General features: G+C 40.4%; 1 protein-coding gene, 2 non-coding genes and 2 pseudogenes across 4 annotated transcripts; 4 read left to right on the top strand and 1 right to left on the bottom strand.

Annotated features, from left to right (window-relative positions):
- Nucleotides 1-55,195: 55,195 nt before the first annotated feature.
- Nucleotides 55,196-55,302, top strand: LOC114100878 (U6 spliceosomal RNA). Its single transcript, XR_003584163.1, has one exon. It is a non-coding gene; the product is annotated as a U6 spliceosomal RNA (small nuclear RNA).
- Nucleotides 55,303-55,316: 14 nt separating this feature from the next.
- LOC114100764 (T-complex protein 1 subunit alpha pseudogene) lies at nucleotides 55,317-56,167 on the top strand (annotated as a pseudogene).
- Nucleotides 56,168-126,142: 69,975 nt separating this feature from the next.
- Nr5a2 (nuclear receptor subfamily 5 group A member 2) lies at nucleotides 126,143-247,051 on the top strand. 2 transcript variants are annotated; one of them, XM_071619742.1, is made up of 8 exons: nucleotides 126,143-126,192; nucleotides 126,944-127,081; nucleotides 131,030-131,148; nucleotides 132,664-132,805; nucleotides 135,666-136,312; nucleotides 191,479-191,598; nucleotides 201,317-201,464; nucleotides 245,371-247,051. In XM_071619742.1, the coding sequence occupies exons 2-8, from the start codon at nucleotides 127,000-127,002 to the stop codon at nucleotides 245,616-245,618; spliced, it is 1,506 nt and encodes a 501-aa protein (XP_071475843.1). In that variant the 5' UTR covers nucleotides 126,143-126,192; nucleotides 126,944-126,999; the 3' UTR covers nucleotides 245,619-247,051. The 2 variants fall into 2 exon arrangements, with proteins under 2 accessions (XP_071475843.1, XP_071475844.1); XM_071619743.1 differs by lacking the exons at nucleotides 126,143-126,192; nucleotides 126,944-127,081 and adding an exon at nucleotides 128,113-128,165.
- On the top strand, nucleotides 139,351-139,544 carry LOC114100871 (small nucleolar RNA U3; annotated as a pseudogene).
- Nucleotides 165,586-165,693, bottom strand: LOC114100877 (U6 spliceosomal RNA). The gene has a single exon (XR_003584162.2). It is a non-coding gene; the product is annotated as a U6 spliceosomal RNA (small nuclear RNA).
- Nucleotides 247,052-288,358: the final 41,307 nt, after the last annotated feature.

The following is a 288,358-nucleotide window of genomic DNA, read 5'->3' as shown; positions in this document are numbered from 1 at the left end:
TAATTCACAATAAGGGGGGAGTGCTATGATAAAATAGTTACTTTGGATTAGGTAGAAGGGAGTGAAAGGAGGGGAAGGATAATAGAATGTATCTGACATTCTTATCCTATGTACATATGTGACTACATGACCAGTGTAATTCTACATCATGTACAACCAGAAGAATGAGAAATTCTACTCCATTTATGTATAATGAATGTGTCAAAGTACATTCTACTGTTTTGTACAACTAATTAGAAAATTTTTAAAAAACTGAATGAAAGCAAACAATCATCAGATATCAATATCAAGAAAACAAAAGTGTTAGAATTTTCTAGCACATTTGAAACAAATGAAGAAATTGAAAGTTTAACCAAATAAATAGAGAATATATGAAAGAACAAAATATAAATTTTAGCATTGAGAAATATAATAACCAAAATCTAAAAACTAAAGATAATTTTTTTTATAAACAGGGAGGGTAAAGGAACAAAGGGAGTAGCTTTCTATACTTCCCTTGAACAGATAAGTGACACTAATATACCGTGATAACTTTAACATATACATAAATATTATAATGATATAATACCTAGAACAGCAAACTAAAAAGCTATAGAATGGGTTACACACAAAAATGCCATAGATAATACGATGGAGGTCTATAAATGCTTAAATAATCCCCCAAAAGGCAGGCAAAAGAAAACAAAAATAAGAAACAGGACAAACAGAAAACAAAAATGCAATAACAGACTTAAGCTCTAACATAACAATTACATTAAACATAAATGGTCTAGAAACAGGCTGGAGCTAATGGTCAGTGGAGCAAGTATGAGACCCTAGGTTCCACAAGAAAAATCCAAATAGTCTAAGTACATCAATTAAAAGACAGACAACGGCAATATGAATTTTAAAAAGTGGCCCCAATAGGGGGATAGTAGAGGATAGGAAAGGTAGCAGAATACAACAGTTACTAATATGGCATTATGTAAAAATGTGGATGTGTAACCAATGTGATTCTGCAATCTGTATTTGGGGTAAAAATGGGAGTTCATAACCCACTTGAATCTAATGTATAAAATATGATATGTCAAGAGCTTTGTAATGTTTTGAACAACCAATAAAAAAAAAAGAAAAAGAAATAAAAAGTGACCCCAATATATACAGTGTGTAAGAAATCCACTTCAACTTAGCAATAGAATCAAAATGAAAGTGAAAGAATGGGGAAAGATATCATGTGAACATTACTAAAAGAAGGTGGAACAGCTATGTTAATGTCAGACAGCATGGGCTTCAGAGAAAAGAAAATATCCTGAAACAAAGGTCCGTCCACAAAGAAGACAGCAATCCTAAATGCACATACGCCAAACAACAGAGCTGCTGTTTCATGTGAAACAAAAATTGAGAGAACTGAAAAGATAAATAGATAGCCCAAAGATTACAGCTAGAGATTTCAATACCCTTTTCTCAAGGATGGATAGAGAACAATTACACAGAAAATCGGCAAGGATACAGAAGAACTCAAGAACACCATCAACCAACAGGATTTACCAACGTTTACAGAACTGTCCACCCAATAACAGAATGCAATTCTTCTCAGGTGTCTTTAGCACATGTGCTAAGATGGACGATGCTCTGAGCCATATAACAAGCCTCACCAAATTTTAAAACATTTAAACCATATAGCAGTATCCTCCAAGCACAATGGAATCGGAGCAGAAAGTAACAGGAAAAAAAATCACATTTCAAAACTGAACAACCTACTTCTAAATAATCTGCAAATAAAAGAAAGAAGTCTAATGGAAATTTTTAATGAGGAAATGAAAGAAAATGAAAATGCATTCATACCAAAGTGTGCGATATACATCTTAAGCAGTTCTATGAAGAAAATTCACAGAGCTAAAGCAGAACATTGGAAAACAGAGATACAGGGGTGGAGCTCAGATAGGATTTGCCTATTACATATGAGGCCCTGGGTTTGACCCCAGGTCTGCCCCACACACCCAAAAAAAGTTTTTTTTTAAGATTAATAAAATTGCAAAACTCTGGCAAGATTGACAAATACAAAAAAAAAAATAGAATAATATCAGGAATGGAATAGGAAAAAATCAAAAGGATAATAAGAGCATACTCCAAACACATACATAAAGTTAATGATTAGATAAAATAGAAAAAAATTCTCAAAAAGTACAAACTACAATAACTCATCCAACAGCAAATAGATCATCTGAATGGTTCTACAGCTGTTTTCTCCTTCCCTCCCTCTCTTCCTTCCTCCCTTCCTTCCTTCTTTCCCTCCTTCCTCTAAATACTCTATAAAAAGAGCAGCTACTCTTAATTTTGATGAAGGCAAGTTCACAGTGACAATTTTAAATTGAGAAAGATAATATCATAAAAGAATCACAAAGACTTACAACTAGGGAAGAATGAAAAGGAGAAAATTAATCAGTGGAGAGAGAAGAAAGGAAAAATGTTTTTATTTGGGGCTGCTTGGTACCAAGCTCTGCCAGTTACCACATTCTGTGCTCATAATGTCCCTGCAAGGGAGATAATATGCTATCTGTCCTATAGATTACCAAATTGATGCCCACAGAGAATGAGTCAACTGTCTCTAAGAAGAAACTCAAGATAGCAAATGTGAAATAAAAGTAAAGTGCAAAAATCTCCACTGTACTGATAGTGAAGGATATACTCTGTCAATATTTCAGATATTTTAAACATTTAAAAACAGCCATTTGAACAAAAGAGAGGAAAGAATAAGTCAAGAAATATGTTATTTCTTAAGATCTTTAAGATGTACACCCAGGATTGGGGATATGGCACAATAGTAGAACTCTTGCCTTCTACTCCTGGGTTAGCAAGGCTCTGGGTTCAATTCCGAGCACCATAAAGAATTTTTTAAAATAACATGTACATCAGGGGAGCTGGGGTATGTCACTGAGTGGTAGGGCATTTGCCAAGCATGCCCAAGGCCCTGAGTTCAATCTATAGCACCACAAAAAAAAAAAAAAACTAAAATGTATTCCAAGGAATAAAATGAGCAAGCGTTCCTGTTATAGGTAACCAGCTTCGTTGATGTTCTGTCTTTGCATTCTTGTCCTCATTAGCATCATTATTAGTAGTTATCATTACTGATTGCAAATTTTGTTCTTAAACACTTCTTTCTCAGACATTTTTGACTTCACACTTTCTTGAGCTCTGTTTGAGATAAAAAGAACTTTCCAAGAATAATTTCCCCTTACTCCTACACAATCAAATCAATACAAGAAAAATTGTCAGGAAGTATACAGGGGAAATAAATCTTAATCCTCTCCTAACCTGCTGTGCCGCCTGGTTGCAAATATCATATCAGCAAACATAGATTCTGTTCTTTTATTCTATGTACTAACAAACACCAGAAGTGCATGTCAGTCAACAAAGCATTGGAAGTGAGAAGAAAGTACATCTCAAATCTTTTTATCCATGTGGAAATTGTAAAATCATCTGCTAATCATTTGCTGCACTCCAAATGAAGTATATGTCCAAAGAGACCATTTAAAGCATTTACTGTCATTGAACATATGGCTTGTTTTCAATATCTCCCTGATTATTTTCAATGCAAACAAAAACATGAGGGTAAGGGAAGTTTATCCTACCAGATTCTAAAACAGATGTCAATTATATTGAAGTGTTCCATAAGGGGCACTAACTTTGTTATTGACATAGTAATGGAAAGAGCCAACTACTGTAATTAGCCATTGATCTTAGTGGTATGTAGATTTGCAGTCAAATGGAAAGACTTGGATTCCATTCATAAGGTACATAACATCAGAGGCTGTTCAAGGTGCCACATGCTATAAAAGTTTTAAATGAAATAACAATCATAAAAATAATCCTAGTGACAAATTACTAACACTATCATCTTAAAGTGGCAGAGAGCTCAATTGGGTGGTCCAGGTAAAGAGTAAAACAATATATGTTGCTATCATTCTAGTATCTTAGATGATATTTTTTTTTAAAAAAAGTCATTTTTCAAGAGACACACCATTACTTCTTTATTGTCTTTAAAAATAAGTAAATGAATTAAGATTTTTAGGGAAGAACACAAATTCTTAAAAAAAATGGCCATAGAGAAAAGTCAATTCCCAATAAGAGGATGAGACTCTTTGTGGGAATAAACTCATAACCTTCACCTCATTAACTCCATGTATTAATCAGCCAAGCCAATTAAGAGAACCTATTTCTATTCTCGTCTTTTTTTTTTTTTAATGGTACTGAGGACTGAATCCACAGGTGCTCTACCACTGAGCTACACCCCCAGACTTTTTTATTTTTATTTTGAGATAGTATTTCTCTAAGTTTCCCAGACTGACCTCAAACTTGCTGTCCTCCTGCCTCACCTCCCAAGCCTCTGGGATTACATGGTGTATCACCATGCCCAGGTAGGAGAGCCTATTTCTTTAGCTTAAGAATATCAGCTTCTAGTTGCATTTCAAATCTTCCTATCTCATGACTTCACAAAACTGTTGGCTCCACTTATGTGTGCATGTCCATTGCAACTTTCTCCTCCCCCCCCCTCCTTCTTTTTTACTAAGGTTGAAGCACAAGGCCTTGCACATGCTAGGCAAGCATTCTACCACTGACCTACACCCCAACCCTTGAGGCAGGGTTTCACTAAGTTGCCAAGGCTGACCTTGAACTTGCCATCCTGCCTCAGCCTCCTGAGTAGCTGCCATAACAGACTTGTGCCAACACACATGCCCAGTTCCACTTTCCTTTCTTTGATGTTAGTAATTCATTCACTGCACAGGCTACTGAGTATCACAGGAAAGCCAGCAATGACCCAACTTCTTGAATTCCTAGGTTCTGAAATGTAACAAGAAAGAAATTTTCCTTAACAACGAGTTCCACTATTGTGCATTATTATAATGTACCAATAAAAATATTTTTTAAAAAAGAATTTTTCTTAAAAAAAAAATAATAATAATGTCCTGGGCTGCGGATGTGGCTCAAGCGGTAGTGCGCTCGCCTGGCATGCATGCAGCCCAGATTCGATCCTCAGCACCACATACAAAGATCTTGTGTTCGCCAAAAACTAAAATAAAAATATTAATAATAATAATAATAATAATAATAATAATAATGTCCTGCTTTGTCCCAATTTGTTTTCTTTGGTTGGTCCTGTTGATGGAACTTTCAAATCAAGTTGTTCCCTGCCACTGATAACTATTTCTAATAAGCCTGAACTCTGTGCACACCTGCTATTTCCTGCTGTGACTCTTCTTATTCACCTAAGACAAAATCCTGTATCTTTTGGTGTAATACTGTAGCATTATAAATTTTCCCCAAGTGTGTCATGAGTGCCCTTCAGGGCATTTTGTACAGACTTTTTTTTAAATGATCCTCTCAAAACAAAGTCCTGTATATATGAGGATTAAAAATCCCCCAGGGAACTTCCTTCCTTTAAAAGAGTTTCCAGAAGGAATGTGCTGCAGGCCCTTGATTTGATTTCCTGCTCCAATTAAAAGCATCATGGTGAAGAACAGGTTTCATCCCCATCTTTCACTGTATAAGTGATGTTAACCTCAGGTGAATGAATGCCTGTACCGGCTCAAAAGCAAACTAAGTGATGATATTGGCTAGATCCGTCCCAACCACACACATGTCCATGAAGGAAGAGAGTCTCCTTTGGTTCCATTTAAATTGCTGAATTTGAATCACAGAAGTGCTGAGGGTTCTGACAGTTACCCTCAAGCTGTGTGAATTGGGTAAAAGGTATTGTAGCAGAGATAACTGGAAGGAATCCTAACAATATAGATGCTTTCCTTCCTTTCTAAGGGTGGAATGTCTACTGTTATTTTTTCTTGCTATTTCCCAAAACCAGTAAGTAACCACCAGTACTTTTCACACGGACAGAACTGCATATTTTGATAGATAAGAACTGGCCACAGCAAATAGATTCTTATTGCTTCAAGGTTGGTAAAAGATTATGACCTTAATTGTTTTCCTAAAGAAAACAATGACAATTGTGGGTAGAATTTGAGAGGGAGGGTGATATATATATATATATATATATATATATATATATATATATATATATCCATCTAGTACCTCTGAGATTGCAGATATAACCAAGTAAAAATGAGGTCATATTCCATTGGAGTGAGCCCTAATCCGAGGACTGGTATTTTCTCCAGAGAGATAAACACCAAGGATTATGAGCAAGCTCCAGAATTTAAAGTAGACAGGTCCAGTTTCTCCCTCTGAGCCTTTGAAGGATCATGGCCCTGCTCACTCCTCAATTTCAAACTTCTAGTCTCCAGGTGTGGGGATGAATTTCTGTTATTTTAAGCCACCCAGTTTGTGGTAATTTCTTGTAGCAGAGTCAGGAAATTAATGCAACAGTGATTAGGCACTGTTCTCTTTTGTATATAGACAAGGGCTGCTTTGCAAAGACGTCCCATATCTTTCTATAACACCTTAAAAAACTAAGTAAGAAACAAATTCCTCTATCATCAACCCACATCTCTACATTAGAAATAATGCTCTTTGACATTTTTACGTTCCCCTTCTCATATGGATGAGATTATTTGATCTACGATTCTATTGAAGACCAAATATCCACCTGTTTGTGGAAAGGGGTTGGTGTCTGTTATTTGAATATCCACCACTTGAAGGACTTAACTCATGTCATGGGAAACAAAATGTCTAATAGATAACCCTTCAAATAAAGCCAAGTGAAAACCATTACTACAGTATGTTTTTAATTTATGCATGTATTTCAGGTAATTTCTATAATATATCAATGGGTCAGATCTTTAGAATTCAAATTCTTGGCAGATTACAGAAAACTTGGGATACAAGGGGAATCCTGTTGTTAGGATTTCATTCTGAAGCATTATCTGATAAATGAATTACACACTTCTTTTATATGGTACCCAGTGCATACCAGAAACACAATCAGACAAAGGGCAAATATTGCATTTACATAAGATACCTAGAGTTGTCAAATTCATGGAGACAGAAAGAATGGGGATTCTCAGGGCCTGGGGGAGAGAGAATGGAGTTGCTAATATTTAAAGGGTATAGGGCTTCATTTGGGGTAAATGAAAAAAATGTACTTAATACCGCTGAGTTTTCAAATGATTTAAGTGGTAAATATTTTGTTATGTATGTTTTACCACAATAAAACAGAGCAACACAGAATTTAGTAAATACAATTTAAGCAGAAATTCTGTATAAACTCTACAGTGTTTTAAGCTATTATAATCATCTATGTCTTTTTCTGAATAGGTTTTTTTTATAGAAACATGCCTTTATTTTATTTATTTATTTTTATGTTGTGCTGAGGATCAAACCCATGATCCTCAGCACAATATAAAAGCATGCATGAGGCAAGCACTCTGCCACTGAGCCACAATCCCAGTCTCTGAGTAGATATTTTCACAGAACTAAAAAGTAATATAATTTTTAAAAGCACCAAGAAGACCCACCCCACCTATTTTCTCTATAACCCTCAAACTTCACTGGATAACCACTTTTGCTGGTTTCCTGTGAAGCCATCCAATCCAGGGTGAAAATCACATAAGTTGGTGACTCACATGACACAGACACTGACTCTCCAAAATGTCAGTGCTCAGATATTTTTTGTGTGTGCTATTAAAACCAAATGTAAGTACATTTTCTGACCCTGAAGTTGGCATGCTCTGTACACAGATCTCAAATAGGCTACTCTCTTTAAAAAAAAATTATTTGTTCTACTTAGTTGTGCATGACAGCAGAATGCATTTCAATTCATAGTACACAAATAGAGTGCAACATTTTAATTCTCTGGTTGTACATAGTGTAGAGATGCACCATTCATGCAATCATACATGTACCTAGTGTAATGATGTCCATCTCATTCCACCATTTTTTCTATCCTCATAACCCCTCCTCACCCTCCCCTTTGCCCAATCCAAAGTTCCTCCATTCTTCCCATGCCCGCCCCCCATCATAGATCAGCATCCAATAATCAGAGAAAACATTCAGCCTTTAGTTTTTTGGAATTGGCTTACTTTGCTTAGCATAATATTTTCCAACTCCAACGATTTATCTGCAAATGCCACAATTTTATTCTCTTTTAATGCTGAGTAATATTCCATTGTGTGTGTGTGTGTGTGTGTGTACATATCACAGTTTCTTTATCCATTCAGCCATTGCTGGGCATCTAGGTTGGTTTCACAACCAATTTGAGTAGCTTCAAATAGACTACTCTCTTAAACAATCATTTTTTTCCCTTGTTTGAGTCAACTCTGAGCATTAAGAAAGTACCACCCACAAGAAATAAAGTCTCAAATTTCACTGTCAACAACTTTACAAGGCAGGCATCATCATCCCCATAGTAGAAGCAAGTGAGATGATTCCAAGACCACAGCACAGTCAGAGGGGACTGAGACTAGTACTCCAGTTGGATACACTTGTGGACTTGCCTCTTCTCAACCAAGTGCCTGCAGATATAAAAACACTTAGATTGGGTTAAAGATCACTTCACATCTAGATCCAAGACAATTTATGAGTATAGAAAATGGGTTATGCATGAATAAGAGGGGTGTTTAAAAACTTACTTTGAAATAACTTCAGAGTCACAGGAAGGTGCAAAAAAAAAAATGTACCAGGAGGTCCCAAGTACCCTTTAGCCAGGTTCTATCAATGGTAATATCTTGTAGACTGAAATACAAAACAAAACCAGGAAACTGACATTGGCACAATCCACAGAGTTGATTCATGGGTGGACAATTTTTCATGCCTTCATTTATGTGTGTCTGTGTGTATGTAGCTACATGCAATATTATCCTATGCAGAAATTTGTGCAACCACTACCATAATCAAGATGCAAAACTGTCTTGCCGGGTCCGGAGGCACACACCTATAATCCTAGCAGCTCGGGAAGCTGAGGCAGGAGGATCGTGAGTTCAAAGCCAACCTCAGCAACTTAGTGAGGGCCTAAGCAACTCAGTGAGATCCTGTCTCTAAATAAAATACAAAAAGGGCTGGGGATGTGGCTTAGTGGTCAAGTGCCCCCAAGTTCAATCTCTCGTACCAAAAAAAAAAAAGATGCAAAATTGTCTTGTCAACATATCCCTTTATAGCCACAGCAGCCCCTTCCCCCATCTTAACATCTTGCGGCAGCCATGTATCTCTCTTCCCTCTCTATCATTTCATTCCAAAACTATTAAATAAAAATGGAATTAAAGCATACAATCTTTTTTTTCCTGAAAATTCCCTGTGACTCCTGTATATTACTGCTGGGCATCTAGGTATGTTACTGCAAGTAGCAATAATTTATTCCTTCTCGTTGCTGAGTAAACCAGGGCCTTATGGATGTCATCTGCTGAGGCTAAATACCTTCAGTTGTTTGTGTCTTTTGATCAAGATACCAAAGAGAGACTGCAGAATAAAGCCCCCCACCAGTACCTGATCTCATCAGCATCTCAGGAACACATTGTATGACTTGTGAAACACTAAGGGTCCCCTTGATAAAATTTGTTGTGTACCTATGGTGAACAATGGACTATGATACTGTGGAGAATGTGGGGCAAAATATAATATGATTCCTGTTCAGTAGTTGACAGATCAGTGGGAGCTCGGGGACATTCAAGGACAGTGGTCATTAAATACTTGTGAATATGGAGTAAGAATGCTGTGAAAGCACCACCGAAGGGCTGACTGAGGCTAGAGGCAAGTGTCGGAAACAACTTTTGGGTGGAGGATGAAGATGATAAGCGTGTGTTAGAAGAAGGGAGACAAGAATGTTCTAGAGAAGAACCCAAAGGCATGTAGCCCGGGGGGCTCGGTCCTATCTCCATTGCTTAAAAGGGAGTATTATTCATCATGCATGCACGGAGATGTTGTTCTGATGACCAGGATTTGCTGGACATGGTTCAACAGCCAAGAATGCATGATGACTAGAAATTCTAACCACATGATCATGCAGAGGTGCATTATCTCAGAATTTACTCAATGCTCTCAAAATGTTCTAACCTAGACATGAGCCTGACCATTCTGCTTCTGTTCACTCAACCTCTCGTTCTTCAGCCAATTGACTCATGCTGTCCTCTCTGTAACTTCTGTCCTGAGAGTAGTGTCGCAAGACATGCCCCTTTATCGCTGAGACTAACCACATTTTGTGATCTCAGATTTGAGGAAGCTAAACAACCACTGATATTAAATAAACTGCTTTCTAAATTACTGCTCCTTGTAATATGCCAAGAACTATGCTAATCTTCAAACAGAAACAAGAAAAGTTTTCCTCCCTTGAAAGAAACTGAAAACATGAACTGGAGAGAAAGGCCTCAAAATTATGAAATCACTGGGAAACCGTTATGTGGCTCTGGCCACAAACCTTGGCAGAGCGGAACATCACCTCCAGTGAACGCCACACGTGTGCTGAGGCCACACTGATTAAAATTGTTTGAGATTCACCTCACACGTCAGTATCCCCCATGAAGCCCAAATACCCAGGGAAAATTATACTTTGTGAACCAAGACCTGAAATAAAAGACTCCCTGAATTCAGGAGAAAAAGTTAATTTCCAAGTTTCAGATTGTTCTGGAAGAGGTGAGTTCAAAGAGTCCACTCATGGGAGGAGCATGTGTTATACACCAAGATAAGCCAAGGCATCAGGAAGAAGTGCATACTGATATAAAATACACCCCATTCACAATTTTGCATTATTTCACCATAAAATGCACCACTATTTTTAACAAATAAGCCACATCCCCAGCCCTTTTTATTTTGAGACACGGTCTGCTGAGTTGCTTAGGACCTCACTAAGTTGCCTAGGGCCTCACTAAGTTGCTGAGGCTAGTCTCTAACTTGGGATCCTCCTGCCTCAGCCTCCAAAATTTCTGGGATTACAGGTGTGTGCCTCCACATCTGGCACATGCAATTATTTTTAAAGGGTAAAAGAATCTACTCTTTGGACAAATAACCAAAGCTACTTGTATAAGGGATATATATGCAGTCTTTATCAATCAGAATTTCAACTATTTAATGACATAGAAAACCATTCATGGTGAATAGGGGAGAGAACAGCTAGAAAAACTAGATGCACAACAATGATGATTTATATATGCATATATTAATATATTAATAATATAATTAAATTAGCATATTACATAAAAAATTTATATATGTATGTATGTGTATATATATACACACACATATAAATAATAACAGTGGACTGAAGCAATAAAGGATTCTCTGTGACAGTAATCCTTCTGCCACCTCCCATGGATTTTAGAGCTGAATACCTAGGTACCACTTCTTTGTTGAAAGACCAATACAATCTAGGTTCCTTTTCCCTAAATCACTGTGTTCCTGCTCCTGGCTGTGACTTTGGGGAGACACATGACTTGCATTCTGTGGCCTCACTATCTACCCTAGAACTCACACTATGTTCAAGATCTAAAGGAATTGTCAAGGCTCATAGTTGAAAGTCATATGACGAAATATTCCAAAGGAAATGAGAAAGAGCATATGGAAAGTTTCTGAGCCCCCAAAACAGAATGAAGATTCAAAAATGTTTTTTTTTTCTTTTTTCTATAGTTTGTGTGTCCTAGGTATGATAAAAATCAAAGGACAAGAGACTCTTTCAAACACACAATGAAAAAAAAAATCTGGAGAGCTAATGAAGTTTACAACATTAGAACCCCTTAAAAATATTTTTTAAATATTTTAAATATCTAATTTCTATATAACCATATGTCAAATAAAGATGGCAGGTAAGGTAGTATTTAATATACCTGTTGAAGGAATGAGCTAAAATTGTTTTGAGTGGTTTTGTAGTTCTAACATCTACTTCTCCATATTTATGTATGCATACACATGTACACACACGCACATATATACATACACACACACATATGTAGTAGGACCCTCTTAGCCATGGGGGATATTTTCCAAGACCCCCAAAGGATGCCTGAATTGCAGGTTGTACCACAGCCCATACACACTTTGGTACTTCCTGAATGCCCTGCAGCACTGCACATAATGCCAGGGTTAGTCTGTCCTCCCAGTTCTGTGCTCTGAGCCCACTTCTTGTCACTTTTGTGGGGCCTTGATGAGTTATAAGGGTTACTTAACACTATCTTGTAAAATCAGGACAGTTGATCTGATCGCCCTCAATGGCTACTAAGGGACTTGTACACAGGTAGCACTGGCAGCCTGACAAAGGCATGGGTCACGTAAGGGGCTGGATGGAGCAGTTCAGTGACTGCACCTGCCACCGCCAAGACACAGGGTTCCACAACTCCACAGGCAACACTTGATTGAAAGACCAAACTGTCCCAGGAGACATCGACAGGCCCACCTCAAAAAGGAACATTTCACACAATTCACCTGGATTTCAGGGGACTGGGATGGCTTTTGAATTTACAGAAACTGTACAGCATCGTCACTCCGTCGAGTGGTTTATATTTTGTTTCAATTCACAGACGGTTGCAGCACCTTTATTTTCAAAACCAGGGAAAATCCTGTTCCTGTGAATCATGTGTTCTCTCAGTTTTCAATACGTGCCTGCTTTTCCAGTGGAGATCATAGTTTTCTTCAGAAATTGGAGTTTGAAATCCCTGAAGAGCAAGGAGGAGTGAACACATCTTCCCCAACCTCCATTCCACATACCCGATCACTTAGTTGGGTCGACTATAGTCTCATTATTTGAGATTTGTGACTTCTAGGGATAAGAAAAATGACACGGATTAAAGAGGCATGAAATGAGTTTTGGAAGAATCTATAAATGAATCTAATGGTTAAACAAGAAATTGAGGGAGAGGCCCAACATGACCTACAGTCTTTAAAAAAAAAGAGACAGACAGACAGACAAGACTTGTTTCATTATCTGAGCGATTTTTTTTCTCTTTAAATTCTGAACTTCCTACCTTCAAAATGCAGGATGCTTTTATGTCCTCTGCTTACTTCTTAGTAAGAATCAGCGAATTTATTATCCTCATTTTCAGCCAAGAAATGAGAAAAGAGCTGCTTTTATGTTTGTTATTATTTTTTTTTTCTTTTTGCCTTCTACTATCTGTTGGGAAACAGAGGCATGATTAAAAGGAAAAACAGGAACCTCACACCTGACAACAACAACAACAAAAAAAGAATCCTGGTTTGGAACATCACACAATTGCCTGACACTTCTTTTTCCCCTGCCGGCCAACAGCTGCGCGGCTCACTGATGTCTGTTTTGCCGCCTTAGCACCAAGTGGGCTGATGTAAATAGGAAGTGATGAGGAAAATCAATTGGGGCAAACACATTTTTTTTCAAGGCTGTAACAGGAAGAGATAGGAAGCCCCGGCAGATACTTGATAGATATTCAACTCTGCAGAAAGGAGGAAGTAGCAGTTGAAGCACTCGGCTAGTTATTTTGAGTTGTTGAACGGAAACGGGATACAACAGAGAGAGGACGCAGAGAGGACGCATTTTGTCGCATAGCAACACCAGGATAGAAGCTACTGTAAATGCCTGAAACCATCTGTCTGTTTGAAAGGAAGAGAAACCGTGGAAAGCAAAGAAAAAGAGTGAGATTAATAAAATGCTCGTGAAGAATGGGTGAGGTTCCATTTGCCTTTAAAAAGCACATTTTGGGGTAATTTTGAAAATACTTTATGAATATTTAAATGTTATTTCCAAAAGAGCTGATTTTAATACATAAACATCCACCTTGCCTTTGGGTTACACTCCTTGCCTTGGAACCTTCCAGAAGGGTTTGCAGATGGTTGGGGCAGTGTCTAAGAACTTTGGAAGACTTTGTTCAAGCCTGAAAGTTGGTGTTCAATCAAAATTAGGGGTCAACTAACTAAAGGGGAGAGGAGTGAGAAATTCAGCCCCACCAGGACCACCCACCTGCTCCTGCCCTGTGGGTTTCCTCAGAGGATTTCCTGGGGAGTTTAGTTCTATCACACCCTGACCCAGGAGAGAGACAAGAGCCATACCGAGCACATCTCTTGCTTAGGAAGCCCAGACACAGAGTCCAAGCGGAGAAACGTGCTATGTGGATAAGTTCATCCTTGTGGGACAGGAAGTTCTCTCCAGAAATAATGGCCCATTTCCTGCTGCCCAAGACTGCCAGCCCAACAGCCGATTCTCCTTCAATAGCAATATAAGGGCCTCTTCCTTCCCTTTCCCTTGCCTTCCCTCTTCTGCACACCACAGAACTACCAAGTAACCCATTTCCAGAGCTGGGCCTCTGTTCCTGTGCATCCTCATCCCTTCCCAGAGAAGCAAGCTGTGGGGTCAAAGGATCCGTGTGTCCACCTGCCAATGACACTACTAGGCATTATTTCAGGGGAAATCATGATCCCTTCTAAAGAGAAGAGAGGATCTGTTCATAGAAATCTTCTTTGGAAGCCTGGTGTGGTGGTGCATGCCTATAATCCTAGTGGCTCTGGAGGTAGAGGCAGGAGGATCACAAGTTCAAACCCAGCCTCAGCAATTTAGCAAGGCTTTAAGCAACTCAGCAAAACCCTCTCTAATAAAATACAAAAAGGGGCTGCAGAGGTGGCTCAGTGGTTAAAGTGCCCCTGTGTTCAATCCCTGGTATCAAAAAAAAAAATCTTCATTGGAAGAGGTCTCCCTATGATATTGGGGAGCCAGAGGGTAGACAACCTGCAGAATGCCAAACACTTAAGAGGAACAAAAGCTGATACTGTTCTAGGAAAGGATGAGAAGTATCCTAGTTATTTTAGTCTTTGGTAATTTGTTTCCCTTTTGGTTGTTTTTATTTTTGTTTTGTTTTGTTGCTGGGGATAAAATCTAGGGCCTTCTGTATGCTAAGCTCTACCACTGAGCTACACCCCAAGTCCTGGATGGGTTTTGTTGCAAAATATTTTTTAACATTTTTTTTTCAGTTGTAGGTGGAGACATATCTTTATTTTTTATTTGGTGGTGCTGAGGATCAAACCCAGTGCCTTAAGCGTGCTAGGTGAGTGCTCTTCCTCTGAGCCACAACCTATCGCATAATAGCCAGCCCTATTGCATAATATTTTTTTGAGCACTAACTTCTTGCCCAGTGATGTTATAGATACCCCGTACAGTTAAGAGCATGAATTCTGGTGTCAGACATTGGGTTACATTCCAGTCTCATCTCTGCCAGTCTGATGGCCTCTTGGTTTTCCCGTTAGTAAAATGGGAATAATTACACCAGGCCTACCATGGGATGGAGAGGATTCCAAAAGACCAGGCAAAGTGTGTACATAGTAAGCACTCACTCAGGATTAGTGATGAGAATTCTGGGAGACCAACTGTGACTGATAAAATTAAGAACCTCAAGCCAAGTAACTAAGTCTAAGGTGAGAGATAATTACATAATAGAGATCTCTGGGTGAAAAAAGTGGAGGTTTTCCCTCACCAAAATATCAGGAAATCGAGACTAGATGATGTGCTATTTTTAAAAGTGTATATATTGGTGGGGGGGAGCATGGGAGGAATGGGGGAACTTTAGATAGGGCAAAGGGGAGGGAGAGGAAAGGAGGGGGTAAGAGGGTAGGAATGATGGTGGAATGAGTTAGACATCATTACCCTAAGTACATGAATGAGGACACGAATAGTGTGAAAATACTTTGTGTACAATAAGTGACTTGAAAAATTGTGCTCTATATGTGTAATATGAAATGAATTGCATTCTGCCATCAGGTATAACAAATTAAAATAAATAAATAATTTAATTTTAAAAAATGGACTATATATTTTATATTTTATATAAAATGTTTGTAGAATCATAACTGTGGTTTAATCCTAAATTCAGTTCTGACTTTTCTCCTATAAAAAGTTCTGTGCTCACCTATAATAGGTTTATTTTTATTAAATTATTTAGTTATTCTAATTTGTTATACATGATGACAGAATGCAATTCATTTCATATTACACATATAGAGCACTATAATAGGTATATAAAAAGATTACATTTTTTAAAAATGTATATATTTTTTAATTTTTTATTTGTTTTAATTAGTTACACATGACAGTACAATGTCCTTGACGTATCATACATTTGAATCAGATGGGATATAATTTCTCATTTTTCTGAGTGTACAGGTTGCAGAATCACATTGGTCACGTATGTACACACAGTAATATATTTCTATTGACTAGTAACTGTGTACATGTTGAAAATTGAGCCTCACCAGGCCCCATCGCACATACCTGTGATCTCAGCAACTCAGGAGGCTGGAGCAGAAGGATTGCAAGTTTGAGGCCAGCCTCAGCAACTTAGAGAAACCCTGTCTCAAAATTTAATAAAAATAAAAAGGGCTTGGGGTGTGGCTCAGTGGTAAAGTGCCTTTAAGCTCAATCCCCAATACCAAAAAGAAAAGAAAAAAAGAAAGAAAAGAAAATGAGCCTCAATTTTTGCTCTATTTTTTTCTTAACCAAAAACTGATTTATTATAACATAGGCATTTCTTTTGATGTGGATGCTTACCCAGAAGAATTAAGATCAAGATTTCTTATAGTAAATTAAAATTTTAAGCAACAGAATGATTTTGAGTTTGGTTCCTAAGTTTCATGTTATTTACATTTGCTTATTATAAAGCTCTCACAAAGTCAGACAGCAACCAACATCCACATACCCCAGGAGAGGCTCCAGGTCCCAATACTCACACTGTGCTAGAAAGCAGGGTGTGATGTGGTTCAAGATGATAAGCACTCCATCTCTGCAGGGTGTGACAATGTGAACAGCTGGGTACCAGAAGTCAGGGACCAAGTTTAAACACCAGCTCCACCACCTTTACAGAGAAACCCTTAGTCTCAGCTCAAGTTCTCAGAGCCTCAGTTTTCTGATTTTTAAAATGGAGTAAGAATTCAACTTTGTCATTTAGAATTTTTTTGTACTAAAAATTAAATGATTTTATATATGAGAGAACCTGGTACAAAGGAGATATTCAACCAACGATCATCTCCTTCCATCCTCCAGTTAATGACAAGAATTCCCTCCATCTGCCTGACTTCATCAGATCCTTCAACGTTAGGTGCTATAACTTCAGTCCTCAAATGACATAAATGAAACAAGGATGAATCAGGAGGTTGTGTTGATGACCATCTCTCCCCTGCACCGAGCAGGAGAATTAGCCTTAGTAAAACTCACACAACTCTTCATAACATGTTGGGAACAGGCCCTACAGACCATGCCATGTACTGAAGTCCCCAGGACACGTTGGATAGAAGCACCAAGTACTGAATAGCCTCATGGATGGGTCACAGCAGCTGACAAGCCTCTGAGAGTCACCCCTCCCTCAGAGCTCAACCCACCTAGTAATCACCCTCTCCTTGGCCCTCATGGGGAAAACCCTGGCTAAAGTTGGAGGAGTTCTGTCCAAGTGTGTGTCCCTCGGGTGGAAAAATGAGGTGGATATTAGGATGATTTGACTCAGGATGATTTGACTCCTTTTCAACACATATTTGAAATTGGCCCATGACAAGCTATCCACCACCCATGTGATATTGCTAGCTACACAATTTACTGAACAATTTATGTCAACATAAATGTGTCCCCTTTAGGGAAGTTTAAAAGATACATAATTTTGGCATTTCCTAAAAATTCTCACCTTTACCAGATCCTTTTTTTCCTACCCCACATTATAAAGTAACCCAGCAAAGCTTCAGCCATTACACATATTGGCCAAGTATTTTAAAAAATGATTGAATTTACTAACTGATAGAGGATACATTAAAACATGCTTGTCATGCCCGATTAAAAGAAATTATGCCAAATAACAAGAAGAAAAGAAAAAGAAAACTATCCCCTTTGCTCTAACACCCTCAGCAAGGATTATATCATACTTAACTAACATAACATGAAGAAGTTTCAGTTACAATGGAAAAGGTGTTGTTCTCCTAGGACAGGGTTTTCTGTCTATCTGTCTGTTTTTGTGGTGCTGAGGATGGAACTCAGGGCTTCCCTCAAATGAGGCAAGTGCTCTAACACTGAGCTGCATCCCCAGCCCCTTCTAACAGGATTTTTATTATATGAATAACCTAATATTTCAGAGATTTAGTATAACCTGGAAAGAAATAGGCTTACTCCACTCAGCCATATTTTTAAAGTATAGATTTCATATCAGATCTAACAACATGTGCTCTAAAATGTTTTAATAGAATGTTTATAATCTATGTCACCCTCTATAGCTCAACTTTAAAATACGATTCCTATAAATAGCAGGAAAACCCCAATTCCAGTTGATTAATAATGATGACATTTGTGCTTAATTATAAATATGGGCTAGGCATGTCTGCAAGAGCACGTGGGGGTTGCAGGTGGAGAGCACAAGGAGCAGTATAGTAGAGAGAAGGGAAGGGAATAGGCAAGAGGGTAAGAGAAACAGGAAGAGTAAAATGTTCTGGATTATTTTAGTCCATTTTCTGTTGCTATAACTAAATACCACATACTGGGTAATTCAGAAAGACTAAAGGTTTATTCAGCTCATGTTCTGAAGGCCAGGGATTTCAAGATCAGGTGACTTCATCTGGTGAAATCCTTCTTATTGGTAGGGGACTCTGCAGGGTCTCAAGTCAGTACAAGGTATCACAGGGTGAGTCAGAGCATCATGGCTCAGGCCTCTCTTCCCTTTTTCTAAAGCCACTTATGAAGTCAAGGTGACTCCAACCTCATGATGTCATCTATTTCTAATTACCTTCCCCAGGCACCACTTTCAAACACCAGTAACAGATGACTTTGGGGACTGTTTCTAACACATGAATCTTGGGGCACACACCCAAAGCAATGCATAGATTAGAGCCTGGGCTTCAGAACCAGTCAGGTGAACATGAGTTCCAGTTCTGACATCTACAATTTGCATGATCTGGTGCAAGTTCTTATAAACTGTACGGGCCTGAGGTGTCTCTTTTCTAATGGGAACAGTTATCTACTTGTTAAACTGTCATGAGGATCCTTTGTCTTAGTATCTGGCACAAAGAAGGTGCTCGATCAACACAGGGTAGCTACTTGTGATAGTTTTCTGTGTGTGTGTGTGTGTGTGTGTGTGCGTGTGTGTGTGAAAGAGAGAGAGAGAGAGAGAGATATCCTGGGAATTAAACCCAGAGGTACTCCATCATTGAGCTACATCCCCAGCGCCTTCTATTTCTTATTTTGAAACAGCATATCCCTAAACTGCGCACACTGGTCTTAAACTTGCAATCCTCCTGCCTCAACCTCCCAAATAGCTGGAATTAGAGTCATGTGCCACCCCACTTGGTTTTAGGTTGTGTTTACATGTGTATTTGCATATATTTAACTCACTTATCCATATTCACCCCTAGACCCACAATCTTCAGACCCCATTTTTCTTCAGCAAAGAGCCTGAGACCGTCTTCTAGGCACAGTCAACGATTGCAAAATTATTTCATGCCTCATCCACAAATATTTTTCAAATTTTCTATAATAAAATTTGCCTAAAATAATTCTGATTATTCTATGAGCCCCTTCTCTGTGGGACCGAGTTCCCAAACCCCTGCTAGGAAGAAGGCAGAGCAAAGATTACTCTGCCCATTTTATACCTAGAAAACCACAGTCCCCAGAGCCCAGGGTTTCCCCCAAGCCCTTGCAGCCAGCAAGTGTCTGTCCTCTGCCCCTGAATTCTTGCTCCTCCTAGCACAACCTGAGCTTTTCCTGGGAATGTGAGTTCTAGAGAAGCTAATGCTGCCAAACTCCCAATTTAATCTCCTTCATGTCCATGGGCGGTGTGCATGCGAGTGCCCATTATTACCATGTAAAGTGTAATGAAGCATTTAAAAAAAGAAGATACCATCTTCCTCTAATGATCACCTTCCTGCCTGTGGTCAGATTAAAATCCTCAGGAAAAACACAAGTATTTCAGAAGATGAAGCACAAATAGCCGCCCTTCTGCTCAGCATTTGATTCCATCCTATTTTCTTTCCCCAATACTGTTTGAAATGAGCATACAGGCAAGCAGTCATTTTCTGAGGTACCAGTATGTAATTGTTGAGGAAATAACTGTGTTGACTCTATCTTAGCTAATTTATTGTCATCTACTGTGTTGGGCTGAATTGTCATAAATAGGGACATTGTCAGGCTTCTATACAGCTCTGGACTCCCATCCCCCACTGTACCAGGGGACTTCACTCCAGGGACACATATATTGGGTTCTTAATAGAAGTTTATTTAAATAAATATATATATATTGTTGTTAAAAATGCCATGATTGTTCTAAATGATTACAGGTGTAACAAAAAGAGAAACTTGAAATAGAAGTTAGATAACCTATGAATAAACAAGAATGGGCCAAATATGGTAGCACACACCTGTAATCCCAGCAACTTGGGAGGCTGAGGCAGGAGGATCACAAGCTCAAGGCCTCAGAAAGGCCGTGTCTCAAAATAAAAAATAAAAAGGGCTGGGGATGTGGCTCAGTGGTAAAGCATTCTCGGGTTCAATCTCCAGTACGAAAAAAAAAAAAAAAAAAAAGAATGGGACACTGGATGATGCAATAATAAAATTTTGAATTTCTAAGTTCCTTGCTTCCTAGAGTAGCTCGTTCAGCCCTGCAGATTCTCACAGTTTCTTCCAGGAAACACCCAAGTTTCATTTCTACAGTAGGCTTGTGGAAACCGAGGGACGGGGAGTTTCAGTAGCTGACTGCAGGAATGTGATGGAGAGGCTGCCTGATTCCCACCCTGCAGGAGGCAGCCCCTCAGGAAGCCACGAGGAAAGGCAGAGGACATCTGGATCTCACAGGAGGCAAATCCATGAGGCAGTCCATGCCCTAGTCAGAGGTTTAAGAAGTGAGCTCAGTGAGAAGTGTCACAGACAGACCCACCACTCCTGGTGAGCTTCTCCTGGGGACGGGAAGAGCAGGGAAGGCCGGGAGGTCACCTCTCCGGGCCCCTTCCTAAGTCTGCGGTCTCCACCTCCATTTCCTCATGTGCTGAGGAACGACACCCTCCCTGCCTTTTCCCCTTCGTGTCAATTATTTGGCATTCTTATTTTTAATATTGTGTCAAAGAAAAAATAGTAAAATATAAATTATATAGAAAGTTCACTCATTTGCTCACCTGTCTCAAAAAATAAAATTAAATTAAAAGGCTGGTTTCAAGTTGGGTAGGTTGTATGTCTCTAGGAATTTATAGAGGTCTTCAAGATTTTCTGGCTTATTGAAGTGTAGGTTTTCAAAATAGCTTCTGATTATCCTCTGTATTTCAGTAGTGTCTGTGGTGACATTTCCATGTCATCACGGATTTTAGTAATTTGCATTTTTCCCTCTTTCTCTTGGTTAGCTGGGCTAAGGGTTTATCAATTTTGTTTTTGTTTTCAAAGAACTAACTTTTTGATTCAGTGATTTAAAAGAAATTTTTTTTTTAATCTCAATTTCATTGATTCTGGCTCTGGTTTTAATTATTTCTCATCTTCTGCCGATTTTGTTGTTATTTGTTCTTCTTTTTCTAGGGCCTTGAGATGTAACGTTAGATTACTTGGTAACTCTCTATCCTTTTAATGTAAGAGCTCAATTCTGTGAACTTTCTTTTTAGAGCCGCCATCATAGTGTCCCAGAGATTTTGATATGTTGTATCATTATTCTCATTTACCGAAGTATTTATTTCATCCTTGATTTCTTCTGCTAAGTTTTTACTTCATCTCTGATTTCTTCTGCTATCCATTCATCATTCAGTAGTGAATTATTTAGTCACAGGGTGTTAGAATAGTTTTTTTTATCTCATTGTTGATTTCTAATATTGTTCCATTATGATCTGATAAAATGCAGGATGTTATTTATAGTTTTTTGTACTTGCTAAGAGTTGCTTTGTATCCTAAGATACAATCTATGTTAGAAAATGTTCCATATGAGGTAGAGAAAAAAGTGTATTTAGTCACTCATGGATGAAATATTCTATATATGTCCGTTAAATCTGCATTATTAATTATATTTTTTAGATCTGTAGCTTCTTTATTTAGTTTTCATTTGGATGATCTGTCTAGTGATGCAATGGTCCCATCTAATATCTTGATCTCCTAATTTCCTAAATACCTGAGATGACTGGCTTCCTAACCCTGAAAACCAAGCTCCAGGGTTAGGAAGCTTGACTGTCCAATTTTAGGCTGACTCCCACCTGCTCATCCAGCCTCACGTCCCAGCCAATTCCCTCACATGCTCCCAGCACAATGACCACTATTTCCCCAAAGACCCCAAGCTCACCCTGCCCTCCTGGCACTTACACCCCACATCTGCCTGGACCACCTCCCCACCCCTGGCCTGGCTCACTCCTTCACATCATTCAGATCTCTCTCTTCAGATGTCACCTCCTGTCCAGACTATTCCATATCCCTGCCTTCAGTTCAGCCAGTCTCTGTACCCTTTCCCTGAATAATTTTTCCCCAAGGCATTTATTTGAAATTATAATATTGTTTATTTTTAACTGTTTTATTATCTGCCTCTCAAACCCTAGTGTATGTTCTTTAGTAAAGAGTCCTGTACTCACCTTTATATCTACAATGCCCAGAACAGCATTTGGCACAGAGAAGGTACTCCAAAAGTATTTTTAAATGAGCAAATTAATATACAGTTTTTCATTATAACATTTAAGAAAAAAATTACAAGGGGCTGGGGATATAGCGTAGTTGGTGGAGTGCTTGCCTTGCATGCACAAGGCCCTGGGTTCAATCCCCAGCACCACGAAAAAAAAATAATAATAATAAACAAAATTACAAAAGGGCTTTAAGCAAAAGAAGCCAAGATACATTATCTACACTATTTAAAATAGACTTCTTAAAGATAAATTGGAAGTCTGGAAATTATGTACACTGAGAAAAAATGAAGGCAAATTCTGTTCTATTAGTAATTATTCAAGGATGTGTTTCAAGCTCCATTGTTCCAACTTCCTAGATTTAAAATCTCTTTTCTAGTTATTCATTGCATAATCACTGATAATTTACTATGTATTAGACACCAGCATAAACACTGTTGATACAAAGGTTAGTCAACAAGTAAATCTCCGGCCACCAAAGATCTTATAGTGTAGTACAATATACAGATAATAAGCAAGTTCACAACATAGTGAACAAATAAATAATATAACTTCAGATAATATACCTTCAGCACTATGGGGGGAAATGGCAAATGGCAAAATGAATGGATGATGAATGTACATCGACGGTCTTTGAAAACACTAGGAAATTACCACCATGGGGAAAGAATCACCTTCAAGTTCTTGTCCAGCATGTCAGTGTTATTGTCTGTCCATGACAGTTCCAGGAGGTATGCTCTTCCCATTCTCTCTCTTTGGTTCTGTCAACATAGAGAAAAGGGGGACAATAAAACACCATGTTCCTGAATTCCCACTTTCTGTTCCCAAAAAACCTAGCCACGTTGAGGGAACAAAAAGAAACACCTGGGTCAAAAAAGTCCAGATACATATTATGTTGAAGGACATTGACTTTCTCTTATGCCCACTGGGAACTAAGTGTCATTCTTAAAAAGCCACTTTCTTGCCCATTATGGTGGCACATGCCTGTGATCCTAGCATCTCAGAAGGCTGAGGCAGGAGGATCACAAGTTCAAAGCCAGCTTCAGCCCTGTTTCCATACAAAAAAAATTAAAAGGGCTGGGGATGTGGATTAGTGGTAAAGCACCCCTGGGTTCAATCCTCAATACGACCCTCCCCCACCCCACCCTCAAAAAAAAAAAGCTACTTTCTTGCAGATACACCAGGTCGGTTGCTACTTGGGATGATGGTGGTCTTATAAGCAAGCTAATGCTGAGGACGTCACACTTCTGCAGCCTAACTTACAAAACTCCTCTCTGAATGGATGGGTGGAACAGAAGGCACCATGGAAAGGATACATGACACTTGTCCAGCCATCTGTCGCTGGACAAAACACTTGGAGAGAGAGGAGAAACTGTTTGGCAAAACACCAAGCACTGTGACACAGGTGCTGTCAGCCTGTCACCACTGAGCTCTTGGAGCAGCCACTAATCCCTTGTAAGCTTTCCCCTATACACCATGTCTCTCCTCCTGTCTCTGGGCACTTTCTTTGCCCTGTCCGCAACCTACCCCACTGTCCTGACACAACTGGGTTGTGGCAGAGACGGTTTCTCTCCTCTCCAACCCTAGTGGAGCCAGAAGCAGCCCACAAAGTAGAGAATGAGGAGCTGTGAGAAGAGAAGAAGCCAACAACCCTTTCCTCCCTGCACGTGGCAAGCCTAATCTGTGCCCAGGATCAAGAAAGGAATTTTAAAATCTCAATAAAGTTGAGTGGTTTTAATTTTTACAATCGATTCATGCACTCTGAAGGTAGCTCATTTTAGAGAATTCCTTAGCCCTGCGTGAGGCCCTGGGTTCCATGTCCAGTACCACAAAATAAATAGATTAATTAAAAAAGAACAGATCCGGCTGGGTATAATGGTGCCCATCTGTAATCCCAGTGACTCGGGAGTTCAAGGCAGGAAAATTGCAAAATTGAGACCAGACTGGGCAATTTAGTGACCCTGTTCTTACTAAGGACAAAAGCACTGGGTATGTAACTCAGGGGTAGAGTGCCCCTGGGTTTCATTCCTAGTAATGAAGAAAAATTAAAAAGCTAGAAAACAATAGTTAAACATCCAAGTTTCTGAGATTCTATACAATTTACTTATTTATTCCATTTTTTATTGCCTATCTTAATCTACCATAGTAGGGTCTGTCTGAGGGCAGGTAATGAGCTTATTTTGTTCATTCATTTATCACTAAAGCTAGAAATTTCTGTTCCATCTTAGGTGCTCAATACATATTTGTTTAAATGAAAAAAATGATCTGTATACCAATCAAATGCAACAAATAAATTTAAAATGAAAGCCACAAATAGGAAAATATATTTTTAACACATATAAAGAAGGATTAACATGTAGAAAATATATTTTTAAAAAACTCTTATAGATAAGTGAGACAAAGTCAACAAATCCATTTTAAAAGGTAGCACACATGCTTAAATGGGTACTTGACAAAAAGAACTATGCAAACATATTAAAGCATGGCTATTCTCTTTAGAAAAGAAGGAAATGTAAAATAAATCATAATGCTGTTCTATAACACATCCAAGAAGATGGCCATACATTTAAACTCCTAACAACACCAAGCATGAGCCCACCCATGAGGCACCAACTCCCAGAGGCTGCTGGAGGGGAGCGACTTGGCCCAGCCCCTTGGACTGCCCCATAGCATTGCAAATGGGTTTGCTCCTTGCCTTTGAAATTGTGATCCCAGAGAGTCACCTAGAGAAACTCCGACACCACGCTCTGTACTGTACACATAAGAAGGCTACGTTGTTAGTAATAGTCCAAAAATGAAAAGACCCCAATATTCACAATTGACAGATTAAATGAATGATAACTTATTTATACAATGAAATATAGCAATAAAAATCAAGGAAGTTCAGCTGCAGATGTCAACATAGATGAATCTCTGAAACATAACATTAAAGGTCTAAATATAAAGGAGTATTTATTCAAATTACAAAAAGGTAAAATAAAATTTACTGAATATTGCTTATAGATATTTAGGAACTATTTAGGGATCACTGTAAGAGGTTGGGGTTGGGGAGCAGCATGAAGACACTTTGAAGAAAATGGGCATTGTTCTTTTACTTCATCTGGGCAGAGATTCCAAAGGAGTTTATTAATACTTTTTAAATTGTACACATGTCTTACACATGTTTCGGCCAGTTATTGCTGCACTAACTCTATTACAAACCACAAATCTCAGTGGCATGTAAGAACAAACATTTGCTTTACTTGTTCAAGGGTGTGGGGGTCAGTGGTTGTGGCTGCAGACTGTGGGTTGGATCCAGCTCATCTCCTCATTCTCCCTGGACCAGCAGCTACCTGGGGTGTGTGCTCAGGGGAGTTGGTAGAAGCACAGGAAGCCAATCAAATCACACTGGGAGATTAAAAAGCTGTGTTCAACTCACAGGCATTAAGACTCCACAGGCAAGCACATGAAAGATGGGTGACGCAGTGACACATGCCCATAATCCCAGCCACTTGAGAGGCTGAAGCAAGAGGATCATAAGTCAAAACTAGCCTGAGAACATAGCAAGGCCCTAAGCAACTTAGAGAGTCCCTGTCTCAAAATGAAAAATAAAAAGAGATGTGGCTCAGGGGGTTAAGCACCCCTGAGTTAATCCTCAATACCAAAAAAAAGATTCTCAATATTATTAGCCATTGGGAAAATGAAAATTACAACAATGAAAGATACAACTTCACACCCACTAGGATAGCTAAAACCAAAATGACAGCTGACAAGTGTCAGCAAGAATGTGGGAAATATAGGTTCATATAAAACTTGTATACAAATATTCAGGACAGCTTTATTTGTAATAGCCAAGTAGTGGAAACACCCCAGATCTCCACTGACTGATGAATGAATAAACAAAATGTGGAATCTACTTATATTTGTCTATAAAAAAGAAATGCAGTACTGGTTTAACACAATGGCAAACACCTGTAATCCTAGTAACTCAGGAGGTTAAAGCAGGAGGATTGGGCTGGGGATGTGGCTCAAGCTGTAGCACACTCGCCTGGCATGCGTGCGGCCAGGGTTCGATCCTCAGCACCACATACAAACAAAAATGTTGTGTCCGCCGAAAACTAAAAAATAAATATTAGAAAAAAAAAGCAGGAGGATTGTAAATTTAAGGCCAGCCTCCAGACCCTGTCTCAAAATAGAAAAATAAAAAAGGACTGGGGTTTGGAGCTCAGTGGTAGAGTGCCCTGGATTAAATACCCAGTACTAAGAGGGAAAAAAAAGGAGGGGGGGTTGAGGGGGAGGAGAACTGATACATGATGTATAACATGAACCAACCTTAAAAATATTGTACTGAGTGAAAACAGGCCAAATACAAAAAAAAAAAAAAAAAAAATACATCGTATGAGTCCAGTTACATCAAATGTCCAGAACAGGCCAAAATCCATAAGGACAAAAAATACTGGAGTAGGTGGAAGAGGAATGGGAGCCCCGATAGCAGGTGTGTGGTTCATTTTTGGGAGATCGGGAATGATCTGGAATTAGATAGTAACGATGGTTGCCACCATTAATGTGCTAAAATCCACTGAACTGTTCACAAGTTACCCTTCTAAGCTGCGATTGCACCCCTTCACATTTGCTGCTCCAAATTCAGTTCCTGAGTTTAGCACTTTCCTAGCATGTGTAAAATCCTGGGTTCAAGTCCCAGCACCAAAGAAATAAAAAATTAAGTAAGATCGGTTAACAGAGTTATGTGTTATTATCAGAATATTTATTTTGTTTTTGCTTTTTTGGTACTAGGGATTGAACCCAGGAGTGCTCTACCTCTGAGCTATATCCCCAACCCTTTTCATTTTATTTTGGGACAGGGTTTAGCCAAATTGCCCAGGCTGGCCTTGAACTAGTGATCATCCTGCTTCAGCCTCCCAAGTAGCTGGGATTGCAGGTGTACACCACTGTGCCCAGCACAGAGTATTTATTTTTAAAAACTTGGAATCCCAGCAACTTGGGAGACTGAGACAGGAAGATTACAAGTTCAAGGCCACAGCCATAAGCAACTTAGTGAGACCCTGACTCAAAATATAAAAATTTTAAAAAGGGCTGCAGATGTGACTCAGTGGTTAAGTGCCTCTAGACTCAATCCCTAATACCAAAAAAATGAAAAATAAAAAACGGGAATTTTGCCTGACTTGAAGAGAAAAATGAAGCATCCTAACATATTTTACAAGCAATTTTTATACAATGACAATGACAAATAAGATAACTCCTTGTAGTGTAGAATCTAAGAAGCTAGAATTTTAAACAATAAGTTCTTTGAAGTGTATGCCATTGAAAAATGATGGATTTTTGACATATGCCCAGGATAGAAACTCTAAAAATCATGATACTGAAAAAAAATTTATCTGGCTGGGAATGGTACACGCCTGTAATCCCAGCAGCTCAGAAAGCTGAGGCAGGAGGGTTGCAAGTTCAAGGCCAGCCTCAGCAATTTAGCAAATCCCTAAGCAATATAGCAAGACCCTGTGTCAGAATTTTAATCAACTAAATGCAGAGGCTGAGGACTTCGCTCAGTGGTAAAGCATACCTGGGTTGAATCCTTAGTACCAAAAAATATTTGTCTGAATTATATTTCACTTTGCATCAAAAGGTTAAAAATATTATTAAGTATATTCAATGTTTTATAAACTATGTAAATATTTAGAATGAGCTAGAAATTTCTAGTCTACATGCCAACACCATACAGTAATGACAAAATTAACTGTGTTTGGTTTTACTTTTGTGGCTGAAAATTTTTATCTTGAACAAGGCATGGTGGTGCATGCCTATAATCCCAGCTTCTCTGGAGGCTGAGATAGGAGGATGGCAAGTTCAATGCCAGCCTCAGCAATTAAGCAAGACCCTGTGTCAAAATAAAAAATAAAAAGGGTTGGAAATGTGGTTCAGTGATTAAGACCCTTGGGTTCAATTCCCAGTACCAATAAATAACATCATATGCACACAAAATTTATTGAAATTTTTAAAAATTCAGTACTTTTTCTCCAATCAAGCGAGAAGCTTAAAATTTTTGGAATTGTCACAATAAAATTTCAGGATCACTGATGAACCAAACTTCAAATACAGAGCATGAAAATTAGGTAAGTCTTCACTTCAGTTGTTTACAATTTTTCAAAGGGAAGAATGTCTAATCACTGGATGGTATTGTGGCAACAAACATTATGTCCCCCACTGGCCTAAGCTGAAAAAGAGCATCTCATCAATGGAAAGATGCAGTCTCAGGACCATGACCAGCTAGAATGTCCCAGTACAAGGCACTGCTCCCGACCATAATCTCAAACTCTCAAGTTGATACTGTGAAAACATTAATATGAAATTGCAAAGATAATTAAATTTATTGATCTCATTTTGGATTTAATTTGGTGTACCTAAAATTAGTTCTTTAATGGTTACATTCGCCTTTGAGCTCAGTTCCACTAAAGACTGATCTTAATAGTGAACCTCTCCACATTTGCCCAAAATGTACGCAGCACGAGAAAAAAATAAATAAATGGGTCCAAATGTTGGTAGTGGCTTTCTATAGGTGCCAGCAAATTCTTTTCTTCTTTGCCTATGTTTTTGTTTTCCAATTTCTTCAAATAGATAATGTATACACACATACGTAAATGCATACATACATACTATGGGGAAAAACAAAGACTCGAGTACTCTTTTTGCAAAAATAGCAGTTATATATCAAATACCTTTAAAATGCAGACCTTGACAAATTCTGCTTTTTCTTTTACTGCAACTCTATCTGTTGAATTTTTTAACATTAGGATTGAGCTGCAGAAATCCTAGCACTTGGAGTTCACTGTGGGATCTGACAATGATTTTAAACAACCCTAAATTTGCTTGTGCATTCATGTTTGCAGTGGGGTCTGTGAGCTGAGATTGAGATTGAGTATTTGGATAATTAACAACCTAACTACTGCAAACAGGGGAGATGGAAATGTACATCCATCTTATTCCAAAGACAGACTAGGGACATTTGGCAATTGTAGCCTGAGACAAAAGAATGAGAACCGAAATGCCGAGTGTGAAATTGAGGTCAATTAGAACATCCCTCAACCTAAATTTCCCCAAGTAACTGATTCCAACCATAAAATTTACTGTGAAAAATTGGTTTTCTTTTCAAAATAACAATATTTTCAAAATATCTGGAAAATAGTAATTCTACCAAAATTGCTGAATATGTAAACACTGATAACTAAATTAACTAAACATTTAAAGTGTAAAAGAGAGAAGGAACACAACTTTTTGTATTTTGGAGTAAAAAAAAGCAATCCTCTCCTCCCCACCTTCTTCTTTTTTTTTTTTTTTTTTTTTTTGGACAGGTTCTTACTAAATTGCTAAGGCTGGCTTCAAACTTGTGATCTTTCTGCCTTATCCTCCCAAGTGGCTAAGTTTACAGGTATATATCAACCTGGCCACCTAAAAATAATCTTTTTAAGCAAGACAAAAACAATCACCAAGATTCTAAGAGAAAAATAGAAAGCATAATTTTTTTCTGGAACCCTGTATAAGGGTATTTATTACAAAAATATTCATAGTAGTAAGAACCAGGATACATACCAGGCTGGGTGGTGCATGCCTGTAATCCCAGGAACTCAGGAGGCTGAGGCAGGAGGATCCTAAGTTTGAGACCAACCTCAGCAATTTAGTGAGGCCCTAAGTAACTTAGCAAGACCCTAAAATAAAAAGGGCTAGGAATGTGGCTCTGTGGTTAAGTGCCTCTGGATTCAACCCCTGATATTAAAAAAAATAAATAAATTAAATTTAAAAAAAAACAGAGAGAACCAGGATCAAACTAAATGACGACAAATTGTGATACAGTCATAGAATGGAATGGTACGTACCCTTTAATAAGAATGAGGTCTAGCTGAATGTCATGACCTGGAGAGTGATCCAAAATATATTTTTTGGCTAAAAAAAAAAAAAGGTCTAGAAAAATAATTACAATGTGATTTTGTTTAAATAAAAAATATAAAGAAGTATCCATGTATGAATAAATACAGATTTATGCAGTGAGAATACTATTTTGAAAATAGCAAACATAGAGTCTCTATTTCCTCTATAAATCATCTTCCCCTCCACTCTTACCATCTGATGGCCCCAGGGGAAGCAGGTCAATTGCTCTCTCTGTGTGGAGGAAGACGTGGGCTACTCCTGCAGAAAGAGGAAATAAAGAGAAAACGCTTCATTTTCCAGAGGTGGAGCAAAGAGGTCAGAATTCAAAGGATGAGGCCTAGAAAATCCAGACAGATGCAACTGGAGCTGAGATACTGAGGTCAACAGTAGAGGGACAGAAATGACAGTGGCAGAAGGAGGAGTCCAGTGAGGCAGACTGTCAACAGTACGTACAATTGTGCAGAAGATCCACAAGTCCCCAGCTGCCCATGGAGGCAGAGGCTTGCCAAAAGGACCTATGGACTAGCAGGGCCCCGGGCCAGAGTGCAGAAGCCACCGCAGGGCTTTCAGGACCGGGGACTCTGGTGGGGCCCAAGGGCAGGAACGTGGATATTAAATCTGAACCACATACCGAGTGGAACTAGTTACAACACTGATCATTAGGGGAGGACGTGGGTTGATGCCTAGGGAAAAGCAACCCAGGGACAAGCAAAAAATCAGTGTGTGGATCTTGCCCTCCACACCTCCTGTCCGTTTCCCAGTACCTGAGGCAAGTCAGCTTTCCTCTACTTCAGACACCCTCTTGGGCAGAAGTGAGGAGAGGAGAGACTAGGTTAACCTAAAATAGGCTTAACTAGAAAAAACTGAGCCAACAGACATTGTTAAACACCTCTACCCATTGCTCTCCAAGTTCAGAAGCCATACAGTTTGGGCATGTCAACTGTCAAATACTGCACTTTCACCCAACTACAAAAGAAATTGGAAAATCATTTTGAAGGTTAATGAACATGACTTAAACAGGTTGACTATTAAGATGTGAAGGACAAGAAGAAGTCATCTATGGCTTCCAGATATCCGGCTTGCTCGCTGGGTGGGACATCATACAATTAACCCAGATCTAACGATGAGAGAACACCTGGATAAGGCTGATGGGGGAGGTGTCTTATTTTTAATTCGTGAATTTGAGGGGGCACTTGGAAGCACTAGTAAAGATGTCCAGGAGGCAGGTGGAAAATCTGATTCAGGGAAAAGTTTTGAAGGTCAGGTAAAGGAAGAACTCCTGCATCCTCGCGGTCCACGCTCTGGAATTTCGCTCTGGCTGCAATGTAGACTCATCCCAAATGGAAACTCCAGGACAGTCAAGATCAGGTCTCACAGCTTGTTCTGAGCACAGGGGAAACCTCAGGACATGCCCGAGATTGGGCTAGTGAGTACATTTTTTTTTCTCTGTGAGTGGTAAACAACTATATTCAGGACAAAAAGGTCGTCAGGTAGGCAGACACAGTCGCTTTCTTTATGTGCCTTTCCTTAAGATATTGAGGGGACCCAGGCACTGCGGGGAAAGTGTCTGTAGGACTTAGGAGGGGTGCAGGCATGACCCAGGTCTCCCTTAAGCCAGAAGTCTCAAAAGAGTCCTTCACTACTTTTATGATTTGCTCCCCTCTCTCCCTGATCAGTAAGCAGAGGAAAAATGCGCCCAACTTGTTTTAGCAGATCTACTGAGAATGCTTTAAAGGCACCCTCCATAAATATCCAAGAGATTTGTCTCCATCTACCCCACAAGGAAGTGGAAACCTACTAGGTACACTAGGTACAGGATCTACCTAGGATCACTGTTTATTTAACACTTAGAAACCACGGTGGATGCTTGGAAATAAAAATACAGTTGGTCATAGTGATACACTCCTGTAATTCCAGGAAAGGCAGGAGGATTGCAAGTTCCAGGCCAGCCTGGGCAACGTAGCATGACCATGTCTCAAAATAAAAAATAAAAAGGACTGGGGATGTGGCTCAGTGGTAAAGCACCACTGGGTTAAAAAAAAAAAAAAAGAAAAGAAAGAAAAGAAAATATAAACTAAGCTCAAGCCAGTACAGTCACACTTTCCTTTTAATTTACTTGCACAGAAATCTCTGCATTTCTCCTCCTTTTACTCCCAAATGTTTGCTGTTCCTTAAGGTTGAAAGATCCTTAGGCTTCTCTTCTTTTGGTAAACTACAGCTCACTCCTCAAGGGCCAGCTCCAGGGTCCTCCCTTCTGGAACAGGTTCCCCAAGCAGAGTGGGTGACGGCAACACAGAGCTTCAGTTATAGGAATATTATTTTTTTAACTTTTTATTATCACCTGTTTGTTTGTTTCCCTGACCTAGAGTTTGAACTCTTCAAGACTGGAACCACATTACTCATTTTCTTAAACCCAGTAGCTAAGTATAAAATAATTAATACACAATGGTCACAGAAGATGCTCAACCCCTTTCATTCCACCTCTACTCCTTCAAACCTGGTCTGTAAGAGGATACCTCAGAATTAACTCACAGAAGAAAGAAAGGACAAACTCAGGCACAAACTACACAACACATTAATTGGAACCTATAGCCGAAAATAATATAGGACACTATGCTGTAAACACTAGAATGAAAATTTGGGGTCCAATCATTATGCTGAAGTTTCCAGGGAAGCATCTTAATGTTCATGTTAAACCTTTTTTTAAAAAATGTTTATTCTAATCTATTCCATATGACAGCAGAATGCATTACAATTCATATTACACATATAGAGCACAATTTTTCATATGTCTGCTTGTATACAAAGTATATTCACACCATCCGGGTCTTCTTCATACATGTACTTAGGGTAGTGATGTCCATCTCATTCCACCATCTTTCTTTTACCCCCTTGCTCACTCCCTCCCTCCCCTCTGCCCTGTCTAGAATTTGTCTAATCCTCCCATGCTCCCACTCCCCACCACAATATGAATCAACCTCCTTATTTTAGAGAAAACATTTGGCATTTGGTTTGGGGGGATTGGCTAACTTCACTTAGCATTATATTCTCTAACTCCATCCATTTACCTGCAAATGCCATGATTTTATTCTCTTTTATTGCTGAATAATATTCCATTGTGTATATATACCACATTTTCTTTATCCATTTATCTACTCATGTTAAACCTTCTATTCCAAGACAACAGAATATGGAGGACATCTCTAGCTCTATCTGATAAAGTTGTCAGAATGCATTTGGACATTTTTTAAGTGTATCCAAAATTGATGAAATGGAGATTTTAGATGTTGGCTTTGGAGAAAAGCCTCAAATTTTAGCCAATGGATTCTCAAGAGAATTAAAAGTGGTTTATATCTTAAACTAGGTGAGAAAATGTATTGGACAATCCAGAACCATTCCAAGGACCATAGTCATTGACTTCACTCTCTGAGAGTTGAAGCATCTTTATGGCAACTGCAGACTAGAGTTCATTTCTGTGTCAGGTGAGAGCTGCTTTTCTCAACCAGGGTGTCAAGAACAACTGCATTGGAACCAGGTGAAAGGTGAATGGCAAGTAAACATCACAAATAAAGTGCCAACATTTGTGAGTGATGTTTAATATATAAATTAAGGTAATTTAACAAATTATAAAATAATTAGTACACTATCATTATTACTCCCTGGCTTTTTTGTTGTTAATGTTTTTGTTAGAGATGAAAAGTTACAGTGATGGTTAATCACATAGGAAGTAAACTGCCACCCACCCAGCCTACACTGTGGTCCATAGCTAGTAAATATTTCTAGATTTGATGGGAAATATGAATTATTTCAATGTTGTACTGCTCCACCAACTGGGGATGAGGAGATTTTCAAAATTTAAGTATATTTATGAGGATGTAATAAACCTATGCATGTTAATTGTGTGTTAAAAAGGAAAAAAAGTAAGCACATCTAAGTTCTAGAATGCTCTATGGTTTGGATGTAAGGTGTTCCCTAAAGCTCATAAGACTGCAGAAATGTTCAGAAGTAGAATGACTAGATTATGAGAGCTATATTCTAATCAGTGGATTAATCCATTTGTTGGATTAATCCATTTGTTGGATTAATAATTTGAAAGGACTATTGTACTAGGTGGTAGCTGTAGGCAGGTGGGACATGACTAGACGATACGGATCACTGGGGGTGTGCCTTTAGAGAGTATATCTGTCCCCTGACTCCTGCTCTATCTCTCCTTCCCTGTCACCATGAGCTGAGCAGCTTTCCTCCACCACACCCTTCCTCCATTGTTAGGGTCTGTAAACAAGTCAAGATGGCGCCTGGCATTTTGCCAGAGGGAGTGGTTTGTGAAATAATGCCAGGGAGCCATTAAGTGTGGAGATTCCTTATTGGTTGACTAATGTATCTAGTTTATGTTAATTAAGATAAGCTGTGTGGAATGTATATATACCCCTCCTTTCCTACAATAAACGGCTCCCACTCCTGCTGTATCAATGTACACAAGTTGCTTGTCACCTCCCAGTTATTTGGCCCAGCCAGCCGGACTGCAGCACTCCATGATGTTCTGCCTCATCTCAGGCCTACAGCAACGGAATCAGCTGACCATAGACTAAGACTTCTGAAATCACGAGCCCAAAATAAACTTTTCCTCCTCCCAGTTGTTTCTGATGGGTCTTTGGGTCACAGCAATGAGAAACTGACCAACATAAATGCTATCAATTTAATGAAAATAATGGCATGACTAAAATCCTTTGGCCAATAGTCTTAACCTGATTGCAGGTTCCTAGAGTTTTAAAATTGGGAGAATTATCTTGAGGAGGGATGTCTAAACTCAGTAAAGTGAACATAGGAGCTATCAACATTTTCTATTTCTTTCTCAAGGGGAGGAGGTTTTGTGGCCATGTTTGCAGAATTATAAATAAGTTTTAGGATAAATAGTTATCCTCACAGTTATGGATAAACAAGCTTGATATGTTTGGGTGGCTCTAAATATTCCCATATGCCTAAAAATAATAAGAAAGGCTAAAAGATTTGGTTTGCTGGGAAGATAGAATTGGAGAGAAATTGTATTCTTTTATTTTTAATTACTGATGTTTTGAACTTGTTCCATTTTAAAATGTGAAAGATCACAGTGTCACTGTAGAATTCTCCTCTCCTCACCATGGTGGGTCTCAGTCTCTGACATCTTCAATCTTCCCCATCTTGACTTCACGTTGTTCCTACTATCATCACTCCCCCCTTTCCTTCGCATCCATCCACCAAATTCTCTCCTGTTCTTCTGAACTTGACATCATCAAACATGAATTAGACATCTCTGCTCTTCAAAATTTCATTCCTTTGGGCTTCCTGTGCTTCTCTTTGCCCTCTAAATCCTGTGCCTTTTACAACATCCTTGAGGTCAACCCTGAGACTCAAGTGGCAAGGAATAATGAGTTTTAAATGTCAAATGTTCTGAGAAAAGCAGAACTTTTAGAGATGTATTTTGACCCAAACTCTGTTTTCCTTGATGTATTTCTACTGTCATAAGAAATTACAATTTCAAAGAGTTAGAAATCTATTTCCATCCATGGAAGACATCTAATCCTATGCAAAGGTCACCAAGCTTTAGGAAATATTAGGAGATGAAAACATGCTTTTAAGATATATACACATGTGTGTGTATAATAGAAAACACATTTTCCTATACTTTTCTGTGATTTTTAATTTCTTATGATCACTACTTAATACTTATTGATGTTTTAACTGAAATTGTACCATGGGTCAGCCAGTCTCCTTTAAAGATGAAGAAGCAAGCATTTACTAACCACTTACCATATATTTGTCATTGTTCAAAGCACTGGGAGATACAAAACAAATAATATACTTGTTATTTGTTTACATATAATCCCAGAGATCTAAGTCTAATAAGAAAAATAGAATTTAAAACTATAAGCAGCACAATGTGATATATACATAATTCAATATCTGCCAAACTAGTGATGGAAACATGACAGGTACTAAGGAGCTGCAGAGATGAGTTAGACCTTAACTGGGCCTGCTCTTATCAAATTTAAAGTCTAGCAAAAAAAAAAAAAAAAAAAAAAAAGATAGGTACATGACAAATAAAATAGAAAATAAAAACAATGTTAAAATTTTGAAAAAAGGGGGGTGGCTATGAAATTTTGGAATGGAAAACTTTAAGTTACAACCCAGGAAGAGTTACATACATCACAGAAAATTTCATAAAAATATGGGAAATGGACCTTGAAAATAACAGAGGAATACCAGGTGTGGTGACACACCTGTATAATCTCAGGAACTCAGGAGGCTCAGGCAGGAGGATTGCCAGCCTCAGACTCTTAGTAAGACTATTAAAATTCTTACCACAAAATATTGAAGAGACTATTATTAAAAGATCTTAATCAAAAATCACATTTAGGACTGGGGCTGTGGCTCAGTGGTAAAGCACTTGCCTAGCACCTGTGAGGTATCGCATAAATAAGTGAAATAAAGGTATTGTGTCCATCTCCAACTAAAACAATATATTTTTTTAAAAAATCGCATGTAGCCATCCAACTATAATACCTGATTTTATAATAATATACCTGATGGTAAGACTTAATCATGAAAGAGTTTAAGGTTCTCATTAAACATTATGAAAACATTTTATTTGTTGGTTGTATATTTAATATCTCCCCAATGCTTTGTAATTCCTTTTTTTCTCTTAATCATTTAATATAAAAAATAAACATTCCTCCAGGCTTAATATAGAATCCCCTTCAGTGCATCCCAGTGTGTGGTACAAATGTCATTTCCCTATGTGCACCAACATGTGGAAAAGGTGAGAAGGTACTGATTTACCCTGATACAACTGAACATAAGATTTGCAGAAAATAAGCCAGACACAGTGGTGCACCCCTGTAATCCCAGTGACTCAGGAGGCTGAAACAGGAGGATCTTACATTGAGGCAAGCCTCAGCAATATAATGAGGTCCTCAGCAACTTAGCAAGGCCCTGTTTCAAAATAGAAAATAAAAAGGGCTGGGGATGTAGCTCTTTAGTAGAGTGCCTCTGGGTTCAATCCCCAGTACAGAAAAAAAAAAAAAAAAATCTGCAGAAAATACACAGAAGAAGAGCATTCAGTAGAATGTGGCTGTCTTTATCAAAGCATTCCAAGGAAAGGCATAGCCTTGTGTTACAGCTATTTGGAAATGAAAGAGAATTCCTGAGGTTTGTAGAGTAACCTTGACTCTTCAGTTCTTCCTCCCTAACCTTGAATAATACATTCTTACCCAATTTTTTTTTTTTTATCTTTTAGGTATTAGCAGAAGTCTACATTAGTGTCTTATCTGCTTATTTAATATGTAGTATTTAACTCTGTATCCCAGGAAGGAAAAAGGAATGGTGCTACAGAGAGGTGTACATTGAACCAAGCACGGGGGTTAAGAAATGGGTGTCCCAGAGGGATTAAAAAATGGTCTCTGGACAAGGAGACACCAGAGGAGATATGTTGGAAACAGCTTTACTGAAGGATGAGGCGACACCAGCCACTGTAAACTGGGTGCACTCTAGGGTAACAGGGGTCCACTTGATGCTTTGACTATGTCCCTTGTCACTTTAAAACTTACATGTTTAAAAAAAAAAAAAAAATCTTATTTTTTTCTTTTATTTTCCCAACCTTCTCCTCCCTGATCTTCTTTTCCCTGATCATTTCCTTCCTGATCTCTCCTCCCTAATCTCATTTCTCTGAAACACCTCTTTTAAAAACCCCTGTTTCCCATAGTGGGCAGAATCACAGGCTCTGGGACAGGAGTCCTCTGTGTTTTTTTCTGTGTTTTTGTGGGGGGTTTTTTGTTTTTTTTTTTTTTTTGTTTTTTTTTGTTTTTTTTTCCTTTGCTAGCAAAGCAATAAAACTTTTTCCTTTTTCTCCAAACCTAGCCTTTGTTTTGGATTGGCGAGGAGGAGGACGGAGCTTTGGTTTCCACTAGGAGAGCACCTTAAGATGCAGCTCACAGCAAGGAACTGCCTCCAGCTAAACCCAGAGGAGGAGAGCCCAGGCCAAAACAAAGAGAGAAACCTCAGATCTCGCCTCAACTAATTTTTTGTGACTCCAAGATCAAGTAAATAAATAATGGGCAATAACTGACTTCGTTTGGAGCCATTTAAGATGACCGCCTCCTTCAGCAGTCCTGCGGAACAGCCCACGCGCAGATAGGAGCTGACAAGCCGGCAGTTAGGGATGCTCAGAACGCCCCGCGGTGGGTAGGAGGGGATTTGGGAAAGAGAAAGGCAAATGAAAGGAAGCACTTGCCTGAAATCCCCAAAGCCTTCTCCATTAATGCCGGTTTCAAAATGCCCAGAGCATTTCTGTGAACTATTAAGGGTAGGCAGAGTTACCTAATGAGGCTGTTAAATTCATTAGTTGTGTGCTTGATCCATCTCAGTTTCAAACGGTGCATCCCGAACAAGGGACCCGATGGTAAGTCTGTCGGAGGTCACAATCGATAGCCGTGTGGTCACTCTGTCCTGAGCCATCGTGAAAGGTCGAAGGCTCCGCCTAAACCCTTTCTTTAAAAATACCAATAGATTAATGACCGTCATTTGCATCTGCACTATGCAAGCTATGGTAATGATGTGCTGTAATGAAATCTATGCCTGGGGCTAGAAGCTGATGACCTGAGGGGCTGAGGGAAGAGTCTCTCTACCTGTGTACAGGGATTGCACAGTTTCTAAAGGATGTCAGAAAATTTCTGGAATCGTTCATAACTTGGAAAGTAAGTTTCTAACTGTAGAAAAGTGGTACTACATTTTATATTAATATTTTCCAGGAACATGTTCATGCCACCATTTAATCTACGTGGTGCCCAACACAGCATTTATTTGGGTCGAATACTATCTAATCACAACTGGATCCTAATTTATAAGTATCAAAATTTGTGCAAGAAGAATACCTTGTTTCTAATCTATTTTTTTTTTCTATTTAAAAGAGTGTACAGTCTTCATAAACACAATGATAATCTTGTTTGTTTTTGTGTTTTGTTTTGTGTGCCAATGATAATCTTAGTGCTCTTTAAGCAGTGTTATGATTTTTCACATCTTGGGAAATTAAGTTGTATATTTATTAATACTCACTAGGAAGGAAGCTTTCTTTGTGTTCATGCTTTCTTTAATATCAATTGTGTGTTGTACAAAATAAGAAGCTTCGTAAGAGCCTTAAAAGACCATAGACTGAAGCTGGACGTTGGGGGTGCACCCTTGTAATCTCAGCAACTCAGGAAGCTGAGGCAAGAGGATCACAAGTTCAAGGACAGCCTGGGTAATTTGTGGAGACCCTGCCTCAAAATATAAACCGCTGGGGATGTAGCTCCGGGGTAGTTCCCCTGGATTCAATCCCCAGTACCACAAAAATGTTATTTATCTTGATATTTCAACATATTAAGTTTTCATTTCTCATCCAAAAATGTTATAGTTGGATAGCCTTCTGTTAGGTGTCATAACTACACACTTCACTAGGCAAATTCTAATAATTATTTAATCAGTTTCAACTTTGTTTATTGCATTAGTCACAGTAAGATGGGACAAATTTGAAGGTGAAACAACACACTGGGATTTTTTTTCTTCTTTTCTTTTTCGTGGTACTGGGGATTGAACCCAGGGGAACTACCACTGAGCTACATCCCCAGCCCTTTATATTTTGAGAGAGGGTCTCACTATATTGCTCAGGCTGGCCTCAAATTTGTCATTCTCCTGCCTCAGCCTCACAAGTCTCAGGGATTACAGACGTGTGGTATACTATTGTCAAAAGCTTGGTCCTTGTCCCCGATGCCAATCCAATAACAAGGACGCAATTTTCAGAAAAAGGAAAAAGAGTCATTGCTTTGCTAGCAAAGGAAAAACACAGGGGACTCCTGACCCAGAGGCTTTGATCTGCCCACCAGCAGGAACAGGGGGCTTTTATAGAGGTGATTCAAAGGCTACATTCCACGTGTTCTCTGTTGGAGTTGTAACTCACTTGTTAATTTAGGAGATACTCAAGATCTTTCTGGTGCCATTCTCAAAGTCTGGATTACTTCATTCCTGTGGTGGGTGTGTATTCAAGGATGGATAAATCTGACTAAAATGGAAAAGAAAGGTAACCCTTCTTCCCCTGAGATTAGGGAGAGGGAGAGATTAAAGAGGAGCAGGGAGAGAGAAAGAGAAAGAAACATGTCCATTTTAAGAATAAAATGCAGTGGCAGAGCAGCAAGGGCTATATTTAAAGCATAAAGTAGACCACTGTTATAGTACCAGACCTGACCACGAAGAACTTTTGCATATCATCTAACACAAATCACTCAGCTGATATAAAAAAAGAAAAATTTTACCCAGAACCCTGTTTGTTGGCCAATTGAAACTTTATGATAAAATGTTTAATAAATATTTCAAGATTTTCTTTTACCCTAGAAGGGTTGCCACTTAGTTACATTTTAACTTCACACAAATAATCTGTTTAGTATTAATATGTCCATGCAATATTTGAGATGTTATTGAAAAACTATTTGTTTTATATCTGAAGTACAAATTTAATCTGGTGTTCTGTATTTTACCTAGCAATCCTAATAATAAAGAGCAACCTTAAATTTCTCTTCTATCCAGACTATCCAGTAATTGTTTCAGTAGAGAACACTAGAACATGCCCTCTTTAGAGACAGTCTGGCTAAGTAATTTAGTAATGCAAAGATTCCTTTTATGAAACAGTCATGCCCAAAGGTATCATTTTTTTAATATTTGTATTTTTGTGTAATATGTTTCTCAAAGTATGTCATGCCATTAAAAGCATAATTTTGAAGTAGAAAAAATCATTCCTGTATGAGTCCTGTTTCAGACTCAGATGACAAAGGAACTCAGTCATTTAAAAAATAACAATTCAGCAGCAAAAAAAAGTGATGAACTTAAGTTATCGTAAAGACAAAGAAATTAAAGCAAATGAGGAAGAAAAAGTGCCTTTTCCAGACATCATTTTAATCAGCCAGAATATGATTGACTCCACTTTATTTTGGTCTGTAAATATAATACATAGAGGCCTTGTCTTGTTCCTGACAGAAGGTGCAATGTTTACATGGGGCATGTGGAAGTTGCAATTTTTCCCATCAGGAAGATGAGTAGAAAGTCTGGGTCTTAAGAAGAAATCCAAGCCAGGCAAAATGGCATATGCCTGTCATCCCAGTGACTTGGTAGGCTGAGGCAGGAGGATCTCCAGTTCAAAGCCAGTCTCAGCAACTCAGTGAGGCCCCAAGCAACTCAGCAAAACCTTTTCTCTAAATAAAAAGATAAAAAGGGCTGGGGATGTAGTTCAGTGGTTAAACACTCCTAAGTTCAATACCCAGTACCAATGAAAAAGAAAGAAAGGGAGGGAGGGGAGGGGAGGGGAGGGTAAAGGAAAAGGAAAGAAACAGAGCTCCAGATATGTCTGTGCAGAGCTTGGAATACACTACTCAACACAGACTTGGGGGACCATCAGCCGGGGCCCTCTACTCACTCTTCCATGTCCCTCTGAGTCTCCATCAATTCCCTCGGGTTGCTATTATGAGGAAAACAACTTTCCATGTGACGTAATGCCAAGCAAGCCCAATTTGAAGCATCCGTATTTTTCAGGGTCTTATGTTCAGATTAAAAGCTGCTTTCACTGAACCTATCCTGGCATAATCCTATGCCATAAGGCAAGGAACCAGCTTGGAGAAGGAAAACTGAGGTCACATTCACCTCAGACCTACACAGTGTTTAGAAAAAGATATGAGCGATGATGCTGTCCCGGCCCATCCTTGGGAAAGTTCAACTGCCCCAGTGTTTCAACAGGGGCCCCTCCTCCCCGGTGACTTATAGCATGAATGTTCTCATAAATAATACATGCGGGAGGCTGCAATTGTATTGTTTTGAAGCTGAAGGCCATCAGTATTCTTTCCAAATTATCACAGTGGTGATTTTATTTTCCCAGAACTTGCTTGTTCAGAAGGGTTATTCTATAATTGTTTGCATCTGTTTAGGACACAAGGCTCATGACTGACCAACACAAACAACCAAAGGGCAGGTCATTTATTAAAGATAAAATCCGACGGGGGATAAAACCCACAATATTTAGAATTAGATATCTTCTCCATAGAATCATACGAAACACAAGAGGCTCCTCCTGTCACATCAGGGCTCCTGGGAATCTAAAATCTGTCACTCTTTCTGATTGATTCAATTATTTTAATAAGTAAAAAAATAAATTTTCATCTTTTTTCTTCATCAATCAGCTATCTTTCTTTGATTTTCTGAAGTTGCACGATGCCTGTTTATGTCTCATTAGGAATAAATAATGATCATCGGCTGAGGGCAGTGGCCCACGCCTCTAATCCCAGCAACTGGGGAGGCTGAGGAAGGAGGAGCACAAGTTCAAGACCAGCTCAGGAAACTTAGCAGGACCCTGTCTTGAAATAAAAAGTAAATAAGGGCCAGGGATGTAGCTCAGTGGCTGATTGTCCCTGGGTTCTATCCCCAGTACAGGGGGGAAAAGAGAGAGAGAGAGAAAGAGCAAGAATAAATTGTAAAAAAATAAATAAATAAATAGGCAGCTCACCCACTGGGGTGGGCTTCTGGATCATTTTGTTGTTTTGTTTGTTTGTTTTTGCTTGTTGAGCATCTGCTCCAGTGTCCATTTTCTGAGTTCAGGCAACAGCACCCGATTTTTCCTTTAGGGAACCTGATCTCCTGAACAATCAGTCATGTTCCAGAAGGGCCAAGAGAGTGCAGGGTAGGAAGAAAAGGGTCCAAGGGATAATTTATTCTCCAGAGTTAATTTAAACTCCAGAATTTATTAACTGCTTGGTAAGACCTCAGAGGAGATGGGGAAGGGGTGGCAAAAGAGGAGGAAGCAAGATCTAGAAGATCCGCATCCTGGAAGCCAAAGCTAGCCATGTTTCTGAAGGAGAGCAGGCCAACAGTGCCACCGCTGCTAAGAGGCCAATACACTGGACACTGGAAAATATCCCCTGGATTTACTGACAGGAAGATAACCTCAGAGAGAGAGAGAGAGAGAGAGAGAGAGAGAGAGAGAGAGAGAGAGAGAGAGAGATGTCACTAGAACAGAGGATTGTTTTGACCCTTTAAAGCATTTTACTGTGCAAGAAATATGACAGTAAGGCAGGGACCCACGGGGAATGAAGGACCCAATGAGGATTGGCTCATTATTTAACTGGATACACTTAAACCTGTTGTAAAGGCCCTGGGAAGACCCTGGGAGGCACCGTGGTCCAGAGCACAGCTGGCAAGTCCTTCATGGAGATGGGAGATGAGAAGCAGGGGCAGAGGAGAGGGTGTTTGGTGTCAAGAAGGAATTCTCAGACCATGGCTTCTACTTGCTGTGTACAGTGGGAGGTATGAGTGGTGTGGGGTTAGACACCAGGATGGACCAGAGGTAAAAGGGGGAAATAAAATTGAAATAGGGGGATAATCTGCCACAAATAACTCCACACGTTAATTTTTTAAAAAATACAGTATTTATTTGTACATTGGCTTAGTGTGCCCATCCAGGCAGCTATAATGGGGAAAAAAAAAGTTAAGGATACTTAAAACTATTCTTCTCATTCTTAAAAGTAGGCTCAGTAAATTGCAAGTAAAATAACACTCTTAACCCTCCAGCCTCAGCTTTCAGCAGTCTGGGTAAATACAAGTGTCTCTCTCTCTCTCTCTCTCTCTCTCTCTCTCTCTCTCTCTCTCTCTCCCTCTCTCTCTCTCTCCAGTTTTGGGGATCAAACTCAGGGCTTGCACATGCTAGGCAAGTGCTCTGTCATACCCATAACCCTAAATGCAAGTTTTAAATGGTAAAATTGAAAGGTTTTTTGTTGTTGTTGTTGTTTGGGGGTTTGGGGTTTTTTGTTGTTGTTGTTTTGTTTTGGTTTTTTTTTTGTTGTTGTTGTTGTTGTTTTTTTGTTTTGTTTTGTTTTTTGGTACTGGGGATTGAACCCAGGGGTACTTAACCTCTGAGCCACATCCCCAGCCCTTTCTTAAACTTTATCTCACTGAGCTGCTTAAGGCCTTGCTGAGTTGCTGAGACTGGCTTTGAACTCACAATCCTCCTGCCTCAGTCTCCCAAGTTGCTGAGATTACAGGTGTGCACTACCATACCAGGCTGAAAGTAGGTTTTGAAACCAATCAAAATTCAGATTGCCCGTTGGTTAATATTCTCATCACTTGAGAAGTGTTCATTTTTGTAAATTATATAGACTGCAACTACTGGCAACTACTTCATTCACATTTAGTCAGTATAAGAATAAATGACTGGATGGATAGGTAGGTAGGTAGATAGATAGATAAAATAATGGTTTTGTCTTTGAGGCTTGGCTCTAAAAGCCTTATTCCATCACAAATATTTTCAAGGTATCATAGTCAACAGTCATCTAACATAAATCAGAGTATATACCTTGCAAAGCACTATCTCTGATGTCTATTATCTAGCTCTGATTGATTATCTGCTTACCCCAAACTCATCTTCATGTCAATCCAGAGTGTATACTGAAAGCCAGTTTGGTTCTAAAAATAGCAAGAAAAATTTTAAAAGCCAGTGCATTAGTAGTTTAGAATTTTTAATTACACATCTTAAAGAGACTCAAAATCTGTGATAAAAATAATTGTTAGGTGGTAGCACAGTAGCCAAAGGAACATGAGAGATGAGCAAGATCTTGGCATGATCCTTGGAAATGGAGTTTTGTTGTACAACTTTAAAGACAGCTCTGTTTAAATAACACTCAGGAAAGGCCAAAGAAATACCTTATTGAGAATTCCAATCTCATAGCTTTCTTATTGCATAACAACTTTTCAAAAAAAAAAAATCTTCCTCTTGTCACTATTTTCAAAAAGCTGTCAATGATTATGTATTATTTTAAAATATTCGGACTTTAACCATTTCGGCTTACTTAGTGTAACCCAGCTCCTTACACCTCATGTCCTTTAATGTGCAATTACCTCTGACACACACCTCACCTGCCAAAATCTATTTTTAAATGCCACCTCCTCTCTGAAGCCTTCCCCAATCCAGTTAGTAAATTAAACCCACCCTTCTCCTTATAGGCCAATACGTGTAGTTAATCACCGTCTCCACTTCCACACCTCTCTGTGCACTTTGCACGGAGCACAACTCCTGAAGTTATTTTAAGACTCACTAGAAGTTAGGTAGGCCCTAAAACAGCTGTAGCATGACATCTCAGTGCTCCTTTCTTCATCCACGTTACCCATCCATCTCCTCAGACAATAGGCAAAATATAAGGCCTTTCAGGCACTCATCCTGAACTCGACTCATTCCATGTTTAGGACCTAATACTCTCATATTCCCACCCTCACCAACATTCCAATCCCAATCTCTCCTCCGACTCTCACTTATAATTTTGCATCACCTGCTAATTGCTGCTCTCATACTATTCCTCCTGCACCTTGATCCACCAAACCACCCCACCTGAAATCCATGCTACTTTCTCCTACCAGCTTCTCCCTTTCCCTGCCAATTCCAATTACCTGTTTTAGGATCATTACCCAAAAGCCACTGGTGACAAGCGACACCTAGTTCACATCTCTCCTCTCATTTCCTACCTCATTGCAGGCAACTTCAATCATTATGTGGAAGCATTAAAAATCACTAGCTGGTATTTACTGAGCACTTTCTGTGTGTCAATCACCGTTTCCATGAATTATCTCATTTAATCTCCCCCCCCAACCTTTTGAGGCATGGGGCACGATGAACTGCATTTTACAGATGAAAATATAAAGCTTAGAGGTTCTTATTGACCCTGGACAAGGATACAAGTTGAGAGTGAAACTTCGGCCACCTGACCACTCAGGCACCGACAGCACCCCACTGTAGTGTCTCTAGATTGACCCCACAGCCCTGGCCCCTTCCTCCAAACCCAAGAGTCTGGGGCCACCAGGAACCGCTCACATATGAAATCTGAGTCTTCCTAATCCCATGACACCACACATACCCTTGTACCTCACCTGATGGCCTACCCTCCCTCCACCTGTTCCCCTGTCCATGGCGACCTCCAGTCCATTCATTCCTCTAACCTCCTTGGTTTATCCTTCCTAGACCATCAGTCACCAGGCAGCCAGACCCTGCAACAAGAAACCCTTGTTCCATGCTCCAGCCTCACCTACTCCCCAAGATTCCCAATCACATGCTGTTTGGGTTGGAGGTGAGGTGTCCCTAAAAGCTCACGTGTGAGACAACTGCAAGAAGGTTTGGAAGAGAAATGATCAGATGGTAGCTTTCACTTAATCACTGAATTAATTCCTAATGGAATTGACTGGGTGGGTGGTAACTGGAGGCAGGTGGGGTATGGCTGGGGGAAGTGGTTCTTGGGGTGGGGCTATGGACTCTATATTTTGTATCTAGAGAGTGGAGACTCTCTCTGCTTCCTGGTCACCATGATGTGAGACTCTTCCCTCTGCCACACACTTCCATCAATGATGTTCAGCCTCAACTTGAATCCTTGAGGAATGGAGCTGGCCTTCTATGGACTAAGACCTCTGAAACCGTGAGCCCTCAAATAAACTTTTCCTCTTCTAAAATTGTTCTGGTCAGATCCTTTTAGTCACAGCAGTGAAAAAGCTGACTCAAACACAAGCCATTTTAGTCATTGGCCTTTCCCCTCCTATAGCTAGTCTTCTAATTATCTCACCACAAAGCAGCATCTGATTGAGGTGCTGTCCCATCCGTTTGTAATGCTTAGGATTAAACTCTCTGTCCTAATTTGTTCTCTTGGCTTTTCTACTGTTTCCTGACCTCGCTTTCCAAAAACCCTTATTTGACTTTTCTGCCCCACCATTCAAGGCTAGCTCCCTAGGGTTCCCTCGATGGCTCTTTTATAAGTTTTAAATCAATTCTATTATAATCTATTTTAAGAGCACGAAAAAGTACAAAGTGAAATAGGAAAGACACCAAAAAAGCATGATAGATTTGTCATGTTTTTAAAGAAGTATATTATAAATATAATAGAATTCCCCTGAGTGTCCCTCAGCAATACCGTTCTCATGCCTCCTGCTCAAAGATAACACAATCTTTATTTGGGGGTTCATCGTTCTCATGCATATTTTTGCAATGCACGTGCAAGTCTTAAAAACTATTTATATGCACGCAATAATTTTTCAGAATTTAAACCTTTGTTATGTAAGCTGTACATAACTTTCTACAACTGTTCTTTTGGGGTCAAATTTTCAACATAATTTTTTAAGAGACTGAAAATCATTTCTTTATCTTTTCTTCTATTGAAGGACATTTTTAAGCAATTCCCAGTTTCTCACAAATATGATGCAGTAAGTATTCTTCTACATTCCTCTTTGCGGACATTTATGAGAATTTCTCTTGAAACTCTTGGGACTCAAGATACCTTTAAGCTTTTAAAAATTAGGACCAGGGGGCTGGGGAATGTGGCTCAAGCGGTAGCGCGCTTGCCTGGCATGCATGCAGCCCGGGTTTGATCCTCAGCACCACATACAAACAAAGATGTCGTGTCCGCCGATAACTAAAAAATAAATATTAAAAAATTCTCTCTCTCTCTCTCTCTCTCTCTCTCTCTCTCTCTCTCTCTCTCCCCCCCCCCCACCTCCCTCTCTCTTTAAAAAAAAAAAAAAATTAGGACCAGGCTGGGAATGTGGCTTAGCGGTAGAGCACTTGCCTAACACAGGAGGCCCTAGGTTCAATCCCCAGCATAGCAAACAAACAAATAAAAATTACCAAGGATCCCCAAAGAATTTGTGCTCATGTGGAGTATACCTACCAATATTTGCCATATTAGAAATTAAAACACAGATGTTGACAGTGCAGGAGCTCCCAGCATGCAACACATTGATGATGACCACGATGGTGCCATTCTTCATCCTCAGTCTCTGGAAAAGTCCATCATAGCTGGAGTGTGAAAATCAAATAACTTCTCAGCATTATGATGGAAAGTTGTGACCTTACAGAAGCGTCTCCGGGGCCATCTACAGCTCCAGATCACATTTGGAGAACCACTGCTCTCAGGTGTGTGATAGGTTGCAGATCTCTGTGCTAATAGGACATGGTCAGACTGCTCCTCAAAGTGGCTGTACAGATACATCCCTAGCCTCTGACAGTTCTGCTTTTTATTTTTGCCCAACTAATGGGGATGAATGACATCTCTTTTTTTTTTTTTTTTTTTAACTTTCTATTTCTCTGATTCTGAAGGTGGTTGGGTATGTGTGTGTGAACTCAGGGAGCTGCCACCACCACAACCACCCTTTTTTTTTTTTTTGCTACAAGGTCTTGCTGAATTGCCCAGGCTGACCTTGAACTTGCAATCCTCCTGCCTTAGCCTGGAGTTGCAGTGGTATTACAGGCATGCACCACCGCACCCCGCTGAGTCAGGTCTCTCTGATGTCCTGGGCAAGCTTTTTCCTCCAAGAGAATCTGCTCCAAACACAAGCAGAAATCAGATGTTTAATACTCCCATTACTATTTAATATTCATATGTGACTCGACATCTTAATAAATAGTTCTATTCTCCTGACCAATGCAAACACCTGAGCCAGGGATGTAGCTCAATGATAAAGCATTTGCCTAGGAGGAGTGAGGCCTCTGGCTTGGGTTCAGTCCCAGCACTGCCAAAAAAAAAAAAAAAAAAAAAAACAGTGCAAAGACCTAGAAATACTTCAACTTTTATACTCTTCTTTCTCAGTCCATCTGTTCTTTTCTCAGACTAATTTCCAGCTTTGTAAGACTTCTTACTTCCCTAAATGCACTGTGCATTTAGGACATTAGGACACCAACCCCTTCAAGATGAGGGCCCTTCTGTTAAATTGCCCCCACCACACACCCCACTGGCCTAGAAATATCCTGGCATCCCTTAAGTGTCAGTGCAAGATTCATTTTGCTCTCGGACACCTTCCCTAACTTTCTAGAAAACTGCTTCGGGCAACATGAACATCCCTTTGAATTCCCACGGGACCCACACCAACTACCATTTATCATACTGTTTGGAAAAACCATTTCACTTCTGTCTCCTCCATTAGACTGTGAACTCCTTGAGGGGAGGGACTGCTCTCTATTATTTATCTTTTTACTCTGGGTGCCTTGCAAAGTCCCTGACCCATAGTAAATATTATCCTGACTCCTCAATAAAAACTGTCATTTCTGCAATTTAAGAAGACCTCTATGATCTCTTGGGTCCCTTCCAGATCTAAGACCTGCGACCTTGTATCTTCAGCCAAGAGTCAAAGTAATTTCACCTAGAAGGGTACAGGCAAAATATGCTTATTCTTTTCCTATTTGTAAGCCCTGTGTTGAAGGCTCTCTGTAACGTCAATGTCACTGTACGCTGCCCCCTGCCTGTGCCACCTCCAGCTTCAGTCTGTTTTTTAGAAAGCATAGGGATGAGTGTACATTATCCTCTCTTAGAGCAAATGGCACTTCAGCTTGACCAAGTTTAATGTCCATATAAAAATCAGAAATGCCACAAATTGAGGCATATAGAAACATCTCTCATCTCTCCTTCAGGCTCTGTCTGCCATCTGCATCCTACATCCCCCCTGCCAAGCAGCCTCTGACCACTTTTAATCTAGAAACCTCATTCTCTGCAGAATACTCGAATCAGAACTAATTACAGCAATAACTAAAATGGTCCTATGAATGCATGCGCTACACAACAAGAATACTTTGACCGGATTACTTAGCCGTGGCATGCTAGGTCTGTTAATGTGCTCTGCCTGACTTCACCTGCAGACATGCTTCAGAAAATATAAGCCTGCAGTTAAAGTAATAGAGGGCCAAAGAAACCTGGAGGAAGAAAGAAACAAATTCATCTCCTTGAGAATATGTTTTAAAACAATCCACTAATGGGAATAAGGGATTTAAGAGGTTCATTTCGGAGCAGATGGCAAAGCTGAGGACAGTTCAGTCTTGGAGTTTTTATTCACTGGTTGCATCCATTTGACTTCAGTGTTTTTTGTTTTGTTTTGTGGTGCTGGGCATTGAACCCAGGGCCTTGTGCATGTGAGGCAAGCACTCCACCAATTGAGCTATATGCCCAGCCCCTTGACTTTAGTTTATTTTTTCAGTACTGGAGAATGAATCCTGGAGACTTCTACCTCTGAGCTACAACCCCAGGCCTTTTTATGTTATTATGAGAAAGAGTTTCACTAAGTTTCCCAGGCTATAATCCTCCTACCTTAGCCTCCCAAGTCCCTGGGATAATAGGTATGGGCACTGCATAAAACGTTGCACCCGGTTATGAAGTTTAATCTCCCTCAACATGCAGTCACCCACTGAGAAGGAGGAATGAACAAGGCCACTCCTTGGCCTCCTCTCATGCAGTTATAACCTCACAGTTTTTACTCTCTGAAGATATGATGAAAGTGGAGAATAAAACAATTTCAGTAAGGCTTGCCAAAGCATAAAAGTAATCAGCTGCGTCTTTAGCTAATTCCTGCGAGACAGAAGGAGGCAGGTGCAGTGGCACATGCCTGGAATCCCAGCTACTTGAGAGGCTGAGGCAGGAAGATCTGGAGTTAGAAGCCAGCCTCAGCAATTCAGCAAGGCGCTAATCAACTTAGTGAGACTCTGTCTCAAAATAAAAATTTAAAAGGGCTGGGGATGTGGCTCAGTAGTTAAGCACTCCTGAGTTCAATCCCCAGTACCAAGAAAAAAGAAAGAAATAAAATAAATAAAACGAAATATGGGAATAAACAGACAACAGGACAGGCATACAGCATGGCAGTCAGTACTTTGGATGATGAATCAAAACAGAGATAGATTTAAGCCTTATTTCTTCTAGTACTGGGGGTGTAATTCAGCAGTAAAGAGCTTACCCAGCATGCATAATCCTCAATATTGAAAAAATAAAAACCACCACAACAAAACACTTAAATTTTCTATTTAGAGTTGTGTGAATTTACCTCCTTGGAGCTATAGGGTCTCTGCCTGTAAAATAGAACAATCGTACCTATGGTAGTGGTAATCGTTACCTGAGGGTTGGCACAAAAAGTAAGAATTCATTTAAGACATATTTGTTTTAGCCCAGCATGATGGCACACACCTGTAATCCCAGCAGCTGGGGAGGCAGAGGCAGGACAATCACAAATTCCTTGCCAGCCTCAGCAATTTAGCACTATGCAACTTGGCCAGACCCTGTCTCAAAATAAAAATAATAAGAGCTGGGGGTGTTTTAAAACAATCAGTAGCCTCTGGGTTCAATCTCTGGTACTAAAATGTGTATGCATTTTATTAGGTTATGAAATCCAAAATTGAGGGGGGTTTTTGGTTTTTGGTACTAGGGATTGAACTCAGGGCACTGGACTACTTAGCCACATCCTCAGCTCTATTTGTATCTTATTTAGAGACAGGGTCTCACTGAGTTGCTTAGTGCCTCGCTTTTGCTGAGGCTGGCTTTGAACTCACAATCCTCCTATCTCAGCCTCTGAAGCTGCTAGAATTATAGGCATGCACCACCACACCTAGCCAAAATTGAGTTTTAAGTCTGTAAAAAGTACTTTTTTTTCTTTTTTCTTTTTTATTTCTTTTTTTTTTTTTTTTTTTTTTTTTTTTTTTTGGTACTGGGGGATTGAACCTATGTACACTACCACTGAGCTGCTGCATCCCCGCCTTTATTTTTGAGAAAGTGTCTCACTAAGTTGCCCAGGCTGGCCTCAAACTCCTCATCCTCCTGCCGTGGCCTCCTGAGTCCCTGGGATGAGTTTTTTTCACCACATTGGGTGAAAAAGATGATTCTTCAAGTAAAAGGCCAAAATCAATGAAAATTATTCATTTATTTCCCAAGAAATGTTAAGGTCATAGAGATGGATGATTTTGCTATGTGCATGAAAATCAAAACCTATTCTAAATTAGCTATCATTTTCATAAAGAATTATATCTCGACATCTCAAGAGGTGGCATATACAAGGAAACAGAATTGATTCTAATGTTAATGGAAGCCATGGGAAGACGGTGGTTTATCCCAGGAAAAAATTTAAATGCTCTATTATTCAATAAGATAGTATTTCTTCAAACTACACATGCCTGTAACCCCAGCAATTTGGGAGGCTGAGGCAGGAAAATCTCAAGTTCAAGGCCAGCCTTGGCAATTTAGAGAGACCTTGCCTTAAAATAAAAATGAAAAGGGCTGAGGATGTATTTCAGTGGTAGAGCACCCCTGGGTACAATCCCCAGTATGGGGTGGGTTGGGGCAAGATGGGCAGGCACTTCTCCAAAATCCAGATATGGTGTGCAGTTCCAGCACTAAGGATGCCGAGGTGGGAGACTCCCTCGACTCCAGGAGTTCAAGACCCGTCTGGGCAACATTATAAGATACCATCTCAAAAACAAACAAACAGCAACAACAAAAATCCTAGAAAGTTCTTTTCCAATAGGTAATCAATTCCTTACATTCAGATGCTCAAGCATGAACAGGAAACCATTTCTTCATTCAGAAAATAGCTACTAAATACAATAGTCTCCTCTTATCTGTGGCTTCACTTTCCATAGTTTCCATTATCTGTGGTCAACTGCAGTCCAAAAACATTAATTGGGAAATATCAGGGAAAAAAAATCCAGGGCTCGCTCAGGTTGTGGCTCAGTGGTAGAGCACTTGCCTAGCATGTGAAAGGCCCTGGGTTCCATCCTCAGCACCACATAAAAATAAACAAATAATAAAATAAAAGTGTTGTGTCCAACGACAACCAAAAATAATTTAAATCCATAAGCTTTAAATTATGCACCATTCTGAGTAGCATGATGAAATCTCATGCCATAGCATCCCATCCCACCCAGATACAAATATCACTTTGTCCAGCATATCCACATGGTATACTCTACCTGCCTGCTAGTCACTTAATAGAAGTTTTGGGTTTAGCATATCACCTGTCACATTATCACAGTGCTGGTGTTCAAATAGCCCTTATTTTACTTAATTATGGCCCCCAAATTCAAGAATATTGATGCTGCCGATTTTATTACAGTATATTGTTAAAATGGTTCTATTGTATCACTAGTTATTATTGTTTATCTATTACTGTACCTAATTGACAAATTAAACTCTATCATAAGTATGAATGTCCAGAAAAATACATAGCATACATAGAGTTCAATTCTCTCTGAGGTTTCTGACATCCACTGGAGGCCTTTGAACACATCTTCTGTGGATAAGGGAGAGCAGCTGAAGCTGCTAAGGCAGTGTTCTTAATCCTGTGCTAGTCACAAAAGTGGGATTGGTTATAATTATGGGGCTAGGAGAATTTACAGCCCACTTGAGGAACTATAATATAGGGACATAAATGCCATTAGAATTCCATAAATAAATTAATGGAAGAAAACCAACTCATTTGCTCAGCTTGGGGCAATCAATGAGGTTAACAGAGAAGGTTAAATTTGAGCTGAATCAACTGAAAAGTGGAAATAGGCCTGGGCACCTTCAAGAACTTTTGGTTGTAGTAAGGCTCTGTGTATTTGAGGAGGGCTGGGCATGAAACCAGGCATGGTGCTCAATGATGCAAGGAAATCTCATCCCATACCATCCACATGTTGATACCATGTGAGCTATTTTATTTGTTCCATGGGTATCAGAGTCTGCAGGTTATTTTAAATAGAAGGAAGTTACAACTACCACCACTTTGTCCAGGACAAGATGGTCCATCATCATCCAGATCAACAGTTTACTCACCTGGGCAATGAAGATTCTCGCGTCCATTACTGCCTCCCCACTTTCTAAATCGTAGTTGTATTGAAGGTCCTGATTCTCACTTCTGACCTCCAACTTGGTCTTTGGTCTTGATTTCACTGATGTGCCCCTTGGATTTTCTGAGAATTTAGATTTAGACTAATCCTTATGACTTTTCCAAGTTTGGTCCCTCTTCTGCAGGTCTCTGTTCAGTTAGATATCACACATAATGTTAAAAAAAAAAAAAGGAAAAGAAAAATCCAAGCCTGGTGTGGTGGGCAATCACCTGGGTTTAGGAGTTTTAGAACAGCCTGGGTAAGACAGGAAGATCTCATATCAAAACAAAAAGAAGTTTGAAACAGGTGTAACTGATAAAGAATTAATATAAAGAATTCCTATCTAACATCAATAAGAAATATGGGTTCACAGAGAAGAAATCAGAATGTCTGATAAACACAAAGAGACTAGTTACCAGGGAAATGTAAATTGAAATAAAATAACATTTACAACTCATCACATTGATAAAATTTAAATCTCTAGCAATACCAAAGGGTGGAAAATATATGGATCAATATGAAATCTCACATATGACTAATATACTGACTCTCCAGAACAGATTAGCAACATCTTAGAAAGTCAGAAGTTACCCATACTCTACCTATAAAGCCCTAGTGTATGCCCTAGAGAAAGAGTCACAGATTTATGCAGTGGGACATGTATGAGAATGTCTTCACACAGCTTTTAATAATAAACAGTGAAACAAACATCCACATGACTGTGAAAAAGAAAAAACTGATCCATAAAGAGGGATACAGTACAATATTTAAAAGCAAATGACATCATGCTATTGTATCAAAATAGAGTCATCTTAGAAAACATGAAATGCAGCAAAATAATCTGTACAGATCATTCTGCTTACATAAAATAGAGAAATGCAGAAGTAGCTACACATCTGGGAATGTATCTCATATAGGGGTATAAACCACTATATATGGCAGCAGAAAGAAGGAACAGCAGATACTAAGTTTAGCATTCTTATTTCCATTCATAGCACATGACAAACTGAAGAATAAAGACCTGAGAATTTGAACAAAGTTAGGATAAGGGCTGAGGTCTGCCCAAATCTTACCGGGAAGCACGAGGCTAGCTATGGAAGAATAGTCTATTAAAACCAATTTCCAGCTCTCACTTCGGCAGCACATATACTAAAACTGGAATGATGCAAAGAAGATTAGCATGGCCCCTGCTCAAGGATAACATGCAAATTCGTGAAGCGTTCCATATTTTTTGGTGGAATTGATGATGTGTCTGAAGTGCTTTGTGGAGGCTGGCCCCACGGCAGTTAGAAGAGTTTTGAAAAGGGATCTTAAGCGCATTGCTAAAGCGTCAGGAGCAACTATTCTGTCAACCCTGGCCAATTTGGAAGGTGAAGAAACTTTGGAAGCTACCATGTTGGGACCAGCAGAAGAAGTGGTATAGGAGAGAATTTGTGATGATGAGCTGATCTTAATCAAAAATACTAAGGCACATACATCTGCATCAATTATTTTATGTGGGGCAAATGATTTCATGTGTGATGAGACCAAGCGCTCTTTACATGATGCTGTTTGTGTGGTGAAGAGTTTTGGAGTCGAAATCTGTGGTTCCTGGTGGGGGCGCTGTAGAAGCAGCCCTTTCCATATACCTGGAAAACTAAGCCACCAGCATGGGCTCTCCGGAACAGCTTGCTATTGCAGAGTTAGAAAGATCTCTTCTTGTTATTCCTAATACACTGGCAGTTCATGCTGCCCAAGACTCCACAGATCTGGTTGCAAAGTTAAGAGCTTTTCATGATGAGGCTCAAGTTAATCCACAACGTAAAAATCTAAAATGGATTGGTCTTGATTTGATCAATGGTAAATCAAACAAACAACAAACAAGCAGGGGTGTTAGAACCCACCCTAGTTAAAGTAAAGAGCTCGAAATTTGCAACAGAAGCTGTAATTACAATTCTTTGGATTGATGACCTTATTAAATTACCCCCAGAAAGTAAAGATGATAAACATGGAGGTTTTGAAGATGCTGTTCACTCTGGAGCCCTTGAAGACTGATCTGATCTCCCTTTTATTTATAACAATGTTAGTTACAATGTCCTGTACCTTGAGTGTTATGCACTAAAGTACAACATGCTATAGAAAAAAATCCATGCAAAATAAATAGCTCTGATGGATGTCACAAGCACTTTGATCTAAAGATAAGATTATATCTAATCTAAAGATTTCTATTTTCATTCCACCTTAAAAGAAAAATGGGAACATTAAATTTCTTTTTTTTTTTTTTTTTGTACTGGGGATTGAACCCAGGGGTACTTAACCACTAACCCAGTCATATGCCCAGACTCAAGCCCTTTTTTAACTTTTAAAATTTTGAGGTAGGGTCTCACTTTCTTAGGGCCTCACTAAGTTGTTGAGGCTGTCCTCAAACTTCCCATCCTCCTGCCTCAGCCTTTGGAATCTCTGGGATTACAGGTGTGCATGAAACTAAGGTTTTCTCAGACTGGTAAAATAAGAAATATATTTGGTCTTTGTCCCCTCTTCCTGGCATGAACCTCCTAAAACCTTTGAGATTTCCTCAGTGAGAGGAATGTCTTTTTTTTTTTTTTTTTGTATGTCAGTACTAGAACAATTTTTATTATTAGAACATTTTCAATCCTTGGAAATAAAGGACCACAGTGGAATAAAAAGACTTGACTTAACATCAAGTCAGTTGAGTTGGGGATTGCTGTCAAGTTACCAAAAAACAAGAGACACTTGTTTGATTTCTAGCTTTTTGGATTTTGGAATGGGGGACTCAGAATAAAAAGACATTTTCTGACAGCTCTCATGGGCTGGACACTTTTGCCACTTAAACTCGTTTGCCTTCACAGAAGGCCTGCAGGGTAGGTGCCACGGTGCTAAGTCCCACTTCCCAGATGAGGCACACAGAAGCATAGAGAAGTCACTTGCCCAAAGGCACTCATTTTGCAAAGGCCAGTCCATTCCAGTTTAGCACATGAGAGAAGGAGAAGCAGAGAACTTGAGCGGTGCCCAAGTGGCTGGCTGAAGAGTGGATTTAAGACTGCAGCTGGGGTCGTCCTCCCTCTATCTTGGATTCAGGGTCATCTTTGGCAGGTCTCTTGGGTAGATATTAGGTAGATATTAGGAATCACAAGATTCCTCAATCTGATCCTGATGGTGTGCATGGAATGGAGAGGGCCAGGGTCACAACCTCGGGACCCCACCAAGAGCCTCAAAGCTCCGTGCTCCAAGTAGGAGTGGCTTCCTGGCGTGGTGCAGGGCGAGGCAGAAAGCTGACAGGAACCCTGCCCCTTTCCCCCACAACTCGGTTCCCCAATCCCTGCTGCTCCCACTGCCACCCGCACCGCACGCCAGGAATGTCTTTTATTATTCATAATGAGTCCTTTATGATCTTACCAAAGTTTAGGAAGTTATGTAACTTGGGATGGGCCTTCACCAGAAAGCCTAAATGATTAGTGGGTTGGAATCTTCAGCCCTACCCAAAGACCCCGGGGAAGAGGGAGGAGCTTGGGTAGGTGAAAGTATCTATGTGTGTGAGAGTGACACTCACCAACCCTCAGGGACAGAAGCTCCTATGCTCAGGACTCTTCTAAACTCTTTTTGCATTTTGCCCCTGAGCCACATTCCCAGCCCTTTTTACTTTTGTATTGTGAGATCTCACGAAGTTACCTAGGGCCTTCTTAAATTGCTGAGGTTGACCTTGAAATTGCAAGCCTCCTGCCTCAGCCTCCTGAGCTGCTACGATTCCAGGCATCCTCTATATCCTTTATATTAAATTAATACATGTAAGTAAACAGGTTGCCTTGAGTTCTGTAGGTTCTGATGTGCACATAGAGAAACTGTTTACCACTCAAAAAGCTTCATTTGTGTCTTCAATTACCTTACAGATTCTCAAACCTTGAGAGGAGGCACAGTAAAATGAGTTGACTTTGGTTAAATGCAAATATGCGTGAGTTTGAACTATAAGTATCAAGAAAGGATTCTTCTCCATAGTCCAGATTTTGAAGCTATTCCAAACTCTTGATAGTAGAACTGAGAAGGAATTTAGTAGTTTCTAAATCTGATGAACAGACCAAATCAGCTGCAGAACTTAAAAAAAGTAAAAAAAAAAAAAAAAGGAAGAAGAACCATTGAATGAGAATAAAAATCTCCAGCACTAGAACTTGAAATTTAAATTTTAGAAAACTCCTCATGAAATTCTGGTGGTCAGTTGGATTTGCACACCACTGATCTTCTTCCTCTTTTTCCATTCATATGTCAGTCAAAACAAACACAGATAATGCCACTCCAGCATGCCCACCACTGGGGCAATCATAATTAGTGTGTAGACAGTGTCTACTGTGCACCAGATTTTTTTTTTTTCCAGTAACCAAGGCCTCACACATGCTAGGCTAGGACACCACCCCTGAGCTACATCCCCAGCCCTTTCTTTATTTTGTGACAGGGACTGGCTAAATTGCAGAGGCTAGGCTGGAACTTGGAATCTTCCCTCGGCCTCCAGAGTCTCAGGATATAGGCACACACAAGGCACTTTCAATGATTAGTGGGTTGGAATCTTCACAAAATCTATTGCTTACAACTGTGCTTAATTCATGCTGTGAGCAGATAACTTCTGACAGCCTACTTTCTCTCAATGATCAGGACTTTTCTTATGCAGTTCAACCTCTGATATGCTCTTGATGGACACATTAAGTTTGTTTGTGTTACTGCAGAAAATCCTCCCATCTAAGCAAAGAGAATTAAAGTGATTGAGTTGCCTTTTCTGTCAACAGCAGGTTTCCCAGATATAGACCATACCGTTCCCAGGGTTGTAGGTTTGCCTGGCAACTCCCAAGACAATCAAGGTTTGTGATCTGTCAGAGTATAAAATTACAACAATTTAAAGATCTTATTTGGCTTTTTTTTTTTTTTTTTTTTTTTTTTTTTTTTTGGTACTGGGGATTGAACTTGGGGCACTCAATCACTGAGCCACATCCCAGGCCTATTTGTATTTTATTTAGAGACAGGGTCTCACTGAGTTGCTTAGCGCCTCACTTTTGCTGAGGCTGGCTTTGAACACACCATCCTCCTGCCTCAGCCTCCTGAGCCACTGGGATTACAGTGTGTGCCACCATGCCAGGATGGCTTCATTTTTTTTACTCTAGAAAATAGAATAAATCTTCCAACCATCCCCGCTGAAGAGGCTGATTTTTATGGACAGAAAAGGGCTGGAAGAAAACAGACTGATCATTTCAGAATTACTTTCCTTGGGCAGGGACAGGGAAACAGTAGGAAAACAACTGTTTGGTTATCTTCAGGTTATTTCAGGTCACTTTTTTTGTGTAAGGATTAAAGCAGAGGGAACTTCATTATCATGCTAGTTGAACTTGACTGCCCTGAAAATGTGGCTGTTATCTCTCTAATCCCGATTTCTCCAAAGGGCAGGTAAACAGTTTCAACTTGGTGAAATGGAACTTCAGCCTGGGTGACTTCATTTTGATTTTTAATCTTGTCCATCGGATCCCGTGCAAGTGTTCAGTTCGAACCAAGGGCCTCCTGTAATGTTTATTTAACAGAACTTTTGTGAAATGAATGGGTGCATGATTCACCAGCTGGTGTGATTCACCCAATGCAAACCTTTTCCAGGAGCCAGGGCTCCCAGAATTCAATTCCTTTCCCATCTCTACCCATGTCCATGTGGAAGTCAACATACAATTTAAATTGATAGGCCCACCCAAAGCAATAAGACACCTGGCTGTATGTCTAGGCTTTCATGTAGAAAGTGATTTGGCTCTTATTGAAAATAACCACTCCCTTACCCTGGCACAAAAAAAGGAAGGAAGGAAGAAAGGAAGGAATTTCTACAGCAAAATAAATTTAACTTGAAGCAATTTTGTTACTGCTGCTTGCTTCTAAAATTTCTAGCAATGCACACTTTGACTTTTATAAAAAAAAAAAAAACTTCACTTTTTAAATGATTATTTAGCACCCTACAGAGAAAGTTTACCTATTACTGTAATTTGCCAAAAGGATGGAATGAAATAAGATAGCACCCAAAGCTATGCCTGGTACCGCTCCTTCAGTTCCTGCTAGCTTGACTCATCTCCTTAAAGTCATTTTGCTTTATTTTATTGATTTATTTTGGGGAGTGAGGAGTATTAGGGATTTAACCCAGGGACACATTACCCCTGAGAAACACCCCCAGTCCTTTATATTTCTTATTCTGAGACAGGGTCTTGTAACAGTGGTCTACTTTATAGTTAAATATAGCCCTTGCTGCTTGGCCCCTGCAATTTATTTTTTAAATAAATGGAAGTTTCTTTATCTTCCTCTCTCTCTGCTCCTCCCTAATCTCTCCCCCTCCCTAATCTCAGGGAAAACAGGATTACCTTTCTTCCCCATCCTAGACAGAGTCACAGTGTCCCTGAGTCAACACCTACTGAAGGCAGGAAGTAATTCAGAATTGGTGATGGTATCAGAAGATCTCAGAAATGACTATCTCCCAAATTAACAAGTGAATTACTATTCCTGACCCAGAACACGTGCAAAATCACCTTTGAATCATCTCTTTCAAAGCCCCCTGCTCTTGCTGATGGGCAGAATCACAGCCTCTGGGACAGGAGTCCCCTCTGTTTCTCCTTTGCTAGCAAAGCAATAAACCTTCTTTTTTCTTTTTTCTCAAAGCCTTGCCCTTGCTATTGGATTAGCATTGGCGACAAGGACAGAACTTTCAGCAACAGTCTCTCTAAACTCCTGAGGGGTTCACTAATTTGTTGAGGCAGCCTCAAATTTGCAATCCTCCTGTCTTGGCCTCCAGAGTCCCTGGGATAACAGGTGTGTACCATCACACCCAGCAACTTTAAGTTATGTCTGAACCTTAATCCATGTCTCTCAGGGAAACATCTGGCAGCTTGAAGACATAACTAAGCTAATCCCCTTATAAATAGTTGTTCTTCTAAATTGCCAGAAAATTGAATGGATTATAACACAATAGAGCTATAAAAGTTAATGCCTCCACAATAAATGCCAATAACACTGCTTTGTGATAATTTAACCTCCCTCATTCAATCATGTCATTTAAGCTATCCAAACTAAACTATGGATGAAACAGAGAGGATAAGAGATTCTTACAAATTAAAACCCACATGAGCTCTACTTACAGAAACATGGCTATTCCAGGGATTCCAAGATCCCATAGCTTGTGTAGTTTTCCAAGACTGCTTATAGACACTGTGGTACTCGATCCTCACAACAGTCATCAGACCTCACAAGAGTCATCGGAAAAGGCAGTAAACCCTGAAGAACAGTGTCCTGAAGTCTGAACTTGAGTTTGAGTCCGAGTTCTCTGACTTACATGCTATCTAATAAAATGCTCTTTGATCTTTCTGAAGCTCCATTTTCATACCTGCAAAATGTGGATGATGATAACTACTTTCATTTGCTGAAAAGACTAAATGAAATAAAGACATAAAAGCATCTGACTTATTATCTCCCTGTAAATATGGTTTTTTGGGGGGAGGGGGTCGTTTGTTTGTTTTGCATACTGGAGACTGAACCCACTATATCCCTGGCCAGTAAACTGTTTTAAAGAAAAGTAATAGTCCCCAGGAGTGGTGGCATGTTTCTCTAATCCCAGTGGTTCAGGAGGCTGAGGCAGGAGGATTGCAAGTTCAAAGTCAGCCTCAGCAATTTACCAATGCCCTAAGTAACTTAAAGAGAGTCTCTCAAAATTGTTCAAAGGCCTGAGAGATAAGAAAAGCATAAGAAATCTCTTAAAAACATGGCTGCAATAAGTAGGAAAGGGATTACCCAAGGATATGAATAACCTTTCCCTACAGGTCTGACTTCCTTTCTTTCCTTTTGAGTTTATGTTTTATTTGTATTTTAAATTTTTTAAAGGAATTTGGTTATGGTAGCACATGCCTGTAATACCTTTCTTCCCCATCAAGGCAGGAAGTAATTCAGAATTGGTGAAGGCTGAGGCAGAAGGATTCCAAGTGATAACTTGGAAGGCCCTATCTCAAAATAAAAAAAATAAGAAGGGCTGGGGATGTAGCTCAGTGGTAGAGCATCCGTGGGTTTAATCCCCAGTACCGCAAAAGGAAAAAAACTTAAAAGATATTGGATGCATAAGATTAATTAAAAATTCATGAGAGATTGTATAATATATAAAATACAGGCTAGGCCTTATTATTGAGAACTGTAAGATATAAAAACAAAAGTAAATTTAAAAACCAAAATGAAATAATATAGTAAACTTCTTAATTCAGTGACTAAAATATATACCCACTTTCTCCTCTTTTCTCACTTATACAAAATAAACTAAAGTCGGGCTGGGGTTGTGGCTCAGCAGTAGAGCCATGTGAGGCACATGTGAGGCACTGGGTTTGATTCTCAGCACCACATATAAGTAAATAAAATAAAGGTCCATCAACAACTAAAAAAATAAATTTTAAAAATGTTTAAAAAATATTCTAAAGTGTAAGACAACTGAAAAATTACATGCAATTGATGTGGAGTGTTCTGCTTTGTCAATATTGGGGTTTCTTTGGATAAGTCCTTATTTCACTTTCTATTTTTTTTTTTAACTTTTGCTTTGGATCTTTTATTTTATTTATTTATATGTGGTGCTGAGGATCGAACCCAGGGCCTCACACATGCCAGGCGAGCACTCTACCACTGAGCCACAACCCCAGTCCCCCTTATGTCACTTTCTACATGTTCTTTTGGTGCTTATATGCCAGTATTATAATATTAAAATTTATAGACAGGTACAGTGGGACACACCTACGATCCCAGAGACTCAGGAGACTGAGGTAGGAAAATCACAAGTTCAAGACCAGCCTCAGCAATTTAGCAAGGCCCTTAACAACTTAGTGAGAACTTATCTCAAAATGAAAAATAGAAAGGGGCCAGGCCCTGTGTCACAACCTATAATCCCATTGGCTTGGGAGGCTGAAGCAGGAGGATCACGAGTTCAAAGTCAGCCTCACCAACTTAGTGAGACCCTAAACAACTCAGGGAGACCCTGTCTCTAAATAAAATATTAAAAAGGGCTGGGGATGTAGTTCAATGGTTAAGCACCTCTGGGTTCAAATCACAGAATGAATGAATGATTGAATGAATGAATGAAAAATAAATAAATAAAATAAATAAATAAATAAATGAGGATGGGGATGTAGCTCAGTGGTAAAACATCCCTGAGTTCAACCCTGAGTACAAAAAAAAAAAGGAATAAACCCAAACCATTCTGCAACACATTCCTTGACCAAAGGAAAGCTGTATAATCCCACGCAAAATATCCTAAATAAGATAATAAAATAAGTAGAATTAAAGCTGTACTACACAAGGGCACATTTATATTTCTGACAACTATAGATTATTCAGTAATACCTCTCAGTGCACCAGTAAGCAGAGAGCACAGAGAGCTAATAAAAGTAATGAAGTCTTCGAAGTACGTGAACTCACTGCTATTAAATCTCTTCTGAGAAATGGGATGAGCCTGCCAAGTTTGTTGTGCCGACAGCTAAATTTGTAGGCTGGTGGAGTGAAAATAAGTACCGCCATATGGCAGTGGTGGTTGAGCGAGATAATGGGTATTAATGCTCAGAAACCGAATGCTTCATCTAGCCTTCAACTTTATTGGGAAGTGATGGTGACATAGAGCTCGGTTTATCCTATTTGTTCTTGTCAGCAAATCTACCGATCAAATCATAATTTTATAACCATCCAAAGCTTGGGTGGGTCATGTTGCTATCAATACAGAGGAGCTAATAGAAATACAGCCACCAAATGCAAACTCCACATTTTTCATCCAACGACGGATCATCATTTGTCATGACTGTTTCAGGAGAAGGAAGCCTAGGGAAGAGCCTTAGTTATCCAGAATCCCTGAAATGCCGTGAGAAGGTTGAGGTCTATGGAAGGCACTTCTCAAGTGTGTCACTCGAGGACCAAGCAGGACACCACATGCTAGGGCACAACTATGGGGCACATTAACCATCCTGGGTCTAATGGGTCCAGGGAAGGGAGAGGTTACCGGGAACCTGGAGATAGCAAAAGTTATGCAAGAAACTCACCCTGCAGGAGCTTGACCTTCATCAGATGCATGCAGCCGGCCCAAAGCACCCTGCAAGGAGGGAGACTCCTGCCCAGTCTCTCTTCCCCCTACCCTCCATCAGGTGCCACCCATTGACTGAACCCAACCAAAAGCCAGGTGGTGGGAGAATCCCTGGAAGCCACGTCCTGGGACATAAAGTAAGGTGGATGGCATAGGCAGGATAAATAGTAGACCTGAAGGGACACATGGAAGGTATCCAACCTAAATAGGAAGACAGGAGTGCTGTTTGAAGTAACTCACGGGTTTGTCTTTATTTAACCAACAATTCCTTAGAGGAAATAATTTGCTTTTCCCTGAAACATGAAAAGTTCTAACATGGGTAAAGGGCATTGATCTCAGAGTCAATTTCCCTAAGCATTTCTAGGTAACATGATATTTTGCTTCCCTGAAAAAAAAAAACTTCAAGAATTCACACTTAAATCCCTGGGAGATATTTAATTTATTTTCATTTTACAAAGATTGTCTGTTTTTGAGTGGTGATGTTTTTTAAAGAGAATAATTAAACTCTTTTTTATTTTTCCCTTTTTACACATCAGATGAGCAATGCACTTAATCTGAACAATGACCGTTTTTTGGCTGCTTGTGAACCCTGGAAATATTGATCAGTTAAAAATATTCGGACGCTTGCATCTCTTGAATTTGCTTACTGCAGCCCTTCTTCCTGGTTGCCCAGAAGAACACCAGCATTTTTGTTATCATGATAAATTACCCTCCCTGGTAGGTCACTCTTTTTTACCAAAAGTCACAATTTGCTACTTCCTTTAGGTCATAACCTGATTTTTCAGGGTGACAGATTTATTGCTTGCTTTGTGCTCCAAAAAACAAATCGCCACCATTGCTCAAAATACAGCCCTTTCACAATAACTTTGGATATTTCCTCGTGGGAATGAGACCCAGCATTTTTATTTGTGTATGAATATGGTAGAAGGGTCTTTCCATATTCCTCTGGACTGGATCTGGGAGGATGGTATTTGAGCAATTGATAAGCAGGTATTTGTTGGCATGGTCTTGGGGGATTGTTTCTTCTTTTGAGGAAGCTCAAAAAACAGAGCAAAGGCTGGGGATATAGCTCAGTTGGTAGAGTGCTTGCCTTGCATGCACAAGGCCCTGGGTTCAAAGCCCAGCACCACCAAAAAAGAAAGAAAAAAAAAATAGAGTAAATAACTCTTTCTATCCTCCAAAGCAAGATTTCTCACTAATGGCCCAATTTCCTCAGCCATTGATAAAGTGGTGTCCCTCATTGGATGTCCCTAATCCTGAGAAGGAATCTGTAACATTTCCATGTTAGGGAAGGTCAGGTAGGCAGAGCTGTCTTGGTAGAATGTGAACCAAAGTGATAACACGTCTATTCATAGTTCATTAAGTCCCAGGCCCAGCCTGCACCCTTTCTTCACCAACCTCACAGCCAGGCACACCACCAATCTACAGTCCTGCATCTGGTCCAGATCCTTTACCCTTCCCTTCTTTTTCTTCTTCTTTTTTTCATTTTGCAATACTAGGGATGAAACCCAGCATCTTTGCATTCAAGACAGGTGTTACGCCCCTGGGCTACACCCTCAGCCCTGCATGCTTCACTTCTCAGTACCACTCCACACACTGGGCTCTCTAATTTCACCAAGCATTTAACACAGTCCAGTGACCTAGGATCTAACCCATCCATTGACCATTCCTTCTTTACCTAATTTAACCCATTTTTGTCCCATCACTCCAGATATGCAACACTTATAACATTTTTGATTGAACAACAAATATAGCACTCATGGTAACTTTGAAATCATTATTAGGTTTTTAGAGGTCTATTCTTGTGAGAAAAGTAAAAAGCAAATGGTTTAGAGCATTTGAAAATATTTTCAAATTTATTGTGAAAGTAGCATAAACTTTACTGCAAAAATCACTTCTACTGCTGGGTATAGTGGTGCACACCTGTCCCGAGACTGGGGAGGCTGAGGAAAATGGATCACAAGTTCAAGGCTAACCTGGGCAACTGAGTGAGATGCTATCTCCAGATAAAAAATAAAAAGAGATAGGGATGTGACTCAGTGGTAGAGCATCCCTGGGTTCAATCTCCAATACTGGAAAAAAAAGTTATTTATATTAAATGTTTAACTGAACAAAATATTGCATACATAACTGACAATTAATATAAAAAAATGAAAGTATTTTGTAGAATTAGGCTGTCATTTTACTTCAAGGAATGCACTATATTTTAAATTATCAATGGTAGAAAATAGCTGCCCGGTCAGTAGGACACTGGGACAACATATACTGCATAGTAATGTGCAGTGTAGTGACCGAATGTTCCAGGTCCCTGAAATGAGGCCCACCTGCCCTTGTTATTCTCTGTTTGTACATCAATGTTCATATTTGCCCTCTCCACCCTGCCTTGAGTTCCTGGAGCCTGACCTTAAAGGACCAGGATTCCCCTCTAGATCCACGTCTGGACTTGCCTAATGGAAGTTGTTGCCAGAAATTCAATGAGAGGTCAGGGTAATTATTCTCTGTGATCCTATGTCACAGATGGCAACATGACCGAACCTCTATCCAGAGTCACATTTTCAGCACTCACTGGTTTTGTTAGCTGCTGATTAATAATAATAATGTGGGTAATAATTGCCACCTTCTGTTGGTAATCCCTGGGTGTTTCGCCCTATCTGGTAAGGTTCTATAGCCTTGTTTGTTCTTGTATAAATAATTTCTTCTTTGCACTCCCTTCAACTACCCCTTTGGAATGCTATTCTCTTTCTGCTGAGGCAATGGCTAGAGTACTGCCCTTGAGAAATAGTCTCATAGCAAGTCAGATACACAAGTAAACAATATGTTATGCCTAATGCTATAATAAAAATAAACTAAAAGTGTAATAGATACATAGATAGTTCTTTCTAGTCATCTACTCCAAATCTATTTTCCTTTTCTTCCTTGGGAGTAGTAGGATAGTTTTACAAATGCTGGAAGTGGTAGAAAATCCACAGACACACTTTAGTTTCTGTTCTTGTTTTCCAATCATCTAATCATTGCTTATGACTTGTGGTGTACCTTCAAAACATTGGATTTCAAACTACAAGAGGGAAAATAGACAAGTGTCCTCTGAAACCAACCATGTTGATGAAAAAATAATCAAGAGGGTGATATGATTACAGATTCAATGCAAATAATTAAATTCCCATTGCAAAATGGTGAGATGACAAAAATTTCATTGTTGAAATGAAATATGACACAGTGGAACCCTTGGCAAATGTCACTGGTAGAAAAAAGAAAGAGCAGAACCAATAGGCCTCAACCACAGGTAGAGGGACCTAGGATAGTGTCCGTGGTGTGTGGATGAATACAATCTGTTGGTTTCCAAATGTTCCACTTCTATTAGAAGTAAAAAATGATATTGGCCTTTGTTCAATTGAAAAATTGAAATGTGTGTTGTAAATGCATAGATTATTCATTATGAATTTACTATGCATTATTCAATTTGTGAACAAAGACAAGGAACCTCATTAACTTCCTGTATTTATAAAGAGACATCTGACAGGGTGTGGTAGCACACGCCTGTAATCACAGTGACTCTGGTGGCTGAAGTGGGAGGATAGCAAGTTTGAGGCCAGTCTCAGCAACTTGGTGAGATTCGGTTTCAAAATAAATGAGCTAAAAATATAAAAATAAAAAATAAATGGGGGTGAAACTCAGGGTGCCCCTTGGTTCAATCCCCAGTACAAAAGAGAGAGAGACATCTGCTTAGCATGCCTAAAATTATACAATGAGAATCCAGCAGGAGAAAGAAAGTGTAACACTCTCAGACCTTCCACTGTCCAAGATAATGCCAGATTTGATATGAGAAATCATAATTATTCACAAATGATAAGAATGACAATGTCAAAACAAGCCATGTCATGGAAAACCAACACATATGTCAAAAGTGTAATGCAACCCTTTATCTGAGTGATTTACTCCTTTCCAGAAAAAAATAATCATTTACAGATCATGAAAGCCACTTCTTTGTATATTATATAGTACCTCTTACATATAGTACCTCTTACAAGCCATTTTATAATCCTGTTTATAAAATGGCTTGTGTATATGTAAGAGGTACTATATTGTCCCAAGGTTATTAATAGAACTATCTGTATTTTTGTTCGCGCTGATAATGAAGGCTATATAACCTGCAGATGATTATGATTTCCTATTATAACACACCTGTATCATTGAAATATTCACAGAATTGAAAACATAGAACTTCATGGGTTAAGTTCATCCCTTGCCCCAGAGAATTAATTCTTTTTCTATACTCCTGATCTCAGTAACTGGCACCAAGATCACCAGATAAATCCTCTAGACCCATCCTCCTCCTCAACTCATCCATTTGAAAACTTTCACTTTTCCTAAATATGCTCCAGGTCCACAAGGGTGTGGTGTATTTACAGAATGGAACACAATTGAATGGTTTTCAAAATACTTATAAATGAGTACAAAAGAATTCCATGTTTTATTGTGGGTAAACCTCTACAACATAATATTGAAAGGGGAAAAGCCACAAATAAATGCACATTGTTTCTATTTAATGTGAAAACAGAGAAGCTGAAGCATTGTTTGACCCTGTCATGAATGGCTATCTTGGCAAACTGTAGTACAAGGTCAATTACAGATGGCCATGGCCAAAGGACAATTCTAGAACTAGGCAACAGTTTGTTCTACAAAATAGAGTCTTTTTCAATGGTCTGAAGAGAAGGGGTTGGTTTTTATATACAGAAAAGACCTGGGGAAGGGAGAAGCCAAAGAACAAAGAGCAGACTAGTCATTCCAAAGTTAGTTTTATTGTAAAATGAGACATAACAACAGAAAAATAACTGGTTGGCTAACATCAGATTAGTTCATCTGACTTTTCCTGAGGATTAAAGAATGCAAGAACTAAAACAGAGGAAACTACATTATCATGCGGATGAAACTCATCTGTTTGGGAAATTTGGCCATTTTCTCTCCTTTCCTCTGGTTTCTCCAAAGTACAGATAAATAGCTTAGTTTCTTGGTGACATAGAACTTTAGCATAAGTGACTCCATTTTGATTTTGTGTGGTTTGGGGGCCTCGTGTACAGCTACCTAGTGTCTTTCTACTACCACATGAGGGTACAATGAGGAGACAGCTGTCTACAATCTGGAAGGGACCCCTCATCAGAACTCAACCACACTAGCAGCTCAATCTCAGACCTCTGCCCTTGAAACAGAGAAATAAAATCTCTGTTGCTGGTAAGCCACCCAGTGTATGGCACTTTGTGATAGCTATCGGAATTCACTGGGGTAGAGGAATTCTTTTCTTCTTTCTTCTTTTTTTCTCTTTTTTTTGGGGGGGGGTGGGGTGAGGTACTGGGGATTGAAACCACGGGTGCTATTTTACCACTGAGCTCCATACCCAGCCCTTCTTTTTTAATTTTTTATTTTGAATCACAGTCTTCCTCAAATTCCTCAGACTGTTCTTGAATTTGTAATCCTCCTGCCTCAACCTCCCAAATCACTGAAATTACAGGTATGCACCGCCATGCATAGCTGTCATGTTTTAAATATAATTATAGAACATGCCTTATACGATTGATAGCTATACAATATTAGATGATTTTTGAAAAATCAGTCTGGTTATAAAGAAGTAGTATCTCCCTGTGATTTTTCATTTACATTTCCCAAAGTTACTATACCACTGAATTGTTAGTGTCTGTCTCTCTCTCTCCCCCTCCTCATTTTCCCCTCCCCCCCCACCTTTTTTTTCCCCTCTTAGTGCTAGGGATTAAACCTGGGACCCCAAGCATGTCAAGTAGTTGAGCTACATGCCCAGCCCCATTAGTCTTCTTTCTATGAATTCATTAAAACTCTCTATATATTCTGGACTAATCGTGTGTTGTTTACATATGTTGCAAATATCTTTTTTCATCTTGTGTCTTGTCTTATTCACTCACTTTAAGATATATATATAGTATAGATCTTAATCTCAGGGGAAAAAAACTAACTTAAAAAATTTAAATACGGGGTAAAAATGGGAGTTCATAACCCACTTGAATCAAATGTATGAAATATGATATGTCAAGAGCTTTGTAATGTTTTGAACAACCAATAAAAAAAAAGGAGAAAAAAAATTTAAATAATAAGTGAAGTATTTATTCCAAATGAACTGACTGTCGGCATTCATAAGATAACATTATAACATTCATAAACTATATAACTATATATTCATAACCTTATAACATTCATAAACTAACCTTTCCCATAACTGCTTATGAAATCATGCTGGCCCAAATATCACATCAACTTCTTAAATGAGAATAAGTTTATATTTTTTGTAATTGTCAATAAAAACAAATCCAGAGATACATGGGGATATAAACACTGTTCCTGTCTCCATCGATTTTAACATCTAGCTATGATAAAGAAGATTTTTTAAAAAAAGATCTAAAATGACAAGGCAATATAGTTGTCAGGCAGTAAGCCCTGCTGTATACAGTACTACAATTCATTCTATACTCAGGAAATCCATTTCAAAGATCACACTTACAAAGAGAATGAGTTGGGGAAAGCTTATCTCCTACTGTGTTGGTGATTCTTAAAAAGTCACCCCGTGTGGCTGGGGTCATTAGTCCACAGATGGGAAATAGCCACAGCCCCCAAGAGGATGATGGACTGTAGGAAAATCACTGTTCTATTCTCCTGACCAGATGCCATTGATGGTTCCAAACATTTTGTGCAGATTGAGCAACTTGCTTCCTTTTAAAAAGTTGGGCCAGGGACAGTGGCACACACCTGTAATCCCAGCTACTTGTACTTGGGAGGCTAGGGTAGGAGGCTCACAAGTTCAAAGCCAGCCTGAGTTAAAAGAAAAAAAAAAAAACTATCTCAAAAACTTTTTTTGTTGTTTTTTGGTTTGTTTTATTATTATTATTATTATTATTATTATTATTATTATTACTACTACTACTACTAAGGACTGAACCCAAGGTTGTTTTGACACTGAGTTATATCCCCAGCCCTTCTTATTTTTTTGTCTTGAGACAGAGTCTTACTAAATTTCTGACACTGACCTTGAACTTGACATCTTGCTGCCTCAGCCTCCCAAGTAGCTGGGAGTACAGGTATGGGCTACCAAGCCTGGCCAAAATAAAAACTGTTGTTTTAAAAGAAGATTGGGAATGTAGCTCAGAGGTAGAGATATGCCTAGCACATACAAAGCCCTAGGTTCAAGCCTCAGTACTAGGGGGGGAAAATTATCTCATTTCTGTAGGAAAACATGGTTTCTTCCTGAGAGTCATTTGAGTTTTTCAAGGCTCTTTCTATATAAGTCCTTAATAATAACATGCAAGTTGGTTGTAATTATTTTAATTCTTGATTATTTGATGAGCCCTATGGATTCTGAATATTAAAAGTCTAAGCTGTTTGTTTCAAATCAATCCAATTTTGACCTCTAGTTCAATGTCAATTATCAGAAAACAAGAAATATTTTTAAACACAGTTTTCTCTGGACATTAAAAATATATTTTGCTAACCAAAATTTATTCCAAAGTTATTTTAATTGTTCTTAGGAACCAAAGGACCAATTATCATTTACTGTTTCAATTCAACAAATATTAAATAATAATTATAGCTAATATTAAATGAGTGTGTCTGTGCCAGGCCCTGAGCAAGGTGCTTCATGCGATTACTTCATATGATCTCAACGGTGACCTCATGTGCTCAGTATTTTTAGCATCCCTTTTGAGGGAGTGGGTACTAGGAATTGAACCCAGGGCCTCCCATACACTAAGCAAGCGCTCTACCACTGATCTCATTCTCAACCTCTCTTTTTGTTGTTTTTGCTCTAGTTTTTATTATCTTTCAAGACAGGGTCTTGCAAAATTGCTGAGGCTGGCCTAGAACTTGATTGCAATCCTCCTGCCTCAGCCTTCCAAGTAGCTGGGATTACAGGTGTTACTGTACCCAGCAGTGTCCCCATTGTTGAGGGCCAATCTGAATTACGGCTCATCATTCAAGTCAACAAACATTTCTTGTGCACCTGTCATGTGAAAGGTGCTGTCTTAGGAATTTTGAAGACTTTAAGGTTGCAACACCACTGATTAGTCTGCAAGATAGCACAGAGCTATAAAGTCTCCTAGGAGAAAAACAATTGTTCTGGTAACTCACAGACAGGAGTGCCCACATCTCTAAAGGAATCCAGAAAGGCTTCATTGAGCAGTTAGTATATTACAGCTTTAAAATCGAGGAAGTCCCTCCCCTTCCTTCCCACTCCACACCCACCACAGAGGCTCTGCCTTGGGCCTTTAGCAGAATCATCTGTGCTGTAGAACACTGCCACGTGATACCATCTGGATTTGCAACACAGGATTTCTAATCTCCTCTCCCCATCCATATGCTTTTTTGGGTCTGATTTTGTGTCTGAATTTGGTTGTTGATGGTATCATTTGTGCATAAAATTGGCTCCTGCTCATGGATCATGCCAACCTTAGCCCGTCCAATATCCTCCAAAAAGATCAGTTAGGACTTCACAGAGCATGTCCAAAGCTCTTTAAATTCTTCAAAGTGTCATCTTATGTAAAGAAACAGAGATTTAAAAGTATGTATTCAGTCAGGTGCAATGGCACATGCCTGTGATCCTAGTGACTGGGGAGGCTGAGGCAGAAGAATCACAAGTTTGAGGCCAACCTCAGGAACTTAGCAGGAATGTCTTAAAATAAGAAGTAAAAATGGCTGGGGATGTAGTTCACTAGTAAAGCACCCCAGATTCAATACCCAGTCCAAAAAAAAAAAGAAAGAAAGAAAAGAAAATGCATATCATCACTTAAGTATGGTAACATGTGCCTGTGGTCCCAGCTACACAGGTGGCTGAGGCAGGAGACTCACTTAAGCCCAAGAGTTCAACGACAGCTTGAGCAATATAGCAAAACACTTTCTCAAAAACAAAATGAACAAACCCCACAAATGAACAAAAAATTACATCATCACATCACTGAATTATGTTTATAAAAATTAAAGATGGTGCCAGGCATGATGGCATACACCTGTCATTCCAGCAACTAGGGAGGCTGAGGCAGGAAAATCGCAAGTTCAAAGCCAGTCTCAGCAACTTAGTGAGGCCCTTAGCAACTTAGCAAGGCCCTGTCTCAAAATAAAATATAAAAAGGACTGGAGTGACTCAGTGGTTAAGTGCCCCTGGATTCAATTCCCCATATCAAAATAAATAAATAAAAATGGCAAGAGAATATTGGATTGTAATCCTCAATGGTTATAAACATACAAGACATTTGGGGGAACTATCTTGGGCAAATAATAGCATCATGACTCGAACTCCTATTTTCCCAATTTTTATTTTGTAAATGATCTGTAATAGCCTGCCATCAAAAGAGGAATACTTCCCCCAGGGCTCCAGCAGAATTTTCCAAGGCCCTGTTCAAACCACCCTGCACGTATGCACACAAGCTGAGTAAGAGAATCTCTGCTCTCCTGTCAATCTTTTTCTTTTTGTGGCCATCAGAAGCTACCAATGAGATAACCCAGGAAATGTCATACACCAAATACTAATGGGAATGGAATCTGCTACACTTGGTCTCAGGAAGCCCACCTCGGGCAAGACATTCCAGAGGCCCCAGACTGACTCAGCAGGTAATTTGTCAGAATTCCATGTACAACTCCTCCTCCTCTGGGCATAATCACCTCCAGGGGACAGGAAATGAAAGCCAATCCTGTAACAGTGGTCTGTCATAAAAACAGCCTTTCCTCCTCATCCTCATGCAGACTGCAAATAAGAGAAGTCAGTGACCTCAGAGCAGAAAGACAGGAGATCTAGTCTGCCATGAAATAATCCTTAGACTTCATCTAAGTCAGTTCTCCAGTTTCTTTCCCTATCAAATGGGTGGTGCAGGAACTGAGCTCTTGAGATTTCTTCGTGGTTTGACCGTTTTCTTGCTCATTCTGAGTTGCTATGCAACAGACTGGCTTCTCTCTATACAGTGGAAGGAATCCCTCAAAGTGGCAGAGGTTAGATTTCAGGTCAAAATCTCTCTTAAAGATTAGATTTTTTTTTGCCAGGTGCAGTGGTGCACACCTGTAATCCCAGCCACTGCGGAGGCTGAGACAGGAAGATCTCAAGTTTGAGGCCAGCTTCAGCATCTTAGTAAGACCCTGTCTCAAAAAAATAAAATAAAAATATAAAAGGGCTTATGCTTTAGCTCAGTGGTAAAGCACCCCTGGCTTCAGTTCCCAGTACAAAAAAAAAAAAAAAAAGTTTGAACTTTTTCTCTACAATCCAAAACAAATAACATCTCTCAAATTGATTGGCAAAAATTGACTTTCTCCATGCTTTTTCCAAACCAAACTCATAAAAAATTTTTAAATATGTTTAAAAAGTCAGGTGTGGTGGTGCACACTTATAATACCAGCAGTTCTGGAGGCTGAGGCAGGAGGATCATTGGTTTAAAGCCAGCCTCATCTACCTAGCAAGGCCCTAAGCAACTTAGTGAGACCCTGTCTCAAAATAAAGTACAAAAAAGGACCAGGGATATGATTCAGTGGTTAAGCACCCCTGGGTTCAATCCCTGGTACTGCTAATAATCATAATCATAATCATAATCATAATCATAATACATTAAACACTTGTTGGTTAAGTCTGTTATTGCATCATTGAGTTATTCAGATATGAGAATTGAAATTTGTATTCAGCACAGGATGAATATGTCTACTGCAGGACTGCCCACACCTCTCCTCCCCATTTATTCAAAGATGTCTTTCCTAAGGGGGTCCTTCCCTGGCCTCCCTGACAGCCCATTCCAGAGGCCCTGCCCTCACTCCTGCCTTCCCTCTCTCATTAGCACTTGTCATCATCTAACATATCACATATTTTACTTATTTAACTTATTATCTCTCTGCTGTCTATGAAAATAACTAGCACACAGTAGACACTCAAATACTTGTTGAATGGTAAATGAATATTCTTTATTATGAGAATATAATAATTGCCATTTATAAAAGTGTGGCATATGTTAGAATAGATTCAACCCCTTCCCTCAGGATGTTTTCCAGTTCCAGGTTACAAGAAAGGTCACACACACACACACACACCAAAAGATAACCTCGTCAATCAACACTATGCACTGACATGCGCAGTCTGAATGTGCATGACATCAGGGTATACTGCCTCAAACAATGAGAGAATCAGAGAAGCATGGTACTCTACAGAGATTTTCAGTGGGGCGTGGGGGGCAGGGGACCCACAGAGCTAGCACAGGCTTCTTAGAAGCGTTTTCTGCTGCCGTGGCTTCCATCCCAGGGCAGCCACAGCCTTGGCTTCTCAACCCAGTAAGCCCCAAGTTTCCAGTCCTGTGAATACTTCAGTGAAATTGACACAGGTGCATTATAGTAAGTTAGAAATCATACTCTAGACCTTATTACATAATTTATGACCATTAATAATATTAATGACAACATTAATAATATTAATGAATATTATCAATAATCATTCATCACTTTTCTCAAAAGAACTCCAAAAACATAAATATCTATTTCTTTCTTTCTTTCTTTCTTTTTTTGTACCAGTGATTGAACCCAGGGGCACTTAAGCACTGAGCCACATCCTTTTTTATATTTTATTTAGGGAAAGGGTTTTGCTGAGTTGCTTAGGGCCTTGATAAATTGCTGAGGCTGGCTTTGAACTGGCAATGTTCCTGCCTCAGCCTCCCAAGCTGCTGGGATTACAGGCATGCACCACTGAAATATATATTTCAAAGTTATCATAAGTGATGTTTGTGTTTCAATTCACATTTTTTAGGTGTTCCACAAATGTGAGATGGGAGATAATGTGAGATGGGAGATAATTGGTTAAGCACAAATTATAATGAATAGCTCACCAGTAAAATAATATTCTGGTTCTAATTTACATTCTAGAGTAAAAACTTGTTGGTTAAGGAAATCCAGACTCTCTCTCTCAGGGCTTGTAGATTATTCCAACTGCAGCAGTCTAAAGGGCAGCGGGCAGCCAGTGAGATGCCCCCTCTGCAGTGGGAGGGGCCACTGATGCCCCGTGTACCCATCCAGCCTTCTGATCACCCCATCAACCTCATACCCCAGCCTCCAGAGTTCCAGCCAGCAAGAGAGGCACTATGTAAAATTCATTCTGCCGTCCAACCTTCATGGATCAAAATCACTGTCCTATTTTTCCTCCCAAAGATCAGAACTAGCCCCTCAACCATTGATACACAGGGTTTCCTTGTGCAGTTCCTATTGGTAGATCAGGCCTGGGTAGAGCATTTTCATAGCACACGTGAGAGCATGATTTGATTTCCAGCACCAAAAAAATAAATTAATTGATTAATATTGGTAGTTCACTTTCAGGAAGCTCAGAGCTAGAAACACAAGAGACCACTTATCATCCTGCTGCCCAACATAAACAGGAGTGAGTCTCTAAACTTCATTAATATGAATTATTGGAATTGCAAGTGGGTCAATTTTGACCTAATATTTATGCTTAGTAGAAGTGGTCACAGCTAAATTATTGTCACAATATGCTATTATAATCTAACATGAATTCATGCAAACCACACTGTGCAAAATCTCAGTCATTAGTAGTAACAGTTTGATAAAATGAGTAGAATGAACAAATCCCATTAGATGGAGGGGATGCTTGAGGGGCTGAGGAGGTAGTTCAATGGTAGAGCACTTGCCTGGTGTGCCTGGGGTTCTGGGTTCCATCCCCAGCACTGCAAGGAAAAGAAAGAAAAAGACACATTTGGAAACTTAAATCAACAGGGCAAGGGCTGTAGCTCACTGGTACAATGAGTGCTTCCCAGGTGCAAAGACTGGGTTTGATTCCCAGCCTGGGGGTGGAGGGGAAGAGTTAAATGATAAGGAAGCCGGGAAATATGAAGAACTGTAGGGTAAACATGAGACTATGGGAAACAAGAGGAGAGTTTAACTTTAGAAGTGAGTGTTTCTAAATAAATGGCTTTAAATTTCAAAACACAGAAAACAGCTGCCTGTTGGCAATTAGCGAGATCTTGTCCCAAAATACAATAAAAAGGACTAGGGATAGAGCTCAGTGGTAAAGCGCCCCTGGGTTCAATCTCCAGGACAGCAGAGAAAGAAAAAAAGAAAGAAAACAGCTGCCTTTTGTAGGTGTGGTCACCATCTTCATCGTCAAGCAATGATCACTATGTCCCTATCAGTCCCTGATGAGCCCGTGGGAGATTCCCTGAGCAGTTCACACCTTTAGAAATCCCAGAAAGAAAGAAAGAAAAATTCCCCAGCCTCAGAAGTCACATGGCCTCTTCCAGATCACTAACTCTTGTTCTGGATTGACACACCTAAAATAGTTCTTCACATGACCTTAACATCCTCCTAGAGCAGTGCTTTATGTGCCAAGAGATTGTACAATGCCTGGAGTGCCTACTGCCTACCAGTTGTCTGGCTGTCTAGGGAAAAAAAAAATCACATCATTTCTAAAGGAGTTAATCTTTTCTTCCGCAGCACAAAGCCCAGTTTGCAATTAACCATGTTTGTGTGGTGATTATTGATTTGAATTCTGGCTCCTGTATTATACAGTAACTTCCTGAAGCCTAAATAGGACACAGTAATTACCTTACAGGACTCTGAGATCACACTATATGGGTTCCAATCCTGACTCTGCTACTTACTTGCTATGCAACTTAGACAAGTTACTCAGCATTTCTGCACCTCAGTTTCATCATCTAGAAAATACTAATACCTACCTCTTGGGTTTGCCATAAAGATTAATCAAAATACAATCTATAAACCCCATAGTGTAGTGCCTACTATACAGACTTGCCCCAAAAATATTAGACATTTTTAGGGCAGGAGCTCTCATATTTGCTTATAAGTGTATTCCTTGAACCGACAGATGCTAAATGAAATAAATTAGTTCCTTTTGATCATGTAGTAAGATATAGAATAGGCACTGAAAACACAACTGGATTCCTTTTTTTTTTTCTCCCCAGTGCAAGGAATTGAACCCATAGACACTTAACCACTGAGCCCCATCCCTAGCCCTTTTATTTTATTTTTTATTTTTATTTTAAGACAGGATCTCACTAAATTGCTCAGGGCCTAAGTTGCTAAGGCTGGTCTTGAACTTGCAATCTTCCTGCTTCAGCCTCAGAATTTGCTGGGATTATAGGCATGTGCCATCATGCCTGGCTCACAATTCAAATCTTTAATTCATTCAGCAAAACTTTCAGTGCATTGCTGCAGACACTGGACAGCAATTAATTAACCAGTCAAAGATCCCTATTCTTGTGGAGGGTATAATATAATGGAGGAAAGACAGATTGAAAACATAATGTTCTACGCAAGAGGTTGAGGCAGGAGGATGGCAAGTTCCAGGCCACCCTCAGCAACTTAGTGAGACCCTGTCTCAAAATAAAAAGGGCTGGAAGAGTATCAGTAAAGTGTCTCTGGGTTCCATTCCCAGTACTGCTAAAATAAAATAACGTTACTATTATGGTTTGGATATGATGTGTCCCCCAAAAGCTCATGTGTGAGACAATGCAAAAGGTTTGGAGGAGAAATGATTGGATCATATCCTTAACATAATCAATGAATTAATCCCTAATGGGATTAGCTGAGTGGTAACTGGAGGCAGGTGGGGTGTGGGTGGCTGGAAAAAGGGGTTCACTGGGAGCATGGCTATGGGGTATATATTTTGTATCTGGAGAGAAAGAGTCTCTCTCCACTTTCTGATCACCATGTGAACTGCTTCCCTCTGCCACACTCTTCCTCCATGATATTCTCCCTTGCCTTGAGAGCCAAGGAATGCAGCCGGCCTTCTATGGACTGAGACCTCTAAAAACGTGAGCCCTCAAATAAACTTTTCCTCCTCTAAAATTGTGCTGGTCAGGTCTTTTAGTCACAGCAGCGAAAAAACTAAAACAGCTACGGACTGAGATTTCTGATCAAATTAAACTTCTAGAGGACAATCAAATCCACTTCTGATTTGCTGATTCCACTCACAATTTGCATACAAAGAAAAACACTCAGCCCTTTTTATTTTGAGACAGTGTCTCATTGCTGAGGCTGGCCTGGAACTTGCCATCCTCCTGCCTCAGTCTCCCAAATTGCTGGGATTACAGGTGGGAGACACGGCAACTGATCCACAAGCATTCTCTTTACCACTGGGCTCATTTATCCTTTTGAAGTAAAAGTAGAAAGGGGTTTCTCTGTAGCTGTCCTCTTGGTGAGTCTGTCAAATCTCTCAGGATCATCTTTCCCGAAGGGGAAAAATCATATGGAAGCTAGGCGCATGGCGCACACCTGTAATCCCAGTAGCTCGGGAGGCTGAGGCAGGAGGGTCATCAGTTCAAAGCCAGCCTCTGCAACTTAGCGAGGCCCTAAGCAACTCAGTGAGACCCTGTCTCAAAATAAAATACAAAAAAGGGCTCAGTGGTTAAGTGCCCCTGGGTTCAATCCCTAGTACCAAAGTAAATAAATAAATAAAAATCATATGGGTGGGCTGGGGATGTGGCTCAAGCGGTAGCACGCTCGCCTGACATGCGTGCGGCCCGGGTTCGATTCTCAGCACCACATACAAACAAGGATGTTGTGTCCGCTGAAAACTGAAAAATAAATATTAAGAAAATTCTCTCTCACACTCTCTTTTTTTAAAAAAAAATCATATGGGCGAGTTATTTAAAAGATGTCCTTTATATTCTTGTGCCTTTAATTTATTCTGCTGATACTTATTTTATTGAGGGTTTTCCGTGTACTAGGTATTAAAGTTGTTGATACAAATGAGAAGAAAACAAAACCCACCTTCATAAGGCACCTTCGGTATTCTCCAACCATACAATCATGCACAATGTTCCATCTAACAGCAGAGCTGGAAATCTGAGCATTCCTTGGGGTTTAGCCTTGAATTAGAAATAAATAAGCTGGGTACAAAGGGTTTTCTATTTTTGTTTTGCTATTGGTTTGGTCTTTGCTTTTAATTATTCTGTACAGAATGCTAATCAGCTACACTGTAACTGCCTTATTGAGCATCAACATGTGAGAAACCAAGGTAGAAGGTAATTTCCACACAACTTCTGACTCCAGGGAGCTCCCAGGCAGAAATGGCCAGAACCTGAGTTTTCTAGTAGTTAAAAGGAAAAAAAAAATTGCAACTACTAGAATCAATAACTGACTACCTCCATCATCCCTGTGGCCATATGTGTGGAAATATCCTGGCAGCCCAGTCAGTATTTGTGCTAACATTAGCACACTCAAGGAAAATCAAAATTGCTCTTTAAGGCTGTCAGGCCCTCTTAAAAGCTCTCCCCCTCCCACATCTCTTAGATGAGACTGACATAGATGCAGGATAATGGAAGAGAAGGTAAAGCCCATTTCCCTCTGCAAGGACTATGGCTAAAATTACCTAGACAATCTCTTCCCTAGATAATTACATGTCATATCTACCTAGATTAACAAACAGAAGGTTGAGTAAAATAGAGGAAACAGTGGATTACTCAGCTGACCTTTCTGGATCTCAGGATCTTAGTCCTTGGGACTCTCTCTGCCTGGAACCCACTTCCCTTAGAAATTTACTTAGCAGGAGCTTCTCTTGAAAACTCTTCCAGCTCATGCATCACCCCAGATGGGCCATCCCTGACCTTCTAGAGCAGAATTCTCTTACCCCAGCCCCACAGCCTTGTATGATGATGAGAACCTGGAGCTGATGTGACTGCACCTGTCACTCTGAAATGATCTTGCTTACTCTTCCTGGCCCCACCCCATATACTCAGGATTGAACTCAGGTGCACCCTTCCACTGAGTTGTATCCCCTGTCCTTTTTATTTTTTATGTTGCGACAGGATCTTGCTAAATGGTTCATGCTGGATTCAAATGTGCAACCCTCTGCCTCAACCTGGGATTACAGGTGTGCGACACCATGCCCGGCTTGATTACTTGGTTTTGCTTTTTCTCACTTGGCTATAGGCTCCATAAGGGCAAGCACTTAGTCCTTTTGGATCTCTATTGCAGGACCAGGGTAAAGATACTGTTCAGTATTAAAGATACTGTTCAGTATGAGGCAGGTGCCCAATAAATTTTATTATCAAATGAGAAGTTGCAGAAACTACATTACCCAAAACATGGCCTGCAATAAAGTCTGAAAATCATTTCTCAATTGCCCATCCCTCATAAGCTAGTCAAAAGCAAGCATGGAGCTGGGTGTCATGGCACACACCTTTAATCCCAGCTGCTCAGCTGGCTAAGGCAGGAGAATCTCAAGTTCAAAGCCAGCCTCAGCAAAGCAAGGCACTAAGCAATTCAGTGAGACCCTGTCTCCAAATAAAATACAGAATAAGACTGGGGATGTAGCTCAGTGGTCAAGTGCCCCGGAGTTCAATCCCTAGTACTGGTATAGAAAAAAAAGAAAGAAGAAAGAGAGAAAGGAGGAGGGAAGGAGGGAGGGAGGGAGGGAAGGAGGGAGGGAGGGAGGGAAGGAAGGAAGGAAGGGAGGGAGGGAGGGAGGGAGGGGAAGGAAGGAAGGAAGGAAGGAAGGGGAAGGAAGGAAGGAAGGAAGGGGAAGGAAGGAAGGAAGGAAGGGAGGGAGGGAGGGAGGGGAAGGAAGGAAGGAAGGAAGGAAGGGGAAGGAAGGAAGGAAGGAAGGAAGGAAGGAAGGAAGGAAGGAAGGAAGGAAGGAAGGAAGGAGAGTAAGGTGGCAATTATCCAGGTAATTCAGATTTTTTAAAAAATCTATTTTGACTTCAAATATCTGTTTCAAGACAACATTAATCTTTCAAGTTCCTCCAATTCTCAACTTGACTTCTGATGTGGCTATAAACACTTTCTTTTCTACTCTTAAAATAAAATTGGCATAAGACTACTTGAACTATGTTCCTACACTGGGCCTAACATACTAAACCAATATGTAGTCATTTATGCCAAATAAAATTAACTTGGGGGGAAACTTAGCTGAGTGCCACAGTCTGGCTGGGCACAATTCACCAGCCACTTGTCAAGCACAAACGAACTTTTTTTTTAGAACACACGCCACAACACACGAGCTCTTCAGGAATTCCCTCAGAGCCCAACTTCCACCTTCTGTCCAACTGCCACCACCGGCTTCTGATGAGTCTCTGAAGCCCCCACTCCTCCTGCTCTTGAGGCTGATTGGCTGGGTCGTGTGGGCGGAGCCAAAAGAGTCCCCCAATGAGCAGCTCCGAGGTCTGAAAGGGTGGGGGAAACAGCCCAATGAGCATCACAGCAGAGGAGCCAATCAGCTGGCAGCTGGAAGTTTGCTGGGGCCACAGTGAGCCAATCAGCTGGAAGTTTGCTGGGGCCCCTTCGGCTGTGGCTCTCAATAGGTGAGCAAATTCCTAGGTGAGTTTCAGCTATTTACAGTGATTGAGTTTTAGTCAATCCTGGGTGCTAGTTGGTTCAAATAAACTGGAACCAATTAAGGTTTTCTTTTTATCCCACTTCTGTTTTCTATCCATAAATATTGCTGTCCATTTTGCAGCTCTGGAGTTCTTGGAAGGTTTTCTGGTTCTGAGAGCTGCCCGATCACTAATTGTAGCCACCCCCTCCACACACACACATACACTTGGGCCCCCACCAAATCATTATAAATTTAAACTTGCTTACTTGTTTTTTGTTTTGTTTTTTTGGTACCAGGAATTGAACCCAGAGGCACTTAACCACCAAGCCACATCCCCAGTCCTATTTTTTGTATTTTATTTAGAGACAGGGTCTTACTGAGTTGCTTAGGGCCTTGCTGAATTGCTGAGACTGACTTTGAACTCACAATCCTCCTGCCTCAGCCTCCCTAGCTGCTGGGATTATAGGTGTGTACCACGTATTTCCTTATATATATATAAAAGGAAACCCTGCTTTTCCTTTTTAACAATACTGACAGTGGGCAATAGATTCTTCTCTTACTCAACAATTGGGTTTTTTCCCCCCTGTATGGGACTTAAACCCAGAAGCACTCTGCCACTGAGCTGTACTCTGAGTCCTTTTAATATTATTTTTGAGACAGGCTCTCCCTAAATAGACAAGACTGGCTTGGAACTTGACAATCCTCCTGCATCAGTCTCCCCAGTAACTGAGGTCACAGCAGGCAATACTTGTGTTTTACAAACAATAAATCATTGAGGGCTGGGGTTATGGCTCATTGGCAGAGCGCTTGCCTAGCATGCTTGAGGCATTGGGTTCGATTCTCAGAAATGCATATAAATAAATAAAATAAAGGTCCATCAAACAACTAAAAAAAAGAAGATTTTAAATTTAAAAATAAATAAATAATTGAATCCTCACATCAACTCTAAGAAGTAGAAAATAAAGTAATCATTGTTTCACAGTTAAAGAAACTGAGGCACACTCCAGAGATGACAATCTTGCTTCAAGTGGCAGAGCTTCACATTATTGCCAAGTGAGGACTTTAATGGCGTCTTCCATAGTTCCCGAGCTCACATGTTTAATCCCATGCTATGTCCCTGGATACAGTATTGTTCCACACCTGGAATGGAGGAAGATCCATGCCTTTATTGAAAAAAAAAAAAAAAAAAAAAAAAAAAAATATATATATATATATATATATATATATATATATATATATATATATATCAGCTTAATCTTTCTTGGAATTTTTTTTTTTACAAATAAATACCTGGAGCATTAAAATCAATCATAAATGCGGAAACACACTGATGATTTTGAAAATCTTGACAACTGCACTCTCTGGATAACAGGTTATATGAGGGATCATTATTTTCGATTCTACTTATGTATTTGTTTTTATTTTTACATGAAAAATATATTTAAGTATTAAAATATTTTAATTCAAACTTTTTAATTAAAATGTTTGAACTAACATATTTCAATATAAAATGTTTATTTTGTTATTTTTTGGTACTGGGAATTGAATCAGGAATGCTAAACCACTGAGCCATATCCCAGACATTTTAATTTTGAGATAGGGTCTTGCTAAGTTTCTTAGAGCCTTGCTAAATTGCTGAGGCTCGCCTCAAACTTGCAATCCTCCTGCCTCAGCTTTCTGAGTCACTGGGATTACTGGTGTATACCACCATGCCTGGAAGAAAAATTTCAATTTAAAGAATTTCAATTCCTTTTATGCAACAATTTAAAGTTTAATATCACCAGGTATGGTATAATCCCAACTAGTTGGGAGGCCAAAATAGGAGGATCACAAGTCAGAGGACAGGCCGAGCAACTTAGTGGGACCCTGTCTCAAAATAAGAAATAAAAAGGTCTGTGTGTATAGCTCGATGGTAAAGCAACCCTAGGTTCAACTCCCAGAGCTGGGGGAAAAATGTTTAGTACAATAATATTCATGTTAACTTCACTTATAACACAAAAATCATATACACACACACACACAAACAAATAAAATAAAAGCCCTTTTACAATAATCAAAAATTGTTTTAAAAATAGTGCCAGATTGAGGCAGGCTTAATGGCACACTCTTGTAATCCCAGAGACTACAGAGGCTGAATCAGAAGGACAGAAAACTCAAGGTCAGTCTGAGCACTTCAGTAGGGCCCTATGTCAAAATAAATTAAAAAGGGCTGGGGTGGAAGTTCAATGATAAAACACCTCAGTACCAAATAAATAAATAAATAAATAAATAAATACAGTGCCAGATTGATATGATGGAATATTAAATAGCAATTCAAAAATCATATTAATCTAGGGATGTAATTCAGTGAAACAGTGCCTGCATGGTCTCAATTCCCAACACACACACACACAAAAAAAATTCAAGTTTTCACCATCCACTCTTGTAACAGATGTCAGACCCCTTATCTTTTGGCTACATAGAAGGCGTGTCACCTTGAGGTAGTTGAGAGAGAGAGAGAGAGAGAAACAGAGAGAGAGAGCACTCTCTATTTGTAATAAATTACACTGATACTTTGATTATTTATTTTAAAATTCTAAAGATGAGCCTGTGTATAGAAAAATATGTCCATATAAATGATTGTTCGTTTCTAAAACTTTTTGACTTGTAATTGGCTTCGAGAATTTTTCACAATAGAATTTTTGGAAACTATTAAAAAAGAAGAGAAAATGTTCCATGCGATGGAAAGATATTCCTGGGAAAACATCAAGTAGAAGGAAAAGAAAGTTACACCATTTTGTTTTTCAAATACACACACACACATACACTGGGGAAGGATTGAACCCCACTGGGTGGGCGACATCCCCAAATCTCTTATTTAAATTTTGAGGTAGGGTCTTGCTACATTGTCTGGACTGGTCTTGAATTTGTGATCCTCCTGCCTTAACTTCCCCAGTACCTGTGATTACAGGTGTGTATGCGCACACCCAGCTCTCAAAAACATATTTATGCCAATTGGGCTTGGGGGCTAGTGCCTGTGGTCCCATCTCCTCCCAGGGATGCAGTGGGAAGATAATGTAAGCTCAGGAGTTTAAGTTCAGCCTAGGCAACAGAGCAAGCATCATTTCAAAAAGGAAAAGATATCTATATATACCCGTGTGTATATCTTATATAAATATGAATATAAATATAAATAAATACCACCAATAAAAAATGGAAGAAAAAATACCCAAATTAAACATAGGTTTTCTTTGATGGTGGGATAATAATGGCTTTTTGATTTTTTAATACTTTTTTTATTTTTCTACAATATTCATGTAGTAAAGTTGTAAAATTACATTATAAAGGGAAAATTTTAATATAAATATTTGACAGTAGACAGAAAAAAGAGTGTGAAAGATAACCACAAATTTAAAAAATTAATTACACCTGAATTCATTTTGTCATTTCCCTAAAAGTATAAGTATAGTTTTTTGTTTGTTTCACAATGCTGAAGATGGAACCAGGGACCTCTGCATGCTCGGGAGGCCAGCCTCTACACTGAGCTATGCCCCTGGCTTGGCAGCAACCATCCTTAAGAGAAGTGTACAATAAACATGAAAATGTCCCGAGATGTGGCACTCATGGCCGCATCTCCTGAAAGGACTCTTCTCTTTATCAAGACCTAGAATTTTAGGAGTACTGGCATCTATTCAGCTGACATCCGGGCTTCCATTTGAAAACAGTGTGTCAAGCCCTGCTGGAGAGCAGTCACTTGATGCACAGGTGATAGAGTTTGCAGGCATGTGCCACTTTTGCTGTTGTTCTTTCAAGATGGAAAAATCTGCCAGGTGCAGGGGTGCTGACCTATAATCCCAGCATCTCAGGAAACTGAGGCAGGAGGATCTCGAGTTCAAAGCCAGCCTCAGCCACAGTGAAGCACTAAGCCACTCAGTGAGACCCTGTCTCTAAATAAATACAGAATAGAGCTGGAGATGTGGCTCAGGGGCTGAGTGCTCCTGAGTTCAATCGCCAGTACCCCCCAAAATATTAATAATAATTAATTAATTAAAAAATAATAAGTGTTGGTTAAGCACCCCAGGGTTCAATCCCTGGCACCATAAATAAATAAATTGGCAAGATTCCATTGTATCTATAATGATATCTGGCATTCAGATTCAAAGAGCTTTTGAAAGAGATGAATAAGTGAATATATTTAGTTTTCCTTTAGTTCCTCAGGACAAAATGTCTGGCATTCAGCCTGTTCAGACTCAAAGTTCTCCCCTTGAATCTTCTCTACGGCAGCCTGCTTTATCTAATCACTGCTTCTCCAGCACATTCTGTTCCTTCAAGTCCTCTCATTTTCTTTAGGCTCCATCTCACCTGAATGTTCTCCATCCTTTCCTCATCTCCTCCCATCTGTCCTTCAAGACCAGATGCCTCCAACGTCACTGAGGAAGCTGCTGCTCATTCTTCCACCCCACACCAACCTACCCCTGAACTTTCCTTCCGTGACTTTCCTTCGTTGGCTCTGTGTAGATACTGCTTTTTACAGGTGGTTGATAAATTGCCATGTGTGTAAGTCTTTTCTCTCTAACAGGATTGGGAACTTCTAGAATACAAAAAAGCACAGCTCCCTGCACAGAGATGCACTCTCTAAATTCTGTGCACTTTTGACTAAATGGCATCGAACCTAGTCCATGGTGTTTCCCCTGTAAGAAAAGCTCGAAAGGCCATAAAGATCATCTCTCACTGCTGCAGTTGAACTGGAACAGAACCATAAAGGATCATGTCAGCTCACGATGGCTAATCCAGACTTATCTCCCAGCAAAGCTTCTCATTCAAGATCTAAACACACCGGTTCCACCTTCACTGGATGATTAAATGACTCAAAGCTAAGCAGGCCAACCTTCACCCGACTCCACAACCAACTGGCTCAATGGTGGAGGAACAGATTATTGGAATGGTATATAAAGAGACATGTTAGTAGCACTAGGGCCTATTTCCAACGAAGCCAGCTTCTTCTGACATGCTTTAATCGAAGCCAGCTCCTGTTCTTCTGCAAAGGAAACAAACTTTTAGCCCGGCACCATGAATTATGCCTGTGATTCCAGCACTATGGAGGCTGAAGCAGGAGGATCACAAGTTCAAAGCCAGCCTCAGCAACTTAGCAAGACCCCATCTCTATTCAAAAACTTAAAAGGAATGAGGATATAGCTTACTAGTAAAGCACTCTTGAGTTCAATCCCCAGTTTCAAAAAAAAAAGTATTTCAAACTATTTTTGTATAAACAAATATATACGCTTGGTATAATCTCTTATGGAGTTCTACAAAGGTGGAAACATTTGTAACTTAAAAGAACTGAATTGAGAAAGGTATGTTTGTGTAATAAGGATAACCTGACTTGGTTGACAGAAGACCATTTTCTGCTTAAAAGCTGTTTTAGTGCTATTGTAAGAAACCCCTCTTCTTTTTCAAGCCCATCCCTTAGAAGAAAAGAAAATACGGTTGGTGATCATTAGCCAGTTTTATTTTATTTACTAAGATAAGATTTACAGCTTCCAAGTGAGACTAAACTCCGGTGCACTGCCTACAATTGCCTTGTGACATGGAATATGGTTGTCAAGACAGTGAAAATTCCTGAGCACCATTTGCTCCAGTGACCTCAGAGAGACACTCAAAGCACAGCTCACACCGAATGGCACGGTTGCATAATAGAAGGTGACCTGTGGAAAATTAGTTATCACAAAACAATGGAGAAGGGAAGATTATTTTTAAGTGATGTTAGGATAACCAGATAACTGTGCACAAGAGAAAGGAGCCAAGACAATGATTTATCTTAATGCTTAAAACCCAACACCCAAATAGGATCTATGAATTTGCTTTTAAATCCTTAAAAATGAGCAGAAAACCAAATGCATGTTTGGAAGACTGATAATAATTTCCTCGGATTTGATGAAATAAAGAAAGTATGAAAGAAAACTAGATAAAGTGAAGTAAAATCTTTGTAGCTTTATATAACAAAAAATTAAGATTAGCAGAAAATCAGTATAAATATGGTAGAATGGTACCAATATCTCATCTTAAGGATTAAGAAGGACAAAGAGGGGTTGGTCACGGTGGCTCAGTGACAGTACTTGCTGAGCATGTGTAAGACCCTGGGTTCAACCCACAGCATCGGGGGAAAGAGAGTAACACATAAGGCCTCCCAAAACCCCAAAAGATAGGACTAATTCACACGAAAGAAAATGAAAATCATAAAACATTATATGAGATGGGGCATGGTGGGACGTGTCTGTAGTCCCAGTTACCTGGAAAGCGAAAACAGGAGAATGGCAAGTTTGAGGCCATCCAGAGCAACTCTGACCGTGTCTCAAAACAAAAACAAAAAGGACTGCAGAGAAATCCCAATGGTACAGCTCCTGATCAATCCCTAGTATTGGGTAAATCAATTAATTAAATTTAAATTATTTTAAAGTCTAGGGACTTATCTCGGTGGTACAGTGCTTAGCTAGCTTATTTATTTATTTATTGGTACCAGGGATTGAACCCAGAGGCACTTAACCACTGAGCCACATCCCCACTCCTTTTTTTTTTTTTTTTTTCTTTATTTTGATACAGATCTCACTAAGTTGCTGAGGCCGGATTTGAACTTGGGATCCTCCTGCCTCAGTCTTCCAAATTGCTGGGACTCAGCTTGACTAGCATTTTTAAGACCCTGAATTCAATCTTCAGTAACTAAAGAAATAAAAATACAAACACTATGTGAAAAAAGATTCAACCCGTTAGTAGCTTAGAAAATAAGGATAAATCCTAATGGTTATAGTAATAATAATAAACATTGTGTGCTAGGCATTTAATGTTATTTAATTTTTACATTAAACATGTGACTTTATGTTTTTATTCTTGTTTTACAGATGAGGCAACTGAGCTTAGAGATGCACACGTATAATCCCAGCTACTCGGGAGGCTGAGGCAGGAGGATTGCAAATTCAAAACCTGCCTCAGCGATTTAACAGGGTTCCCTGCATCTGTCTCAAAAATAAAAAAATAAAAAGGACTGGGGATGTAGCTAGGTGGTAAAGCACCTCTGGGTTCAATCCCCAGTACCAAAAACAAACAAAAAAAAGATTAAAGAATTAAGAATGGAGCTCTGTGGTAGAACACTTGCCTAGTACATGCACAGCCGTGGGGTCCATCCCCAGTACTATAAACAAACAAACAAAACACTGCTTTAATAAAATTGGAAAGGCTGTTTCTTACTTCTTGTAGTTTCTTTGGAAGGCAGCAGAGTGGAAATGAGGGATGCAATATAAAGCAAAGCAAAGCTGTTTTCAGCTTGACATCACAGCAATTCTCTGGAAATTCAGGGCTGATTAAAAAAAAAAAAAAAAACATTAGCCATCCGCCCTGTGGCCAAGCCCGCGGAGGGGGGAAGCAGGAGACCCAATTGCTGGCCACCTGTCTCTTCCCCTACAAATTCCAATGATCATCACCCCTACATACCCTGGCCCTTCCTTCCTCTCTCCCAAACAGAGGAGGGCAAATGTGTCCCACGCCAACAGGGGTGAATGGGGAGACTGAGCACAACTGGAATTTCTATATGAGTTTGTTTACTGTCTCCTCCCCTAAAATCTAAGTTTCATCAGGGAAAGGACCATCTCTGAAGTCTTGACTAGAATATCTCCACACTGAACAAGTGTGTGCTCATGGTAGGAACTGATAAACACCTTTGGAAATTTTACTCATTTACTTATAAATTTCAACTCATTGATGAAGGCACTGGGACCTCCCCCACCAACACCCAAACCCACAGATGCTCAGGTCCCTTGTATAAAGTAGCCTGGTATTTACATATAACTGATACACGTCTTCCTGGATGCTGCACATCAACTCTAGATTACTTATAATACCTAGTACTGTAAATGCTGTCAGCAGTTGTTACATTGTGTTGTTTAGAGAATAATAGCAAGAAAAAAGTCAGTATATGTGCAGTACAGATGCAATTTTGTTTTCAAATGTTTTTCTCCTAGAGTGAGTCCAATGTTTTCTCTGATATAAGGAGGCTGATTCATAGTGAGATAGGGAGAGGGAGCATGGGAGGAATAGACAAACTCTAGATAGGGCGGAGGGATTGGAGGGGAAGGGAGGGGTCATGGGGTAATTAATGACGGTGGAAAGTGATGATCATTATTATCCAAAGTACAGGTATAAAGACACGAATTGGTATGAATACACTGTGCATACAACCAGAGATATGAAAAACTGTGCTCTATATGTGTAAGAATTGTAATGCATGCTGCTGTCATATATAAAATTTTAAAATTACATTTAAAAAAGAGTGAATGAATCCACAGATACATCATCTGAAGATATGAAGGGATGACACCATTTAAAAAAAAATAAATAAAGGTAGCATTATGAGGGAAAGAGACCTCTTTAATCCTCTAAGCATTTTTTTTTATATTTTTAGTTGTATATGGACATGATACATTTATTTTGTTTATTTAGTTTTTGTTTGTTTGTTTATGTGGTGCTGGGGATCACACCCAGTGTGTCACACGTGCTAGGCAAGAGCTTTACCATTGAGCCCCAACCCCAGCCCTCTAAGGGTCTACTGAGTGACTATTACCTTTTATAGTTGATACTAGGGATTAAACCCAGGGGCACTTTACCACTGAGCTACACCTCCAGCTGTTTTTATTTTTTTATTTGTTCTTTTTCATTATGACAGTAGAGTGTATTTTGATATATTTATACAAACATGGAGTTTATTTTTTATTTCGAGACAGGATCTTGCTAAGTTGTTCAGGGTCTTGCTAAGTTGCTAAGGCTGGCTTTGAACTTGTGATCCTCCTGCTGAGTGGCTGTTACCTACTAGTAACTGAATTGGGTGTCATGGAGAACACATAGATACAGGACAAAAAGTCCTGTAAAAAAAAAAAATAGATATGAACCTACAGAACTTTTTCAGGACAGGTGACAGGTGCTATGAAAGAAAGAGAACCCACTTCTAGCTGGGGACCTCAGTGTCTCTATGGGCACTCACTTCCACTGACCTCTCGTTTCTGATTAACTGTCTGTTAACTTGCCCAAATCTTACACTAAACTGAAAAATTCCTACAGAATCAGGGTTTATGTCTTATCTACCCTAATATCTCTAGCACCTAGTATGATGACTTAGAGTAAGCACTCCATAAATATCGGTTAAATAAATGAGTGAATGAACTGCTGTAACAAAAACCTTTTATCTTCAAATCTACCATCCTCTTTCATGGATGATCTTGGTTAGTCCCCAGAATAAATACCAAATAGGGTTGTTAAAACAGTTTAAATTTGAAAACTCCATCTCGAACACCAACTCCAGTTTGAAAAGAACAAACAAGGCAGCACCTTAAGGAATGTTCATAAAAGGACATTTCAAGGCACTAGACAGTAAGAAAATATCCCACTGAATCATCCTATGGCAGCCAACCCAAGAGTTCTACGAGAAGCTAGTTAGCTCTAGTCTTCTGACATAAATAACCCCAGGCTTTATAGCGCAAATGTAAACACTGCAAGACAGCAAGGTCATGGAAGTTTCCTGCCCTCAGGTACCTCTCTGTGCCCGGATGGAAGAGTTAGCTGACACCACTTGATTTCACCAACATATAATTGTCTGGTAAATTAAGACTAAAGCAGGAAAAAGAAAAAAAAGTGAAAATGGCAACTAAGTTGGTTTGTTTCTATGAACGTCAAAGGAGAAGTTGAGCACCTGGAAGACAGCCATCTTGAGGAACTTAAGGTGTCTATGGTCTTCCACCAACTAAAATGAAATGAGTGAAGTTACAATGTTCATTTTTCACATTGTTTTAGTCTGTTTTCCATGACTGTAACAAAAATACTTGAGGCTGGGTGCTTTATAAGGAAAAGAGGTATAATATCTTACAGTTCTGGAGATTCAAGGATGTGGCACTGGCATTAGCTGTCAGCTCTGGTATGGCGCTGGCTCAGCTCTGGTGTGAGCCTCTTAAAGGATGGTCTCGGTGGTGGGAGCACTTGTTGTGGGGGGGACATTATACAGTGAGGAGCAAGAGACAGGGAGGAGCCAGGCTCACTCTCTTTCAAAAACCCACTCTTTCAGGATGTTCCCCTCCTACCAGAATCAATCTACTCATGAGAGACAACATTAATCCCTCTGGGAGGCTGGAGCCCCGGTGACCTAATTACCTTACCCTAGACCCTGGAGACCAAGTTTAAATGCACGAAGCTCTGGGGGAATGAACCAAATACAAAACATGGGACACAAGTGTTGTATTCTGCACCTACACAACTTGCACATCTTCTCATTCCTTTTCTTAAAAATCACAAGACCAAGGGAGAGGAAGTCACTTAGTGAAGGGTTAGGAGTTGGGATGCCCATGCATGTTCCTGGCTCTTCCCTCAGGGCTCCCTGGGATATAAAAAATACACAAATGAAGCTGGTCACAGTGCACACGCCTGTAATCTCAGCCTCAGGAGGCTCAGGCAGGAGGATCACGAGTTCAAAGCCAGCCTCAGCAAAGGTGAGGCCCTAAGCAATTCAGTGAGACTCTGTCTCTAAGTAAAATGCAAAATAAGGCTGGGGATGTGGCTCAGTGGTCAAGTGCCCCTGAGCTCAATCTTTGGTATGGAAAAAAAAATACAAAAATGAATGTCTTCACAAGAATGATTGCTGGGGGCTTCAATAACTGTTAATGATAACAGAAACAGCTACCACTACCAGTAACTGTGATAAGAATCCCAAAGCTGGGCCTGGGGGTGTGGCTCAGAGGAAGAATGTTCGCCTAGCATGCATGAGGCACTAGGTTCGATCCTCAGTACCACATAAAAATAAAGATATGTGTCCACCTATAACTAAAAAATAAATATTAAAAAAAATCCCAGATCTGACTGCTTTAAATATATCCTCCTTAATTCATCTTCAATCCTGAAAGATGGGTATTATCCTCATTCTACAGATAAGTAAACTGAGGATCCAGCTGGTTAAGAAATCTATCCGACTCGGGTGTGGTGTCACACTCCTATAATCTCACTGACTTGGGAGGCTGAGGCAGGAGGATCAAAAATTCGAGGACAGCCTTAGCAATTTAGCAAGACCCTGTCTCAACATTTTCCAAGGGCTGGTGGTTTAGCTCAGTGGTAGAGAGCTCCTGGGTTCAATCCTTAGGACTGCCCCCCAAAAGAAAAAAAATCTGCCCAAGATCAGACAGCTACTAAGGGAATTTGGACTTCAACATAGGTCATTGTGACTCGGAATCCCATGCCCTTCCCACAACTTGACATTATGAAACCAAAGTTACTCGTGCCACCACACACCTGCTAGGGTAGGTTAGAAAACAAGAGCAAACCTGAGGCCAGATTATCACCACTAGCACCTGCCACGCAGAACTAGCACCTGCCCCACAGTCCTGGGCAGGGAGCACCACAGTCATCCTGCCCTCTGCCTTCTGCTCTCCTCCCTCTCAGATCCTCCCTGTGCTGAGTCCCTTGAGCCTTCCTCCCTTGATCAACTCTCCATCTTCAGTTCAACAGTGATCACACTGCCAGGCAGGGTGGCACATGCCTATAACCCAGCAACTCGGGAGGCTGAGGGAGGAGGATCTCAAGTTCCAGGCCAGTCTGGGCAACTTGGCAAGACCCTCAGCAACTTCACAAGACCCTGTTTCAAAATTAAAAAAAAAAAGACTGGAGATGTAGCTCAGTGGTAAACGGAACTTGGGTAACTGGGTTCCATTCCCGGTACTGGTACTGAAATGATAAATAAATAAGTAGAAGAGTGCTCATGTCTGGCTCTTCTTTGTGCCTATCACTTTGTGACAGAGATCACCTCACCACATTTTATCTTCTTTGTGTCTCAGAGAAAGAATCGGGACACAAATGGAAGCATTTAAGCTTATGGAGACCATCTTCGGTGTTACTTCCCACCACATCTGTCCTGTTGTGTGCAGGGTCCGGAGACAGCCATCAGTCATTGAGCACTAGGGGCTGTCGCTAAGCTCTTCACATTCACTATTCCACATAATTCTCACAAGCAGCCCAGGGCATCAATACTGTTGCTGACCCCATTTCATAGATGAAGGCACAGGGGTGGAGAGAGCTCAAGTGACAGGGTCGCCATCCAACTAGGCAGTCCAGAGTTCACGTGCTCCAGAGCTGGACAAGGCTCTGGACCGCTCATCTCTCTACATGCTCCTCAAACTTCAAGCCTCAATTCCAGCTTTGGGGACTGTTCAATGCCAGATTCACATCTCATGCTGTCCTCTGTGGTTTCGTGGACTCTACTCTCCTCGACTATACTCTGAATTCTTAAGGACAGGGTTTACCTCTCACGGTGCATTACCCATAGTGCTCAGCACGGCGTTCAAAACACATCAGTCACTCCACAGAATGTCCATGTATGTATGTAGGCATGTGTGAATGTACGTTCAGCGTCCGGGGACGTCAACCCAGGAGCACTTTACCACTGAACTCCATCCCCAGTTTTTTTTCTTTCTTACTTTGATTCAGGGTCTCATTAAGTTGTCCAGGCTGGCCTTGAATTTGCGATCCTCCTGTCTCAGCCTCCCAAGTCACTGGGATTACAAACATGTGCCACAGAGACCAGCATCTACAGGTACTTTTAAACCCTCAGAGTATAGTGTAGTGAAAAAAGCAGAAACCTTTGAGCCAGACATGCCCAGGAAGGACTCTGGTTGTACCTAGTTGAGTAAGCTTGGGGAATTTATTCACCTTTTCTGAGACTCCATGCCCCAAATTGCAAAGGGTATAGATATATGCCTCAATCACATTTAATACTTACCGTAATGTCTACCACTTGGCAAGCGCTTACTAATATAGGTAGTGTAGATTCCTAAAGCCCATTTGTAACAATCAGGATGGGCTAGGTATCGTTGCAGTAACAAGCAAGGCCATGACATTGATAAGCTGACACAATGATGGCTTATTTCTCTGTTCACTTAGAGTCTGGGTGATTCTCCAGGGAAAAGTGTCATCGATGTAGGACCTCAGCCATTGATGCTGAGGTGAGTTCTGCCACCTTATACCATCTGGAAAACACAGCCTCTTTGGTTAACATGGAAGGGACAAAGGACTCTGGACAGCCTAGCACTGACAACTAAATGCTCTGTCCCAAAGCAACACAAAAGTGTCCCTTCTACTCACATTTTATTGGCCAAATGTATTTACGTGGCCATGCCCAACTTCAAGGTGGCAGGGAAATTGTGTGTGTGTGTGTGTGTGTGTGTGAATGTTGATAAAGAGCAACCATGCTGTATTTCACAGGAAGTTCATTCATGGTGAAAGAATTAAGATGGAACTTTCTGTCAAAACAGAAATAGAGCAAATGTGCCAAACTTGACCTTTCTGACTGCCTTTTGTTGGAAGAGCGCAGGTGGGAGGTAGGAGATTTGGCCTCAGTCCCCACTCAGGCACCCTCTGGGCGTGTATTTGTTCCAGGTCATTCCATTCTATACTTGTGTTCTCATACACACAGAGGAGTAGGGCAAGCATGACTCCAATGTTTTGTTCAGATCAAATTGGTATGGTTTTAAGTGAAATTTTAGAGCAGACAGATGAATTGTTCAGGATGGATTTTTCATTTGTAGGAATAGAAAGTAAAAATAAAAAGAAGGAAAAATTTTACACATAGCAAGTTTTATATTTTCTCCCCAGTAGGAGAAAAACTCAGGGATCAAACTGAGGGATCAAACTCAGGGCCTCATGCATGCCAGACAAACACTCTTCCCTCTGAGCTCATCCCAACTCTATTTATTTATTTGTTTGCTTATTTACTTATTTTTATTTATATGTGCTGAAAATTGAATCCAGTGCCTCACACATACCAGGCAAGTGCTCTACTGCTTAGACATTAAATTTTATTTTGAGGCAGGGTCTCGCTAAGTTGCCCGGGCTGGCCTCGAACTTGCAACCCTCCTGCTGTAGCCTCCTGAATCACTGGGAATACAGTAGTGAAGGGGTTGCTGCTGCCTTCAACTGTGTCCCAGTTAAGATTCACACATCTGGAACGTCCATGCCCAAATGAAGTGGTTTTATTCTTGCTACTTAAACATTTAGTTCGTTCTGTCTTTTTTATGGAGGGTAAGGGGGTACTGGGGATTGAATTCAGGGCACTTGACCACTGAGCCACATCCCCGGCCCCATTTTGTATTTTATTTAGAGACAGAGTCTCACTAAATTGCTTTGCACCTTGCCATTGTTGAGGCTGGCTTTGAACTCAAGATCCTCCTGCCTCAGCCTCCCAAGCCACTGGGATTATAGATATGCAACACCATGCCTCTTCCTCCTCCAAACTGTTGTTGAATTAAAAATAGAAAAGAGAGACTGGAGATGTAGCTTAGCAGTAGATTGTGTGCTTAGCATGTGCTAAGCCCTGGGTTCAATCCCCAGCACCAAAAATACATAATAAAAATAGAAGGGCTGGGGTTGCAGCTCAGTGTTGGATTGCTTACCTGGCACGTGTGAGGCATGGGTTCAATCCTCAGCACCACATAAAAATTAATTAATTAATTAATTAACTAACTAACTAATTGATTAAAGGCACTGTGTCCGTCTACAACTAAAAAAAAAATGTGTTTTAAAAAACAGAAGAGACAATAATTATAAATCAAAGGGGGGCACGTTTTGGTCCTTTATATCACTTGAGAAAATAATGTATCCATTGTAGCTTGTGATTTTCTCTAGGAAAGGCCCTGAAAATAGACATGTAACATCAAATGATGCCTTAATAGACACTAAGTATTGGGATACATTTGGGGATTTTACTCAATGAATACAAGATATTGCCACAATTTAACTCTGTTCTCAGCCAAACCAACTTCAGACGTATTGGAATGTCAATTAGACATTGTTACCCAATGGAGTCCATTCAAGGCAGATTATCTGCTTGGTCTGGGGTCACGTCACCATCACCTCCCAGTTCCTTAAAAACCCAGTTCAACCTGAATCCTTTTCTTGTTTCCTCTAAGCAACCAGTGGAAGCCTATATAATTCTCATCTTATAAAAGAATTCATTTAAAGGTGGTTTGAGAGTTAATGGTTAAACCCATTGTTTGTGCTTCCATGAATATAGGTCACAATAGTAACAAGCCTTTAGACAGAAGGTACATAAAGAGGTAGTGAACAGTTCAGGACCTTATTACAACATGTCTATCAAACCCAAAGGGACAAACAATGTGTCAGATTGATTAAAAAAAAAAAGGCTTGGAAGACAACACTCATTGTGTCACTAACCGCACCCCCCCTCCCCCCGCAATACCTTGTCCAAAACAAAAACTAGAAGCTGAAGCCAAAGCTTTCCTTACTCGGCTTCTCAGGAACTGCATCCTTCAGGGCAAAATTTTTACAATCTTGGTTCTAATCTTTCCTCCCATAAGCTCAGCTGCTGGTGACCCAAAAATGCCTACGTGTAAACAATGATCCTCAGATGGGCACACTTATGGAGAACAAACCAGACCCACCCACCTGCCCCCAACAGCACACATTAACTCAGACTTTCACTTTTTTCCCCCCAGTACTGGGGATTAAACCCAGGGGCACTTTTACCACTGAGCTCCATCCCCAACCCTTTGCATTTTTTTTTATTTTGAGACAGGGTCTCCCTAAGTTGTTGAGAGCCTCACTCAATTGCTGAAGCTGGCCTCAAATTTGAGATCCTCCTGCCTCAGTCTCCCAAGTCACTGGGATTACAGCTGTGCAGCATCATGCCCTGCTAGCCTGTCACTTTGGTTCCATCCATCTCTCTTTCTTGTGAAATAGGCCAAGACCTCACATAGCCAATGAACAATATGCATGATCCTTTGGGAAGAGTTTAGGGAAAATACTCTAGTTTGTGATACTCTAGTTTTTATTTCCCAAATTGATACCATATCTAAAGTCTCTTATTACCAGTTACTTGGACTCTTTGAAGCCTATTGGTAATATTATATTGTTGTCTTCCTCATGGCCAAGCATGGTTCCCTGGATTTTCTTACCGCTGCACCACATCCAGTGTGGGTCACAGGAGAGGAGATGGGAGAAGGTATGTGTGATGAAGGGCTCTGCAGGCAAGACTCGTTTAAGAGGTTCAATATCAGGACACACAGTCTGTATCAAGTTATGGAAGAAGAATATTTTAGATTCAAACAGGTAAAGGGAATGCAACCAGAAACTAGAAGAGTAATTAAAAGAAAATTGGACCAGGCACTGAGGCCCATGTTTGCAATCCCAAGGATTTGGGATGCTGGGGCAGGAGGACTGCAAGTGTCAGCATAGTTCAGCAACTTAGCGAGACCCTGATTCAAAATAAAATAAAAAGGTCCAGGATGTAACTCAGTGCTGAGTACCTCTGGGCTCCATCCTCAGTGCCAATAAATAAATCAATAAGCCGGGCACAGTGGTACACACCTGTAATCTCAGCAGCTCGGGAGGCTGAGGCAGGAGGATCACAAGTTCAAAGCCAGCCTCAGCAATGGTGAGGCACTAAGCAACTCAGTGAGATCTTGTCTCCAAATTTAAAATAAAATAAATAGGGCTGGGGATGTGGCTCAGTGGTTGAGGGCCCCTGGATTCAATCCCATTATGATAATTCCCATTATCCTTCCCAAGCAAATGTTGGGTGTTCTTGGTTTTGTTTTTGTTTTTCTATTAAAGCATATGTAGGGGCTGGGGCTGGAGCTTAGCAGTAGAGAGCTTGCCTCACACATATGAGGCACTGGGTTCAATCCTCAGCACCACATAAAAATAAATAAATAAAGATATTGTGTTCATCTTAAAAAAAATATGTAGAGCATGGGGACACACAACTGCAATCCAGCTACTGGGAAATTTGAGGCTGGCCTGGAAGGTGTGATCCTCCTGCCTCAGCCTCCCAAATTGCTGAGATTATAGGCATGTGCCACCATGCCCAGCATGTGCCAGGCTTTAATTAAACAATTAAATCCTCACAATATTATGATATAGGTACAATTGCTATCTTTATTTTACAGATGAAGAAACTGAGGCACAAAGAAGTGCCCAGAGTCTAGCATTAGCTGAATTCAAGTTGATGCAATTAGATTCAACCAACCTGCACATTGAACCCCAGAACTCTGCTGCCAGTGGACAAACACATTCACCTCAACTTCAAATTAACATCCTTGATTTCTGTTTGGCATCAGGAATGTACCTTCTTAGCATCTTCTTAGCACATATTTGGTAGATATTGTGATCTAATAACATACCAAATAAAAGCAAGGACAAGCCAGGCAGGGTGGTGCATGCCTCTAATCCCAGTGACTCAGGAAGCTGAGGCAGGAGGATGGCAAGTTCCAGGCCAGCCTGAGCCACTTAGCAAGACCTTATCTCAAAATAAGGAATAAAAAGGGCTAAGGGATGGGATGTAGCTCAGTGGTAAGGTGCTCTTGGGTTCAATACTGGTACCAAAAAAAAAAAAAACGAAGGAGGAGGAGGAGGAGGGGAGTAAGAGGAGGAGGAGGGGAGGAAGAGGAGGAGGAGGAGGAGGAGGAGGAGGAGGAGACAAAGTTGATTAATATATCACAGGGCCCAGAATTTCATTTGGTCAGAAGAGTTGGCCATTTTCTGCCATAGCAAATGACTCTGGGTTTCACCTGACTCCCTCCTAATCTCTCCTGCTTGGCCATTAAGATGAAAACCCCACAGAGGGGATGTTTGCATTCCAGTGATCCCCAATTAAATATAGGTTTGTACTGTTCTAACATAGACAAGGGACCTGCCAGGAGTTTTTAGGATTTCTCTTCTAATAAAAAAAAAAAAAAATGCTTGTTTTTTTTAATGACTCTTTTTTGGTGCAATGAGATGCCCAGAATTTCTGCAGCTACCCAGCAGCAATGAGAACTACCAGAGGACAAGGAAACCTTGGGGTTCTGCTGGCAAGAAATGGAGCAGAGAAAGCAGTCAATTCTGTGTGCCATGTCTCTTAAGTTCTGTTGGTGACAAAGGCAGGGACAGAAAGAGGTGGGATCCTCATGAGGCCACCGAGCCATGAATTAACTAGCCTTGGAGTATGCTGCCTCCAAACTTCAACTACCTGCAGCAGAGTATATTTTCCTTATTGTTGGGGCCAATTGGGGTCAGGCTGTCTGTTACTCCAAGCTCACCCAACCAAGGGGAAGCAGGGTCTTCAAGGGAAAAAGTCCCTGAATCAGGGACAGACACAAAGAACATGGACTGTGTCTTGGTGGATTCACGTGTAGTAAATTAAATTAAATTAATTAATTGTACCAGGGATTAAACCCAGGGGTGCTCAACCACTGAGCCACATTCCCAAGCCCTTTTTTTATTTTTCATTTTGAGGCAGGGTCTCTCTAAGTTGTTTATCTCCTTTAAGATGCTGAGGCTGGCTTTGAACTACTGATCCTCCTACCTCAGCCTCCCAAGTGGCTGGGATCACGGGCATGCACCACCGTGCCAGGCCAAAGTTGAGTTTTGATATTCCCTGAACAAACTTTGATTGAAAAATATTCAGTGTTGGGCTGGGGATGTGGCTCAAGCGGTAGTGCGCTCCCCTGGCATGCGTGCGGTCCGGGTTCGATCCTCAGCACCACATACAAACAAAGATGTTGTGTCCGCCGATAACTAAAAAATAAATATTAAAAAAAAAATGTTAAAAAAAAAATTCAGTGTTGAACACAAAACTGTGGTCTTTATCCAAAGAAGGATAGACCAAGAGCACTTTAATTTTTTTTCAAATGCCTCAAGTTCATCAGGTAGTCAAATTAAAAGTCAAATCCAGCTGGGAGGAGTGACACACGTCTGTAATCCCAGCGGCTCCAGAGGCTGAGACAGGAATCGCGATTTCAAAGCCAGCCTCAGCAATGGCGAGGTGCTAAGCAACTCAGTGAGACCCTGTCTCTAAAAAAATATGAAATAGGGCTGGGGATGTGGCTCAGCAGTCAAGTGCCCCTGAGTTTAATCCCTGGTACCCCAAAAAAAGAGTCAAATCCAGAATCTATTCCTAATCATAAAGTATAGAGTTTATCTTAGGTGATGTTATGAAAAGAAAATCACTGGGTTCAATGCCCACTACAGAAAGAAGAAAAGAAAGAAAATCAATGTTAATTTTTCAAACTCTTAGTTCCCATTAACTGACACCCCGAATCTGACACAGTGATTACTTGCAGACAAACCTAAGTAACCATGGCAACTCCCTGTTGAGACTGAATTTAGGCAAGATTGTAAGTGACTTTTACCTTTAGTGAACTAAATAGAAGGAAAGCATTTCTCAAACTGCCCTCCAGTTAGGCAGCCTCATTAGGAATTTGAGCCTCACTGGGTAAGGTGGCACACACCTGTAACCCCAGCAGCTCTGGAGGCCTAGGCAAGAGGATCTCGAGTTCAAAGCCAACCTCAGCAACGCAAGAGACTAAGCAACTCAGAGAGATCCTGTTTCTAAATAAAATACAAAAAGGGCTGGGGATGTGGTTCAGTGGTTGAGTGCCCCTGAGTTCAATCCCTGGTACCAAAAAACAAAAATCAAAAAACAAACAAAAAAAAAAATCATGGTAGCACACGCCTGTAATCCCAGCTACTCAAGGAGGCTGAGGCAGGAGGATCACAAGTTTGAGGCCAGCCTGAATAATTTGTGAGACCCTATCTCAGAATTTTAAAAATTTATTTTTTATTTGTCATAATATATTCATACATTCACAAAATAAAACAGAATAATTTAATCAATTTCATTCCCTAGTCCCTCCCGTTTCCCTCTGCCATCCTCCTGTTCCCCTTCTTCTATTCTACTAGCCTCCCTTCTATTTTTTTTTTTTAATTTGTTCCAATCAGTCACACATGGCAGCAGAATGTATCTTGACACATTGTACATAAATGGAGAAAATAAAAATATTTTTTAAAAGGCCAGGGGATGTAGTTCAGTGGCAGAGTATCCCAGGTTCATTCCCAGTACTGCCACCCCAAAAAAGAAAAGAAAAAGATTTTAAAAAGAGCTGGGGATATGGTCAGTGGTAGAATGGTTACCTGGCATGTGTAGGGCCCTGGGTTCAATTCACAGCATGGAAAAGAAAGAAAGCTCCTGTCTTTATTTTATTTATCTAGTTATTCTATTTTTCTGGGTGCTTGGGTTTGAATTCAGGGCCTTATACATGCTAAGCACAGTCTTGGCTACTGGGCTACACCCCCAGCCTATCACGTCTTGATTTTAAAGAAGTCTGTTTGCTCCTAGAGCTCTCAAATATTAAAAATAATAATAATAATAATAATAATAATAATAAATGTGTGTATACATATATATGCATATACATGTATTTTCTTAAATTCAACTGCTTTAGCTTCTTAACTGCTAAAGTTGTCAGAATTCGAGTCTCTTCGAGAAAACAGAGGTTTGGGTTGTGCCCTTTACCTTGCCAACGTCGCCCTGCCTCTTTACCTGACACGGGGCTACTTTTCCACCATTCATTATAAGAAAATCTCACCTCTCATCTCCTGTGTCTGCTCACTGTCCTCGATTTTCTGTTCACTGATGACTCTGAAGCAATCAGGTGACCAAGGTGGCTCTACAGGCAGCCCAAGCCTCAGGGCTGTGGAGGAAAAGGGCCATGACCACTGCGTACCTTCAGCTGGGGACACGGAAACCCTGGCCTCTCCTAAGGACACCCTGACCTCCTTGACTTGGCTTCCTACCACAGGACCTGCTCTCCTTACAGATGACTGGCTACCCTGGAAGAATGTCAGCAACCATCTGCCAAAGGATTAAAGAAGAAAGCACCGAGAGCCAGGCTGCCTATGCAATTTACCACCGTGACTGACAGGACACACTTGACCTTCTTCGACAAATGCAGAAGCCAGCTCTGGTCCAAGCTCCATAAAGGACTGAGGAAGCCACAGTGAGCACTCGGGCTCCAGAACTGGTCAGAGCCATGAGTCACTGCCCCACTCCTCCCGGCCAGCTGGCCTTGAAGAAACCATTTAACTTTACAAACCTCCAGTTTTCTTATCTCTCAAAGAGGTCTGAGGGGCTGGTCGCCTGTGGGAGAATCGCTGTCATTACCTAATGCAGGAGCCTTGTCATGATGAAAAGAGACAATCTGTTAGAGTTTAGCCTGGCACCTTCCACTTAACGGGACTCCGAAGTTAGCTACTCATTGCTGTGTTGAGTACCTGGAACCTGCACCCTAGCAGTCAGCGACAGTCTCCTCACTCTGTGTTTTCCTCCTGCCCCCTGTGATCATTTCTCTTCTGTCTTTTTTCTCTCACTTAACTTTCTTCTTAGATCTTCTCCTCTTTTCTATCCCTTTACCAAACAACTGGGCGATTTAGTGAGCCCCTAATCTCAAAACAAAATAAAAAGGATTGGGGATGCAACCCAGTGATAAAAGCCTCCTGGGCAAGCTTAGCATACACTCTACCACTCAACTAGCTACAGCCACAACAAAGTTATGTGATAATGGAAAATAATGAAAGAAAGAATGTGGCCTGGGGGTGGTGGCACACGCCTGAAATACCAGATACTTGAGAGGCTGAGGCAGGAGGATCACAAGTTGGAGGCCACCGAAAGCAATTTAGGAGATCTTGTCTCTAAATAAAATTTTGAGAAGGGCCCGGGGGCGTACCTCTGAAATAGAGCAATTACCTAGCATGTCCAAGGCTCTGGGTTCAATCCCCAGGATCACAAAAAAGAGGAAGGAGGAGGAGGAGGAGAAGGAAGGGGTCAGCTGAGGGGCAGGGAGAGGGGGAGGAGGAGAAGGAGGAGAAACAGAATCAGAATTGGGTAACTGAAATCTCTCACAGTTCTAAAATTTTAATTTCTTCATCATTTCAACTTCCTCTCCTCTTAATTATTAGATAAATATAAGAAAATTGAACAGTTTATGGCCTTCTGAGAAATACAAAAGAACTGGGAAATTTTTTAATGATAAATTTTCAGTATCTAAATAAGAATAGTGTTCAAGGATATAACTTGTTAGATTTATAGAAATAAAAACTATAGATAGAAAGTGAAACTACCTTTTTGAAATTCTTGAGTTTTGCAATTTTGTATGGTATAAAGGGACCTTTCTAAGTATCCTCAGTGTCTTTTCTTTTCTTTTTTTTTTTTTTTTTTTTTGTACTATGGATTGAGCCCAGGGGCACTTAACCACAAAGCCACATCCTCAGGCTTCTTAATTTTTTTTAATTTAAGACAAGGTCTCATTGAATTGCTTAAGACTTTGCTAAATTGCTGAGGCTGGCTTTGAACTGGCATCCTCCTGCCTCAGCCTCCTGATTTGCTGAGATTATAGTTATGCATTCCATCACGTCAGGCTCAGTGTCTTTTTTTTTTTTTTTTTTTGCATTACTCCTCAGTGTCTTTTAATTTATTCTTTTCTCTTTGGGTTTTATACTTTCTTTCTCCAATATATTGAGAAATAAAACATCTATGAATTTATACCCTTATTCTATGACAGTCAGTAAACTGAAGTTTTGATCACAGATTGCTATTTTGAGAAACTGTTTAAAAAATAAATATTTAAAATCCTGCTTTAATACTTATCAAATATTTTCTTTTTTTACTAAGACTGAAAGTGCAAAAGATGTTCTTTAAGTAAAACACAAATCAAAATTGAGTTATAGGGGCTGAGGTTGTAGCTTGGTGGCAGACTGCTTGCCTAGCATGTGTGAGGCACTGGGTTAGATCCTTGACACCACAGAAAAGTAAACAACTAGACTAAAGGGATGATGTCCATATACAACTAGAAAAATAATTTTTAATAAATAAATAAATATTTTTTAAAATTGAATTATATAGCTTCACATAATCCCAATGGCATGAGAGGCTAAGGCAGGAGGATTGCAAGTTCAAAGCCAGCCTCAGCAAAGCAAGGCACTAAGCAACTCAGTGAGACCCTGTCTCTAAATAAAATACAAAATAGGGCAGGGGATGTGGCTCAGTGGCCAAGTACCCCAGAGTTCAATTCCTAGTACTCACCCCCGCCCCCCAAAAAAAGATTTAGCTATATACAATATTTCAGTCTAGAGGAACATCTAGTATTTGATTGTTGTTATATTCATGTGATTTACTAGGTAAAATTAAGTAATATGTAACAACCCATTTCATGAATTAAGAATGTCTGAGATCAATTTTGTGGCTCTATATTATAATAATGATGTGATTTCTAGGGAAATTACCTTGGATGCTCAATAGTTTTCTCTTTTAAAAACAGCTTAGATACTTTAGTTATTTGCTTAAATGTTTTAAAAGGCCTTAAATGGAAGCAAAATGATACTGAGTTTATTTCATTTACTCTAAATAAAGATATGAAATATAAGCCATCAGACATAGATCTCAGAGTGTGATAAACATGGGGAACTCAGCACAAACCTACAGGAGAATAAAGTCTTAAACATTTCAATTGCCAAAAGATTGACTAAGGCTCTGTTTAATTATTAGTGCTATAAAAAGTGAGTAATATTTACCTGACCATAATAGCACTGTGTAAAAGTCACTTATCTTTCCTGCCAGGTGCCACATTTCTCACAGTTATTAAAAAGAATGAACAGAAATCTTTTCTCTCCAAAAACCCACCATTCCACCATCTTTTATAATTTAACAGGGGAGAGGATAATTAAAGAAGCTGATTTTTTAAAAAAGGGCCAACCCTAGCTCAGGTCCTATATAAAAGAGTGACAAATGCCTTTATTAGTGAAGGTACATGAAAAATGCCCTATTAAGCAATGAATTGGCAAGAACTGACTGGGAAAGTATTTCTAAACCTTCTGTAAAATCTCCCCAATATCTGGTGCAATCAGTCTATTGGAATGATGAATAATCTTAGGATGCTTGTTCTCAATAAACCCAGACTATAAACATACTGAAAGGGACTTTCTTGCATGTTCATATAAGGTCTTCACCATAAATCCAATTTTGCAAGAATATCAGTTCCTAAGAGATATGTCATAATGTCCTGGAAGCGTATATTCAGGAAGTTTACATTGACTGTAACTCATTAACTGAACTTTAACATCATCGTGCAATATGAGTTCAGATGACATTGTTGAATACCTCTCAGATTTTGGCAAAGATACCTTGGAATCATTAGTTATCTGTCAATCATTTACAAATCTTTCCTGAAATCATTTAGCAAATAGTGTTTTATCATTATAAACGTGCATTCATATAAATGTGAGTGAGCCATCACAAATATTCTACATTATGGTATCTGATGAGGTTAGTGGGCTAGGGAAGGTCTTTAAAATAGAATGCCCTCATGAAAAACTGCCCACATTTGCCAAAAGGACATGTTTAGAGAAACATAATTTGTTTGAGAAAAATAATTACTAAAAATTTAGGCCATGATTTTTTTTTTTTTTTGTAGATATTCACTCTCCCCAGTAGGTGAGAGGTAAATTGCTTGCTAACTTTGGTTGAGGCTGAGTTCCAAGCACCTGTTATTTGAACCACATGTGAACATTACACTAGTCCCTCTTTCAGAAAAATATGTTCCTTTCTCACAAGTTGCTGAGAACCTATTTTTATTCAATTAGGCTGATAGATAAGCTTCAAAAGTCCAAAGTAACTCATTAATATGTTTCCTGAGCATGCCAGTAAGTTTTATAAAAAAATAAGTAAGAGAGTAACAAATAGCAGAGTTTTTTTCAAAGTGTCTGGTAGGAGTTCTTAGGCAACCTAGTAATGCTACTATTCCTCAACTTTTGTTATACATTATTTTGTTCCGGGAATTGAACCCGGGCGCTTAACCACTGAGCCACATCCCCAGCGCTTTTTTGAATTTTATTTAGAGACAGGGTTTACTAAATTGCTTAGGCCCTCAATAAGTTGCTGAAGCTGGCCTTGAACTCGAGATCCTCCTGCCTCAGCCTCCTGACCCATTGGGATGATAGGCATGCACCCCCTGCCCAGCTTGTCATACATTTTCAAAAATAATTGTGACTAATCACAGGCAAATGGCGTAACATGAAATTCGACGTTTGGGCCATTACATGTTTTTTTAACCACATACAAAATAAAAGGAGGGAAGCAGAGCATGTCACTTTATGGTGCTATTATAGGAACTCATGAAGTCTTCTACAGGCTGTATAGTAGTATCTGTGGCCAAAAGGAAATTGACATCAAAAACAAAACCCAAAACGAAACCTTGCATGTCTTCCACAATTCCATTTAACAAGATGTGTCTCTAGGCACAGTGGCACTCGCCTGTAATCCCAGCAGCTCCCGAGGCTGAGGCAGGAAGATCTCCAGTTCAAAGCCAGGTTCAGCAACAGCAAGGTGCTAAGCAACTCAATGAGATCCTGTCTCATTGAGCGCCCCTGAGTTTAATCCCCATTCCCCTCCACCACCCAAAAAAGACGTGTTTCTCATCTAAGATCTTAGGTCACACAGGAAACACCTATTTTGAAGGACATTTAATGTGTATTGAGCACTTTCTCTCCCTCTGATGTAATGCTGAGCACTTTATACACACACTTTTGTTTTACTTCTCATCACAGAAACTATTAGTTTCCATCCTTTTGGTCATTTTTACTTAGGAAGAATTCAACACTTCAAGAGGGTAAGCATTACCCAAAGAGGAGGCTGAGCAGAAAAAATAATCATAAGTTTTCTGATCATCAATCCCAGGCTCTTAGCCACCCCTGCTGCAAGACCTTCATTCCTCTTGGAATATGGAATATGTTTTCAGGCTCAGAGTGGTGACATGAACCACCCCAAACTGCATGGTCTCCCAAGAAGATAATCAGAGCTACAGCAGTGGGCAGAGAGGATCTGATGAACAATGCTATTCTATGGCCTGAATAAAGCTTGGACATCTATAAAAGAAGACCTACAGCAGAAAGTATTCCAAAGTAGTTACAGGTATAAAATATGCCTGGAGAAATATATGTCCCTTCTGGATTTTCATCTCACATTTGAGAATAAATAATCCATTTCAATAAAAATCACAGTTTGAGCTGGGCATGGTGGTACATGCCTATAATCCCAGCTACTTGGGAGGCTGAAGCAGGAGGATTGCAAATTCAAGGCCAACCGCAGCAATTTAGGCAGGCCCTAAGCAACTTAGTGAGAGCCCATCTCAAAATAAAAAATTAAAAGGACTGGGGATGTAGCTCAGTGGTAAACTGCTCCTGGGTTCAATCCCCAGGACCACAAAAATAAAAATAATCATCATCATCACATTTAAAAATATACCATATATTTAAAAGAAAAATTAATTGAAATAAAGAATAGCTAATACAGTGTTAATGAATACTAAAGAGATCACGTGGGTTATGTGTACACAACGACAAAACTTAAAGGAAAAACAGCATGCTTACCTGGCTCTGCCCACAACCAGGGTTAACAGTTATCTCACTTGGTGTGAACCAGCGCCAGTTTTAAACTACTCACCTGCCACAAGCAGGTCTCCTCTACAAAATATCACCTTCGTAAGGCCACGTGGACATCTAACTAGGGATATTTCAACACTCATCTGGACCAAGTTATGGCCACAAGCACTTCTGACCCTGCCTTCCAGGGGTCACCCAGACCCCACGCCACCCAAACGTGGCTGAGTAAGTCTGTACTGGACAGAGCGCAGGGCCAGCAGCCCAGTGGACAGCTCAGAGGAGAGGGGAGAGGACTTTCTGTGTTCTCACTTCCCTGCCGATGCCATATTCCAACATTTCAAGTAAAATGAAGTGGGGCAAGAGAGAAAATATGATGCAACCAGAGATAAAATATGATGCAACCAGAGATAAAAATAAAGTTTAAAAAATGATTCAAAAATTCTTTGACATGGCTGGGCACAGCGGGAGGATCACAAGTTCAAGGCCAGTCTGGGCAACTTAGCAAGACTCTGTCTTAAAATGAAAAATAAAAAGGGTTGTGCCTCAGTATTAAAACACCCCTGGGTTCAATCCCCAGCACCAAAAAATAAAAATTAAAAAAAAAAAAAAGTAACACGAACCTTTGAACAATAACTGCTAATTCTTTTATATTATGTATGAAATTTCATTACAATAAATGCTCATATGTTGAGTTAGAAATCATGTGTACACATACATACATACCCCATATGCCGCATTTAAAAGAGGGTTCAATATTAATATTATTTAAAATCAATAAAGGCTTGAAAATATATATACATGTTTTATTTACTATAGATGCAAATTCTCTTCCATAACCAAAACAATAAAACACATTTTAGCTAGGCACAGTGGCAAGCGCCTGTAAACCCAGCAGCTTGGGAGGCTGGGGCAGGAGGATTGCAAGTTGAATCCATATTTAGCAAGGCCATAAGCAACTTAGTGAGACTCTGTCTCAAAATAAAAAGTAAAAAGGGCTGAAAATGTGGCTCCGTGATAAAGCATCCTGGGTTCAATCCCCAGTACCAAAAAAAAAAAAAAAATTTAAATTTAACATCGGTAGATGTAATAGCATAAATGTATGTTCTAATTTATCCAGTATCCTTATCTATATGAAATTTTAGGAAAAGTCCCTTCCCTCTTTATTAACTGCACAATAAGTATCACACACTGATCCCTTCCTAATTAAGGCATAATTTCAGGGGTCCTGGCCAGAGCTAGTAGGTGTCTCTCTGATCTTACAAATACTATAGTTTTTTTCCTTTGAAAAACTTTTTCCTGCATAGGAATTAAAACTTTAAGCTCACTAACATTGCAATTTAAACTAAGGTAATTGCATTATAATGTGTTCCTTAAGGGGATAGACAGCTACTTTCCTGTTCATTCAGCTTTGGGTCCTGGGGTAGGGGTACATTTGTTTTAGTATTGCCCCCAACAAGCCCCAAGTCCTTCTATCAACAGATTCAAAAGTCAAAGGAAAATTCTGAAGTTTGCTAACATTTTGTCCTAAAGTAAATAAACAAAACTGTTTATCCAGGAATTAGTCTTACAAGCAACAAAGAAGGCATCTCTTAGGTATGGTCAGGTGCATTTTTAATCTTGACATTTATTGCAAAGAGGTGAAAAGCCATAATAGTGGCCAAAATGGTGGGTTTGGGTGGTAAGAATCCAGCTACCCATGTTCTGCAAATCTCTTCTGAGCATGAGCAGCATGGCAGGACACTGACCCTAATAAGACTGGGTAAAGTTTCCGTAAACAAAGAAATCTCAATATGCCTCCTTTCAACATCCTAGGAGGAAAAAATGACTCACAATCTTTAACAAAGATGATGCAATCCATTTAATCCGATTCTGATTTCTTACCCCAATTTCAAAAAATATAAAGATGAGAGTTTATTTTAAACACAGACCAATTATGTATTATAAAAATCCTAAATGTCATGTTCTCTAACTAGAACATCAGCAAGTGCATTCAAAATAGAGATGTGGTTTTCCAAAATTAATACACTACGCTTCAAGAACAGTTATTTTATAAAGCAAAACACACTCTCATCAAGCTAAACCATAAGAATTAAATTTTTCCCTAGTTACATTGCCTTCCATTGTCCTTCAAAGCTCTTCAGTATCATTGAATGATTACAGCCAAGCATGATGGCTGCCTCTAAGAAAATCACTGACACAGTTGTTTGAGCTGTGAGCAGATCTCACTGCTGTTTTCATGCAATAGCATTTGAACATTTTAAGAGTGACTGACCAAGCTGGGCGCAGTCGCTTACCTCTGTAATCCCAGTGGCTCAGGAGGCTGAGGTAGGAGGATCGCGAGTTCAAAGCCAGTCTCAGCAAAAAAAAAGAAAAAAGAAAAAAAAAAAGAGGCACTAAGCAACTCAGAGACCCTGTCTCTAAATAAAATACAAAAGAAGATTGGGGGTGTGTTTCAGTAGTTAAGCACCCCTGGATGCAAAGAGAGAGAGAGAGAGAGAGAGAGAGAGAGAGAGAGAGAGAGAGAGAGAGAATGGATGATCAGGGCTGGGATGTAGCTCAGGAGTAGAATACATGCCTAGCATGTAGGAAGCCCTGAGTTCAATCCCTTGTACTGCAAAGGAAGGAAGGAAGGAAGGAAGGGAGGGAGGGAGGGAGGGATAAAAGACTCATAAAGTGTGGTCACTCAAATATGGGTACTTGGAGACATTTTCTAAAACATAAGTGACATGAACCTATTACTTTAAGGAAAAAATTAATGGCACTGTGTGTGTGTGTTTTACTGGACACTAAACTCAGGGGCCCTCTATCACTGAGCTACATCCCCCTTCCTTCCTTCCTTCCTTCCTTCCTTCCTTCCTTCCTTCCTTCCTTCCTTCCTTCCTTTCTTTTCTTTTTTCTTTTATTTATTTATTTATTTGGATACAGATATTATATACAGGTATTCACTAAGTTGCCCAGGCTGGCCTTGAACTTGAGATCCTGTTGCCTCAGTCTTCTCAGTAGTTTGGGATAATAGGCCGGCTCTGACAGTGCTTTTGGATGATAAAATTCGAGCTTTTGGATCTTGGAAAACTTGTATCTGCCACTATGATTTTGAGATCTTCCCAGTGTTTGGGACTCTGATGAGATCAGTGGTGATATTAGTGAATATGATTTTTTATTTTTTTAAATATTTGTTTATTTTTATTTATTTATTTATTTTGGCACTGGGGGTTGAACTCAGGGGCATTTTTCCCACTGAGCCACATCCCCAGTCCTTTTATTTTTTATTTTGAAACAGGGTCTTGCTAAGTTGCTTAGGGCCTCATTAAGCTGCTGAGGTCAGCTTTGAACTTGAGATCCTCTTGCCTCAGCCTCCCAAATCTCTGGAATTACAGGCCTGTGCCCCTGTGTCTGGTGAATTTCTTAATTTTGTATGATGAAATGCATCAACATTTGGAAAAATCTGCAAAACTCAAGGAACTTCTATCTTCCAAATTATTAATGTATGATGTTACAAAACCATGCACATGTAAAAGATGGATTTGGAGCACAAAATAGACCAATGAATTTTAATGTAATAAAGTTCACTGATATGGTTTCAGAGACCATATTTCAAATAATCTTTAAAATGATACAACTTGGGGAATTTTGGTATAAAAAAATCCCTGATTATCAGGAAAAGCTATTATAATACTCCTCCCTTTTGAACTTCATATGCTATTTGTACTAATATATAATAGGTTTGCTCTTGTTTTCTTCCTTCCTTCCTTTCTTTCTACCAGGGGTTGAACCCAGGGACACTTAACCACTGAGTCATATCCTCAGCCTGATTTTTATTTTTTATTTTGATATAGGATCTCACTGAGTTGCTTAGGGCCTCCATAAGTTGCTGAGGCTGGCTTTGAACTCACAATCCTCCTGCCTCAGCCTCCCAGACCTCTGGAATTACAGACATGCACTACCACACCCAGCTATTGTTTTCTATAAGTAAAATAAAAAAATTTATAAGCAATAAATATTTTAAAGTTTCTCAATTTTAAGTTCTTTTCTATTTTTCTTTTTGTCTGTTTTCTTCTCTCCCTCTCTCTGTCTCTGTCTCTCTCTCCCTTTTGGGGTACAGGGGATTAAATCCTAGGCATTGTACATGCTAAGCATGTGCTCTACCACTGAATAACGCCCCTAGCATCTTCAAATTTAACTTCTAACACAGTAAATATGAATAGATATAATTCACATAAACAAAAACTTTTTTGAGTCCTGAGTAATTTTTAAGAGAACAATTATTTCTCAGAGTTATATGTCCTGTATCATGTATATGGGTAAATTTCTAGTAATGTGTCATGTTATTTTTTGATTGTTCAAAGACATAGTAGCAAAGAACCAACCAGAATTACTGTAATCACACAATCTTTTTTTATTGGAATACATGTTTAACTACTCAACTAAAATACTTCCCTTTGGACCCTCCTTTGCATCTAAATGTAGGTGTGGTTCTAAGTTCTACCTAGTCTTCTGTAAGCAAAGTGTTTACATGCTGCTTTGAGAAAGTGGGCCTAAAAAAGAGCAGACCTCCTCTCCTCCTCCTCCTGTTTCCTAATAGTGAAAAGAAAGACTACTAAAATGGAAGGAACTCAGGTCCCAGACAACTTTGTAGAATCATTTTCCATGGCTAAATTGCCTACCTCTGATTTGTTGTTGTTGTTGTTGTTGTTTTGGGTTTTGGTTTTTAGTTTGTTTGTTTTGGTTCTGGGAATTGAACCCAGGGGCACTTTACCCTGACCTATATCCCCAGCCCTTGTTATTTTGAGACAGGGTCTTGTTTAAATTGCTGAGGCTGGTCTTGAATTTACCATCCTCCTGCCTCAGCCAACCAAATCACTGGGATTAGAGGCATGCCCCTCCACACCATGAATGTCTCTGCACCTCCTTTGTAAAAGAGAAATAAGCATTCTTGTTTAGAACATAATTGCTCTGGTTTTTCTGTTATTCGCAGTCAAATCTAATACTTAAAAGAATACAATTTTAAACGGGGAAAAAAAAAACTACAGAAACATTTTGGTTTTTCCAAATAGAATCTCTGGCCATGAAGCAGAGGGGAGAAGGACAAACTCAAAACAAACAAGAAAAACAACAAACTGGCCCACAATGTGCATTGCTCTAATAATCCAGATTTTGGCTGGGCATGGTGGTGCACACCTGTAATCCCAGCTACTTAGGACGCTGAGGCAGGAGGGTAGCAGTACAAGGCGAGCCCGGGCAACATAGTGAAACCTTATCTTGAGATGTATCTCAGCGGTGTAGTGCCCCTGGGTTCAATCCCTGGTACTGGAAAAAAGAAAAAAAAAAAAAAAAGGAAAAGAAAATGTCCTGCAAAGTCTTCATTTTGCCAGCATTTCTCTCAAAGTATAAGCTTTACTTTATAATGGGGTTAAAAAAAATATAGATTGCCCTTTTAACCAAATGATCTAGCTACAAACATGCTAAGATTAACTCCCCATCTAATGAGTAAGAATGACTTTTTTTAAAAAGTTAACAAGACATGAATAAATAAATGACCATAAGCTTAAAAATGCTACCTGTAGTGTTTCAAAGTGTCGATCATATTTGCAGTCATCACTTAAAGAATTAATGTCTACCAATGTTATCACCTAAAATGTATTTACAGAGGTCAGAAGAGCTCTGCAAAGAAGCGATGACATCAAGAGGGTATGTCACAAGCCTAAGCTTAGTTAGTGGATTTAAGCTGGTTTGGAGTTTTATCCACTAAGTATGATCTTCTGACCCTTCAGTTTTACAACTTTCCACTCTCTGTGCAGCATATCACCCCTCCTCTTCTGAGTTAATCATTTCTTTGCCATTATCTGCCAAGAGTTCTTATCTCTTTTGCTGTCACTTTATAACAGGGTCCTCTTATCAACCTGCATGGAGTCATGTGATCAGTCAAAGCCTATCGAAAGTTTCCATTCTTCTGATTAGAAACCATCATGAAACTGGATACATGGTTTACAGCGGGTCACTAATGTTGGAAAAAGTACAGAGTCCAGGGAAAGACCTGCTTGTAACTTTCTGAATTCTGGATTTTTTTTTTCCTTTTTTCTTAACTTTCACTAAGGGAATAAGGACTACTGTAGTCTGATGTGTCCTTCCCAAGGTCACAAAGTATGACAAACTGCACTTTTTCTTGGGCTCGATGATTTCTGCCTTAAGCCAAAGGACTGCCTATAATTTCACTAAAAATGTCTTCTAATTTGGATCCTGGGGATTTACCAGAATCTCTAAAGCATGGACTTACACCTATTGGTAAGTAGAAAGTTGCCTATTTATCATCTGGTTATTATTCTGCTACTACAATAATACATGTAATTCAACTTCATTGATGGATTTGGTGTTTTAAATCTTTGTTTCTCCTATTGTGTTTATTAAATGCACATAAAATAAGCCAATGCATATATCACACATTTATCTTTCTTACAGTTCAAAACAAAAAGCAAACAGACATTTCAATATAGATTATTTATTACATCCGTTGTTTGGGGACTTTATTGTATTAGCCTAGAACAGCCAGAAAATTCATAATCTATCAATTTCAAGCTTAACATTTTCTGGTAATTTTTAAGCAAACATAATAACTTCAAATTTGAACAATCTGAAACCAGTTAATCACACTGAGTGTCCATTGGTCAAATTATCTTAACAGAGACTTTTCCAATATTTGTGACATTTCCAGTTACAGGGCATTATGGTGTTGCATTCATTATAGATACTGTCAAAATATTTTTATTTATTTTCCCAGCAAAAGAAAGTTATGCAAGGAAACAAATTGAAGAAAACAATTAGAAGTTAAGCCAATGTTTCTTTCTTCTTCTTCTTCTTCTTCTTTTTTTTTTCCTAATAATGAGCATGTCTTGTCTTCATAAACAGAAATAAGTACATATAGCTTTTGGGGTGGGGTGTGGGGAGGGTGGGTGTTGGAGTTTGAAGCCAAGGCCTTGAGCATGCTAGCAAGTGTTCTACCATTGAGCTATGTCCCCAGCCCATAAAGCTCTTTTTCATTAAAAAAAAAAAAAAAAAAAAAAAAAAAAAAAAAGTCACAAACTTGTTAATTTTACCGCAAGACTACATTGAATTAACCCTAAAAGTCAAGTTCTAGAGGGAAGTGATTTCCAGTGGCCTGTGGTTACTAGTCTGATGGCAATCATGCCCTTCTTCCTTTCCTCTGGCTGCTGAAGGACCTGTGCCTTGTCTTGAAATGCTTTCTTAGGCTTTCGGACTGGAATTTCCCTCCGAACTCCCAGGGGCCTGGCAAGAGCTCTGAGTTCCAGCTTCATTGGAACAAGAAGGAAAAATCAAGCTTTTCCTCTTTCCCCCGGGGTAGCCAGCTGACTCCACCGAATGCCGTGATTGCTTTATTTATGGGCCGACTACACCCTAAAGTATATCAGTTGAGGAAATGTTTCCCAAAAAACATTCTGTACTGAACGAAAAAGAAACACGGGGAAAGCAAGCAGAGTGCAACAGAGAACTAACTGCTCTGCAAATAGCAAAGAAAATACGCACAACAGAGGAGCTGGGAAAGAAGGAAAAAAAAACGATTTCAAATCGTTCTCTTCGGGCAAAACCGCCACAGTGCACCGGCCGGAGTCTCTGCTGCAGGGAACCGCGCTCTGCGTGAATCAGATGGGACGACTCGGGCTCGCAGCGAGAGCGCGCTCCAGCCGCAGACGGGACGGCGCGCGCACGCGGAGAAGCGCGCTTGGGGGCTCGCGCGCGCGGGGGTGGGTGATCCGTGCTACTGCCGCGCTCAGCTCCGGCTGGCAGCAGCCCCGAGACCGGAGCAAGGTCGCGAGACCACCCACGTGGATCCAGGGCCGCGTTCCCCAGTCCACTTTGCACTTGTCTCTGCTACCGTGGGAGAACTGTTTTCACCGACCTCAACAGCACATGCTACGGTGGAACCGAGGCGGGTCCATCTGACAGTAAATAGAAAACACCTGCAGGTCTGAGATCAGCACTGTCGCAGATGCTCTGGAACTGGCGAACTGTCAGTCTAACCCCGGAGGGGCTGCTGGTACTGAGCCTCCAAAACAGTACTGGAAAGAGGCGCTCATCAGACCTCAGCAAGCTAACCCCAGTATCCCTAAAGCTCTCTAGGTAATTCCTGCCACCAGATCCCAGGATGAAAGAATTCTAGTTAATTCTCCGGTGCAAAGAAACATTTCTCTGGATCTTGATTGTAGTCACCCGGCCCAGCCACACTCCCTAGTCTTTCTCCTGATATTGCAGTCCCACATGGTTGAAAGGTGCTCCCACTTGTAATATCTTAGTGACCTGAAGGTGGCTGCTGGCTCCTAGACTCCATCTGTTAACTGAGTGGCCTCCAAAAAGTGTTGACAGTCATTTCTGAGATTCTTGTCTGGACAGAGCTGTCCAAAGGGCTGAGGAGCTGTGGTGGAGTCTTCAGAGCTCTAACTGTTGTACTGAAGCAGAGTGACCTGGTTCCTGAAGGACGGCTGTCTTTTGGTCTTTCTGACCCCCCAGGGCAAGCCCACTTTGAAGAACCCATAATTGTGGCTATAGTATCTGAGGTTGCTGGGTAGCTTTGAGGTGGCAAACTGAGCCCAGCATAGGTATATATCAGCTAGGGTTCCCAATACTACATTGAATTCAGTTTTGTTGTTCTGGGAGGTGTGCCTTCTTTGTTTTAAAAGTTCAAGGGGCCTTAACTGCACGACTTTCTCTCGTGTAACTACAAAAGCTATGTATAGATGTCTGGGTTCATACAGAAACAGAATTGGGACAAACTTGTTCCTTCTGCCTACCTCAATGTAATCGTCCAGACTCTCATTATAACTAGATTGTTCCCTTCAAATAACTGGCTCAAGAATACTGGTCTGGCTAGATTACCTTGTGCATGCTAGGCAAGTGTTCTAGCTCTGTGGTGTCACAGAGCTATAATCCCAGCTACTCTGGAGGCTGAGGTAGGAGGATCACAAGTTTGAGCCTACCTTGGGCAACTTAGTAAGTCCCTGTCTTAAAAAATAAAAAGGGATACTGATGTAGACCTATGGTGTGAATGCCTCTGGGTTTAATCCCCAGTACCTAAAAAGAAAACTGCAATAAAAGTCACTTGTCAAATTCTTAGTTTCTGGCCCCTGCCATCCCAGTTCCCAAGTGGATTGATTGTACTGAATGATATACTAACTTAACAGAGATTTTGTACTTATCTGTGTCTACAAAACACCCCCAAATCTATGCACACCTGTAATCCCAGCTACACAGGAGGATGAGGCAAGAGGATCCTAAGTTTGAGGCCAGCCTGCCTCAGCAACTTTAAAAGACCCTATCTCAAAACAAAAAATAAAAATAGGCCGGCTGCAGTGGCAAATGCCTGTAATCCCAGTGGTTCTGGAGGCTAAAGAGCATCTCCAGTTCATACCCAGCCCCAGCAATTTAGAGAAGCCCTAAGTAACTCAGCAAGACCCCATCTCTAAATAAAATATTAAAATGGGCTGAGGATGTGGGTCAGTGGTTAAGTGACCTGGATTCATTCCCTAGTACCAATAAATAAATAAACAAATAAAGGACTGCAGATGTAGCTCAGTAATGGAGCACCCCTTAGTTTAATCCCTATTATGGGGGGTTCCAAATCTGTGTGATGGGAAACATGTTCTAAAACAAGTTTATTGACACCCCCCATATGCCCAACATCATGCTTTGCACCAAATTTACTTAATTCTTCAAATTAAGTGCATTTATAGAATATTTTATGCACATTCAACATAATGTTGCACATTATCCACAGGAAGTTATGACTATATAGTTAAGGGTGCCTCCTACACAGTGTAAACACTATGTTGAGTCTGTAATACAAGGTTTGCTATCTGGTCCCCTTAATATTTTTGAAGTCCAATTTTTTTAAAAAAATGTATTTATTTTAGTTGTTGATGGACCTTTATGTTTTATTTATATGTGGTGCTGAGAGTTGAACCCAGTGCCTCACACATTCAAGGCAAGTGCTCTACCACTGAGCCACAACCCCAGCCCCCAATTTTATTTCAGCAATAATAACTTCTACCAAGCTCTATGCTCATAGGGATCTCTAAAAGTAGACATCATTCAGTGGGAAATGTGATAGCTAGTTATGTCCCACTAGCCTCTAACCAACTTTACTTGCAATGCAGTTTGGAACGTCAGCCACCCAAGTCCAGTGATTCTTGCAACTGGGGCTTAGGCTGCCAGTTCCTTCCAGGAAGCTAAATTCTGGAGCCTCCTTTCCTTTCCTGCCACAGCCCATCTCCAAAACAGTGCTACTCAGATTCCTCCGCACTGGCCTGGATCCACAAGTGCTGACCAGAGTTGAAGGATTTCTTTAAGATGTCTCTTGGGGCTGAGGCTGGGGCTCAGTGATAGAACACTTGCCTAGCAAGTGTGAAGCACTGGGTTCGATTCCCAGCAGCACATATAAATAAGTAAATAAAGGTCAATCAACAACTAAAAAAAAAATTAAGTTGTTTCTTAATAAACCAAGAGAGATTTATGAAGAAAGCAAGAACATTCTTGGTCATGATTTTCTCCTTTTCCTGATCCTTCCAACAGACACAGTGTCTAGTGTTAGTTTGGATTCAGACTTGAACTTGAGCTGAGCCAGAGAAGGGCTCTAGAACACATTTCCCGGTCAGGGTATGCATCTGACACCTCACTCCCCAGATTCACAACCTACCTCATGATAGAGCTACTTCTTTGAGTTATCCTTCCTCTTCATCTTATTGGAACAAAAATCTTCTGAGAAATTCAGTTGGTTTCAAGGAACTTCAGGAACCTGTGATCTAGAGCCCCATGTGACCAATATGAGTTTAAGAAATTAAGTCAGAGGAAACCATGTGTACTGGAATTGACCAGACAAATTGATAAAGCCTGATTCTTTTTTAATCTTTTGGGAAGCCATTATGTGTGCTTTTGTGTGGCTGTTAAATAAGAAAAGACATATTTGACTTTTAAACTCCCAGCAAGCTGAAAACAGATATCCATGAGCAGTTTGGTGAGCAATTTTATTCTGGAGATAACATAATTGCCTGTAAGGACTGTGTCAAGCCCTACAAGATGATCAAATTGGCAAGCCCTTCTCACTTGGAATTATCTATTTTTAAGGTCCTAGAATGGTTCTCTTCTGAGTTGTTTTCCTTAAGGAGAGATGAATTTGGGTGAAGTTAGCAGGAAAGAAAGACAAAGGAGAGCTGATATTTATCAACAGATGGTATGCTGGTTTTCTGGCAGTTTCATGTAACTACAAAGTTTACTTGTTAACCCCATTTATTTAACAAATTGAATCAGAAAGGTCATTTGACGTACTGAAGATCACTCAGATTGTCAGGAGAGAGAGCTTTAAATAGAATCCCAGAAATATGATTCTGAAATCCATGTTCTTTCCCCCAAGGTGGTATCTATGTATATGCTCTTGATGTAAAGGAATTATGATTTTAAATAATGTTGGTCAGACTTTCTTCAAAAACATTTTGAAGAGTTTAAGAAAGACATCTGTAGGTGGCTCTTTATACTTCTTTTTATTCCATAATGGAAATCAGACTTGAGTCCCTATAGAATTCAGAAGGGTGGGATGGGGAGTGGTACCAGGAGGGGTTGGGGGAGGGGACAATGTGGAGACTGGTCTGGGCAAGTTGAGGCCAGAACCAGAGCAAGTAGGGTGGAAGGTACTTCTGGTCTCCTTCTCTGGAGTGTTTCTGAAGTTTTAATGAAGCTTAATTTGAGAATGTGTGGCACCTCACAAGGCTACCAACATTGGATGAGAAAGAACTGAGGGAATTCAGAACATCTGCTTGTTAGTGGATCTAAGGAGGACAGGGACATCCCTCAAATTCAGTGACTGCATTTAGAGGAAACGTACTGTTGTCCTGGGAGGAGGGGCTAGGGACAAAGACATGCAGTCACCTTTCCTTATATTTAGCACTCTGGACAAATCCAGCTATGCCTCCTGCAGTGAGGAATGCTGGTCCCAAGCCTGGGGCTATTTATTTATTTTTTAAATAGTAAGTGTTGGATTCCTAGCTGGAGTCTGCATACCCCAGTCTCTGTCCCCACCCACTCCAATGAAAAGTTCACTCCCTCCAGCGATCTCTATGGTGTTCCAAGAAAATCACTTGGAATCCACCACTGGGTCCTGGAATCAACTTCAGTTTCCAAACAGTAAACTCGGGGTGAGGGGGAAAGATGAATGATCCCCCACTCCCCTCCCCAAGCCTTGTTGCAGACTGGCCAATATCTCTTGATTCCCAAAGTTGTGCTCAGGTTGGAGAAGCCGACGCCCTTCAAACTGGGCAACTTCTATAACGGTCCCGACTCCTAACACTTTCTCTAGTTTCACTCCGGGTGCCTGAAAGTGACCATACCATTGTAAATCTGGCCTTACCAAACCCAAATTTTCTTTGCGGACTAAAACCCCAATTGCTGGATGCGCATCTCTCTGCACAGACCCAGCGCTCTTCGATTTTAGGAATCAGAAAACCCAAGTTTAGGGTCTTTTCCTAAGGAAGAAGGTTCTAAGATGCATCCATCCTTTCTCTGCAGGGATTCGGAAACACTGTGAGAAGTTACCCCTTCCCTAAAGAATCTTTCAGTATGGTTGGATATAGTTGAGTAGTAGCCTAGAATAGTGCTAAGGATTAAATTCCTCGTCCAGACTGATGTCGAGGTGGGGTCGGGGGAGGGTCAAGGAGAGTGAAATTGCAAGTGTTCAACAAGTTTCACTAAGTACTTGGTGGCCTGCTGGCGCCTGGATTGTCCCTTCCAGCGTCACTCAACTTTCTGGTTGGTCTCCAGGAATGGCTGGGAGTGATCCCGAGGATGGAGTCTCAGTTTTGAGCAACAGCTGGTTTAGTCTCCATGTCAGTTAGAGAGAGGAAGAGATCGATTCGATTGGCCCATCTGCCCGAGATTATTTCCTAAGCCACATCCTTTCTCTAAACCAGATATCCCCTCGAAGATATCCCACTTGAAGGGCACTGACTGTACCGAGCGCGCCTCTGGCGCGCTCGGATCCCTGGATTGGGGCCTCATGCTCCAAATAAAGGAAAGTGTAAAAGTTCTCCATTGAAGTCATTTTTTTATGCAAAGAGTCTCCAATTCCGATAATCCAGGCCAAACCCTCCCAAAAAAAAAAAAACCCTCCTTTCCTTCGGGGCTAGGGAGGGAGGTTGTTTGGGGGAAGAGATGGAGACGCTTGGGCCATCCATATCATTGTTTCAGCTTTCATTTGCCTCCTCAGTAAAAACGAGGCATGATATATTAAGATACTGATTGTGACTCAATCTCCACTTGCCCACTACAGGCAGATTTTTTCCCCCCCAAAGGGTAGATTGTCTCTATGGGCAGCAATTTTACCTCCGGCACTAGAGATTGTTGACGATGTCTTGGTAATTTAACATACGCAATAGAAAGGGATTTTTTTTTTTTTTTTCCCGCGGAGTACGCAAAGCTTTGGCCAGTTCGATACTCTACGGTAATTCACACAGCTGTACTGAAACTTAATCTGTTTCTTTTTAAAACAAAGCGCGCTGGGTGAAGGCGGGTGGAGCCTAGGGGCGGGGGCGTACAGCCCAGCCCCCAGAGCCCAGCACCAAACTCGGTTGAGTTCTTGCTGCATTTAATTTCTAAGGAAAGGCAAAAATGGCTTCTGTTGGTCTGAGTAGGAGGGGCGGAAAAATTAGGCAGAGGCCGAGTTTCTGTATGAAGACTGATAAGCTCGCTTCTCTTTTCCCTCGGGCTACCATGGCCCTGTAAGGAAGACCTTTTGAAAACAATCTAGGTTCCTTCCGAGGGCTGAAAAGTAAATGCCTGGGACTAGAAAGGTAATTGTTCTGGTTTCTTAAAAACATCAAAAAAGTAGGAACGGAGAAGGAAACGTTAGAAATTGTTTGCAGGGATAAAAGTTTGCAAGTTTCTTATGAGGCTGAGTGGATCACGAAAGTCTTCATCTACCCAAGCGCGCGGGAAAGTGGTCTGTTTCCATGCCCCGGAAACTTGAACCGCTCAAGGAAATCTAGACAATTTATCCCACTGCAGCCTGCAGGGGTTCAGCTCGCAGGGCGGACTGACACTTCTCAGGTCAGGTCAAGGTCAGGCTATTCCAGACGTGGGCTCTGAAAACCGGCGGAAAGGTAGAGGCGGGGAGGTGAGCCGGCAGTTGCATCCTCGCGGGTGGGGAGCGCGAGACCTTTTCAGCTCCAGCCAGCTGGGTGAATGGGGCGCGCACGGCCCCGTAACACCGAGCCTGGATAAAATATGCCAGGACTGCGCTTCTCAGGCTCATCAAGGCTGCGGGAGCCTCCCTGAGCCATCATCCTTTGTAATTGCAACCGTCAATCAACACTTTAAGACAAAGTCAGAATCAGGAAGGATGAGCCCAGGAGACCACTCTCGTAGGAAAGGAGGAGGAGTGGGGGAGGTGGAGGGAAAAAAGAGAAGTTTGTCAGAAGTTGGCAAAGGGAGTGGAGAGAAGAAATTGAGGACGCGCACAGTAGCTAAATATGGAGGCATCTCAGGCCTGCAGGTTTCAGGTCTCTGGTCTCCGGCACTGGTTAAATGACCCACAGGAGGGAGGCCATGGTGAATCCCTAAGTGTGCTTCCACTAAGCGGCAGAGTGGCATTTGTTAAATATGTCCCTAGAGGAGGATGGGACCTGTCTGCCCGCCAGCGTTTGGTGTATGTCTGGGTCCGTATAGACCACCGCTGTCATCAGCATTTAGACCACACGGGTCCTGTACCATCCACTTCCATCTTAACTGCCTCCCCTCCCCGCGGCCGCTAGCCTCTCCCATTCCCACTGCGTCCTCGAGAACCTAGAACCATCCCAAGAACCCGGTTGTAGACGCCGCGAATAGGCTCCTTCCCGTACAGCTCTCCTTCTTAGAGTGATCTAGGGGGCGTCGGACCCACACAAGGTCACAGAGCAAGAGGGTCCCCGGTTTCCTTGGGGTCCCCTGCCCAACGGAATTGAAGGGTCACGGGACCAGAATGAGTGTTCGGAAGGAGCAAGGGTGCACTTGGAGGTGCGTAAAGAGCTTGGCATGGCAGCCTGGTTCCGCCGCCGCTCCCCTTGCGTCTGCACCTAGGTCGGCGACCCTGCGGCCCACCCAAACTCCTTGAGGAGCGATCTGGGGAAAGGTGAGTGCGCCCTTGGATCTCTGACAAGAACCAACTCCAGTAGATTCCCGCCTCGAGTTTTGACGTCCCTCCGGGGGATCTGGAATAGCGCTGGCCCTAGAGAGCTTTTCCCACCTGGAGGTGGAGGCCTGCAATGCCCAGGGTTGCTGGGCTTTCGTGCTAGGAGTTCCCTTGGTTCTTAGTTTTCTCTCGGCTTGAGACGTCCAGCTCTTTCGGTGCTCCTTTGGTAGGCAGCTAAGCAGAAGGGTCTGCCTGGACTAGATCTTAAACACAGGGAGAAAACTCCTGAATCTTTCCTGTGTGATGCGGCTAAATTTTTAAAGGTCGAATTTCTTTTAATCCTCATCTGCAACCCCTATTGTCTCTCACCTCCCTCCCATTTTGCGAGGATTTTTCTTTCTTGTTAAGTCTTGCTATGGGAAGATAAATGGATGTCTGTTGGCTTTTTGCCACCATCGCTCTCAATCTTTGGGGGATATGGTGGGACAAACTTGGCCTCACTGGGTCAGCCCCAACCTCAAGTAATGGCAGGGTTTCCTTGCCTTCTGCAATCTAGCAGGTCCTATCCACCCTCTTTCGACATCTTTCCATTCTCTTTGTCCTTCTCCTGCTCTGTGAAGCAGAGGACTTTCCATCTCACACCCAATGCTGGAAGCTCCCATTTACCACCAAGAGTCTGCAGTCCTGCATTCTTGCCAGGGTTATGTTTGGGAAAGTGTTGTGTAAGTGCCCACATAGGCTCTTTGAATTGCAGTGGGAGGAGGTTGATCTTAAGACTTTGAAATGCACTGATTTTCCAAGTTCACCTGAACTCCACACAGAGGAGGGCAAGCAATGGTTTGAGTCCTGAGACTCACTCCCTTTCTGAACTATGTAAGAATGTGTATTCTTAATTCACAGTGATGTCTTAAACAACTGGTAATACTGAAAATGTATTGACACTGTTACTTGATACTATCATAAAAATCTATGCTTCTTAGGGGTCACTAATTTTGGCAACTTTAGCCCACTTTCCCATACAAACTAATGGGCAAGACTTCCTAAGTTTGTTTCCATGAAACCTAAAGATAGTAGTAAAACTGAAATTTAAATAACTTAGACTCTGAATATATATCGAAAAGCAAAGTGGCAAACCAGTTCAGAAAGTTATTAGTATCTGAATTGCCAGGAATGGGGGATGAATAACTCACTTCATATAAGGTATAAATTGTGCACTAATAATTGGAATAATTTTAAATTCATCCAATATTAAACGGGGCAGTTTGTGTGATCCTTGTGCCATTTAAATAGAATAAATTCAGATCTTTTGAGATTCAAATTCACCCCCTTGTGGGTGGACTCTGATAATTACCCAGTTGCACAGCAGACTCTGAATATGAGGCTTTTCGAATTCAGTCAGGAGGCTGGAAGGAATGTTTTTCATCTTGTTGGGATGAGATCTGAAAACTTTGAAGATGTGGCTGGGCTGGTGGCCGAAGAGCTTGCATAACAGATGGTTCTTTAAAACTTTTTTTAAAAAAATGTTGAGCCTTTGGGCCTCATGTGGATCAGTCCCAGCAAAGAGACGCTAGAATGAAAAGGGAGAGCCAGGAGTGATCTTTGCATTCTATATGGAAGCACTAAAGCTAGGAAGTCTGTCACCAAGATAATCTTGGGCTGGGTGGAGGACCTTTTGTAAGTGGGGAAGAGACTGGAGAGCAGAGTGGGGAAACAGGGGTGGCTGCCCCTTCCTCTTATTCCCGGCAATTGAGTGAAACCCCAGGGTCATGGGTAAATCCTCAGTAAGCCCCGGCCCTCGCGCTCTTCAGGGCTAGGGGGATCCATGGTGTGGCCTCTCCACTGACCGAGTGCTGTGGGGGAAATGAAGCTGGGAGACCGACTCTGCATTTGAGAAGGTCTGGTGAGTTCAACCTGCCTTTTCTTCTTTAGGTATTTTAAACGGTTGTTAAACTTCTTTGCTCTTCACCGGCCCTACAAGCCAAGGCATGCACCTACACCCACCCACACCGGCCCCCCGCCACCACACACACACACACACACACACACACGCACACACACACTCCATCCCCTCTCCTCGCTTTCCCTCAGCTCTTGGAAATCGCCTCCCGGGTTTCTGATCCATCGCTCCGGCGTTCAGACAGAGGTCGCTTCTCACTAGCTCTGAGACCCAGCAGCATTTACATCCCCCCGCCCCGGGCCAGGGTGGAGTGGGAGTGGGTTAAGGCGGGGTGAAGAGGTTGGGGCAGGCGAAGGGACTGGAGCATCCTCATTGGCTGGCGGTTAGTGTCCGACCTGAGTCCGGAACCCGCGTCCCCATTCACTGTCTTCACCCCTCACCCCAATCCAATCTCCCACCCCCCACCCCCGCCACCCGGGCCCTACTTACCTCCCGTCTCCTCGCCTGTCCCCTTTCCTTCCCAGCACCGTCACCCTCGGGGCTGGAAGGGGCTGCTCTCCGATACGCGAGAGAAGTCCACGAGGCAGGAGAGGGAGGTTGGAACTTAACTCCGCACTTGTGATAGGGAGCGAGGGGGAGGCAGAAAGAGATAGGGGGAAGGGGCGGAGAGGCGAGGAGAGCCGAGAGGAGGCAGGAGAGAAGTGAGGCGAGAGAAAGAGAGAGAGAGACCCCTGCCGATCCTGAGCCAGAGGGCGGGCGGAGGGAGGGGAAGGAGTCGCCCGAGCCGTCCGGGAGTAGAGGCAGCGGCTCCGTGGCGGCGGCAGTGGCAGCCCGGCGGCCGCCTAGCTGCCCTCTGGGAGCTCGGCGCTTCGCGGATCCTTGCCCCGGGCAGCTGCTCCCTGGCCGCGCGGAGCCAGGGCACCCGGACGCAGTCTTCTCTTCGTCGCGTAAACCTGACCTCCTCGCAGCTCCGGGGCGGCTCCGGGGCTGAGAGATAGCACAGGGCTCCGAGGTCCTGCCGGGCAGCTCGGGAGGAGGCGGAGGCACGCTCCGGCGAGCGGGTGGGTGAGCGGGCATCCTGGTAGCCCCTTCCCTCTTTCCGCCGGAGTTGAATCTGTGCTGCCCGTGTCCAGGTGCTGGGCTTCCGGACCGATACCGACTCCCCATTCCCGCCCTCGGCCGCCTTGTCATGCTGCCCAAAGTGGAGACGGAAGCCCTGGGACTGGCTCGATCGCATGGGGAACAGGGGCAGATGCCGGAAAACATGCAAGGTAAGGAGGCGCCGCGTAGCTCGAGGGCTCCGGTGGCTTCTCCACCCTCAGGCTAGCTTTGTGGGCTTCAGCCTCCCGCCCGGCGCCGGCCCTGGAGCAGCGGGGCTAGGGACTCCAAGCCTGTAGCCACAGGCTGCGGGGCGGCGCGCGGGCATCAGGATCCCTCCTCAGGTGCAGACATAAAAGTTTATGGCTCTTGAACAATGCGGGCAGAGCTTTGCCAATCGATGTCTAATTGGTCGCTTCTGATTAAGAGGATTCGAGCTCTACGGTAACTCGAGCGGCGGGCAGCTCGAGGCTGAAGGTACTTTAGAATACTAAGATCGTTTTGAGAAATGGAATGTGTTATTGGACATTCGAGCAGATTCTCGGTATTGCGGTGTACTTTGATAATCCGTCTGGAGGGAGAAGACTGCAGAAAGAGAAGGCGATCGCGGAAAAGCTGTGCAAGCGGTGTCTGTGAGCACCCCCTGCCAAGCCCAGGCTGACCCCAGGGGCGGCTTGGGTTTGGACAACTTCAAAACTGTTGGCAGAACTTGAGAAAATCAAAGTTACACCATCCTTCCCTGGTAGGGTAGTACCGAGTTGAGGGGAGTAGGGAGATATGGTTTGTTTATTGCCCTCTCATCCATTCAAGAGCTGAGATTATAGAAATCCCATTTGTTTTTTGAGCTCTTGATTGCTAACAACAATAACAGAAAAAAAAAAATCTCAATGGCTACATTTTCTCCACATTCCAAAATAGCAGCTTCAGATCTGGCTTGCATTAAGTAAGCCCTTCAGAAGTTTATAGCATTTGCGCTGGGCCGGGGAGGGAACAATGCTAGGAAAAGTCACCGGTGTTCTTCCATCCTCGCCCCTTCCAGAGCGCAGGATACGTGGGCCGGCGGCCTGTGATCCCGGAACGCTTCCTGCCATCCCCTTGAGCGAACTTGAAAGGGCCGGGGAGGTGTTGAGAAGAGTTCAGGGCTGGTTGCTCTGCCGTGCGGGGTAGGCAGTTTGCCCCGGACGCTCTGGCAGGGAAACCTGACGTCGCCCCATTGCAAAGGGAAAAGGAGGTGGCAGGAGGGCGTGCAACGTGCTGGTAGGGTCATTTATTCCCTCGGTGAACCCGGGGTCTCTCCAAGCCTTCAGTGAGGGCTGTGGAAGTCTCCGGGGACTGAAGCCCCGGAGACTAACTGGGTTTGGCTGCAGCCGGAACCCCGTTGGCCCAAAGAGGCGTTTCTTTCCGACACCTGAGATTCCACCAAAGTGTGGCTTAGGGGAAGCAGCACTGGAAGCTGTACCGGTTTCCTTCGGCGGACCGCCTGGCAGAGGGTCTGCACTTTCGGCCACCGGCTGAGACCAGCGGGGATTCTTGGGTCCGAAAGGAAAGTTGCTGCTTCCCGTTCCGGCGCGGAGGGACTCCGGGAAGGCAGCTCCGGGAGACGCTGGAGCTAGGAGTGGGGAGGGACGACAGCTTATTTGGAAGGGAGAGGAGAGAGATGCCAAGGTTACATTTTCTTTGTAAAAGTTCGAAAGGGATCTTCATGACACTACTTACTGTTTTCAATCAGAATAAGCTTGTCCTGTGCCCAGGGCTCAGGAGATTCGGCCCGCCGCTTGCTCAGCCCTGGGTTCAAAAGCAGCGTGGGAAGTTTCTGGGCACGACTTTCCCTGGGACTCGCGGCCTGTGTGTCGGGCGGTGCCTGAGGGTCTCTGATCTCATTCCCGTGCTTCTTACGGTCCCAGTCGGGGTCACATCCTAGTCCGACCTGTGCTGGAGTCCAGAGAGGGGGTCCGCTACCGGGTTCTCTGCGCAGCTCTTCCAACTTCGCGGGAACTTCGCGTGCCTCTCTGAGGCCACAGCTTCCCAAGACCCTGCGGGTCCCCTCTCCTTTCTTCAGACTGAGACTCGGGAAAGTGCGGGGATTTCTTGGCCCGGGTGCATTCGGTCTTCCCAACGCCTGCTTGGGCTGTGTACCAGGGTACCTGAAAGATGCCTCGGCCTCTCACTATGACTTCTGTCTCCCCACCCGAATCTCTCTGGATTTTCCCAGAGGATCCCAACCCCAGACCTCAAGTCTTTGGGGTGATGGATTCCCTCGGTGAACCCAGAGTCTCTCAGAAAGTGGTTGCTTCTCTGAACCCCTTACGTGTGAAGTAAGAGAGTACTTTGTTGGGGAAGAAGGGAGTTAGAAAAGAATACACTTGGTAAAGTACTCGTTTTCCCTTCCCTACAACAACATGCTTTGAGACTGTAGTCGCCAGTTTTCTGGGGCACCATAAAAGTTTAGGTTTAAAGGAACTTAAACCCTCAGGTCACCAAACTTTCTAGGGGCTGGGATTCAGACCAGCATTGCTCCGAGAACTGCGCTCAGCATCCCTGTTTCCCTGTCATGGATCCCAGAATACTGCCTTTGGGGGAGCCTTTTTCCTCCGAACTATCCTAAACTTTGATTTTGAGCCTGAGCCCCCGGCTCAGGATTCTGTCTTGGAAGAGACACATCTCTATAGGTCTGCGTTCGGGCCTCAGCTTGCAAAGTGACCCCCACCCCTAGCCCAAACACCAACCCGACCGCCCTTTGAGACCCTGAAAAGCTGGAGAGAAAAAAATAACAATTTTAAAAAGAATAAGTCATCGCAGGAGGCCACTATGGTGATTTGTATGGCTGGGTACTTTAGCTGTGGAGCAGACGCGATTTCTCTTTCCTGCTTTGTAAACAAATCAGAGGAAACTTCTGCCTGGCGGTGGGCACCCCCCCCCCCACTCCGCCCCCGCAATGCCACTGATTAACTTAAAACAAACTTGCCTTGATGTTTGTGCGCCATTGAGTAGCAGAAGGTTGAGCAAGGGGTGAGAGAGAGGGTGCCCCTGGAAAGTGCGCGCGGTGGCAGTTCTGTGCAGACCTGTCCCTCGCCCTAGGTGCCCGCCCACCAGCACTCTGGGACTTGACCCGCGCAAATGCGGAGTCTCAGGGAGGGACAGGATCAGGTACTTCTTGGGGTCTCCAAGCCACTGTCCTTTATGCGTATAGTTTATTTTTTTTTGGTGCATAGATGCCTTGGCTGGTTAGCCGTCCCCAGCAAGGCGATCAGCCGATCCCGGCATTGAGTTGTCGCGACGCCTGATTTCTGATTAACAGGGAGATCTTGAGGTGTTTGTATTTTGATGATGATCAGAAACGTGAAGTTCATTACAGGGCACCGGTACTTTGCGAGGAAACAAACCTTTGTGTGTTTCTTCTGATTTTTCTCCCATCTGGTGTCCTCTCTTTTCTTTTTCCTTCTTTTTATATTCACAGGATATTTTCAAACGTAAGGAGATGGAAATATTCAGAACTGAAGTCAATACAGAACTGAATGTTTCGATTTATCTAACAGATCTGAACATTGGGAGCCGCCGGCTGTTTGTAAAAGTGGGGCTGCTCCCGAGAAGGTTTCTAGGGTTTCAGTTTCCTCTGTGAAACAACGTTTGTAAATTGGTGTTACTATCCTTACAAGCAAGGTAGACCTTCAGGAAACTACTTTAAGAGTTGGGGAGTAATGTGTGTTGTGTGCTTGTTTCTCTCTCTTGGGTACAGGTGACATTTTGGAACTTAACTTTGCCGAGATTTAAAAGAAGTTCTAGGTGGTTACTTTATGCGATTCATGTTTCCATTCTGATCTGTTGCTTAGCAGAAGTTATGAGACTTGTTCAACAATGGTCACTTTAGAATGTTAACAAAATAAGTTGGAATTACTTTTAAACTTTAAAATATGAATTGCATCTTCATTGATGCTCAAAGATTTTTTTACTTGAAGTGTGCAAAATTATTTTTTCAGTACTACCTGGGTAAAAATTATTTTTATTTTATATTTTACCTGGTGATTGCCCACCAATCACCAAAAGTGCTTCTCCTTGCAGGATTAAAACCTATGCAATAAATTAATTGGATATGTGTGTACATTTCTCTTCTTGTGTTTCAGTGTCTCAGTTTAAAATGGTGAATTACTCCTATGATGAAGATCTCGAAGAGCTTTGTCCTGTGTGTGGAGATAAAGTGTCTGGGTACCATTACGGGCTTCTCACCTGTGAGAGTTGCAAGGTTTGCTCATAAGTTGCTATCTTAAAAAAATATAATGTTCAAAACCAAAATAAACCATTGAATTACTTTTTAAAGCTAAATTCAGACTGCTTTTTTTTTACTCAAAAATGAGAGAGTTAAGTCTTACGGAGATGATTCTTAGAAATATGTGTCTGATTTAGTTCAAAAAGGCAAAGAAATTTATGCTGTTTAGAAAACTTTGCCAGTCTCATGGCCTTAAAATATTTTATTGGAATAAAGTGATGTAGCTGTAGAAAGGTTTCCATTTCTAACAGTCCTAAATATTGATTTTGCTTGACTTATATATATTTAAAGCATCCCTGTTCTTGAAAGGGAACATGACAAAGTATTTCCCAAATACATTTTAACTTCAGAGTATTCTGTGCTACAAGTCTGAGCATTTTTTATCCACAGCTATAAAAGTCTAAATTCCCACTGCATGATTTCATCCTGGTTTATTTCAAAAAATTATTTTAATATGTTTTTTAAACTTATACTTTAAACAGCAAGAAACCAGATTTTAGTTTCTAATAATTTCATTAATGTATCATGTGACCTATTTAAATGCAAGGAATTTGAATATGCAAAACTTACTCTTGTTACTAATCATGTCAATAATACATTAAGAATTTATGTTAGACTTTCTAATACAATTCTAATAAATTCAGTATTCCTTATTTTTTCGACATTTTTTTGATTTGAAAACAGTACAATTACTTAAACCATTGCCAGGAAAATTCCTTCATTCACTAACAAGGTATGCTTGTTTCTCTTTATAGCTAGTAAGAAAAACAAGAGTTCTATTTTAATAAAAGCCGTTGTTCTATTGTAAAGCTACAAATTTTATTCTTGATTAATTTTTTGAGTGAAATATAAGGAAAACATGAGCTGCTTTCTCCAATTTAGTGCTGTGACATGCTTCTTTCCATGAGTTTCATCTTTTTCTTAAATAGCGCTCATGCTTGAATGTATTCCAGGGAAATTATGACCATTTTCCCATTTTAAATCTCTTTAAATCCTTTTGCTTTTAACTATTCACTGTTGACATTTGTAAGAGATCTGAGGTGTTTTGCTAGTCAGTTTTTCCTCTGGCATTTTGCAATGGTTTGTCACTGAAATTGTATCAGACTACTTGAAAAACAATGCAAATCTCCATGAGGACCTCTGTCTGGAGTATCAGGGTTAATAGGGAAAACAGGTTTTAAAAAAAAAAAAATCACTGGTTGATATAGAGTGTATTTTTTTCTGACTGTTGGGATGAAATGATGTGGAAGCCAAATCTCCCCCAGATTTGATGTAATTCTTCAGGAATATAACTCTGAGGCCAGATAAATCACTATGGCCTGGCACTATTTTGGAGGGTTGATCTTGCTGAAATGTAAAATAAACCACAGAACCACATAAGGGCTCAAGTGGTACAATGAAAAGATTTAATGGTGATTTCCTTAAAATGAAACAATGGAAGAGACGGGTATTAGATTTATAATACGTCTCACTATTTTCTCTGTCTTATAGGGATTTTTTAAGCGAACAGTCCAAAATAATAAAAGGTACACATGTATAGAAAACCAGAACTGCCAAATTGACAAAACACAGAGAAAACGTTGTCCTTACTGTCGATTTCAAAAATGTCTAAGTGTTGGAATGAAGCTAGAAGGTAAGATTCTTCTAAAGACTACTGCCTGTTTAAAGTCTCCAAGGACATGGACTTTAAAACAGCATTGTACTTATGCTATGGTAACAGTATTTTCCCAGTCCTTTAACACTACAGCCATAAAGTAAGATCTTTTTATGTTTTGTCTGCAGAATAGTGTGTCTCATTTAAACATGGTGACATCTATAAGGAAAAGAATTTAAATATCAAAGTTGTCCCTTCCTTTTAGTTTGGGGAACAGATCAAAAGTCAGGTTAATTGATAACAAGACTAAAGGGATCCATCTGAGAACAAATAAAATTAATTTGCCAAAATATCCTTTAAGTTTTCAAATCAGGATGTCCTGGGAAAAGTTTTGATTTCAATCCTTTTTTTTTTTTTTTTTTTTTTTTAATAGGTGTGCTTATCACAATTGTCCCTGTTAGTTTCATGATTCTTGAGCCTTGAATTGTGAAAAGGAATTTCTCAGGTAGAATTTCATTTTTTTTTTTTTTTTTAAACCACAGATTGAACCCAGGGGCACTTAACCACTGAGCCACATCCCAGCCCTTTTTATTTTTTATTTTGAGACAGGGTCTCACTAAGTTGCTGAGGCCAGCCTTGGCCTTCCAAGCTGCTGGAAGGCCTGCGCCACAGCGTCCGGCTAGAGTTTTATTTTTTATAGTGTAGAAATGCACATTTTTACATTGACTGAATCTGCAAAATAAAATAATTGAGAAGCAAAAACATGAAAAATAATGAGTGATTAAATCAGTTACAATGGTTTGACAAGAACAAGACAACCATTCCCCCAAAGCCACACTAAACCTTGTTGAAAGAGCAAAACCGTTCCATGTTCAGATTGGCAGGCAGTGAAGTTAATATGTGACTGCTGTAAATAATTTGTAGTTCATGGACTGCTATGGTGTGCTGCTATTCTCCAGCCTTTGACCCACTGGCTTTCCACAGATTAAATATACTGCAAATAAAATAATAACAATGTCACTAATGGTGCTAGATACAAGAGTGCATTTTATTTGATTAATGAGGCATGAGCTATATTTATTTGGAGCTTTCTCCTTACGTGGAACTCATACTTGATAGAAGTACTAAAAAACTAATAACAATCATTCTAAGAAATGTGCCAAATTGCTAACAGATTCCTTCAAATAGAATTAGTCACTTTGGTTGTTATAAGAACTGTTAAGTCAGTACTGCTTTAAAGAAGAAATGGAGAAAGGAAGTAATTGATGCTCATTAATTTTCTTATCACCAATCACTTTATTATTTAACCAAATAACAGAATATTATGGAAAGTGGTTATCATGGTGTGTGACTGAGAAGAAAAAAATGTTAAAAAGTCGATGCTGTGATTTCATATGATTTTTTTTTCCAACAAAAGAAAGAAGGTTGTATTTCTTTACCTTGAAAATTATGCTTTCTTAATTGTAGTAAGTCATGTGGGGTACATGCTCATACTTCCCTTAACAGTGGTCTGAAACAATTGAATATTCAATAAATTATCATCCAGATGAAAAACTCTTTTATGATCTTCTGCAGTATTCTGGATACCTAGAATTCACAATAAATTTTTAATGTGATACTAATCCTAAGATAAAAAGCTCAAAAACTTAACCTCCAGCAATTTCAGTGTGTCACAAGCTGTCAGAGGTCTCTGGTTTCTATCTAATTGCCATTGGCCACTATGGGCTTGGAGAGAGCTGCTAACTAACTTATTAGGCATGGCCCCAGACTCCACACACCATTGTGACAGAACAGCCTCTGGACCACTTTTGAAAGGAATTTGCTTTAATTATGTCCAACTCTGCTTAAATTAAAAGCAATAACTGGTGGTTACTGATGTGCACTTATCAAGTTGAGGTAAAAATAAATTTCCCAAGAAAAGCATGTACTCAATCCTTTTACAACAAAATAGCCAAAATGACTGAGAAGGAGGAAGATATCCTAAGGCAAAATATTCACAATTTAATCCAGAAATGGGGTGTTTGATTTATTTTTCTCTGAGAAAACAAAACAAAAAGGAATTTGGGTTTCCATAGAGAATCACTGGCATAATAGAAATTAATGCTTCCAGTAGAAAGATTGATGCTCTTAGAAATATGAAATAATCCCTATGTGTAGCAAAAAAACAATTATTAAAATTTCTTCAGTTCTCAAAAGGGTTACTATGTCTATGTATCCAAGATTTTTAATTTACTGAGCATTGAATCCTGGAGCGCTTTATCACTGAGCTATAACCCCAGCCCTTTTTAATCTTATTTTATTCTATTTTTTATTACTTGGAATTGAAACCCGGGGTGCTTAACCACTGAGCCACATCCCCAACCCTTTTTGTATTTTATTTAGAGACCGGGTCTCACTGAGTTTGCTGAGACTGGTTTCGAATAATTTGTAATCCTCCTGCCTTAGCCTCCTAAATCAGCGGGATTACAATTTTGTATCACTGTGCCCAGCTTATTGTCAGTCTTTATACCATTATTCAATGCATTTATCAGGTTTTTTTTCAATGATAAATGACACTTAGAGGGCTGGGGTTGTGGCTCAGAGGTAGAACACTTGCCTAGCATGTGTGAGGCACTGGGTTCGATCCTTAGCACCACATGAAAATAAAGATATTGTATCCACCTATAATTAAAAAATAAATATTAAAAAAGAGTAAGCAATTCATAAATAAAGAGGACATGGTGTTTTTGTTTTTGTTTTTCCTTGGAATTCTTGTGAGCTATTATAATGAAAACAGCCACACAAAACATTTATGGTTCATGTTCAACATTTCTAAGTGTAGATATCCTGGAGAATGCTAATAATTTTCATCTTATATACATGCTCCCCCCCCCCCCTTTTTTTTTTGCTCCCCCAACAGCGGTAAGGGCCGATCGAATGCGTGGAGGAAGGAATAAGTTTGGACCAATGTACAAGAGAGATAGGGCCCTGAAGCAACAGAAAAAAGCCCTCATCCGAGCCAATGGACTTAAACTGGAAGCCATGTCTCAGGTGATCCAAGCGATGCCCTCTGACCTGACCATCTCTTCTGCCATTCAGAACATCCATTCTGCCTCCAAAGGCCTACCTCTGAACCATGCTGCCTTGCCTCCTACAGACTATGACAGAAGTCCCTTTGTAACATCCCCCATTAGCATGACAATGCCACCTCATGGCAGCCTGCAAGGTTACCAAGCATATGGCCACTTTCCTAGCCGGGCCATCAAGTCTGAGTACCCAGATCCCTACACCAGCTCACCTGAGTCAATAATGGGCTATTCCTATATGGATAGTTACCAGACAAGCTCCCCGGCAAGCATTCCACACCTGATACTGGAACTTTTGAAGTGTGAGCCTGATGAGCCTCAAGTTCAAGCCAAAATCATGACCTATTTGCAGCAAGAGCAGGCTAACCGAAGCAAGCATGAAAAGCTGAGCACATTTGGGCTGATGTGCAAAATGGCGGATCAAACCCTCTTCTCCATTGTTGAGTGGGCCAGGAGTAGTATCTTCTTCAGAGAACTTAAGGTATGCCTTCTGCTCTCACAACTCAATATCCCTTCCAAGGGAGACCTAACTCTATTCCCAGTGAATATATTCTTGGGGCTGAAAGTACTTTTTCCTTTTCTTCTTTGGGTGATTTGAAGTAGTTATATTTTATAACTGTGTTTTAGGACTATTTATTGTAGCTTAACTTTAGGACTATTTATTGCATTGAACAATGGTATAAAGACTGACAATAAGCTGGGCACAGTGGTACACAATTGTAATTATTCTGTGTAGCTCTTAATTGGGGTGAATGACTTTTAATATAAAATATAGGAAACTTAATTTTTTTCTGTATACCATAATATGTTTATTCCCTCTATCTCAGATAGTTTGTGGCTAAAAAATTTTAATGTTGGCTAAAGATGTCAATGTCAAGTGGTGCCTAGTATACTGTTTTTTTTTTTAAGTTACCCCATTATGAACTATATTATAATGGTGTTATCTTGAAAGTAGCTTTCAAAGGAAAAAATGCCAACATTTAGTTGTGTTTAGAACCTAAAGAATGCAAATGTGATACCACTGGTTATACTACCAAGTAGGTATTTACTACCTGTTTACCTTGACATTAGGTTAGTAAAGCCTTTGTTTTCGGAGCAGATTCCAATAGGATGTTTACTGCCATTGGATGGGGAATGAGCTAATGATGATTGCTAGCCTATGTGTCCCAGGTTTTAGTTCTCAGAATGTATGTCTGCTGCTGATTTTAATGGATTGGTACATTGTAAACATAGTACTTGTTTGCATAAGGATCTATGTTTAACTACATGATTATTTTATTTCCTGAAACTAAAGACCGAATTAATGTGGTAAAGTCACTTAGAAGTTTGGAGTCTGAATCTGGTGGCTAGGGGTTTCATTTCTGATTTTAAAGAGAACCCTGGATTTGATTTTTCAGTATATTCTATTATGAAATCAACGTCTTCCTTTTGCTGTCGTGAGAGATGTGGCTGCTAAATACCTGTGGCTTCTGATTAACTGAGGCATTGGAAATTTAAAAATCTCTGAGAGTAGAGAGAAAAAGATGATTTTTTTATTTGAAGAGTTACTGTTAGAAATGGTCTGTGCAGACAGAAGGACTAGGGGATGTGGAAATTATTTGCAAATGGAAAATAATGTTTTTCATAGAAGTCTTAAAGTACCGTCGTTTGCACATGGAAACAAAAAAGTTATCTGAATGGATCTAATAAAATATCTCTAGCATGCTGTTAAAAGATGCTGGATATTTTCACATCCTTAATTGCTAGACTGAAAGACAGCTGAGATACCAGGCTACTGAGGGCAAGCAGAAAGCATCGAGTTCTCACCATCGGGCCAGATATTTCTGAGTATGTAGTGTTTTCAGCTGTTCTACATCAGCAGAGCGGTCTTCATTAAAAAAACAACAACAACAACAATAAAAACAGCTTTCCTGGTGTTCAGACATTCACCACCACGTCCTTAGAAGAGCAGGTGAGGTGATGAAAATAATTCCAAATACATCTGAAAGATTAGGTGACATAAAAACCATGAAAGCACAGCCTTTGCAATCAGATGGACTTGATCTGAATTAATAACCATGTCTTCATGGGCATCGTCCATCTCTGAGCCTTAGTGTTCTCATCTGTAAAGTTGTGAACATGGCGTCTATGGAATAGTAGAAAATAATAGATGTTACTTGGAGGAGGGTTTGCAAGGAAAAAAATGAGAATTTATAGGTAAAGTACCCTAATCCTGGGAGTTTGGCATATACTACCTACTCAGTAAAGTGGTACATTTTAAAAGTTAATTGTTGCATGAAAAGTCGAGTTCTTTGTGTAATACGGGCTTATTCAGGCAAGAAAACAAGCAGTGTAGTGTCTTAGTATGACAGTGGGAAATAATATTGCCAAGTATTACAGCATCATATAATTGTATCATAATTAACAGTCATTAATCAATATAAATTACGGAGGGCCGGGACTGTGTAGCCCAGTGGCAGAGTGCTTGCCTAGTATGAGGTACTGGATTCGATCCTTATCATTACATAAAAATAAAATAAAGGCATTCTGTCCATCTACAACCACAAAATAAATAAATAAAAATTAAAAAAAAAATATATATATATGTATATATATATATATATATAAATTAAGGACTAAAATTTGATAAGCACTAAGTTGGGTATAAGATTAAGTCAACAAGGAAAAGGAAAATGTTTAAAGGAGTATAAGATTAATACAAAGTTTGATAGAATAAAATATTTCCTCTTAGAGTTGCAATATTTCCATAGTTATTTTGTTTTTAAAACAAAGACAGTAAAGATAACATTTCACAAATCAATGAGAAAATAAATAAAAATTATTTGCATGTGAAAAAAGAGATTTACATAGTGAACATAGCTAGCCACAGATAGGACTTCAAGAAAGCTGAGAATATATTCCTTTTCTCTAATTTTCCTCCTTCTGCAGCTGAATTCTATGAAATTCTTTTATATGGCATGAGATTAAATATTGGCTAAAACATAAATGCCTATGGGAGCAGAGGCTCTTAAAGAACTGTCAGTCATTTTTCCTTTATTTTTAAAATGGTGCTGGGGATTGAACCCAGGGCTTGATGTGTCCTAGGCAAGCACTCTACCACTGAGCTACACCCTGCAGCTGATTGTCAGTTGTTTTTTGTTTGTTTGTTTGTTTTGTTTTTCCGGTACTGGGGATTGAACCTCAGGGTGCTTTATCACTGAGTTACATCCCCAAACCTTTTTATTTTTTATCCCCCCCACCATGTTTATATTGGCGCTTCATAGTTGTACATGCTATTGGCATTTGTCGTTACATATACGTACATACACGCAATACACGACTTTTTATTTTTATTTTGAGATAGGGTCTGACCAAGTTGCTTAGGGCCTCACTAACTTGCTGAGGCTGGCCTCAAACTTGTGATCCTCTTGCCTCAGCCTCCTAAGTGCTTGGGATTACATCATGTATGGCTTATTGCCTGTCCTTATACAGGTGTTCGATGCAGTTATCAGTGTTTCATGGGAACATGTGTTGAAAAAGAAGACTATAATTTTCAGGGATCATTTCTATAGTTTGTTACTAGCAAAGTTTCTCTGATCTGGCTGAGTATTGGAAACCATGAGGAGGAAATGAACCATCCTCTCCTAAGTGTGAAGCTGGCTCTTGGTGTGGCTTTGCTGTAACTGCCTTTTGTTGTTGGAAGAGTGAAAGGGAGAGAATACTGTCTGAGCAGGGGAAAAAAGCAAAGGAAAAAAAAACCCTACAAATATCAGGAGGCATTTACGCGGGGTGGAACTGTCAACAGGATAGAGACACCATCTCGAACCCACTTTACCATTGCCTTGGCTTATATTGAACAGGAATATTTCCGTTTAACTATTTTGTCAAGAACAAAAAGTAGAATCCAGAGTAATTTAGCAGAGTTGTGAGATGAATATTCCCATAGGAAGAATTTCTTTTCATTTGTAAATTTACTTTGTCAGTCTTGTGATGCCAGCATCACAAGTCATCTCCAATGTTGTCACTTCCACATTTTCTGTGTCCTGCAGTGGGAAATATACTTTACACTCGAACATGGTGTACTAAACTCTCTTACACACACTTACACCTTAGACACACCCCTAAATGACAATTTTGTTAGATAATACGTGATCTACATGTACTCCAATATTTTCTAGTTTATTCTGCTTTCGCATAATTTATTTCACTTAAAAAAAAGGACTTTTCTGGTCATGACCTACTAAATTCATGTCACAGCCCACTAATGAGGCATGACCTGCAATTCAAGAAATATGGCTCTGCTGTGGGCCACCTGCTGGATGGAGCCTACCTGCCACCACTTTTAGCACGATTCATTTTCCTCCTGGCATGGCCTGTAAGACATTCCGGAAGCCTGCAGTCCAAGTCCCCACTCTAGTACTTTGCAAAATTGTGGTTTAAAAATATTTTTCAGAAAGATGAGGGCTCTCCTTTATACATTTTCCTTTTTCTTGTTGACTTCACAGCAAGTGGCACATCGAGTGACATACTTCCAGGGCAGATTGCCTATACCTCTACAACCTCAGGATGGAAAGTCATGTATTTGCTCCTGGGAAATAACAGGATAATAAGGCAGTTTTGCAAATGCCCTATTGCTGACTTTCATGGGATGTACACTTCCCCCTACCTTGTAGAAAGGAGAGAGTACACCATTCATTTCTTTACTAGTTAAGGGAACAGAAGGGCCAGAAGAAATTGGTGGGTCTTTTTTGTTTTTCTGCACATCTACCTACCAGGTGCAAAAGGGTACTCTGGTTCCCACTTAAAATACTGAAATGAGAAACAGGAAATGAGAGCCCCCAAATTCTCAACTTGGGAAGCAACATGAAGCAGCAGTGTAACTAAGGAATAATGAGGCTGGGGGTATAGCTCAGTGGCAGAGCACTTGCCTAGCATATGCAAGGACCTGGGTTCCATCTCTAATAAACACCACACAAATAAATAAATAAATAACGATAATAATATAAAAACAGTGTGCTCATGGAAACTGGAATTTCTGAGCAGGAAGATGGAAGTGGAGAGAGCTGGAGGACATACATTAGGGAGCACTTTGGTTTTTATTTCTCTCCTATATTTCGGTACTGAAGTTTGAACCCAGGGCACTCTACCTCTGAGCCACGTCCCCAGCCCTTTTATTTTTATTTTGAGACAAGGTTTTGCCAATTTACCCAGGTGGGCCTCAAACTTGCCATCCTCCCACCTCAGCCTCCTGAGTTGCTTGGATTACAGATGTGCGCCACCAAGCCTGGCACCACCTGTAAGATACAATTCTGGTCTCCATCCATCCAAAATAATGGCATGAGAAAGGTGAAAGAAATACTCGGAAACTTGTCATTCCCAAAATAGCAACATGTGCATTGGAAGAGTCTCAGTGTCTGATCTGTAGATCATGGGTTTTTTTTTTGTTTGTTTGTTTTTTATTGTTGGTTGTTCAAAACATTACATAGTTCTTGATATATCATATTTCACACTTTGATTCAAGTGGGTTATGAACTCCCATTTTTACCCCGTATACAGATTGCAGAATCACATCAGTTACACATCCATTGATTTACATATTGCCATACTAGTGTCTGTTGTATTCTGCCTTTCCTATCCTCTACTATCCCCCTCCCCTCCCCTCCCCTCCCCTCTTCTCTCTCTACCCCCTCTACTGTCATTCATTTCTCCCCCTTGTATTATTTTTCCCTTTCCCCTCACTACCTCTTGTATGTAATTTTGTATAACCCTGAGGGTCTCCTTCCATTTCCATGCAATTTCCCTTCTCTCTCCCTTTCCCTCCCACCTCTCATCCCTGTTTAATGTTAATCTTCTTCTCATGCTCTTCGTCCCTACTCTGTTCTTAGTTACTCTCCTTATATCAAAGAAGACATTTGACATTTGTTTTTTAGGGATTGGCTAGCTTCACTTAGCATAATCTGCTCTAATGCCATCCATTTCCCTGCAAATTCTATGATTTTGTCATTTTTTAATGCAGAGTAATACTCCATTGTGTATAAATGCCACATTTTTTTTTATCCATTCGTCTATTGAAGGGCATCTAGGTTGGTTCCACAGTCTTGCTATTGTGAATTGTGCTGCTATGAATATTGATGTAGCAGTGTCCCTGTAGCATGCTCTTTTTAGGTCTTTAGGGAATAGACTGGGTCAAATGGTGGTTCCATTCCCAGCTTTCCAAGAAATCTCCATACTGCTTTCCAAATTGGCTGCACCAACTTGCAGTCCCACCAGCAATGTACAAGTGTACCCTTTTCCCCACATCCTCGCCAGCACTTGTTGTTGTTTGACTTCATAATGGCTGCCAATCTTACTGGAGTGAGATGGTATCTTAGGGTGGTTTTGATTTGCATTTCTCTGACTGCTAGAGATGGTGAGCATTTTTTCATGTACTTGTTGATTGATTGTATGTCCTCCTGAGAAGTGTCTGTTCAGGTCCTTGGCCCATTTGTTGATTGGGTTATTTGTTATCTTATTGTCTAATTTTTTGAGTTCTTTGTATACTCTGGATATTAGGGCTCTATCTGAAGTGTGAGGAGTAAAGATTTGTTCCCAGGATGTAGGCTCCCTATTTACCTCTCTTATTGTTTCTTTTGCTGAGAAAAAACTTTTTAGTTTGAGTAAGTCCCATTTGTTGATTCTAGTTATTAACTCTTGTGCTATGGGTGTCCTATTGAGGAATTTGGAGCCCGACCCCACAGTATGTAGATCGTAGCCAACTTTTTCTTCTATCAGACGCCATGTCTCTGATTTGTAGATCATGGGTTTTTCAGAGCTAGAAAAAATGGTGAAAATCCTGTGACCCTAATCTCTTCTTTTTGCACATAAAGAAACTATGACAGGAAGAAAGCGTAACTTGCCCAAGATTCCCCAGCTACCAAGGGGCAGATCTGGGACTGGAAGTTTCAGATTCAAAGGAGCATCCTGGGCCCCTCCTGGTGCTCACATGCACTCAGTGGAACCTTTCGACTCCCACTCTGCAGGCCTCCACCAGGCAAACTAAAGCAAATCTAGGTTATCCAAAGTCCATGCCTACCACCTAATTACTACTCACTAATAATCAGGGGGACAGACTTTCCCTGAGCCCAGCCAGCCCCCTGGGAGTGAATGAGTCACTTTCGAAAGCCTCATAATTCTTTCAGGCCACCAGGGTATCATTCAGCACAATGGGGCCACCAGCTAACACTTCTGGACCTTGAGGGCTTTGCCAGGCATCCTCCAGCGCCTCATCCTCTGCTTAGAGTCTGCTCCGGGGAAGAATCTGGTGCAGCCACAGCAATATGGGCTGGGCTCCACAGCTAGAAGTGCCAAATGCTGTTCCGTCCTGTGTTCTACCTGGGGCAAGACACGTTCGATGTGGGTTCCTTAGTGTGCCTGTGAAGGAAAAGGGGTAGAAAGAGAACAGGATTGTAAGCAGGTGATAGGTGAGCCATGAACGTCAAGTTTTCTGAAACAATGTATTAAATGCACCTTCTGAACTTTAAATCTGTCTCAAAATAGCCTATATATTCTTGACTTTTCCTTCGTGTTTTTAGAAAAGAATAGCAAATTCCAAACATTTCCACTCTGCTGAACGAGCTGTCCCTGTGTGGGAAAAACACTATCCCTCGTTATTTTGCCCTCACCTGTGACTGGCGTATCTCATATAAACACGGAGCAGTGAGGAAATAATTCCCACTTTGTTAAGCAACTAATGAATCTGGAGGATCTATTTGATCTTCTAATGAGACCAGATGTCTTTGGGGAATTGTGGGAATGGATATATAAGAACTTCCCCTCCATGAATGATTCTGATACATGTAGGAATAAAATAAAGAAAAAAAAAAAAACCTCAAACTAATCCTGACTGAAACTCATAACTAGCATTTTTGTGGAAAATAGGTTTCAGAGACTCAGGGAATTTGTGTTAAAGGAATTCAGCCATGCCAGAGCCCATTTTTAAGTGTGGTTTTCTCTAAAGCAAGGCAGTAAGGGGAAGGGCAAACCTTCCTTTCTCTCTGGTTCATTATACAAGCTTTCTAGGCAGAGTTTTATTTATTTAGGTACCAGGAATTGAACCCAGGGATGCTTAACCATTGAGTCACATCCCCAGCCCTTTTTATTTTTTATTTTGAGATACGGTTTCACTAAGTTGTCGAGGGTCTCCCTAAATTGCCAAGGCTGACCCCAACCTTCCTGCCTCAGCCTCCTGAGAGGCTGGGACTGCAGGTGTGTGCCACCATGCTTTATTTATTTTAATATTCTAGATCCCTTTCCCCAAGCTACAATTCACTATTCCCAATATACAGGTCTATGATCTGAGACTTGATTAAATCTGCTTCCATTTTAAGCTATTTTATTTCTTTTTAAAAATTGGTCCTAGGGATTGAACTCTGTGCCTCTCACATGCTAGGCAGGTTCTATACCACTGAGCTACATTATTTATTTATTTTTTAAATTTTGAAACAGGGTCTCACTACATTGCTAAGCTTGGCCTTGAATTGGTGATCATCCTGCCTCAGCCTCTAGAGAGGCTGAGATGTTGACCACCATATCCAGCTCTAACCTTTCTTCCTTTTGTTTCTATGGAAGAGGGAAAGGAGAGGCTGCACCAGCCCTCACAATGTCTTCCGACACTATCTGCCACGTGGCTCTGCTTTACCTTTGCCTGCAAATTGAGGTCAGGAACCATTAGTCTAATTCAACCTCAGCATTCCTGCTTACCCATATGGTTTCCAAAATGATCACCAGCTACCTTACTTAACTTATGGTTTCACTACTCTGTTCTGTTTTGTTTTTGTGCTGTTGGGGATTGAACCCAGGGCCTCTTCTATGCTAGACAAGCCCTCTAACATTGAACTACATCCCCAGCATCCTGTTGGAGAAGGATACAATCTGTAAACCATTTATTGCCAGTTCTTCTACTCATTAAAGAGATACTAGAATTAAACACATCTGTGCGTCCTAGGGTTACAAGGAAAAGAGGAAAATGGTTTTTCTTCCACTAGAGGTGGACGTGGACATTTTCTTCTGTCTTTGTGAATTTGGAAAGAACCTTAGAATCAGCAGGTTTGACTTGATGGTCTTTCTTCTCTCTTTGAGTATTAAACAGCTGCTTCTGTAATTTTTTTTTTTTTTTTCCCTGCAGAAAGATCTAAAACAGAAGCCTGTATTCTTGCTGATGGTGTTGAGAAGTGATATTACTCTAGCCTTGTTTGCTACTGCGCTCTTGTCTGTTATGGACTGAGGAACCTGTTATCTGAGCTGTTTCCTGGTCGAATCAGCTCTTCTCAGTCAATACCTGTTTGTGCTATGGTCAGTTAGCTGCTGGGAGTATAGGTGTGGCCACCATGCCCAGCTCTTGCCTGTTTTTAAAAAGAACTGAATTGCTTTATTCATCAAGTGTATATTTGCAAATGGGAGAATCTGTCTAAACTGCCTAACTTCCTGAAGCTGTAATCCTCCTGTTACAGCCTCCCAAACACGCCTACCTGACCAGGACGATGTGTGTTCTTTACCTTCTGTGTTCTTCACAGGGATGTCTTGAAAATACACCAGTACTAAGAAGCATCCATCTTTTGTTATTAAAGGATAATTTACCTTCTCTAAATGAACTCTTCTTCTTAGTGTACAAATGCAGAGCTATTCTGTTACCCCATAAAATTCTCCTGAGCCCCTTTGTGGTAAATTTCTCTCTCCACCCTAGCCCATTAATCCTCATCTGTTTTTTTTTTTTTCTTTTTGGGTACAGGGATTGAACTCAGGTTCACTAGAGCACTGAGCCACATCTCCAGTCCTATTCTGTATTTTATTTAGAGACAGGGTTTCACTGAGTTGCTTATCACCTTGCTGTTGCTGAGGCTGGTTTGAACTCACCATCCTCCTGTTATAGCCTCCCAAACCACTGGGATAACAGGCATGTGCTACTGTGCCCGGCCTCATCTGTTTTTGTCTAAATAGTTTTTGTCCAGTGTTATTTATTTTTGGTACTGGGGATTGAGCCCAGGGGTAACAGACCAATGAGCTGTATCCCAGCTCTTATTATTATTTTTTATTTTGAGGCAGGACCTCACTAAATTGTTGAGGCTGGCCTCAAATTTGTGATCTTCCTGCTCTGGCCTCCCAAGTTGTCCCTGGGAGTATAGATGTGGCCACCATGCCCAGCTCTTGCCTGTTTTTAAAAAGAACTGAATTGCTTTATTCATCAAGTATATATTTCCAAATGGGAGAATATGTCTATACTGCCTAACTTCCTAAAGCTTAGTTGCAGTACAGCAGAGCATGGGTTATATCTAGGTGAACACAATCTCTGGGATATTTGATGAGAATGGTTCTGCAGAGGATCAGAGATTCACACTGGGTTTGCTTGTTCATGCAACCAATAAGCTTCCTGTTCCTATTAATCTATTTGTTATCTACTAGAATTATAGGGACAGCATCAGAATAACCTGCCATGGCTGAGAATTCCAAGTTTCACTAGATGAGCCATTATTAGGTGTCTGAATATGAAGAAGAGTAGGAAAATAATCAGCATTTTCCTTGATATGTTAAAGGACAGATGGTAAAAAGAGAAGTAACTTGGTGGGGGGCACTGGGGATTGAACACAAGGCCAATCTACCACTGAGTTACATCCCCAGACATATTCATTTTTTATTTAGAGACAGGTTCTCCAAATAAGTTGCAGGGGATCTTGCTAAGTTGCCCAGACTGGCCTTAAACTTGAGATCCTCCTGCCTCAACCTCACTGGGATTATAGGTGTGTGCCACCATGTCTGGTGAGAGGTAAATTTTAGAGGGTGTCATGAAGAGCCTGCCCTGATGCTGGGTGTTTTCAGGCCATTTTCTGGTTTGACTCTTAGGAAAGTCTGTGAGGTGAGCATAGTATATGGTGTCCTTTTGGTTAACGAGTGGGAGTAAAAGGTTTAGATCTGTCATTCTCACATATATGTTGTTTCTAAGGGACACAACCATCTGTCCCTTCTCTTGCTTCTTAGGGTTATACAAGCCCATAGAGACATCCAGGAAACTGATTAGTAGAAGTTTGCTACCTCAGTTTTTACCTAATCCATCCTTTTAGTCAAGTAATTTGTTGATACCAGTAAAATTAATCAAGGCAATTGGGTCAGTTTGGAGATGTGGGGGGAGGACAAGAGACAAACTGAGGTAGGTGAACCCTCAGGCCAGCTCCCCTTAAGGTTTGGTGTTAAACTAACAGCTGAGGGTTTAAAGAAAATTCAAGAAAATACTTGGATTTTTCCTGGACTAAAGTTTGAAGATGACAGTACTAATGGGCACCTCTTATTGAGCTAGGAAGCAGGCAATTGTTAGCTATTTCACATCTGTCATCTAGTTTAATGCTAAAGATGCTTGTGTACTAGGCATGATTATACCCACCTTGCAGATGAAGATACTGAGACCTGAGACATTTACTAACCTGAGCCATGTTACATAGCTAATGTGTGATAATGCTATTATTATAGCAAAAAAAAAAAAAAATTGCGTGTGGAAATCCTTTGTAAACTGTGAGGTATTTCATACTTGTTACGAAGACCAAATTACCCATACTTGTACCAGTAGATCTTAACTGATTACGTTCACTGCAGAGAGCAAGTTTTTGATAAGTTGACTCAAGGGTGTGTAAACTCATTATTATTTTTCTAATTAGGGGAGGACCATGTAGGAAACTGAGAATAGAACAATTCAGTAATCCCCATCAGAATGGAGAGAGGTGTTTGCCATTATCTATAGTGGCCTACTCTAGAGCCTTCAAGCCTTAGTTTATCAAACTGGGTGGCAAAGAATGAGGCCATCAGTATGCAGTAGCAGAGCATCCTCCCAACTCCAGAATACTTGGGCGGGCCTTCCCCAACCCCTTCCATCTCCTATACCCAGCACCATTTCTGACTGAATAATCAGTAGAGTTTTGTCAGTTTGTCCTAGAAGTAGTTACTTGCCTGTTTGCTGAGAATAACTAATGTCCTTGTACACTCTAAATCTTGCCCAGCAGGTCATACAAATTGCTCACAGATCTATGGAAAGCCTACCAGTGATAGTTCCTCAGTGTTGGACAGGTAGGGTTCCCTGAGTCTGCACCTCTGGGTCCCTGTTTGCACACAGGTATCCACTGTTATACAAAGTCAGGTAATGGGTTAAAAAAAAAAAAAAAAAAACCAGATTCATGACTCATGTGTGACACCCCCTAACTCTGTTGAAGGACTTTGCCCTCTGAACCTGAGGGAAAATAGATCATTTTATTTTCCAGGATAAGTAAAGAATGACTTTGCTCTGACTTATTCTTCTTCAGCTTGGGAAGCAGATCATACAAATCTTTGAGAGTTCAACATCCATTTGCAGAATGGCTGCATGGAAATTGGGCATTTAAACTATTCTTCACATTAAAGACATTAATCTCTAACCTGAGGATACCACCCACAGTAAAGAACAGTGACAGACACTGCGTCCCCTCTTCCAGCATCCTGGTGTTCCCCTGTGCCTGGTACTGAAACCTGTTTTGCTCTCCAACCTGTGCTAGGCTCAGCTCAGGCAGCCAGTGGGATGGGGTCCCTGCCAGCTCCTCCATAGACTTTCTAACCTACACCATTTGCTTTATTTTCTCCACTCTCTTCCTCCTGTCGTTTGCTATCTGTCTAGACTGCCTTCTCTTTTCGTACTCAGCTTGCTTTTATCGTTGCTCTTTCCTGGGCCTCAGAGATCCAGGCATAAGGTTAATCTTTAGGCGTTAGGCTTGTAGAGAAGTATGGTCCCAGGGTCCGGGTGGTTGCTGACCCCTGTCCTTGACTGCATCTGCATTTATCCTTCAGGTAGAATGTGCTTGTAGAAAGAGGGCAGCTCATAAACTCGTCTGAGAATGCGCAGACAAGGCAAGAGAAACAGTTGACCTCTAAGGATGGGGTGTAGTGAGCCGAGCTTGGAGGTGCGTGACCAATTCCACAGGAGGATTGCAAATCCAAGGACAGCCTCAGCAGTTTAGTAAAACTCTGTCTCAAAATAAAATTAATTAATTAAAAGGGCTGGGGATGTAGCTCAGTGGGTTCAGCCCCTAAGACCACAAGCAAACAAACAAACAAACAAACAAAAAAAAACCCAAGATGGGCTATGTTTAATGATGATGGATAGAATTTCTTTCCAATCCTTCCACGGTGACAGATGACTCTCACACAGTGGCAATTTCCTTTGAGGGTAGCAGGTCAGCTTTGATGTGCAAGGGCAAGAGAGAACACTGCTTCAGGCTTAGGCACGTGAGTGTGGATGGGACCCACGGAACTCCCATACAAGAGAACTTCAAAACTCCCCTCTAGTTTTCAAATAGTCGTGACAGTTTCTGTGCCAAACAAGAGAGTTACACTTTAGACTCTCATTCACATCTCCACATAGTCCCACAAATGGTCATTCTTCCTTTTAACTGGCAATGTTTTCAAATGCCACATTTCTGACCTACCGAAGCTAATTCTATGATTCCTCATATAAATTTTGAAGAGAAAAAAAAATAAATAGAAATCTCAGGTGCATAGAGCCTCTGAGCACTACTGCTGTTCAATCTCCAATATTTAAAAACGTCACTGGGATTACACAACATTCAGGATTAACTTTACAACCCAACTTGATCCAACTTCTAATTCTGTGAGAATGCTTTTTCTTCCATGACAGATGGAATCATTGACCAACAGGTCTAAAGTCTATCCGTTATTGTGCAAGGCGGAACGTAACCTCCGACTGGGGAGCAGGGGTGTAACTGGCCTTTCATCACTGGTTCAGAAGTGTGGGTTTTTAAAGTCTCCAGCAAGACCACCTCCTATGAGTTGACTATTGCATTTCTAAATGCCCTGTTTACACAACCATTTACCTAACAGAGCAGGATCATTATTTCATTTAAATTAAAAACATATTTTATAGGAATGAAGCACTGTAGACACTGGTACATGTTGAATTAATGCACTAAAGACTTAAAGGAGGGCTGGGGTCCTAGCTCAGTGGTAGAGCACTTGTTTAGCATGTGTGAGGCACTGGGTTCAATTCTCAGTACCACATATCAATAAATAAATAAAACAAAGGGCTATTGACAACTAAAAAAAAAAAGACTTAAAGGAAACAAACTGCTCAATGGTAAAAGCAAGCTGTATTTTTGTTTTTTTTTCATTTTTTGCAGCGTTGGGCATCCAACCCAGAACCTTGCTAGGCAATTGCTCCACCACCGAGTCAAACCCACAGCTCTTTTGTCTTTACTTTAAAGGAACATTCAATAAATAGTCTCAATGATCTGAAAATTCCAGAATGATGTTTTAAATGGCTTCTTAATGGTGCTGATTTTTATGCAGACTCTTTCCCTTATTTGCTAATCAATCACTACACTTATGCATAGGTTTGGGGTCCTGAATAATTTTCCCTGGCAGATCTGGTGTGTATATATCACAGGGTTTTGACTGCATATCCTGTTTTTAGATCTGTTCTCTGAAACGCTGGCTCGATCTAACGCATGTTCTTTTATTTGCACCCCTATATCTGGTCAATTCTGAAATCTCCACAAATGCTTCTTTATCATACACATCCTATCACAATTGTGCTTTTTTGATCTAAAGTTGTGATGCAGAAGAGGCTTTACTCATGGCCTGATTTAAAAAAAAAACTTACTAAATATTACATTTCCCCTTGTAAAATAATGATATAGATTAGGGTTGGTGCAGACATGTTGGCAACAGAATTCTTCAAAAGTTTTCCTTTGGGTGATGAGAAGCTGTTACATTATTTTGACTAGCTAATCAAATGTAATTGGGTACCTTGAAGTGCCTTAGATTTTCCTTGTACAGTTATCAAAGCAGGAAATGTAACTCGGGGAGCTGATGAAAGGCGTCTCTCACGGTATTCTTTCAATTATAGATCTTACAGAGCAAATGAAAGAACAGCTCTGCCACTAAAAACTCAGAGGCTTGAAATGCCCCTTAATGTTAACTGCTGTATTAGCTAGTTAACACATTATTATGTACTTTAATTGATTCTTGCTCCAGCTTTGGAGGGAAAAAAAAAATTCTGGATCTGTTTGGCACGTACATGAAGCGAGGGAAGATGCTTGAACACAATAATTTGTTGTTTACATTCGATTCAGATCACATCAGATATCTGCCGTGGAAACACAATAGCCCTGGTGCACTGTTGTGAGAAATAACGTGCTTCTACAAAAGCATTCATATTTTGTACTCATAAATGGGGATTAGGGGTTATGCATGTTTTCAAAGGAGTTTTATTTGACTGTTGAGAATGACTTTCATGGTTGAAACAATGAAATGTTGCAATTGGGAAAACAACTTCATTCCTGTAATAGATTTAGGAAAGTCCAGCTGAGACTGAAATGTGTTTTGAAAAAGATCAAAACTCTCCATGCTGGCATTTCTCTAGGAGGTGGCACTTGTCTTCACAGTTGAATAACACACACTGCCCTTGAAACACTTTGGCCATAAAGGAGAAGGTTCCACCTAGGATTAGGCTAGATTTAGGGTTTGATTCAACGTCTTTCATTCACTTATTCATTCATCAAACACTGATCGAACTCCTACCATGGGTTCATCTCTTTGTTAAATTGCTAAAGACAACAGTAGTCTTCACTGGACACCCCTTTAGTCCTTGAGGCACTTTTCTCTGTCAACATAGGACCCCCTCCCCTTCCTGATTTTGCTGCAGGACCAAAACAAAGGTGAGCTCTGACTCTGAAATCTCAGGCAAGCACTGTAAGAATGGTACACGCGGGTTCCTGTCTAGATTTGCACCAAGATTTAAGATGACATTGGAACTAAAAAATAAAATTTAATTCCCATAGACAACAAACTGACCCCTGAAACTGAAAGAGAGATTAGTCCAGCATGCAGTGAAGCTCTTTGGAGGGCTTTTAACCCAGTGTCGGGGAGGGGAAGAGGTCAGGGAGGGAGAAAGTTACTCCCCAGAGGAGTCTAGGAAGAAGAGTGGGAGCTGAGAACCAGGTGGGCGGGGCGTGGAGGCAACACTAGCAGACAACAGCAAGCGCAGAACCATACAGGTGTTGGTGCAGTGCTTCCCGCAACCTTGGTGTGATTCCCATGCAGGAGGGTTGAGTGGGGGGAAAGAGAAAGAGGTAAAGCTGGGTGATGATGAGGGGCATTTACATGAATTTGTTCCAGGCAAAGGGAAGCCCCCCAGAGAAACTTAGGTAGAGAACCCAGTACCATCATAATTACTGGACATATGCCTGCAATATAATTTCACAGATTTTTTTTGGGTGGGAGCGTGGATTGACCTGGGGCGCTTAACCACTGAGCCACATCCCCAGCCCTTTTTATTTTTAATTTTGAGACAAGATCTCACTACATTATGTAGGGCCTCACTAAGTTGCTGAGGCTGGCTTTGAACTTAGGTCTTCCTTCCTCAGCTTCCTGAGCCACTGAGATTACAGGTGTGTGCCACTGTACCCAGCCGGTTGGTATGTCTTATAGGCTGTTATTATTATTATTATTATTATTATTTTAGTTGTAGATGGACACAATACCTTTTTTGTGTGTGTGGTGCTGAGGATTGAACCCAGTGCTTCCTACGTGCTAGGCAAGCGCTCTGCCACTGAGCCCCAGCCCTAACCCTAGGCTGTTGTTTTTGTTATTTTTTCCAAGAGGACTTTTTTTCCTTTAGGTAAATTTTGCTGTTGGTGACATGTACGTAATTGAGGTCTTGGTCCTTTGTTTCATATTTAATTTAAACAAATTTGATGTGTTAAAATTTCTTTTTGTAACATCATCCTTTTTTTTTTAAGAGAGAGAGAGAGAGAGAGAGAGAGAGAGAGAGAGAGAGAGAATTGTAATATTTATTTTTTAGTTTTCGGCGGACACAACATCTTTGTTTGTATGTGGTGCTGAGGATCGAACCCAGGCTGCACACATGCCAGGCGAGCGCTCTACCGCTTGAGCCACATCCCAGCCCCTGTAACATCATCCTTTTTGACTAGTACATCTTTTTTTTTTTTTTTTTTTAACTTCAAGCTGATATAAGAGTGTTTATTTCATAGTCCTTGATTTATTGGCACCAAATCAACCTTCTAGTGTACGTGTACATTTAGGGGGCTGTCTGTCCCAGCCCAGGATACCTAAGTGATCACACCAGGTTTTAAAAATAGATTATTCCTAAATCCTAATCCGACCTGATGAATTATTCATTCCTTCATTCATTCACTCAACATATGTTAATTAAACACCCATCATGTGTCAAGTCCTGTTCTAGACCTGGGGCTACTGGAGTGAAGGAGATCTACAAGGGCGCTTTTATTGGTGCCCAGGTTTGTGTGAGAAGGAAGCAGATGAGGTTGTGTTGATTGATGGCCAGTAGGTAGGGCCTGTGGAGGGTGAGAGGGAGCTGTGAGAGGGCTTCAGAGAGGACCAGTGGGAAAAGTTGACCCTCAACCCTTGAGCTGAGATCTGAACAGCAAGACAGGACTCCCCTGGGTCAATCTGGAGACCTGAAGTGCAGGCACAGGAAAGAAATGTGCAGAGCACCCCGTGGTACAGACTAGCTTGGTGTTTTCAATAGACAGGAGGAAAAAGGCAGGCCAGTGCCCACCCTTAGAAACCAGTGACTGAGAGGAAGAGTGGCTTTGATAAGGTCACAGAATTTGCTGAGGTCCAGCTCATGGAGGGGCCTTGGTTGTATTCTGTTTGGAGCTGGAAATTCACAGAAGTAAGCAGTGGAGTAACTTCATCAAGTTCAGAAACACATATCGCTGTGGTTGCAGGTGGGAAATGGGTTGAAGTGACAGGAATGAATGTGGGAGGTCCAGCAATCCAGGGAGAGATTATGGTGGCTTAGAGCAGGGTAGGAGAACAGAGATGGGGGAGAAGGGGATGCCCTCAGGACATGTTGAGAGAAAGCCAATGAAATTGTCTAAAAGGACTTGAGAGGAAAAGATGAGACAGGCGAAATTATGTCTCTGGCTTAAACCCTGGGGAGGCATTTGTGGAGAAGAGGAATCAGAATCTCTAGGGACAAGTCCTGCAGTGTCTAAGATCTCCCGAACAGATACATCCAGATGCCAGGGCTGGTTCTCAGATGCCCCCTCTGGGAACCATTGATTTATTCTAATCCTTTTTATTCGAGCAAGCACAGCTAAACCACCCCACTCAAGCTCTTCTCAAAGACTTCTCAAGGGCGGGGATCCTCTCTACAAGTTCCCTGGCTGTCCGTTTTGGATTTGATCAGCACTCCAGACATTTCTTTATATACAACTTGAATCCTTCCTTTGGTAGTATATATCATTCCCTCTGGGTCTGTCAGTAGAGACTGTGCATGACCCATTGCTTAATTGTAATATATTTTCTTAGGGCCTTGCTAAGTTACCCAGGTTGGCTTGGAACTTGTGATCCTCCTGCCTCGGCCTCCCGAGTAACTGGGATTACAGGTGTGCACCACCACACCCAGCTGGACCCCTTGTAATACATTAGGAATTTGGGATATTGCATTTGGAAGTATTCTTTGGACCTCACTATGGATTCTCTAGAATAATTTGGCCCATACTTTGTGTCAGTGCCTTGACATAGGACTAGTTTGTTTAACTCAATAGTTGTTGTTGTTGTTTTTCCTTTAAAGGTCTAATTGGCTTTTATTTGCAATTCGTGACTGAGACAGCTTGCACTCTACAAAATAAAATGATGGCTCCCATAGTTGTTGTGGTTCTTTTTTTAACAATGCTAAAATTGCTAGTTAGTTTAAACACTAAGTTTTACCTTCAAGTCTTTAATCATCTTTGTTGCTCTTTAAAGAACTCTTAGGACTGGGGACGCTGCTCAGTGGTAGAATACTCTTGCCTAGCATGTGTGAGGCCCTGATTCAGTCCCCAGCACAGCACAAAACAACTCTCAACTTTGTTTCCTTCAGTGGCATAAGATATCCAAGACACAGTCTTTCCAAGGCTTTTCTCCCCCACAGGACAGAACATTGGTCAGTGTTTGAATCATAAAACAAATCCAGGGATTTATCTGCAATATTATAAATGAGATGAATATGTCGTACATATCAGGATCAATAACCCCATTAATAGATGAGCATTTTATCTGTTTTAATTTCTGGTGTGTGTATTGGTGGGGATGAACCCAGGACCTGATATGTGCTAGGCAAGGGCTCTACGGCTGAGCTACAACCTCAGCGCCTTATCTGCTATAACATCTTTCAATATTCTAACAGGACTTGGTTTCCCAATATTTAGTACCTTTAGTACCAATATTTAGTACCTCTAGGCATTAAAAAAAAAAGTAGAAGTAGAAGGAAAAACAAAATGATGCAGTGTTATCTAATATCTTTGCAGTTGAAAAGCTCCTTGCAGGTGTAACAGAAGTTGATCCCAACTTTGTGAACCCTGAAGCTTACATAATTTAGAAAGCTCCCAAACAAATAAACAAAAATCTTCCTCTTGCATGATTTCCCAAAACATTAGACCTTGTGTGTACACATGGATTGGGTTCCCAAATGCCGTGGAAGTGCCCATGCATGTGAAGGTTCCTTCAGGTTAAGCCCATTAGTTACAGAGACTCTGCTTCTGATTTGCAGTTTTGCTCAGGTATTTCTCATGTAGAGCATCATTTAACCAGGAAGAGATGAGAATGAACGTAGAAATTCACATAGATGATAATATTTTAAAATGTGATCCAATGGCATTTAAGTCTAGACAAATCAATTTGATTAATATAGAATGTTAACCCCAGATACCTTTAGTTTTTCTTCCTAAAAATAAATTCTCATCAGCCTTGGGACTATCAGAATAGTCATGCCTGTAGACTAAATAAGTGATTTTTCTGCGTGTTAAACTCAACATTTGCAGCATTGTTGAACCTTGTCTGGCTGTTTAATCATTCCATATTCCCTCACCTAGACTGGCTGATACCAGGCACCGTCCCATTACTTCTATTTCACAATTTTTACCTTAAGGGATTTCTGATATGTATATCCAGCATGTCTGTGATCCTACAACTTGGGAGGCTAAGGCACGAGGATCACCATTTGAGGTCAGCCTGAGCAATTTAGTGAGGTCATCTCAATATAAAAAATAAAGTCTGGAAATGTAGCTCAATGGTAAAGAGCCCCTGAGTTTAATCCCCAGTACCACACAAAAAAACCTTTTAAAGGAATAAATAAATAAAAAGTGATGTAAATTCTGTTTTGCTTTCGATGAAGGATTCATAAAGAATTCATACTCTATAATAATAAGAATATTGTCTAGAGCTGGGGATATAGCTCAGTGTGTAGAGCACTTGCCTCACATGTACAAGGCCCTGGATTCAACCCCCAGCACCACAAAAAAAAAAAAAAGAATATTTTCTATAGATATAGGTTTTAAAATCATTTCCTTAGAAGAATTTAGGGTTCTGTGAATTTAGGGGCCCCATAGCCTAAAAATTCAGTTTTCTGTTCTTAAGAGGTATCACCTAATAAACTACAGATTGAATTGAATTTTCCTTATCTAAAATGCTTAGGATCTCGTATTTTTGGTTCTTTTTTGTAATTCTGGACTATTTGAATATGTATAAATGAAAAGTGGGACCCAAGTCTAAACATGAAATTCCCTTGTTTTAAATAAACCCTGTACACACACCTTTAGGTAATTTTGCTTAATATTTTAGTGTGCCTGTGATTTGACAGTGACCACTCACATGAGGTCAGGTATAAAATCTTCCACTGCGTTGTCTTGTTGGCACTCAAAAGCTTTGGAATTTTGGAGTGTACTGGATTTCAGATTTTTGGATTAGGGTTGTTCAATCTTTATTAAGTAATCTCAAGCTTCCTATTTGGTTTTATTTATCCAATCTTGCCTTCCATATTTAAGTAAAAAGATTAGAATTCTTAAGTGGCTCATTAAAAATACGTTGGGCTGGGTGCTGAGGTACATGCTTGTAATCCCAGCAGCTCTGAAGGCTGAGGCAGGAGGAGTCTAGTTCAAAGCCAGTCTCAGCTATTTAGTGAGGCCCTAAACAAACATAAAAAGGGCCCGGGAATGTGGCTCAGGGGTTAAGTGCCCCTGGGTTCATTATTGTTTGGTACCAAAAAAAGAAGAAAAAAAAAACACATTAGAAGCCTGGCATCAGGTCGCGTGGCTATAATCCCAGAGGCTGGAGAGAACTAAGGCAGAAGAATTGAAATTTTGAGACCAGCCTGAGCAATTTAGAGAGACCCTCTCTCAAAAAATAAATAAATAAATAAATAATAATAACACTCTGGGAGCACTATTCACAGATGTATAGTGACATATTTTGAAGATGGGACCCAAGTCTAAACATGAAATTCATTTGTTTTATATGAATGTTATACACACAGCCCAAAGGTAATTTTATTTATTTTTTTAGTGTGCTCAGTGATACAGCACCCCTGGGTTAAATCCCTAGTACAGAACACACACACACACACAAACACACACACAAAGTACATTGTAAAACATGATTTCTAATTATGTACACAGATCCATATGTAGTTATCATCTAAGATGTACGCAAGTTGACTTTAAAATGGAATATTAGCTGGATGCTGCTACTCCCAGTCACTCGAGGCTGAACCCACCAAGAGAGCAATTTGGAGGCACTTAGTGAGACCTTACAAAGAATAAGAAGAGCTGGGTTTGTAGCTCAGTGGTAAATCATCTCTGGATTCAAATCCTCAGTGCCACAAAAATAAAATAATAAAGTCAATTATTATAATTTTGATAAAGAACTCTCTCTCTAGAGCTATGCCTGGTTTCCAGTGTACTCTTGAGTTCAAAGCTTGACATAAATTAAAAAGGCTTTGAGAAAAATTAAAAAGAAACAAGCAGGTATAGTGGTACACCCCTGTAATTCCAGCAACTCAGGAGTCTGAGGCAGGGAGATCACAAGCTCAAGGTCAAGTTGGGCAACTTAACTACACCATGTCTTGATATTAAAAAAAAAAAAAAAAATGCTGGTGGTGGTCTGGGGTTATAGCTCAATGGTAAAGCATCCCTGAGTTTAATCACCAGTAATCAGGGGCTGGAAGGTTTAAAAATAAAGAAGGAAAAATTTTCTTTATTGACTTCTAGTATTGCCAGAGAAAGGAAATGAGTACTCAAGTACTTTTCATTTGAGAAGTAGTATGACTGATATACATTGTATAGGGAACAAAGGAGTATTTTTTTTTTTACTGGTGCAATATAATCATACATAATAGTGGGATTTGTTATGCAATATTTGTACATCCACATAACTTGATCAATCTCATTCTCCAGTACCTACACTTTCCCTCCACTTCTCTCTCCCCCATCTGCTTGCCCAAATCTCTTATCTCCCCTCTATTAGTATTATTATTTCAGTTTTTATTATTTTAATAAATGCATTATGATTATATGTAGAAGCTAGATACATTGTAGTGTATTCGTCCATGATGAAGCATAATTTGGTAGATGCCTCCTCTCCTTCCTCTCTTCCCTTCCTCTACCCTGTTGGTTTCCCTTCTATTTTCATGGGATCTCTCTTTAATTCCTTTTTTTTTTTTTGTGTGTGTGTGTGTGTGTGTGTGACTCTCTTTTTAAGTTCTGCATATGAAATACCATTTAACTTTTAACTTTCTGAGTCTGGGTTATTTCGCTTAGTATGATGTTTCCCAATTCCATCTATTTACCTGCAAATGATGCAATTTCTTTCTCTATGCCTGAGAATAAAATTCCATTGAGAATATACACCACCTTTTCTTTGACCATCCAGCTGCTGATGGGAACCCCAGCTGATTACTTAACTTAGCTATTGTCAAATGTGCTGCTATAAACAATGGTATGCATGTGTCACTATTGTGTGCTGATATTAGATCTTTTGGATAAATACCAAGGAGTGGGATAGCTGGGTCATATGGTAGTGCCATTTTTAGTCTTTCAAGGAATCATCACACTGATTTCCGAAGTGGTTGTACTAATTTGCATTCCCACCAACAGTATATAAGCATACCTTCCTCCCCACACATCCTTGCCAGCAATTATTGTTATTTGTATTTTTGAAGAGTGCCATTCTAACTGGAGATGAAATCTTTGTGAGTTTTGATTTGCATTTCAAAAGAGTGGTTTTGTACACATGGGTTTTAGGTGATTTTTCCTGTCCATGGTAAGCTGTCACATTAGTTAAATGAATGGAGGGCAAAGGCCTTTGTGCATGTGGGCTTGGATCTTTTCATTTAAGGAGTAATTAAAGTAAAAAAAGAAAGCTGCCTAGCTAATTTTGAGCCAGTCATATTTTCAGGTGACTGACGATCTCTATTTTTAAATAGTCTACCAGTCAGGAAATATGCTTCAGATAAATAAAGTGATCATCAATAGATTTCACCAACTGCTCTTGCATAACATTTAATCAAAAATCTAAAAATTAACTAAACATGTAGACAAGCCTGAGTAAGGACTGGTTTAAGTTGCTGGCTTTTGCACTATAAGAATGCTGATACCTGAGTGCATGTATGTGAGTTTTTATGATGATGCATAACAGTGCCAATATGTTAAGGCTCTCAAGGAAATGGGGGAATTCTGGAAGAGTCCATAAGGAATAGTGGAAATGGGAATCCTTTGTAAGAGAGTGAAAGTGAGTTAATCTTTTGAAATGAGAACGAAACTTCTTACCTTTCTGAATACATGTCCTTTTATGGGATGCTCTTTTTTTTTTTTGAGCAACTGACTTCTTTGGTTCAGAATTATTTACCCAGATGACTAACTAGCAAAAATTTTCAATCAGTCAAATCATTTGTTTTAAACTATTTTGTTTAATGTTGTTTGATTTCTAAATCAAAGATACCAGATAAAACACATTTGGAGACAGAGGAACTGATATCCACAAAATATTATTTCATGTGCTCTTGCTGTAGATTTTCCCATAGCTTTGAGCACTATCCTACTTCACCTCAGGAGGTAGAGGAAAAATACCTAATATCAATAATTAGCTTAGATGTATAATTACTTGCTACACAGATGTGATGTTTCACAATGGCTTAGGAGCTGAAGAGTATTTATTTCGCTTTAACTTTATCAAAACAAAACATTAGGTAAAAATACATTGAAATGACACTTTGAACACATTGAAATGACACACAACAAAGGTGCCCCCAAATCCATTGTTCCTTTGCATTTGAGTGTAGAGCAAATCCAATAGCTAAATTATCCCATATTGAGAATTGGTGAATAAATGTTTACATAATTGCTCCCACTTTTGCTGAATCTCTTAGTTCGATCACTTTGAAAGCAGAGGAATAAAAAATATTTTATTTAAAGAGAGCTTTTGAGATTGAATGCTCCAATTAACTGTTGATTATTTCTCTAAACGGGAGTGTTTGAGATAAGCCCCTCATTGTCTCCATCCTAGTGCATTTTGAGGTTGGAATGAAAGGCAGAGCAGATATTTCACAGGGATGGCAGGCAACACTACCACCTGTGTTCCTCAGTATCTCCCTACTCAGCCATAGAGCCAGTCACAGTATTTAGCAGATTTTTTTCCCCCTGAAGGTCTTCAAAATTGATCAATTTAAAAGTAGATGCACACAAACTACCTTGAGTCCGACCTGGGGTCAAATCAGTCTGTACTGTTATATAGATCACCATGGATGCAGAATGTTGGTTCAGGATGGCAGAATATACATTTTTGTTTGTTTGTGCTGTGATGGATACATGATAGGACTGTCCTCACCAGAACATGCTTCCAAAGGCACAGGGTCTAGGTCACTTGTCAAAAGTCAAAGGAGTAGCAGAAGTACTTCTGGTAAAACTGGGTTCTGGTTTTGGGTGCTTCTTGGACCAGAAAATTTCATCTGTTTCAAAGGGAAGTCCCAAGTGGGACCATGTTCAGAGACGTTGTCTTCCAGTAAGAAATTTTTTGTGAGGCAGAGGGGACATTTTTAATATTACATTTTCTAGTCACGTTTTAAAACAATTGAAAGCTCTAAAAAATAAAGTTACAGTTTATTAATTATGAATGCATGGTGGGGTAGCCATACTAGAAATTTTACTTCAACATTTAAAAGGAAACATGAGTGATTTGAGAAGGTGTGAGTTGCTGCATACACTGAGACTCTTTTAATCAAAACACCTAAAGGTCAAATCACTAGATTTCATATGCAATTTGGAAGGAAAACACAGTTGTATGCCCCTCCCCCACCATTGAAATCTGTTTTTAGTTAATAGGAAAGGGAGCGAAATATTTAATGGAGTCTAAAGATAGGCTTTCATATATTAAAAGAAATGCTATTTACAACTGATTTGTTACTAAATAAAATCTTGGATGAACACTTTTAATTACTAAAAAGGTAAGGTAACAATAAACACAGGAAATATAAATGAATAAAGTGTTCACAGAGCCATACTGTTTTCAGGACTATAAATAGTGCCCCCAGCTCTGCCACTATTCTTAGCACCAATGAACAAAAGAAGGTGTCCAGAAATAGAAAGGGGAACAGCATCTCCATGAGCCTTGTATTCCATGGCCTAGGAAATGCTCCGAGCAAGCTCTCGGATTCAGGGGGTTAATTGATTTTTAAAAAGGACATTTCCACGCTGTCACTTGGCCAAGGAAATTCTTTTACTGGCATGTTTGTAAAATTGGCAGGCTGACGTTTCCTCTGGGTGACACAAGGTGTGATGAAGAATTTTATCTTTACTTCCTTACTAAAATCAGCACCGAAGGCTTGCCTTTTTGTTAACTTATTTGGTCATTATCAGATGACATCTCTAGAGGGTCAGTTCATGCCAGAAGTTGGAAGGAGTCATCCACAGTAGACAGACCTGAACCAGGAGCTGAGCCTGTTCACCTAAGCCACTCATGAACGTTACAACCTGGGTCAAAACATTTGAATACACACATACACACATACTCACAAACACACAAATACACATAGTTTTTTGTTTGTTTGTTTGTTTGTTTTTGAACCACCATGTCCTGATTAACTCCTGTAGTAAATATATATACATGGAGTCCTGTTACGTGCCAGGTATAATTCTGAACAGTAGGGATACAAGGTAAATTAAAATACCTAGTCCCTAGAGCTGGGGATTTAACTCAGTGGGAGAGCATTTGCCAAGCCTGTGTGAAGTCCTGGGTTTGACCCCCAGTGCCAAAGAAAGATACAAAGTCCTTGCTCACAAGCCAGGTCTGGCAGCCAAACAGACCTGTGAAGATACAATTAGGTTTAACCAAGGGTGTACAATAGAAATGAGATAAGTTGCCAGAATGCAGAGCATAGGGACTCTGACTATGGAGGGGAAAACTGCAAAGTTACTACCATTTGAATCAGCTAAGTCAATCTTGAAGGATTCTTTGCACATAAAGGGAGGAAAATAGCTGTACATATTTATCTTACAAGAGCCACCCGTGATGAGCTAGTGGCAGGTAAAAGTACCTTGAAAAGCATAAACAACAATATAGACATAAGCTATTGTCCTATATAATACACAACAAATTTCAGTTCTATCACAAGAATTCTTATACATAAGTATTATCAGATCTACTTCTAATTTCCAATTGTTTATTTATTCATTTTTTTCTTTTTTTCTGTTTTTGGTGGTACTGGGGGGATTGACTCCCAGATCTTGCATGGGCTAAACAAATGTTCTACCATGGAAGTGCATCCCCAGCCCAGATTTTTTTTCTTGTTTTGATAAGTAGCTATGAATGTAATTATTTAAGAATAGATTGTAGACTGTCTTTAAAAGTGAGAGATACATACATTTCAAATACTTTGATTTTCAAAAAACATCAGTACAAACTGGAGTCAAATGAAGAAAAAAAATAACTTATCCAAATATGAATATATTTTCCCACAAGTAGTAATAATAGATTGAATGATTATTTTTAAAATATGTTTTTGGTGGTTTTCAGCATGTGAAATTATGAATATGTGGTATTTGGCAATAGTTGGATTAATACTTAGAACATATCATAAACTGTATTCTGGTGAAAGATCATATTCTAAGCAAAATAAGTATAAGGATTATTTCTCAGCAGTAGAAATTTATTATTGGTTTATCTTCAACCAGAAAGGTCAGATTTTTTCATTTAGAGATCTATTCCACAAAATTTTTGAGAGACTATTATATGTAATGTCAAAAGAAGTAAACAGTATCTTATAGATTGTCAATATGCCTTTTTAGAATTAAACATTAAAATATGTGTCCAGGTCAGACATTGATTGCACATCCTACTCAACATTTCCATTAATATGCCATCCCATTTTTAACCACCAAAAAGAGGGGGACCCTCTAGCTGAAGCAATATGCAAATGACTTTGGAGTATGCAAAATAGTTGGAGCATATTTTGTTTAGAATTACCACTGTGAAAATTTTTCATTTCCATTATTGCTTTTGTTAAAACTAAACGCCACAGGGAGGAACAATGTAAGCCAGTAGAAATCTGTCCTGTGCACTTAATGGTTATTGATAGACTAGCATAAGCCATTAGCTCACAGCACAGGTTCAAGTGTAAAACAGAAGTTCCATATCTGTGTCTTGTCACCACCTCCATTTATGCTGTTCATTTTGGATTTGGTCCTAGCAGCTCTTTGCTCGGCTCCTTTTAACCCTGGGCACTGAGGTGAGGATATTCTAGTCAGGGGTCTTTATGAGCTTTCTGTTGCCAGGGTTTCAGACAATGTCAGCTTGGTAGTGTGAATTTAGAAGAAAAAAATAAAAGTGTATACAAAAGCTCTTCTGGTTTCATCTAATGTTTTTTTGTTAAGAAACAATAGTGTTTATTTATCATGTTGGCTTAGAATTTCTTTGGTATTCCAAATGTTCTCTCAATTTTCACAAGAAACGAAATTCAATAACATCTTTAAAAAACAAAATAGTTTTTAGTTGAGGGTGGGTGAGGAAGTTATATGAAGATGAAGTGGGAACCTCAACCCAAGGACATAATAGACAAGAAATGATTTTTTTTCCCTCCCCTTTCTTCAGAAGTAGTCTTCCGCACGGTTTAATGTGCTAACATAACCCCGGTTCCAATATTTCAAAAGATACAGAACTTCCCAGCATGATGATAAAGTTTTCCTGTGTTCCAATAATAAAACCTCAACGTACCAGTGATTTCCAGTTCCTTTGTGGCTCAGCAATTTGTGAAGACCAACTAAGTCCCAACCAGTGGCCTGCAGTATCAGTGTGGGAGTCGGAAACAGATGTTCATGGGACAATGCCATTTGTTGTCACTGTCGATACTATGTGGCAACCTTCCCAAATGAAATTGTTTGTGGATGGAAAAGAATGTAAGCAGTGATTCATGCCCAGGACTTTTTTTTTTTTTTTTTTCTGGCAGAAGGCTAACCATCTTTTATTTGTTTAAATCATAGAAAATTAGTGAGTTAAAATTTTTAGGATGACTTATTATGAGAATCCCCCCCCCCCCTTTGGTCATATACTTTTTTCTAAAAGGAATGACTTAAGTGGCTTACTGAAAATAGCCAATATCTTACTTTTATTTGAGAATTCTGACAACAACTGATATATTTCTTCAGATTTAAGTGTTTTAGATTTGGTATTTTAGTATTTTATTTAGTAGGGAAATAAGTTCAACTTAATTGAATAGTATGCATTGCTTCTCTTAGTAATTTGGAAATAGAATTTAACAATATTAAGTAGAAATATTTATTGAAGATAGGCAGAGTTGCGTGATCTTGGGTTGAAACTTTTATAAATATTAAAATGGAGTATCCATTAATCTTATTTACTATATGACAATGGATTGATCTATGTAATTTAAATATTACTTTTTTTAAGAAACACTGCAAAATATACTTAAAACTAAATAGATGCAACAAAGCTACTTAAAACTTAGGTATGCTGTGCCATAAGAAATATAAACAAATGATCTTTTTTTCAGGAAGAAAACCAAACAAAAGTTCAAGGCATAATATCTACCATTCTAATTATTGGTATTTTTATAAAAACAAATTTTAGTCCACAAATGAAAGCCTCTTACCATTTATTCATAGCAATAGGTGCCTAAGGCCATAAATATTAAAATGTTTTATGTTCTTTTGCAAACATGTATTTTTCACAATTAGATTTGTATATCACAGAAAAATTATTTAAAGTGACATAAAACAAAATCAGACTCAAACAACAGTCAAAGGGAAGATGGTAACTCATAGTGGAAGGGTCCTGGGTTTAGGAAGTGAGAATCTTGGGTCCCATTATTTGCACTACCTATTGTTTTCATAAATTGAGTTTTGTGGCTCCCTCTTATTCTCAGATGCAAAAATACCAGGTCAGGTGGATGACCTCTAGGATCCTTACAAGATCTCACAATTTTTCTTGTTTGTTTGTTTTGTTTTTATTGAACCCAGAGGCACATTACCACTGAGCTACATTCCTAGCCCTTTAAATTTTTTATGTTGAAACAGAGTCTTGCTATTACCAAGTTTGGCCTCACATTTGCAATCCTCCTGCCTCAGCTTCCCTACTAGGTGGAATTAACAGCTGCTATACCACCACACCCAGCTCCCAGTTTTTTATTTTTAGTATAGTAACAAAATCTTTCAAGATTGCATAATCTATACTATCACAGTCATGGTTAACATTCCTTGGAATCACAAACACATTAGAGAATCTGATGAAAGGTATTATTAATCTTTCCAGAAAAATGCATAAACAGAAAAATTTGCATGCAGTCCTCAGGACTTCATTGACCCTTTGAAGCCTGGGGAAGGTCTCAGATGAAAGACTCAGAGGCTGACTAAAGAAGATTGGCAGCTTCCTATTTTTGTGACGATTTAAGTTGGTATTTGAAATTTTTCCAAACTTTGGCATCAGAACTTTCATCCTTGCGCAGGGGCCATGCTAATCTTCTCTGTATCGTTCCAATTTTAGTATATGTGCTGCTGAAGCGAGCACATCAGAACTTTCTAATTATCATTTTTGTAATTCTTAAATGACTTACACTAATTGTACATATATACCAGGTATGGCGTAATAGTTCAGATCCATATACACTGTATAAGGATCCAATTAGGGAGTATTGTTGTATTTTTTAAGCATTTGACATTAGTGTCAACATTTTGGAAATTGGACATTGGTGTCAGCGTGCTTGAAAAATGATAAAAGCACATTACAGTTGTTGGCTGCTAAGGATTTGAGTAGCACCTAAAGAAAGATACTATTGTGTGCACATGTGTGGTAGAGGGCAACAGGGAATGCCACTTATGTCCTGGCTAGAGTTCTTCCTTGTTTTAGAACAGGAAATGCATGAACCGGAGTGTGCCTGCATCACTCAACCAATAAATCCAACACTGGCTGTTATTGTTTCTGTTTTTAATATAGACGAAATTAAAAATGAAATGTTCCTACTACAGAGACAGTGGGCCTAGCTACAGAGGACTACTTCGAAGTCTTCTTTATTTTCTAGACCTAACAGAGAATACCAGTCTGAATACCAAAATGAGTGGAGAAAACTCATAATTTAAGCAATAAATACAAACTAGAAAATGGTTTAAATTCACATTTAAGATATTCAAACTGCTAATTTCCTTCCATATACATCTTCAGCTCTTAACTCTCTCTCTCTTTTTTTTTTAAGCCATTCATGGGTGATTCTGCATTTTCCTAAATTCTAATATCATTTGGAGAAAACTTGGACTCTCAAAAGTAACTTTAAGGGCAGAGATATATATAGCTCAGTGGTAGGGTACTTGCCTAGCATGCATAGGCCCCTGGGTTCCGTTACTAGCACTGCAAAAACAAAAACACAAGCAAATTCATGCACATGATCTCATGACTTCCTTGAGTTACTATCATTTTTTATGTTATCCATAATACACAACAGACATGTATGATCCATTTTAATGAATAAAAAAATTTACTGAACTACTTTGACCTGGCAAATTTATAAGCTATAGTAAAACTTTCTATTTACCCTCATAACTGTACCTTTAAATATTCAAGCTAACAAATCCTGTATGGACTCACTTGTACCTTTTTCCAATTCTATAAATTTCTCCGCGTTAAGGTTGAATGGGAGGGTTTATGTTGCCTCTTCCTGGCATTCACACAGCACGAGCAAGACAACAGAAATTTCTAATCCCGATGTTACAGGAAAGGCTCCAATTCTACTTGACAGAAGTGATTTCAATTAGGGAGTCCCTGGGCTACCTTTTCTGTTTCACTAGAACAAATGTTATTGGTTTAAGGGGAAATCCTTGGATACCAGATAACCTGCTCACTGTATGGAGCAAAGTTACTTAGAGCGCTCCGAATCCCATCTTTGATCTCCGGCGATATTTTTCTCTGTTATGTCACAGAGGTCACCTGGCTCATGTGTGACAAACTGCCTGCATAAGTCACAGTGCCAGTGGCAGAGATTTGTAACCATGCCCCTGGTCCATTGCCTTTGAATTATTTCACAGGCCCGCTGCTTTACATTTACAGTCTGTCGGAAGATGAACAGGGGAAGAGAGTAAAATCAAGGGCAGGGTCTCATCCTGAAGGACAAGGGGAAACAGGTGGAAGGTTAATGGCCCTGGAGCGATTCCACAAGCCTCTCAGGCTTGATATATGGGCCTCGGGCCTAAAACGGGCATTGGCTTTCAAAGATATATTATTTCATTTGAGGAGAGACATTCTGGAGTTCCTGCATTTGCCTGCTGATAGATGATCCTCTGTCCACAATTGGTTATGGCGGGTGAGTTTTCCTTGGGCCTGCTCCCGTACATAAAAATTTTGCTGAGCTCTCCAACCTTTCACATGTCTTTAAGAATGGGATGTGTGCAAGCCGGTTGGCAGGCTGTGGGGCTTTTGTGGCTGCTATTTTGGTAGTTCCTTTTGAACCATGAGGCAAGAAGGGGATGAAAGACACCTCTGTTCATTCATACATAACTTGATAAGGGTGGCCTTGCAAAAGGACAGAGAGGTGGAAGGGATGTTGGGAATCAGACATGTCAGGCAGTCTGGGAAGATGAGCTAGGCCCAAAATTCAGTTGTTTGGCTTTCCAAAGTTGCTTACTTGAATGATAGATGCCACTGAAAAACCTTTTGACTTAGGACTGTTTGGGCGCTACCCCTAAGCTTTGAACAAATGGCTTACCCTATTTTATGATTTTTTTTTTTTTTTTTAAGTTTAAGGTAGTTGCTTTGGCAGAGAGAAGATGCTTTACAAAGAGACCAGTAATCATTTTCTTAACAAGAACCACCAGGCAATGCTACCAAAAACTATGTCTCAATTGTCACAAATGAATTGAACTGGTCACTAGATTAACAGAACCAGTTACTTGAATTCATCTTGTATGGTCTCTCAAAAGTTTAAGTGTATGGCTGCACACATCACTCGGCCTCAACTTCATAGAGTGTTCATATATTTCATATTCAGAAAACTATTGGAATTCTAATGCTTCCATTTGTAATATCTTGAAATTATTCACTCTGGATTTGGGTGTGTATATGTAAAATCTTTGACTTTATAATTAATTAATCACCTATAACTTCTGTCTGCTATACTAACTTTGCTCCAGAGAGAGAATTTTTTTTTAATGGTAAGGGGGATTGAACCCAAGGGCATGGGAGCTACATCCCCAGTCCTTTTTATTCCTTTAATATTGAGAGAAGGTCTCAATAACTTGCCCAGACTGGCCTTGAACTGAAGACCTTCCTGCCTCAGCCTCCAAGTATCTGGTATTACAGGTGTGCACCACCACACCTGGCCCAGATAAGGCTCGTTTGGAAGGCAAGCATTAGGGGAAAAGAAACCAGGTGATTTTTCTTTCCATTTATTTTGTGTTCAGCTGCCCTTGGGTTTGGTGAGTTCACCCACCACTATTTAAAATGTCAAAATTCTATTTGTGGATATTTTTATCCTGACTGGCTTTGTCAAAAACAAATTCTTCACATGGAAAAAAATTTTCATTTTCATCCTAGACACATTGATATGTATGGATAAGAAGTTAACATTAGACAACTTATCTGATAATGTATATCAATAAAAATTGAATTCTTGAATGAGAGGCACTGCTATATAATAAATTACAAATACTTTTGCATATATTTACAAAAGACCTTCATCAATCCTTATATGTACGAAATCAAGATCTGGGTTGGGGATGTAGTTTAGTGATAGAGCATTTGCCTAGCACAGAGACCCTGGGTCCATCCTCACCACTGCCTCCCTCCCCCCAAAATCAAATCCAGCCCTCAATAAAAAGATGCAGTTTCTGGCCACTGGCCTGTTAAATCATGAGATCATAAAGATATTCTTTTCTTGTTCTCTGGAATATTGCAAAGTAAAGGTGAGACCAGAAGCAGAAAGATGGAGAGACATATTTTAGTACCTTCAGGAAGAAAATCTGATGACTTTTTAAAAAGATTCCAAAACCCTAATTGTACAGATCCAATCAGGAGTATGAGCAGTTAAGAGAATCTGCTTTTCCACTTGTTGCTTAGAAGAATGGATAAAGGCTGCTCTGGACGGGGAGCCCCAGCTTAGAGCACCATAGATAGAACACTCTCAGCAGAAGGTGAGGCCCAACCACAGTCATGCTTTCCAATCACAGACTCAAATGTGGTTATTTCAGTCTTTTTTTTTTCCCCCTTGTGACCTAAGTGCCTCATTTTCATGTTAGAAAGGTTACCAGTCTATTTCCATCGTATTTAGAGTCTTCTGTGATATTTCCCAGTCTGTACACCCCCAGCTCTGTGGGTTATGTCAATGCTTACTAAAGCAAAGATCCAGACAAAGAATCCGACATGACTGGTTAACACGGAAGCTCATTCTGCATTAGTAAATAATGTCACTGTCTTCTGCATCTGTCAAAGTCTCCCAGCTCAGATGGACACCTCCATAAGCCCATCCATAGGAAGCCAAATACTTGCAAACAGTCTTTTAATTGCTCATTTGCAGTTGGACAAAATGCTAAGCTCAGAAAGACTTCAAAGCAATGGAATCTGCATTGAAAACAGGATCTCAATACACATAGTCACTTATTGTTGCAAAATTAGAATAACAAATGTTCCCAGCATGAAGCCAACATAAACTTGCCTGAGTTTTATTCAACCTGAGATGAAGTCAGCTCCCCCCTCTTTTTTTAACAGCAATAGAGGAGACACCCTTAGTGCTCTGTTATTCTATACTGTTAATTTTAATGATATATTTGGGGCTCCATCACAGTTTGTATTTTTACGTGTAATTACCCGTATTAAAAAAACACTCATTAGTGTTCTGTTCCACTGACTTAATTATGCCCCTTAATTAAATCTTGACTAACTGGGGGTCACTGCAGTGTCAGTGGGATTTGTCACTGTTTTCAGCAGGTGTCTGGTTGCATCTATTTTTGGTTTTCCTATGGTTTGAATCTAAGAGCTCGCCCCACCCCCAGCCCCCACCTCACCCCCCAACTGCCAGAGAGAGAAAAGAGAGGGTATGTTTGTTCTCACTGGAGGAAGAAATAGCATATATTTGGTAGGTAACAGCTCCCCAAAAGCTTTGGTAAGAGGAAATTTTTGTTTTCATTAGTCTAGAAAGTTCCGTGCATTAGGGGGAAACATACTTGCATACAACAGATGTACTTTCTTTTCTAAAAGATCAATTTGTTTACATTCTAGAAATTATGTCCAAATCTGTGTATGCGATTCTAGAAGTTCCTAAAAGAACAAAGAATGATTTTTGTTGTTGTTCATGTTATTAGAATCATATTCAGTGTTTTGTACCATGGGACATAATTGTTATTTTTAAAATATAAAATAGGACTAGGGGTTTGCTCGTTGATAGAGTGCTTTGTACCCTGTGTGAGGCCCTGGGTTCTATTCCCAGCACCACAAAAATTAAAAATTAAAAAAAAATAGAAATTAAACTGAAACAATGTCCTTTACATAATGGACATAAAAGTCAATTCATTGTTTGGAGTGAGTCTTGGTGTAATATTAAGATTGCTTATCTTTTCATTCCACATTAAGAGTATTTAGACTCATGATTTTAATATAATACTGCAAAGAGACACAATTCCCATGATTCTGTATATAATAGGCATCTAATGTTGATCTGAATAATTGATTAGTCCAGCCAGGCTTTTCTAACTAGTTGTCAGCTTCTCAACATAAACCCTGAAAACACTGACTGTGAACCTACAAAGCTTTTACATTTATTCATCTGTTTTTAATCTAAACAAGGTACTCAAGCACCTAAAGGCATTTGTTTGTTTATCTATTTTGAAATTGGGACAAACCTTCAAACACAAGCCCTGAGAAATTAAACTCAGACTATTTACCTTAGAGTTTTACCTTCTAAATAATTTTGGACTGAAATTCAGACTTTTAAAAATAATTACATATACCTTCATTGAAAGATTAAATAGTCAACAATTTTTCTACCAGATAAGATTTCCAAAACTGGCATTTCTAATAGTTAGTTTAAATGAGACAATAGGTTACGAATATCAATCAACAATGTAAAACAGTGTTATGACCTTAATGTCATTTTATAAGCAACTTCATTTTTATTGGTTTATGTACAAATATGGTAGGGTAGAATAAGAAAAAATTTTTAAAGACATTATACAATAGTTTAACTTACTGTATTTCTAAAATTCAAATCAATTCATTTGATCCAAAAGAATTAATGCCATTTAATGAGACCCTGTCTCAAAATACAATTGAAAAAAAAGGGCTGGGTATGTACCTTAGTGGTAGAGTGCTATCGTGTGCAAGGCCCTGGATTCAATTCCCAGTATGGCAAAACAAAATCAAAATGAAAGGAATTAATTCCATCTGTGTTTTAAGTAACAATATTATTTGTTATCCCAGTAATTCTCAATACAGTACTCAGTTGACATTTCCTTTAAGTTCTCCCAACACTTTTTAGTAAGTCATACATTGAATATGAGAGTATACACAATTTTTTAACCAATTCAAATGGTGAGAGAAGAATTTTAATGCATTTTAAGGATTCCTACAAAACCTCTAATTGTCAATGGATAACAAAAGATTGAGTCAAGTATTCATGATGGGTCCCATGTATCCCTAGGACCTACTAAGCAATATGAAGTTCAGATTTCCTTACATTTTTATAGTTTAATTTAATTTTATAATATTATAAATTTAATTTTATAGTATTCTTTTTTTTTAAATTTTTATTGTTGGTTGTTCAAAACATTACATAGTTCTTGATACATCATATTTCACACTTTGATTCAAGTGGGTTATGAACTCCCATTTTTACCCCGTTTACAGATTGCAGAATCACATCAGTTACACATCCATTGATTTACATATTGCCATAATTTTATAGTATTCTTGATCATAGGCTTAAATATTTATAAAGTATCAGTAATATGCCAGGTATCATTTTTGGACTTAAATCTTCCATATGAAGAGTATAAAGAAAATTTCTTTTATTAATTTATTTATTTGGTACTGGAGATTGAATCCAGGGATGCTCTAGCACTGTGCTAGATCCTTTTTGTGTTTTTATTTTGAGACAGTTTAAGTTGCTTAGGATTTCACTATGTTGCAAAGACTGGCCTCGAACTTGGTGATACTCCTGCCTCAGCCTCCCAAATCTCTGGGATTATAGGTGTGCCACACCATGCATGGCAAAATTATATGTATTCATGATTATAAATCTTTATTTATTTGTAGTACTAGGGATTAACACAGAGCCACTCTATCACTGAGCTACAGCCTTTTTTTTTGAGACTGGATCTCACTAAATTGCCCAGGCTGGTCTCAAACTGAAATCCTCCACCTTGACTTCCCAAGTAGCTAGAACTGCTGGTGTCCGCCACTGGACCCCATTACAAACTATTATTTATTTATTTAAATTCTTTGCCATTATGGGGATTGAATCCAGAGGATTGCTAGTACTGAGCCGCACCCTTACTCCTTTATATTATTTATTTATAATATTTATTTTTTAGGTGTAGATGAACACAACACAATGCCTTTATTTTTATGTGGTGCTGAGAATGAACTAGGGTCCCGCCTAGCATGGTCCATGCTAGGAGAGTGCTCTACCGTTGAGCCACAATCCCAACCCCTCCTTTTTATTTTTTTGAAACAGGTCTCACTAAGATGCCCAAGCTGGCCTCAAACTTGCAATCCTCCTACCTCAGCTCCTGAGTAGGTAGGCTTCCAGGTGTATTACACACAGCTCCTAAATCTTTGAGTGTTTGCACTAATCTTATCCAAAGCATTTGTAGTTTTGAAAAGCTTCGTAACCTAGGATGTGCAGGTAGTGGATGTCTCTGCTCTCCCTGTGTAAGCCCTTGAGATCCTACCATTTTCCCCATGTGGCATATATGGTGAGTTCAAGTGCATTTCTGCATTGCTCAAGGGTGATCCTAATAGTTTTCTGAAGCTCAGAGTTAAGGGGAAAGTGAGAAATCATGACTTAAGGAGAAATTAATGTTTTAAAGATAATGTTTAGTGTATGTCAGTGAACTTGATCATGGAAGGGCGGAAATCATGTGAATAAATAGAGGGTTTTAAAGCTTGTTGATAGAATATCTAAGAATGTTCTTCCATGTTATAGCTAAATGAGGCCCATTATGTGGGCTTTCAGATAAACTCACAAAGCTCTTGTTCATGTAAATCTCATAGATCTGCCATCATTCTCAGTGAATAACAAGTCATATCATCCAATTTCTTTAACAGTGCATTAATCCCTTCCTAGTAACCTCTCTCTGCTTCATTGATTTGATAATACAAGAACAATCAACATTTTTGGCATAACAAAAACACAGTATGAGAGTGCAAACCATCCATAAAGTGTAACAGGAAAACAGAAGCACTGAACAAAGGGAATCCAAGATTTCTAGGCAAAAAATAATACTGTGATTGAATACTGTGAACACTGCTAAAATCCAAGTTAAAATTCTGTCATGGGGCCACACTCTGAGCTGCTTTCTCTGAGATCTGATGGTTGAAGATGAGAAGCAGGCAGAAGTCTAGGGAACTTTGCCCCTAAGGGCCCCTCAGGCTAGGTTCCTGCTGATGGGTCCCTAGTGCTTCTGCCTACTGGGTTTGGGAGGAGGACATTCAGCAGAATCCCAATGCTGTATTTGATGTGTTCAGTAAAATGCTTAGGTTTGGCACAGAGTCCTGGATAGACAGTCAATTCTCAGCACAGCAGAGGCCTCCTGAGGTGGAAATTAGGTGGGTTTGGAGTCAAGACTTGACCTCTAGTCCTAGATTGCCACATGCTACTAGGAAAGTGACTTAACTCTCTCCACTTTTGTGTCCTTGCCTATACAATAGGGGTAGAGTACAGCTTACATTATAGATTGCACTGCCTTAGAATCTGGGGACACAGAGATGAATTAAAAATGGTCTTGGGTTGTGGCTCAGAGGTAGAACACTTGTCTAGCACATGCAAGGCCCTGGGTTCAATCCTCAGCACCACACAAAAATAAATAAAATAAAAGTATTGTGTCCAACTACAACTAAAAAATATTTGTTTATTTGCCCTCAAAGAGGCAAGTGCATCTGTATAAAATTATGAGATCTAGTGCTATTTTTATGGGGGAATATGCTAGAATGCTATTTCTAAACTGTATCTCAGCATCACCAAAGCAAGAATCACATTTCACAAAGTCAATATAAAGAAACATGCTAAAGGCCAACACATTTATTGTCCAAGCTAGCAGATATGTTTTTTCATGTGCATCTAATATTTCCTCGAGAGTTGAACATAACTCTCTGAGATATCTTAACTGTATTTTCTATTGAGTGTAATGTAAGTTAAGCCCTATCCTGTCCCTAGTCACCTCTGAAGGACAGAGAAAGGAGAGAAGGGAGTGGCATTCTAACCCTTAAATGGCTTGTGAGTCTGTCTCTCTAACTACTTGGTAAAGATACTGAAATGCTAATTAGGGTTGGGGTGGAGAAAAGGAGAAGAGCCGGAAGAGTCCTGTATGACTCATTTACTGTTAAGTGACTTTCAGCCTGCCTTTCATTAGTATGCTAAACAAGTCTTATTTATGCCAAATAATTAAGTCTATTATTAATGGAAAGGTATAAGGGTGGAGACAGAATGACTTCCGCAAACTTTTTTAGAACTAAAAAGTTCACCTAATTGCATTACAATATGGTGAGTGCAATAATAGAAGTCCCCCAAGGAGGGTGAAATCTTACCAAAGTCCTCCTTTCTTTCTGTGTAACCTTGACCTTGGTTAAAATTGGAGCCACACAAAGGGCAAATTTGTCTTTGATGATGTAGCTGCGTGGTGATTATTTGGGTGATTTCTGCCATTTTGCTCTGACCTCCCTCTACCTGCAGGAGGTACACACCCCTCCCTCTTGTATTGAGATGTCCCTCCCCCGCCCAGCCACAGACACTGCTACCGGGCACACATGCACACACTTCACACTAAAGCCTGCTGTCCACAGAGGCTGTGTCTGTGCCTCCATTTCAGAATCCCTTCTTGTGAACTTTGAGGGGTCTTTTTCTTTTGCTTCTCTCCCTGGTGGTTCCCATTCTACTTCTTCTAGTGTCTGGTTTTTCATCCCTTGCTGATATTTTAAATCTTCCCCACTCTCCTGGCTCTCTTCTGTCCACTCGTGTGTGCAAAACTGCCCTCTTATATAAGCACACCTAAGCACAGCATCTCCTCACACAGAAACCCGGTCTGTCACCACCCTGCCCTTTCTGCTCCTGGTAACCCTCACCCCCCCACCCCCGCACCTTCATGTCTCCACAGCCAACCCTTGAGAGTGGAGTTCTCATCTGGCAGCAAAAAGACCAGTTTCTAAGTGGGGCACATCAGTATTCTTTTCTGAACATTTTCCCCCTGTGAGGTTCTTTCCCCTTTATCTTTCTAACTCTTTTCTGGGGGGGGGGGATCCCAGCAATTGAACTCAGGGTTCACTGAGCCACAGCCCTATTTTGTACTGTATTTAGAGGCAGGGTCTCACTGAGTTGCTTAGCGCCTCACTGTTGCTGAGGCTGGCTTTGAATTTGTGATCCTCCTGCCTCAACCTCCTGAGCTGCTGGGATTACAGGGGTGCGCCACTGTGCCTAGGATCCCTAACTCTTGAACAATAGTTTTCTAAGTTTCTGCTTTGGTTCCCTTTTCTTCTCACTGTACACATTCTTCTTAGTGGCGTCACCTACAAACAGTTATGCCATTCCTGTCTTCCAAGCTCCATGCTAGCATTTTGGATTGCTTGCTAAATATGGAAGTATTCATCGGCTCCAAGAAGCTTCCTTTTGCCCTCCTTTTTTTTTTCTTTTATATTCTCCCATGCTCCCCTCTTTCCAGTGAGTGCCTGTGTTTTCTGATTTGACCGGAGGAGGGTCTGAGGAGTTGCAGGAGGGAGACGTCAAGTGGTTCTTGACAGATGTCTCAGAAAGGAATCTAAAGACACATCAGATCTGAGCAAAGACTTCGTTAGGAAAGCAAGGATTACACTCTTGAGGGGAAAGAGAGCGAGTGTGGGTTTGCTTCCTGGTGAGAAGAAGCCCTTTGGTTAGAGGTGTTAACATTTATAGAGGGACAGCAGCTAGGACGGAGCTAGAGGTGGAGCCAAGGTGGGGTCACACAATTTTGACCACAGTATTCCTTATTCCTGGGCATTGTTCTCATATTACAGACTCTGTGTGGGCAGGGGCAGGGACACAAGGCTGTGAGGTGGGTTATTCAGGAGTTGCTTGTTTTGTATTCCAGGAGTTCATGAGTGTTGTTTGGTACTGGAGATTGAACACAGGGGCACTTTTTATTTTGAGACTAGGTTTCTCTAAAAGTTAGGGCTGGCATCCACTGCAACTTGCAATCCTCCTGCTACAACCTCCAGAGTAACTGGTATCGCAAGTGTGCACCACCATTCCTGATGGGGTGCTTCTCTTTCAAGGGCTCAGTGTAACTTTCTTTCTCGATAGGCCCCAATTCCTACCTGAATATCATTCACAACTTTACATGGCATCACAGAAAAGTGAAGATTTCACAACCTGGTATTCAGGCATCATCATCTTCTAAGCCATCGGTTTGACAAGTCTAAATGTAGTCATGGGACTACTGGGGCAAAACTGGGCACATCTGATAATCGTCATTATACTCCTTTTCTCTTTTTGCTGCTACCCCATTTCTTCCTCACCCCTTACTCATTGCTGTCTTCTTTCCCAAGCTCTAGCACAGAGATCTGAACTCAGTCATTACCCCACCAAATTTTTGACTTGTCCAAAATTCGTTTATGATAATATGGAAATGCTTGGTATTGATATAAAGCAGTGGATCCCCCAAACTTTTGGTGTCAGGACACTTTGTGCTCTTGAAAACGATGGACACCAAAGACCTTTAATTTGTGCAAGGCTTTCCGAAATGTTTTTGCAAGCATTGGGGATGGAACCCAGGGCCTCACTCACCTGCTATACCACCAAGCTACACCCCCAGCCTCAATGTGCGTTTGGACCATCAATATTAATGAATTAGGAGTTAAAACAGAGAGATCGTTAAAACCCAAGAATTCACAAGCACACATTCCATCTGCTTTCAGAGTAATGATGTCATTGCATCTCTTGGCCTCTCTATACTCCTGAGAGGTGGAGGGTCAAGAGAGCAAATAACATCTTGGTATAATTGAGAAAATAGTTTTAACCTCTTAGATCCCTGACCACACTTGTCAAACCACTGATTTAAATATTATCACTCTCGTGGCATTATCTACTCTTCCACAGGGGTTAAAATCTGATGCAAACTGGAGAACTAGAACCAACCTTCTCCCACCCCACCACCCCCATACTCCCCAGTACACCCTGGACCTGGTGCATCCTAGGGAAGCGCTCTACCACTGACCTCCATCCCCCAGGCCCCTAAACTGGAATTTTTAGGTCAGCAAGTATGTGGAGTGGTGAGAGAAACCCCTACGGAAATAGAAGCCCTTCTCAGAATCTTAGGATTTTTCTGCCAATGGTCCTCAGGCTGCTTTTCTGGTGGGGCTGGTAGCCTTGCTAAGGCTGGGGGTAGCTCTGGGAAACAGCATGGATATGTGTCTAAGTCACTAACAAAAGGACCCAGCTTTTCTCTACCTGTCCTTCTCCCCACAATCTGTGCTCACATTCACACCCCCACGCCCCCGTGGAGCACGGTAGAAGTTCCAGAGATCCTGGTCCTATGTGACCTGGTGCCACCCTACCTTGAGTTGCCTTTAAGGGGCAGCAGGTCCCCTAGTATTCATCTCCCTGAAGTCAGGGTCCCTCTGGGCCTGTATGACAGCTATGGTTTATCTCCAATTAGCCCCCAAGACAGTAAGAGAATTAGCAGCGTGGTCATATTCAGACAAAAGCCTGGCGTTGGCACCCTGTTTATGAGCATTTTGCATTGGCTTCTTCTTTTCTTTGTCATTGGATTGAGCTGGAGTTGGGAGCTAGTTCTGACTTTGATGAAAGAACAGTGATGTTCACTAATAAAAGCTGTTATTTATTGAGCCCAAACCCTGTCTTACACTCTATTTATACAGTAGCTCAATGATACCTCACAACAAGTGGGGACACACAGAGGGGGCATCAGTATTAATTACAATTTGACTGAAGTGGAATAGACTAAGGCTCAGGGAGTTAAATCATGACCAAGTTCACCCAGCTCTTTTGGCCCTGGGTAGAGCTGGGTTTGCATCAGGCTTGAGTCCATAGCTCCTACCCTTGGCCACTGTGGCATGTGGTTCAATGCCATTCCTGTGCCTAAAACTTTAATGCATGAGTGTGTGAGAGATACTTTACTCACACTTCCACACATGGGAAGAGGGCATCTAGCGGCTGCAGTTTTCCGGAGCTTTTTATTCAGTGTCACGTGTGACTGTCAGCCCTGCTGCAAGGTCACCTTGTTAGACACACAGAGTCAACAGTCTTTGACCTGCTGAGTCACAGTGCACATTTTAACAAGGCCTCTGGGTCAATTGTAGGTGTGTTAAAGTTTGAGGAGCATGAATCTCGAATACAGTTGCTTCTCCCTGAACTTTTATGAGAGATTTAAATAAAGCCACTAGTAGGACTTCCTGCTCAGAATTCTTTGGCACCTTTATTATACAAGACCAAAAATATTTCTTAAAATAATATGCTTTAAAACCTGCATCGATGTCATCTATAACTTCAGACATAATATACTAATTCTGCAAGAACTCCTAGTCTCTAAAAACAACATGCTATATTCTGGGGGTGTCATCTTTGAGGTCTGCCTGCAGCGTGCTTTATTAAAAAGGAGCAAAGACCTTTAAAGGTCTCCATTCAAGAATGTGGTTTGTGGTGGAGTCTAATTTGTACTACCGGGCAAAGGTCACCTAGAGGAGCTCATTAATGTACTCACTGTGGGATGAGATCAATCTCCATACTTCACCATATTGATCTGAAAGCTCATTGGCACGTCCCTCCTTGAACCACTCAGCTCACGTGTGAATGGAGATGGATCTCTTTCTGAGCCTGAGCATTCTACCAGGGCGGATGTTTTCTTGTCCTTTCTTACTTTTTTTTTCTTTACTTCTTTTAGTCCTAGAGATCAAACCCAGGGACAGTCTACCACTGAGCCACATCCTTAGCCTTGAGGACTACACTGAATTGCTGAGGCTGGCCTCAAACTTGCGACCCTCCTGGCCTCAGCCTCAGGGGTTGCTGGGATCATAGGCATGTGCCACCATGCCCAGGCATGGAGTGGATATTCTCTTGTCCTCGCTTGGGCGTCTCCTCAGGTTCCTGCTGTTAGGATCTTGTAGTTGTTTATCACTTAGAGAAGAGATTTTTAGTAGAAATAGATTGCTTTTTTACTATAACCAGTGTCATTTTTCATCTGTAGTTTATGTAAATCGTGTGTTTTTCAAAATAGGGATTAGATTAATCCACATACAGTCAGATGGCTTTAAAGTGGAACATATTGATGTTACTAAAGCCAAGTTCATGTCTTCATTACAAGGTATCTACTCACTGCTGGCATTAGGACCCAGCATGAACACACACACACACACACACACACACACACACCTTCCCTTTGCCAGAGCTCACTAACATTCCTGTATAGATATGATGATTGCCCAGTGGCAAAAACCCCAAGGAGGTGGTGGTGGTGTGTTGAATCCAGCTAGTATAATTTAGTGCACTCCTTCCTCGAAGTAATAATCCATGTGAATTCTAGAAATGAGATAGAAACAGGGCAACAAGGCAAACATTTTTCATTTTCAAAAAAAGTACAAATTCCAGATTCAAATTGATCCAAGTCCACTCTGATTCCTCTAACTCTCAGATGCGGTTTCCAAGAGACACTTTGGGTATCGGGGGACAATGGCTCAGGCCCAACCTCGGTATTTCCGTCACTCTGGTGCAGGCCCCTTGGGATGAATTTCCTCTTCACCCTTGAAGCCCTTCTACCCAAGCCCAGTGCTGTGCACGGCCACAAGCAGGGGGCCTGAATCCTGTGGGTTTCTCCTAGGCTTCATTTCCCCTACTTTCCATTTTGCCTGGAGAAAGTGTGTGAAGCCCAAGTTGGAGGCAAATATACCTGGACCAAAATTTGGCAAAATGGCAAAAGAGCCCAGGATCAAATGGAACTATCATTTGCCTAAATATCTTGAGAGGAGAATCTAGTCCATCCTGTCACCCCATACAATTAATTTGTGGATTTTCAAAATTATGAAGTCAGTGCAACCTTTTATTTCTAGACTGCTTCTCCATCCTGATTTTATTGTACCCAGAAACAACTCATTCCTTCCTCAGTAGGTCCCCATCCTGAGTCATCTTCACAGTTTTGCCCCAAATAAGAAGAATATCTTTAATAAGATTTTATATCCAAATAATCCCAAAGTTCTGTTATTTGGTATCTATGGATTTGTATTTTGTAGTCTGAGAGAGGACCTTCTAATTTATTCCTAAATTGCAAATTTCTTTATATTCAAAATAGATTAGATTACCATTAATGCAATTTACAGGAAAGAAATTGGGACCGTATTGTATTAGCTTTCTGTTGCTATGACAAAATAAATGAGGTCATCAACTTCAAAGGAGCAAAGACTTTTTTTTTTTTTTTGACCCAGTCAGTCACTGTGGGACCTGTGATGAGGTAGTATCTCTTGACAGCAGGAGAGAGCGCCACTTCATGGCTGTCAGGAAGCAAAACAGCCCTGAAGCTTCCACTACCTCCCAGTAGCACCATCAGCTGGGGGCCAAGCCTTTAGCACTTGAGCCTTTGGAGGATACTTAAGATCCCAACCATAGCAATTATAATTAAAAATTAAAAAAAAAATAAAGATTGTTCTTTATTCCTAAATTCAATTGACAGAATAAAGATTTCTGGGCTAGGATTCAGAACACCTGGATTCCCATCCATTTGCTGGCACCTGAGTCACTTCAGATAAACCACAGGCTGCCCACCCTGAGTATCCTCTTCTGTCAAATGAAATAGTTGGATTAAAGTAGCCACTAGAGCCTTTCAGCGTTGAGCAAAGCACCTAAGGTGAACTCTGCATGTAGGATATGTAGGTGTGATTCTGTAGGATATGGGGGTGGGGTCTTCCCGTCCAGGTAATGGGAAGGGATGCCATTCACAGTGCCAGAGAGAGACAGGAAGCTTGCTAAGAATTAGTATTGACACGCAGTGTTTTAAGCATTGGGATGAAATTCCCTGATATATCCTATTGAGAAATGTCACGATGCAAAAATTGTCTGGTTTTCCTGAAAATAAACTTTCTGCACTTTGAGGCCAGATTTTGATTCCTTGGGCTCTGCTCCATTGCCACCCCTTTCTGTGAGTCCATTTCTCTGTATCCCTGAAGGCAGAGACTGACCTACACTTAACACTGGTCCCTGAGTGGGGGTGGGGGGGTTGCACTGTGTGAAGGAACAACTCCTCCCGTGTCTCCCAGGGGAACCTAGCAGAGGAATCCTCCCAGGAGCCTTTGTACCCAGAGAATTCCCATCACTACACTGTCCTTGGGGACCTCTCCTTTACTTCTGCCCTAATTTGAGTTGTATTTTTGGTGAGTGATATTTAGGCCACTGGGTTTTGTTTTGTTTTTTCTCCTTTCTTTGGCCAACTGCCCGATTGAAACAGTCAGCTAAAAAGGACCCAAGGACATTTTAGCCTCTAAACATTTTTTTTTAAAGGCTGTGAAATGCAGTCTGTGGAGGAAGAAGTTGTGTTAAGTGACTTAAAGCACATAGAACACACCCTGTAGAATATCCCCCACCTTACCTCTTTGTTGTCCACCCTGCCATCCCAAGATGGGTTCACCCATCACCCCAACGTTGTGTCCATCTCACAGTGTGCAGTACAGCCAGAACCTTCCTTAATTTAGGACTTCAGATGTCCAGAGGATGGGCCTGCTTCACACCTGCAATTCTCCTATGGCTGGTGGTGTTTTTTTTTTTACCCGTTAAGTCTGTGTCTGGAAAATGAGAATTATACGCACAACTTCATCACCTTATTATAAAATCATCGCCATATTCGCAAATGCTCTCTTGACATTCCAAGCCAACCAGCGTAAAATGTGCCATGCTTAGAAGGAATTTGCTTTCATTGCTTGTATATTATCTGCCAGGTCAGACATTCGAGAACATTACTTTAATTACACATAGGAGATTTCTAAACCGGAGGACAGGAAACAGGTAGTGTTCATAAATGAAACAATACCCAGCCAGAGAAAGCACTGGAAAATACTTCACATTAATCAACTTGAAAATATTTCTTATCTAGTTCATCAGCTTATTTACGTTACCTGGAATTTTTTCCTTTGTATTTGGCCTTCTTAGTTATTAGATGTATATAAATGCTGGAGGTAAATTCAGTATTTTTAGGGTGTGTGCCGTGTACTAGTCACTGCGGGGACAAGTTTACAGTCATCTCATTTGGTGAAAACAAGGCTGTGAGAGTAGCTGGGGTCTGGCCCAGTTGAGTTCCTCACCCAAAGTCACATGGTAAATGAGAATGCCCAGGCAAGAGCCTGGGACCTCGCACTCCACAGCCATGTTTCCTTACAGTGGTTGAAAGATGCTACCAGTAATGGTGTGTACGTTCTCTCCATTTGTGGACTGTCTCAATTTATATCTGGAATAAAATAGACCACCAGGAAGTTGTGTTCTAGGGCCCAACTCTCCTGACTCCTCTTAACATTTGCCACATGAAGGGCATTAAAGGAACTCTAAAGCTAAGCATTGTAGCTACCGCGAGGCTGTTGTTGGAGCCTTGAGCCTCGTGTACAGCATCCCCTGGAGCCCTCCTTGACAATCTTACTGACAGGTTTCTCAGGAGTCCTGCCCCAGGAGAAGATGTTTTGCAAGTGACTGTCTTGATTTTTATCTCATGTGTACTCCACAATTCATGTTAGTAGTGGTGCTCCAGCTACAGGGAACCAAACTGTGGCCCATTTCTGACAATGGAAGCAATGCATAGGGTGCTTTATTTGGGGGACTGGCCCTAGTCTTGGTTTTGATTTGTTTCCCTACTTTTCTTTTAGCTTCATTTTTCTTGTATATTTTGTTATTCATCTTATATTACATGTATATATTAACTGCTATAAATTGATTTCAAGTCTAGTTTTTTTTTTTTTTTTTTGAAGTATGTATTCAGTTTCTTTCCTTCTTTTGCTGTGCAGGGTTGAACGCAGGGCCCCAGGTTTATGAGGCAAGCATTCTACCACTGAGCTGCCTACTCAGCCTCATTTTCTAATTATTTCATACAAAGTTTAAGACTTTGTATGCTACTTGGTGCACTAATTAGCTTGCATTAGTGTGTCTGGTTTGTTCAACTCAATCATAAGGTCCTTGAGGATATGGACCAGGTCTTATATTCATTCAAGTCTCCATTACACCCAGCAGTAATATAATTATTGTTGTTGGTGGTGTATCAATAATCTGACAAGATAAATGACTACTAGGTTAACCATGCCCTTATACCCCCCCCCCCCCAAAAAAAAAAAAAAAGATCTTTTTATATCAGTCCCACAAAATCTGAGGCTGGGTTGGCCATGAAGCTCATCAATATGATAATTTTTATGGTTCTTTACTTTGCAGAATATTGCATTCATGGCATTATCATAGTCAAGCTAACTGAAACATCATGCATGTCAGTGACAGGTCTTAGGGGAAGTGTGGACATAGCTAACCTTCAGTGAATGGAAGAGACCTCCTTTTCTTCCTGTCTCTTTGCATATATTCATGCTTTGACTCTCAAGCAACGGAATGTGATTGATTCCATTAGCCATAAGGAAAAATAGTCTCATTACCTTTTACTGCCCACCATCGTCAGGCGGTAAGAATTATATGTGGGGCTATATGTGGTAACTGAAGAGAAAGAAAATTCTACTAGGATAGCTGTTTGAAAATTTCCATTTGATCTCCCCAAATAGGCTGAAATAGAATTGTAGCTGCATATTCTGAATTTATCAAACCAAAAGATAAATTTTAGTCAGTATTTTATATTTGTCTTAAAACCATTTTTTAAAGTCTCTTGCTGAAATATCAATCAATTATAATCTTTTGGTTTGATAAATTCAGAATATGCAGCTATAATTCTATTTGAAAGAAATTGGTTAAATAATATACCTGGTGATATATTTTTCTATATTCACCATTTATATATGCTTTGCAGTCTTTTTTTTAATCTGTAAACCTCAAAGATGTTTCATATATATGTAACCATTTCACATGTATGTAAATACACTCTTCAGCATCCACACATTTTTATATAAAGTAATATCACATTTTACATCTGGGTGAAATTAGTTTTCTCATGTTTATAAACATTCTGAATAAGTAAAACTTCCCCTCTGGAAACATTGAATTTTGAATAAAATTTTTAATAATTTTTGATGAACGCTCTCTACCAAATTACAGACATCCCCGATTTCTTTTTCCTTTTCTATTTTGAGGTGATGGGCATAAAACCGAGGGTCTTGCATACACTAGGCAAGCGCTCTACCACTGAGCTTCATCCCAGCCCTTCCCGACTTCTTACATGAAGGGTTTGATGAGCCTGCTGCCAAGAAACCCTTCTGGTCACGAATGTCCTCTTTTGTGCCCTGAGTGTCAGAGTGGTTTCTTTAGGGGTCCTATGGTCTAAGGTTCTGGCATCCTTACTGAGTGATTGTGCATTCAGCTGCTCAAGTAGCGGACTGGTCTGTTTGATTTTCTGTCTACTCCTCCTGCTGACAGCTCTCCTACATTTTCCCAGCTGCTGCTCCTCCTCTACCAGTGAAGAACCAGTGCCTGGTCAAGTAGGGAATCATAATTAGTCCATAATTAGGGTTCATTGTGAATATAAAATCAGTTCATGCATTTAAAGCTTTTATTCTTTCTTTATTCATTATTGTTTTTAAAATGTGTTGACACGAGGCACAGAACCCTCTCTTCTTCTTAGGCTTTAGAAAGCTGCCAATAGTAAACCTTTAGATGGTGCCTGACAGCACTAAGTGTTTCCTAACAGCAGCAATAGCAGCAATAAATCACGAAAAAACTGCCTACAGAAAATAGGCAATGTTGCCGGGCTCAGTGGCACATGCCTGTAATCCCAGCAGCTCGGGAGGCTGGGGCAGGAAGATTGAGAGTTCAAAGCCAGCCTCAGCAACAGGGAGGCACTAAGCCACTCAGTGGCCCTGTCTCTAAATAAAATACAAAATAGGGCTGGAGATGTGGCTCAGTGGTCAAGTGCCCCTGAGTTCAATCCCCAGTATCCACCACCACCAAAAAAAAAAAAAAAAGAAAGAAAGAAAACAGGCAGTGTTTACTAGAGGATTAGTATGTGATGGGATAGAAAGTTGATATGAGAAAGGAACTTCAACAGAAAGCTTCATCTTATGACTTGGCAGACGTAGAAAAATGTTAATCTTCGCGTGGCACACCAGTGTAAACAGAGCAGATTGCCGCGGTCAGAGGCAATGATCCTCAGCTTCTGGCTATCCCAGATCACCCTTGGCTTGAGGATCAGCAGGCCCATTGATAAATTATTGCTGACATGTGATTGCTTGGGAGCTCTGGTTTGGTGGAGATCTCCAAAGGAAAGTCTAGGGAATACGAAAGAGGTTCATGTCCAAAGGAATAAATGAACAGAGTAGGTAATATTAGTAACTGTGTACATGATGGATCAGAACAAGAGGGAGGAGCATATTGACCATCTCTGGTCAAGTGGGGAAATACCTGGATTTCATTTGTAGTGATTCTGAAGAATCTTCCAATCATTTTCTATTTGTTTGTGTTTTTGTTTGGTTTTGATCCAAAAGCTATTCTAATAGGAACCATTGAGGGTGGAAAATGTTTGATAACCTTTATGGAGGGGACTAGTGTTCTTGACCTAGATGGGAGGGGAAATGAGTGAAAGCCCTAGAGGGGTTGATGGGAATGGAAAAGAAGAGGCAGATACCAAGTAGTTAAACCTCCTGCTCCTGCTTCCATGTCTGAAAAGTTCAGAACCTTGGGGCAGGGAGCAGGGGGACTGGAATGAGACAGACCCTTTGTGGCTCTATGGGAGAAACAGAAAGGAGGCAGGACAGCTCAGTTCCTGACTGAGTTTGGTAGATAGGTTTCTGTATTGTGGAACAAAGCAGCCTGGTTGGAAAGTACTAGAATCACGTCCAGTTCCCTTGGAACAGGGAAGAACTTCTGGTTATAAATCTATTGGGAATTGCAACAATTGACTGGAGAGTTTTATCGTCTGTTAGTTCTCTTGTACCGTATTGTTTTTCGTGCTTGTTTAATCATTGTTAATGTGAAATCATTTTTTTCTTGGACTTTGTAGCAGTTTATTATAGAGGTTTCAGATAAACATCAGTGTTCTTCATAAAAACAGTAAAGGAGTGAAGTAGTAGTGTGTCTGTCTTGCTCAGACTGGCCTCTCATGGAGCATTGAGTTGTTTTCCTGCAGTGCTTGGGGTTGAATCCACCGGTGCTTTACCACGGAGCTACACCCCAACCCCTTTTTTATTTTGAGACAGGGTCTCACTAAGTTGCTGAAGCTTGTGATCCTCTTGCCTTAGCCTGCTACGTTGCTGAGATTACAGGCATGCACCACTGCATCCAGATGTCATTGAGTTTTGTTAAATTGATTTGGATTTGTTTGGGTTTTTGGTTTTTTTCCCTCTCTTCTCTGTTTCTGAATATACCACTACCAATGTAATCATTATCACAAAAAGAAATGGTGATCTACCTCTGGGATTTTTTTTTCCCCTTCTTCTTGCCAGAAAGAGAAATAAATTGAATACCTGGATTTCATTTGTAGTGATTCTGAAGAATCTTCCAATCATTTTTTATTTGTGTTTTTGTTTGATTTTGATCCAAGAGCTATTCTAATAGGAACCATTGAGGAGGGAAAATGTTTGATAAGTAATTCTGCAAGGCAAAGGCCTATCACACCCTCCTCTGACTCTCCCCTGAAGTCTCCCCAAGAAAGAGACTCAGGTAAAATGCTCATGAGTTTCTTGTGCACAAGGGGTTATAAAAAGGTACTCACACCTGTCTCCTCTCAAAGGTAGAGATCATATTTTAGTCACCTGTTTCCCTCACTTTTTTTTTTAACACCAAGTTGAATAGTCAGAAATATGAAATGGGTTTATGACCACTTTAACTATCAGACCATTTCAGCAGAATGTTTTCTAATAATATTTTTCTTAAAGCTTAATTACAATGATTCATGATGTCAGTTTTCAAAAACCCCTGCAAGAGGGAAAGTGAAATAGCTGAGTCTCTGGACTGTTCAAAGGTAAAGGGAGGGGAAAACAGAGAGGTTTTGATAAGTTGAATGTGAGACTGAGAAAGATCCACACATTTTTCTTCTCATAATTGTTTGCTAAATCCACTCTTGGTATGAGAAAGCACACATTTCTAATGATTAACGTTCTGGGTTGTGGGAAGTTGTGCCTGATAACAATATGAGACTTGTATTCCTTATGCTCTGGTCTATAATACCAATATAAATAGTTTCTCTGATAAATAACTATGTTTCTGAGATAAGTCCTTCCTTTTATTGCAGCTGATAACCCAGGATTATGTGAGGTAGTATTGCTAACTATTAGTGAGAGGTTTTGATATATAAGGGCATTTGTATCCAGTTGGTCCCCCTCCTGGGTTCCCCAAATGCAACTCCAAATTGCTCATTACCAGTATTAGCATCCAGAGAATTGACTTAGAAGGAGTGGATTATTTTTCCCCCTCTTCCTCTTGGCTTCAATCATTTAAAATATGTTTTCTAAAGAAAAAAATATCTTCAAAATTGCCAGCACTTCTTATGCAGGGAGAGGGAGCAAGCCAGCCATCATACTTACCTGTCCTTTTATTCATAGCACTGCATAAAAACCATGTCATACAAAAGCCCTGCAAAGCTGCACACTCACCAATTTCAAGATAACATAAAATATCACATAATCAATTATGGAAAATAATGAAATGGAATGTTGGCGTGGAAAACCTCCTCAGAGAGTGTTCAAACAAGGAATCAATTGCTCAAGAGGGGTGTTGAAATTACAATCAGTCAAGAAGTCTTTACCAAGGGCCAGCCGTGGGTGTGAATCTGCAGGGCACGTGTGCGAAGGGTCAAAGTTAAGTTGCTGGTGTGTTCACAGCCATGCACGCATTATCATGCCACAAACACCAAGAGAGGCACTTGCTTATATGGTGGGCTTGGATATACAGGGAAAAGGTGGAAATGATTCAGTCATTTTTTTTCCCTTCATTTAACAAGCATGTATTAAGTGCCTCTTCTCTTGCCAAGCACTAAGGAAGGCACTTTTTGATCTGCAGCTTCAAGGGAAGGCAGACAGATAACCAATTGCAGTACTTTGTGAAAACAGAGAAATCATAGGAAGCCCTCTCTTGGAAACACAGGGAGAAATAAGGACATGAACAGCACAGCATATAAGACAAAAAAGTGAAGTGCTAATTATAGGAAGGAGATGGAGTCCATTTCCTCTGTTCTGGCAATTTCCAAAGAGCAGAACAACTGAGAAACAGGCAGATTGGCAGTGTATCCTCAACATTCTAAAAGGCTGGGAAGCTAAGTTCTTGTAATTTTTTTACATTAGTTGTGGCACTTTGTTACCAGTACTATTTCTGTCACATTATGTATGCAAGATAGGGAATGGGGTCGGGGACGTAAATGAGGAGAGGCCTCCAAAAAACAGGCTTCTCAATGTTCACTAAACTTTTCTTCTTTTCTTCATGGCCCCAGAGTCTCCTATCTCTTTCGTTTTTCTATCTACAGCACAGGGATAATAAATTTTCTTTCTGTCCTTAACTGGAATCTCCTTTATGCATCCATAAATGGACATTGGAGTCTATATTCTCCACCCATCTGGAAATTCTGTGCAGCATTAACGTGTGGTTATTGTTTCTGGAGAGATTATCTCAAAGTACAGTATTTTGTGCTTCCCTGAAAAGAGCACTAAAGAAATAACCTAAGCTTCATATCACAAGAAGAAAAAAAATGAATGCAACCAAATTGCCATAATAGACTGATAACTTTCAAATAAGAGACTGATAGTGATGAGAATATAATAAAACTCAGAAGCCAAGTGCACTTCGTTTTTGAACCCACCCTTTAGCATCTGAGAGACAATTCCAGGAATCTGCTCTGGATGTGATGACATGCGTGTTGCTGGGACACCAGGCCATGGCTTAGTGTCCTGCTGGGGTCACCTGTTGGCAGAGAACAGTTAGGTAGATCCACATAAGCTGCTGCTCAGAGCCTGACCTGGAACAATCCACAGTGCTCCGGAGATGTTCCTCTTAAGAAGGACAGGAACTCCCACGGTCAGCTAAACTGCTCACCAGGGTTTGGGTGCCATCCTCCCCCACAGGAAGAATCACATAAAGGCAGGGACTGTATTTGTTCACTGTTTTATCCAGGGCCTGGCACTTAGATTCACCCTAAGTGGCTCTCAAATCATCATCATCATCATCATCATCATCATCATCATCATCATCCACAGGGGTGGATGCATTTTGTGTATCACAGAGCTGCATGATAGCTGCAATACATGCAATTACCTTTTTTTCTTTCGATTCGGAACTATGTGGTCTGTCAGCTGGGAGCCGTTGTTTGTTGGTTCTTCATTTGTGTATCACTGTAGATTTTCACCAAGGACTCTCTGTTTATTATCTCATCTTCTCGTCATAACAAGACCCACTTTATACATTTTTAACCAAGAAAATAAGGCTTGAGAATTATATGGTTTGGCCAAGCCCTCATAGCTGGAACCTGTAGAGCTGTGGCCTCAAATCCTTGTTTCTCCTCAAAGCCTCGGTGTTCTCCTGAATGTGTTCACTGTGTCCTGGTCCAATGGAAGCATAGTTCACCACAAGGTCTGACCACTGCTAATGTATCAGTGGCAACTCTCTGGAGTCCCATTGGATGACAACTTAAAATGAATTTGTTAAAGTGAATTATATTAATTTGACTTCGAAAATTCTAGGACCTCTTGATGTGATTTGGAGACGGCGTATAATTTGAGCAGGAGAAAGAAAATTCTTCAGGCACGCCCCTTTGTCTTTCTTCGACCCCATTTTCCCACCTGAATATTGAATATAATGATACCAGTTCTAACTGGATAATGCAGAAAAACTCTTTAAAAAATTATACAACATGTAAATGTCAGGCTTTGGTGTTTTTTCTTTGATTTTACTTTTTAGTTCTGGAGATTGAACCCAGAGACACTTCACAACTGATCTACATACCCAGCCCCTTTTTACTTTTTTTAATTTGAGGCAGGGTCTCCTTAAATAGCGTAGGGCCTCATTTAATTTTTGAGGTTGGCCTTTAACTTGTGATCCTCCTCCCTCAGCTATGAAGTTGCTGGGATTACAGAAATGAACCACCATGCCTGGCTTTTATAAATGCTAGGTCAATCAATATCCAAACATGGGCACTGGATTTGGGTGTACAGCAAGGTTTTTGATTGGTATATATTACAACAGGAAGAGTGAACTGTTCCAAATAGCCATGGAAATGGATCCGTTTGCTCCCCATATTGAGACATATATGTGGACTCTACGTGAGACAGATGTGTATTTGTGACTGAAGACTACAGTTCCCTGGAGGGCAAGACATGAGTAAAATGCCCATTATAAGCCAGCATTTTTGATCTTCATGGTGATCCAGATAAAGGAGAGAGTAGTTCTTGACCTGTTTTTTTGGGTAAGGAAACAAATTTAGAGAGTTGGTGGGGAAATCATCTAAATCATAACAGCAGATGCAGGTTAACACCAAGAATAGGCGTGTGATGGTTCTGTCCAGGGTCTAGCACAATTAGGATTGTCGGTGAAAACCCGTGAAAAATAGTGGCAGTGTGCTCCTATCTGCGAGAGTCCCGTGGACTGTCATCCTAATTTTTGTTTCTATAAATCCTCTCATTTTGGCAGCTTGCTAATGTTTATATATGATTTCCAGCTCAGTTTAATGTGTCAACCTTTAGATCTGGCTATTTGGGGTCATCTCATGGGGTGTATGAGGACAGTCCCAGGCAACCGTGCCTCTCACAACCACTAGCTCTATTCATGCTAGATGGACCAACCTAATGGAGTACCTCATTGATCACAAGTACTTGGCATAAGTATTTGTTTCCCATCAAGTATTTGTCTCAACAAAAATAAGCATTTTCAGGAGAAGTGATGTAAATTCTGAGCATCAGTACCTTAGTGAATACTGGTGGAGATTTCTTTGCTTATTGTTGTTCTCTTACGTGAAAAATTTATGCAAAAACACAAAGGTAGTAAATAACTGCCCTCCCCCCTTTTTTCTATTACAGGTTGATGACCAAATGAAGCTGCTTCAGAATTGCTGGAGTGAGCTCTTAATCCTCGACCACATTTACCGACAAGTGGTACATGGAAAGGAAGGATCCATTTTCCTGGTTACTGGGCAACAAGTGAGTGTAGAGACCAAAAAAATAAAAAAATAAAAATAAAGCGCATCTTTTTATTAAGCATGTTCAGCATGGCAGGAATTTAACTAGATCAGAAGCACTCTTGTGCTTTGAAAGGGAGAGATTGGCTGCCAATAATTTAGAAAAGATGACTTGGTGCACTCAGTTCCTGCTCTGATGATTACAGATAAACTTGTAAAAGCAAACATAATCATAAGCATTCTGCTGCTTCTAGTCTGCAGGGATGGAAAGTTCTGCTTCTAAGGGTCAGAACAATTGCTCAATCAAACTCGGTGATTAGTACTGTTTTTTGTTTTGTTTTGTTTTTTCCTCGAGCTTCTACATTAGCCTACTATACTTGTGTGTTATTTAAAAACCTTATAAATTGTAGAATCCTTACCTTTGTTGGAACAGGTTGATTCGAATGTCACATGTAGTTGAAATATTCGACATAAAGGCCAGTATGGAAAAGGGACAGGAGTTCCAGTTTTCAGGAGCCAGATGTCCAAGAACAATAGAAAGGAAAACATAACCATCAGGCTTTTACCCCTATTCTGAATAGCTATTTTTTCAAGTAAGAAGGAAATATTGAGCCCTTTGCAATGACACACTCCTGTAATCCCAGCTACTCAGGAGGCTGAGGCAGGATAATATCAGGGTCTAGGCCAGTCTGGGCAATTTTTGAGACCCTGTCTCAAAATTAAATGAATAAATAAGTAGGTAAATAAGGGCTGTTCCGTGTCACTCAATGGAAGAGCACTTGCCTAGTATGCACAAGGCCCAGGTTCCATCCCCAGTATTGCAAATAAAATAAAAAGAAAGAATATTTATTGAGCATCCTACTTGGTGCTAGTCACTATTTTGAGGCTTTGACCTGTTTCCTGTCCTTGTGGAATTTTATGCTATAGCAGGGAGAAGCTAATAATTAACAATAAATAATCATGATAAATCGGGAATGTTAGAGTTGAAAGTATTATCAAAGTAAAGACCTCCTACCCTCCCCCCCAAAAAAAAAAAAAAAAAGAAGAAGAAGAAGAAACCAGTAGGTAAGGTGGAATGAACAAGCATCCATGCCATGGGTTGTGATGTTAAACAGAACGATTGTTTCAACCTTATTGAGAAGGTGACATTTGAGGGAACACTTAAAGGAAGAGAGAGGGGCTTGTAGATATCTGGGGAAAGAGGAACTGCCTTAGTGGACCTAATTCCAACTTGATAAAGATATGGGCAAGTCCCTCCAGTCTCTTACCTTCCACTTAGAAACTGATGGATCAATAAAATAAGTCCACGGAACCCTGGTTCCTCCAGCCCGTGGGTATACCTAGGCAGGACAGCAGCGCACCTTTCAGCCATGGTGACTTCAATACTCAGGCACCGTGATCTTTTACATCCCCATAAATGTTTATGTGCTGTGAAACCACAGCAGTGCATATTTGAAAATGAAAGGCTGTCTCCACACCATTTGCTGTATTATTAATAAATCACATGTTCCCAATCAAATTAAAGGCATGCACTACTTCGGTTTTTGCCAATTGGATCAATTCAACCATCTCCCTAGCTATTGGGTCCCCACTTTCTGTGCCTCCCAAGAGAAAAGCTTTCCAGAGAAGAAAATGCTCTGACTCCCTGTGCTTTTGAATGTTTTTGTTTAGCACTTGTGTCTCGTGATCCAAGTCTTTGAAGGAAATGTACCCATTTTCAGAGTCTAAACACAAGGTGTGCCTCCCACCTCCTGCAACTAACTGGGAGCTGCATTAGAAGGACAAGACTCGGCTCACAAAATGTAATTCGATTTCATTTCCTTCAGAGTTTCAAGAAATGAAATGGGTTTCATCCCTGCTCTTTAGAAATATTCCTTATTTCACATTTCATTCTGCCTTAAGTGCTGCCCCTGGTAAAGGTAATTACCATTTAAAAAGTAGAGAAAGTACATGTCTTGCCTTTCTGATTTTCAACACCCAGAAAAATCAAGGGATAAATAAAATCAGAGTCTATAGTCTGTTATTTCTGCCTTGTATTTGGCAATAGATCTGGAGGAAGGGACTCCCTGGCTAAAAAACAGTCTCCCTAGCACCTTTCCCTGCAGCCCACATTTTTCTGCTGCCCTGTTTGAAACATGTCAGAGTCTATCAAAGTTCTTCCCTGTGCTTTTTCCTCCAGTCTAAGTGAATAGCCTAATGCTGGTTCATTATAATCACACAGTCTCGTTTTGATGGTTATGGAAAAAAAAATCTTCTCTTCTGTCATGGAATAGACTGGAAAAGGCAGTTAGAACGTGTCTGGGATTCCTGCAGTGATAGAGTAGAAAACCACAGTGCTACCAAGAAAGACTTTTCTAGAGCACATACCTCATTTAACAGAATGAGAAGAATGCCTCAATTTTTTCCCCCTTTTTTTGGTGCTAAGTATGGAACCCAGGGCCTCGTGCATGATAAACTTAAACTACCACTAAGCTACATCTTCAGTCCCGAGAAAGATATTTGAATTCAGAGTGACAAACGCATATTTATTTTATATCCCTATAGTTCCTCCTATAATATCAAATATGGTAAGTATGTGATAAATATTAACTAATTTCACTAAATGAGGACTATCCTATCTCTAACCTGAATGCTTAAATAAAACAAGTTAAGTAGGACTCAAGACCCAGAGTATTCACCCACCCCATTTTCTACATTTCTCTTGTCCCCTGTCTTCCAACTAGTTCTCATGGATCAGAGACACCAACAATTCTTTCCCAACAATAAATCTCCTTTTCACTATGATAGACCACTTCCTACCCTTTGGCCCAGAGAGATAGGTGAAATTCCAAGTTTAATTTTCTTAAAATGGTATATATTTCCTAATGGCAAGAGCAGGGAAGCTAGATTTTTGTTAGAATAGCACCAATAACTGTAATAATAAAATATCTTATGTGCACCAATTTAAAGAAGATGGTTTATACAATGATGGAAGGAAGGAAAGGAGTATATAATAAGTGTCAGAGTAAAGTGATATTCTGGAGGAAAAAAGTATTTCAAAAAACATGGAAGAAACTGAAGGAAGGAAATAGAGAACCACATACACCATTGAGTTTGTAGTCTAATCACATGTGAACTATAGTGTATATTTATTGCAGAGTGCTTTTTGGGTATTAAAAAAGTGTGGGGGGCGGGGCTGGGATTGTGGCTCAGTGGTAGAGTGCTCACCTAGCATGCGTGATTCACTGGGTTCGTTCCTCAGCACTACATAAAAACAAAATAAAGATATTGTATCCACCTGTAACTAAAACATAAATTTTTTTTTAAATGTGTGCATGCATTTGCATGCACACATGTGTGCAGAATACCCATATGCAGCCTGGGATGAAGGCAGAACTCCTGTCCAGAACTTACTAGCTCTGTCCTGTTGAGCAAATGCCTTTACTTATTCAAGCTTCATTGTTGTCTCTTGTCCAGTCAGGATTATAATAGTATCTCCATGACAGAACTGCACTAGGAATCACCGGAAATAGTTTTGTAAAGTGCTGATGTAAAAACTTTAATCAAAACTAGTGTAAGGGTTGGGGGTGGGGCTCAGCAGTCGAGCCCCCACCCAGCATGCAGGGGCCCCTGAGTTTGATCCTCCCTCCACAAGCCTCCCCCAAAAAAAGAAAACTAAAACACTAGGCAGACACGAGGCTGACATTTATGAACACAACAATTGTAAGAATAAAATATTATCATCCCCTTTTTTGCAGATAAAGAACTGAGGCCAAGGGAGGTGGAGTAGTTGATTCAAGGTCAAAACACAAATCATAAGAGGGAGAATAGAGATTCAGATCCAGGCAGGCTAGTACCATAGTTTTTGTATGGTTTGGGGTTGTTATTGTTTTTGAGGTGGCAATTTCACCATGTTGCCTTAGATGTCCCCAAACTCCCCAGATCAAGTCATCCTCCTGCCTCAGTCTCCCCAGTAGCTGTGACTACAGATGCACATCACTGTGCCTGGCTTAGAATTTGTATTCCTAACCAACACATCATTTTATATATATATATATATTCAATTCATTGTTGATGGACCTTTATTTTATTCACTTATTTATATGTGATGCTAAGAATCAAACCCAGCACCTCACACATGCTAGGCAAGTGCTCTACCACTGAGCCACAACCCCAGCCCCCATCCCACTTCTTTGGGTCATTCCCAGATGCTACAGAGCTTGCTTTTACCACAGGCCTTTAATTTGGTCTTTGTGAATAACTTTAATGAATAGCAGCCTTTATACACTGAGAGTCATCAGTGGCACTTCCAAGCAAAACAAATTCATCTCCCTTTTATAGAAGCTAAATACATAAACATTTGTGTTCTTTGTTTTGGAGGGTGGTGCTGCAAATACATTGTAATATAGTAAATTTAAATTATCCAGAAGTAACTTTAATGTGATTACTACTTACTATTATAAAATTATTTCAGCATTAAGAAAAATATATATTTTTTCTTTTTTTGGTACTGGGGATTGAACCCAGGGACACTTGACCACTGAGCCACATGCCAGCCCTATTTTTTTGTATTTTATTTAGAGACAGGCTCTGGCTGAGTTGCATAGGGCCTCACTAAGTGTTAGAGGCTGACTTTGAATACTGTATCCTCCTGCCTCAGCCTCCCAAACTGCTGGGATTATAGGTGTGTGCCACTATGCCAGGCAAAAATATTATTCCTAATGCCACTGCCCTAAAATCATCATTTTTGTTAGAATTCTCATTCAGTGTTTGGAAACTGTGTGTGTGTGTGTGTGTGTGTATGTAATAAGAGCTTTCCTTACTTTCTAAAATGAATTAAAATAATCCACCATGGAGACACATTGACCTAGTAGCATGGATTTGTGTGGAGTGTGAACTTTAAAACAATGTAGAAGTCTGTGCCCATGATGTATTGCATCAAGGCCATGACACTGATATCACTGTGGGGGTTGGGGGGTGCACAGAATGGCCTTATGCCCATAAAGCATGCAAAATTCCCCTACCAGCAACTTAGCTAACACCCATGGAACAGGTGAGGAAGGAATTTTTTTATTAAAAATATTTCTAGTAGTCTGATAGACAAAGGGAAGTCAAAAGGTGTGAGTGGAGAAAAATTCAACACAGCCCTAGAGTCAAAAGTGATAAGAAATGTGATCCCTCTATCTAATTAATGACTGCAGGGACTGCCCTTTGCCTGGGGCCTGGCACTGTGCACTTTCACAGGTAAGCCCCATGACATGGACTCAGATAAGGTGCATTGAAGTTCAGAGGAGGAAGTACGCAGGGACCAGCCAGCCATTCAAAGTTATCCGGATGATTCAGCTTCTATAAGGAAGCGCCTTGCCCCTAACACCAGGCTGTGAGATTATACTGTCCCCACAAATAAAGGAGAGACAACGAATTGCTGGATAAAACTTTAACTAAACTCGTACAACCTTTTCCAGCCTCACCCAGGAGAGAGTACACCCAAATCACTCATTATCAATTTTTAGGTTTGCATATGGAATTTTTCTCCTTTTTTTTCTTTTAAAAAATTTTTTCCCGTTTTCTTGTAATGATTACTTCTGGAACAATTGAAAATGTTTATTTTGAGTGTTTTAAGACTAGTGAATAGTAATATTATACACGCCTCAGTCCATGATATCACAGCCAAAAGACTTGCCACAAGGAAATTCCAAACAGCAATTTCATGTCACCTTGAAGCTTGTATGTGGTGTCTGTACATGGCTTTAGAGCAACACTCTTAGACAGACTGAGGGATGCAAGTCCCCAGGTGCTCCACAGCCCAATCTTTTGGCTTTTCCCTGCTGAAAAAATAATGTGGGGAACTTACCACAGCAGAGGAGTGGAGGGGAATGGAGATGTACCTCCATGGTAGAGGGCTTGGCTAGCAGGAGTAAGGCCCTGAGTTTAATCCCCAGAACCCCGATGGGAAAGAAAGACAGAAGGACAGAAGGAGGGCAGCGAGGGATTCTCAGGAAGAACTGCTACTTGGAACTTGAAGAAAGAGGCAAATTAGAAAAAGGAGCACAACTTTCCTCCTAAGCGTGGTGACTAGTGAGTTTTCTTGTCGATTGTTGGCAGAATCCAGGTCTCCTGTGTGTATTCAGAACTGAAGTAACTGAAATAGCGCCTCAGAGAGGGTCCAGGACACAACCCCTGGCGCTGAAATGAGGATTCCGTGTTTCCCACTAAGTTTTTTACTTAACCTTAAAGTTTGCTACTATGTTTTAATTGCATTTTTAATCACGAATGTATTTAACTTTATTAGACAAAAAGGAAGCAATGATCATTAGTAATAATCGGCGCTGTCAAATCAACAACCAATACATAGCATTAGCATTTTATGAGACGAGTTCCTTCCTATTCAGTATTTTTAAAACACACACACGTAATCGTGTATATGTAACATAAAATAGAATAGTTCAACATGGGGTCAGATTTGAGTATTTGCATATTGTAACTAATTAACAGCCACTGTAACCTCATCCTAAGGGAAATGTCTACTGTTACTATCTTTGATTGTTGTGTATCATATTAAAATGACAGGCATCTTACAACATACAAGTCATCACAATTTTGGAGGTTAGAACTAAAAGCAATTTAGCTAAAACTGTTTCTACCTTCATGATAAATGAAATTTTACTCAACAGGGGCATCGGTTTAGAGTATTTTTTCAATATCTCCCTTGAATTTAATGGCACAAAGATTACATGTAAGAGAGCAATAAATTAATTTTACTAAGTACATAAAAGACAAGGCCAGCTGCTCGTGAAATGAGCACAAACTCTGCATTCAACAATGAAAATATAATTATGTTTGTAATAAAATATAAGGAAGTTGCAGATCTCTGTGCCGTTTCGGGGATAAATCAACCATCCTCCTTCAGAACTGTGCAATTTGATAAATTATCCTTGAAAGAAGTGTTATTGGAGCCCTCATTTAATAAGCATGTTTGAGCTTTCAAATTAGCATGTAAATAAATGTAGGGCAATAAAGTTGTTGGTATGCCAATTGATTTCCTGAGGTCCCTCTCAGTAGAGGTCTCTCACTAAATATATAATCCCAAGAAACAATTTAGATTCCTTTCAGTTATAGTATATTTTCAAGTATGAATTTCTAGTATTTGAATTTAATTATTACAGTTCTGCTGGAACTGTACATGCATCAAAAATGTCATCAACCCATCTTTTTTTTTTTTCCCTATAGGGTCCCACCCTGTTACCCATGCTGGCCTTGAATTTTGATACTCCCACCTCAACCTCCCAAGTAACTGGGATTACTGGCATGTTAATCACATCTCAATATAAATTAATTCATATTACATATTTGTACTTTATTTAACATGGTATTCCTGGTTTAGGGCTTAAATAATGATTTCTATTAAAATATACTTTGACCAGGCACATTGACACATGCCATAATCCCAGCTATGCTTGAGGCTGAGGGAGGAGGATCATAAATTGGAGGCCAGCCTGGGCAACATACCAAGACCTTCAAAGCAAAAAGGGCTGAGGATGTAGAGTGGTGGTAGGACACCCTGGGTTCAATCCCTAGCATTGACAAAACAACACCCCCCCCCCCCACACACACACACACACAGCACATTCTATGTATTCTGCTACTGTCACGGAGCATTCAGTTAGTTCTTAGCCTAAATTGGTACTATTATTCCAACTATGATGATTTCTTACTAATCATAAAAGTGAGAGCCACCTTATCATCATCTCTCTTATCAGCCTTATTTGAAGATGAGGAAAGTAAGGGATGGAGATGTTGTCCGATTCACCCAAGACCTCTGTTTTTAGAGGGCAGCATTGAACCAGGTAGCGTCTTGTCTCAGGTTTCTTCTACCTCTCACCTCATGGCCTTCCGCCTGCTGTTGAATCATCTAGCCCAGTTGTCTCTGTGGAAGTCCTATTATAGGTTAAGTATCCTTTATATGAAATGCTTGGAAACAGGAATCATTTAGATTTCAGATTTTTTTTTAAGATTTTGGTATATTTGCATATTCTTAATGAGATGTCTTGGGGCTAGGACCCCCATCTAAACAGGAAATTCATTGGTTTCATACATACATAGCCTGAAGGTTATTTTATACAGTATTTTTAGTGACTTTTTGGTTTGGCTGCAACTCATCATGTACACTTTCCATTAATGGTGTCACTTGGAATTCAAAGGATTTCAGATTTTGGAGCATTTCAGACTTTAGATTTTTGGACTAGGGATACTCAACCCTATATTATTACCTAACCAAATAATTGTCAGGCATCATCACTTTGCACGCTAGGAAAATGCTCCCACTGTGCTCTATAGAGTTCGACAGCTTGTCCTGTCTTCCAGCCCTGGTACTGAACTTTTCTTTCCCACATTTGGAGTTCTTAGGACAGATGCTCGCCCACGGATGGATACAGCCGGAGGACAGTTTGGTGGTTGATGCACGAGATTCCTAGAACACACTTTAACTGTGGCTTTTTCATGCATAGTTGACTATCTATAAACTGATTGACACCTTTGGGGGTCATCTTTCCACTGACTCATAATTTTTCTCACTCTTGAAAAAGGTTTCTGTACACCTAGTATTCTCTAGTTAAACCTGAAAATTCAACTCATCATATTTACACAATAAAAAAAAAATCCATTCTGCCTTGTTTTTAATTGCAAATTCTACTCAAGGGACTAGTTCTCCTGCTTAGGAGGCAGCCCCATGCCTTCTCCTAGAGAAGCAAGTGCAGTCAATTATGGTAATGAAATGTCAATAAATATAAAAATTTAATACAGTCTGCTCTGGGTGAGTGGCAGATGAGGACTTGCCTCCCAGACAAATTTGCTGCTGCTGCAAATATTAAATGCACCTAAAAGAGTATCTGGTTGCCTGAGAGCTCTTCAGGAAAACAAGGACTGGAACTGCAGGTACCAACTGGGCTTTCCCATTATGCTGTAAACGAAGCAGCACAGCCAGTACTTCCACTGACAGCCAGCCCAACATCTTAACTTATTATAAATGGAGCTTCGCATGTCCCCATGAATAATCTAAGATCGGTGCCTTGCCGTGCTTTTCTTTTTAACGAAATGGGGAATATGCTATTTCTATTTTGTTTTCCAGACGAGGGAATTATTCTTGCAAATAAGGTCACTGCTGTCTTTAGAGAGAGAGATGTATTCATTTGACGGCATCTAATGTGATCACCTGAAACTAGCAGGTTTATGTCATAGCTTTTAAGGAAGCAGCATGCTGGAATACTTTAAATGTGATTTTATTATTATCATTACTATCATTATTATTATTTTGTTATCCACAAGCAATCTTGAACTAGGATTATGTTCAAATGTGGTCTTAAAATACAGAGAGAATGTGAGTCAGCCTATATTTTCCTCATGTACTGGTCATTGTCATGGTGTACAGATAGAAAGCTGTATGTACAGTATAATTTTTTTTCTTTCAACTTGAGTTAAAATATTTTCTGCGACAATATAACTTTATAAGAGAAAGAAGGTATATACACTTGTAAAATGCAGGCTATCAAAACCTGTTTCCTACAAAGCTCATCAGCGTGATTAGATGTAACAGATTAATTGCGATTCATTTTATGATAATAGGCCGTGTCTCAAGCTACCTTCAAGGGGAAAGCCCTCTCTGGTATAAGTGTGTGTTGCAGTCTGATTTTACCCACGATGCTTAACAATCTCAAGTGAAATGTGTATTTCTGATCCTAACATTCATGAAAACTGTGTTGCAGGTGGACTATTCTATAATTGCATCACAAGCCGGGGCCACCCTCAACAACCTCATGAGTCACGCACAGGAGCTAGTGGCAAAACTTCGCTCCCTACAGTTTGATCAGCGAGAGTTTGTGTGTCTGAAATTCTTGGTGCTCTTTAGTTTGGGTAAGCAATCCTTTTCTCATGCTAAACCACCAAACATCACTCAATGGTGCCCAATGCCAAGTCAATATGTTTTTCTAACACTAAGATGATGCCTTTCCATTCAAATCATGAAATCTTCCTACATGAATATATATATGTATATATATATATATATATAGCCACAAAAATATATATTTCTACTTGATTCCTCACCCTTTACTGAGAGGAGCAGAGATGCTAGTCAAAGCCACAACAGAAGGCAAAGATGTGTGGTCTCAGATTTTTGCCATCTTCCTGCCGTTGAGCAATCCATGTGCCTTTCCTTTTGGCTCGCTACCTATTGCATCTTTTATTCTTCTAACATGTGGATAGTAATTAAAAGCCTGTTTTTTTAAATCTCTATCAGGATTAACGAGAGCATGTTTATAACCAGATGCTGCACTATGCAAGCATAAAGGATGACAGTTGTCAAGGGGAAAGATGCTTCTTTAGAAAGCTTTAGAGAAGAAAGATAACTAAGCAAGACAGATTAGCTAAATCAAGGTTCTCAGTGAGCCAGTTGAGAAAAATCACCACTGCTTGGAATAAAAAAAGGATTAAGGAGATGGATTTTTATTGACTTCAAAGGAACAGATTTTTCTGCCTGTCCCTTACTTGATTTCTGTATTTTGTTGGCTTAATAAAGCCAACTTAAATAAACTTTTTGCCAAGTCCATTTATTCTTCCCTGACAGACGGCTGAGGGAGGCAACTTCCCTCGAATAAAAAGAAAAAAAATGCTGAAATCAGATTTACCAACATGTGTTTTTTCTTTAGTCTTCAGTTATAAGATAGTTGTGAATTCATATCCCAAGAAATAAAACAATAAAACACACTGCGAAGTAAAACAGATGTGTCTGCTCTCCAAATTGGGCACTTTAGTCTTAAAATGCCTCTTGACAGCATCGCACAACTGTTGCTAATAAAGGAAGAGTTGGAAGTAATGGAACCAGAGTTAATTTTTCACATGTAGTCGGCACTTAAAATACAAAGAGCATTTTCACATTTGAGAAAGTGCGATAAATATAGTGTATAGAAATGTTATTGAAAATTTAAAAAGACAACAGAATTTTATAGATGTCATATTCAAAGGTTTATAATGCCAAGGCTAGACCCTGTGTGGTTTCTTTATTAACCACAATAAAGAGGAACATTCCAGTCAAGGAAGTTTGCGTCTGTCACCCCAGAGCAGTTTTTAGACAGTCAGGAGATAGCACGAGTCTGCTTGCTGTCATCTCCCATATTATTCAGTTTTATGACAAGATCTCAGTCTTTTCAACTAGTACATTTGATCAGTCATTAAATAGAAACTGGGGTAATACTTGAGTAAGAAATCTTATGACGTCTCAGTGATAAAATATTTAGAAAGAGTCCTCTCACTTCAGTGGTATTTAAAATTAGTGGGGGAACTGCATTACATTTGATGATGTGCACATGAACCATGATCCACCTTTTATTCTCAACCCGTTTATCTTGCCTTATAATCATTTTTCAAAATTACTAAATTCTCTGCCTGTCGATAGGGAATGGGGAGTGAGTCTAAAAGGCTCTCAACCTGTGTACCTTACAAATTATCTTCTTGAACCTCATCACATCCTCCTTCCTTGTTTGAGCATGCTGTTAGGGGGGACAGGTGTAGGGCACCAGGGAGCCACCAGCTAAGGTGTGCTAAAACCCTAGTGATTCGTGTAAGGAAGACAGGATAGCATGGGTTTCCGGTCGAGGTAAATTAAGTTTGGGTCAAGAATTCATTTTTAAAGAAAGAGGAAAAGTGGAACTAATTGTAAAATACAGGTGGCTTTTAATTTATGAGTGGAAAACCTTTATTTCAACTTTATTGACTTATATATAGATAATCAGCCTTTAGATTTCCAGGCTTCCCTCCAGACACCTATTCTACCTATGATTGAGAATGAAATCATATAGGGTCACACATGAAAGCCCAGTCCAAGTCCAAATCCAGGTATCTGCTGACCCAGACCCTTGTAAGTCTTGAGCCCCCTAAGCCTGAAGCCAGATAAGTTCTAGTCCCAGCGCAACCTTGAGCTTCCTTCCTGCTGAAGAAAAATAAGGATTTGGAGGGATGATTAGAAGCCAGAGACACTGTAGAAAGAGGGCTACAGCAATATTCTCATGTAAGAGATGAAATAGCCATTTCTTTATTGGTGCATTATAGTCGTACATAATGGTGGGATCCATTATTACACATGATGTTGGCCATATCATTCCCCAGTATTTTCCCCTTCCCTTCCCTCCCCCTCTCCCTGGTCCTTTTTCTCTACTGATCAACCTTTGATTTTCCTGAGATGCCCCCCACCCACTTTTGGTTTTGTTTGTCCTTTCTAGCTTCCACTTATAAGGAGGAAAAATATTGCTTGACATTTTATAAGTTTGTGTGTTATAGCACTTAATGTTCTCTCTCACCCATTTTTCTGCAAATGACATAATTTTGTCCTTCTTTATGGCTGAATAAAACAACGTTTTACATATATCACATTTTGAAGTAGCCTTTTCCAGATTGATTTGGTGAGAAGCGGTAGGATGTGATCCTGAGTAGGTGCAGTGTTCTAAGACCAAAAGAACAGTCAACTTGAAAATGTGAAGGCGAAAGAGAAGAAGATGAGTTGGGCGAGCCAGGCATAGTGGGGCATGTCTGTAATGCCAACTACTGGGGAGGCTAAGACAGGAGAATTGCAAAGCCAGGACTAAGCTTGCCTGGGCTACTTTGTCAGACCCTATCTCAAAATTTAAACAGGGCTGGGGATGCAGCTCAGTGGTAGAGCACGCACCTAGTGTGTGCAAGGCCTTGAGTTCAGTCCCCAGTGCTGTAAAAAGATGAGTTGGGGTAACAATTAACAGATGAATATGGTATAAGGAAGGAGCAAATGCAGCTAGAGAGGTAAGCCAGAGGCTGGCACACAAGAGCAGACTCCAGACACATTCAGCAAATTCCCATTGAGCCATATCCATGTGCCAGACATTGAGGTAGCCACTGGGGTATAGTGTCAGCAAAAGTAGGTGTCATGGCTTTTATTCTGTAGCCAACTGGGAAGCAATGCAGAGCTGTTAAAACAGGGGTGAGGTGGGTAGTTTGGGTTGATTTGATTTTCTTATAGCCATGTGGAAAGAGGTGGTTTTACCCCCGGGGGTGGAAAGGAGATCACGGGTATAAACCAGTTATAAGTTGTCAGAGGTCATGACAGAGTTTAAATACAGAGGACTAGGGTAAGTCTTGAATTTCTGGGTGTTTAGTCCCAAGAATCAGTAGCTGATCATAGTTGTAATACATTCTTAAAATCTTGCTAAGTTACCCTATTTTGTTGCCAAACTATGAGATAATATATTTTGCACCCATTGATAACTTGGCAGAAAAGGAAATATTCTAAGTTGGCCACTTAAAATTGATGACCCAAGAAAAGCCAAAATAAAAATTTTAATGTTCATAGTACCACCTTCTTTTAACAAGAAATCAAAGTGAATGATGAAAGTAAATTGACTGTCACCCATCAGTGTAGAAATAAATTCTACAGAGTAAGTATAGGTGTTCACGAGCCTCGGTATCATGGATGCATTTTAGATGAGTAGAAATCCTATGAAATATTACCTTCTCAAGACAAGGACAGAAATGGAAAGTGGTCACTAGGTTTTTACCTGTGGTATCCTGAACAATGTCATTACATGTTGAAGCCCATCAGGAATATTAATATAGCTTGGGTCCTCAAAGCAATAAGTGCCCAGAATTGTCAACTAAGTTGTTAGTCTGGCCTATAGAGTCCCCTAGCCTGGAGATTCAGTGGCTGGACATTATGACTTTTGTTGTATCCCAGGTGGCAAAAGAAAGAAATAGAAACATATGATATCCTATTTCCCTTAGTGAGTATCCTTGAATTGTTGTAAACTATTCTCTTTGAAATACTTTTATAAGCACTTTTTATGTTTAGCAGAGTTACAAAGACTGTTATTCTCTTCAAGGGTATTTACCAAACCTCAAAACTGGGTAATATTTACTTCAAGTCTCTTTTGCTACTGGAAGGGTCTGTTCTGCTTTGTAAATGTTTCTGTGCTCCATTGCTTTAGACTCAGGTCCCACTGAGGTTAGAAATTGTCCTTCATGTTTTCCTTGTACACCAGGTTTCTAGAATATTCCTTGGTACATAGAAGGACCTAAAAAATATTTACTGATATGATACATGAATAAATAGACTTATTTAAACTCAGAGCAAAGCCTTTACCAAAATATTTGTGATTGATAATAGGAGATTAATTTAGTCAAAAAGTCACAGCTCAAGTGCAGGTTAGTTCTCTGACACAACTTTTTTCAGAGGGCTCTCTAAAAAATGTCTTCTCAAAATTAAATCATTTCTGCTTTTTCCAGGTTAGGAGAGCAGATGTTTATTCATAAGCTCTTTTTGAAAAGCTAACTTTAGAAAGAAAGAATGTGAATGACGAAAGGTAGCTATGTATGGCATGCATTTCTGTGGCAAGCAAATGCAAGACCAGAAACTTTCAGCCCCTGCTAAGGAAAGGTGGTCAAGGCACAGTGTACAATTTCTCCACGACATTAATAAGAGCCCTGTTTCCAGTAAACCTCATGGAGAAAATCGTATCTTTGTTCATCATGGTAGTCCTTTGCTTCATACCAAATTTTGATAATCTGGTTGTGGCCTTTGATTGTACCATCACATGACCCCAGCCAATGTCCCACCGAAGACAGTTTGTGCTCATCTCAGAGAACCACTCTAAAGATCCTGGCAGAAAGGCTATCTGCTGTTGGATGCCCTTACTTGCCTGCTACCTGAGCCCTTTCTAAGGAGAATCACTGGATAGGCAAAGAGCACCAATCACTGGATATGCAATGTAAGCGCCCTGCTGAGAGCTGTTTGCTTCCTCCCCAGGTCTGTTTTGGGCTAGTTTCAGACCACAACACCTCCATGTTGAAGGAGTTAGGCCCGTTATCTTAAATAGAAACGGCAGCTGAGCTATTGCTACAGTGTTCCAGAATAAGCAGTATTTGTGTGACTTGATCAACAAGTTAGAAAGGGTTTTAAAATGGACCCGAAGGTTTTGAAAAAACCTTTAAAATCATATTTGGGATGAGAAAAAAATGAAGTATTGAAGGGCAAAGCAGAACATTTTTTTTACCTTGTCTGTTATGGCTCCTTCTAACTACCCAAGTCTAGCACTAAACAAAGGGGGGCTGTGTGGTGAGGCACAGGCCTTTTATCTATCAAATTCATAAACTCTGAGCTCCGTGAGCACAGCGTATGTTTTACTCCTTGAATACTACCTGACAGCTATGGGTTTTTAATAAATATTTATTGCAGTCATGAATGAATGTATGTTTTTCCTCCCAACTTCCAGGTTAAAAAAAAAAATTGTAATGGGAAACACAAAAATAGTAAAAAAAAAATAAAAAATAAAACAAAATTTCAAGACAGAAACGCTAGAAAATAGATCCCATGTATAAATATTAGAGGATTTGGCATTTTTTTTATGTTAGCAAGAATATAAGTGTTCACATTACAAAGGGGGTTATTATAAGGCAGATGGAAATTAGAAAGTCTTTTTCCTTTACAAGGAAAATAATAAATGAAATTAATCACTAATGATTCGCATATAGGGCCTATTTGAAACTGTGGCATTAAGCATGTCAGATATCCAAATGAGCCATAGAAGGAAGTGCCCTGTCCTTCAGAAGTGTTAACAATAAAATATCTTCATGTGAGTAAATCATTTAGTTTTTCCCTGACAGACAGAAGGGACATACGAGACTCTCGCTGATTTTGTAGCTAAACAAACAAAACCAGATGGTTTTACTCAACATTTTAACCTCAGCCAGGTCTAGAACCAACAACCCCAAGTGTCCCCAGCATTTTTCTGCTCCTACACAGTGTCCTCTTCAGAGACATCGAACTCATCAATCAATATTTTAAAAATACTACATACTTACTAAGGCACCATTTATATGAGCAAAATGATGCAGGAAATCAGGATGATCATCTGAAGAATGTGGACCAAGAAGAAAACCACTTTTGGGGTAAAAGCATAATAAGTAGGGCCAGTCCTCCATATCCTGGGCAGAAATTGGTGTCAGTACTACCTGCCCCATACCAAAATCTAAAGATGCTTAAATTCCCTATATAACATGAAGTAGTATATAACCTAACCACACGGGCCAGGATACTTTAAACCATTCCTAGAATTACTTAAAATACCTAACACAATGTCAATTATTAGTATTAGTAAATAGTTTTGATACTGTATCATTAGGGACTAATGACAGGAGAAAAGTATATAAATGTTCAATACAGATGCAGTTCCTCCATGCCCAGGAGATGTGTTACCCTTGGATAAAAGGGCTGAGCATAATTACATAGCTTTGAATTCCCTTGGTTTCTAAATATATCATAGTTTTTGTCTGTTTTTATCTCTGTGTGAATTCTTGATTTCACACATCAGTATGCTTGTTAGAAAGCTCTTGCCTTAAAGTCTCTCAAGACTCTTTCTTCTATTATTGTTGCCTCTTAGGGTTGATATTTCTTTGGACCAATCAGCAGGCCTTAAGAAAGCAAAATGATCATAAGTTCTCATTACTTATATGTCTATTTTAGCATCCATTTAAATTTTTTGAACAAGGTTAGCTTTTTGCTTATAATCTTCCCTTTTGGAGGGCATGGCTATAATAAACCTTAAAGTTGAGGGGTAAAAAAGAAAGAAAAAGTATAGCTAAGCATATCTCTATCAGATTCATGTGGATGAAGTTCCTTAGGAAGGGATGGGGTGTAGGGAGGTGAGTGGATTTGTAGATTCTGTGCTCATGTATAAGAGCCTTCTATTTCCCAAAGGGTTTGATCATAATCTGCTCATGTATTATGATGTTGACATTGTTAATAGTAAACAAAATTGTACCATCTTTGTTAGTTGAACAATGTGATTGATGTAGCCATTGGGGTGAGAAAATTCATCTGCACTGGTTAGCTTTCAAATAGCCTTTATTTTCTGATATGGTAGATGATTTTTCCTTCTTTGAGTTTTGTTTAGTAATTTTTCTTCTTTGACATTTAAAATTAAAAAAAAACCTAGTAGTTGTTCTCTCCTTTACCACAGTATACATTCATCCTCTGGCTTTCAGTAGCAGACACAGTGAAGTTTCACTGCTGAAACTTTCCACAGAGCAGTTGGTGAAGCAGGATGCCAACAGGTGCCCACCTCAGTCTGGGCCTCTGGGCAGATTGAAGACTCCAGCACAAGCTGTCATGTATAGGAATCTCATTACTGTCAAGAGTATATATAAAAGCATGTATATATGCATGCTTCATTTGCAAAGTCAAGGCATTATTTTAAATGGGCAAAGAATTACAGAGCGATTATTGATTCCCTATCTCACTTAACAAGAGGTAACAGGGACTTTTAGAAATAGTAAACCTCAAAATCATGAAGTGTACCATACAAAAGATTCCTATTTAACATATCCTGGAAAACCATGCAGAGCCCCTTGCCTGCTGTGATTCTTGTCTTTAAGGGAGGACCCTTCCCTTTAGCTAGACTAGACAAGCTGGTGTGTGCTCTCCTATGAGAAGAAAACACTTCACTGTGTGCAGCTTCTTATCCAGTCTGCTCAGTGTTTTGCTACCCCTCAGAAGGACGCCGTGATAGCGGGACATTGAAGCCCAAACTGGTAGTTTGAATTGCAATTCCATCTCCTAATCCTAGACCAGATGTCAATGAAGCATCAGAGTGTTGGTCATCAAGAGGGTTTTCTGCTACCTCTTGTGCAGAGGATGGGCCATTTGTGGGGTAGTTCCGGCCTGGGCCATGCTCTGGAACCCTGCATTCTGTCCTTCCTAGGCAGTAATCCCTGGGGCACTGCATGTGGGGATGCAGTCCAGGAGCCCCCTCTCCTTAGCACTTCAGCAGTGGCCTGGAAATATCCTAGTCGTGACTTTGGAGAAGGAATGCACACTTATTATAAGTCTTGCAACTTGTTCAGTTTGTGGGAGTTGTTTTTGTTTGTTTGTTTGTTTTTTGGTGTTCCCCCTCCCCCATCAAACTAGAGGTCTTTCTGAGTCTAAGGAAAGTCACAGAAACAGAGAGAAGATTGCTTTTTCACAACATTAAATCCATTTATTAAAAGAGGTTGTCACCTGCTATAAATACAGCACTTCTAGAAAGTAAAGGAGGAATTCTCTTCTCACACCTTGGTGGACTGCCTTGCTCCAGAAAAGCCGTAAAAGATCCTGAGGAATTTAAAACTAGTAAGCTCTTCTATTTGTGCATCACAATTTATGTCTGAATATTAACATTATCCTGAGACAAGAGGGACAATCCACATGTCAAAAAATTCTTGAACCTGATAAAAGGTGGTCTTGCAACAGCAAACCCCAATCTTCATGGTAATCGTCCTTCCTGAGGCCGGGCACAGGACTTGCTTTGTTTTAGGCTTTCTCCAAATTTAGCCCACAGGCACGCACACACCCACTGCCCGGGACTGGCTTACAGAGTCTGGTGATACTGTGTATTCGGCCTCACATCTTGACCCCAGGGCTTTGCTTCAGTGGTTCCTCATGAAGTCAGATAAGCAAAAGAAACATCCTGGGGGTTTGTCTAACAATTAGCATGCAGCCTCAGTTTTTACCTTTTCATTTGTGATATTCTAATTTAGAAAAACACTCACTTGACACTTGCAAAGCCACCACGCATATCTTTATACTAATGCCTTGCTGGTCTGAGAGCAATGCTGGCAAATAAGCATTCTCTAAAATTGATGTAATCATTTGAAATTCAGAGAGGATTGATTAGCATTCAAGAGATGCCTCTGTTCAATATTTACACCATAGAGATTTGGCAGAAGCAAATAATGGCACATAAAGTTGATGCTTGTCTTAATTAAATGCAGTATAATAGGTGTTGTGTGGATTTCTTTTTTCTTTCGGTGAGCAAAGCAGTTTAGCAATGACCAGATATAATTCATTTTGGAGTTCTAAGTTTGAACGTAATCAATACGTATTTACAGCCATGGAAGAAGTGATTATCATTTGTTATCTGCTGGCACAAGAATATAATTGCCTAAATAGCATTTATTTAAGCATATTTCTGAATAGCTTATGTCTAAAAATATTTATTATATTTTAGTTATTAATACTAATACTGTCACTTTGCTAACTGCTGCTGTTTAGTGAGATGATTTTTCAGAGACATATTGGCCCATCAGGTCAAGAAGTACCAGCATGGAAAGGAAGTGAGAGTGTCATTTGCTCTGGTTGACATTTCTCTTTGCTTTAGCTGTGGCAACTGCACTGTTAACATCTCAGAACAAAATGCCTATCTTAGTGCTATGTAGCAGAGGCCAGTGGATGACATGGCCAGCTCAGGTCCTGCACACCAGTGACCTCTGTTTAACCCAAAGCTTCAGGCCTCTTCTAGAATGGAGCAAATCTGTCTCTGAGTCATTTGTGAAACCTTCCTCCCAATTCATTGGTAAACTGGCGTGTCCAATCTTGGTTTCTGCCTGTGTTTGGTTAAGAGGGTTAAATTCCAAACAGAGCCATCTAACGCAGGTAACAAGTACAAATATGAAAGTAAGAGGCCTTTAGTCATCTTGAAACACTCCATTGCACAAAACATATTGAACACCTACTATGCAAAACCATTGTATTGGGCAGCATAGGAATTGGTAACACAGCCTGTCCAAGAGAAAAAAACTCCTCCGTTTGATAAGAACTGCTCTTTGGACCCTGCAGGCAGTGTTCTGAATAAGGCACTGCACCAAGGGAATAGTCCAGAGCACGACCTACCACCAGCAAGATTGTGTGCACCTTTCCGCTTCCTTTCTCTTTCTTCTTTCCTCTGAAGCAATGTATGTTCCATGCACATGTATTCCCTTTAGTGATATTTTATCAGTGAGAAGCCACTTGTGGATCCCCATGTTACACAAATCTCAGAGCCATCAGAGGCATGAAAAGAGTTGGGAAAACCGTGTGTGTGGTCACCTCCTGGAGCCTCACCGGGGCACTGTTCCAAACTCAGATTTTGAACAGCAACTTCATCCTCAGTTCTAGAAAGACCCAATTCTAGAACATTAGCCTAGAAGAGAACCTGATGTGTCAAGAACCTGCAGTGTCGCCTGCACCTCTCATTTCTACATCACAAAACTGAGGCTAACAGAAGTTAAGTGACTTTGTACACAGTCACCTAGAGGCAGAATTTGAATTTGAACTTAAGTTACTAGACTCTTTGTGTAGGAAAGGAGCACAGATATAGATTGAAGTAATTATGGAAATAGTGCTTTTGCATTATTTGGGGTCAAAAAATTAGACCTTCATATTTCTTGGTTGTCCTTTTTAACTAAATCTAAAAAATTCATCATTGTGATGTGTGAAAGCGATTTCTCAGAAAAGATTGGAAGACACATTACATTTTTACTACATTGGGGCTGTACTGTGGGTGCTCAATTGTATGACCCTGAGTTTTGAAAGACAGCAGCATTACCTTAGTAGAATTCACCCAGCTTTTTACCTTATTAAGACTCTCCCAGCTTTGCATAGGTACATTAAACTCTGTACCATCAATAAACGTCAGTGTGATAATGCCAGAGCTCACATCTGGATATTTCTGTCTATATCCCTGGGGAAAATGACCACATCACAGTTGTGTATCATTTTATCCCATCTTCGTTTTATATATATATATATATATATATATATATATATATATATATATATATATATATCCACTGACAGGACATCTGAAACAATCCTAACTTTCACTATTTATCCCTAAGAGAAAAATAAGTATTCTTAGATATTGCTAAAATCTATGTACCTTTTTATTCCTCTTTCTTGTGGCAAAATCTATGTAACATGAAATTTACAATTTTATTACTGTTAAGTACATACCAGTTGTTGTACAACCAACCCCAATGGATATCTGAAACTTCTTTCGTCTTCCAAAACTAAAATTCTGTGCCCATAAAATAGTAACTCTCCATTCCCCATCCCTCTACTTCCTTACCAAATATTCAGTTTTCTATGTAGGAGGTTTTGTTTGTTTGTTTGTTTGTTTTGTGGTGTACCAGAGATGCTTTACTACTGATCTGCCTCCAGAGCCCTTTTATTTATTATTTTGATACAGGGAATACATTACTTAGACTGGCAACTTCTTGCCTTGGCCTACAAAGTCATCAGGATTATAAGCATGCGCCACCCACCATACCTGGCTCAAAATTTTTTATTTGCAAAGTATTCTACGTCTCACATTTTCCTTTGCATATATCATAGCACTAAAAGTTTTAGTTGTTCTACAGAACATGCATGAGGAACATGCCCAAGGCCACATAGCCAAAACGCTGAGGGATCCCATGGATTTGACCTACAGAGGCCTATGTCCCTTGGAACTATTACTCATTTGAAAGAAATTGTTGGAATTTGAGAACTGAAACCTTCTAGAACTTTGTTCTTTCATAATGCTAGAAGAAAATGATCCAAAATGAGACAATGCCCTATTAATATTGATTATTCATAATAACTGTATAATAGTAATTTCAGCAGCTTCTCCCCTCACCTTGCAATCCTCAAACTCAAGGAATTAAGTAGAGTGGGAGAATAAGGAGTAGATATTAAAATAAAAAACTTCTGCATGTTCTAAAATAATTTCAGTTCAAAGTTGTGGACTTTGGAGTCAACGTCCAGGCTCCTTCTACCTAGAAGCAGGGGAATGGGCATTACATGGCTTCTGTCAGCAGTATCCCCACTTACTAACCCTATGGAAATCCACCATAAGCCTTGTTTTCACAAATGCAGGTACCTACTTTGCTGGATGTTTATGTGAAGTTCATCTTTCATGTCCCAGTATAAGAGTCCCTAATGTTATAGACACTCTCATTCCTTCCTCGAAGGTCACAGTGCTTCTTACACAAGTCTCTACTGATCAGAGTATTTTGTAATTCTTTCATAGGTTTCCCCAGGTAGATTGCCAGCTTTTTGTTCTGTATTCCTAGCCCTTAACTTCATGCCTGGACTATAGTTCATAATAAAAAGCAACACTTGCTTAGTTAGCGTGTTTAGTTGTAATAGCTACATGATACTGTTTTCTGTGAGCAGAGTACCTTAAACATGTTTTTTCCAACCCTCACAGTAAACCAAAGGAGACAAGTGTCATTGGCTATTCTTGCTTTACAATCAGAGAGGCAAAGTACACAAAATTACCCAACTATTAAGTAGAAGAGCTGAGATTTTCACAGTTCAAACACCAAAGGCCAGATTTTCTCTACTACTCACTACTTTTCTGGTTTATCTATGAAGTTTATAAACTGTAAGGCACTGTACTAATGTTTGTCATTTATGACGATGGTTACCCTTTCTGGTTAGACCCATCAGGAGGCTGAGGGAAATCTGGTCTTTCCTAGCTCTTACCACTGGAATGTACAAGGACTGAGTACCAATCCTTCCTTGTTAAACCAGGAACAATTTTCCTTCACCGACATCTTGCTCAGGACTAACAACTGTGATTTCAGCTGAGCTACTCCCTGTTTACCCATTTTAGGACTGAGATAAAAAATTTTATCAGTACAAACCCAGAGGCACTGCAGAAATTATAGTATACTTGTCCTTTACACTATCTCTGCAGATTTACTTTGCGATAAGAAGCAGCAACTGGTGTCTAAATTCCTGAACTCTTGCAAATCTTTATTGTGAATGTTATCTGATGTTGATCAGAGGTTTCAAGTTTGCATTATTAGCAGATTCTCCCTTTTCCAATATTGCCATCTTCATCCCCCAAAAGATTGGACTCAATAGACAAGAAGAGGGAACGAAGATTAAAACGTGATCTTGTGTGTATGTTTTCAAGAATACTAAAATAAAAGTTTCCTCATAAGCCCTTCTATGTTCTTGATACTTAGAGTCAGAGTTTAACGAATTAGCAATTTCTTCTAAAACAAATTTTTTTTAACGTTGTTTGTTGGCCACGAGAAATTATGGGACAAATTGGATAACCACATGTGCTGGCAATTGTCCAGAACAGCCCATATCAAAAGGGACTGGGGCGGGCGAATACTGTAACAGTATCATTTCTAATTATAACTTCAAGGAAATTCCTCTCTCAAAGAGGTAGCTGCAGAAACTTATTCTTGTCTTACAAAAGAATAAGGCTTTTAGGATTTCAAAACATCTTAATTTGCCCTTGTTGCTCCATGTTATGTTTTCCAGATTTCTATTTTGATTCATGTAGCTCTGGAATCCTTAAGAAATCCAGGATCTGGGTCATTATTTTCACTGACCCATACTACTTCATTATGTACTGAACCCCACAATTTATCGATTCAGTCTCCAGTCAATGGATATTTATTACCAGCAATATTAAAGAAACACTTTTCTCTGTGTCTTTCTGAAATATATTTTTGGGCAACTAGTCTCAATTCTAGAAGTTTACAAATTGTTCTTCAAAATGGCTGTACTGAATTATTCCCATCCACAGTAAATGAGAGCTTCTGTTTCTCCATAACACCACCAAGACTATAATTTAACTTTTTATTATTATTATTATTATTTATTCTGAGGGATTGAACCCAGGGCTTCCACATGTGCTAGCCAAGTGCTCTCCCACTGAGCTATAAGACTATGATTCAATAGACGTGATTATTCTGTTTTATTTTGTATTCTGATTACCAACAAGATTGGTCTTTTTGTTTTCTTGAAGTATCTGTTCACATCCTTTGTCAACTGTGTTACATGTCTTTTCTTACTGATTTGAAGGTCCCTGTTTCATAGAAGGATGGGTGGTGGATGGAATAATAACTTTTCTTTTTTTTTTTTTTTGAGAAGGGTCGGGGTGGTACTGGGGGTTAAATCCAGGAATGCTCGACCACTGAGCCATATTCCCAACCCTTTAAAAAAAAAAAAAACATTTAGTTGTAGTTGGACACAATACCTTTACTTTATTTTATTTATTTTTATGTGGTGCAGAGGTTCGAACCCAGGGCCTCTCATGTGCTAGGCAAGCGCTCTACCGCTGAGCCACAACCCCAGACCCTTATTTTTATTTATTTTGAAACAGTTGCTTAGGGCCTAGCTAAGTTGCTGAGGCTAGCCTCATGCTTGCAATCCTCCTGCTTCAGCCTCCTGAGCCACTGAGATTAAAAGTGTGCATTGGCTTTTTTTCCTTCATTTTTTTCTTTAGTAGAAGTAGCCATATATTCGTCAATATTTTTCTAGATGATTTTTTTCTTTTTATATCTTCTTTAGAAAATCCTTCCCTTTAAGGTCATGAAGTACATATTAAAACCTTACTTTTGGTATTTAGATCTTTAAGAAGCCCACAATTTATTTTTGTGTGTGGGTAAGAAGAAGACCCAGTTCTTATTTTATTTTCCTTGCAGGTAGTCAGTTGTCCAACACTCTCAGGCAGTACCTTGCCTTTCCCACCATTTCTAATGTCACTTCTTTTATATGCTCAAGATCTTTACATCATGGATCTCTTTCTAGACTTTCTGTTGTATTTCATTGCTTATTTCAGGTAAATCTCACACATTTTAAGTGTTCTTAAAATAAATCTTGATATCTGGTTAATCAGTCCATCCACCTTTTATTTCAAAATCGTCTTAATTATTCTTAGGCTTCTGATTTTTCCATATACATTTAGGTTTGGCTTGTTGTCATCCCCCAAGGAACCACGTTGGGATTTTGTGTTACATTGTACAGTATTTAGAGATTGATTTGGAGAATGTTATTTTCGTCACAGAATTGAGTTCTTCTCGTTCATGAACATAGTTTATCTTTTCTTTCATCAGGAGTAGCTTGATGTTCTTCAGTACTGCCATGTCATTTTCTCCACAGAGGTATTAGACATCATCTGTTACTGATGTTTTTTTTCCCCTTGCTATTCTATATAGTTTGTTGCTACAATGCAAACTTTTTCTATAATGTTTTCTAATTTCTTACTAATCATATAACTGAATATTTTTATGTTGAACTTGTACCTTAACAAACCTGCTGAATTTCCTTAACATATGAAATGGCTTTTCTATAGTTTGCATCAGACTTTCCATGTAAACAGTCACCGCCTGAAAATAAACACAAATTTATCCTTTGACCCTCCTATTTGCTTCTCTTGTTGATTTGAAACTAATAATAGGCACTCCTGCCTCACTCCAGCATTCAGTGGGAATAATTCTAACATCTTACAGCTCCGTATGAAAAGTTTTATTTTCTTAGCATGAGAAGGGGGTAGGGAGGAAAGAAAGAAAGAGAAGATAAGGGGGGGGGGGAGATAAATACTGTTAATCTTTGAGATCCAACAATTGTTGGGTTTTTGTTGGGTGGTTTTTTTGTTTGTTTGTTTTATTTTGTTTGTCTTCTATTTCAATAAATTCTCTTCTCCGTTGGCTTGTTCTCATTCTAGCTTCTTGAGTTGAACATTCTGTAGATCCATTTTCAGCCATACATTTAAGTTACTTTTTCAAGGGTTACAAAATTGCCTCTTGGCATAGCAATAGTTGTAGCTGCAAAAGTTTTGGTGTGGGACCCTGTGACCCCCAGGGCGGCTGCAAGGTTAAGCAGGTCACTGCACAGAACTCCAGGGGGCACCACTCACAGCTCATCCCTTGGAGCTGAGCAGTCCACAACCTGAGTGACCCTGTGTGGTGGCCATTGTAGTCAGCCTCAGATATCTTGAGATCTCTGTTATATTCTGTTTTGCTTTTGAAATTCATGACTTACAATGTATTTAATAATGTTTTAAAGTTCCAAACAAATAGGGATTTTAACTGTCTTTTCGTTTGGAGGTTGTAAGTTGGCCACATTATGAGATTGCACATATTATTGAGGCTTCCTTTGTAATGTGATATTTAGTTAATTTGTGTAAACATGACACGTGGGATTCAGTCTCTATTTGTGAGGTGCCAACTTGTATTCTCTCGTAGTCATTCTGGACAGCTTTGCTACACCTTTCTTGCTAGATTATTTCTTCTCATAATTTGCTTTTTTTTCCCTGTTTTGTACTTTTATCTTAAAATCTACTTCATCTGATATTTGAAGTTTTATCAGATTTTTTAAATCAATATTGTTTTCTTCATCTCTGTTTTCAAGTGGTTAGTTGCTATCATGGGTTTTCCTGTGCTTCTGTGGTGTGATCAGCAGCACGTGACGTATTTTGTTTAGCTTTTTGTGAATTCAGTCTGTAATCTCCTTAAAATTTAATTTTGTGGTCATTATAGATTTGCAGGAAAAAAAATCACAGAGGGAGGTCCCTAACCCTAACCCTGTGAAAACATCTTACATAACAATTATTGATGAATAGACCAGGAAAATGACATTGATGCAGTCAAATGGGCTTATACATTTAATAAGTTTGAGTATTTCATTAGTTTTACATGTATGTGTGTGTGTGTGTGTGTGTGCATGAGTGTGTCATTTCTGTAGCTTTATTACTTGTATGTTCGTAACCACCAACACAGTTCTTTTTTACAGAAATTACAGGATTCCTTTATGCTATCCCTGACAGCCTCTCGTACCTCCCATTCTTCACCTTTGTGAGTCAGGTTATTCTCCATCTCTATAATTTGTTTGTTCCAAGAATGCTATTTAAATATAATTACGGGGCTTGTGAACTTTGGGAATTGACTTTTTTTTTTTTCCACTCAGCAATATTCTCTCAAAATCCATTTGTAATTATATGAATAGTTTGATCCTTTTTATGTTTAGTATCCCATGGTGTGGGTGTAGTCCAGTTTATTCACCTGTTGAAAGACATTTGGGTGGGGCTCGGATTGTGGCTCAGCGGTAGAGCACTCACCTAGCATGTGTGAGGCGCTGGGTTCGATCCTTAGCACCACATTAAAAAATAAATAGATAAAATAAAGGTATTAAAAGAAAATAAGAAGGCATTTGGGTTATTTGCAGTTAGGAGCTGCTGTGAATCTCACATACAGGTGTTCGTGTGAATGTACATTTTCATTTTTCCCGGATAAATGCCTTAGAATGCATTTGCTGGTTCCTATGACAGACACATGTTTATGATTTGTTTTTTAATAGGTCGATTTGATCTATTCACTGATTAAATCATGCTGGTCTTTGTACATATGAAAATGTTTTACATATGGCTTCATCTTGGGTGCTAATTTAATTGGCTATAAAAATCTAGGTTGACAACACATTCTCTCACACTTTTGAAGACTGTTGGAGATCTACCACCTTTATCTCCTTGGTAGCTCTTCAGACCTTCTCTTGGTTGCTTATAGCTTATATTTTCACTGCAAAGTGTCTAAGTATAGATTTATATCAGGAGGTATAAATTACAAGTCAATAAGAGGATATTTAAAATTTCTATTACTTTCTTTTTATATATGATTTCTATGCACATCACTCTAATTCCTGCAAAGCGTGTATTAAAATCTTTAATCTGTCTTCTGTATCTCTCATTTTTATACTCCCCCAACAGTTTAGTTCATTGTGCTTCTTTTTGTACTCGCATCTTCTATTCTCTCAACTATATCTAACCTAGCATATGTCCCATCAATTACATTTTTTCTTTGATTATTTTGGGTGGGTGGTATCAGGGATTGAACTTAGGGGCGCTAGACCCCTGAGCCACATCCCCAGCCCTATTTTGCATTTTATTTAGAGACAGAGTCTCACTGAGTTGTGTAGTGCCTCACTTTTTGCTGAGGCTGGCTTTGAACTCACCATCCTCCTGCCTCAGCCTCCCTGAGTATTTTTTTATTTTCAAAATTTCTCATAGGTTCTTTTTCATTTGTACATACTCATGCTTAGTTTTTGCCTCTTTTGCTTCATCCTTTATCTTTGTTTTTAATATATATGCCATTTTATAATCTTCCTTCCTTTCTCTCTCACACATGGTAAACAAACTGGTTTTGACTCTTCCCTAGAAACACTTTGTCCTGGAGTGAATCAGTGACTTCAGCATTCTTGTCTTCTTCCTTAGCCAGGTACATCTTCCTGGCTTTCAGGGTACACTTTGCTGGCTCCTTTTGAGTCAGATTTGTATCAGCTGCTGCTGTTTCTCTTCCTCTTGTTTTTGCTTTCCTGCCCACTTTGTGCTCACTCCTCCTCGTGGTACTTTTCTGTGTCTGTTTCCTTCCAGCTCCATGAGATCCTGAGTTGAGAGCCAAGTCTTTTAGTGGCAATTTGCCTTCTGCACGGTGGTGGGATCAGGGATGAAGTTTCAGATCCCGTCACGCAGACACTGTGTGACCTGCCTTCGTTCCTAGTTCAGCCTGCTGCCATCCTTTTACAAAAGACACAGACATAGACTCCCTTCCTGAGCCCAGTGCTGGGCTCTGCTGGATGCATAGCCCTTTGGGCCCCATCAGCCCTCAGAAGGTGGGCTCCAGCCACCGTGGCCCATAGAAGTCCTTGCCACTGCTCTGCATTGCTGTACTGTTTTTGACAGAGATTTTGAAGCTGAGCCTTGCTCTGTCTCGCTCCCTCTCTTTGTGTTTTTCCACCATCGATGTGTTTATAACAGAAAGAGTGCACCAAAATCAAACCTACTGCAGGGTTTCCACTGGAACTCAGCAGGGTTTTCTCTTCCCAAAGATCCTGACATCTCCTCACCAACACCACCTCCACCTGCACCTGCACCATCAGCAGTACACACACACACACACACACACACACACTCACTCACTCACACACACACACACTACCATGGAAGGCCCCAGTCTCATGTTAAAGCCCTGTACAATAGGACTCCACTATGCCTTTCCCAGTTTATACGCCACTGTCCTCTACCATCCTGTCAGTATACCATGTTCCCCAGCACAGGGGACAGTTTGACATTCCAGGACCTCTGCTTCATCTTTCTCCCTAGGAGTCGTGTTGAGGTCGAGCTCGAACACACACTTTTTGCTCCACTAGAGACTTCCACAAACCTCCTTTTGGGAAAGAGATTTCTCTCTGCTATTAACTCATTTCATTTTCTTTTTCAATCTCTATGACCTTTGCCATAGTCTGAAAATATTATAAAACCTAACCCAATCTCAAAGACTTAAAATAGTCCTATATTAACGATGTGAGGAGGAATGTTTATTAAGATGCTTTGTTACTTCCTTTAACTTTTTTCACAACAAGTGATGAGTTGAACCTTAGGTAGGTGAGGACTGGGCTTAAGTCTCACAGTGTCAGCTACTAGGTGGTGGAGGAAGGGACAGTCCAGAGCCCAGGTTCTGTCCACCATCCCACTGTGTATCCCACATTTCCTGTACCCAGCATTTGGGAAATGCTTGCTCCTGTGATGAGCAGGTGAGCCCCTTAGACTATTGTCCAAGAACCCACCTGTGTCTGCCTTACCCAGGTCTTTAGAGACCTAGAACCATTTTTGGCCCAGAAATCTGCATTTTAACCACCTCTTTGGTGATTCTTCAGCACTCTAGGTCCTAACTGTTACTCCTAAAGTTGTTGCTCACCAGAATCATCTGAGGGTGGGGGTGGAGTGAGTTCCTAATGCTTAAGATGACCAAATCAGGATTTCCACAGTCATGTCCATGATTTTAACAGCTGCTCAGGTAAATATGAAGCAGCTGTACACTGATTACTGTCTGAAAAATACTAGGTAAAACGTCTTAAAGTGATGACCATTGATAAATGAATAAATCCACGTAAAATAGGAATTTCAAGTTCCTTCTGATAAATTAGTCCTCAGGTTGCAAGTTTGGGGTGTCTTGATGCCTCAAATAATTCAAACAACTAGCAGAAGTACAGTCACTTCATGGCTGAGCATAAGAGATAATTCGCATGCAGGAGGAAAGCAGTTGGGCTGGGGCTGGGGCTCAGTGATAGAGCACTTGCCTAGCATGTGTGAAGCACTGGGTTTGATCCTCAGCACCACACAAAAATAAATGAATAAAATAAAGGTATCGTGTGCACCTACAACTAAAAACTAAAAAACAAAAGAGGAATGCTGTCAACCCCACGAATGCATTCCCTGCTTTCAAAAACTTAGACATGGGGAAATTTGAACATTCAAAATAAAGTAAATTTAAGGGACAAGTAGACTAGATAAATTCTTCTAAACTTTATAAAGATTTATTCCAAAATATAATTTAGTCTTCTAATATTTACTTATAAAATGTATTAGAAACATTTTATATCCTCAATATAAGCAAATAAAATTAAAAAGCAAATAAAATACAACTGAAATTAAATTATGAGATTTTACATTTTAATTTTATTTATCTATTTATTGGTAACGGGGATCTAACCCAGGGGTGCTTTACCACTGAGCCACATCCCCAGCTCTTTTTACCTTTTATTTTGAGACAGGATCTCACTAAGTTTCTGAGGGTCTTGCTAAGTTCCTGAGGCTGGTCTCTTTTCTCAACCTCCAGAGTTGCTGGGATTACAGATGTGCACTACTGCCCCCAGCTAAATTTAAAATTTATAAGACTACTCAATACAAAATATCAAATTAGTAAACATGAATAAGGTTTCTAAATCTTAACTCTTTGGTTCCTAATGGACCACTAACTTTCAGAAAATCATTTGTTGTTCTTTTCATTTGGTGCTTGAACTCTGGACCTTGCACATGCTAGGCAAAGCACTCCACCACTACAGCTACAGCCTCAGCCAGAAGTCCAGCTTTGAGTTTCACATAGGTATAGAGAGAATTCTTCTAAGTGAATCTAGCTAACTACAGCACTCCAAATAGAAATAAGAAATCACAATTGGTTTCACTTCCTGTAATCTTCCTTAATGAGCGCTGTTTCTATGGATTATTTAACTGTGACCACTGTAGGAGAGTTTCTGTGAAGGCACAAGATAGTTTTTCTTTTTTTTTTAAAATTATACAGCTGTGATTTTTAACAGCTATAAATTACCATCAGTAAGTATCACTGAAACCATCTGCCACTCTTTATTTCTGTCCCAGTGAATACTGAAGCCTTCCTCTGGCAACTTATAACTTCTCGAAGATCTCATTTAATTAATAACAGAAGATCCTCATGGCCTTTATTAAGTGCCTGACCAGGGGTGAACTGCTGGAGAGATACAGGAAGGGTCACCCTCTAGGTCTCTGGGGGCATCATGGTTGGTAGATCACTGGGCTAAAGTGGGGCTGGAACTCAAAAATTAATGAACGGATGACCTCAAGTCTTGTCAGTACTTTGACGCTTTGAAAACTTCATTTTGAAGTTGTTCATTTGTCTACATAAGGTTGTGAAGTCTGAATGACACAAAATATTTTATTTAACTGTAGCATGTCCATAGAACAGTAATCATTTCATGTTGCATAGATGACTGATCGGCAATTAAATATATTTTTAATTAGCTACAAATACTGAAAATTGGTTAATTATTAGTTAATAATTACATTAGTAAACAAAAGAAACTCAGAAGTGGGGAGAAAAAGAGTTATTGTAGAAATAAACAAATGAGAACATATTAGTGAAAACGTTTCAATCAAAAATAAAGAAGATAGGTGAGCTGCAAATTTGAGCAAAAAAATTTTTTTAAACAAATCTTCCTGATAATTTTAAAAATCATTTCTAAATAAATTATTTTCTCTTTTCTTTCATACATTTCATTTGCTTAGTAAATAATCTACAAAATTGAAATGTGAATTGAAATCCAAAAATATGGAGGTGTGAGGGCCACCCTCTGGGGTGTGTTTTCTCTCCTTCCTCCAGTGCCTGCCACACAGCACCCTGTGGGCCATCTACTTGGCTTGCAGTTATTGGTGCTGTACATTCCCAGCCCATATTCCAGAGTGATTCTGGTGGATGGGGGTGGGATGCAGGATCTGGTGTGTGGCTGAGGGTCCTTTCCACGCTTTGGCCCTGAGAACTGATTAGCTGTGTCTCCAACACAGGCTTCAGTGTAATTATGACTGGCCCACCGAGCTCTTGGGATTGCATGACTGGTGTAGAGGCTAACAGCCTCTTTTTTATTCAGATTGTGACCCTCCGGTACACCTGTCAGCCACTGAGTCATGGGTATTTGTAAGCAACCAACAACTATATTGCCATGTCTGTGTGTTGCCCCCAGCACACAAGGAAGTACAATAGAGAAAGTGAGAGTAGAGGGAGGGAACTTTCACCAGGGAAAAGTCCATGAGTAGAGGACTCTGTCAGAGGTTGCGGTAACACCTGAGGCTATTTTTAGTAAGATAGCTAAACTCAGGAAACCACGCACTGGCATCACAGTGCCAGGAGCACATATATCATGAGTCCCCAGAGACGGGGAGCCTGTCCTATATCATTTTCTTTTTAAATCCCAACTATATTGAGCACAATACAGGGGACATCCCTGTCTGTAATGACTTAACCTGTGTCTCTACATTATGGACTACTAGTCATCTTTTAGTGCCTGTCTAAATGTTGCTTCTTTACTCGGATGTCTGCTTGACTCTCCCAAGGCACGCCAAAGTCATTTGTACCAAGGTTGACATCACTTGCTTGAAATTCATAGCCCCCAAACTTGGATGGATGAATGAATGAGTGAACATTGATTGAGTTGGTGCTGGATCAAACAATTTGAAGATATCTTGTCTTGTCCTTCTTCTGCTCCTTCCCCCGGACTCTTCCTTTTCATTCTTACTATTTCAACTCATCCAATCCCCAGAACGAGAGAGCCAAGATCAAATTGGAAACTAAGAGCCTGAGCCTCTTGTGGTCAACTTAGTGGAGGAAATATGAAATTGGACTATTCATACAGGGAGTCAATAGGTGAACCATTACCAGCTTGTTTTTATAGCATCAACCTGGTGTAAAAACGAAAACAATCTTGGACACTACTGAGTATCATCCATATTTAATGCCTCTGTGCTATTGCAATAAAACTCTGGATGATTATGGGCGCTACTTAAAAATATGACTCCTTGTTCAATAATTAATACATTTGATGGAGGGGAGAGTTTCACACAGTTCTCAGAGCTCCAGTAATTAATGGGCTGATTATGAGATGCTTGTAAAATGGTTTAAACACTAAAAAGTACTGCCTGGGTGTAATTGTTTTGGAGTTAACCCTGTGTATATAAATGTTGAAAAATGTACAGGCAAGATCAGGGAGGGGCGGGAGAGATCATGAGATGGCAGCAGTTTACAGCTCTTAGCTCTTAATTTAAGATTTTAAAGAAGACTCTATAAAGGGAGAATGCAGGCCTTCCTAATACCCCCAAACATTTCCCCATTGTGTCTCTAATCTCATAAAAGAATCACCTCTAATTCATGGGACTCAGTACCTTTTCAGAAGCAAGAAACTTCAGTTTAGTTACCTTTAATGACCCGATAACTAAAACACACTGACAATGCTCAAGTTCCACCAGAGTAACTCCTCTGTTTTATTCCACACCCGGGGGAGTTAAGAATTAATGGTAGCTCTGTTTGTTTGTTCTCCCTGTTGTTTGCTATTCTCAGAAATGACCTCCTCTCTGAGCTTTCTTAGAGAAAACCCAGCTATGGCATCTCAGTTCTAGGAAGGAGCAGGGAGGAAAATGGTCCCCTAACTGCAAACCAGCTAGCTGAAATGTCCCCAGCCCCCACCCCCCACCCCCCCCCAGAGGAACAGAAAAAGCCTTCTGTGGAAGATAAAGCGTTGTCTTGCGTCCTTTAGCACCATTCAGGGCAGTCAGGGTGAGGACATATTGGGCGATTATAGGACAGTCTTTGTAGAGGAAGCCATGGGTTTCAAGTTAGCAGGAACCATCTATCAATTCTTAAGATTATTCCATGATTTACTGTCAGAGCATCATGTATTCTCTGATTTTCTGCCTCCCATGAAACATTGTGCTTTCCTTTTCTATTGATGTATCAACTATAATAGTTACAAGCAGCTACAGAAAAATCAATAGTGAGCTTTCATTACTGTGTACATCAAGTAAAGAGCCCCTCGCTGCGAGAGTGCACCTTGTTAGAGTCTCACCAATGGAACATAGCTGCTCTCCGTGATGTTTGCCTAGTCTGAATTAGAAAAATCAACTTACATAGGGAATTTTAAACAGAGGTGACTTTTTAAAAATATGGTCATCTTCTAAATGGAAGCATAGAACCCTGGAAAAACAATCTCTCAACAGGTCTAGATAGGAGGCATAATCATTTTTCCAAAGGGAAGCAGCCATTTCCAAAGCGATCATAAACACATGCAATTTCCATGTCTTCTGGTTTGGAATTGTCTTTTTAAGATCACCTGGATTCCATAGTACCAAAAATAAATAAATAAATAATAAAAGAAAAAAAAAAAAATAAGATCACCTGGACAGTGGGTGTAAGTACTAGGTTGTCACTTAAACATCAACTCTAAGGGGCTGTGGCTGTAGCTCAGTAGTAGAGCCCTTGCCTAGCATGCGTGAGACACGGGGCTCGATCCTGAGCACCACATAAAAATAAACAAATGAAATAAAGGCATTCTATCCATTTGCATCTACAAAAAAAATCAACTATAAGCAGAAAGTTCCCACAGCTGAAGTGAACGGCACTGTGCTCTTGTGCTGACCGCCCAGGCAAGTGAGGAGGACCCAAAGAACAGTGGGAATGGAAAGCAATATTCCATAATCTTAATGGAATTTAGGAGTCCCAGACATACATATGGACAAAGTTTCATTCTCTTTCAAAGTATATGTTGGGGATAGGAAAGGTAGCAGAATACAACAGTCAACTAAAAATGTGAGTGTGTAACTGATGTGATTCTGCAATTTGTATTTGGGGTAAAAATGGGAGTTCATAACCCAATTGAGTCAAATGTATGAAAGATGATATATCATGAGCTTTGTAATGTTTTGAACAACCAATAAAAAAAAATAAAAATAAAATAAAAGCAAATAGCCCAAGGGGGGGGGGAAGTATATGTTGGGAAAAGAAAAATACTTAGGGTTTTTAAATAACAAATACCTTTGTTTGCCTTTGGGAGCATACTAGCTACCAGTTAGTTCATATAAATCAAAAATGGTGGAAAACAAAATGCAGGTCCTCATAGTGGGGGGTGGGGGGGCTGGCAAGGAGCCAGAGGGTCTCTGGCATCTCAGCATTCATCTGGGCAACATACCCAGGAATTTCCAAGGCAGGTCCTAAGTCTTGGTTCTGAACCATGCGAAAGTTTAATTCCCAACCCCAAAACCTATGCAGTGAATATATTCAGGTCTCTATATTAAAGTAATTAGTTTATTACTTTCTGAGAGTCATGATCTACACAAAGAATTTTTGCATTCTATTATTATCCAACTCCAAATCCCAGTTCTTATCCTCTTGAGAGAGAACATATTTAGATAGAATATACAAATTTATGACTTGATAATTTTTGTGTTCATATAAAAAACTTGAAAAACTATAAAAAATATTTTTGGAAATATCACAGCGACATTAAACAAACATCTAACAAACTAAAACTTTGAGGACCAGATCAACCTCCCCAAAGTAGCATTTTGAAATATTGATGAATCTTAATAAGTGTTTTGATTTCTGTAGGGTTGTCTTGTCTTGAGGGGAAGGGAGAAATATTTCAATGATAAACTTGTAAAATATCCCATTTTCTTTCATAGCTTTTCCAACTTCTTTTTTAAACATCTCCTTCGGTGTTTTTATATAACCAAAAATTATGTGAGGCTTTTAAAGCTCCCTTTGACAGTCCAGCAATAGAAAGAACTGCCATTCAGCTATAGGCACATTGAGTGTTTGATGTTCCAAAAGGTTTTCTCTACAAGGATTGTGAAAAGATTAGTTAGCACATGCTGTTTACATCAGAGGATGCCGAGAAACTAGCAACAGGCTGCCTGTACTTCTATACCCCTGCCTGGGAGGAAGACCCTCCTTGTCCCAGCTAATCACGGTGGTGATAAAATCCCCAAGATTAGTTCTTTTATTTTCCAATGTTCCTAACAATTAAAACTGTAAACATAGTTTATATATTGCTACTCTTAATTATACTCTTGTTTTCGTTCATTTCTTTTGCTACAACCTAGGTTGGTGTTTTGCATGTAATTACATGCAGAAGTACTTTATTAAAAACCTACTTGAGTTGTGGTTGTCCTAAGTATAATTGGAGGTCCAAGTTGAATGAATATTTTCTGGATGATTACATAATCTCTCTGAATTTAACTACTACTTCCCTCTATGTAGCATTAATGCTTTTATTAAAAGTACTGTTTTCATATTATACATTAAAAAGTATTATTTTCACATACTTTTTCTTGCATAGTTAAAAAAAAAAAAATCCTGGGGCTGGGGACATAGCTCAGAGGTAGAGCACTTACTCAGCATGCATGAGACCCTGGGTTCTACCTTCCAGGGCACTTTGAACCTTAACACCAAATAATCTGGTGCTTCTCCTGAGCCACCCAGGTTATGTTTGCTCTAACGCATCAGTCAAAGGGTGCAGACTCTGGCAGGAAAACCCAGAGCAGGATATTATGTACAGTAGGGGCTTTCCAACCCAGCTGTTCCAAGCCCTGTAGGGTCAAATTGATGGGGAAATCCAGAATGACAGCAAATTTGCCATCAATTCATGGCTCCCTGCCATGAGAGAGGTTGCTGGTCCAACACACAGGCCATGGGTGTTTAATTGGTCTTAAAAATAAGTATAGTGAAAGAATGCATTTTAAGCAGAAATTGAGAATAAATTAAGAAAGAGGCAATAGTGGATAAGCAAATAAATAGAAAGAGACAAAGATAAAGAAGAAAAAAGGAAAGAAAGGTAGTTCTGTGATCATAATTTTTTTATTCCTAGTCTTGTAAGATTTAAATTTTTATCCTAATTTAAAAAATAAAAGAAGTTCATATGTTAAAAAAACTTCTGAATTGCACCGACAAAAATGCTAATCTGTGATATGGTTGAATTCTTAAATTGGTTTATATTTATGCAAATTTTTAAGAAAAAATAATTTCCAATATTTTAATCTGTCTCACAAATACACTTTTTGCATTTGCTGCTTTCTTTCCAGAGGTATCTTTCCAACCACAGGGCTTCCCTGTCTGTTCACGCTTCCTAACAGCCCCTCAGCCCATGTTCCTTCAGATTCTTTTCAGCAGACCTGACCTGTGCATGTGTAAGCACCATCAAGCATACTTATGTGGGAGTGTTCCATGACCAGCCTCACAGCCGGTGTTATTTCCTGTGCTGGATTTCCCACTTGCTGGGAGCTGTGCTCACACTTGGCATATTTGGGAAAGGGACAGGCCTGCTCCACACTTTCTTCACTGTCCCAAGCCAGCAACAGGCAAAGTCTTGCAGCCTGAGAGGGTGTCGACCACTTGAAGGTAGATAAGCTGATGGTCAAGGGCATTCTGGAAATTTCCACAAAACATTTACAAAGGGTTTCATCAGTGACAATGAGGAACATGTGGTCAAAAAGCAGCTCGGTTCATGCTCTGATGCCCAGCTTACATTGACTGTCATCTTACACACATGTCCCCTCTCCTGGCATTTGCGTTAATGTCTAGAAGCTCTTTCAGAAACTGAAAAAGATCTTTCATTTTGCTGTCCTATTGATGCTTCTGCACCCTTCCAAGGGCCCCTTCCCCTCTTGGTCGACTGTGCTTCAGGAACAACTCTGAGACCAGGATTCAATAGAACTTCAGGAGGTTAGACGGAGGTGCACCTTGTGAATTATTTCCCTCACCTCCAGTCCCACCACTTTGTCTCCTGTTAACAAAGTACAGATTGTAGATTAGGTCCAGAGAGTAGGACTTAGAATCAGGTGGACCTGGGTTCTAATCGCAGTTCTGTTTCCAACCATTGTCAGTCAATGCAGGAATAAAAATAATGTCAATATATAACATTAATGTCAAGCATTGAAGAAGATAGGCACTAAAAGGCACTGAAATGTTTGTGGCTGGCATTAGTATTAGTTAACAAACCATTAATAATAAACAAACCTTTATACAGTGGCTAAACTGAATGTGCTTAGACAGCTGTTACTGGGTAATAAATACTTCCATATTTCAAAATGACTTTTTTTTTCCACCATGACTTTTCAGTCAGTGAAGTAAGAACTGTTCTTGATCAGAACTGTTCTTGATTATGTGATCAGGAATTTGTTGGCTCTGAAATAGAGTGGAGAAGATAAAACAGTTTCTCCATTTACTTCATCCTATCTAAGATTTAGGCATTTCTCTTAAACATTTTACTGTTAGAATGACATTTTCTTAAGAGTTTAAAATAAAACACAAAAGCCATGTATGTTTTCACTTATTAATTATTACCATAGACTTGGAGGAAGACAACCAAACATCTCAAGAGTCATCCCCGCCCCCCGCCCACAATACCTTTATTTTATTTACTTATTTTTCATGTGGTGCTGAGGATCAAACCCAGTTCCTCACAAGTGCTAGACAAACACTCTACCACTGAGCTACAACCCCAGCCCCCATTCACTCATTTTTTAAAAAATTCTAATTAGTTATACATGGCAGTAGAATGCATGAATTTTGACATCATATGTAAATGGAGTATAAGCCGTGTTTAATTCCTTGAAGAAGCGTTGATTTTAAAATCTGGAAAATGGAAGCTTCTTTGTTTCTTCACAGCCAAAGAATAATCACACTCAGGTTTGTTCTTGGAAGACCCTCACAGAAAAGTGATGCATTTCTCTGTGTTGGAACTTAAAAACCTATCCTCAGTTTTCTCTGTTACTAGAGATTGCAGGGCATTCCTGAATCCACACCTAATCCAAAACTCAAAATGTAAACAGTTATTTAAATCCTTTGCTTCACAAAATGGGAGCTCTACCCACCTCAAAATTGCAATGTGGAGAGCTCTGTGTGATTCTGGCTGCCCTTGATTTTGACATTGGGGTATTTGATGAATGGGCTCATGGGAAGAGGATTTGGTGATTTGTTTTTGTCCTGAATACTTAAGTTTGAATCCCCAGGAGACAGTAGTGGTTCTACCATGGCACCCTGAACTGAGATAACATCCATGGACCTGTCCTCTCCCTCAGCAAAGCCCAGTGAAGGTGCCCAAGCAGCTGACTATTGATACTGTTCCTGGTGTCTTGAAAGAGCTCTTCTCTGTGGAAGCTGGCTCAGGAAAATCCATACATGAGCTGTCCATTAGACAAGCACTGGATAGACTATTGTTGGGCAGAGTAATTAATTAAGTCAACACTGCAATAAGATGAAATAGCAAAGTATTTTAGGCGCCAGGCACCATCCTACCTTGTGATAATTACTGTTAAGACACAGTTTAACCACAAGAATACTAGGTGTAGAGCAGTTCCTAATTCATGGTCTCGTAGCTAGTGGAGTATTCACAGATTTAAAGTCACTCTTACTCATTTTTCAGAGCTGTGGAAGTGCAAGTATTAACAATTTTCCTAAATACTCAAGAGCTGGTTATAATAAAACTGTAAGGACATCAACGTCTTCCCACACTTATATCAATGATATGTATGTGAATGTCTGATCATCATATTTTGTTGGTTTCCTTCTCATACAAGTCTTAATATAGCATTTACAAAACCCTATGATTGGATGCACGATATTTTATCACTGTCTTAGCAAAATCTGCAATTACACACGTGTGTACACACACACACACACACAAAGTTTCCTTTGCAAAATACAAGCTGCTGAAGTTCTCAGACTAATCTTTGATATTATTTTTCTCTGCCACATGGTTACATAAATATAAAATAGGTTGGTAATATAGATTTTCTGACTTTTATATACAAATACAAATCCATGAGCGGTTGAATGAATTATTAATCTTAAGTTACGTCCAAAAACTAGGTATTTGGCTTTAACGGTCTTGTTAGTTAACCAGTTTCCCACTCCAAAGACCTTCTCTTTTCTTCTTTTAGGCCAAATAATTCAGAATAAGTATTGGTTTGCTGAATGATGCTTTTTTTCTTCTTCTCCACTTCAACATCTGATCTTACAGAGCAGAATATTAATAAACTAAGAGAAATGATATAATAGCAACTTGAGAGTATTTCTAGTTCTTATAGAACAGCTTTATTTTAAATCTTCAAACTAATAAAACCTTGGATATTTAGAATTGATATGTATATAATCAAGTTCTCCTATGGGCATAAATTTGCCAGAATTTTACTGATAGTCATATATTACTTTTGAGAACAAATGGAAACAGAACATATGGAAATACAACAAACCTCACTAATTGAGAACATTTCAACTTGGCAGCAGAGAGCTGAACGTACTGGTACCTAAGGAAATGCAATTCTCTCTCTAAAGTAATGCAGTGAGCACAGTGGGTTATGTAAATGGAGTCATGTAAATTGGTGGAGATGATACACATAAAAAGGGGTTGGAAGCACTGATATAGCATTAAAATATGGAGTTCTTCCAATGCTGTCATTTATTCATTGTGCACCTCTCTCTGGAAGGGTCATACCAGACCCACCAGAAGTGTTAGAGAATGTGAGATAAAATAGATGAACAGTTTTGATAAGAACTCACAGAAATCACAATTCACAGCAAGCCTGCATTTCATAACATACCCTCACAAAGGCCTTTAACAATTAGAAATTGGAAATTAAAATAAGTTACACATTAATAATTCTCTTAATTCCCTGAATTTCTGGTTCAGCTGCTGGTTTTGAATCAAATTTATTTCTCGTGCCTTAGGTACTCAGAATCTGAAACAGAAACTTAAACTTCCTATCAAAATTAAAACCCAAATTACACTGTCTAATTAGTGTTATTCAAACGGCTGGGACTTTGAATCCGTGAACTATAGTTGCAGTGTTTTCCATATTGTATATTTTATATTCTAAATTTCCTATCCTATTATATCTTTTTATTTATTTATTTATTTGATTATAAGGTAATTCATTCTTTTATCATGATTCGCATTTATTCTATCAATATTATATTCATACTTTGGTTTCCATTTTTCTGTTGAAATGAATGAGGTGAGAACTGAGAGCAGGGAGGCAGTGGATACCCTTCCACAGGAGGAATGAAGCCCACCATTGCAAACACGTCCTCCCAGGTCCACATCACCCAGGGATGTGGGGTCCAGATGGGAGTATGGGAAACAGTGGAGACCCCATGCATGTCTCTCTAGCTCCAGATAATCTTACCATTTCTGGACTAAATTTGAAAAAAAAAAAATTATGAAGTTTCTTGCCTTCATTTTATGCAGGTTCTCACAGCTCCTGGGATAGAGGCAGGAGTGATACAAATTATACAAATATGCTGATTATTTTGTAAAGATTCTTGAATACTTTTATTCAGCTTTTCTATTTTGAAAAGATATTATTAAAATTGTACTCTGCTTTCTTTAGTCTCATGCAAGTTTTCTTCTCTAGGTAGCATGTTCCTCCCTTCTCATCCCTGTCCATTTTCTGTGCGAGCGGGTATCCCTTGCTGCCCTCCAAAACCCAAAGGATAGGTTTTACAGCAGGCTCTAACCAGCCTTCGGTGGGGAACAAAGCCTAGTAACAGAAGCTGCTCCTGGCAATCCAAACTGCACCATGGCCCATGGACTAGCCTGAGTTTAAAAGGAAAGGATTTCTGTAAAGTGCTGAATTATGAAGGAGTATTGATTGTGTTTGTAGAAATATCTAGAAGATTTCATCTTTTGTCTTCTAGACTCACTGTAATGTGGAGAAGCGTTTCAAGTCTTATTTACTCGGAATGTGGTACCTTATCTACTAAATGCACATTCTATTCTCAAATGTGACCTGTTTTCTCCCTCCCTTAGAAATAATCTTGGAAAGTCAGTGGTGCCAAAGCTGAGAAAGTTGAGCTGCACCGGGCTCTTAGCCACACGCACACAAAATAATATTTTAATTGGCTAAGCTAATATTTGATCCAAGTTCATAAAAGTTTGAAATCAAATAATTAAATGCAAATACGGTCTTCATCCCAAAGACCATAAGAATGCCTTTAAGCTAATATTTTTTAACAAGAACTGTTCGACAGTGTTCTCTTGTAAATTTTATCATACCTGAGGCACTTTTCCTCATTCGATTAGCTGGAAAGCTGAATTTATCCCGAGGCAAACCAGACATCTAGTACCGGCTAAATTCAACAACGGGAGCTTAAATTTGGCTTAATATATCCCCACTTGGATCTGCCTGTTTAATTCTCTTTCATATGATAACGTTGGTTTATTCATAGTCTTGCCTTGCCACCTGAACAAACTGAACCTCATATCTTATTCTAAGAAAATAAGAAAACTTTGCAAAACCCACAAAAGTTCCTGAGTGGAAATCAAATGCAAACTTATGGCTCAAAAACGGTTCGGGAGGTGATTAGAAGAATGGGGGGAAGAGCTTTTCTCTGAGGGAGGTTTGCTTTTTATGAATGTGCATGTTTCCTACTCATGTGGGGACAGATGGTCTTTAGAAAAGGATAAGGACTATGACTCCCAAGACCAGCCTTGGCAGCTGCAGTTTTAAGGTTCATGTTTGAAATGTAGTACGCTACCTATTTCATCACACTTTGTATGGATTTGGCCTTATTATTAAGCATATTTTATGCACAACTTTATTTGATGCTTAGAGACAACCAGGAAAATGTTGGATTTTATACCCCTTTAAATTCTGTTTCCTGGCTCAAAACATTCAGTCGATTCCCAGCCAGAGCCCTTATTATTTTCTCATTCTTCATGCATCCTAATATTTTCACTATCATCTGGTACAACATATGATCTTTTTCCTGGCCTCAGATCCCCTTTAGCATAGCCTTTTGTCCTCATTTTTATCCCTAAGAATTCTGGAAAGCAAACTACAAATTGTACATACACATTTAGATGGAAGTGCTCTCTGTCCATCCACGCGATGGTCCCTGAGCACCACACACACCTCCAATATAGGTTTCCTGGAAAATATTTCGATTACTGCTTTACAGCATCACATAAGTATAATGCTTTTCCTATATTTGTGAATATAGGAAATAATTTTGAGTCTAAATGACCTTTTTTTTCCAGAGATAAATTGTATTTGAAGTTGATTTTGAAATCTTCGAAAATAGCTAATCGTTGGAGGACTGGCACACAGAAAGTGCTTAGTATATTTTTGTCAGATTAATATGTATATGTTTTACATTCATGGGAGCTTAATGCAAATTAGCAAGTCCAATGATGTAGGCACTGGGTGTCTTGTGGTGGTGGGGGTGGGGGTGCTGTATTTGCTCTAGTGGGAAATAAGCATAAAATCATGTTCTGAGGTCTTCAGCATGGTCACTGAGGGAGGTAATGAAGGTGTGGAACGTGGTAATGGGTTCTCCACCTAGGAAAGTCCAAAGGACTCAAGGACAGAAGGCAAGCTTGGCACTGTGTACAAAGCCCCTAGCCAAAATTCCTGTTTGAATCTGTTTCTTAAGAAAGCACAGTACATAACAGAATTTGTGCTTTTTGCTTGCAGTTATAAATCAATTTCACACAAAACAAAAATAAAATCTGCCACAAATTTGATGTGGAAGAATCAAACGTGAGAGAGAGAGAGAGAGAGAGAGAGAGAGAGAGAGAGAGAGAGAGAGAGAGAGATGTTGGTTTCGAATATTTAATGGAGAAATTTATTAACATATTTATTGAGCATCTTCACTGTGTTTAGCACTTGCCAGGTTGTAGGAAGATAGCTGCAAAGAAGACCTTCACAACTTTTATTGTGGAAGGGATGATGGGCAATTTTTAAAATCAGACACACATATATGTCTGTCAGAAACAAGCAGTTTTATACAGGGGCAGAGGAAATACAAAATGCTGGGTTGTGGTTACCGCTGGTGGGTCAGGAATTTGTTTATGGGGGAACACACAACATCACTAGCCTGAGGGGCCGGTGATGTCCCAGTGTTTCAGTTGTCTGACAAATCTGTTATATTATGTTTATAAAGTTATATGTACATTAACTTTTTTTTCTTTTTTGGTGGTACTGGCAATTTAATCCAGGGCCAAGCACATGCTAGGCAAGCACTCTACCACTGAGCCAGAGCCCCAGTCCTAAAAATAATCAGGGAGGGGAGGGTTGGCTCTAGGGATTCAGGGGGCATTGGACCACTGAGCCACATCTCCAGCCCTGTTTTATATTTTATTTGGAGACAGGGTCTCACTGAGTTGCTTAACGCCTCCCTTTTGCTGAGGCTGGCTTTGAACTCTCGATCCTCCTGCCTCAGCCTCTAGAGCCACTGGGATTACAGGCATGCACCATTGTGCCCAGCCCTAAAAAAAATTTTAATGATCATAAAATACACGTAATATCTATCATCTTAACCATTTTCCCATTAGGTTTAAATTTTCTTTTATATGGCAATCATTTTTTTAAAATTTTCCTTTATTTTTAGGTTCTCAACATGATTAAACAGCAGGTACAGAGTTCCCTTGTGTTCCCTTCCACCACACGTGCACAGCCCTCCCCCATGATCAGTGTTCCCCACCAGAGTGATGTATTTGTTGCATTTGATGAAATTACATTTTCACCCCAAATTCTTGGTTCACATTAGGATTCACTCCTGGTTTTGTACATTCCATGGGGACAAATGTATAACAACATGGCCACTGTTACAGCATCATATGAAGCTCTGCCTGTTCAGTCCCCTCCCCACCTGATGCTTGACACCCACTGCTCCTTTTACCATCTCCGTAGTTTTGTCTTTTCCAGAATGTCATATAGTTGGAATCGTTAATATGTAGCATTTTAAAATTAGCTTCTTTTTACTTAGTGATACCCATTTAAGATTCCTGCATGTCTTTTCATGGCTCGATGGCTCATTTGATTTTGACACTGAATATTATTTTGTTGTCTGAGTGTAACAAAGTTAATCATTCACTCACTAAAAGGGCATCTTGATTCCGTGCAAGTTTTGTCAATTATAAGTAAAATTGCGATACAAGCATCTATGTGCATTTTTTGGTGGGGACCTAAATTTTTAATCTAACCATTTTTAAATCCACAATTCAGTAGTGCTAAATTCTAAGCCAATCTCCAAACTTCTTTTTTTTTAATTTAATTTTAATATTTATTTTTTAGTATTTGGCAGACACAACATCTTTGTCTGTATGTGGTGCTGAGGATCGAACCCGGGCTGCACGCATGCCAGGCGAGCGCGCTACCACTTGAGCCACATCCCCAGCCCCTCCAAACTTCTTTTCCTTTTGCAAAACTAAAATTCTGTGTCCATTAAACAACTCCAGCCTCCAACCACTATTCTACCTTCTGGGTCAGTGAATTTGACGACTGCAGATACCTCATATAAGAAAGATCATAGTGCTTATTATTTTGTCCTTGGTTTATTTCATGTATCAAATGTCCTCAAGGTTCATCTGTGGTAGCATATGCCAGTCCCCTTCCTTTTTTAGTATCCTCCCCTGTGTGTACATATGGGGGGGGCAGGTTTTGTTTCTCCATTCACCCATTTATTGATACTTGGATTGCTTCTACCTTTAGGCTCTCGGCAATTATCTATTTCTTTTATACTTTATATGTATTTTAAAAGAAAATTTGTAAAAATAAGGCAAGGTGAGGGAGAAGACAGTGATAGGACAATAGAGCTTCTTCGAAAAGAGTGATCATCTCCTTGAGTAGATGAGTGTAGTCAATGAAGTGAGGAAGTGAGTCTTACACAACAGGGAAAGAACCATCCAAAAAGAGAGAGTAGAAAGGTCCCAAGGACAAACAAACTTGGTATATTAAAGTAGCACCAAGAAATACCAAGAGGTGCATCTAGACAGGAGTGGGTGAGGCAAGGAGATGTGGTGTAAGAGTCAGACTGTGATAAGGGGGATTAATTTTTATTAATGCATGAAATATTGCTTTGTTCCAAATATCAAATTGATGTCATTTATACTCAATTCTGTATTCTGTGTCCTAACAGAAGAGATGCCAGACATCTCCAGGCACACAGGAGCTGCTTAGGAACTTTTGCAAGCTTTGAATTTATACCTGCCAAAGCTACATTGTTTCCTGTAAGAGGGGGCGACTTTCATGTAAATGAGTTCTCAAATCCTTATGGAGATTAAAGTACCATCCAGACAATTGAATGAAAAAGCAAGTGATGGGCTGTTGGGTAAATGTGGAGTAATACATGTACTAGTTTGCTAAGAATTCAGTGTCTTCTTGTCAAAAATCCCATTCAAAATTGCACAGAATAGTAGAGCTATGGTGACAATAGAGATCTTCAAGTCCAGCCCTTGGTATTCACAGATGCAAAAACATTAAACTCAAAGTAGTGACAGGCCCATGATCTCACAATTTTATAGAGATAGAACTAAGACTGGAAATGAAGACATATTACTGAAGAAGACATATTCCTTCTCTTTAGGAACTCTGCTGCCCTTTGGGAACTATGTATTTTGCAGGCATCTCTCTGCAGGTGACATTCTTTACACAGTAATATTTTCTGAGCCCTGCTTTTCCTGGGCACTATGGTAGGCACTGGATTAGTGACATTTTATGCAAAATGCCATGTACATCTTGTGGAAAGTGGGCTTCAAAATTAATAAACAGAATGGAAAATGCTTAACTGAAACCTAAGACTAAATCATACTTTCTTGAATATTGTTTTTGATCAAGAAAGGGATAAACTTGCAGGTATTCACTCTTCTTTGCATTAACTTTGGAAAACTGCATAATCAGAGATTTTGCTTTGTCCGTGAAATGTCACATTGGGGAAAAGGACCAGATTGCTGTTGAGGAACTTCCCCTTTCAGTCATGTACTAGGCCAAAAAAAAAAAACTCCTCCAATTCCTAGCTGAGATTATAAGAAAAATAATGCCTTGTGAGGATACTGTACCTGTATATTTTTTTAAGTTCACTATTAGTTAAAGTGTCTTTGGCTTTAAGAAATGAGTTATTTCATTTATTTTGCTAATAGAAAAATAGAGGAGTTTAGTGACTTGCCCAACTTGTCCCTCAGACTAGATTAGACCTCTTTTCTGTGAATTTCTTTGAACACTGGTACTAGACCACAAAATCAAGTTGATTTAAAACTTCTTTGATTAATGAGATCTGTTTTTCTAACTTGTACTGAAATAAGGCAAAGGTGGAGAAACTTATTTCTTAGCCTTGGTATCTGTATGGTCCAAATGTAAAAGGCTGGGGTGAATCTTGCCCAGAGGATCCTCCACAGAGACATCCTTTGACACTACACTGTGTTCAGTCTCAGTTGTGACTATTGTTTATAATGGTCTCTGACATTTAAGATGTCAAAATTCCTGACAGGCGTGGTGGTGCATGCCTGTGATCTCAGCTACTAAGTCTAAGGCAGAAAGATCACAAGTTCAAGGCCAGCCTGGGCAATGTAGCAAGTCCTCTTCTCAAAATTTAAATAATAAATAAATAAATAAAGGGGCTGGGATTGTGGCTCAGAGGTAGAGCCCTAGCACGGGCGGGGCTGGGTTGGATCCTCAGCACCACATCAAAATGAAGGCATTGTGTTGTGTCCATCCACACCTAAAAAATAAATAGATGAATGAATGAATGAATAAAAAGAGCTGAGGGTGTAGCTCAGTGGCGAAGCACCCTGGATTCATTAAGCAGGGCCAGGAGAGGGGAGATGATAAAGTTCCTTCAAAATCATCAAGATAAGGTATGTTACATCCCAGTGTGCCAATACTATATTGTTTCAAATTCTCTGAGGATGATTCATTCATAATATAATAAGACTTTTTTTTTTTTTTTAAGAAAAACTGAAGTATTTGATTATTCAGCATCAGCAAATCTCCACCCCTAGTACATAACTGAAACTTGCAGGCTGTGATACAGGAAGAAAAAGCTGTAGGAATTGAAAGTGATGCCCCTGTAGGCTTCCCATCCCACCATGTGAGGGCTCTAGGGTGACACAGGCCCATTCATACAACACAGTCTTAGTTTCTCTTCTGGACTATAGGAATATTAATACTTTCTCCATAAGCCTCTTAACTAGATTCAATGAGAAAACATGTTAAAAAAAAAAATACCTGGCATACCTGCAATACCTTTTCAAGATTGGGTCTTTTACACATTAGCTGCTACAGGCCCCCACCCCTAAGCCTGTTCTTTTCTACATACTCTCACTGATTCCTGGGGTTCTACCTGTTCTCTGAGAACTCCCAAATCAAGACCATAAGCTCAGGCTTCTCTGCTGAGGTCTAGACTTTTTTTTTTTTTTTTTTTACTTCTGGCCATTTTACAAACATCTCGTTCCTAACTACTCCAATCTCTTTATCCTGGTACCTTAAGGTTGGCTACCACCACACTTCATTAATAGATGCCAAGAAGCCATGCTGGGTGGCTGTCTCTGTATTAATCCAAAGTCAACAAGCCTGGATGCTTTTCAGGTCCTTCCCCACCCCCATGGCCATGTTTCACATCTGTCTTCCTGCAGTGGCCTCCGTTCTCATCTCCTTCATGAGCCTGCTGCCTCCTCACCCTCCTGCACACACCCGTCCCTTTCCCCCACTTTCAGTGGAGTTTTCTTTATTCATCAGAAAACTGACCATTTCCTTCTTTCCTAAAACCCGTCAGTGCTTCTGTATTGCTTTATAGTAAAAGCCAGATGTTCTGACATGTAATGCCTTTCACAGTCTGAAACCCTATGGTTCCTCCATATCTGAACCATGAAGTGTCAGCTGCATGACAGTGTTCCAAGGACCTCCCCTTCTGTCCTGCTCTGAGGTTTTGTATAAGGGACATTGTCTGCCAGGTCAGGACTTTTCTTTCCACATGTTGCTTAGCTCACTCCTACTCATCTTTCAGAATTCCTCCGATGTCCCCTCCCCTCTCCCCCCAGGAACTCTTCTTGTCCCTTGAGCCTTGTGTTAGGTGCTTATCCTGTGTGGCCCCCAAGGCTTCACTGCTTATCTGCATTCACACTGAATGAACTACTGTGCGCAGAGATTGTTTTTTACTTCAGTATCCCAGCATCTGACTCAAGGCTGCCAAATGAATGAATGAATGAATGAATATGAGTGAATGAATTTGTACATTGTATATATATGAAGGTATAAAATAACAAAGCATGCAGTTTTTAAGAGCTTTTTATTTCTATGTGCATAAAAAGTACCTATGCCTTATGTACATATTTTTTCACACCGTTTTCTTGTTCCTAATTTGCGTAATGAGGGCAGTGAATTGTATGTTCTAGTTGGTCAAAATAGTTAGTTCTTGAGTTAATAAACTTATATGTGGACACCTATATTATTGCAAAGGATTTATAGGCATGAATTTGAAATCTTCAAGTTTCAGGTTTTACTGGAAACCGGGCTAGAATCTCCTCTTGGACATAAACATCAAAAATACCTGGCCCTTCGTTCCCAAGCCCAGACTTTAAGTGCACTTTGTTGGTGTGAGAAAGTTTTAAGTGAACTTTGTTGGTGTATGAATGTTGCTCTCCAACCTCTCACAGTTCCTTTTGAAATTATTTATACAAAATTATTCAAATTTAGCCCTATTAACATAACTTTACAAATAGGAGCTGGGGTTGTGGCTCAGTGGTAGAACACTTGCTTAGGATGTGTGAGGCACTGGGTTCGATTCTCAGCACTACATATAAGTAAATGAATAAAATAAAGGTCCATCAATATCTAGAATTTTTTAAATAAAATATATTCCTTACAGAAAATTCAGTTCTCTTTTTCTGTATCAAAGGAAAAGACCTTCTGAGAACAAATTGTGTGACAATTTATAGAAGGTCATCCCCCCAAAAGCCTTGAGAAAAAGAAATATTCTCTAAGTGCAAAATAGTACCTCTTCCCCCACCTTTATGTCTTTTAAAAGGCTAAGTTTTTCTTATTAAGGCCCTAAACAACTTAGGGAGACCCTATCCAAAAAAAAAAAAAAAATTAAATACAAAGGGCTGAGGATGTGGCTTGGTGGTTAAGTGGGTTCAATTCCTGGTATTCCAAAAAAAAAAAAAAGTTTCTTTTCCTCCCACTTGTCAGCAAATAACAATTCATACCCCTCCCCCAAAGCTCCCTGGCTCAGCAAAGAACAACACTGTAAAAGTGTGTTGTATGTAGTGTGTTGAACGGGAAGGTTTACAGGCTCTCCCACTGCCGCAGCAACCAGGGAGGCAGAGATAAGAATCTTCATCTTCAGACAGCCCCAGTGCTATGCAGGACTGAGAAGTCGGCCCTGTAATATATTCAAGAAGACCTAAGGGTTTACTTTCCAATAAGGAGGGGGAAAAATCTGAGCACCCCACTGTGAGCTTATCCTAATGCTGCTTCATATAAAAAGTGGGTAATTAGTCCCTGAGTGAATAAAGTAGAATAGATGATAAGAGATTGATACTTAGAGGGGAAGCACAAAATGCTCTTGCCAGTCATCAAATTTTAAAGGCTATAGAGAAAGGGTTGGGGATGCGTCTGTCTGTTTACATACAATCTCTAGCTCAGAATTTGTAATGATAGTTCATTAACCAGTGTTTTTAAATTGTATTAAAATGAAGCTTATATAAATTTCAAAGGCGCACTTAGGGTGCCAGACACAGGAGATTTTGAGACGCAGCACCAAAATGCCACAGCACTGGTTGGAATTTGGGTCTGATGTCCATCCCTGTACCTCCAGCTGGGGGTCTGTTGCCAAAACCTAGAGGTGGTGCAGTGCTATTTGATCTGGGAACCAAATCCCCAATACATTTATTTTTGACAACTCCAGAACATGCATTCATGTTTTCCAGATTTTGTTTTCTCACATAATTTAACATGAATTTATCTGTGAATGTGTGGTATTGTAGAATAACACTTATAGAAGAGTTAAAACTTCCAAAATACACCAAGTAACGGTACTTAGAGATAAATCTTGATTTGGAGGAAGGACATCTCAGGGAAAATGGTTAAGATGTTAAATTTCTATTTAAATGGATTAAATTTTCCTGAAAGGACATCATTTTGCATAAAACTAATTCCATGAGCATTGTAGAAACACATTAAAGTTTCCTGAAAAATAAAAATATAAAAAAATATAAATATTTTTATATAAAAATAAATGTGAACCACCCATCCAAATTTTTAAAATCAGCTTCTAACTAGAAAAAGGAGATTGGCAGTCAAGATAAGGTAACAGGCCATTTTCACAAATGTGACTATATCATTCTTGAACAAGTGAACCAAAAATATCAACAGTAATTGGTGTATTTTCTGAAGATGCCTTGACTGATGCAGCGTCCTCACCCCAAAGAACTTAGAGTCTTTGCAGAGAGTGGACAGTTCAAAATAGACAGACCGTCTCAGGGGCAGACAGGAGAGAAATGTTCCAGCAACTTCTATGAGTAAAAGAGACTAAATCAATTGAAATTGCTCTACATCCCTTTCCCTATTCCCTTTCTTACCTTATAGCTTATATGTTAGGATCCTTACCACCTGTACAGACACAGATATAAAATAGATATTCAGCAAGTATCTTTTGGTGCAATTAGCAGATTAAGTTTTGTTATATTTAGTGATGAATTCATTAAAGAAACTTAATCAGATAATTAATTCAATCATGTGAATTCAATTCTGTTGATCTTTAGAGAAAAATTAGATATTTGAGCCAGTCACTATGGCTTCTGCCTATAATCCCAGCAATTTGGGAGGCTAGGGCAGGAGGATCGCAAGTTCAAGGACAGCCTCAGCAATTTAGCAAGACCTTGTCTCAAAATTAAAAATAAAGTCCTGGCAATGTAACTCAGTGGTGTAGCATCCCTGGGTTTCATTCTCAGTTTAAAGAAACCAAAGCTTGATAAATCTGTATATTTTTCTGCCAGAAGGAAAATTTCATGTATTTTTACAATCTTGGGGGAAAGGTGTAATTTGAACATATTCATAAAGCTAATTGAAAGACTTTAAATGATCATTCTATAAGAATGTGTGAATAAACTAGAATTGATGATCTGCCCTTTGTTTTCTGCTCATGGGGAATGGGTTCCCCACCCTTCAGGGTGACGTAATTTATCACAAAGTGTTAAACATCGTTCTCAAAGGATACATTTATCAAAAAAAGAAAGTTTCAAAAACAAATTTCTAAAAAGGCTATTATTCGTTTATCTTACACTTTACACTGTTCACATTCCTACACCCTCCCTGTTAATCTCTATGACTGTTGCTAGCTTTACTTGTGAGAGTTGTCTTTCACTATACTGTAAAATAATATTCCGTTTCAAATGTTTTGTAGTTATGTTTAAATCACTATAACACACACCCATGTAGATTATTCTGTGGTACAGAGGTACAACATATGAAGGTATTTTTGATTGTTTACGTTTTATAATTTTGAACTAAGTATACCTCTGAGTCCCTAGCCAGGTTTATAAATAGTTTAAGTAATTTTAAAGTCATTTTTAAAAATATTTCCTGTAAGGTAGGTTTAAAATGCTTTATTAACTGTGAAGTGCCACATATATAAAATATCAAGTGGATAACAACTGAGCTGCCAAGTCTGATGTGACAAGAAGATGCAGAGTTCCTGGTAGTGTGATGTGTGTCTGTTTGCACAACTTATTAATGATCAAATTTTTTTGCATCTCACTTTGAAATAGATGTGGTACTCAGTTCTCACACTCTGTATCTATTTCAGCACTGATTCCTCACTGTTTCAAATTTGGGTCAGAGAATTGGGGATAGAAAGGAGCATGTTTAGTGCACGGTTACAACCCAAACATAAACACCAAAATCGTCTTGAACACATTTCAACAGTACACGTGGCCTGGGCTTGTAGCTCAGTGGTAGAGCACTTGCCTAGCATGTGTGAAGAACTGGGTTCAATCCTCAGCACCACATAAGAATAACCATAAAGAAAAATAAAGGTATGTGTCCATCTCCATCTAAAAATAAAACAGTAAGCGTAAGGCAGACTTGATGTATATACATTCAGAACTCGCAAACTGTAGATCGTGCTCAAAATATTGGATATGCGTTACTAAGGTAACCATTAACTTGGTTTAGTGAGTTTAACCTTTTACTCATACCATTTTGTTGTTTTCTTCAAAATTCTTCTTATTTATTTTTACCCAATTAAAAAGCATCTTTTTACTTTCCATGCAGGGGTGTATGTAAACACACACACATCTGTGTATTTTTTCCCCAGCGGCTTCTATATACACATTGTAGTAAAGTTGTACAGTTAACATAAATAAACTCCAGGAGAGAAATTCCAACATTCCATTTTCCCTGGCCCATTGTCTCTGTGTATGTCTGTACGTCAGTCTGTCTTTTCTGATTCTGTGGTGTTCTCTCTTATTCAGTATTTATAAGGACCTCTAGGGCAGATGTCTTACAACAACTGGATGCTCACCAGGAGTTAGGCAGAATGAATAGCCTATGTCCGGCTTCTCCAAAGAGGGACCCCAGGACCAAAAGGAAAAACAGAAAAGGACACAATCAGACTTTAAAAACCATGTTCAGGTTAAAGGGCACCAACCAGCCTAGCTTGTATTCTGCCTAAAGGACAAGACTTTCATTTGATAACGATCATTAGTCACTGAGATATATATTTTAGAGAGTTCCCAGTAGCGACTATTCCGTTGGCAGTCAGTGGAGTGTACAGATGGTTCATTAGCATAGGCTAGACAAGTCAAAGGCTTTCAGAATCATTTAGAAAATGTCAAACAGAAACAAGAACCCTGTCACTTTTTATTAGAATTAACTACATCATACCCTGGACACAGATTTCACCTTGGGTCAGAAAAATTAATACAGAATTATATGAATTGTGTAATATACTGGGTTAAGATAGGTCTTTCTCTAGGGACTCATTTGCTGGCAATATATTATGATCCCTCTACTTTAGGAATCCTCAAACCTTTCCTTTTGTAGGATATGAAAAGAGTTGACCTTGCTCAAAATCCATTGGTGTCTAATTGACTTGAGGTATATGCAGAATTTCAACAAGACCTTCTTCTAAAGCTCTTTTGTGATCATTTTTCCCAGGAAGCTTGGTGAGTCCAGCTCACTGAATATTCAGCAGAGTATAGAGTATGCTTTATGTCAGGGGGAAAATACATCCACTCATTGAACACACTGCTTTAGTAAACGGGGAGTTAGAATGCCATTGAAATGTTGTTTTCTTTGTTTTTTAAATGCAGATGTCAAAAACCTTGAGAACTTCCAGCTGGTAGAAGGTGTTCAGGAACAGGTCAATGCCGCCCTGCTGGACTACACCGTGTGCAACTACCCCCAGCAAACAGAGAAGTTCGGGCAGCTACTTCTGCGACTACCCGAAATCCGGGCGATCAGCATGCAGGCTGAGGAATACCTCTACTACAAACACCTGAATGGGGACGTGCCCTACAATAACCTTCTCATAGAAATGTTGCATGCAAAAAGAGCCTAAGTTATGACCCCTAAGAGTTCTGCTTCCAGAACACAAAGAGATTTGAGGGGAGGGGAAAGAACAGGAAGAGGAAAAAATACTCTGAACTGCTCCAAGCAACACTAATTAAAAAACTCGGTTAAAGATACTGAATTTAAAAAGGCATAATAATCAAATACTTAATAGCAAATAAATGATGTATCAGGGTATTTGTATTGCAAACTGTGAATCAAAGGCTTCATGTCCCCAAAGGATTCATGTGAAAGACATTGTAACGGAATGGATTTGAACTCACAGATGGATTCCAACACTATGTCAGAATAAAAATGGACAGAACAATTCTTGTATATTTAAACTGATCTCCACTATGAAGAAATTTAGGAACTAATCTGTGTTATTAATTAGGCTTATACAGTGAGGGATTGAGCTTTACAGAATTCCTCCCTGGTGAAGCTGAACTGAAACAATTCTCAAGAATGCATCAGCTGTACCTGCGACAGCCCCTCTCTCTTCCTTGGAAGGCCTCGCACCTTCTGCCCTGTGATCACCAAGTCTGTACAAAGGACCTATGCTCAGCCACGCCCATTAGTAGCTCCACTAAATCATGAATTCCAAATGTCTGTGTCTTAGACCTGCAAACCGCTAATAAGAACAGTCTATAAATATGTCAGCTTGCCATTTTAAATATGTTCTCAAGTTTGTTTTGTCACGTGTTCATGATTTTACAAAGAGCAGGCAGTATCCCTCTTCTATCTTATATAAGCATTCATGAATATTAAGGGAAATGACTACAAATTTTTTAAGCAAATGCTCCATAACTAAAGCAAGTTAGATCTTATTTCTGCTACTGTTGCTGAAATGTGGCTTTGGCATTGTTGGACTTCATAAGAATTTCTGGCTGAAAGGCTTTTTAGGCTACATCTGCCCTTTTTAATCATAAAGGTTTGTGGTTCATTTTTAAAAAATACAGCATTAAAAATCTTTTGCTGGAATGTCAAATAGTCACAATCCTAAGTAGTTGAACATAAAAATTGAAGCATGTCAAGCTATGAAAATGAAAAGGAAGGAGAAGCTGATAGATTGGTTGACACAAGGTTCATTCTAGTTGCCACTGAGCATCCCCTATCTTGAGATGGGAACGGTAATTTTTGAATACAGCCTGGAAAAATACTATAGTCATTTAAATCTTCCCCAAAGAGGAAAGGAAGAGAGTGATACTGACCTTTCTAAGTCATAGACCAAAGTCTGCTGTAGAACAAATATTGGAGGACGAAGAATTGCAAACAAACTCTCCAAACAATGCCGTCAGTATTATTAACACGCGATGCCACAGGTATGAAAGTCTTGCCTTATTGCGCGATTCTGAAAGGTAGCTGTGCAGATGTGGATCAACTTTAAAATAAAGTATTAATGCTTTTAAAGTCAGATAAAATATAGTGTTTACATTCTTTAGGTCCTGGGGGTGGGTTGGGCGGGGATCATGATATTACAGAATAACAGAAGCAGTAATTTCTTTAATGTTATTTTTCTGATTCGTAATTATTTTTAACAGGACTTAATTATTATATGTCGTGAGACACTAAAATCAAAAACGGGAATCTCATTTAGACTTTAATTTTTTTGAGATTATCGGCAGCACAATCACTTGTAGAAACTGTAAAAAAATAAAGTATCTCCTAGTCCCTTAATTTTTTTTTTCATAAATGTTTCTGGCTTTTGAATAGTTTATTTATAATGTATATCATAGTTTCAACTGTAGACAATTATGATGCTAATTTATTGTTCTCAGTTTCACCTTTGTATAAGATATAGCCAAGACTGAAGAAACCAAATACATGTGTTTACTGTAGCATGTCTTCAAGTTAGTGGGACATAGTTCAGGGACATAGAAGGGTCTTAATGAATTAAAATCATCCACTTGATTAAATGTCTGTAAATCTTCCTAATTCTTACTGTAGTTTATTTAATATCTATTGTAAATTATGGGACCTGTAGCTTCCTCTGTTTTCAAGTAAATTTAACAAGGTGGAGTCTTACCCGGTTTTCCTTTCAAGCATTGTAAGTCGTATACCAAAGATATTAGTTATGACTTCAGCGTGTACAAAGAGAATTATTTTATTACTTTTATTAATCACCTTTAATGCCCGCCCACCCGAAAGGTGCAGGCTAGCAAAGCCCAGCCTCGACTTGTGCCGTGTCTGTCACCTATGTTATCTTCATGGCCCAAAGAGCAGTGAAGAATCGCTGGCCAGAGCTCACAGCCAAAGCACCCCAGAGCCCGGCAGCATCACTGCTACCCCCATTCAGAACCAAGTCAGAAGACACGTGGAGGGGCACAGTGGTGTGGACAGTCAGGAAGTGTTCCATCCCTTGTGTGTGTGTGTGACAAATAGGGCTGGGGATGTGGCTCAGTGGTCCATGCCCTTGAGTTCAATCCTCCATGCACCCCCACCCCCCAAAAAAAAAAGTCAAATACATTCACTCCTATCATCCATGTTTCTTCCTACTGAATAGTGACCCTAAAAAATGTCAAATTTTGGTATGTTGTTAACCGAGTGGATCACACCCTGGGAATGGTTAGAAAGAGACCATATGGAGTTACGTCCACACTGCTGGTGACATTGAGGACAGAAGCTGATAAACAAGAAAGCACCACAGCTGCTGGCTGTGGCCCATCCAAAGTTGGCAGATGCCATTTTTCTGATGTTCATTGTTAACCAGTTTGTAACCAGACATCCATTCAGCCAACTGCCTTATCAATTACAGGACTTATTAGTAAAAGCAGACTCAAATATAAAGGTTTTTGGCTTAGCTTGGTTTATTATAGCTGGTCTATGTTTGTAAACATGCAACCTGTAGCGTCCTGAATATTTGTGTTACAGATTTTCTGCGGCTGCCTTGGGCTCAAATCCATGCTATGTTTAGAGTGTGGAGTCGGTTACTTGTTGACGTTTTCTTACTGTATCAGTGAAATACATATTGTCATGTCAGTTCTTGCCAGGAATTTCTCAATAAAGTGGAATTTTTTTTTCAGTATTTCAATAAATATTGATATGCCCAGCCTGATAACTTTTAAAAGTCTTTATGTTGTCCTTATTCTATTGGATGCTAAAACTTCTGAGTAATTAACTACTTGATGGGATTGGAATCAATAGAATTTCACAAGAGGAATTACTTTCCTTCTCTAGGCATTTTTGATAGTCATCTGATGCCCTGCTTTGGATATCTGAAGCATTAAAGTAATCATAATCCACGCATCACAGTTCCACAGAGGAAATGAAGCATTTGTGTCACTTACTGTTAAAACTGATTGGTGGAAAAAAATTTATTTATTTACTTATTTATTTTTTTGTGATGCTGGGGATTGAACCCAGTGCCTTGTGCATGTGAGGCAAGGACTCTGCCAACTGAGCTACACCCCCAGCCCCTAAAATCTTAATAGTATCTAACTTTTTCTAATAACTCCTGCACGCTTTATTGATTCCTTGATCCTCAGAACAACTTCATGTAGTATCATCCTCATTTTATAATCTTGCGTTATGAGATGCACTAGTCAGAGAAGGAGCAGGGATTTGATCTTTGGTTTATGCAGTGCTGGGGATCAAACACAGGGCCTCATGTGTGCTGGGCAAGTGCTCTACCACTGAGCCACACAGCAGCCCAGGAGCAGAGCTTCAAACCCAGGCACCTTGACCCCAGGATCAGCACCACGTAAACATCATGCTATTCTGTCTCCAAAACAGGATGATACGTAGGAAAAGATACTAGAGAAAATCAGGCATCCGGTTCAATGAAGTATACAAAAATATCAAGTACTCAGGAATAGAAAAGCTTTCATATTCTCCATAGTTGAACCATGGAAGGTAGGATACCCATGTTCTAGAAATCAGCCTCCTTCAAAACCATTGAGTCTTTGGAAATGTCTTTGTGTTTTCTTTTGTTTTGTTTTGTTTTGAGATGGGGTCTTGCTAAGTTGCTGAGAGCCTACAACTTGCCATCCTCCTGCCTCAGCCTTCCAAGTTGCTGAGATTACCGGTGTGCACCACCACATGCAGCTTGGAGATGTTTAAAGCAACAAAATAACTAATGAATCCATTTGGGAAATAAATAAAACTTATACTATAAAATAACAAAAGAGGGGCTGGGGCTAGGGCTCAGCAGTAGCACGCTTGCCTGGCATGTGTGAGGTATTGGGCTCGATTTTCAGCACCGCATATAAATAAATAAAGGTCTATCAACAACTAAAAGAAATACTAAAAAAAAAGCAAGAGCCATCAAACAATAATGCTTATGAGTCCAGCCCTCCCCGATTAGCCCCCACCCTTCTCATCCTCTCTGGTGGCTACGATGCTCAGGAGGCACAAGTCCTTTGCCAAGGAAACCCTAATTTTTCTTAGGATCCTTCAAAAAGACACCAAGGAGTCAGACCCAACACACTGCACCTGGGGATTTTTAGTGCAAAACTGAGATTTTGAGGTAACAAAGAGCGACCTCCAAATTCATCTCCCTTGTCCACCTCTGGGAAGAACTTTTTCAAAATTATTCTTGCTGACATCCCATGAAATATGAAAATACATGTTCATATTTAATTGGACTATAAATTTTCATACAGAAAAGTATACACTTTGATGCATTTTTACACACGTGTACATCCAGGTAATCAAAACACAATTGAAGCAAGATGAAAAACATGAACTTTAAAAAAAAATTTTTTTAAGTAGTTATATACATTTTTCTCCCAGCCCCCTCCTGGATGCTGGCAGGGGTCATTGTGATGAGAGCCGACACAGCCCTCCTTCCCTCACTGAGAATAACATGCACCAAGTTGCTAAATCCATCAGCATGAGCAGCCTTTAAGGATAAAAGGGGGGGGGGGCTCTCGTGCTGATGTGCATTTGATTGTTATATTTGATATTCAAAATAACTTTGCGGAGGTTTATACCTTTAACTAAGTTTGACATTCGGTTTGAAGCCATCTCTGATGTATATTTTTATGAGAAACATGTGCAATCTCTGTTCAACATAACGCAGGTCAGAATGCTGCAGTACTTAGTGATTTTGACATTTCCCTGGAATAATAAAGACCAATTTTCCTTAACGCTGAACAGGAAGTGTATAGTTTAGTCACTCAAAATAAATACTCTTGCAATACTTTAACTGTTTCATATAGGCATTTGTTTTATGTTAAGTTAGGAATTAATAATTCAGTGACTGATGTCAGGCTGTGATTGTGGTTTTGTTTGTAGAAAGGCTTTGCATGTTGCTAGGAGAGAGGGGAAGGGGAAAGGGGGGTGTAATTAGACTAATTGCTGAGTATCCCTGAAGTAAGTTTGAAACTAAACTATCAAGAAACGAGGAGGCTGCAGAGGGCTGGGCCTCCAAGCCCCGCTCCAGCCAGCGCAGATCAGACCTCGGGCTGCACCAGGAGGTTTTGTGGATTCTAGGCCAGCCTGCCTGGGACACTGCCTCAGACCTGAGACTCTCCTTGGGACCTGTTAGTCACAAAGAGCCCAGGAGGGACGGGAGACCATGTGCAGACACCTCGTTGGTGTCTTAACTCTTCAACTTTATGGAGGTACCATGCCCATCAGCCAACAGCAGTTCCCCATCCTTGGTGTCCTTGAGGATGGAGCTGCCTGGACCAGAGCCTTCCAGCTCTCTAGTAACAGGAATCGAAACCCCTCTGGAGTCCCCGCCACCACAGGCCTCTCCTGCTCAGGGCCGTCTAGAGACAGCCTTTCCTTCCTACACCTCTCCCCCGTTCCACATGGTCTCAGTCTCCAAATCCCAAAGCTCCTTTTCTTATTCCTTTCAAACCAGTGCATGCCTTTCCTTCCTGTGGCTTTAGATCAGGTGCTTGGCCTTTCTAGCCTGAACTTTAGCAGCAGCCCGAAGGCTAGACCCCTTCTATCCAGTTCAACCCACTCCAAGCCTCACTCTAATCCTTTGACCCAGAGCAGTCTTCCCAGCTGAGAGCTGATATCATTCCTTCGCTGATCGTCCAAGGATGCTTACCATCTGTAGGAAAAAAGTCCGTGGAACCTTCCTGACACAGCCTCTACCTGCTTTCCCAGCCTCCCTCTCCAGCCTCCCCACACCACCTGCTGTTGTGCAGCAGTCACACCAAACAACTTGCTGCCCTGCGCCTTTTGGCCTCTCTCTTCCTACTCATGCTTTTCCCCCGTGGCTGGAAAACTTCAATCAAATTCAAAGAGACCTTCCTGATTGCCCTTCCTCATCCATCCAGTACATCCCCACCTCCTGGGTCTCAGATTTCTGATGTGGTTGTTTTGTTGTTGTTCTTGTTGTTTATTTTTTTGAGACAGAGTCTCACTAAGTTGCTGAGGCTGGCCTCAAACTTGTGACCCTCCCGCCTCGGCCCCCTGACTAGCTAGAATTACAAGTGTGAGCCACTGCACTGGGCTCTCTGATGGGACTGTGCTCTAGTCTCATCGTGTCATTTCCCAGGATTGTCCCTCTGCACGGTGAGCATAAGGGCAGGGACAATGACTCCGTGGTTTCTAAGCCACCGACTCTGTGCTGGCACACAGCGGGACCAACACATGGTTTCCACAAAAAGTATTCAAGTTTCCTGAATGAGAGCGTAGAGTTTTCCATCACTCAACAAAATACATGAGATAGTCAACTTTCAAAGAAAAGGTTTATTTTGGCTCACACGCTTGGAGGTTCCAGTCTTTGATCAATTGGCTCCATTGTTTTGGGGCTTGTGATGAGGCAAAATCATGGCAGGAGCATGTGAAGAAGAAAACTACTCACCTCCTGGCCAGGAAACAAAAGAGAAAGGAGGAGGAGGCAGCCCCCAATCTCCCCCAAGGGCGTGGACCAATGACCTAAGGTCCTCACACAAGGCCCCACCTCTAAAACTCCCATCATTGTGATAGTGCCACCAGACAGCCAAGCCTTCAAGACATGGGCCTTCTGGGCACATGCAAGATCCAAACAATAGCACCCCTTTTTCATCTCTTGACCTTGACAAGAGACATCTTAGTGGGCCAACCTTGGGATAATCCAGTGTCCATCCAATTTGCTTATCCACCCAAGTCCAGAAACAACTTACTTCATGTTCCTCAGGAGTGATCCACATGTAGGACTGCAAGTCAGTGCCCACCCTAAGCATGTTGTCAACCCAAAGAATAACCACTGAAAATGGCTTCGCTCTGTTGACACAAGGTGCTCTGCATTGCTGCTGACCATCTGAAGAAAGAGCTACAAATGGGATTCGAACTGTGCTTTGTGATCCCAGAAAGTCAAACCTATGGGAGGAAGACAGGTAGATACTGTCGTGGAAGAAATTTTAGCACAATGTGGAGAGGAAAAAAAAAATGTCCAACCATCAAAGCCATCCCATGGAACCAACTCTATCAGAGGAAGTGACCTCCCAGTGACTGTTCCACCCAAGGCTGGCCTGGACAGTACTGTTGGGGACTCCTGCCTAGGAGGGCTGGGTCATCATTAACAATCCTCCAACACTGACAGTCCACAATTCGGACATAGGCAGCCAAACACACTGGCCTGAAACTTCAAGAAAGATCTCTCCCCTCACACATCTTCTTTCTGGAAGAAAACTACACCTGCACCTTTGAAATTTTCTAGAATCTTGAGATATCAAGAGGCAAGATCCAGCCAACTCCAGAGATTTAAATGTATATTAAAAAAAATGGATTTACAATGCTTGTATCAGTATTCATTTATGATACAGGAGAGAAATCACAACCTGTCAAACAAACCAATTCACCCCTACAATAGTTAATGTTCCGAAAAAGAAAACGTCTACTTTTTGAAAAGTTGAATTCAACATTCAGAACCTGTTCTTGGTGGGTCAAGGGGTGTTGCACAGTGGAAGAGAACTTGCTTAGCATACAGGAGGCCCTGGGTTCCAACCCCAAAACCACAAAGCAAACAAACAAAGACCACTTCTCCAGCATCTGCTGTTCAGTGGAAGATGGCTCATGGCGCTGGTTTCCCTACCTGGACCTCCTCGGTGAGGGTCAAGAATGCCCCGTGGTTGATGAGGTCATACAGGAAAGTTGCTGAGACCTTTCTCCCAGCCCCTACTCATAGTTCTGTCAACCGTCTGACAGAAGAGAGCAAATTGAAGTTGGAGAACCCCAACATCCACAAAATGACTTGAACAAAGGCAAAATGATTTGTTCAGTTCCAATATTTCTCACTTGAAAAAATAGATATTAATTGAGCATCTATTGTGTTCCAGGTAATGATCTAGTTGAGGACATAAAAATCAAAGAATGCACAATGACAACGCTAAAGATAATTCATGAAAATCGTAGTAATCTTGTGTTTAATCCTGTGTGCTACATATACTATGAAATATTGTTAATTGTCTCCCAAAAATTTATCCTCCTTTTTTTCCCCTGGATACATGGCCACCCAATTTAAGTCTTCTTTGTAGCTAGGTGTGACCATGTAAGATGGGATTATGGCCATGGAATAGGAACAGAAATGATAAGCACAACTCCCGCTAGTCTTCTCCAGCTGTGGAGGGAAGCCTCTTCCCTTGCTCTTTGGCGTTTATAGGTTCCCTGTCTGGACCCCAGATGTGGTCAGTGATCCAGGAGACAGAGGAGCATCCATATGGAAGTGAGTGACCTGGTGCAGCAGTGTCCATGGACCATCTTCAGGTGGGAGACAAATAAACTGTTCTCTTATTTAAGTCACTGTATTTGAGGGTCTCTTTGTTTCACAAGAGCACCGTTCACGCTAATATACAAACATGATTTCATGTCATCGTCACAACAATCCCTTCATATGACCAAGGAAACTGAAGTATGCAGAGGTTAAATAGGTTGCCTAAAATCCTATCACTGGTGAGTGATTGAGCAATGGTTCAAAACAAGGTCTGATCCAGACCCCAGGCTCTCACCACTGAGCAACAGTGCCTTCCTGCAAGCACACACGGATGTCTGCTGCAGGGTCAATGCTCACTCATCACCTGAGCATTTTCTTTAGGACTGTAAAGAAACGGTGGTGGCACTACATTTCTAAAATCCATGGCACCAAAAAACCAGGAATGTTCTTGTCCTCAACAAGAACCTGGACAAGCCTAGGTATCACCACCGACAGCTGAAACGGGTGTCAACTGCCCCACCCACCACATGGACATTCTTTGAGTCTTACATAAATGAGAATTCAGAGTCAGAAACCTTTATTTATATGCCATCTAGACAGAGGCACGGTCATATCACCAATCTTCCCCAAATATGTGTCCTGACCATGTTGTAAACATGCGTTTTTTTCATAGCCTCAGTTTGATTAGTACTTTCCCTACTTATTTTATCACAAGATCATTTGAGAAATGTCCTACATGCATTAATTATTGGTGAATATGCAAATCCAAAGCAATGTTTATGAAGAGAGAACATTCTGGGCTTTATCATTTCTGCTCACATTCCACTGCCACTTGGAACAGTTAGCAAACTGCTCCCTGTTTTAAATTTTTTTTGTTACAAAGATTTCCCCAGAAAAATAAAATAGGATTCTGAAAAGTTCTGTCCCATAGACGTGGAATGAGCTTCTATAAATAAGAGTAGAAACACATGTTCCATCCCCCTCCCGAGTGTCGCTGTAACAGGTTTTATTTCCCCTCTGCTCTGCTTGTGGCCTTGTGTTATTTGAGTGTCAGATGTCCCTGCGACCATTGTGCAGCTGGGATTCCAGCCAAGTTCCCTGGACAATGCATTCATCTCCATCTCCCTTAAAGATGCCTTAAAGAGGCCCAACCTCTTAGAGGTTCTCATCCCCTGACAAGGGCGGGACTCAGTCCCTATGTGGGACTCAGCTGACCAGCCACCCACCCACACGCCCACTGCCATTTGTGAAAATAAGGATGAGGATGATGATCAATGATAAATCGCCTCTCAAGTGCTGAGCACTCATGTCCTTAAATCATCTCTAATTCTCCCAACAACCCTACAAGGACATATGATTGTAGTGACGTCACAGATGAGAAAACCCTGGCACCAGTACTGAGTGTTTCCTCAGGTCAGAGCTGGCAAGTGGCAAGGCCAGGAGCAGACCCAGCCAGCTCTGGCCACACAGCCCAGGCTTCTAACCACAAGGCCATGAATTTTATTTTGTATTAACACAGAACCTACGAAACCAAAAATGGAAGAGATGGATTGTTAAGCTCCGCGCCACTCTTTCATTTCATTGCCTAACTCTTTGAAAAATCTCCCCTTTCTCAACCTTAATCCAAACATTTAAAAAGAAAAGGCAATAAAGCACACTATGGTCCTAGGTTTATTTCACACCTTTAAAAACCATCACCTTGGCATAACTAAGCTCAAAATAAAAAGAGCCTAGTTTGGCTTTCTGATTTATACACCTTTCTCTTTATTGGCTTTTACTTTGTTTAAATAAATTCTTTTTTAATTTACTTTATTTAAAAGTGGTGCTGGGAGTCGGACCCAGAGCCTCCCATGTTGGAGGTGAGTGCTCTACCATTGAGCTACATGGCTAAACCCCTCTGTTTTGTGTTCATGTTAAGGGAACTCAAATGAGGACCTGGTGTGTCCTGAATAATGCAGAACCTTATCCAGCCATATTGTGCCTGAACTGCTCTTGGCCAAAGACAATTTTTTGAAAGGTGTAGTATCTAAATGTGTGCTGCTTACAAAAACATAGAAGGCTGAAAACTAGATAACTATGGAGAGGAGAAGTGGGAACCAAGAGCCAAGGGAGATCCACAGATAAGAAGATAAGGAGACCAGAAGAAAATGTCTAAAATGCACCAAGTATGGGCTTCGGGAATGGAGAGATTGGGAAAAAAAAAAAAGTAGGAGGTACGCTAAAATTGTCACACTGAAGAATCCCATAAGCTAACATCAACTAGGTGACAAAATGAAATGTTGTTTCTAATATTAACACTGTCATCATTTTACCCCATTTTATCCCTGGGAAAACTTGGTGACCAAGTTAGGTGTCCTTGTGTTTAGAATTGTATCAAATGATGGTAGTGATGTGCTGCACAATGACGTTTTGACCAAAGACAGACCATATAGCTCGGTGGTTCTGTAGCCTGTGTCACCTAGTGACACATTACAGCCACCTCAGTCTGGATAAATACGAACTGTGATGTTTGCACAATAATGAAATCGCAGGGGTGCCTTCCTCCAACTCACCCACCCATCATAATGGGCCACGTGGCTGGACCTGGATCAACTCTATTAAGCACCCCAGACCCACCTGCATTATTTTCATGGGGTGCATCTCTCAGATGGTTCTGTGAGAGTCAAAAGAAGGGGTTTTCCACCTACACTTTGATTCACAAGCCACAGCGATGCCAGTTTCCTGTTTTCCAAGCCTTGTGGAAAACTTTTCCCAAATATAATCTGATAAGCAACAAAACCTCTTAATAAATGCAAGATACACAAGAGGACCCATACTCAAGGGTAGGCGGATACTGCTGAAGTCCTAAGGATGCGACTTCAGGGACACTTGGGACTACAAATGTTTTTACATTTGAACATAATTCAATGGGAATAGGGAACCCCAAAATGTGCTTATTTTGTAATCAGTTAGTAAAATACTCTTTATTAATAATCTAGCAGGGCACAGTGACACACATCTATAATCCCAGCAGTTCAGGAGGCTGAGGCAGGAGGATTAAGAGTTCAAAGCCGGGGCTGGGGATGTGGCTCAAGCGGTAGCGTGCTCGCCTGGCATGCATGCGGCCCGGGTTCAATCCTCAGCACCACATACAAAGATGTTGTGTCTGCCGAAAACTAAACAATAAAATATTAAAAAATTCTCTCTCTCTAAAAAAAAAAAAAAAAAAAGTTCAAAGCCAGCTTCAGCAACTTAGGAAGGCCCTAAGCAACTTAGTGAGACCCTGCCTCAAATTTTAAAAAGGACTGGTAATGTGGCTTAGGGGTAAGCACACCTGGGCTCAATCCCTAGTACCAAACAACAACAACAAGATTGTGGTTCTAAACATGAAAACCTACTCAGCTTTCACAATCTATTCCCATGAATGTCCCTACTGTTTGGAAGTTTTAAGAAGCAATAGTCTTTGCACCTTAAAGTCAAGGGATAAGATCTTCATGTGCCCTTGCAATTATTACATCATAGACAATTCTGTTCTTACTTAGGTAAGTATTTTGTTGGGTCACTCTTTAATCTGCCAATATAAATGAGAATCGCCTAATTTCTTCAAATGCGCCATAAAAGAAACCATGCTTCTGATATCCCTGTAAGACATATCTTGATTGGGGAGAAGCTAAATGGCAAAGAAATTTGTCTTAGGAGTGATGAGAAGTGTCACTCTCCTGGCTAAGGTTCTCACAGTCATGTTCCAGAGGCCAAATGCTGGGGCCATGGCAGGATCATGGCACCAATGTTCCCCACACCCCCAACCCCAACCCCCCATGACTAATAGCATCCAACATAAAATCACCGGTGGATTTGTCTTAGGGTGTTCGTTATTTCATATTCAACATGTAATCCTTTGTACCCGGTACATGTGTTAGACAACACCCCTGCGTTCAAGGGCTCATTCTAGGAAGATTTGACTTTAGTTGAGGTCAGGGACCAGCAAACTACGACCCACATGCCCGATCCAGGAGACCCATGATTGTAAACTTTTGTTGAAGTTTAAAAACTTCACCCACATGTTGAAGTGCCATCTACACCTGCCTTCCTGGCAGAGTTAACTACTTTGACTGCACGTTGCCTATAAATGTGACTGCACATTGCCTGTAAAGTCTGAAATACTTTCTGTTTGACTGTCCCAGAAAGCTTGCTAATCCTTGGCTTCAACTCAAAGTTTGGGATCATGGCTGGGTCACTTAAAAAAAAAAAAAAAACAACTTTTATTTGAAACAACTATCCCATCAGTTCTAAGTAGCTCCAACTGTCTAAAAATGAAACCTGGGTAGGAAGGAGAATAAACAAAGAGGATAAAACATAACCAAGAATAAACAAAGAGGATTATTTGTGGCCTTTGCTTGCTGTCTCTGCTTCTTACAGGGAGTCTTCTGTGCATCACACTCACGATGACAAGGACAGAAAGATCTATTAACCAGCAGCACAGTGGCACGCACCTGTCATCCCAGCTGCTCAGGAGGCTGAAACAGGAGGATCGCAAGTTCAAGACTAGCCTCAGCAACTTAGCAAGGCTCTAAGCAACTTAGTGAGACCCTGTTTCAAAATAAGAAATAAAGGCTGAAGATATGGCTCAGTGGTTAGGCACCCCTGGGCTCAATCCCCAGTACAAAAAAAGAAAAAAGAAAGATCTATTAACTTGACAATGCTGAAGGTTTTTAGCAGCTCTGGTATCCAGATTTACAAAGAAAGATCAGAACACCTGTAGGTAAGATCAGATGAAATGAACATGGGTTTGAGCCCTTCCTCAACGGCCTTGCCCCCATGTGGCCCTGTGCTTCCATCCCTGCCTTCATCCGACCAGAACTTACTAAGGAATTACTGTGTGCTCGGCTGTTCGGGGAACTGAGGATCATGCAGTGTAGGAGACAAACTGCGTTCTTTATAGAGGGTGGAAGAGGGGGAAGAGGCAATAATGGGCAACACCAAGCATGTGCTACAGCAGGTGGTGGGGCAAAGGGCCAGAAGGAGACATAAATTGGGGCAAGGAGACAGAAAGTGACCGTGGGCAGGGTGGTAGGAGTGGGATGTGGTCAGGGAAGGGCTCTCTGCCTTTTGGGAGAAACCTGAAGGAAGAGGGAGCAAGCCATTTGCCTATCCGCACAGTTTGCTGCAGGGATGAATACGAGCAAAGGCACTGGGGCAGGGGCTTCACTGACCAGGCTGGAGAAACAGCCAAGGGGCACAAAACTGAATGGGAACAAGGGTGCTCAAGGGGACGAAATCCATGGGGGTAAGGGTCCAGGCCATGGAGGCCCTTGAGGACCACAGCAAGGACTTCACTGTCCTTCAGAGTGAGGTGGGAGCCACTAGAGGGCTTGGGGCCACAAGGACTGGCACCTGGGTGGAAAAGAGACTGTAGGACGTAGGGAAAGAGCAAGAGGTGGTTGCACTGGCTGCAGCAGCAGAGGAGGCCATTTGGACCAGAGGGTACCAGGAAGACTGGCAAGGAGCAGACAGGTTCTGGAATATTCCATAGGTGACACCCAGAGAGTCTGCCTATGGGTCAGATGTAGGGTTTACAGAAAGGTGAGGAGGTGAATTCATTCCTTGTTACACATGAGTGACATTTCCTCAACCCTATATAAACCATGGACAAATACACAGAAAATTAGAAAAATTACACATGAACTTGATAACACAATCTAAGCAAGAGTGCACTTTGTCATAGAGACGTGACTTCAAGATCAGTTGTCTAGCCCTCTTCCAAATAGATGGCCTTCCGGAAGCCCCTTCTAGAGAAAATTCTGGAACCCCCTGTTACTAGACATATTTCACTCATTCCATGGCCCTGTGGCCCTTTTATAAGCAGAAATTTCCTTTATCTGCAATTATATCCAATGTAAATGACAGTTTACATTTTTTAGTAAAAAGTCCTCATACTAGGAATATGTCACTCAGGGTAACTTCCTGGCCATAGTCACTCATATTTGGCTCAGAATAAACTGTTTTCTTATTTCCTTTAAAGTAGAGTTGCTATTTTACATCAACACTAACATACTTTTTTTTTTCAGTCAACTTTCACATTGAATAACTAATTCAAACAAAACTTCTTAAAGTGCATTGAGAGTAGCAACACACACACACACACACACACACAGGGCCCTCAGGGATGGGCTGGGAGGAGGTGGTGGTGCAGCCCTTGCCTGGTGTGAATAAGGCCTCAGGCTCCGTTGCCAGCACTGCCAATGACTAACTAAATAAAACACCTCTCTCTATGAATTTAAAAGTTGCTCCTAAAAATTAGCATACTAGAGTTTTAATTATGAATAATCAAATATCAGAATTTCAGAAAAGGGGTTAAACTCTGCATTATAGAATTAATTTTAAAGAAACAAAATGGTCTCACTTTTTCAATCACTCATAGCAATGCTTTTCAAAGCCAAGGAGGACAAGATCATCTGGGGGACGAGATCACCTGGAGCTCTGTGGAGATGCAGGTTCTGATGAGCAGGTCCAGAGTGCAGTCAACAGTCTGCATCTCTCACGAGCAGCCAGTGGTGTTGCTGGTCCTTAGTTATAGGTCACCCCTGGGTCAACCAGCGATGACCTATAAGCTAAGGCTAAGAAAGACTTGGCTAGGAGACCCCTGTTAGAACAGATTTAGTAAACAGATAGTAGATGGAACCATTTATTCTAGAACTATTTATTGAGGGTCACGGTATATTAGAAGCGAGGTTTGAGATGGAATCCAGTCCCTGTGAGAGGAATCCCCCAGTCTGATGAGGGGAAAATTCCATTCATAATCCATCATGGCAGCTAAGGGTGCGGGATAGATAGGCTGCTATCTATCTACACAGGAGGTGCTGGGTAACCACAAAGACTGCCCTGAAAAATCCATGTGAGTTGCATCTTGAAGTGTAGGTGACAACGAGGACACAGAGAGAAAACCTGTTCCTGATGCGAGAACTGTAGGGCCACAGGCAGCTCTGATAGCTCATAAATCCCTCTGTAATTGCAAATTGTTCAGCAAGACTGGACCGCAAGTGCCTGTGGGGGAGGGTGGAGAATGAGGCAGAGAGTGGGTAGCCAGGAGGGGCCAAGGGGCTGGAGCAACTGAAGGGACCCTGAAGGATTTTATTTATTTATTCCATATTTTGCATTGGTGCACGGCAATTATACACAATGGTGGGATTCACTGATATGTATTCGCACATGCATATGATGTAACAATAGCGTTTCCCAGTATTTTCCCTTCTTTCCCCTCCTCCCGGTCCCTTTCCTTTACTACTGATCTCCATTAGATTTCCCTGAGGTCCAGGACCTTGAAGGATTTCAGAAAGAATCCGTTTTCCATCTTGCAGAGACCAGTGTAGCTCTAAAGCTTGAGTATATGGGGAAAGGACAGGGGCACTCAGTCTCTATTTAATTCAGGATATGAAACAAACATATTTTTAAACAAACAAGCAGTTCATACGGACTAGACAACATCAATAGTATACCCAGTAAATAGGACGGAATACATTTCACATATCAATGATTTGCAAAGATTCATCCACAATCACTTGCAAAAAAGAAGAGCTTATTCTAACACAATTAATTTACTTTGTGAAACGGAAAGGGTAAATTCAAAATAATGTCTGCCCTAAAAGTCACAAATTTTAAATGGAAAATTAAAATCAAGGATGACAAGCCCAGCATGGTGGTACATGCCTGTAATCCCAACAATTTGGGAGCCTGAGACAGGAGGATTGAAAGTTTAAGGCCAAGGGTTGGGGTTGTGGCTCAGCGGTAGAGTGCTTGCCTCACATGTGTGAGGCACTGGGTTTGATCCTCAGCACATTAAAAAAAAATAATAAACTAAAAATATTGTGTCCATCTACAACTCAAAAAGTATTTTGAAAGAAAGTTTAAGACCAGCCTCAGTAACTTAGCAAGACCCTGTCTCAAAATTTTAAAAGCTGGGGATGTAGCTCAGTGGTAGAGCATCCCTGGGCTCAATCCCCAATACTAATAAATAAAGTAAAATAAGATCAAAGGTGATGTGGAATGGTAACTTTTTGACTGCTTTCTGTGCTGCTAGGCAAAGACAACCTATGTGAGCAGGCCCCAGTAAGGAAGGTGGGGCCCGTCCGCAGTTTCCTGTGATCACGGAGCATGCGCACTGTTGGCTAAATCCTACAAAGCCCCTCAGGTAATTCTGTGCCACCAAAACTGTGCTGACACGTGTTATGGCTTGAATTCCTGTGAATTTCAGTGTCAAGCATTTATATGAGGGTTAATAATTCTGATTTCCAACACTGAAATCTGCCTCCCAAATTGGAAGTGATAGAAACAAATTCTGCTTCATAAACAGAGAAAAGAATAAAATGAACTGGCAGGGAGACGGTCAATATCCTGAGGCAGTGCAATTTGTCTGCCTCAGACAGGGGCAGCCTTGGGACAGGAGGCCCAGAGGCTCAATCAGAAACCACTGTGTGGCCTTCGCGTCAAAAAGCCCGGCCACCCTGGGCTTGGGTCCAATAGGGTAAGAATCGCACTGCAGAGAGAAGTCTAAATAAACATTAGTCTGATTAAGAAATCAGACATGCACATCAATGATAAGCAATTTTTAATATAGAAAGACCCAAGCATACTGTTTTCTCTTGCGTTGAGGTCATGTAGAATTCCAAGTCGCACTTGCAAATCAAACAATAATAAAAGGAGTAACCACACTTGTAACAACGACAACAGCTCCTATTTGCCTGGTACCTTAATCTCCTCTAATGAATTAATTTTACCAGTTAATTTGATTTGCCCCTCATAATAATCTGGAATAAGCCAGACAGGAGGGATTGTCCACCCACTTTACAGAGGAGAAAACTGATGTTGGAAGACAAGAAACTGGCACCAAATCACACAAAGGTAGTAGACTTTTTTTTTATTCCCTAGAGGTGGCTATGTGTGACATTGTTGTTTGTTTTGGTTTGGGTTTTGTTTTTGTTTTGTTTCTATCCTGGGGATGGAACCCCGGGGGCCTCTCACATGCTGCCCAAGTGCTCTATCTCTGAGCTGCATCCCCAGCCCCCTCAATACTTAGTTCTTAAGAAATTAGAGGGCAAATACTCGCTCTTTCAAGTCAAGTTTGTGCTTTCAAAATGTAAACATATTCATGCCACCAAAAATTTGGCAATTTTTAACTTGTGTTTTCCCACAGGTGGCAGTTCCTGCTTAGATTAATTGGCTTCCACACTCCCGAAAGCCATTTCCTTTCTGAATCACAGCACAGTTGGCAATAGATAATAAACAATTTAGAGAACCATATAAAAACACAGCCATCTGTGCTAGAAAATAAGCACCGTGGAATTCGAGGAACCCAGCACAATAGAAAGAACAAGGCCTGGGCCGGGGTGACATGGCACATGGTTCCATGTGCCAGCAGGGTCCCCTGAAGATAGGCCAGGTCTCACGGGAGCCCAGCTTCACTATGGCTCACCAGCAGGTGTGAGGACAGAGAGGGGCGCCTGGGGGGGCTCTTGTTTCTCCACACCCTCAGGGGCCTGCACAGTGGCCTACTTTCTCTTCTTGGCCTTTGCCACTGAACCTTCTAGAACTGCCTGTCCATACCTGGCACTCCCTGAATCCTCACATTTTTTTCCCCAACATTTTATTATTATTTTTTAAATAGTAACCAATTGAACCAACATGTTTCTTTTTTTTTCCAAAAATTTTATTAGTGCATTAGAGTTGTACATAATGGTGGGATTTGTTAATATATTCATATATGCACAAAATATAACAATATAATTTGGCTAATATCACTCCCCAGCACTTTCCCCTGGATCTTCACATTTATCAAGGTGTTCCTTTTTCTCTCTGGTCTTCACTGAAATCCCAGGTTCCAGGACTCCACCTTCCCAATGGTCCCCACCGTCCGTTGTTAGTTTTATTTGTCAACTTGGCTGGGCTATTGTACCCAGTGGCTGAAACCCTGAGCTAACTGCTTCTGTGTAGTTAGTTATCTTGTAGATGGAATAAACATCTATAAGCATTTGATTTTCTATAAAGAGATGACCCTCAATAGCGTGAGTGGGCCTCGTCCAATCAGCCAAAAGGTAAACACAAAAAGACACCAAGGACTAAACCCTGCATTCCTCCAAGCCTAGTCCTCAGCTAGGCTACACACTCCCCTCAAAGAAGCTTCTCCAGTGAGGGTCAGAATGACTGAGAAGGCAACAGAGGGCTTGGGAAAGGATGAATGAGTAAAGAGCTGAAAGTGTCAATGAGGAGCACACACACACACACACACACATTTACTTTAAGCAATGGCTGAATGGCTCATGCAATCATGGAGGCTGGTGAGAGGGAAATTTGTGGGTAGGCTGGCAGACCAGAAACCCAGTCCTCTACAAACTTAATCACTAATCATCCTTCACTAAAGAAGATTTCAGTCCCTAGATTGCCAGTTTCTGCCTCTGCAGCTACTGTTTCAATTGCCTTCAGATGCATATACTTTTTCACTAATACTGGTCCAACACCACATATCTGCGGGACTTTTTATTTTATTTATTTATTGGTACTGGGGATTAAACCCAGTGGCATTTGACCATTGAGCCACGTTCCCAGTCTTTTTTTTTTTTTTTTTTTTTTTTGAGACAGGGTCTCACTAAATTGCCGAGGATGGTTTTGAACTCGTAATCTTCCTGCCTCAGCCTCCCAAGCCACTGGGATTACAGGTGTGCACCACTGCACCTGGCAACTCATTTCTTTAATATTATCGCTTAAACATCTAAAATACAGTCAGTCCAGATTCAATGGCCATGGTCTTCCCAGGACTCCCTGTTATTTTCAGGGGTTCCCAAGTTCAATGTGTAACACATCCATCCATTTTTGAATATGTAATTCAAGATCAAACTTGGAAGTCTCTAAACTTCCCTCTCTCTCATACCTTCATTTCCGATTCATCATAAAGTCCTATAGATTTTATTTCATAAATTTCTCCCAAATATGTCTGTCTGTCCTCATCTCTTCACCCTATTCAGACCACCATGAGAGAAAGTCCTTTAGTTCACCATTGGTAGAAATGTAGATTGGTGCAGTCATCAGGTTCTGCAAAAAAAAAAAAAAAAAGTAAAAATAGAATGACTACATGGTCTAGCAATCCCACCTGTGGACATACACTCAAAGGAGATGAAACCATGACATCTGCTGTCCCATTTTCATTGCGTCATTAGTCACAATACTCAAGATACAGAAACCAGGATGTTGAGGGACACATCTGCTGGGCACAAATAAATAAAGAAACTGGTGTATGCCTACAGTGCCATATTATTCAGACTTAATAAAGGAGATCCTGCCATTTGCCCCAACATGGAAGAATCCAGGACATTATACCAAGTGAAGTAAGCCAAATCACATGATCTCACATGTTGAATCTTAAAAAAAAAAAAAATCAAATACACAGAAATAGGGCTGGGGATGTGGCTCAAGCGGTAGCGCGTTCGTCTGGCATGCGTGCAGCCCGGGTTCGATCCTCAGCATCACATACAAACAAAGATGTTGTGTCCGCCAAAAACTAAAAAATAAATAAAAATTCTCTCTCTCTCTCTCTCTCTCTCTCTCAAAAAAAAAAAAAATTACACAGAAATAACAGATAGGAAATGAAACAGTGTTTACCTGGGAGACAGGGAATGGCGGGGGGCGGTTTCAGAGGATGCAAAGTAGCAGGTATGTAGGTGAACAAGTCTAGGATTCAATGTACGGCATGAAGAGCATCAATAATGTATTGTATTGGGGATTTTTATTAAATGAATAGGTTTTAGCTGGTAACTGCTAATTGATTCACCACAGCAACCATTTCCCAATTTTTGTGTATCTCATATGTCATATTGTATACCTGTAACGTACACAATAAAATTCATTTTTTAAATAAAAATGTTTTGGATTAGGGGTATAGCTCAGTGGTGGAGTGCTTGCCCAGCATCTACAAAGCCCTAGGTTCCATCCCTAGCACTACACACAAAATAATAATAATAAAATAATAATAATAATAATAATAATAATAATAATAAATTTCAACAAATTTAAAGAAAGGGTTAGAGAGGGAGCTTTGGAGTTTGTGAATTAAGAAAAAAGGAAAATCAAATTATATGCCATTTTCCAGACATTCTACAAAACCTCAATTTTATAGAAAGATGGGAGCTGTCAATATGGATACTTCCTCTAAGTCCTATGGCTTCCATTCACTTGCCTAGTAACTAACAAACCTCAAACTAGAGGCTTCCGTTGGCTTAATATGTAATTCAGAATCTTTTTTAAAAAAATAAAAACTCTTTTTTTGATATATATATTTTTTAGGTTGGACACAATATCTTTATTTATTTATTTTTATGTGGTGCTGAGGATCGAACCCAGGGCCTCGCATGTGCTAGCCGAGTGCTCTACCACTGAGCCACAACTCCAGCCCCTTAAAAACTCTTTATGTCTTCTAAAAAGAAGGAGGGGAACTGGGCATGGTGGCACATGCCTATAATCCCAATGACTCAGGTGGCTGAGGCAGGAGGATCGAGAGTTCAAAGCCAGCCTCAACAACATAGCAAGGCCCTAAGCAATTTAGTGAGACCCCTGTCTCTAAATAAAATATACAAAAGGGCGGGGAAGCATCACTGGACACTCGATTAAATTAGCAGTTAAGCACCTCTGGATTAAATCCCTGGTGTCAAAAAAAAAAAAAAAAAAAAAGGAGTAAACAAAACACAGTTCCTGCTTTTGAGGAGCTCACACCTAGCCAGAGAGAAAGACAGGTAATAGGGACATTATAACAAGGTGAAGAAAGAACCACGGAACACATGAGAGGGGACTTACTCCACCAACACGCAGAGGAAACAGACCCACAGAAGGGACAGGCAAACTGGACTTTGAAGAGCAAATAGCAGTCCACTGGGCAGAAGGCGTGGCCAGTACAGATACCAGTGTGCAAGAAGCCACGGAGGTGTCACAGGGGTGTACGATGACAGGGAGTGATTGGAGATGAGGTTAGAAAAGTAACTGAGGGTGGATATGCAAAGTCTGGCTTTGCAGGAGTCAGTCTAAGGAGTGTGCAATCTCTTCTCCAAGCAACCTGAATCCTGGAAGGTTTTTTGGACAGGGAAGCTGCGCGTGCCAAGCTGTGTTCTAGAAAGATCAAGCTGGCAGCAGCACTGACGGCGGAATGAAGTGGGAGGGACTAGAGGCAGAGGTCAGCTAAGCTACTGCAACTGTGTAGGTCCAAAAGAGACAAGAGGATAAAAATGAGCCAGAGGACGGTGGCCACAGGAAAAGGTAAAGATGGGCAGGCTCCAGAAAACTTTTGGATGAGGTTGGGTCTGAAGAATCCACATAAAGTCAGTCTCTAGGCTGTAGATTCAGTGGCTAAATCCATATGCGGACTACGAGGCTCATTTTGTAGATGAGATGTCACAGAAGCATTTTACAGCTTGTCCTCTGCTAGTTCAGACCCCAAGACCTTAAAGAATTCATGTGATCTTTCCTCTTGACACCAGCGTATTTTTTAATTTTTCATGTCTTCGTTTTATTAATTTATTATTTTTATGTGGTGCTGAGGATCAAACCCAGTACCTCACATGTGCCAGGAAGGTGCCTACCACTGAGCCACAACCCCAGTCCCACCAGTGTATTCTTAAATCTCACAATGGTTCCTTGAACATTGGGTTCATAGTGTGAAACAGCTGTAATGACTCGGGATAAGATTCATGCCATTTTTATAAATAGAAAGTTAACTGAGGGGTGTGATAATAGGAAACAGAAGAGAGACACAGGATCTTTCCAGAATGTGGACAGTCTGGCCCTTAAACCAGAGCCTGAATGTTAACCTACATACTCTCTTTTTGTTCAAATGTTGTAATTTCCTTGTCATTTAGATAACTTTTTTGTTTTGTTGTTGTTGGTTTTTTTTTTTTTTTTTTTGTAATGGACATTTAGCACAGGGGCACTTTATCACTAAGCTACATCCTCATCCCTTTTTTAATTGCTGAGGCTGGCTTTGAACTTGTAATCCTCCTGCCTCAGCCTCCTGAGTCACTGGTATTATAGTTGTGTGCCACTTGCCTAGAACACTTCACTATTTCTGAGAAGAACAAAATTGGTAAGTTTATTCCAAGAAAGATGGCTCAGAATAAATTACAGTCCAGATCCATGTGTCATGTAGAATTCAGTTAAGCAGGACCAGTTACGGGGTCCACAGGGTCAAGTGGATGGTATGTATGCCTGGCATAGACACGCTATACAAGGCTCAACAAAAATCAAAGACCTGGACTCAAGATTCTGCATGAGAAGAGGCAGTAAGAAATCCATCTGAAGCCAAGAAAAAAGGCCTAAGAATGAAACCAGCCCTGCCAACATCTTGATCTTGAACTTCAAGCCTCTCAAATTGTGAAAAATTATATTTCTATTGTTTAAGCCTCCCAGTCTGTGTTGTTTTATAATGGCACCCTAAAAAGCTAACACAGCTGTCATTTTTAATCCCTCCCTGACTGTCCCCATCAGCCCACAGTGTGTAGACTGATGCCGTCCACTGGTGATGCCATCCACTGGTAAGTCTCAACCTAGCAGACCTCACCATAGTGCAACACACTACAGCACACAGAATCACTTTATAGTGGCATACTTTATTTATTTATTTAGTGGTGCTGGGGATCCCCAGGGCCTCGCACAAGCCAGGCAAGTGTTTTACCACTGAGTTACATCCCAGCACTTTTTTATTTCTTTTATTTTTTTATTTTGAGACAGGGTCTTACTAACTTGCAGAGGCTGGCCTCTAACTTGTGATATTCCTGCCTCAGTCTCCTGAGTCACTGAGATTATAAGTGTGTGCCATTGTGCCCAGCATAATGACATCCTTTTATACATATTCCCATTAAATAATAGACCAAACTTCCATCTTTAAAAAAAGGTATTTAAAAGGCTTGTAAAAGAAAGAAGAGTACACAGTTCCCCTTATTTAAGTTCCCACGGACCTCCTATCAATAGCTCCTTTGCTTTGACTTACCTGACAGTGAATCATTTCCTTCTGCCTTTGGCCTGTTCTTTGTTAGATGTGAAGGCCTGCCAGTATCTAGGTAACCAGGTTGTTGTTAATCAATGATAGATTTCAGTGGTCAGCATCATCATAAATCTGGCCACTGGATTTGAGGGGCGTGGAAGTTTCCAAAAGCAAGATTTTTACAAACTTTCTTAAGCATTTTTTTTTTTTTAGGCAAAAATATTCACTAGCAAAATCCGAGGTCAGTGTTTTAGTCTTTGGTGCTTTAACCTGGTCAAAGATGGACCCTAGAACAGGACTTCACCCCTTGCTTATCCACCCTCAGCCTTTTCATTAGAAATCAGTCTTTATTTAAAATATTCCCTAGTTGCCATTCATTTCACAGAAAGTTAACTTCTGAAAGCAAGAACATTTTCATTAGTATTTAATAAGCCAGTTCCAAATTGCCTTTAACTGAAATCAAAGGCACAATTTCTTATTAATGTACTTGGAGAAGGTCAATAAAACAGGGCTGGCCGAATTTCCCTGTATCCATTCTGCTTTTCTTAGCCTGCACGGAAGTCAGAGACTTCCAAGTATTCGGACACAATGTTCAGCATTCCAATAATTAACTGCATATAACCTGGAAATGAAAAGGGGGGAAAAATAAAAGAATTCTCTCTTGGAAACCAGAAATAGCACACTCAGACCCCTGTACACAGGTCCCCAGTTGACCTGTGGTGAGCCACACACATTAAGTTGAAAAAGAAAAAAATTTAAGGCCACGTGCCAAAGCATCTTCTAGCAATTACACAACTTAGAAAATACATATGCCTCCCTATTTTTTTCTTTCTTTTTTTTAAAGATATTTATTTATTTTCTAGTTGTAGTTGGACACAATACCTTTATTTTATTATTGTTACATGGTGCTGAGAATCACGCGTGCTAGGCGAGGGCTCTTCGGCTGAGCCACAACCCCAGCCCCCTATTTTTTTCAATATTTGTTTTGTTGTTGTTATTGGTGGTGGTGGTACTAGGGATTGAACTCAGGGGCACTTAACCACTGAGCCACATCCCCAGCCCTTTTTGTATTTGATTTAGAGAAAGGGTCTCACTGAATTGCTTAGGGCCTCACTAAATTGCTAGGGCCTGGGCTGGGGTTGTAGCTCAGTGGTAGAGCACTTACTAGCATGTATGAGGCACCGGGTTCGATCCTCAGCACCCCATAAAAATAAATAAATAAAATAAAGGTATTGTGTCCATCTACAACTAAAAAAAAAAAAAAAAATTAAGTTGCTGAGGCTGGCTTTGAACTCGCAATCCTCCTGCCTCCTGCCTCAGCCTCCTGAGCTGCCAGGATTACAGGCATGCACCACCACACCCAGCTCCAATTTTTATTTGTTATATTCAATTTATTTATGTTTTGCTTCTCAATGTAGATAACTTGGCAGCATGTAGCCTAATTACTTAATTACTGATTATTTTTATTTCTCTCACTTATTTTCTTTAAAGTCTCACCTCTTTTGTATCAATTGGAAAATGTTATCAACAGCTTTCCAGTGGATAGGTTAGTTTTAAGTTCTTTCAGAAAAGAAGATCAAGATGTATCTTAATTGTAAATATAATAAAACGTCTTACTCCTCCAGTAGGAGGAAAAAGCCAGTATAATATAGTGGAGACAGGGGAGGCTGGTTTTTAGAATTCCCTGGGTTACAATCTGTGACGGGCAGTTCTCATCTTTAAATTCCCCTAATGTCTAAAACTTGGGTTTTAGTAATTGTTTAAGAGCTCCTTGAGGAGGGCAAGGAAGATAAAATTCTAATTCCAAGACTGACATTAAATGCTGTCATTTCATGAGGAATTTGCAATAGCTCGGTGGGAGGAATAGAAGGTGGAGTTTTAGAATTCTTGTTCCTGGGACTATTTCATTATACTCAACAATCCATGAAAACTGTAAGTAATGGCAGGGGCAAGACTACTGATTCTTCCCACTTGGTTTGCCCTGAGTTGGTGTCAACTGAGCAGGAGCTCCTGTCCCCTGAGTCAGACACAGCCACCAGAACAGCAGAGCCTTTCACCACCAGTGACTGTGAAGTTTAACACATGGCGGGGGACCAGGCCCTGGGGCAGCACACTATCGTAAACCACACCATTAAGTGAATGGGTGAATGGAGAAGCTGGCTTGTTGCATCAGTGGGGACAGTCACAAGGAGCTCCTGGGGAAGGTAATAGGTTAAAATGACTAGTTTAAATTTCCAAGACAGAGTACAAGATTTGAGTCATAAAACCTGAGACCGGGTATGTTCTGATCTTAGATCAGTCTCTAATTGTGTAACCTTGGACAATTAATTTTGCTTCTTAGACCCCACTTTCTTTGTCTGGAAAACGAGAAAAACGATGATCTTGAGAGTTCTTCCATCTCTAAAATCCTGAGATTCCATCAATGGTAAGTAGTAATCCAACTACTAACTTTTCAATGTGAGTAGAAAGAACAAATTTTAATTCACAGAAATGAAATAGAAATGGTTAAACATGTGGTATGTGACTGCAATCCCAGCTACTACTCATTATTCCAGAGGATGAGGCAGGAGAATCGTGTGTTCAAGGTCATAATGAGCAACTTAGCCAGACTCTGTCTCTGATAAAATAAAAAAGGGTTTGGAATGCAGCTCAGTGGTACAGTGTTCTCCTAGTATCCCCAATACTGCAATAAGTAAATAAATAGAAAGAAAGAAAGAAAAGAAAAGAAAAAAGAAATGGCTAAACGAATTAAAACATTTCCAATTTCATTTGCTTTTGTGTTCATTTCTATGTTTGTTTTTATGGTTCCAGGGATTGAACCCAGAGCCTCATTCGTGCCAAGAACATGATCTACAATTTAGCTACACCCTCAACCCTATCATTTGTAATTTTAAAATGCAAATTAAAATAATGATATACCATTTTCACCTATCATTAAAAACAATAGAAAGTTTAAAGATATCCAGTGGTGATTAGATGTGAAGAAACTAGCACTTTCAATGCTATTGGCATGAATGGAAATTGGCACAGTCTTCTGGGAAGTCCATTTCTTAATATGCATTCAAAGTTGGTACTATATCCTTGAAAAATTTCACCTCTAGGAATTTAGCTGACAGATACACTTGCAGAAGTACACTAAACTATGAGTACAGCAATGTCCCTGACAGAATTGTTTGAAAATTAATCAGAAATATAATATAAATGTCCACTAACAGAAAAATGACATAATAGATGTGCTATCCTATTTTATGGGACAGCATACAGTTTCTAAAAACCATTTTGTGTGTGTGTGTGTGTGTGTGTGTGTGTGTGCTGATAGTAAAAGATACCAAGAAACATTTCTAAATGAAAAACCATATTGGAGATTCATGTTCATAATATGATATAATTTGTTAAAGAAAAATTAGATAATGGATCTAATGATAGGAGATAAATAATTTGTTTTTAAAAGAGACATTTCTGGAAGTCTATACCATTTTGGTTATGTTGGGGTCTAAGGGCTGGTGGTTAGGGATGGGAGAAACTTTTTTCATTTTATCTTATGTTTTATTTGAATTTTTATCATGATTTTTTACATGGTAATTACATTTACCATCTTTAAAAAAAACTATTTAAAATAAAAAACAGACTTGAGAATTAGGGGTGGGGGGCCCACAGCAACCACATGCAGCCATATCCCTTGGTCCCAAGGCCAATCTGGACTTTGCCTGTAGGTGTGAAAGGGGGAGATCATGTGACTCCATGGACACGCCCACTCTGGGACACACCTGTTATTTTGCCTTTCTAGTGTCCCTTTCTTCTTTTGGTAACAGGACATGCTTTCCCCATGGTTTTCAGGAACCACTTTTCTTCTACCCCTCAGCCATGTTTCAGGATGGGGACTAGACCTTGGCCTCAAGCTCCAAGAGTGGACATTGCCCCTGGCCCAGCCAGAGCAACACAGAACTGTCCCGATGGCTTAAACAGAGACACTGGCCCAAACACAGCCAGAGTGTATCTTCCAGAACTTCTGCTGGAGCTCTTGGACAGAGGTGCCCTTTCTCCCTCCGGGAGCAGGGCTACTGGGACCTACACCTGGAACTGCAGCAGCCATTGTTGCCAGCACCAGGGTAGAGATTTGCCTGAAAATACAGCAAAACACAGGAAAGCAGAACTTGCATGATGAGAGACAGATTCCTGTGGACACGCCGCACCTGGATCCAGCCGTGCAGACGTTTTTGCGATTGCTTCTCTGCTATCCTAGATTTTACATGAGCATATCAATTCTCATTCTTCCTTGAACTGGTTTGAAATAGGCTTCTATCCGAGTCTCCCAACAAATATAAGCACTCAGGCATTACCCCAGTAGCCAGCAGAGCTCCTGGTGCCCTTTCAAGCCTTGTCCAGCATGTGGACTCCAAGCAGCAGTGCTTACCACCAATGCTGTCTGTCATTCTGCCTATGATGTCCTTACCTTTCCCCCAGTCCCAGTGGAGGGCCCGGCAGACCACAGAAGCTCAGTGAAATGTTTGCCATATAAAACAATTACTCTAAGTTTCAATGTTCATAATTACTCTAATTTTCAAATTTAAGTGCCTCTGTGTAAGACATAAATATGTCTTAAATATGAGCAATAGATACTCTCTTGTACCCATTTTTAAAAATATTTTTTATTTATTTTTTTTTTTTTTATAATTTTTTATTGTTGGCTGTTCAAAACATTACATAGTTCTTGATATATCATATTTCACAATTTGATTCAAGTGGGTTATGAGCTCCCATTTTTACCCCATATACAGATTGCAGAATCACGTCAGTTACACATCCATTGATTTACATATTGCCATACTAGTGTCTGTTGTATTCTGCTGTCTTTCCTATCCTCTACTATCCCCCCTCCCCTCCCCTCCCCTCCCCTCCCCTCTTCTCTCTCTGCCCCCTTTACTGACATTCGTTTGTCCCCCTTGTATTATTTTTCCCCTTCCCCTCACTTCCTCTTGTATGTACTTTTGTATACCTCTGAGGGTCTCCTTCCATTTCCATGCATTTTCCCTTCTCTCTCCCTTTCCCTCCCACCTCTCATCCCTGTTTAATGTTAATCTTCTTCTCATGCTCTTCGACCCTACTCTGTTCTTAGCTACTCTCCTTATATCAAAGAAGACATTAGACATTTGTTTTTTAGGGATTGGCTAGCTTCACTTAGCATAATCTGCTCTAATGCCATCCATTTCCCTGTAAATTCTATGATTTTGTCATTTTTTAATGCAGAGTAATACTCCATTGTGTATAAATGCCACATTTTTTTTATCCATTCATCCATTGAAGGGCATCTAGGTTGGTTCCACAGTCTAGCTATTGTGAATTGTGCTGCTATGAACATCGATGTAGCAGTGTCCCTGTAGCATGCTCTTTTTAGGTCTTTAGGGAATAGACCGAGAAGGGGAATAGCTGGGTCAAATGGTGGCTCCATTCCCAGCTTTCCTAGAAATCTCCATACTGCTTTCCAAATTGGCTGCACCAATTTGCAGTCCCACCAGCAATGTACAAGTGTACCCTTTTCCCCACATCCTCGCCAGCACTTGTTGTTGTTTGACTTCATAATGGCTGCCAATCTAACTGGAGTGAGATGGTATCTTAGGGTGGTTTTGATTTGCATTTCTCTGACTGCTAGAGATGGTGAGCATTTTTTCATGTACTTGTTGATTGACTGTATGTCCTCCTCTGAGAAGTGTCTGTTCAGGTCCTTGGCCCATTTGTTGATTGGGTTGTTTGTTCTCTTATTGTCTAATTTTTTGAGCTCTTTGTATACTCTGGATATTAGGGCTCTATCTGAGGTGTGAGGAGTAAAGATTTGTTCCCAGGATGTAGGCTCTCTATTTACCTCTCTTATTGTATCTTTTGCTGAGAAAAAACTTTTTAGTTTGAGTAAGTCCCATTTGTTGATTCTAGTTATTAACTTTTGTGCTATGGGTGTCCTATTGAGGAATTTGGAGCCCGACCCCACCGACTGTAGATCGTAGCCAACTTTCTCTTCTATCAGACGGCGCGTCTCTGATTTGATATCAAGCTCCTTGATCCATTTTGAATTAACTTTTGTGCATGGCGAGAGAAAGGGATTCAGTTTCATTTTGTTGCATATGGATTTCCAGTTTTCCCAGCACCATTTGTTGAAGATGCTATCCTTCCTCCATTGCATGCTTTTAGACCCTTTATCAAATATAAGATAGTTGTAGTTTTGTGGATTGGTTTCTGTGTCCTCTATTCTGTACCATTGGTCCACCCGCCTGTTTTGGTACCAGTACCATGCTGTTTTTGTTACTATTGCTCTGTAATATAGTTTGAAGTCTGGTATCGCTATACCGCCTGATTCACACTTCCTGCTTAGCATTGTTTTTGCTATTCTGGGTCTTTTATTTTTCCATATGAATTTCATGATTGCTTTCTCTATTTCTACAAGAAATGCCGTTGGGATTTTGATTGGCATTGCATTAAACCTATAGAGAACTTTTGGTAATATCGCCATTTTGATGATGTTAGTTCTGCCTATCCATGAACAGGGTATATTTTTCCATCTTCTAAGATCTTCTTCTATTTCTCTCTTTAGGGTTCTGTAGTTTTCATTGTATAAGTCTTTCACCTCTTTTGTTAGGTTGATTCCCAAGTATTTTATTTTTTTTGAAGATATTGTGAATGGAGTGGTTGTCCTCATTTCCATTTCAGAGGATTTGTCGCTGATATACAGGAATGCCTTTGATTTATGCGTGTTGATTTTATATCCTGCCACTTTGCTGAATTCATTTATTAGCTCTAATAGTTTCTTTGTAGACCCTTTTGGGTCTGCTAGGTATAGAATCATGTCATCTGCAAATAGTGATAATTTAAGTTCTTCTTTTCCTATTTTGATGCCTTTAATTTCTTTCGTCTGTCTAATTGCTCTGGCCAGTGTTTCGAGAACTATGTTGAACAGAAGTGGTGAGAGAGGGCATCCCTGTCTTGTTCCAGATTTTAGAGGGAATGCCTTCAATTTTTCTCCATTCAGAATGATGCTAGCCTGAGGCTTGGCATAGATTGCTTTTACAATATTGAGGTATGTTCCTGTTATCCCTAGTTTTTCTAGAGTTTTGAACATAAAGGGATGCTGTACTTTGTCGAATGCTTTTTCCGCATCTATCGAGATGATCATATGGTTCTTATTTTTAAGTCTATTGATGTGGTGAATAACATTTATTGATTTCCTTATATTGAACCAGCCTTGCATCCCAGGGATGAATCCTACTTGATCATGGTGCACAATTTTTTTGATGTGCCTTTGTATCCGAGTGGCCAGAATTTTATTGAGGATTTTTGCATCTAGGTTCATTAGAGATATTGGTCTGTAGTTTTCTTTCTTTGAAGTGTCTTTGTCTGGTTTAGGTATCAGGGTGATGTTGGCCTCGTAGAATGAATTTGGAAGTTCTCCCTCTTTTTCTATTTCCCGAAGTAGCTTGGAAAGTATTGGTATTAGTTCCTCTTTAAAGGTTTTGTAAAACTCTGCTGTATACCCATCCGGTCCTGGGCTTTTCTTAGTTGGTAGTCTTTTGATGGTTTCTTCTATTTCCTCAATTGATATTGGTCTGTTTAGGTTGTCTATATCCTCCTGACTCAATCTGGGCAGATCATATGACTTTAGAAATTTATCTATGCCTTCACTATCTTCTAATTTATTGGAGTATAAGGATTCAAAATAATTTTTGATTATCTTCTGTATTTCTGAAGTGTCTGTTGTGATATTGCCTCTTTCATCCCGTATGTTAGTGATTTGAGTTCTCTCTCTTCTTCTCTTCGCTAGCATGGCTAAGGGTCTGTCGATTTTGTTTATTTTTTCAAAGAACCAACTTTTAGTTTTGTCAATTTTTTCAATTGTTTCTTTTGTTTCGATTTCATTGATTTCAGCTCTGATTTTAATTATTTCTTGCCTTCTACTTCTTTTGCTGTTGTTTTGCTCTTCTTTTTCTAGGATTTTGAGATGAAGTATGAGATCATTTATTTGTTGGTTTTTTCTTTTTTTAAGGAATGAACTCCAAGCAATGAATTTTCCTCTTAGAACTGCTTTCAATGTGTCCCATAGATTCCGATGTGTTGTGTCTGTGTTTTCATTAATCTCTAAGAATTTTTTAATTTCCTCCTTGATGTCTTCTATAACCCATTGATCATTCAGTAACCTATTGTTCATTCTCCAAGTGATATATTCTTTTTCCTTCCTTCTTTTATCGTTGATTTTCAGTTCCATTCCATTATGATCAGATAGGATGCATGGTATTATCTCTACTCCTTTGTATTGTCTAAGAGTTTCCCTGTGACATAATATATGATCTATTTTTGAGAAGGATCCATGTGCTGCTGAGAAAAAAGTGTAACTGTTTGATGTTGGGTGGTATATTCTATATATGTCAATTAAATCTAGGTTATTAATTGTGTTATTGAGTTCTATAGTTTCCTTATTCAACTTTTGTTTGGAAGATCTGTCCAGTGGTGAGAGAGGTGTGTTGAAGTCTCCCATGATTATTGTATGGTGGTCTATTAGACTCTTGAACTTGAGAAGAGTTTGTTTGATGAACATAGCTGCACCATTGTTTGGGGCATATATATTTATGATTGTTATGTCTTGTTGGTGTATGGTTCCCTTGAGCAGTATGTAGTGTCCCTCTTTATCCCTTTTGATTAACTTTGGCTTAAAATCTATTTTATTTGATATGAGTATGGATACTCCTGCTTGTTTCCGAAGTCCATATGAGTGATATGATTTTTCCCAACCTTTCACCTTCAGCCTATGTATGTCTTTTCCTATCAAATGCGTCTCCTGTAGGCAGCATATTGTTGGGTCTTGTTTTGTGATCCATTCTACTAGCCTGTGTCTCTTAATTGGTGAGTTTAAGCCATTAACATTTAGGGTTATTATTGAGATATGGGTTGTTCTTCCAGCCATATTTGTTTATTTATGTTACTAAACATGGTTTGTTTTCCACTTTGATTATTTTCCCCCCTTTAGTGTCCTACCTCCCACTGTTGGTTTTCATTGTTATTTTCCATTTCCTCTTCCTGTAATGTTTTGCCAAGGATGTTTTGAAGAGATGGTTTTCTAGCTGCAAATTCTTTTAACTTTTGTTTATCGTGGAAGGTTTTAATTTCATCTTCCATCCTGAAGCTTAATTTCGCTGGAAACACAATTCTTGGTTGGAACCCATTTTCTTTCAGTGTTTGAAATATGTTATTCCAGGATCTTCTAGCTTTCAGAGTCTGTGTTGAAAGATCAGCTGTTATCCTGATTGGCTTACCCCTAAATGTGATCTGCTTCCTTTCTCTTGTAGCTTTTAAAATTCTCTCCTTGTTCTGTATGTTGGGCATCTTCATTATAATGTGTCTAGGTGTGGGTCTCTTATGATTTTGCACATTCGGCGTCCTGTAGGCTTCTAGGATTTGGGGTTCTGTCTCATTCTTCAAATCTGGGAAGTTTTCTCGAATTATTTCATTGAATAGATTGCTCATTCCTTTGGTTTGAAACTCTGTTCCTTCCTGTATCCCAATGACTCTTAAATTTGGTCTCTTGATGTTATCCCATATTTCTTGGATGTTCTGCTCATGGTTTCTTAACAGTCTTGCTGAGCTGTCTATGTTCTTTTCAAGTTGATATACTTTATCTTCATTGTCTGATGTTCTGTCTTCTAAGTGTTCTACTCTGCTGGTAGTATTCTCAATTGAGTTTTTAAGTTGGCTTATTGCTTCCTGCATTTCTAGGATTTCTGTTTGTTTGTTTTTTATAACCTCTATTTCCCTGTATAGTTGATCTTTTGCTTCTTGGATTTGTTTATGTAATTCATTGTTGAAGTGATCTTTCATTGTCTGATTTTGCTGTCTGATGTCTTCCTTGAGACTCCAGATCATCTGAAGCATGTATATCCTGAATTCTTTATCTGACATTCCATCAGCTGCAGCTATTACCTCTTCTAAAGTTGAGTTGACCTGCAATGCTTGTGGTCCTTTCTTTCCTTGTCTCTTCATACTGTTCGCGTTCCTTTCTTCTTGGTGAAACTGTTGTGCTAATGAATTTTCCCCCTATATATTTATATTGGTCTTGTATAGTTGCAAAGTCTCCCTCGCAGGCACGGGCGGCGGCTCTGCCCCTCCGCCAATTGGGGCAATGTGCCTACCACGCCGGCAGGCCGCTGGGCCTGCTCTGCCAGTCGGTAGCAGGTCCGCCGTCCTTGCAGGCGCGGGCGGCGGCTCTGTCCCTCTGTGGGCCGCTAGGCTTGTTCTGTCGGTGGTCGCAGTTCTGCCTACTTTGCAGGCGCAGGCAGCGGCACTGCCCCTCTGCAGGCCTCTGGGGCTGTACTGCCAGTGGGTCGCAGGTCCGCCTACTTTGCAGGCGTGGGGGGGGGGCGGCTCTACCCTTCCTCAGGCCACTGGGCCTGTTCTGTCTCTCGGTTGCAGGTCTGACCTGTTCTGATGGTGGTCTCAGTTCCGACTACCTTGCAGGCGAGGGGGGTGGGGGGCGGCTCTGCCCCTCAGCAGGCCGCTGGGCCTGCTCTGTCTTTGGTCCCAGTTCCCTCTACTATGCCGGCGCAGGGGGAGGGGGCGGCTCAGCCTCTCAGCAGGCGACTGCTCCTCTTCTGCCGGTGGGTTGCAGGCCCGCCTACCTTGCAGGAGTGATTGGAAGCTCTGTCCCGCCCTGGGCCACTGGGCCTTTTCTGTCGGTGGTCACCCTTCCCCTACCTGGCAGGCGAGGGGGGTGGGGGGCGGCTCTGCCCCTCAGCAGGCCGCTGGGCCTGCTCTGTCTTTGGTCCCAGTTCCCTCTACTATGCCGGCGCAGGGGGAGGGGGCGGCTCAGCCTCTCAGCAGGCGACTGCTCCTCTTCTGCCGGTGGGTCGCAGGCCCGCCTACCTTGCAGGAGTGATTGGAAGCTCTGTCCCGCCCTGGGCCACTGGGCCTTTTCTGTGGGTGGTCACCCTTCCCCTACCTGGCAGGCGAGGGGGGTGGGGGGCGGCTCTGCCCCTCAGCAGGCCGCTGGGCCTGCTCTGTCTTTGGTCCCAGTTCCCTCTACTATGCCGGCGCAGGGGGAGGGGGCGGCTCAGCCTCTCAGCAGGCGACTGCTCCTCTTCTGCCGGTGGGTTGCAGGCCCGCCTACCTTGCAGGAGTGATTGGAAGCTCTGTCCCGCCCTGGGCCACTGGGCCTTTTCTGTCGGTGGTCACCCTTCCCCTACCTGGCAGGCGAGGGGGGTGGGGGGCGGCTCTGCCCCTCAGCAGGCCGCTGGGCCTGCTCTGTCTTTGGTCCCAGTTCCCTCTACTATGCCGGCGCAGGGGGAGGGGGCGGCTCAGCCTCTCAGCAGGCGACTGCTCCTCTTCTGCCGGTGGGTCGCAGGCCCGCCTACCTTGCAGGAGTGATTGGAAGCTCTGTCCCGCCCTGGGCCACTGGGCCTTTTCTGTGGGTGGTCACCCTTCCCCTACCTGGCAGGCGAGGGGGGTGGGGGGCGGCTCTGCCCCTCAGCAGGCCGCTGGGCCTGCTCTGTCTTTGGTCCCAGTTCCCTCTACTATGCCGGCGCAGGGGGAGGGGGCGGCTCAGCCTCTCAGCAGGCGACTGCTCCTCTTCTGCCGGTGGGTCGCAGGCCCGCCTACCTTGCAGGAGTGATTGGAAGCTCTGTCCCGCCCTGGGCCACTGGGCCTTTTCTGTCGGTGGTCACCCTTCCCCTACCTGGCAGGCGAGGGGGGTGGGGGGCGGCTCTGCCCCTCAGCAGGCCGCTGGGCCTGCTCTGTCTTTGGTCCCAGTTCCCTCTACTATGCCGGCGCAGGGGGAGGGGGCGGCTCAGCCTCTCAGCAGGCGACTGCTCCTCTTCTGCTGGTGGGTCGCAGGCCCGCCTACCTTGCAGGAGTGATTGGAAGCTCTGTCCCGCCCTGGGCCACTGGGCCTTTTCTGTGGGTGGTCACCCTTCCCCTACCTGGCAGGCGAGGGGGGTGGGGGGCGGCTCTGCCCCTCAGCAGGCCGCTGGGCCTGCTCTGTCTTTGGTCCCAGTTCCCTCTACTATGCCGGCGCAGGGGGAGGGGGCGGCTCAGCCTCTCAGCAGGCGACTGCTCCTCTTCTGCCGGTGGGTTGCAGGCCCGCCTACCTTGCAGGAGTGATTGGAAGCTCTGTCCCGCCCTGGGCCACTGGGCCTTTTCTGTCGGTGGTCACCCTTCCCCTACCTGGCAGGCGAGGGGGGTGGGGGGCGGCTCTGCCCCTCAGCAGGCCGCTGGGCCTGCTCTGTCTTTGGTCCCAGTTCCCTCTACTATGCCGGCGCAGGGGGAGGGGGCGGCTCAGCCTCTCAGCAGGCGACTGCTCCTCTTCTGCCGGTGGGTCGCAGGCCCGCCTACCTTGCAGGAGTGATTGGAAGCTCTGTCCCGCCCTGGGCCACTGGGCCTTTTCTGTCGGTGGTCACCCTTCCCCTACCTGGCAGGCGAGGGGGGTGGGGCTAAAAATATTTTTTATAATAGATGAGCACAATACCTTTATTTTATTTTACGTGGTGCTGAGAATCAAACCCAGTGCCTCACACGTGCTAGGCAAGCGCTCTACCAACTGAGCTCTATCCCCAGCCCTGTACCTATGTTTTCCTTAAGTCTTGAGACTTCGAGGTGATCAAGACTTAAGGATGGATGGCTTGGAACCATAGACTTCTAAGCCTCCACCCTTCACCAGAAAGCAGTTTGTGAAAAGCCTGAAGGATCGATCAACTCAGCCCTGGGTGGCAGAGCCACACGAAGCCTTGCTACACTTGTTACGCTAACACTGATTATTTTTATACTTAAAATTTTACTATAATAGGGCAAGAATTATAAAGACAGAATAAATTTTTAACTGATCAGTCCCATTTTTTTCCTCTTCTTTCTCTCATTTTGATTTCTTTCTAGTTTGGTTACCAAACTCATACATGACTTTAGTAGTTTAAAGGGTCTTGGAAACAACTGAAAACGGGGTGTCCTTAAGTTCTACTTAAGTCTTGGTTGTAATAGCTGCTCAACCCCTTATAGCCGTCAGACAACCACGGTGCCTGGTATACATGTTCCAATGCCATTTCAGGGGTCAACACCCACTAACCAGCCTCCCCAAATCTGCTGCACAGAACAGGAAGTTCTGACTCAGGTGCATCCAACACCACATATCTGAAATATCATATTCCCTACTCCTTATACAAAAGGGAGTTGCTAGCAGGGCTCCATGTTGTGTACCTATAATCCCAGCTACTTGGGAGGCTGAAACAGGAGGATCACAATTTTGAGGCCAGCATTGGCAACTTAGCCAGACCCTCAGCAATTTAGCAAGAACGTATCACAAAATAAAATAAAAAGGGCTGGGGATGTGGCTCAGTGGTAAAGTGCCACTGGGCTCAATCCCAGTAGCAAAAACTAAAAATTAGTTAATGTTGGGCTGGGGATGTGGCTCAAGCGGTAGCGCGCTCGCCTGGCATGCGTGCGGCCCGGGTTCGATCCTCAGCACCACATACAAACAAAGATGTTGTGTCCGCCAAAAAACTAAAAAATAAATGTTAAAAAATTCTCTCTCTCTCTCTCTCTCACTCTCTCTTTAAAAAAAAATTAGTTAATGCATTTCTAACCCTTTTGTGGCATAACTATTCCAATAACATGACTAGTAGAAGACCTCAAAGACCACTGGAAGATGTTCATATTTCTTTCCTCCCAGATGTCACCACCACATGCCCCACTTAGTGGCCAGAAGCCCAATGACACACTGCTCATTGTACTAATTCATCAAGTCCAGGGTCGGGTGTTGGCTCCAGGCACCCTAAACCCACTCACTTGCTCTCTCACTGGGCATGTTCACCGCCAACCAACTCCTCCAACCGTCTGTAAACTTTGAAGATTTCTAGGGCTCAGGGAAAAGTCCACCCCAAGAAGGCACCTCACTGCGCTGCCACAGTTACTGCGGACAAACCCGTTCAGCAAGACCCCAAACAGAAAGTGACAGCTACAGCGAGGCACCTTACAAGCCGGTGTGCACAGATCAAAGGGAACAGCAAATAGCCATCTGTTAGTTCTGAACACTCTTCCTGTCACTTCTCTGCAGAGTGGCAGGCTGGCACTGACCCGTGGCAGCTAGAGCATGTAGCAGTGCCCTGTGTCTGATTGTCAAGACTTGCAGGGCTCCTGGGGACCACAGAGGCATTTCAGTGTTAGACTTTTTGGTCTCAACAAACCCAAAGGCAGCTGTGAAAGGAGGGAATTATAAAACCCAAGAGGAAAACGCCACTACTCTATTTCACTCCACCATCCCTGGCTCTGCATCTGAGTCTGCTGTCATGGAGTCACTCATCTCAGTACAGGGATCGGGAACCAGGCAGACCTGGATTCAACCTTGGTATTTGCCTCAAAAGATTGTCTGTTAGCAGGATGGGCAGCAGGTGGCGAGCACAGGTCTGGAGGCTGGAAGTCTAAGGTCAAGGTGTGCCAGTAGGTCAGGTTCTGAAAGAGCCCTCTGCACAGTTGTAGACTGCCATCTTCCTTTTATCTGCACAAGGCAGTCACAGAGCCAGAAAGTCTCTGTGGTCTCTCTTATAAGGACACTGTCCCCATTCATGAAGACCCCACCCTCCTCACCCAAGCTACCTTGGAGAGGCCCTACCTCCTAATGCCATTGCACTGGGGCTCAGGATCTCAATGCACAAACTTGGGGAAGACAGAAACATTCAAACCATCCAACGCCATAACACTGATGCAAGGCCCACTCTGTCCTTGGTGAGGGCCCAGTAGAATCCAGTTGCATAATGTAAATAAAGGCTGAAGAAAATATGGCGCCCAAGGTTGAGATGAAGTGCTGGCAACGGCGGCTGGCGTAGAGAGCCACTGGCAGTTGAACCTCAATTCTGTTTTCAGAATCCAAATTATCAGAATTATTTTTAAAGCTATTTAGCTCAAGGGTACACATTCCTCAGTACATTTTTGTACATTTTTGTGATTTCACTTCTCTGTCCTTGCAGAGCTGCCCTGCTCTCTCTGTTAGCGGATCTCCCTTATTCCTGCCACCGTGCATGCCACCACCTCCACCTGGACAGTCACTCGTCTGACACATGGGATTAGGATTCAGGCAGACTTGGCTTCTTTCTTGGTCTTTTCCTTGAGGGATAACCGATGTCAGTATGATGGGCAGCAGGGGGTAAGAGTTTCCAGCAGTCTGCCTGAAACACTTTTTCTCCTTTTATTTACATCAATACAAAATTTAAAGTATTTTGAAGAAAGAATCATTTTATATTAATCTAGCTTGGTGCTTAATTAAATAACAGGTGACTCATAAATTGTTGAATTGATTGATTACTCCTCTTTAGTACTATAAGTCACAGTTCAAATAATATCACTTCCATATAGGCTCATGACCTTCACTCCTGTAGGTTGTAGGGAATCCCTCTCTCCTTTCAACCACTGGAGCATCTATTAGATTTTTTTTTTTTCTGTACTAAGGATTTAACCCAGGGACACTTAACCACTGAGCTACCTCCCTATCCCTTTTGTATATTTTGTTTAGAGACAGGGTCTCACTGAATTGCTTAGGGCCTTACTACATTGCTGAGGCTGGCTTTAAACTCACAATCCTCCTGCTTCAGCCTCAAGAGTCCCTGGGATTACAGGTATGTGCCACCACGTCCAGCTTCTAGCATCTATTAGCTGTATAATTCTTTTGCTCATTTTTTGTGCTGCCGTTTCTATTTTTCATGAGTTTATGCTTTCTCTTTTCAGGGACCATGAAATTTTCTCCCTTACTGCTACCTCCAGTGTCTTAGATAGTCTCTCAATAAGCACAAATAATACTTATCCATTTACCTTGCCACAGTGAATTCTAATCATGCATAATGTTTAATAGTAGGAAATTAATATTTTTATTAATTAAAGCTTTTTTAAATTTTTATTAATTAAAGGGGTTTTTTTAAGCCTACTAGAATTTTATAATCCCCACATTGTCTTACACTGAAGAATCAAACTATTTCTTTTTCATCTAACAATTGTGAATGACACATAAAACACAACCAATTAGTACTGGAATTTGGAAATCAAAGTACAATTTCTAAAAGAATCATTATGGGAAAAAATGTGTAAGATAGGCTGTCTAAAGCTTTTTCCTGATATATGCACATGGATGCTATTTTGTCTCTCACATTTTATGAAAGCCAACCTCCAAGATGGTCCTCCTGGTATTCATGCTCCAGAAGCTTCTAATCTCCTCCCACATTAAACAGGACTGACCTGTGTCACCATTAGGATTTGGTACAAATGATGGAGTGGGACCCCAAGTCAAGTTCAAAAGAGACATTACAGCTCTTCCCTTGCTTCCTCTGGGACCACCCATTCCGGGGAAAGCTAGGTGGCCTCAGATGCTCTTTGGAGGGACCATGTGCTAGGGAACGAAGGCCTCCCACCAACAGCCAGCACTGACTTGCACACCATGTGAGTGGCCACCTGGGAAACAGATCCTCAGCCTCAAGCCTCTGATGTCCCACCTGGCATCTCGACTTCCATATCTCGAAAGCACCTGCACCAGGACCATTCAGCTCAGCTTCTTCCACGTTCCCGAGCCACAGATTCACCTGACACTGGAAATGTTTACTAATATTTGAAACTACTAAGTTTTGGGTCACCTGTTATACATTACTGTGTGACTCACGAATCCTAATTTTTACTTAATGTAAATAATAAAAAGAGTTTCTATGACCAAGTAGACAATTATTAAGTAAAGGACAAAAAATGGAGGTTATGTGGGGAAAGACTAGGGGAAACAAGTCTCAGTGCAATGGACTCAGTGAATTTATATTTGAAACATGGAGAAAATATTTTCAGAAACCAAGACTGAAGCCATCGTTATCTGAGGCCTCATGGATTTGTTTAGTTTATGAAAGAGTCCAGGACACAACTGTGACATGTAACCAAAGAAAGTCGCCTGTGTTGCCATCTTAGGCAAAACCAGAGTCCCCTCTCACCAAACCACCATGAGAGCCTCCCCACAATCTCTCTGTCCCTATAGGATCAGACTGAAGCCAAGATTGTCTTTTTAATGTCTTATGTCACCACTGCTTCAGAAAATATTCCCTGGCTCCTCAGTTGAAGCCCAAGTCTTGAGCAGGGCCACAGGGATTGCATGCTTTGGCCTGGCCTCCTCCTCCAGCCTCAATCCAAAGCAGTCTCCATGTCCTCCCTGTTTTCCCTCCAGATACCTTGGCTCTCTTGACGTCCCCCAAGCTTATCTTCTCTCACCTCTAGGTCTTTGCACATGTGTTTCCTCTATCTGGTAAACTCTTCAAATGTCACCTCCCATCCCACAGTCTCCCTCCGACCCTCCCATCCTCACCCTTGAATGTCAGTGCCAGGGTTGTCCCCTCAGGGAGCCCTCTATTGATGCCCAGGTCCAGGCGAAGATCTTGTCATACGTTGATAGAGCTCTGTGCTCTTCCCCCTCGGTTTCAGCTGAGCGAGTAACTGTTTGATTCAGACGTCTCTACAGCAGACTCTAAGCCAAGCCATTGCGACTCTAATTTGTGCCCTGCACAAGGGTGACTAGCCCAGGGTCAGTGGCAAATAAAACCCTGCCCAGGTTCAGCCTGCCGAGGTCTTCAGGGCACCCTGTTTGGTCCTCGGGTGGCAATGTATACCGGATGCTCTGTAAGAACAGAGGTGGCTTCTGGTTTGGGTCATCCGTGCAGTCTCAGCAATTAGCATATGCAAGACACTAGAAAAATCTTATTTAATTAGTTCATTTATTAACTAAGGGCCAGTTCACTCAGGACCTTCCTTAATGTGAGGGGTTTCTAAATGTTTCTTGCTTCTAAGTATCTTATCTGCTATCGTCCTAAATTGTCCATACTCCATTATCATCCTTTGAATAATCCTCTAAGTAAAGATACTTCTGGGAGGGGTAGCACACTAAGTCAGTATCTTAATAGGGATTGATTCATCCAAAATTAAAAAGTTGATTAATTTAGAAGACCCCCCCAAAATAAGACAAAGAACAAGTAAGTTATAAAGGGGAAAAAAGTTCCAGAAACTTCCCCAATTTTTTCCAGACTCTGAACTCTTCCTCTCACAAGAAATAATTATAATAGATCATAAGACATAATTCCTTTCCATTGTAAAATGAATGAATTACTTAAAATTAATTATGGGGCTAGGGTTGTGGCTCAGTGGTAGAACGCTTGCCTAGCACAAATGAGGTACTGGGTTCAATCCCCAGGACCATAGGAAAAAAAAAAAACCTAACTAAAAATCAATTAATTTTCTAGCATATAGTTGACCCAGACACCAGTAACAGACATACTCCTTTTTTTTTTTTTCCGAAGATTGAACCCAGAGGCACTTAACCACTGAGCCATATTCCCAGCCCTTCTTTGTATTTTATTTATAGAGACAGGATCTTGCTGAGTTGCTTAGGGCCTTGCTGAGTGGCTGAGGCTGGCTTTGAACTCACAATCCTCCTCCCTCAACTTCCTGAGCAGCTGAGATTACAGGCATGTGTGCACTGGGCGCAGCATGCTCCTTTTTACCACCTTTTCAGAATATGCTTTCAAATAGAGGTGCTGGGTTTGGGGAGTCAGAAGCTAATACAAGGTAATGAATTTTGTTCGAGAGAAATATGTAAGCATAGTTACACAAAATGCTTGTGAATTTACAAGTATCAAACACCCACGGCTGCTCCAACATCATCCAACAGGAGAAGAAGAGTGAGGGTGACTGTGGTGGAAATTTCTCACTTTTCCAAAGTGTTCACAAATACATAGGACCATGGGAACGAGTAAGACAGAGTGACGTACACATCATGGACAGAGGCTTAGGACGGGCCGCTCATGGAAGAGGCTGGAAAGTACCTCAGCATTCACCAAGTCCCAGGGCACCGCATCCCGGCTCTCTGAATCCCTGTAGAGGACCCATTTTTTTGTTTTATGGTGAAGTGTCAACTGTTGTCAGGACCTTTATATTTACTGTCTATTCCTTTTTCCCGTAGCTCTGTAACACCTAATCTTTCAATCTCCTCTCTTGGAATTATCATCACTGTGGTCAATCAGTGAACATGAGATCTTTGGTCTCGGCCATTGTCATTGAGCGCCTCATGTGCCAGGCTGCGCTAGGCCTGGGTACAACAGAGAGAAGGAGAGGCAGGGCCCAGGCTATCCTCTGGGGG

This window comes from Marmota flaviventris, chromosome 12 (genome assembly GCF_047511675.1).
Source record: "Marmota flaviventris isolate mMarFla1 chromosome 12, mMarFla1.hap1, whole genome shotgun sequence".
NCBI classification, from domain to species: Eukaryota; Metazoa; Chordata; class Mammalia; order Rodentia; family Sciuridae; genus Marmota; species Marmota flaviventris.
The sequence above is the reverse complement of the archived record's forward strand: the minus strand, read 5'-3'. Positions and strand labels throughout refer to the sequence as shown.

Excerpts from the sequence above, each read along its gene's own strand:
- Nr5a2 (XM_071619742.1), top strand. The coding sequence starts at position 127,000 with ATGCTGCCCAAAGTGGAGACGGAAGCCCTGGGACTGGCTCGATCGCAT. Across the intron at positions 132,806-135,665 it reads TGTTGGAATGAAGCTAGAAG|CGGTAAGGGCCGATCGAATG; the intron begins GTAAGATTCTTC and ends CTCCCCCAACAG. Across the intron at positions 201,465-245,370 it reads CTTGGTGCTCTTTAGTTTGG|ATGTCAAAAACCTTGAGAAC; the intron begins GTAAGCAATCCT and ends TTTTAAATGCAG.